This window comes from Parasteatoda tepidariorum, chromosome 7 (genome assembly GCF_982258835.1).
Source record: "Parasteatoda tepidariorum strain Cologne lab strain chromosome 7, Ptep-v5.0, whole genome shotgun sequence".
Lineage (NCBI taxonomy): Eukaryota > Metazoa > Arthropoda > Arachnida > Araneae > Theridiidae > Parasteatoda > Parasteatoda tepidariorum.
In genome coordinates this window covers 89,916,194-90,157,109 of record NC_141761.1, presented here as the reverse complement: position 1 = coordinate 90,157,109, position 240,916 = coordinate 89,916,194, and the positions used below count along the sequence as shown (strand labels likewise).

The window sequence follows — 240,916 nt, the reverse complement described above, 5'->3', positions numbered from 1 at the left end:
TGTTTTTTTTTTGCATTAAAATTTAAACTTCAAAAAAGCTTTACACATATAATTTAAAAAGATTTGGAAAAAAAGATCGAAATTTACAGAGTTTTATGGTATTTAATGATCTATAATTTAAAATATAGTTACCATTTTTAAGTTTACACTTATAAAAATTATTGAATGAATTTTTAAACATTTTACATGGAAGATTTTTCTTGCAATTAAGTACATCATGTTAATTTCACGATGAAGGAGAATTATAGAATTAATTTCAATTCTGAAGTTTTTTATAAACTGTTTTTATTTTACATACTATATTAACAAAGACAGCTATTAATATAGAAAAAAGAAAGTGTTAGAAAGTGTATTACAATTTCATTGAAAAAAATTTCTTGTCAATTAAGCTTTTAAACAAATAAATAAATACTAGGTTGCAGGAGTTTCCAAAAAAAAAAAAAATTAAACTAAAAAGCAATTCAACTTAGACTTTTTGTAATAAAATTTCAATGCTTTGTATTGAAACGAGGATTTCTTTTAAGACAAAAAGACTTAATCTTGGAAGAAAGAAAAATCAACAATTTAGCACCACAATTATCTCTCACATACAAAAACACAATAAATTACCTCTATAATATATTGCTCTTATGTAACATATCACCTACATTTTTTATCAAATAATCAAAGCATAGGCCTGATAATGTTGTGAAAGAAAATGAGTTTTAAAGTATGTTATTTGAACGAATTATCTGTGATATCTTAGGGATCAAGTGAATGTTTATAATTCAGCATCGTAGTATTTAAATGTTACAGAGTTGTATATTTGTATAAAGATGTATTATATTTTGTAATAAATTTTTTTCAACAAAATGACTGATTTCAGATTATTTTATAGTCATATTTTTCATTCTGTACTTTCTTCTTTCAAGTATAAATTGTGCAGCTCTAGTGCGACGTAAATTTACTACAACAACAACAAATATAAAATTTCATATTTACCAGGGCCGTGGTAGCCCAGCAATTAGAGAATCGGACTCAAGTCCGACGAAACAGGGGTTCGATCCACGACTCCGCCAAAACCCACCGATATACGTGCTCGTAAAAACTGGAAAAGAAAATTCTATGGTGGGCCACTAAGCAGTATCCCAGGTACTGGGATCTGGAGAAAAAGTCCTTCCCCTTCAGATAGATGTCTAAATTGAGAATAGGGCCTCTCAAAATTATTAACAACTGATCGTAAAGACACGGTTCCCAGTATAGCACTGAAGTCAAGCATCACTGCCTGCGGTGGGTGACCACTTTGATCAGCCTGCGTAGGGACCGAGAGTGCATGGTATCGGCCCTCGTTAAACTATTCTACCGAGACGAGCTCAACTTCGTGCACAGGTCTTCGGGCCACCAAAGTGGATGAGCCATCCCCTCTGTAGAGGATCAAAATTGTGATGGCATGTCTTTGGATCATCCTTAGTTATGTTTCCCAGACCGTTGCTAAAAATCCATTGTACAGCTTTAGTGTGACGTAAATAATTTTCCTACCTACCTGTCATATGGTCGCCTTCAATACTTGTTTTTAATAATTATGATAAAATAAAAAGTACACACTATAAATCAGAAATTGATTTTTGAATGAAAAGACACAAATGTGTTATCAAAACCTGATTAGTGGTAATCGAGGTTAATTATAGTAAAAGTGAAAATAAAATCTTCTGAAACTAGTTTATTTATTTGTTTTTTAATTATTATTTATTCGTTTATTGATCAGAATTAGATAAAAGTGACAGGCGGTTTTTGATTGAATTTGGACACCTTTCGCTTTTAATTGATAATTAAATTGGGTTTTAAAGGTTCCAAACTCATCTTCATTTTTAATCTCCTCGATTATAATTCATCGGATTTTGATGGCAAATTTTGAATATGAATTAAGACTAAAATTCTATTAATATACAGAATGCACTTTAAGCTCCCCCTCTTAATGTAAATTATGAATATTTTTTCTCGTTTTTCTCTTCTGTCTTATTTTTTTTGTTTGCTTTTCTTCCTTTTTTTCTCCCGTTTTTTCCTTTTATTGAAGCTTATCGTAACTGGAGTGGGGGGGGGTAGGCTGAGGCCTATAATGGGTTAGGGTAGCATTGAAATTATAGCAGGAGTTCGATGAAATGAAATATAAGATTTAATGCTTTTTCAAGGACATGGCCTGAGCTGGTATGATATGAGTTCGTAAAATCAGACGTGCAATCAACAAAAAGGCATCAGCTGAAAGTAACGATTACGTAATACATAATATGGAATGTTAAATAAATGGATATTTTTTTAAGAAAACGAGGCACTAACAGACTCAAAAGGAAACTTCTTTTTCAAAAAATTACTTAAGACTTGCATTGAAAAACAAATTTGTCGCAAGAGGACCAAAAATGAAAATTTTAGTTTAGCTTGAATTACTGGAAAAAAATATTTATCTTTCCTTAAAAATCTGATTCATAGCTGTACCTTCTTATTATTGCTCCAAATTTATACAACTTTATCACCAACTTGTTCTAAAGGAACGAAATTGCTGTTCCAAAACGACAATCTCACAATTACATCACTGGCTAAAACACAAATTTAAACAAATATTAAATTCTCAATACTACTAAAAAATGGAAGAAATGAAAAATCCAAAATTTAAAAATTTAGTTGTTTGAGGAGAAACAGCTCAAAACGTAATTTAAATGCATATGCAATGGTTAAAAATGAATTTTATTTACATATCATACATATAAGTTGATGTGATTTCTCGAGAAGTAAATTTTTTATTCCTTTGTGAATGTGCTAGTCCAAATTAAAAGGTCTCCTCAGCTGTGTGATCTCGCTGTTTTGCCAAACGCTTTGTAGCGTAAAGGTAGTGGTTCGTATCCCCACCATATGCATCTTTGTAATGTCTTTCTCTCAGCTGAGCTATATTCTCCTTAGCTTGACAAGAGCCGTATTTTAATAAGCACACAAGCGTGCCTACGTAGCGTTAGAAAAATAATAAAATAAAAAATCTTTGTAGTTATTGATCGTGCAATAACTAGCAATTTTGGGTCATGATCCAGTGATCTCTTGTTTGGAAGCTTTTAAGCTATTGTCATCTAGACTCTAATGGATAATTAACCTATAAGGAGTCTTATTTGAAATTTTATTACGTGGCCAATTTGCAAATATACTAAATAAACAATTTTGAATTCAGTATATTGATAAGAATCTCAGTCAGAAACACCCTTAAGGATTTAATTTCGTTAGACGAGGAAGGCGTCTTGTGTTCCTCCTTATATTTTGCCATTTTTTGATGCATACAATACCGTTTAATTTCTTTACATTGAAAATGTAGAGATGTTTGTGTTTGGCGTTGTAATGCCCCATCCAGCGTTTGTGTAACTGGAAACAATAATTCATCCAACTAACTACAGTTTCAGTCATAGATTAATATCAGCAGTGATGCTTGTATTTACAATACAAGGAGCTGATTGTAAGTCTATGTCAAATTAAAGAAGAAAAAAAGCACAAATTAGAATTATATTAGCATATCACAAGAAATACATGTAAAGTTATGATTGGAAACAAACCCGATACCTTCACGTTTTAGACTATTTAGCGCTTTACACACTTCATTTTAACACTTCTTGACCAGGGTGGTTGTTGTTGTTGTTGTTCATTTGCGTCGCACTAGAGCTGCACAATGGGCTATTGGCGACTGTCTGGGAAACATCCCTGAGGATGATCCGAAGACATGCCATCACAATTTTGATCCTCTGCAGAGGGGATGGCACCCCCGCTTCGGTAGCCCGACGACCTGCACGCGAAGTCGAGCACTTTACGGTAGCACAGTTTAACGAGAACCAATACCGCACACCCTCGGTTCCTACGCAGACTGATCCAAGTGGTCACCCACCCGCACACTGACCGCAACCAGTGATGCTTGACTTCGGTGATCTGATGGGAACCGTGTTGACCAAGGTGGCAACCTCGCCTCAAGTTTATTACTTTATTGAAATTACACACATTTGCAGGTTCAATTTAGGCTTATAAACATTTGTCAAGTTGAAGGACAGATAGAACAATTCAGAGAAGGACATCACGAAGAATGCATCCATGGTTATGGCCGGATTCGAACCAACTACCTCAACGCTTCACATAGCGTTTGGTGGGTGATACCGCTAGGCAAGGGAGGCTTCTCCCGAAGTATATGGAATAAAAGCATTTTCGCTGAAATAGGCAGTTGGAAACATATTGAGATGAAAAAGTAAACCAAACAAATAAGCATGTTATAAACGATTACTCCAGAATCAGTGTATAGGATTCTGATCAAATATTTTTATTTTTTATTATTATTTGTGAATAAATTTGAAATCTTGCATGATGATTATAGCAGTGTAAGTACAATTTTTTGAAAGTTTGCGTTACATGAAATATTTTACGTAAAAAATATATTTGTATACCATTTATACTTTATCAGCATTTCTATTCGTTTACACGTGTACTAATTTTTTATAAAATACATTTTGAAAGTACTTATATTAGTTTGGAAAAATAGTTGCATTTCTATTGAAAATTTCAGATTTTTTTTAATATTTTTTAATTGTGTATATCGATATCTTGATTTTTCGAAGTTATGCTTAAATAACAATTTAATTCATGAAAAATACGACTTTGACATATTACAACTAGTAAAATAAATCAGAAATGAAGTGAATGATTTTAAATTAATCGAAACTTGATGTACTTGTAAGATTTTTTATTTTATTTATTTATTTATTTTATTTTATTTTATTTTTTCTTTAATTTTACCAAATATTAGATTCTATATTCATATGCCGTCATTGAAGGTGAAAAATAAACAAAAAGGAAATTCAAAATTAATAAGTAAATTGCACTAAAATTGATTGCAATCTAATAAATTGCAATCTTTGATTATTCTTCAAGATCAAAACATTTCTCGTATAAAAATCAAAAATTAAAAAAATATCCTGTTTGAAATTCATTTATCGCAATCACAACGCAAATATGAGATGACAAAGCGGGATACTTTTTTTTAAAACTGCTATAAGAGATGCATTTTGAAAACTTAAGTTCTATAATTTACAATATAAAAATGAACTAGCGATACTCGGGGTGTTGCGTACTAATCACCTTGCATATTTAAAAAAATCCTTGTAAGAACACTGAGTGTTGTCAAGGTTTGTAAATTAGTATTTAACTGAGTTAAAACAAAAGTTTGATTGAGATTATATTAAATAGCTTGGGCTATTGAGGCTGTAAAGAGTAAGCCGCACTTTTTCAAGAGCTGTTTTTTTTTGCTTAAAACTTATTATTAGTATTGTTTTCAAATAGATATTTTAAAAGTTTCCGGTATGTCAATTATATAGTAATACAATGTACAAAAATCTTTTCAGCGTGTAAAGCGTTTCATCAAAAACGCTCTTATGAAAAATTTGACAATGTGGCTTATTATTTTCATTCTCATTTTTCATGCAAATTTATTTATCTAATGAGAATATAGTGTTTTTGCATTTCGCTAGAAGCTTCACACTTATTGAGTCCAATAATAATTCGTCAGAATATGAAAACTTTCGCAATGCCGAGTTATAATGATGTGAAAAAAGGATTTTTTTTTAAATAAAGTGTCCTAAAAATTATAATGCTCAAAAAATAAACGAAACACCAGGAATTACTTCACGTCTATTTAACAGATTTTCATGTACTATGTCTCAATCTTAATGGTTCGAGGGGGTAATTTCAAATATGCTAATTGATTAGCGTAGGTGATATTTTAAGTTAAGAAATGAGTCACACAAACGTATTTTCTTTGAATAAACATACCATTTTTTCGAAGGATTATGATATGGTCAAGATAGCCTGGTTGGTAGGGCACTGGAACCATGCCCAAGAGGTCGTAGATTCGATCCCTGCCGGCCGAAGACTCTCCATGTAGTAAATGGTGACTGATGCACGTTAAATCAGCTGTAGTCACAAAGCCCTCTATGTTCCCATAACAAATCAATAACTCTGGGGATCCAGGAGTTTCCTTGTCTTCTGGATTGGTTCAAAATTGCAAGACTGCGGAGTTCAACATTAGTAGTCGTAAATCCAAAATTGGATCGGCTGTTCAACGACGGTTACAAAAAGGATTATGATTTCTGACTTCCAAAATAGCCTCAACCTTTAAATTTTGTCCCAATAAAGCTGTTTAAAAGTTCGGACCCTTCAATATTAATTTTACTTTTCGCATATTTAGCCTCATTTTGAGAAATTTTTAAACGAATCGAAATTTTTTTGTGCGCAATTTTAAATTTTATTGATCCAAAGATAATTCAACACAAATGATTTTTAATAATTATTCATTATGTTTTATTATTTCATTTAATAATAGTCGAAAAAATTTTGAATTCCAGGAATACGAATTTTCACATAATTTTAAAAAATGTCTTTTCAAATAGCGAAATACTAATTTTGAACAAAATCGGTTGAATTATTCTTGATCATACGATTTTTAAATATCTGACTTTTCTTTTTAAATTTGATTTTTTTTTTAAAATCTGATTTTTCAGAAATTATTCGACGGATTTCGTTTAAATTTTGTATTTTAACATATAAAATTACATTCTTTAAAATGACATAAAATTTTTATACCTTGCAATCCAAAAATTTTTCGATTATTATTAAGTAAAATAACGAAACATAATAAACAGTGATTTAAAGCCAACTTTTTAGTTGAAATATCTTTGTATAAACGGATTTTATAATTGTGTGCTGAAACTTTCTCCATCCGCTTATAAAGTTTTTAAGATATGAGGAAATACGCTAAAAGTAAAATTAATATTAAGCTGGCCCATGCTTGGGCCGACCTCCTGACCAAACTATTGGGGCCATATTTTACAGACTGAGTCTACCTCCTACATTTTGGGGGTCAGGAATCATAATCCGTTTAAAAAAAAAGGTATGTTTATGTATGTCAGGTATGTCAGAGCAAGTACGTTCCTGCGTCTTATTTCGTAACTTAAAATATCGTTTGCACTAATTAATTAGCTTTCGCTAGTTATTTCCATGCATAAAAATCCAAAATTCTAATTCAAAAATTCAATGTATTGAGGTAACTTCCTATAGCCACTACGATTGAGTTCTAGTATGCGAAAATCCGATCATTAGATCAAAAGTTATTTAGGGTGTTTCGTTTAGTTTTTGCGCACTGAACATTAAGGGAACACTCCGTAGTAATGAGATATTTGTGAGAGGAAAAGTTAGTTTAGATTGTAGAAGAGTGCGACGAGTTCTTTGCATTAGCTTATAGCTCTGTATTTCCATTAATGTAGGTTAGGGTTGAGGCTTGAAAGATAGCAGGAGGTTGTAGTTAAAAGTCAGAAGCAATTTGCGGCTTAAGTTTGTTTATAATTTTAATTTCCTAATGTCTTGTTTTCAAAAAACTCCAATTTTTGTTATTTGTAAGAATACCTTTGCAACCAGATGTTCTTAAATGTTTTTTTTTCTTCGAAGCTGTCTATTATAGAGATGGTTTACGTAATTTTTAGGATTAATATTTTTTTAATAAAAAATGCTTTGTTGCATTTGAGATGTAAACAAAACACTGATTTATAATCAGTTGAATCTCGGCCTTCAGAGATCTCTCATTGTGATGTAAACAAAAAGGCTTTGAATATTGAGTCAAAAATATTCCAGATTCCGATTGTTTAATTGTCTTTTATTAAAAATGTTTATCTACAAAAAATATAAACATATGGTATTTAAGATTTGAATACATCGATTGTTAACCACAAACCTTGATGTCAAAACACTGTTATAATACTAAGAATTAAAATGTGCTCCTACTAATTATTTTCATTACTGCGTGAATTTTAATGACTTGTGAACATATTTGTACACGTGCCAATCTGAAAGCAACGAAAAATAATAAAATCGCCTTAAGAAAAAGAGAAGCATTGCAATCATAGGGGCTAATATTGCAGTGATGGATACTTAATTAGAAAGATCAAGATTGCATCGAAGAGAAAAAAAGAATATTTAGAAAATTCTAGATCGTATTACCAACCGGTTCGATATACTCTTTATCTCGAATGTCAGAATTCCAGGGACAGAGTTTTATCTTTTCAGGGCTGGATTGCTAAATTTGTATTCGTTACTATTTTCATGTTTTGTTGTTTCAAAAGGGACTTGCATTTGTAAGCGAGACAAATACAGTTTTGTTTTGTAACTAACGTAATCGTTATGTATGAAGTGAGTGGGGTAATATAATGATAAGCCAAATTTTTTAATTGCTAAGGAGAGCGTTTTTTGTGAGAAACAACACGGTTTTGATGTAGGCCCGGGAACAGAATTTGTGGAGTGGATCTGCAGCACTATCTTCAAATGTTCGAATTTGTTTGCGCCCTTAACGCAGTCAGGCATTAGTTTATTATTGTAAAAATTCAACTTTATCTAACATTGTATATGAAGCAAAATTTTCAATTCTGAGGTCTTTAAAAATTATACATAAAAACTTTATGTAGTTAAAATTTAAGGTGAATTTTATGCAATAATTTAAAAAATATGAACTAAATCTCTATACTGTAAAGTCTGTAACCAAGTAACAATTTTTTGTAATTTCTATTCTTTGTTGCAATTCAGCCTTTTAATTATCATTAGAAACAAGTTTGGAGATGTTTTAAAGATGAGTTTCAGCAATCCCTACTATTTTTTTCCACATTAAAAGGAACACTTAGATAAAAAATGATCTGCAGATACTGCGATAATCTGCAGCGCTCTCTGTTGTGCTAGTGGACTTCTGTTACCGAGAAGCTAATTTACAATCCAACGGTCTTTAACGACTCGATCTCTTTTTTGGAGAAGTTTCGCTTGGTTGTAGTTTCAAATATAATGCAAGTTTTCATTTCTTTTAAAATGTGTTATCTGAGCTAAAAAAAAAGTACAGAAACCATGTTTCTCTTCATTTAAAAAAAATATGCCAAACCGGAAAGCGGGTTGTTAAAAGCTGTTGGATTGGAAAATCGCTACTGGGAATGTCAGTAAAAAAATGTTTTTATGTGATGTGCTGAAATCTACATTTTTGAAAACTTTGGAGTATGTTCAATTCGAGATCGCAACGAACTATAGGGGGCGTTGTTGTATGAGACTAATACCTGCGATTTCTATATGAACAGTCATTCAGTTACTCTAGAGACGTCGTTAATGTAGCACGTAGTATATTGCAACGTTCCTTCTTTATTGTGGCTAATTAAATTTAAAGAAGAAAAATGCTTGATATTCTTTCTTATGCAAACTAAAACAAAATGGTATCTCTCTTTATTAGAGAAGGAATATCCAAAACACATCGGAAAAATATTTGTACATTAACAGAAAAAAATATGTATATTCTTGTAACAGTTAAAACCTAATGCCCGAGAAATAGTACTACTAAATTTAATGATATAACATGAAAGGCCCATTTAAACTTTACATTCTATAGTTTTAAGAATCATATTACTTCAAAAATTAAAATGAATGAAAAGTATACATAAGCCTCATAATTTTATGAAATTTAATTTTGTAAGCAAAGTTTTTTGACAACAATTTTTATCAAAAAATTTCAAGTTTCAATAAAAATCATTATTTAAAAACTAAGAAACGTAAAATAAAGAATGCTGACGAAACAAAAACAAAAAAACAATTCTTTTTTGTCGCCATTTTTAGTGCTACGAAAATTCGTCTTTGGGATTTGCCAAAAACAAAACAAGATGCAATTTTATTTTTTCAGGAGGGAAATATTTTACTGAAAAAACGAAAATGTACCAATTCCCACAACATGAAATTTTATCTTGGTAAACGTACGTTTTGGAGATGTTATTTCATTTGGAATCTTATTTATCAGAGTTCATATGGCGATATGATTGTCTTGAATCTATGCTAAACTCTATATCATCTCATTTTCCACCGAAATCCGATTGACTATTTTGATTTTAAATAAAGTGTTTTATTTTATGAATTGTCGCAAAAATTTTAAGTGTAGATTGGCGGCACTTAAAAACCGGCAAATGTGTAGCGGCGATGGCGTAATACGTAAGTACCGAATTTTTATTCCATACTTTTCTGAATCATATTACTTCAAACATTGGAATATACAAGAAGTATACATAAACACATAATGTTATACCATTTAATTTTTCAAAAAAAGTATTTTGAGAACAATTTTTATCAAAAAATTATAAACTAAAAAACGAAAAATAAAGAATTCTTAGGATGAAAAAACGATTTTAAGAATTCTTTACATTGAAATAAAAACTTTCATATTGTTTCTTTTTTTATTATTCTTATAGTTCTTAATCAGACGTAAAAAACCATTCTGTAGAGAACCATCATCAAATGAAAAGAAATATTTACAAGCAAATTTTTTATTGTAAAAATCATTGCACTTACCTGATTTATAATTCCCGGAGAATTCCAAAATGATAAGTTCCTTGTTTGAAAACTTTATTCTCAAATAATAGATACATAGTTTATCCCTTCATTACTTTTAGATAACATACTACACAGCAAAATTTTATAATTGATATGAATTTGAATATGTAGCTAAAAACAGAATAGCTGAATTCTAGTTGAACTTATTCTTTCAAAACTAAAAAATACTTACCAGGAAAACGATTAAAATTAATTAAGAATCAGCACAAATGGCACTATTTCAAGTAACTTGGATAATTTTTTATTGTTGTTTTCCGAATTATATGGATACAGAAATATATACTATTCTATAACGAAGAAGAATATGCTATAACTATTACAATTCTGTATGTTCTGAATTCATATTTATTCACTGGAATGACGAAAGCAATGTTGACTTCACTTTAATTCGTAATGAATTGAAGACAGAAGAAATGCATTTTACCTTAATACACACATCTGTAACAGTATCCGAAATCGGAAGTCATCAGTTGCAAGTTTGTTGATAATAGAAATTAAAAATTATGGAGGAATTTTTCTTCAAATGTTTGGCGTGTTCTGTTGCTGAAAGATTTACTAATATTCTGGAGATTTTTTTCAAGTTCTTCGGCCTTTTCCTTAGGGAAATTTTGTTTCTTATTTGCTGCTAAAAAATGGCGTCTGATTCAGTCAATGATTTTGATGGAACTAAATGAAAACGTGATAAATTAATGTCCGATATTTACAGGCTCCCGCTAGACGGCGTACTCGAGCGTTGCGATCGCGAATAGTAATATTATTCTAACTCAAATTAGTTGCTACTTTAATATGGTGCTAAGTTGAACCATACAGTGAAAACCTGTTTTGGGCCCACTGATCTAGCTACTACCCATGTTGTTGTGCTAATTGAACAGAGTTTTTTTCCAACTAAAAAAGCAACAAATATCCATCTTCTTCTAAAAAATATCATCAAAACCATCATGTAACTCCTCAAGGCATCTCTGGTGAGTCTTTTCCGGGCCCTGGGAGCCCAATTTTTAATGTTTTGATATTTTAAAATTGACGTTCCATTGATTCAGGCTTAATGTATATGATCGCCATTTTAGCATGTATTCCTATGCAAAAAATTTCTATCGCTAACTTTCAGCATTTATAAATTTTTTTAATGTGTCTAAACTTAATCACGCTTGTTCATTTCAATGCTAAAAGCGATTCTCTTAATGCCATTATACTTTTTTTAATTTTAGACGATCGTAATAATATTTTTCAGCAACTTTAAATTTTATAGTCATTTCTGGGTATAGGCCATCGCTATGTTAAACATTTTTATTTTGTACTCTGACTTTGAGTGACTTTAATTTAGACTTAATTGTTACTGTGTGTTCTAACTTTTTTTATATGTTATGCCCCAACTCATGCTCAATGTACAAATACATGTTTCAAAATTTTTAACCCAATACTCGATTTATTATCGATTTTCTAATAAACATCTTTTTTCACAATTTCGGCGTTCTTTTTCAATGCATAATTTAGCCATTTTTATGTAAACAAACCTAAGTAATGATTACAGTAACAGTTAAGCTATTACAATCACGCTACGCCCAGCTTTCAATAATTATTATTCATTTCAATTAACCAATTGTTAAATTTATTAGCTTTTCTTCCTATGGGTAAAATCGATCTTCTCAGAGTCAGAGTATAAACATATTTTTAAGTATTTTTAAGCATTTCATTCTATATATCTTCTCTTGTTTATTTATATGCATTTATCATTAAAAGCTTGTCTTATTTATTAAAATCTTTTACTTGTGTACTGTTGTGTCTTACTTATTTACACGATTATCAACAATAAATAAAAACATCTCCTGGTTGCTTTAACAAATAGACAATCTTAGGTTATTGAACTACAACCATCTGTGGACCACATCGTACCAAGCCATCATCTTAGAGTATTCACAACTATCATCTAATGGTTTGCTTATTATTTTTCTATTGTATACTTACATAGCGTTGGCCACCCAGAGTTAAAAGTATAATATTTAAATTACTTTATTATGTTCATAATGTTTTTAGTACTACTTTTGTCGCCATTTTAAAATTTTCTCTAGTAACCATCACCAGTTTCTTACCTTGCTATTCCAAGCCTTATTGCTTTTTCCATATGTCTGTATTAATCAATATATAGTAACAGACTGTGGTACTTGTTTTATCGCCATTCTTCACCTCTTTTTTTTTTTCAATAAGCTGTCTTGTTAATATTTCTCTGAAAATAATCACTTTACATAATATGCTTGTTTATACTCAATGGCAATCTTATAAAGATGGTCATTTCTTATTTAACCAGTACTAATATTTATTCTTGTTTATTTTTTCTTTTATAACCATACAATTCTTAACCATCGTCAGTCCCCCATTTTCTTTACCAATAGATTTTAATAGAACCATGATTTTATAAGGGATTTTACTCTTTCATTGGTTTCAACATTTATTCAACTCATTTTTATATCTTAAACTTAATGTAAACCGGTACTAGTTTTCTCGCCAAAAACAGTACAACATTTTTTTTTTAATTATTGCTATTTTTAGGAATAAATAAAAACCCTCACTGACATAACTTCACCCCCAAACCCCCCACCCGGTACTAGTTTTCTCGCCAAAATAGAACAACATTTTTTTTAATTATTGCTATTTTAAGGAATAAACCAAAAACCCTCACGGATATAACTTCACCCTCACACCCCCACCCCCCACTTCACACCCCACTCTCCCCCCCCCAAAAAAAATAAATAAAGAAAAAAATAAAAAAAAAAAAAAAAAGAACTCTACCGATCAAAATCTGTAAATCTAACCAACAAAACCTTTAACTTAATGTAAACCGGTACTAGTTTTCTCGCCAAAAATAGAACAACATTTTTTTTTTTTTTAATTATTGCTATTTTAAGGAATAAACCAAAAACCCTCATGGGTATTACTTCACCCTCAAACCCCCCACCCCCCCCCCAAAAAAAATCTACTGATCAAATTCTGTAAATCTAACCATCAAAATCTTTAACTTAATGTAAACCGGTACTAGTTTTCTCGCCAAAAATAGAACAACATATTTTGTAATTATTGCCATTTTAAGGAATAAACCAAAAACTCCCACGGATATAACTTCACCCTCACACCCCCCCACTTTCTTGATTATATCAAAATAACCATCAAAAAACTCAATTCATTCTCCTTCAATATTCTACAACTTCTTTAAATAATTTCTTCTTTTCTAATACTGACGATGGTTACACTCAAATCAATGGGACGTCATATTGTGGTCACAACTAAATATTCAACCTTTAACAAACATCCTAATTTCCAATTCACTTCCAACAAACTCAACGTAATACACATGGTTTCTTTCACGGGACCCGGAGTGGACTCACCACAGCCTCTCTTTAGTAAATAAATTACTTAAACTTCTGGCACTTCTTTATTGCCATTGAACTCATCTTTCCTCAATCAACTAAATCATGGACAACACACCAGAATTCGATATAAACTCTACACCAGCAAAATCTACACGCTCACATACTACGTCACAAATGTCACAAAGAAAATCCCATCTCGATAAGGAGAGCACTCAACAATCGACATCTACTACAACGAAAAACGCATCAAAAATACCAAGTTTATCTAGACTAATTAACCAACTTCAAAACCATCAAACTGGAAACAATCCAACAGGAGCGATCATGAAACTTTTCCAACAACAATCTCAAAACCTCGACTCAACAGATGAATCACCACCTGAGCCAGAACAAGAGCATTGTTCCATACCTCCATCATCGAACCAAGCATTTATTGACAACATCATTTTATTGGAAACACTCATAGAACGGAAAACTCAAACCAAATATGACCTTCCATTTGAAACTCGTAATGAATGCAAAAACGCCTTGAACAACCTAAGGACATTGATGAATACTACATGCCCTCAGACAACACACGATCTTCCTAACATAGCATCGACAACGACTAACCTTATTCCTAGAGATAATGTTCCATCATCTAATGTCACGACAGATCCAAATCAAATATCGTCCTTATTAATCTCGATAGTGGAAAAATTATCAAATATAGACAAAAGGTTGCAGAAAATCGAACACGACAGTCATCAACATCCAAACGCAGAAATTCCAGATATAGTAACCATAATAGAAGACAAATTACAAACCATTGACAACAGACTAAAAACTTTGGAAACAATGAATATATCCACGAATAACAATCCGAAATCACCAACCCCACTAATCATTGAAGAGACACCAGAAATAACCACAGACTCAATGCTAGAAGAACTACAGAAAAATCAACCTAAACTCAAAGTCAAGCGTGTATACAAAAACAAAAACTACCTTGAACTTAAATTCCATAACGTACAAAATAGAGAACAAGCTTACTCAAGCCTCCAGACCTCAGGTTTTCCAGTCAAAAGTAAAGAGCAAAGACAATACTCGTTGATTCTGTTGAATGCACCTCAATCTTTCACTAACGAAGAGATCCTACTGATAATCAAAGACTCAACAAACTTCGATGAAACTTCTGACAATCTAACATATGTAAAAGATATTCAGCACAGACAGAACGCAAACAAAAGACACATAGTTCTCAAAGCTAGCAGACTACTATCATTAAATCTGCTCAAACAACACACCATCTTCATTGGAATGTTCAAATGTATAATAAAAAAAAGGCTTATTCTCTTAAGATGTCGCAAATGTCAACGTTTAGAACATCATCAGGATGACTGCCCCAACGAAGAAATGTGCGAGAAATGTGGCTATGTGGGCCACTCTATCCAACAATGTCAAGAACATTTCGATTACTGCATCAATTGTCATGAAAGCAACGACAAGCACAACCTAAACATAGATTGCAACCACAAAGCTTCCAGTGCCACTTGCCCTACCTACCTCCAAAAACTACAACAACTTCGGAAAGAAAATTCTAGTCTCCCATCGACGACAATCCACAGATGTCGCAACTGCCAAAATTTTGGACATCATGAAAGCAACTGCAACGATATCAAATACTGTGAGAAATGCGGTCATGAAGGTCACTCTATACATCAATGCACGCGAGATACAGAATTCTGCATAAACTGCTTCTTCAGCAACAAAAATCATCACCAGAACTTCAACTGTAACCATAAAGCCTCCAGCTCAGCATGCCCCACTTACATCCACGAAGTTCAACAGCATCGGAAATACAAATCTAGTAATTATCTGTATTAGTTTGTCAACAACAAAAACTCTCTCTTTTTAGACTTTATAGTTTAATTAACTGCAATCTCCTTAAAAATTCTTTTCTTTTACCTTTCTTGATATTTTAAGTCCATTTTCTAAGTTCATATTTATATTTAATCCTCTGGAAGAGATGAAATCCTTTCCTTCTAACATTCTTTTCTTTAAAAGTTCATATTTTCAGAAGTACAATCTTATCTCTTGTTCTTTCAAGCAAATTATGTTTTTAGCTTTACTTTCATTTTCTTTTTCTTTTTTCTTTATTATTCTAACTCTATTTTTTCCTTTTCCAATTTCTCCCTTGAGCCTTAATATTTAACATCTCCTTATAACTTCTCACATACTTTCATAACTCAAAATGCTATTCCCATTCTATTATACTTTTCTTTTCTCTCATCATAAGTCAATAATATTTTTTTCACTTTTTTTTTCAAAATATGTTTCAGTACTTTTTTTTTTTTTTTTTTTTTTTTTTTTTTTATAATGTTTATATTATTTGTGAATTCCTTTTTAAATTTAGTTAATGGATAATCCATACGTTAATGAAATTAAACAATTTACAATCTCTACCGATCTTTATAAACTTAACATATTACAAATAAATCTTCAAAGGAGCAAAGCCGCCATTTTTTTATTGCAAAAAACTGTTGTTGATCATGACATTGACATAATCTGTTTTCAGGAACCATACAAACCAAAAGGCTCCATAATTGGATATCCAAGTTCCTGGAAATTATTTTCATCAGTAAACGGAAAATCTGGCATTTTTATACCCAATAAATCAATAAGCCCTCTACAGATAGATTCTCTTCAGGATTCAGTTTCGATTTCAATAAACTCTTCAAATAATTCCCCCTTGATTCTAATCTCATTTTATAATTCTCCAACAGATACAGACTTGAATCTAATGAAAGATCTAATTTACTACAGTAATAAAAACTTCTACAATTATCCAACAGTAATTTGTGGAGACTTCAATTCGCATCACAGTTTTTGGGGTTATTCCAACAACAACGCAAGAGGAGATGTATTATTAGATTTTATTATATCCAACAACTTGAAAATTTTAAATTCACAACCAGCATTACCGACTTTCGTAACAACTTTATGCTCATCTTTTCCAGATCTTACTCTTACTAATAACCTAGATATTTTAACTTTTTCTAATTGGAATGTACTGGATATAGAAAGTAATTCAGACCACAAATATATCTTATTACAAATTAATAACAAGTATACGTTCTCCTCTTTCACAAGGTTTAAAACTAAGTTTGGAAATCATAATAAATTTAAAAAACATTTCTCGAACTTCATTCCAGATCTAAACATTGAGCTAAACAACGTACAAAATCCTATGGATCTTAACATTTTCACAAATAATCTCATAAGTAAAATTTTCTTAAGCTGCAAAAACTCCTACAAACTTAAACTTTTCAATCGTCCTACAAACACTTCCTGGTGGACAGCACAGCTTTCAATCCACAAAAAAGAATTACAAGCAATTAAAAGACGTTTTCAGAGATCAAATATTGATGAAGAAATAAAAAAATACAAAACTATTTACAGGCAAAAAAGAGCGCAATACAAAAAACTAATTATCAAAGCAAAGTACGACAGTTGGCAATATCTCTGTGAAAGTACTAAAAACCCCCATGGAGCTCATTATAAATCTTCCTTTAAAACTAACTCCTATCCGACCATCTTAACTCAGATTTATGACACGAACTGTCCAATAGAAGAGGCCAAGAATGTTCTTCAAAATCTTTTTCCGGATGACAATGTCATCCAACAAAATAAATACAACTATCAAAATAAAAGTCCAGATCCTCCCTTCAACCACAACGAACTTCAACGTCTACTTAATACACTAAACAACAAAAAAGCACCAGGCATAGATGGCATTGATTATATAATAGTGAAAAACTTATTCATATTTTTCGGTCCACTCATCCTAAATTTTTTCAACAAATGCCTCACCCTAGAAGTCTTCCCTGAACATTTCAAAAAAGGGCAAGTTATACTTTTTCTTAAAAAAGGCAAAAATCCCAATGTCTTGACCTCTTATCGTCCTATAACTTTACTCCCTTGCTTGGGCAAATTCTTAGAGAAATTAATCATTAAGAGACTAACTTTTCATTTAGAGAAACTCAACGCACTGTCTGATTTACAATACGGTTTTAGATTTGGTAAATCAGTCAATATTGCACTAGAAAATTTCAAAGATAACCTAACTCATCTAAAAAATAATCACAAACACGTCGCCGCAATCTCGCTGGACATCAAAGGGGCGTTTGACAATATCCAGTACGATCTAATTAATAGAGAATTATCAATGTACCAAATCCCATCCAATCTTTGTTTTATAATAGAGAGCATCAATATGAACAGGCAAGCCATCTTAGCAACAAATCAGGGATATGTAACAAAAACAATTAAAAAAGGCTGTCCCCAAGGGTCTTGCATAGGACCGACTGCGTGGAATTTAGTAATTAATAACCTTTTGAAAATTCAGTTTGAAGATTCCATAATACAAGCCTTTGCAGACGACTTGATAATTCTTTCATATGCCAACTCTAGGAGGCAATTAGAACAAGTATCGAATCTAACTCTAAATCGTATTCACAATTGGCTCACCAACAATTCTTTAACTCTCTCAATTGATAAAACAGCCTATATACATTTTTACAACACCAAAAGGGGAGCAATCTTCAAAATTAACAACGAAAAAATTAAGCAAACAAATCATTTTAGGTACCTTGGAGTTGTAATCGATAAGAAATTAAATTGGGGTCCTCATGTCAATATCCTCAAAGAAAAAGCAAACTCTCTTCTCAAATCTCTTTACAAAATCAATAATAAATCTTGGGGAATAAATCAAAAAGCAAGAAAACTCATTTATAACACAGTAATAGTCCCTTCTCTGGCACACGGTTGCAATATTTGGGCAAAAAACATCTCACCTCGTATATCTAGAACATTAATTTCGATTCAACGCAAATTCCTTTTGAATATTACCAGAGCTTACCACTCTACCCCCACCGCAGCTCTTCATGTTTTAACAAATATTCCCCCTCTTCCAGACCAGATTATGCTCTTGTCATGCTCAACAACATTAACTCAAATAAAAAAAAACGCAATCTTCAATCATATTAGTTATAATCATCAGGACTATGAAAATAAATTAAAAAGGCCAATTTATCACCCATCTTATTATATTAAAAACAAAATCTCTTTAACTGAACAAGGTAACTATGATTTTAGAAAAGAAACTAACTACTTCACTGACGGTTCCAAAACTAAAACAGGCACTGCATTCGCATTTCTTAACAAAGCTCATTCAAAAACTTTCACCTTGGATATTAACAATTCTATTTTCCAAGCCGAACAATTGGCAATATTAGAATGTGTAAAACACATCAAAAATAACTTAAACTTTAATAGACAAATAAAATACATAATCTGGTCAGATTCTAAAGCCTCAATAACATCAATTAAAGACGCAGGATCAACCAACCTCATAACCAAAGACATTCAACATGCACTAATGGACACCGCCATTCAAATCTCTTGGATTAAAGCGCATAACAATAGAGAAGGTAATGAGAGAGCGGATGAATTGGCCAAAAAAGCAACAGAAAACATTAAAAATTACTCCTTTCCTCTCCCTGTTTCACACCTAAAACAATCTCTTAAAAAATCTTTATCAAGTAATTGGCAAAACCAATGGAATAATTCCGATAGAGGACGACGTCTGTTTAGCATCATCAATAATGTAAACTTCTTCAAATCAATTCCAATTAAGCAAGTCATCTGGTTCCTAACAGGTCACGGTCCCTTCCCTTCTTTTTTTCATTACCTGCAAATCACGGATACAAACCTTTGTACCTGTGGTCATCCAGGTACACCAGAGCATTATTTATCAACTTGTCTTTACACAATATCTTGGCATACACGCCTTCCAAACATTAATAATTTATATATTTGGCAAAAAAACTTTCTTACAAATAAAACATTAAAATCTAAATTAATTAACGTAATGAACTTTCTAGCAGAAAATGACTCCTTATTAAAATTTTAATCAAATCGGACTTTTTAAGTAAACTTGATAGTGTTTATAACCTCTTAAACTTTTTTGATTTAGCATTCAACCTCAGTTTCTGTATACAAAAAAGCAAAGAAAAAGAGAAGGGGGGGGATCTTTTTCAAATTTGTTTATTTAGTTAAGGCTATAACAAATAGTTTATGGCCTTTAAGTTTTTTTTCCTTTTATACTTCTTTTATTATTTTTGTTATTATGTGTTATTAACTTGCACCATATTTAATCTTTGTATTTTTGTAAAATATTGTGACTTTGTACTGATCTAAATTCTTAATAAATTCTTGCTGAATGGGCTCGTTCCTAGGCTGGAGTGGAGCCGGACCAGTAGCCAAGCTTTGGGCTATATGGTAAAGGGTCCATAATGACCTAGGTACATGTCCAAAGCTTGGAGAAAAGAAAAAAAAAAAAAGTGAAAACCTGTTCAACTTGACTTCGTCATGTGCATAGATTTGATGGTCAACTTGGACGGGTAGTTGACTTGTAGATAGAGATGAATAATTTTTTTCACCTTTGATCATTTCTTATATCGTCTTATTCTTATGTCTCATGTTATTCACGTTTTTCATGTATTTCACTTACGGTATAAACAATGATAAATGTAATCAATTTTTTTGATAAATTTAAAATTTTATTTATCAAGCAAAATTTGTATATTAAGAAGAAAGATGTTAAAAGTTATATGTTACATACAGTTAAAACTAAAATAATAAGTTAAAAATGCCTATTTTGTTAGTAATGTATATCAGGTATGTTTTTTTTAAAAAAAATATTAGTATAGAAGAATATGTACAGCGCACAAAGAAATAAATGGACCACAATAAATAACTTTTGATCTAATGACCGGAATTTCACATTCTACTACTCAATACTGATGGTTTAAAGGGGTGACCTCAAAAATGCTAAATAATTAGTGTAGAAGATATTTTAAGTTTCAAAAACAGACACAAAAGCTTACTTCTCTCTAAATATATCCACCTTTTTTTCGACTGATTCAGATTTCTGACCCCCTAAAATATGGTCCCTGTAGTTTGGTTAAGAGATCGATTCAAAGTTTGGAAACCTTAATGCCAATTTTAGTTTTTGAATATTTCGCCTTATGTGAAAACCTTGTAAGCAAATTAAAAAAATTTTGCTCACAATTATGAAATTCATTTATCAAAAGATTATTTCATGTAAAAAAAAACTTTTTGCAAATATTTATTATTTTTTACTAATTTAATTATCATTATTTGAAAAATTTTGAATTAATTGTAAGGTATACAATTTTTTAAATCATTTTAAAGAATATAATTTTACATGATAAAATACAAAATTGAAATCGTTCGAATTTTAAGTGTAAGACATTTTTAAAATTTGATTTTCTCTGAAAATATTGGACCAATTTGACTCAAATTTTACATTTTGTTATGTGAAATTGCATTCCTTAAAATGGTGTAAAAAACTGTATACCCTTCAACTCAAAATTGCTTCGACTAGTATTAAATAAAATAATAAAAAATACGAAATATTTATCGAAAATAATTCTTCGCATAAAATTACCTTAGGATAAATGAATTTCATAATTGCGTGCAAAAAAAGTTTAAATTCGCTTAAAAATGCTTTCTTCCCGAATAAAACAGAATTTGATTTTTTTAGTCCGGCCATAGTCACTAGTGATTCGTTGGATTTAAATAACGTTTTTGTTTTTTTCTTGGCTTAAATTATAATTTCCATTCTTAATAAGCATGCTTTATTGCTACTTTATTGCTGCTGACAAGAATTGTAACACTAATATATATATATATATATATGTGTGTGTGTGTTCTAATTTCGTTTAAATTTTTTTGAGTGCTCCTCACCCTATTGTATTGATATATTTTGCTTTGGCTATATTAATGCAATATTGGAAAGCACTCCTTTCCGCGGATATAATCGTGTGGGCAGATGAAGAGATTATATCTTTCCTTGCTTTGTTTTCCGGATTTTTTTTTTTTTAAGTTATCAGAAATTATGTATATATATATATATATATATATTTTTTTTAAAAAAAATACTTTTGAAAAATATTTTTAATTACTTTCTTCTCTTGTCATTATCATGATACAGTTGCGTGATTTCTCAGTGTCATTTTCTTGGTGAGAAAATGTCACTTGTGATGGCGTCATGAAAACCGGATCGGTGAATAAAATTAAGCATCAATAAAAATGATCCCAACTGACATAATTATATGCAGAAACAAACTTAACAATTGTTAATGATAGAACCATTTTAAAAAAATAATTTTTTATTTTATTTAAGTTTGTATTTAATTTTATATTATAAAAATGAGTTTACTTTAAAAGATGAGAGTTTAGTTTGTGGGAGATGCTTAGTTTTTTCTAAAATAATTTTTTCTTCAAATTTAACCTCTAACGCTAAAACTAAATCATCGCCTTTAGTGCACTGTGACTGTAACATGAGTTTGTCAGTCTCTTTCAGCAATCGTCAAAGAGAGCTCTCTAATTAGGAGCCACTCACAAATATTTGGCATACGGCATACAACTTAAAGTCTATAGAAAAGAATCCAGTGTCTCGTAAGTGATCATAAATAGAGGAGATCGCCATACAAAGGTGGTCTTTCCTGGAGGTTCCTCTGAGCATGCATAATATATATATATATATATATATATATATATATATATATAAATATATATATATATATATATATATATATATATATATATATATATATATATATATATATATATATATATATATATATATATATATATATATATATATATATATATATATATATATATATATATATATATATATATATATATATATATATATATATATATATATATATATATATATATATATATATATATATATCATTAACTTCTATTTATGCTTTTAATTTCCCATTGAGCGATCTGGCAACTTAGTTACAAAAATATTTGAAAATAAATTTCTTTGCAAGAGGTCAGTAAATAAATGGACGTCTGTTCTCGCTCCTAGTTTAATTTCGTCGCAATACTGTTAGCAGCTATAGCATAGCTAAACCTCCAATTACTTTTATGTATTTGCATAAATCCTGTCAGTTATTTTTTATTGATTACTTAATTGTTATTATTTATCTATACTGTTGTGAATGTTCTGAAAATAATGCTTTTTAAGATCTGCATTAGAGGATGTAGGCTATGTATACATTTCATACGCTGCATTATATTTTCTTTAATGTTTATTTATTAAATGAACAAACAAACAAATTAAACATTATCACTTTATTACACTATACATACAGGGTAGACTATACTTGAGGGTGCCCCCGCCAAGTTGGGATCGCGATTGATCGCCAAGCTGGGCGATGTTGAAAACCAATCGTGATTCTGATTGGTTTAGATTTTAATTGTGATTCTGATTAGTTTAGAATTTAGCATTGTTTTTAAATGAATTTTTAAATGCAATTTCTGAGATCCGTTAGCTCTACTTTGAATACCGGCTGGTAAGGTTATTTCTGCTTCTGGTACTAAAAATTAATACTGCCAATAAGATAAATATTAAGTTTCTGTACGATTTTAATAATAATGCAAAAAAACAGTGATTGACTGGTGTATGAATAAAGGTTTAGTTAGTAATAGATATAAATGTCCTGTTTGTGGGTTACCACGGTGTTCCGGGCAAACAAGTATGGTGCCACACATAAGTCGCCAATTTCGCCAAGGGGCACCGTCAAGTATATTTTTCCCCACTATACAACATGATATAGGGTTTCACTATGAAGAAATGACTATTTTAATTAAAAACGGTTGAGCAAATGAACATTGTGAATTGTATTAAAAGTTGGATCTTGTATAATCATTAGCGATCAGCCCGGTTTTCTGACATATCTGTGGTGTTCATTGTAGTGGTGATTGTGCTCAATAATACATTCGACCACTTCTTTATCACATTTGCAAACACTATAACCACATTTAGAATCTTCTTCTGAAATATAAAAAATGAACAATTATCAGATTTGCAATTACCAAAACTACATTTAGACTTTTCCTCTTAAAATTAAAAAAAAATTTCAATCATCAAATCTGCAAACTCTGAAATCACATTTAGACTCTTTGTTTAAAAATAAAATTTAATTATTTTTACTTTGTAATAGGATACCTGCAAGTGACGCAATGTGTTTATCTTGATCCTGATTTGTTGTTCAAGCGTAGCTTTTGTTTACATTATCAACTGTTCCTTCCATTTTGTTTCGAGTAAGCCAAGTTTGACGTAATTGAAAATATGAATAAATTAACGATCATCTGATTTGCAGAAACATAATTGAAATATGAATAAATCAACGATCGTCTGAATTGTCGAAATATAATAAATCGAAAATAGGAATAAATTAATAATCATCTGATTTGCAGAAGTGTTATGAATCAAAAACGCATATGAATCAACAATAGCCTGAATTGCAGAAGCATAATTTATCGGAAAAGTGTTCAATTTGCGAACTCCGATATTATAACAGAACAATAGCTTTGCGCCTCATAAAACACAAGATGTTTCTAAAAAAATAATTTAAAAGGAAAAACGATATTTTAAAGAAAAATAATCTTTAGATAATTATTCATGAAAGCTATCTTGAATTGTATGATAACATAGAATAAGTAGGAAATGTAAAGAAGGTCAAGTATAATGAAATGTTTTGCATGTCCAGACTGAATGCAAAACTGCCATTCCTTGCAAGGTCATCACACAACCTTGTAATGACTTTTCTCTTAATATTAAGGTTACGTCTAGTGTTGACGTTTACTCATGTTCAGAAATTACTCACCTTTGGATAAACTTATTCTCATTTGTAGAGTGCGCGAAAAAAAAAAAACTGTGACCTGGAATAACTTTTGTTTTAATGAACGGATCTTCGCTTTCTTCTTCGCTTAACGGCTCGAAGGGATGAATTTTAAATATCTGACTTCTTCGAAAGTTAATTTCTCAGAAACTATTCAACCGATTTTTCTCAAATTTTGTATTTTGCCAATTAAAATTATATTCTTTAAAATGATACAAAAAATTGCATACCTTACAATTAAATTTTTTTTAAAATCATTATTAAATAAAATAATAAATATTTAATAAAATTTGTTTTTGCATGGAATTATCTTTGGAAAAACGAATTTTATAATTGCGTGCAAAATGTTTTCAATTTGCTCAAGTTTTTAAAGTTGAAGCAAAATACACAAAAAGCAAAATTAACATTAAGGGGTCAAAACTTTGGACCGCTCTCTTGACCATACTATTTGAACCATATTTCCCAGACCCCTTACATTTTGAGGATCAGAAATCCAAATCAGTCGAAAAAAAGGTATGTTTATTCAGAAAAAAATACGTTTTTTTTCTGATTTCGTAACTTAAAATATCGTTTGCACTAATTAAGTAGCATATTTGTGGTCACCCCCATTAAGATTGAGTAATAGACAGTAAAGATCCTGTCATTAGAACAAAAGTTATTCAGGGTGTTCCGTTTTATTTCACTCAGTGACTGTACATTAGACAGTTTTATTTTTACCCATTAATGCCCTGCCACAAAAAATGATCCACATATGAAAAGTACCTATGTGAGAAAAGTGGCAAGACATATTTGTTTATATCAATTAGATATACTGCTTTTTGTTTTACTTAAAATAATAGTTTGTTTAGCGTTTGATAAAGGTTAAAATATACTTAAAGTCAGACATATTAAAATAACATAATGAAATGTAATTATGCAACTCATTAAAGTGTATTTGTGGAACTTAATCATTAAAGTTCCAATTTTAACGCATGAAGTATTTTTTCCCTTCAAAGATACTATAATAGTTTTGATTTAGTTTGACATAGGTTAAAAAAAAGCAACTTAAAACCTAAAAAAGTAAAATTGGTACCTAAATTTCAAAAAGCACATTTTAATAAATAAAATGAAAAAAAATGTTCCAAGTTATGAATGAGTAACTTAGTAAGAAATCAGTATCCACGGGAGTCTCCATAATTTATAGTTTGAGGCGAAGAGAAACTCACAAATCCTATTAACCGACCAATCCCTAGTCGTATTTTTAGGGACGTCTTAAAATCTCACACAAACTTGATAAGTTTTATATTAATTAGTTTTAAGCATTTTTTACTTTTTTGCCAGTCGAAGTAAGTAGAAAGTCTTCAGTTTATAATGATTTATTTCAATGCTTCCTTTTTCTCAATTCTTTCCCCCGAAACAGTTCTTTCACATAATGTGATGAAGAAAAACGGTAAATTAATTTTAAAGAAATATTTGCTTAGTTTTATAATTGACAGTCTTGGGGCAGAAATGATAAGCCACACTTTTCCTAACGATGAAATGTTTACATTAAACTGTTAATTAGTATAGTTTGCAGACAGACACGATACAATTATCCGGAAGTACAATTTTCCGGAACAATGTCCAAATAGAACAAATTTTCATGTAGAAATGTAAGTTTTTTTTTAAGTAATTTAATTTGGTTTTATGACGCCTAAAATTAATATACGAAATTTTATTAAAAATATTGGAGTTAGAAAATTAATGGCTAAAAGATGGATTTAAGATAATTAATAGAATCTAATAATATAATTGAAAATTAACGGGTTAAATATACTGTATTTAATTATTAGCTTTGAATTACTAGAAACGTGGAAATAAATGTAGTTCCGTAACCAGTACCATTAATATTTATTTCTAGAATAAAAAATATCTTAAGAAAATAGGTAAACATTTATCGTAAAATATTAGTTGGTATAAGAAACTGTTGATATATAATTTTACAACAATAAATTTGTTGTCGTTCAGTGTAAACAACCCTCCCCCCTCTCATTGAAAATAAATATTTACGTTCAGTAAAAGAACTTACTGCATTCGATTGTTCCGTTATTAACTCTCCAAACATACTCAACAACATGTGGGATATATTTTAAACAATGTTTCTCAGATGCACCATAGCAATCATCATGGACCTGGCAACACCTGCAAACATAAATTAACATAAATTAATTTTTTTTAAAAAAATGTGAGGTAAATAAATAAAATAAAATAAAGAATGAATCTATTTTAATAATTTTTGGTGAGTGGATGAGATCTTCCCACAGTTGTAATTTTTACAGCCTACAAAACCTACTTAAAATGACATTGAATCAATTAGAACTTTTTAACCTTAGCTAGTTAAACTTAAATTCATGCTACTCCTTATAGCTTATAAGACTATCTATTACTAATGCTTAATCAATTTTATCTTTTTAAGCCTAGATAGTTAAATTTAAATTAGTACAACTCTTATAGCTTACAAAACCTACTTTTGAATAATGTGGGATCAATTATAATTTTTTAGTTAAATTTGAATTAGTGCTACTACTCCTTATAGCTTAAAACACCTACTCAAAATAATTTTGAATCAATTATACATTTTTGTCCCGCAGTGACACGATCGTAAAGACACGGTTCCTTGTTATAACTCAGTATCACAGGCTGCGGTCAGTAAGCGGGTGGGTGACCACTTTGATCAGCCTGCGTAGGGACCGAGGGTGCGTGGTATCGGTCCTCGTTAAACTATTCGACTGGGAAGTGTCAACTTCGTGCTCAGGTCGTCGGGTTACCTAAGTGTATGAGTCATCCCCTCTGCAGAGGATCGAAACTGTGATGGCATGTCTTCGGATCATCCTCATTGATGTTTCCCAGACCGTCGCCAAAAGCCCATTTTGAAGCGCTAGTGTGAGGCAAACAAAATACCTTCCAACCAATTATAAATTCTTAACTTTAGGTAGTTAAATTAGTGATTCTACTCCTTATAGCTTATAAGATCTGCGTAAAATAATGTTGAATCAATTATAACTTTTTAACCCTAGATTGCTAAACTTAAATTAGTAGTACTATATATATTATAGCCTATAAGAGACCTACCTAAAATAATGTTTAATCAATTATAACTTTTTCCCCTTAATAGTTAAATTAGTGCTGCTCTTTAGTTGATCATATTTCCTATATAGTAGTCAAATTAATTAGCGCACCTTAAGTTTCTTTTAAAGTATATGCACCTAATAAAATTTTGTGTTCGCAATTTTCGAAAATGCTCAGGTGTTAAAGTAACATCTTCTCAACAAATCTGGGGTTTATATGACAAATGTTTTGATCAATGATTAGCATAAATAAAAGATATTTCTTTTGAATTGACACACAATATAGCCCCAAAATAAACCGTTAATAGAGTGTAAAAATAGAATTTGAACAAATTTTATGCAAAGCACTCATCGGATGGTTGTGAGCACATTTTAAACCAATAAACATATGCATTTGCTAGTTAACACAGTTTCGTTTTTCCGAAAATGAAGCGGTTCATCAACGCACTGATCTTAAGACACGGTTCCCAGTAGATACCGAAGTCAAGCACTGTCAGTTGAGCAGCTGAGTGACCTCTTTGATCAGCCTACGAGGGAACCGTGGGTACGCTGTATCGATCTTCATTAAACTGTTCTACCATAAAGTGCTCGACTTTGTGTGCAGTTGGTCAGGCAACCAAAGCCGCAGAGGATCAAAATTGGGATGGCACATTTTCGGATCATCCTCAGGGATGTTTGTCAGACTGTCTCCCACAGCACATTAGACAGCGATTGTGCGACGTAAATAAAATATTACTATTACTACCAAAAAAGAAGCATTTTTTTTCTTCTTTTTTGTAATTTAAACTTAAAATTATATTTTCAATGCAAAGTTAGATTTTTAACATTAGATTATAATGCAATGTTTTTAACTTGCTTCAATTGAGAAACAGATTCATCGCCAACATAACACGGGATAATTCAAAATGAATATAGCGATTACAAACGGCTCTTGAACTCTTTAATGAAGAAGAATTTATCGATAAAATTTACACAGAATGCAGAAGGAACTTCAAAATTTTGATTCGTCACACATTTTCCTCTGGTGACGCGACAACATCTAGGCGGTACTCCATTTCAACGTTTTCCACTTCATAAAGGCGGCCTTCCACTCAGGGGCGTACGCAAGGGGGGGGGGTTCAGGGGTTTAACCCCCCCCCCCCTTGAGCTCAGACAAAGTGAATTTACAAAATAATGCACACAAAAATAAAAATTTTAGTAGAAATTATGCAGGGTTATTATTTTTTAAGACTATATATTTTTATTTGCCTTATGCCTACTTTTTTTTCTCACGGTATTTCTCAGAATACTGATAAAACATCTACTATAATAGGGTTGTATTTTTGAAACCAAATTCACGTGATACTGTTACGGGTGAGCCCCGATCACTGGTTCCTTTCTGACCTGCCAGTCGCGATAGTTTTCGAGACTGGCTGGCATTCGCGAGGTCTGGAATCCTAGACGTTCTGTCGTCTTTGAGACAATTCGAGAAATTTGTAGATGCGGTTAAAAAAAATTATATGAAAGGGGGGTTACATTTATTTTCGATTTTAGTCAGACTAAGAGTTATCTCTGCCGCTTGTCCTTCGGAGCTTGTTTCTAAATCTGTTTTGTTTTGGAGACTCTGTGCTCGATGAAGTTATTCATTCCAGCTCGAAACTTTGAGATCGTAGCTTAGTGGATATTTCTGTGCCAATATATATGTATATATTTTTGCTGTTCTTGGATCTTTAGGATGTCTAAACGCAAGAATTTAACAATTTTTAATTACTTTGAGAAAAAATCACGACCTGAAATTAGTGAGGTGACAGCATCTAGTACCAATGTAAGTTTTTCTGTTGAACAGAAATGTGATACTTCCGTTGAAGAAAACGTTTCTAGCGTAACAGAATCTGATGAATGTGAAAGCGGCCCTCAAAGTGTTACTTCCCACCCATATGACATTGGACTTTTTTCAGAAGATAATACATGCGAGGATAAAAAACTGGATATACTTAAAAATGTTTGAGAACCCAATCCAGCATTTGTTTTTCCTGAAAAAGGAAAAAGAAAATTGAAATTTCAGTGCAAATGGCTTTATCGCTGGAAATGGCTTGCATATTCAGAGGTTAAGGGTGGTGCTTTTTGCAAATTTTGTGTACTTTTCGCCTCAAGTGGTGCCGGTTCTGGAAAGCAACCTTTAGGCCAACTGTGCAATGTAAAATTTGACAACTGGAAAAATGCTGTAGAGCGATTTTCTGAACACGAGAAATGTCTTTATCACAAAAAATCGATCGAAACTGCTGGGACATTAAACGATATTTTATTTGGAAAGATGAAACCTGTGGGTGAACAAGTTGACAGTGCAGCAAGCAGAAGAAAATTAGAAAATAGAAAAAACATTACTCCAATCATTGAAACCATCCTATTTTGTGGAAATCAAGGTCTCCCTCTAAGAGAACATAAGGATTCGGGAATAATTGCTGAACAACCAGGTGAAGAGAACGACGGAAATTTTCGGGCATTGCTTCGTTTCCGGAGTATGAACGATTCGACTCTTAAGAACATTTTAGAGTCAAGCAGAAAAAATGCTCAGTATACCAGCCCTCGATTTCAGAACGAAGTTATTGAGGTTTGCGATATTTTAATCCTGCAAAAACTAGTCAGCAAGATTAATGATGCAACTTGCTTTTCCATTCTTGCAGATGAAACAACTGATATTGTAGGTATAGAGCAATTATCGTTATGCGTTCGATATGTCGATAAAGAAAATTTTAACATCACCGAACAGTTTTTGCAATTCATTCCGGTGCATGACTTAACCGGAAAAGCAATAGCAACAACAATATTAGACCAATTACAGTCTATGAAAGTTGATATAAAAAAGTTACGTGGACAGGGGTACGATGGTGCTGCATTAATGAGTGGAAAAATTAGTGGTGTACAAGCCCACGTAAGAAGTATTGTCCCATCAGCACTCTATGTACATTGCTCTGCTCATAGCCTCAATTTGGCTGTATCAAATGCATGCGAAATAACTGGCATTAGAAATTGCTTAGGGACAATTAAAACATTATACGACTTTTTAAATACGCCAAAAAGACAGTATGTCCTATCTTCAGCAATAGAGGAGATGGAAACCAGCTCTAAGAGGGAGAAAATTAAACAGCTATGTGCAACCCGTTGGATGGAAAGATACGACTCAGTAACCGCTGTGGTGGAACTTTTCGAGCCTATCGCCGAAACACTACAAAAAATATCAGAATGGAAGGATAAGGAATCATCTACCCAGGCTAATTCTTTACTGTGCACAGTATCTAATTGCCATTTCGTAATATCTCTTTTGTGCATTTACAAAGTTTTCACCATAACAATCCATCTCTGTAGATACCTACAAAAAACAAGCATAGATTTGATAGAGGCAGTGAGTCTTGCAGAAGATGTCATTAAAGATCTAAAATTAATGCGTGAAAATGCCACTGAAACATTCTCTGAAATATTCAGCTCTTCTTCTCTTATGCTAACAAGCATTGGATCATCCACTTCCATGCAAATCCCTAGAATAACAGGAAGACAGAAAAATCGCGATAATTTTCCCTCATCGACACCGGAAACATATTTCAGAGTTAGTGTTTTTATTCCATTTATAGAAAATTTTATAACACAATTAAACTTAAGATTTGTATCGCATCGTGATATTTTGAAAGGATTTCAGTGTCTTCTACCTGCCGATCCTTTCATTTGCCAACCTTCAAACATAAAGGCTTTTGAAGCATTAGTGAAATTTTACGCTGGAGATTTGGATACCTGTAAATAAAGCCTTAAGTCTGAACTAAAACTCTGGTATAAAAGATTAAAAAGGATTAGTGAAGACGGAGGTAGTGTTCCAAAAACTGCGGCGGATGCTCTTGGAATGTGCAATAAAGATATAACACCAAACATTTTCAAACTCCTAGAAATATTGGTCGTTCTACCTGTTTCAACGAGTGCAAACGAAAGATCCTTTTCGACTTTGCGCCGTTTGAAGACTTACTTACGCAACTCAACGGGAAATAATAGAATGAATGGATTGGCGCTCTTAAGCATTCATAGAAAATTTACCCCAGCTGTCGAAGACACTTTAAACGAACTTGCAAAAAAACCCCGTCGTTTGGATATTACAGTATAAATCAATAAATTTTTAGCGTGTTTGTATACTGGTTTAATTCCCTATTTGTTGGTAAGTCATTTTTCAGTTAAATTATTGGTTTTCTATGGAATATTCACATTTATATGGTTATTATTTAGGTAGCTGTTACAGTATGAGTAGTTTTTTCTGGCTTGATTTATTCCTACTTTTTAATAAAAATAAAATATTTTACCTCTTATTATAAAAAAAATTATATTCTTAAACTTAAAAAATAAAAACAAAATTTAACTAAACAATGTTGTCGAAATAAAAAGTCAAAATTGTCTAGCTGTCTAAATTAGGGAAGTAATAGTGCTTTATTACATACTCGAATTTCTTTTAGTAACTTCTGAAAATTATGAACCCCCCCCCCCTTGAAAAAATTCTGCGTACGCCACTGCTTCCACTACTTTTCCCTTTGCCTAAACATCCCATTTCTTCAAACACCCTATGTTGTTCACATTTGTAGGTTCTTGATTGTAACGCTGACGAAATCTTCTTTGCACTGTGATAACAGAATGACAATTGTTAAGTTTTAACACGCAGAATGCTTTCTGCACAGGTTTTCACTATTCCTTAAATCTTTGCTTTGATCTACAACTCGAGCCTTAGGAAATTGTTAAAAAAAGTTCAGTTCTATTTTAACATTATTAGTGTTTCATTTCCTTAGTGTTTTATAAGCCTTATTAGCGTTTTCATTTTCAATAATGAACTCGCGCATGCGCAGGATTCCGTTTCACTGCGCCCTACGCAAAGAAGTTAATTTCCATCTACATAGGAGCCTTACATCTACATTCTGAGTTAATCTTATTGATGAATTATTTTTCATTAAATAGTTATAGCTGCTTGTAATCGCTATATTCATTTTGAATCACCCTTTATCATAAACACTAATAAGGTTTTCATTATTCCTTAAATCTAGTTTTGATCCACAAGTCAAACCCAAGGAAACTGTTAAAAACTTTAACTCTATTGTCTTTTCTCGATGATAACCAGGAAATTTTTTTTTCTTTAATTGTGGAGTCTATTTCAATGTCTAACAATAGCTGATAGACATCTCTTTTAAGAATAAATTACACTTACTCATCAATCAAATCAATGGCTTTTCCTTGTCCGCCATAACCACACCAGTTTCCGTATGGAGCATACTCGGATGGATCCAGACCGGCTACAAGCTCAAACATGTCGGCTAAGTCTAAGAGGTCACGGCGGAATCGGAGCTTACCTGAAATTGAAACCAAGGTCATTGAGCAGACTAATTTGTTTTGTTTTTTTGATGGGGGAGAAAATACAAGCAATGTAGGATATTTTTTTTTTTTTTTTTTGTTCAGAACAAATTTTAGATTTTAGCGTGAGCTTAAGATACTGATTTTATTTTATAACCGTCATTGAACAGTCGACCTAATTTTTGGGTATACGACTACTAATGTTCAACTCCGTAGCCTTATTTTGAACCCAATCAAGATGACAAGGGAACTCTTGGGTCAAGTATTGGGAGGAATTTGCCTTCGTGGAGGAATTTTTGATGGAACTAACCCACATTTACGTTACAAGAAAAGGAAAACAACGAAACCTCCTACGGTTAGCCGAATGGTAAGGGGACTCTAACCCATGATCCGTCTACCACTGAGGATATTTTACGTCAGCACTGTGGTCGGTGCGAGCCGGATGCGGAATCCGCATTGACCAGCCATCGCTGGGAATTGAACCCGGTTCCCCTCATTGGAATGCGAACTCTCTATCCCCTGAGCCACCATAGTTCACGATACTGATTTTGAAGAAGATTTAGAAGGATACTGTTTTTTATTTTATTTTTTTACTTGATTGGTTCATTAGAAAATTGAATGTATTGACCAGTTCAGCATAAATGATGGTATTGATTTAATTAATACACTGTAAAAAAATTAAGTTCTAGGTTACTGGGATTCTATAAACTTTTTCTAGTACCAATACAGTTTCTTTTCAAGTGATCTATTAATATTTCAATTGCGTCGTACTAAAAAAGCTATCCATTGTTTAAAAGGTAGCTGCTGTACTAGAAAAGTATATCGAATCGCAATTTCCTTGAGATTTGTTTTTGTGTGTGTGTGTGTGTGTAAGTACTGCAATTTTAATTTGCGGTGTTAATTTAGTTTACTAGTTCATTTGTATGATATTTAAATAATCTAATTTTGCACCAAGTATTTTTTAAAGTATGAAATTTAGAAAATAGTTCGTCTTTGTTTTTATGTAGGATTATTGCAAAAATTTTATATATATAAAAAACTCTTTTCTTTCAACAAAAAAAAAAAAAAATTATAATTTTTTAAACATCAAATCTACATTTATGCAGTTCCAAAGAAAACATAAGTTTAAACATTGTAGAAAAAATTAAATATTCTGAGAAACACAAACAACCATGTTAAAAATTATGCATTTAAAAGTTGTGGTAATGAGAGAACACATTTTTTTTTTTGTGTGTGTGTGGGTAAAAACATAAAAACATAATTTTGGAGATGGAAACAATAATTTTTGACAATGAAAGAATAATACATAGATATTTTTTGTATACATAGAAACATAATTTTGGAGGGAGGAACAATAATTTTTGACAATGAAGCTATCAGATTTCTGAGAGCAAAAAGTAGAGAATGATTACTGAATGCCGTCATTTGTCTAATCATTTCCTCAAACATTTATTTTTCCCTTCCTTTAAACTATTTTTCTCCCTTTTTTAAATAAAATAATGCGTATAAAAATTATCCTACTCTAATAAATTTCATTAGGCTACAAATTCCTATACAGTAGTTAATTGTATTGAGCTAACTCAAAAATAATAAATCTCTTGGGTTACCAGTTACAGTGGTAAATTGCATTTAGTTACAAATTACTCTTGATTTTTCATATTGGGTTACAAATCACTCTACCGTTATAAATTGTAAGTTCCATAAAACTTGAAAATTATATTTACCTTATTTTTTACGGTAAATATGTTACCAAAGAAATTTTTGTACTTTAAGAATATATTATGCAGAACATAATAATATAGTATTTCGGGAAATTAAATTCACTATTTTCTTTAAAAACTTACAATATAAAAGTATTATTTCAACGAAAATCTGATGCTTAAAAATACTTCATAGCTTTTTTCGTAGAAGTTTCAAAAGAATCTCAATTAGTTTTATTATCATTTCGAATTCAAGAACTTTTATTCCTAAATTGATTGAGGAAAAAAAAAACTTTATTTTTAAGCTCGAGTCTTTTATTGATATTTTCTTCACATGACATCACGTTAAATTACATCAGAATATATTCTACTATTTCGATATCTCTTAAAGACAAACAGCGATTAAATATTATTAGAAATCGTGTTATTCAATGCATAAGTAGAAGCAACAGTTAAAAAGGACGTTTTTGCGTTTGTTAGGGAAATTATGTTTTTATTCCTTGCTTTCGAGACATTTTCACTAAAGCTTAAAAAATAAATTTTTTCGTAATGTTCCTTTTTATCTGCAAATAATAATGGTAGAAACTTAGAAATTTTTTTAAATAAAAGTATGTTTTCTTACTATGTGTGAAAATTTTAATTAAATGTGCAAATTGTACAAAGGTTATTTTTTTTCTAAGTTATTTATTCATTTTTTAATTTCAGAAGTGTTACGTTCAAAATGTATTTCACCATTCTGAAGAGTTTTTCTTTAAAATGGCGTCATGCACTTAGAGTTGAGTTGAGATGGCACTTGGGATTAAAAAATGGTATTAGTTTAAAGGTAAAAATTAAATTTTTTCACTCTTAAAATAAAACTCAGAATGTTGCATTACGCGAAATCTGCATTTTCTTAACGGTATCATTTATCATTTTTTTTTAAAGTTTTCCATTGAAGTAGTGGTACACAATAAACTGTTGACTTATGTCAAAATCTTTCCTTTGGGTGAAAGTATGATTGAAATTTGAATGTTGCGAGCGGGAGGTGCAATAAGAGGGAAAATATTTTTAAAAATTTTAAATTTTATAATTTTTTATGAGATTTTTACAATTGGGCAATATATTTTGGAATTGAGTGGTGGAGTAAAATGATTGTCAAAAGCTTATCCTGATCAATCGAATTGTCAAAAGCTGAAGAAGTATTTCAATAATTATTTATTTATTTTTACCTAAATTATTGAAATTATTAATGAATATTTAAAGTTTTAAGAAGCTTCCCATGTGCAGTAATGTCAATCTTTTCGAAATGGGCGAAAATCTTTCTTTCGCAACGTCTTATAAAACTAAAGAAAGTTTTTGAAAGATCGCATAATTTTAAGTAATGCTAATTAAAATTTAAACAAAATTGGTTAAATAATCCACATTTGTTTATTTTATGCGATACTCAAATCAGTTTTAAAAAGTAAATTTTCTTATTTCATGTTATGAGGTATCTAATTCCAAAGTCATCATTTTTATAAATATCTACTATTCTAAAATCGTTGCTTAGACAAAAATATTCTGAGATGGATGGTACAAAATAATTAATGTAAAAAAGAAATAATAAAGTATTCCAAAATGATGTCGTTTTAATTTGTTCGAGAAAATTTATTTTATTAATATTTTGCTTTCAAATATTGTTGTTAATAAAATATTCAAATTTTATTTTCTTAACAGTAATTTTATGCCAAAAATTTATAAATTGTATACAATATATAAGTTGTATACAATATAGGAGATAGATGATTACTAAATTAAGGAAATATAAAAAAGAACTAATGAAAAAATATTCCATGTTAATGTCATTTTGAAAATCGTTTACAATTTTCTTGCCTTCAAATATTGTTTTTAAAAAATTATTTTACTTTCTTTGTAACAAATTTTATAGTATAAATAAATAAGTTGTGTAAAATATAGAAAGGAAGTTACTAAAAATAATATGTAAAACTATATAAATAGTTTAAATTATTTAAAGATAGTTCAATAAAATTCTTATTGAAAATAGTTTTGTAAAGTACTACTAAGCTGTTAAAAGAATAAGTGAAAAACGGGAAATTTCTCAATTTTTCAAGCAATTTATTCTCATTATTTCTATTTTCAACAAAGATTTTCCATTACAGTTTTTCCCGAACAAAACATGTGAATTTTTCCATATGTTAGCCTTTTTTTTTAAGAAGAAAAATTAAATCTGTCAAAATGTTTTAAATTGACGGTAATACAATGTATTATTTACAACCTTCTACATATTTGGTGTCTTTATAAATTGAATCTGTTGGTGACGACTTCCAGCAATATATATCTATTCGGCAGTCACACTTTCATAAAATGAACTAATTTGGAGAATTATTGAATAAACTCAAAAGTTGAAGCATTTATTGCCGTTCAGATGGCTCCAAATTACAAGTTTCTCTACACATATCTACAGGGCAATTAATTTTCATAATTCTGAAACGAGTTATTTGACTAATTTCTATTGAAATAAATTAAAAAATAATTTTCGAACTTACCTGACGATACGAGTACAACAGCTGGCAACATATGAATTAGGAGAGTCCATAATTTTGCCGGTAACATTTGCAGTGGAGTCAAAACTGAATCATTGAAATTCAAGAGCGCGGATTGTTTTTGAACTCGCGTGAAGCAGATGATTGCAAGTCAAAAAAACACTTTCCCTCTTATGATGAAAGTAGGTTTATCGGGTATGGATTTCTTCTTTCCCTCTGTTGTCGTATAGGTCAGAGCAGGTTTTGACTTCAGAGGAAAGTTGTGCAATGCCAGTTGATCATTTTCTAGTTTTAGATCTATTGAGCGGCGTTGTTAAATAAAAATGTTAAAATTCCTCCAATTATCATAATTATCTTGTTTCTGAAGAACTAAAAATTATTATGAGTGTAGTGATTCAAGAACAACTACTATTAGATAATTATTGCGATATTTTTCTTTTTTTAAAGTTGAATTAAAATAAGTTCAGAGATATTTGGTTTGACAAGTTTGAAACTTCAAATATGGCTATATTTTCAGAGATTAAAACCTATGAGACTTGACAATTGAAGATTTTAACATATTGGAGACGTAACTCAAGATTTAAACATATTTGAGGTTTAAAATAGAGTACCAAGGTTAGCGTTGTTCTTGAAAAAATAAAATAATTTAAATTTATGACTAAATGATTACAATCTTTACGGGATTCTAGACATTAATTCTAAACAAAAAAACTAAATTAGATTTGCTATATTAGGGATCGCTAATTTATGTATATTTAGGCAAGGAAAAACCAAAAACGCTCAAATTCTATCGATTCACTACAGTTAAGAAAGCATTATGAAAAACAAGAAAACCAGTTTTGTTGCCGGATTATGCTCTGTGTTTCTAACATTCGCCCTTCACATCCTCTCTGTTTCCTCCGGTAATTAAATATATTTTTGAGTTTTTCCTCTTGCTTTCCTCATTATAATATTTTGTTAAACTTAAAAAGCGGTTTGGTTTTTTCCTCGTTCAAATATGAATTTATGACTCCTAATGAGCTTGCTTATTCGATTTTTTGTTTTTCAACAAGGATTCTAAAAACATATATAAAGAGCGGCGTTTATGGTACACTCTGAATAACTTTTTCAAACTTCTTTCGGTATATTTTTAAAACAAAAATAATTTTTAGACAAATCTGTTTCAGTAAAAAGTTTTTGAAATATCATGAGAAAAGTGTAATGACGGAAATAGTAGTCACAATTCGTGATTTCGCGACTACTTTTTAATTTCTTAAATCATGATCCTGTGAAATAAAAAATAGATATTCTTTACTATAAATATAACCTTTATAAAAAAAAACTTTATAATTCTTTAGAAATATTTTATTCAAAAAAATTTAAATAGAATATTCTTTTTTTTTTTTTTTTTTTAGTAGCCCATACGAATCCTCGTCACGTTAACTTCATTTGTTTAGATACTCTGCTTCATTCTTGTAATTCGGATCAATTAAAAATATATATAGTAGTGGCTTTCTAGGAGGTGGAAACGAATTTCACACAATGGATCGCACAATAAACGACACGGAGCTTTTGGGGCCCGCTGTAAAAATCTTAAACTTTTTAGAAGTTTGTGGTTTAACGGTTAACAATTGTTGATCGCTTAACGGGTTAATAATAATTTTTTTATCAATATTTTAAATGTTTCTTTCAGAAAACTAAACTACATTAAAAAAGTTAAAATCTTAAAGAATAGTAACATACAATTCACGATTTTTACAAATTTTTGGGACATTCCTACTGAATGTGATTTTATCGTTCTACTTAGAATGCATAGATTAAATTCTCAATTTTTAAATATATATTTTACGAGTTTTTATTTTAATGAAAGTGTGACAAAAAAAGTATTGGTGCAACGTTGGAAAATATCTTGTATTAAAATGAAAAGTTTATTTTCAAATAATTTGAATTTTATGCAAAATCGTTTATCTATACGCGGCTGTTTGTCTGTCTGTAATCACAATATATCGCCCCAGAAGCCTCGCCCAGGCACGAAACTCGGCACATAATTGTGTTTTGACATAATGAAGAAGTATTTTTTTTCTTTTTCAAAAATTTGGATTAGTTTTTTAGTTATCAGTCATTTTGTAAGAAAATCTGTGCTTTTTCGTCTTCAAAGAGCCATATTCAAAAAACTATTAAAAAATGCATATACTTTTCTCCACTCTTATAAATGTATGCTAATGCGAACCTTACAATTGAATTATTAATTTTCGACAACTTAAACCAATAATATACGATGGAATTAATAATTTAATTTTAAGGTTCGCATTAGTTTACATTTATCAAAGTGGAGAAAAGTTTAAATTTTGTATTAAAAATGTGGCAACATATTCGATACGTAAATAGCTTGATATATTTGTCGCTGTTCGTAATTGTTATAATAAGTTTTTCTTCTTCTTTCTACGCTCTATTTTTTTTTCTTAAGCGAAGACGATAATTTTTGTAGCGATATAGAAATAGATACCATAAAAAATTATATAGAAATAGAAATTGATAGCGTGGCGGACAGCTGGCCGCCTTAGGCGGCTAGTTTGTAATAAAAAGAGATGGAAAGAATATCTCCATTCCCTCCTCTCAAGATAAAAGCGGATTAAACTTTTCAGTTTTCGAACATCATCGTCAAAACAAGGAGCGGTATCCAACAACTCTGAGTCGGAAAACTGACTCATTATGTTTCAAAATTTATTACCTTTTGTAAAGCTTTAAAAACTTCTTATTCTCCAAATCTGAAGATACTAACGGGGAAAAGTAAAAAAAATGAGATTTTAAAATGACAGCAGGTTTTGTTCCATTCTAAATTATGCCAATCAAAAACGAGAACAAGGACTAACTTTCTAAAACACTTGTTACCCCCGTTCGTTTTAGTCAATAGAAAGCAATTTACGCAAATTACTCTTCATTGCGACAAATATTTTACTAAACTTACAGATATTTTTTTTTTTAATTTTACTACTCAAAAGTCTTGTTTATTTTTATAGTAAGGAGCTTCCCATGAACTATTGAAGAAGTTTTATTTATGAATTTGGAATTTGCGTCAGAAATCGAAGACAAATATGATGAAATGTTACAAGGGCGCGAAAGAACAATGAATAGAACAATTCACAATGAAATATCACCTTCCCTTGATATTTTATTTACTTAATGAACATCGATATTCGAATTCGATTATTTGACGTTAGTAAGGATATTATTAGATTTTAATGACTTGTGTAGGATCGTCAAACTCCAGAAATTTGTGCTTAATTGGGTACTTGCACTTCAAGAACAAGACCTCCCATACCCACGCACGTGACTTATGACGTCAGCGCCAGCTATTCTGTATCAGCAAAGCGGCATATTAAAGTTGAGATAAGGTTCCCTACGTAAGTTAGAACGTTAATTAACGATAAGTTAATTAAATAGAGATCCGTATCTATCATCGAATTAGTTGAAATATAATACTTTCTCGTCTGCTTGTTTTACTTAACTTAGATTTATTATTTGTTAATGAATTTTATTGTGACCGTGATATATTTCTGTTTTATGGGTCTGGCAACTTCGAACCCTAATTAGTTTGTGTTCCACGTGGCTTCGTGCCCATCTTTGTGTTAAGTGTCTGTGTAATTATCTAATGAAAGAATTGAAATCTTTGAGATAGAAATTAGAATGTGTCACTTTAAAGAATTGATACTCGACGGGCTTGGCTTACTCGAAATAAAATGGAAAGAATAGCTGCTAACGTAAAGAAATGCCACGTTTCAGCAACCAATCAGGATCGATTTGCCCACACTATGTCACTTGCAGGTATCCCATTATGAAAAACATAAATATCATGTATAATATTATATAATTACTTTTCTGAAAATTAAAAATGCTGATCGCAAAACCAATGTCATTTTATGAGAAAAAACGGAAAAAAGAATAAAACAACTCCTGCTATATCTCTTAGTATGATAAAAAGCGATTTTTCAAAATTTACTTCCGATTAGAGTAAATGGTGAACATTAGCTTCTAACGAAAATTAAATAAAGATGTTGAACTCTTTGAGGCACACAGAAATTTTAATCGATAAGAGACATAAGAAGTGTTGTTCTTGTAAACAAGTCCAGATTTAACAATTCTCTTTATGTTTTGATTTCACAAAATTAAAGGTGGAGGATAAAAAACATTGTTATTTATAAGGTTAACCTTATAAATAACAATATATTTGAACTTATACATTTTTGGTTGTTATATATTCCTCAAAAATAAGTAGTTCCACTGTGAAGCAAGTATATCCAAAATTTCTTCTCTGTACATTTTTTTTTATATCGTTGTCTGAGGGGTGCTACGGAGGGAGTACGCGGGGGATTGGAATACCCCACTGGTTAGAGTAAATGGTGACCCATTTTTTTTACAATTTTGCAAGGTTTTTTTAAATTTAATATACACGTGTAAAAAATTTTGAAATTTGCTTACTCGTGCATTTTTTATTTTTTGCATTGTTAATATCGATCTATCTATCTATATACACTGGTGTGCAAAACTTAAGCAACAAGTGGTTTTTCGGCCACAGCTCCCCAACAAAGTATAAGATAGCCATGAAATTGCAGTATAATATGCACGCAATTCAGTAGAAAGATTATTTGTATGCAAATTTTAGAAATAAAACGTCGTAGGTGATGTAAGTGTGCGTAAACCTTGTGGGTCGGCGCGAGCAGGTCAAAGCTGTGATAAAAGGATGAAGAGCACCGTAGTTAAAGACATTCGCTGCAAGTGATTTGTTTTGTGAAACATGTCTTCAAGAAATCATTTAGACGACTTTACTCGAGGAAGAATGATTGGGAAGCTTGAGGAGGGGCGTAGTGTGACCAGTGTTTCCGAAGAGTTCGGGATCAACAAAAGTGTTGTTTCTCGTGCTTGGAATGCCTTTAAAACTACTGGTACAGCTGTTCGGAAGGTTGGTGGTGGCCGTCCAAGGAAAACAACACCAAGAGATGACCGTTACATTGTCCTCCAAGCGAAAAGAAACTGTTTTCAGTCAGCGAGCGCCATATCTCAGCAACTGTGCACAGCCACAGGACGACAAGTATCAAGATTTACAGTGGCCAGACGCCTCCACAAAGGTGGCTTATTTGCTAGACGTCCTGAACGCTGCATGCCTTTAAAAGTTAGCCATCGGCGGCACCGTTTAGAGTGGTGCAGAGAACACGAAACCTGGACACCTCATCAATGGAGTCGCGTCCTCTTCACAGATGAGAGTCGTTTTAGTGCTACAAGCGATTCTCAACGTCAGTTGATCTGGAGAAAGGTTGGAGCTCGATTTCATCCCAATAACATCGCGGAAAGAGATCGTTACGGTGGTCCTGGAGTTGTCGTCTGGGGTGGCATTATGTTGAACGGGCGGACTGAGCTTCTGGAACTGGAGACCGCTACTGCAATGAGGTAATCCTACCCCATGTGCGTCTGTTCCGAGGGGCCATTGGACCAGACTTCATTTTTTATGGATGACAATGCCCGGCCACACCGTAATGCTAATGTTCAAGAGCTACTGGAAAGTGAAGATATCACACGAATGGATTGGCCAGCTTACTCTCCAGATCTAAATCACATAGAGCATGTGTGGGATGCATTAGGGAGACGTCTAGCGACACGACAGTATCCTCCTGGTAACACCCATCAGCTGAAAGATGCGTTAAAGGAGGAATGGAGACGTTTACCCCAAGAACTCCTGGATATTCTAGTGCTTAGCATGGAGATACGATGCCAAGCAACAATTACATTAAGGGGAGGGCATATTCCATACTAGGGAACATCTGCCAGTTGTACTTACGCTTCTTCAGGCAATCATGTGTAACGCCACTATATGTCAAATATAGCCTTTTCTTGTTCCATACCCTACTTTAAGCTTTATATTCATTTCTGCGCCATTATTCTTTTACCATCCTTTAAGTACAAAATAATGTACATCATATTCAAATTTCATGTCAATCGGATGATTTCTTGTAGACTTATGACAAAAAACGCACTTGTTGCTTACGTTTTGCACACCAGTGTATATTTACTTCCACTTCGATTTTCAAGATTACGGTATATAGTCATCGTCTGACTTGTTAATGATGGTTTCTTTTGTTTTTCTTGGGCCAGCTGGGGTTCGTTGTTTGTGGTAATTTACTGGCTGCATGGTAATGCCCCCTGACGAAGCTGCCATTTATATTAATGCATCCACTTTATTATTTTTTAAATATTTTTCCTTTTTGATAGTTAGGTTAATATTTCCTGTAGTGCTTTTCACAAGGTGGTATCCTGTATGCTATTTTGTCTTAATAGTTTTAAGTTTACTCCCGCTGTTTTGATCCTTTTAGTTCTCTTATGAGGTAATAGCTTATTTTATTTTTTATAATATTTTCTTCAAATTATATATATATATACATAACAGGGATGGCCAACCTGCGGCTCGCGAGTCACATGCGGCTCTTTGAAGGATTATTTGTGGCTCTCGATAAATGTACCCGAGTTCCCTTTTCATTTTTGTTCTTTTATATTTTTAAAAAATTGTTATCGTTCCTTGACGAATCGACAGATATCACAGATCTTCCGCAATTGGCAGTTTTTATACGTTTTGTTTCACCTGACTTCGTTGTTAAAGAAGATTTATTAGATTTAATAGCACTTTGAGGGTCAACCCGCGGTGTCGATATTACAAATGCATTAGATTCCATAATGAAAATTTTTGATGTGCTTCTTAATAAACTTGTAAGCATTGCAACTGGATGAAGCTCCGGCAATGCTGGGTAAAAAAAAAAAATCGGTCTCATTGGGATTTAAAAAGATGATTCTCAAATTCCACAATTCATATCAATTCACCTCGTTACAAAATATTTATAGTATCCTGAAGTTATGAAATCAGTGTTACACATTGTAAATTACATTCGCACCAATGCAAAAAATCATCGACAATTCAAAAATTTCCTTAAAGAATTAAAGGACGAAGAACTTCCAAATGACATTAATTTCTTTTGCATTGTTAGATGATTATCTAGCTACAACGTATAAATTGTTTTGTAGATTTGTTTGATCCGATATAACAGCATTTCTAAAATAAAAGGAAATAACCTATTCAGAATTAGACGATGACGAGTGGTTACAAGACTTAATGTTTTTAACTGATGTTATGGAACATTTGCAAACACTGAATCTACAATTGCAGGGGAGTAATATATGACCTCTCACAGTGTATATTTAGTTTTCAAACTAAATTACTACTTTTTCAAAAGGACATTAAAAATAAAACTTTTCGCCATTTTCCTCGAATTAAAAAAAAATTTGTTTCTATATTAAACAAGAAATACTCAACGAGAATATAAAAAAGCTAGAAGGAATATTGACGGAATTCCCAAAATAGATTTCAAGACTTGAAGTATTTTAAATCGTCTCTTGTTTTTTTTTCTGACTCCATTTGAAATTAACATAATTCAAGGTGAGTTTTCTATTTCTAATATAATTATGGCCCAAAAAGCATTTGGAGAATTAGAATTAATAGAGATGCAAGAAGATCAAGCTCTACAATTTAAATATAAGTCGACGTCTATTACTAAATTTTGGAAATTTGCACCAGAATCGAAGTATCCTGAATTAAAAAAGGCTACTTGTCGAATTATTTCAATATTCGGAACAACGTACTTAGTGAATAATTTTATTCCACTTTGAAATTCGTGAAATCCAAACACCGATCAGTATTAACTAACCAGCATCTCTAAGAATTGCTGAGAAGTGAGAGTGAGAATTGAGTAAAGAAAGAGTTGAAGCATTTAAATAGCTGAAAAATATACAAAAGTAAATAACTTTTATATAGCTTTTTAAAGCTGCTTTTTTTCTTCTTAAAAGTAAGTGTAACATAAAATGCCTAAACAAGAATTTTAAATTCATTATAATAAAAAAAAAATTTAACAAATAAAATAATTAATAAGATTCTGAAATCACTGAAGTTTAAAAGATTATTCGCTCTAGAAAGGATGTTCTTTCCTTAATTATTTTAAAGAACACAATTGAAACATTTTATATTTTAATAAAATACGATTAAGATTGGATATTTTGTTACAAATTCAGATATTCAGAACGCTATGAAATTAGGGGGATTCCATTTTTAAAATTAAGATTTTTCAGTTACCTAAATCTGCAATTTTTAAAAAAATAATAGTTAGATCATGACAAATTTTGTTCAATATAGAAATCCATGACTTTCTAGGTGTACTGATACCCTATATGTACCCTAATAAATACATATATGTACCCAAAGAATAGTATCAGGAGAGATACCCTATTCTTTGGCAGGAGCATATGGGAGGAACGTTGAACAAGTTCGTCTTTTTTAGTCCGAGAAAAGCAGATAAATTGTTATAGTGCACAGAACCAATAAAAGTAAACAAGATCTTTGGGAATATCTGAATTGAATAATGTGATATAATTTAATAGTTAACAAACTTCAGTTTATGTAAGTTAAAACCCCTTCTGAAATTATGAATTACTTGATTAATGAGCTACTCGGTTCGGTAAGTAAGATGTAGACATATAAAATTTTCATGATTCAATTCTTTTTTTTTTGTAATTTAAACATTATATATTAATTAGATACAGTAAGCATAATATTAAATAATAATTAAACACACATATATATTATATATCTATATATAAATATATATATACTGCAAACTTGTACGGTTGAGAAAAAAACTTCTTACTAGCAGCAACATTAGATATCTTATTAAATCTTCAGTTTACATATTAAATCAATCTAGTAGACATACTAAATCTTCAATTTAAAATTTCGAAAAAAAAAAAACATTTCAATCTACCATGACAAATTAATAATTAAAAAATATGCAAATATGATCCATTTGTTAGCTCACTTAGCTCTTAAATTTTTAATTAGTTCAAGTATTAAAAAATATTTTTCATCAAACGTACAATTTGGCAGGTGTGAAAAATATAAACATAAGCATGTCAGAAGGCTTAACATCTCCAAACATACTATAAAATTACGCCACTGTTTGTGAATATGAGAATTGAATAACGTGATATAATTAAATAGTTAAGCAGCCTGGACAAGATAAAGGTGGAAATCAATGTAATTCTTGCAATATATAATTTAATTATATATATTAAAAACAGCACATACCTGCCAAGATCAGAGAATTCGTTCATTTCAACAAGGTGCATTAATTCCCCTTCATCTTCAGCTGGTTTGAGTTTTCGGGCTCGCTAAATCGGAATAATTTTCATTCCATTTACATTATGAGCTAAGGTATAAATTTTATGAGACGAAATTAGATTTAAATATAAGTAGACAAAAGATAAATAGATCGCAGGTGGTAGCGGTAAATGATAAACAGCATCTTAACGGGTTATGGTTACGGTTCCGATCGTAGATTTCAGTATTTAGAGAAAAAATCGATGTCGTGACAAAAACACGATTGCAATATTGATATCAAATATTGTCCGGGGTTGTTCGGATATCTCTAAATTTATATTTTAAACTTATTTTTTGGAATTATAACAATTTGACGTCATTTTTTGTCTTTTAAATGATTAATTTTGATTTAAGGACACAATAAAGTTTTAAATGAGAAGTTTTACAAACATATTTTTATAGTGAAATCGACGGGAATCGTACAATATCGTACACACAATTTCGATTTTCGCCAATATTGACAATGTCGGTCGATGTAAACTAAAGCTGTTACAATATCCCTGTGCTACTTGGGTCACCAATTATTCACAAAATTTTAAAGAATTATCAAGAGAAGTAAAATAAATGCGTTGAATTTTTAATATTTAAATTCAATACACATATTTTGTACTTTTATTTATATGTTTTCAATAAATATAATTTCTGTAAAAAAAATTTTTTTCATACCTTTTTTGCCTACCTTTTAAATACGGACTTAATTGCGGCTAGCGAAAAATTTCAAATTTTGAAAAATGGCTCGAAGATCAAAGAGCATGGCCACCCCTGATATATAACATAAAAAGCTTCAACTAATCTTTTAATGTTATTCCTTTATCTAAATTTTTTTCTTAATTTATTATTCTAAACAAATCGCTCTTTGTCACACTTTAAATTTCACATTTTGTCTATGTAATCATGAGAAAGATTTTTTCCCTTCACTTATTTAATAGAGCAATTATAATTACTCAGTTTTAGTTCATTTTTAAGGATTTACTTTGCAAGATTTTCCTTAACTTTTAATTTAGGAGCGTCCTTTTAATCGAGGGTCTAACTTTTAATTGAGATTTTGCGTTACTCTTCATGAATATGTCTCAATAAATAATAATTACGTTTAGCCTAGTGCCTGAAACCTGCATATTACCACCTCTCGGCGACGTTCTGATATGTATATTAGAAGTTAGTTTTAAAAAAAGTTCAATAGGCAGTATTATTGCATTAAATATTTTGTTTTCCAACTATAAAATCCAGATCTAATTACAGATGAAAATAAGAGTCAGAAAAATCCTTAACGAAATGCTAATCACTGAGAAAGGTCATTCTCATTTTGTGGTCACTATTTCAAAACTGTAATGAAAGGTATGATTGGTGGAAAAACCAAATTCATTTATCTGAAAGACGATAGAAAATAATATATATAATCTTGTCTTGAAATCCTTTGGTCGTAAAAAAAAAAAATCGATTTTTATTTTCGGCTACTCTGAAAGTATTTTTTATAAATCCATCTTTGGGCATCTTTTAACACACTTTAATCTCGTTGCGGCCCATATTATGCGATATTTTTGAGAACTAAAAAAAAAAAAAAGTAGTAAAGAAAATAATTATTAGTGTTAGTAGAATAAAAATCAAAATAATTTAATAAAAAACGCTGCAAAAAGAAATAAAAAGTATACTTATAGATAAAATCATAATAAATAATAATATTATTCAAGGATTTGATGAGAAAGATTCATTTTTTTCTGGGAAAATTATTCTGGAAACCTCATGAAAAAAAAAATTGTTTTTCGATTTAAATAAGACTTTGCGGGTCACATGTTCTGCAGGCTTGATCTATGATTTCTGCGAATCAAAATGAAACCTTCATCATGAGTCTATCAAGCACATTCTATTCAGGTCCCGCAGTTGACTGATCGTTAAGACACGGTTCCCAGAAGAACAACGAAGTCAAGCTACACTGGCTGCGGTCAGTAAGCGAATGGGTGTCCACTTAGATCAGCCTGCTTAGGGACCGAGGGTGCGCGGTATTGGTCCTCGTTAAATTGTTCTATGGTAATGTGCTCGCGGACTTCACGCGCAGGTCGTCGGGCTACCGAAGTTGGGGAGCCATCCCCTCCGCGGAGGATCGAAATTGCGCCATCTATGATTGACAATACGACTTTAGCCATACACACATCACAGCCCGTTTTTTTATAGAGAGGACCCAATCATACTCCATTCATTCATCCTCACATCGTAATTTTGACCTGAACCACCAAAGAAAGATCAATCTCAAATTCAGCACCCCCAGAGGTATTGATTTGTTATGGAAATTAGAGGACCCCCTACAGATTTAATGTGCTCCAGACACCATTTGATACACAGGGATTCTTTGGCTGGCTGGATTCGAACTTAAGTTCGCACGAACACGAGCCCAACGTCCTACCAACCAGGCTATCCTGGCAAAATTAAGTTAGAGAAAAATAACTTTTAAGCTCAGCATTCTAGCGAAGTGTGTAAATAATGTGTTTTAACTCATGAATATGAGTTTAATTTTTAATATATACAGAAGGGCATAAAGAGCTTGCTAGTGAAATTTTAATATTTCATAAGTTAATCATTTAGAAGGCCATGGGAAGAATGCTTCCCATCAACTTCATACAGTTTAAATGCCAATAGGAAGCTTTTCTCCCACAACTGATTTGTGTGGCCATCTGCTGATAAAATCAGAAAATACACACACACAGAAAAAAAAAATAGAACTTTGTTTACATAAATGTGGATAACTGTAAAGGTTAGCATGGGGACAATCAGTGAGACCAACACCGGGAAGTTACTTTCTGTTGAAAGTTTTGTTTTCGTTCATTTTATTCATTTATTTCTGCAGCTGAAGTAGAGACGTTACAATTGTAGTTTGTCAGTCAGCACTGTTGTTCCAGCAATTGATAGCGTTGTTTTGGCTAAATATTTGAAATATAGATAACTTGAAACTTCACATGCAAACGTTGCATTTTATACTAAAATCTTTTATAACCGGCTTTGAACAACCGACCCATCATTGAGTTTAAGACAATCAATGTTCAACTTGGTGGCCTTGTAATTTTGAACCCAATCTTAAAGACAAGTGGATCAAGCATTGGAAACAACTAGCCTTTGTGAAGAACTTTTCGGAGGCTGCATTATTACAATGGAGATGTAAACCATGAAATTCGCTCACAGTAAGACTGTCGAAAGGGGATTCTAACCCATAACCCGTACACCACACAGAGGATGCTCTACGTCAGTACTGTAGTCAGCGCAAAGAAGGGGCAGAATTCGTATCAATCATTCGTCACTGGGATTTCAACCTGGGTCACTTCATTGGAAGTTTATTTGTATTATCAACACATAATTTCTGAATTCAGTTATTTAAAAGCACACAAGTTCATGTTCATGGCAAATTCTTTAAAATAGGAAGTAAGTGAATTCTGACCTCAATGGTCTTAAAAATCAAAATAATTTTTAGGAAATAAGCTAAAGGAATTTTTTTTTTTATAAATCAATCTTAATAACAAAAATATTTTAACATTATTAGAAAAAAAGGCCCCATAAAAGGCAAACAAAATTTCAATATTTTTTGTATGTATTACCTGTAAAGTTAGAAATTCGCAATGACTTTCTACTGCATTGTAAGCAGTAGTAAGATGGATTATGCATAATTTTTTAATGCTATGAATAGAAAACTTTAAGAGATTTGAAATAATAATTTTTTTTTTTTTTTGCTCAAGGTCATAAAATGATTTCTAAATATTTCTATGAATAATTGAAAGTTGAAAACAAAGCCAAGCACTTCAATACAGTTTAAACACAACAATCTGTTTAATTATATTATCAATCCTTAAAATAATGACATCAAAAGAAAATGTAGTTTTTATTTACAGAAATACATGCTTATTACAAAACATTGCCTATTTTTTTCATAGAAGGTCCATGAAACTTAAAGGAATTTACAGCCTACTGAGGAAATTAGAAAATAATCAGTAATACAATAAGAGGCTTTGAAATATGGTTAAAAAAATTTCTAACTAACTTTAAACTATGTACAAAAAAATAAAATTCAAGACTTTAAACTTCGAAATTTACAATTATAAAAACAATTATAACGATTTCTTTTGTATGTTTTCATGAATGACATTGTCATAAATATAATGCAACATAACTACATTTTGTAAGAGAAAGAAGAATTAAGTATTAATGTTTATTACTTTTCAAATGTTCGAAAAAAGTTCAAAATTTTGTAAATGTAAATTTTTATAACATCTTTAATTGGATTAAAAAGCTACAATATATAGATCATTTGCTATAAATTAACTTATAGTTATTGAAACGTTGTTGAATACAAAATAATGTTAAAAAACTTTTTTTAAGAAAAAAAAATTTATTCACCGAGCTTAAAATAATTGACAAGCTTTTGTTTTTTTTAAAAAGCAATCCATATGTGTTAGCTTAAATAAATTGATCAGAATTGCTCATCAAAATAAAGTTTGAACACTACATACAACAGAGCATGTAAAAAATATAACAAAATCCCTATCAAAAGCATACATTTTACAAAATTGTTTTAATATAGAAGCAAAAATCATATAAAGTCCCAAGAATAAGTAATAAAAAATTATTTTTGATTATAGGCAAAAAACAACGGAGGTATTAAAATCAATAAAAATCAGTCAATTTGCCAAGTGGAGTTGAAATGTGTTTGCCTTGCATTAACTACCATCATTCAGCTTTCTTATGAAAATAAGCTTTGTTTTGATGATTTTAAATATCTCACTCCACCTCATCGACTTTGAATTTGTTAAAGTCTGATACTCTTTTCTCCCTAAAATATTTGGGATTTTTTACAAATGTACGTAAAATTTCAAGAACAGTCGAACTTCTATTTAACGAACCTCTATTTAGCGAATTTCTTTATTTTGTGATTCTTTTTTGAGATACCAAGAACATTTTGAAAATTTCTTCGTAAAATAACTTCCAAATAGGGAAGTGAATTTTCTATTTAACGAACTTTTCTTTGAGATCCACTTTCCCTATTTCCCAAAATATTTCGGAACGTTTCAAAATTGTTAACGCATTTAATTGGGGGGAATGGATTTTCACAGCCTCTTAACCTTTAGAGAAAAGGGTAAAATCCCTTTTCCTTTTTGTTTATATTTCATACAGGATTCCATGCTAAAAATCAATTTACGAGAAAGCACAACAGAAATTTCTAAAGCATGGAACTATGATGTTACAAATCGTACTATTCACAAGAGTTTTGCTAAAGCTGTATTCTTAGTCAGCCGAAAGCAGGGCCGGATTAAGCGCACGCAGGGCCCTAGGCCAGGCCATTAAAATTTTTGGGGTCCTTAGATTAATTTTTTTTTCCTGTTTATTTTTTATTTATTCAAATACAAAAGTATTTATACATCTTTTCATTTAAGAAAGCAAATTTAAAATAAAAATAAAAAATTAAATTTTACTTTATTTTGTTAAATTAGAATTAAAAAAATTATCGTATTTCATTAATTCATCGGGACCGGAAATTATATTCGTTAAATGGGGTCATTCGTAAAATCGGGGTTCAAAAAAAATTTTTTTTTGTACATATGTATTATTAAAAATTACTATTTATAAACGACTATCTAAGATAAGAAAGGAATTTCCTGTTTGACTCACAGTCCACGTGACAAGCCCCCGGAAAATGACCTTGCAAGTGTAATGTCTTATTGACTCTGCCCACCTACCCACGACGAATTTTGTTTTTCCCTGTTGCGGGCTTTTCTTTTGTTTGAGACGAATATGCACTTTTTCTATTTTATTCCTCCCAGGAAACATTTTTTTCCGTTTAGAATCTACCAATTACAAAAAAATGCTATATTTTTCTGATCAAAAGTAATGAAAAATATTTTTTCCGGATGCTGAAATAATTCGTTAATTCGGGGGTAATTGTTCGTTAATTAGGGGTTTTTGACTCTGTTTTTGTTGGGATTGAAAAAAATTTCGTTAAATCGCGAAATTCGTTAAATAGGGGTTCGTTAAATCGGGGTCCGACTGTATATATTAGAAATTGATTTTTGTTAAAAAAAATCGTTGTTTTTCTTAATTTTTTAAAATTTATTTTCAAAATTTTTTTTTTAAGGGGGCTTTTAATCATTGCTAATGTGCACTTCTAGTTCTCATGCGTCAGGTCTGGTGAAATAAGCATGTGCCCGTTAAAAAAATATCAAACTTACATAAGTGAAAATAAGAGGTTTTGCAAAAATCCATAGGTTGAAAACGCTAGCGCAGTGGAAATTATTTAACTTTGACCACAAAATCAAAACAAACATTTGCAATGGATGTAGACTATTTCTTTAAAACTGTGGCATACGATTCAAGATGCTTTGCTTTACATAAAGCTGTGGATCTGTGAGCAGAAAAATTTGACAAATTCAGCTTATTATTATTATTCATATTTAAAAACAATATTATTAAACTTTTATTGTTTAACTTCAATTGAACAACAATTGATATTGAACAACTTCTTTTAACTAAGTTGTATAGCTAAAATAAATATAATTTAGAAATAGCCAAAATATATCTAGTTTCTTATGGAACTAGCGAAATTAGACAACCATAATGTTAAAATTATTTTTTAAAGAATGGACCAATGGTTGTAAGATCACATGATTCATTTCTAAATTTCATATTATTCAAATTTGTATTCCACATCCATGTTTTTAGTTCGAAGGTACGCTTAAACAAAAAACAACATTTAACAGCTATAAACAGCATTCCTGTAGCATAAATCAGGACAACATAAAGTGGTATCTAAAATAAACGCGAGTATGCGTAGTTGCTTCAATTTCATGTACCGGAGCGTTTGGAATCTAACGCAAAAGTGCGAAATTTCTCTATTAATCTATGATAATAAATGTGCATATTTTTAAGAATTTATTTTTATCAAGGGGGCCTAAAAAGTTTTCCCATCCCTGTATTAGGAGGAAAAGTTGAATGAACATTTTTATTTTTTTTATAACCTTATTACAATGTTATTACAAATGTATCCAATTCGGCATACGTTGCAGTACTTGAGCATCAATCGGGAAAAGAAACAGACCAAAAATACTACGACAAAGGTGGAGAAAGGAAGTCCTCAGCAAAGCAGGATTGGAAAGATGGCGGAAAATACATGGTTTGGTCAAATACTAGAGGCTTTATGTGCCAGTTTAACACAAAGAGAATAAGCATGTAAGTAAGAATGCAAAATTTTATCTCCTTATTTCATTTACCATTACAGAAGCATGAAATGTTTAATCATCAGGTTTACAATGTAATCATAAATATTTTGGACAAAATGAAGATTTTCTGCAGTCAAAAGATTTTGAATAATTTTCAGGTTAAAATAAGGTCACAGAACACACAAAATTTTTCTCTTCTTCATTATATTTAAACTGTAATGGTTTTTATTACTACAAGTAATAAAACTGAAATTTCTCACTCTCTTTTAAAAAAGTATTTTTAAAGAAAGGTGTAAAATCAGTCACTCAGGGTCTATATACAAATCTTGAACAGTTAATATCCAGTCTCACTTTTTAGTCAAAAATTAATTTCAAAAACTATTCAAGTTGAATGAGAAAATTAACTCAAATCAATTCTTCAGTCTATTGACATTTTGTTTTTGAACCTAAACATATCCAATAAAACATGTAGTCTTAAGTTAAAAGTTTAGTAAAATTTATATACAATCATAAATAGATTTTTTTAAAGAAGACAAAGTATGTAAAACTTTAAATAATTTTTACTTTTTATATATTATACAAATGATTTGTAGTTATAACAATACTGTACTTTATATTTTTAAGAAAAACCATATATTGTTATCTAAGGAATAGTTGAGTCAATAATCGACATAAGACTTAATTTGTTGCCTCACGTCTTCTTAAAGTAAATATAACTTCTTTTTTTTGCTGCCCATTTGTGAGAAAGGTCGTGCACTTTCTTACTTTTTGTAATAAATTTTGAAAATGGCACTTGCTTTAGTTAAAAGTAATACTGTTACTTATTTTCAATAAGATTTTGCCAATTCTTAAGAAGACTCTTGACTGTGGGACAAACTTTTCATTGCAAATTCTTTTTCAGCTCCATTGGTATTTAAAGTTTACTGAAAAGTGAGTACAGGTAAACCTAGAGTAGTTCATAAAGTTTCATATGTTTACAAAATAAAAAAGCAAAGAAATTATGTCCCGCAGTGGACTGATCGTAAATACGGTTCCCAGTAGAACACCAAAGTAAAGCATCACTGGCTGCAGTCAGTAAAAGGGTACTGGGTGACCAGTTTGATCAGCCTGTGTAGGGACCGAGGGTGCGAGGTATCGGTCTTCGTTGAACTGTTCCACCAAAAAGTGCTGGACTTTATCCGCAGGTTGTCGGGCTACAAAAGCGGAGGAGCAATCTCCTCTGCAAAGGAACAAAATTGTGATGGCATGTCTCTGTATCATCTTCAGGGATATTTCCAAGATTGCTCCCAATAGCCCATTGTGTAGCTCTAGTGTGATGTAAATAAAGTAACTATCTACCTGCAAACAAATTATTGGAAATTTTCTCCATAGCATAATCCCAGGGGTAATTGTAGGTCCAACTCAAAAATCCTTAAAATTTCTTGAGTAAAAATCATTCAAAATATTTATAAATTTAAATCATTGAAGTTTTCAAAACATGATATTCTAAATGAATTATATGCAGCATAATTTAAATGAATAATTATGTGTAAGTTTACTTTTATCTCTTATCACATTTATTACTCTACCAGAAAAAATATTTACAAATGAAAGAGATGCCAAGTATAAATTCTAGTTCTAATATTTTAAAATAAAATATACAAGAATTTTTATATTTAAATGTGATCAATGACTTCTTGAAACTTCTGGACTTTCGGATTGTGGTTAGCGAAAAATCCAGTAATTTGGATTTTTTTCCGGAGCACAATCACCCCTGTATTCCTGCCCTAATTTGTTTGCAGTTTGAATTTTCCCCCACAACTTCTTTGAATTTTTATGATCAACTCTAGGTTTAAAAGAACCCACATTTTCTATTCTTTAAATCCTTTATATAAGTGAAATAAAATTGGAAGTGAAGGGTTTCTCCAGTGTTACAGTGTCCTTTCAAGAAGAAAACAAAGCATTCCATCTTCCGATCTTACAGTAAAAAAAATTTACAACTTGTATTTTACAACCTAAACAAGTAAAAATTAAATGCTGAGATAAAGGCTCACCAAAGAATCTGTTTTCAATCAGAAAAATAACCAACAGGACTTATTTATAAAAAATTGATCAAGTTGGTTTTAGAGTAATGAGAATAAAAATCTGGAACATAGGTATGAACTTAAAACAATAAAAAGGTGTAATTCAAAAATAGACAAGTTTATAACTAAATAACTATATTCAGTTCATAACAGAATTATAGTTGAACACGCTTATAACTAGAACAATTACAAAACTGAGCCTATGATACTGTTTTTAAATCCTACCAATTTACCTTGTTTCTTCCACTGAGCTAGAAATTGTAAATGTCAACTAAAACATTAATGCGACCTACTATAACCTTTGCGGCGAATTATAAGATTATGATTGTCGCTTTGGGTATCACTGATCTAAGAGTTCCTGTATCCTGGCTTTGGGGTCCCATGGGATTATTAGCATTACAAATGATTTATAATGATCTGTTTGCAGGCAACAATTCAAATATAATTGCATTAAAGAGACTAAACTCATATAAAGCAAATGATGAAAGGGTATGTACATTTTTCATATTTACTGTAAAACTTAATTAAAATAAATAATAAGGAAATAATGAATAACATAATAAATAGAAATTACATTTTTCAACAAGTAGGTATTGCAAAATCACTAATGGAAAAAGTCACTACTTTGATACATACAGGAAGATTTCTACAATGTATCAAACATCATGCTATAAAAAAGTGTATAAATATGTCTATATAAGAGCAATAATGCTTTTTTTTTGTTCGAATAACTCTGAAAATAGACACAGCCATTACTCTGAACGATGCTTGGGTGCTTTCATTATGTAGAAAATAAAAATGACTATTTTCTCATAGCATAAAAACATCAAAGCTGTAGTTAGAACAGTTTGAAGCAGTTTGGCTTCCAGTCCTTTATATAGTCCACGAACACCATTTGTTCTGCAAAATATATATATAGAACATAAAAATAAAATAAAAATTACAATTCATAATGCAGTTCATTAAAAAGAGTGCTGCTTTTTTAAAATACAAGAATTTGAGTATGGTCAACTGTAAGCAAAGAACATTAACTCATTTTGCTCAAAAAACAGTGTAATATTAAAAAACATACTTGTAAACAACTTTAAGATACATCTATACATTTGTCAACATTTCTTTTTTTAAAAGTAAATGAGTGTTTTGCAATTTATCAGCACAACAATTTTTAGGTATCACGTAAGGATGAGTTACTATTTTACGAACATATCCTAATATGTAACTGTATTGTTTTAATCTATTTATTATAAAAAGGGATTGGGTAAAAAGTAATGGCTAAAATGCTAATATTTAAAATTTAGGAGCAATAAACCCCGAATTTTCATCTTTTTTAAGTTCATTAAAATGCATATCTTTGCTTTCCAGAAAATTATCCTTTAGATACACTCAAGGTTGGCAAGTTTCTGTCGAGGTGTTTAAAACCACTGGTAGAAACTGGTTAAAACTTGCATGGCAGAAACTCAGAAAATGTCATAAAAGTTAAGTACTGATATTGACATACAATGGATAATTCATAGAAAAAACATTTAAATGTTAAACAAAGTGATCAGTGAAATTGCTGTTTACATTTATGAATCAGTGAATCTAGCCAATTATATTACCTCTTACATACAGCAAAGATTAAAACTGTTACTGTTATAATAATTGGATTGTTGCCATGCAAATTATGTCTTGAAAAGAAAAAAAACTATTTGAAAGTAGCTCTATTCAGTTACATTAAGAGTTAAATGATAATAATTCTGAATTTCAGAGTTTAATATAATAAACTAAAATTTAGTATTTATATTTATTATTACATTACTTTATTCTTTATTTAATATAAATATTTGATATACTGCACTGCACTCTTTATATTTAATAAACAAATAATATATATTTACAAAGAATGAATTATAAAGTTTGTTACAGTTACATTTTTCAGCTTACTTAAACAAAATGTCATTAAGCAATTACCAGAACTAATATAGAAGTTTTTCCAGTTTCTGCCAGTTTTTATCGGTTACAACCAGTTTCTGCCGGCAAAAAGCCAACCCTGGATACACTCTGAGTGATCACTTTCTGTTGTCCATTTAAATGAAATTAGCGAATTGAAAAAACAAACATTGGCTTTCCTGACCTCCTCCTTTGAAGTGATAAGTACCTTTTTCAAAGATATGGACAGATGAGTATTAGAATGCATATTTTGAAACCTTTGGAGTAATGTGGGAGAAACCATTTTGCCTGGAAACTATTTGATATAGTTGAAAAATGCAATACATGGTCAAGCCATTCTGCAAAGTCATTAGGCTATCAGGCCTATATAAGAAAACCTGTCAAATGGAAATTTACTGTAAAGATTCTGTTAGTGCGAACAATCACAATAATAACAAATCTCTAAATTTACTTTTTTGGAATTGTTATCCAAAACACATCTAGTCCAGTAAAGATGTGGTTCAAATTGCTGTTTATTTAGTTATGGTGACTTTCAACAGATCTGCTGCAGGAAAGGAAGACATAACAGTTCAACAAAACATAACAGTTTAAGAAAGGCGAGCAGCATAGCTCAGGCATCACCGATTGATGGTAAGTTCCCAAAATACAAAAGAGAAATATTATAAACAAGATTTCTCAAAAATCATGTTTTTTTTTTTGTAGTGAGTTTGGGTAACAGAAAAACTATTCGATTGATTTTAATCTTAATCAATTTTTTATATATGTTTAAATGTAAAAAAAAATTGCAAATCTTTTTTTCAAATGGCAGCAATTTTGTTAAAAAAAGACATTTTTCAGATTGTTTTGGTTCTAACTATGGTTACACAATCCTTAATCTAGTCTCATTCGTTTCAGATTATACAATATGGAGATCGAGCTATGCTTGTTTTTCAATGCAAGGTATTTGTGATCATTTGTATGTGTTAATTTATGTTTGTTTCAGGCCAGAAAGAAAATGTTAATGTATCTGAAAGGTGAAATCGTTATATAACTTATTATATATAACATTTCACTGAAATAAATGAGGTTTAATCAAACTTTTAGACTAAATTACTAATAAGAAGACTTAGAAAGAATAAATAAGTAAAGACAAGGATTTAGTAGATGTTAAACTGGTATCAATGACACATGTTTCCTTTTTATAACTTTTACGTGGGTTCATACTGAAATAAGAATTTATTTTTTTAAGAAAAACCATTTTTATAATATAGCAGATAATGGAAGATCTTAGTGGAAGAAGGTCCTAAGTGATATTTTTCAGGGAAACATCTCATTTTAAATTTATTTGCAAATATGAAATAAAAAACACTCAGATAGTATTTATTTCCTATTGTCATTGGAAAAACTTGAGTTAATTTTCCAAATGCATTAAAATGTCACTCATAAATTCCTTTGTAAGACATCAAAAATAAAATAATTTTAAGCATCTGAAAGTTTGTAAGAAAATACTCAATCCTCAAAAGTATCAAAATCAATTCTCTGAATATTTGAAAAAACTGCACAAATACTGTTGTCATTAGATAGCAATTTACTTACAATGGATATAAATAATTAAAAAGTCAAATTCAGATAAATCAGTTAAAATTATTTAGCTCAAATTAGAAATTAAAAGTAAGATCTTTTTACGAAGTAATTGCAAATATTAGTTTTACAGGATTTATTACAGTATATTTATTTGAATCAAAAAACACTTATATCATAATGTGGGATTTGACTGGGATTTATAGCAATTACTAAATCAACACAAAGAAATGTAACTTACTTTATTATATAGCTGAGAATCCGTAATGTTGTCAGCTTTCTCATTGTTTCTGACCCATGCTGAAATAGATTTAAAATTAAGATTCAGTGAATCAGCAAAAGAATTAGCTTTTTTTTAAAGAAAATAATTAAATCTAAAAAACTTTTGCTTATAAGACTTTTTATGAAGTCTAAAAATTGCATCCATCATTATTTCTTCTCTAATTTTTATAAAATACAATTTTTTTTTTGTAATTTTGCAACCTATGACAATTTAGCATAAGAAAATAATTGTAAACGATTAATTGCTAACCTTTAGTGATCCAGAACACCTTCAATTCAAAAGATTCTGAAAAATTGGTTTTCTAATGTATTTAATCTAATCTGTATCTAATGTATTAATGTAATGTATATGTCAGTGAGAGCTTTATTCTAGACAAAGCAACAACAAAAAAAAAAAAAACGTTTTTTTTTTCAATGTTCAACTCAAAATAAACAAGGAACTTATTACTTATTAAAACACTAAGCATATTGATTATGGGACAAAGTTCCAGACCTCAAGGTCTGGATAGTTAGGTACATTATTTACGTAACTTTTCAAGTGATGTCTTCACATTCAGAACTCTGACTGATAAAGTAAACTTTAAATTCTAACAATGTAAATTTACTATTACTAGTATATGTTTACAGTATTCGTTACAACGTGTAAAAACAATGATGCACTTTAAAAATCTTTTTAAAAAATGTACCAAGTGATTTAGGCGAAAGGATAATACCACATAACAAATTTATTTGGATTCTTCAAAAAGGAACAATATTTATAAAAGAAGTGTGAAAACAGAAGCAAATGCTATGCATATTTTCAGCTGTGTCTGTCCTTATAAACAGGTATTTTTTAAACTTTGATCAGAATAAAAAGCTCACAAACTCTTTTTTTTTGTTTTCCACACAAAATATAATTTATTATATAAGTATATTGAAAAAATAAAAGATAGAGAATTCTACAATAAATGTAATTCAGAAACATAAATCAAAGATTTTAACAAATGCAGATCTATAACTTTTTCTGGAAATGCCTAATTTATTATAGGCATATATATTAAAAATTGATGCTTTTAAATAAATTAAATTTATTTAAGAATTTTTAAACTACAAAAAATGAATAAAAACGTTTATTGTTTAAAACTGAGAGATTTTTATTTTAAAATTTGACTATGAAAAAGGGACATTTTAAAGCATCATTGTATTTACTACAATCAAATAAATGATTAAAAACTATGTGTAAACCTCATTCAAGTTGGTGTACATTTTATAAATCAATAACAAGATATATAGATTATTTTGCTACAATTTTAAAAATGTTTTGATTTATTGCGGACCAATTTTGCAGCACTTCAGGGTTTAAAAAGAATCTTGAAATTTTTTCTTGCTCATAAAAAAACTTTATTTTGAAAGATTATTTCAAACATCACTTAACTTTACCTTCATAAGTTCATATGAGCGCGCATCCTAAATAGATGGTTTAAAATATCCTCGTGCACATTGCAAAAAATAATGCTTATTATTATTTTTTGAAATGCAAGTAAGCCAGTTCGTTATTTTCATTAAAGTCTGGTTAATTAGGAGTAAGAAAAACAAATGGTTAAAAATATTTGTGCCTTTCATTGAATACTTCAAAACTTTTTATAAGACTCACTTAGTAATTATAAATTTATTTTGTTTATTTAGTTTCAGATAGTTTATTATTTTTATACAGATGAGGAAAATCTAACTAAAAAGAACCTTTTCATTGGAGAGTCGTGGTGCCTCACTAGTTATTGATTTTTCATCAGCATCAATGTAGTTAAAAATGATTATAAGATATTATTTAGCAAAACAGGACCGAAGAAAGAAAAAAAAATTCTTGCTAAAAATATAGCATTGATGACTTGAAATATACATTATTTGTCATGTATATTGTTAAAGGGGGAAAAAAAGACATCCCCTCCACATATGTATTAGGACAATAAATAAAAAATTAAGAAAGAGATATAATGTCTGCTGTATTTTTGTCAATTTTTCCAGGTTCCCAATTAATAACTAATGTGACAAATCTAGATAAAATAAAGCTATTTCAAAAAGAAATGTGAAAAACTAGTGACTTAAAGAAAATCCTTACTTGCTCAAACAACTGAACACACACTATGATTAAGTCTACGAAAGTAAAAATAAAATTACAAAAAAAAAATTTTTCTTCAGGAAAAATATAAAAAGAATTTTTTCGAAAGCTCTTATTTCAAACTTAATAAGCTAAGCATTAGAACACTAAAAACACTTACAATGTAGAATACAGAAAACATTTAGTTTTTAACACAATTTTTTTCTTACTTGTCATAAATGCTAAAAAAATGGTTAACACACCCATTTAAAAATGTGACTTTTTATGTTCCCCCAAACTTTTCATTTTATGTAAGCATGTAAAACAAAGCTCAATTTTTTTTTTAAAAAAAAAGAAGAAAAAACTATTTTAAGTATTATATACAGTTCACTTACTCTCAATTTAGTTTGAACAACCTGAAGAGGGTAAGTCAAAATTGTAGATATACTTTTGGCAACAGCTCCAATCAGAAATAATGTGACAGCATTAAGCTTCTAAGATAGAAAAATAAAATAAATATTTATTAACACTAAAACATATTTTACAAAAATGTAAAAATATTTAATTCTTTTTAATATGTAAACATAAACAATAAAATATCTAAAAATACACTGAGGAAAAATCATCAAAAATATTTTTCATAACTTAGAGAAAAAAAATTCAACTTTTATCAATATGCATTAAACAAATAATGTATAAAAAGACAATGTCTTTATTTTGAAATATATTAAATGCAAAATCATACACTAAAGAAATTTTCATTTCATATGCAATTTACTTCTGTTACAAAGTATTTTGATAATATTAATGTATTTAAATAGAAAAATAGTTCTAAATTCAATACTAATCATAAATAAAAGATTAAGGAGTAAATGCAATTTCAAAGTTTCAAAATTAAACAAAATGTTAACATAACTAAAAAGTCAGGTGCAAAAAAAGTGTAAATGCAGATATTTTTATAATTTCATATTACGATTTTAAAAAATATCACTGTTACCATTTATTACTTTTATTTTGGTACTGTTAATAAAAGAATATCAAACATGAAAATATAATAATTCCAAGATATGAAAATTGAAACTAGCTTGTTCATTATATGGATAAATGCAAGTTAAAGTTAAGAAAAAAATCAATGTTGAAATAAATTGTTCTTTTTCAAGTTTTTTTTTTCATTAAGAAAATGTTCATGATAAGTTAGAGTTCTTTTTCTCATAGAATGTTTCCTAATTTTTTTATTCTTAACACATTGAAATTAAAAAAAAAAAAACAATTTGAAATACCGTATTTTTCGGCGGAAGAGCCGCGGCGCTATCGAAAAAAAAGTTGTTTTTTTCCTACATGCGGCGCTTCCGATGCAGCGGCGCTTCCGACGAAATATTTTTTTGTAGCAAAAAAATTTGTCAAGGAAAGTTATTTAAGATGAAATAATTTTCTGAGAGAAAGACTATTAAAAAAAATTAATAACGAAGTCGACGAAATATTCGCCCGTATTGCGATCTGCTGCAGAACATCGCCAATTCTTAGCAAACTTTCGGCAGCAGCCTGTAAGAAAATAAATAAACGAAATAATAATTTTAAAAAAAACATCGCATAAGGAGAAAATTTAAAAGGTATGCATCTTGTATCCACCCCCAGCTTAAGGAAAAATCGCAATCTAGAAATCTATTTAGCGCCTTGGCAATAGTAATTTAAGCGAACAGAAAAGGAAGAATAGGACCCTAAACCCGACACTCGCGGGACTGGCGAAATGCCGAACTTCGGATCTCTTTCGCAAAATTCCAATATGGCCCCCAAATATTACTATAATTCAATTCCACTGTTAATTTCAGAAAAACCAATAAATTTAGTCAAGTTTCGATCGTAGATTATGATGGAGTGGGGTGAATTTAAAACTGGCCCATCTTAAGAGAAATTTTACTAATCAAAATAATAATCTATATAATATAATCAAGAAGAAATAATCAGAATCCTATGAAGAAGAAATAATCGTTTCTTCTTTAGAGCGAGATCACAGTTCTCGTTTTTTCTTTTAGATAACATTTTGTTTTAACGAAAGACGCTTACCTCGCAAGAAGAAAAAAAAAAGGTAACAGGGAACTACAAAAAAAAAATTTTTTTTTTAACAATTAATGCTAAGAAACTAACAATGAATATCAACAAAAAACAAGCTAAAAACTAATAACGATAAAAAAAAACAAGCGAGCAACAATTAACAAGAAAAAATAAAAAGCGTCAAAATAAAAAAAAATTAATGAATCGAATAAAAAACCGCAAAAGGGATAGAATTCATTTTGTTGTCCACGTGGTAGTTTCAATGTCAACTGGGTGTGGCCAATTTATGGTCAAACAGAAGAGGGAAATTTGGGGGTAAAGCACAGCTGTCAAGATTGATTGATCAGTTTTTTTCCAACTTCCATTTCTTTATTTTGTTCATTGGAAATGCAAGTGTTTTTACTTCTCACTTTATTTTAAACTGCTTAAGAAACAGATGTTTCTTTTGACACAGATTTTTTTTTTTCAAGCTTCTTTTTTATTTTTAAAAGATAAAATAAAGTAAGTTACTTCAACAGAATAAAATTCCAAATAAAAAGAATATAGCTGATTTTTTTTGTCTTATCAATATAAATTTCTTTAAAAAAAATTTAAAAAAAAGATTAGATCAGATTAAGTGCCAAATTTTGGAATGCTGGATTAGGGGTCCCATACCCTTTTCTTTTCCCCAACCCCTTTTAAATATTGAGTCACATTGGGTTATTTCCATTGAAGGAGAGGGCATTCTACTCACTAAAATTCCACCCTGAAAGATTGTGAAAGTGAAACTTATTTCCCGTTCGCTCATTTCTTCAGAATTTTTTTGGGGCCTGCTTAGTTATTTCTTATTCTTGTTATTATTAGTTATTTCGTTATTATTAGCTGTTTCGTTATTATGTATTAGTTTTTCCTCAAATTGTTAACGGTAATAAATTTTAAAATCTTTTTATTTTAAAATCTTTCTTTTAATAAATTTTTATTTTATTTTTCTTATTGCATTGTTTTACGGATTCCTGCAATCAGTTCAGCATTAATTCAGCTACTGAACATATAAATATTCTTTTTGCTGTTCTTCTGTTTTTTGGCGCGGTGCCAACTAGTAAGAACAACTTTATTTTATATAGTTTTGTTGTTTTCTTTTTTTTTTTTTTTTTGCTGAAAGAGAAAACTTTTTTGTTGCTTTTTTTTTGCTGAAAAAGAAATTTTTTATTATAATTTAGAAATTAAAACTTTATTTTATGAAATGCATAAAAAAATTTAATTTTTTATTATACAGATATTCTAAATGGTAATTTAAAGGTCTCTTCTGAAAGGATGCTGATATACGCGGTTCAGCACCATTGCGGCGCTTGCGCCGGAGCGGCGCTTACTATAACTTTTTTTTTTAAAAATTCATTTTTATCGAGGTGCGGCGCTTGTGACGAAGCGGCGCTTTCGCCGAAAAATACGGTACCTGGAATTTTGCTTCTCTCAGAATAAACAAGTAAGTAAAAGGTTAAACTTTCAAATTACTGGAAATATACGATTCTAAATTGACAGGCTACTTATCCTCGAAAGAGTTGAACATTGAACAGATAAATCATTCCTTAATAGACAATTGCTAAAAAATGTTAGTTTAACAATCAACAAAAGGAAGAAAAGCTGAAAATTGAGAAAAAATTGCAAAAAAAAAAAAAAAATATAAACAGTAGTTTTGGATAATCCCCCATCATTTCAGAGGTAACATTTGCATATATCTTTAGTCAAAAAAAGGTTGAGCAGATTTGATGATTTTAATTAAATTTACTCAGAATGCCATTTACATAAATTTCAAATTTTAGTAAGTTTCATTTAAAAAAAAACTGGTTGCTGCAAACTTAACATTTAAAAATGCAGTAAGAGTAAATAACATCGAAAGTTGGTTTAACAAAAAATATTTAAACAGCTAGCTTTTATTAACTAAGTTATATGCATTTAAACAGTGTCAGGAAAAACCACATTTTTGTAGTTAACTACAACTGCTTTTTTTTACATGTAGTGACTCCAAACAACTTCTGAAATGTAGTCACTACTTTTAGAAGACGAACTTTGCAGGGGAATTTAATTTGCACTCCTTTTCAAAACAGTTTGAAAAGAAATTAAAAAATATGTATTCATGTCTAATGAGCCATTTTAAAATTCTTAATCCTTTTTATGAATTTGTTTCTTTTACCTTCAACTTTTTATGGCTTACTGAAAAGGGACATTTAATTTAAAAATGTTACAAGATTACTAAATACAGGCAATTTTGTTATTAATTTGCTTTAAGAAATAATGCACACCAAAAATTATGAAGAAACTGAAATAAAATAAAATCAAAAAATTCCCTTCCATTGAAATAAAATCAATGTGTTCTGAATGTACATTATTTGCTTTAGAAGGTGTAGCCAAAGCGATAAATTGGCTAGTATTCATAATGGCTAGTTTGAATGTTAGTAATACACAATTCTTATTAATGCTTGGAACATTCTCATTGCGTCCATTAACAGATCCCCGTAGATTTTTATCAGATTAAAAAAATTAGTTGTGCTTTAACCTCATTTCTTCATTTAACTGACGTTAAAAGTAGTCGCCAGGAATCACTACAAGCTACAGTGTTTTGTTATGCCCTACTCACAACACTACTTTAAAAAAAAAATAGCACACTACACTACAAAAAAGTAGCTACTATAGTAGTTTTGCTAGTTGTAGCATGCCACTTTCGACCACTGCGTTCAAAATATGCGAATATGATGTCATAAATATTGAAATTTTCAATATACTTACATCTTTGCCAATATGCTTAGAAACTTCAGTTTTAAGTGTTTCATAGCAGGCAAACTGGATAGCAGGATTAGAAACTAAGATTAAGGAAGGTCCAACACTACTCCATAATGAAGACACTCCTTCTTTAGTAGCAATTTTATTCAAAGCATCTAAAAGTATAATTAAAAATGAATTGTAATACCTTCAAGCAATGCTGATTTCAACACTAATAAAATTATTATTATTATCTTTTTTTTTTTGCAATTTAAAATTAATTTCTTTTTATTTTTTTAAATTTTACATGAAAGTTGGAACTTTATTAATAGTAACATTGCCGTTGAGATTAGAAGTAACAAAACCAAATAATAGAGAGAATTTTACAAAATTTTATGGTTTCCTCTAACTCTATTTGAGCTTCTCAGCACATAGGTACCAACCACAGTCTCCTTCCTAAAGGAAGAAAAGTTTAGCGTTATGGGTAAAGCAGGACAAAAACTATTCAAAATTTCTTTAATGTTGCTTAAATCTCACATTCCTTACATATCTACCTAACCTCAGAGCAAATGGACTCAACCTTACAACATATATATTTTATCTAGTTTATAGAAAGTCTATACAAATTTATAAACTATTATCTCATAAAAGCAATTGATAACCCTGTTATCCACAATATTATATAATAATACAAAAAGAATCGTTAAGAAAAAACAAAACAATATTGCAACTTCATCAGTGAACTCATAAATTTTTTACCAATAAGTCCTTTATATGTTACATTTTCCCCAATCATCTTCTTATCTTTTGAAGATAGCTTTGCTCCTTGCATTTTAAGTCTTGAATTAGCCACCCATAATGGAGTAGTCAGCAACACATTTATAACTCCTAAAGAAAGAAAATAAACTATAGAATATTTGGAATTGCAATTTTTTTTTAACAAAGGCAAAGGAAACAGTAAATAATCATGAGTTAACTTTTCTCAAATAAAATAAAAAAAAAATTTTAATTTTATTAGGAACATGAGAATAAAAAGCAAAAAGTCTACCACTGAATATTCTAAATAATAGCAAGTGAAGTAAAATGCAATCAGTGTTAGCCTATCTGTTTTAATTGTAGTTTCAACAGATATTTTTCCTTGTGGCAGCAAAGGTAATACAGTAGACCTTATTGAGACAAAATTTGAAATGTGAGGCCTTTTGTTTTGTAGAATTTGATTATTTGATTTAACATATGATTAAATTTACCTACTTAATGTGGCAAGATATATTCTGAGAAGATCAATATGAATGCCTTAAAATATTGATATAATTTTAAAATGCAAATAGTTTAATTTTCAAAAATACAAACAAAAGTATTTATTACTTCTGTTAAAATTTAAAAGCAATATTAATTATTGAAGCATCAGAAATAAAATAAAATTCGACATTTTTAGTTTGCCTTAGAGATTGTAAAATTAATATGGTTCATGAAATATTGCATTCTATAAATCCTTCGTCTTTATCATTTTAATGATATAGAACTAACAATGTTGCATCCATCAATGAACATAAATAAATAGATATATAAAAGGTCAGATGGTCATGTTTTTAAGATCTGTTAGAAGCTTTAGAAAGGTCTACTTTAGTCTAACTTATTAACGCTGAAAGAAAAATACTTTGTAAAAACCTTTATTGCGTCATATATACAGTAAACCTTTCTAAGAACAACTATAATCTCTTCCACAAAAAAAGGCATTGGCGAAATAGCCGCTTGAAAAATTTTCAACATAAGATTATGAAACTAATGACATCTTGTATTAGTAGAAAATCTTTTAAATCAATTGTTTTTGTTATTTTTCAAAGAATGCATATTATAGAAGTAGGAATTGAATTCATATTATCTATCAGGGTGCGAAGCCAAATTATTCAACAAAAAAAAACACCTTTTAAGCACTTTTCAAGCACTCAAAAAATATTTTTAAAAAAAATCATAACTAGGCAGGGTTAGAAAGTTTTTGACCATTAACGGTTTTATCTTGTTTTAACCGTCATGTCTGGAAAAAAAAACTTTTGGCATTGTTTTTGACAGTTGTCAAAAATCATGAAATTTTGAAACATGTTAATTTCATACGCTACGAACTGACAATACGCTGAAATAGATTGGGGCTGAATTAATTGTAAAAACGTTGAATAGAACAATGTGAACTGTGTCTTTTTGCATAATTCGAAGCGAAAATCAACATAGTAAAGGAAAAATCTCATTTTGAAAAAGATAACATTAAGTACTTTTAAAAAACACCCAATGAAAAAAGCACCTTTAAGGGCTTTTAAAAAACGAAAATCGAAAATAAGCACCTTTAAGCACTTTTTAAAAATGCTATGCACCCTGTCTATATATCGTTTCCAAAACTTAAAGTTTTCATTTTCTTCACAACATATTCCTTCGTTTCATCAACATATTCCTTCATATTTTATTAATTTGGGTTTTCCCAGAACTATAACTATTTATCTATTTTTCTTTCAATTTTGTCTTTCCTGTGTAACTCTTACTATTTCAATGGCTGCTCCAACATTAAACTCACTCACTTTTTCAACAGTTTTGAGAATGTAAACTACAAGAATCGAAACTAAACTTGCTGTATAGTCCAGTATACCAACTTGCAGCTTTTTAATTGCACATTTGACTTTATCTTCCTCAAATGTACAATGATTAGAATACAAAATGGGATAAATAATCAATAATGTAACTTTTCATTTCTATTTTGCCTCGCTTCCATTGTTGATTTTTTTACTTAATGTCAGTAAAAAAAAATTTAGTCTGTCGTTTATAAAGGGATACCTGATCTTTCTAGGGAGGACTTTTTAATATTAAGTCGATTAAATTCCCACTTTATTTAAACTTAAATTACACTTAATAAGTAGAAAGTAGAGCCTTCAAATAATTGTTTAGTTCAAGCTTTTAAAAGTTTAAATTTAGGTTCAAATTTTACATATTAAAAAGAAGAACTTTTTTTATAAATTTTAAATTCAAAAGATGAATAAGAATAACAAAAAAAAAATGTTTACATAAAAAATTACTAATTTTTCTTGCAAACGAATTCACTATGCATGAGAAAATTTCATCATTTGAGTTTTCGTAAGTTTATCTTAGGAACCAATATAACTTAATCTTTTGAGTATTTGCTCTAATTTTTTTAAAAATTTAAGCTGGAAGTTTTCTTACAAGAAAAAACTTATATTACTTCAGTGTTTTTCTCTGTGAAAATAGCATGTAGCAGAGAAAATTCAGAGAAAAACTTTTTCCAAGAGTTATAACGCTTGGAAGTTTAAAATATTAAAACTTAATAATATTGTGTTACACATAGATAGTAACCACATGTTGCCTATGTTATCAAGGGTAAAGAAGAATTACTAGGAGAGAATTGATTGTAAACAACAAAGAAATAAGAATTAAATTTCTTTAAATAGTGTTGATAACAGAAAAATATAATATGAATGGGATTAATTACAGATAAAAAATAAACACAATTAACATACCAGCTACTGAACCAACAGCTAAATCTCTCAGAGCATTGTACCCTGTGCTTTTAGTTACGACCAGTTTCCGAAGCCCATGAAATGTGTAAAAATAGACAAAATTTGAGCAGCAGAGGCTGATTAAAACAGGCTGTAGACCACGATACAAACTATACCTAAAATAAATTTCAAAATTTCATCTAGTTTAAACTATAACATACAAACTAATTAAGTGTCTATCAATGTTTTTGAAAGTTAGTATAATAATAAAATGTTACAGATAATTACAAAGACTTAATTTTGATTTAAAAAAACTAGACTTAGCTTTCAGCAATAAAAAAAAAAGCTGAAGTTGTTTTACTAATCAAGACTACTTTTTGCTCTCATTATTTCAAGTTATGAATAAAAAGAAAGAAAAAAACTAATTTTGGACATAACATAAGAATGAATGAAAAATTCGGACATTATGATAGGTGGTAAGAAATAATATTACCTTTATGGAATAGGACTCTTCATATCATTAAAATAAAAGGGTTGTTGTCATGGGAAGTCGCATAGACTTTATGCCCACATATATCGCTGCCTATTTGAAAAAGTTTCTAGTATTTTCCAATCAGAAGGACAGTTTTATGCTCATTGCAATAGGCCCACTAATTATTAGGCTCATGAAAGCAGTATATCAATCATTTCTCAGTAAGCAGATTTATTTCAAGCAAAATGCAATGAACTCAAATTAATGAAGGTTCACTACAATAGACTAAGTAAAGTACAGGTTTTTTTAAAAAAAGAATTGAAATAGAAAGAAACAAATGTTTTTTGCAAACCAATTTTGGTTATACTGATTCTAAAATCAACTATGGGTAACAATTGTTGTTATTTACACAAAGAAAAAAACGACATAAATGTACATTTAGAAAGCAAATATATCATAACACAATGCTAGTTTAGCAGTAATGTAAAATTCCAATCATGACGCCGAAAAATATTACAGTTTGTCTCAAAAGTTTGTTACACATAAAAATAATAACAATAGTTATTATTAAAAAAATACTGCTTATTAACTAATAGTACTCACAAGTTCAATATTAAAAAAAAACCATAACTAACTCATACAGAAAAACAATAAGAAAATAATTTCTGGTGTGGTCAGTAACATTTTCTTTTCCTTTTTTCTTAATCAAATGAGATAGCACTAATGCAAACATGCATTAAAAATAATAAAACTGCAACAAACCAATGAAGGAAAACAAGCATTTCAAGTAAAACAATAAAGCCATTTTTGTATCAAACTTTGTTGTTATTACTCATACAAATTGCATAGTTGGTAATAAAATTATGAACGAACCACTTTACAAAATAAGAGTTCCACTCAACTCCAAAATCTTATGCACTTATATGTAATGGTGAAATAAATAAAACCTTATTGCCGTAACTAGATATGTATTCTCTGCAGAGACTTAACTAAAATTTATCTAAGGACTTCTGGTATTAAAATCTTTAGAAGTGATCATATTTCAGTACTGTTGAAATTTTTAAGATTACAAATTATATATAGTGACATAAACAATTCAATTGCTAATCTAGAAATGGACTATTTAATTTTGCAATGCAAAGAGCATTTTATTATTATTATTTTCTTTTACCATCTCTAGTGCAGACAGGTATCAAGCTTATTTCAACAAGCCTCAGAAAATTTGAATAATCTTTTGCATGTTTTCTAATAAGTCTAAAGGGATATAGACTTATTGTAATAAGCCAAAAAATAGAAAATATTTGAGACTTTCACTAATAGTTTGATACATTGCAAGAAGATAAAGCATTTTTAAAGAACAGCCAGAGACATAAATGCATAATTCCTTTATAAAAAAATAAAATATTTATATTTTTCTCAAGAAAAATCATGACTAAGTTTAGAAATACAATTAAAACCTAAAAAATTTAAAAATCTTTAAAGTAGCATTCATTTTGCTTTAACCTAAAAATTGCTAGTCCTGTAATCTAACAAGATAGAGCCTAATTGCTTTCATGTACAGAAACTAGTTACTCTTTAAGTTACTGAATAGAGAGACTTTGCTTGACGCAGAAGTTTTTATATAAATTTATCCAATTAGAACTTGTCTTTTAAATTTTAAGACAAATTATTACAGAACAGTTCATGATATATTATTGCTATTTACCTACATTATTGATTTTAAATTATCCTTTAATATTTCAAGTGCATATTATAAAAATTTAAATGATTACTCAAATTTTCACATCATTTTTATCATCTCCCGAAAATTTAGCTCTCAAATATCACTGTATTTAATATATGTATAAACATATTTTTACCAAGCTTCAATATTCTTTACTTATTGATAAACAACCTACATACAATAAAGAGTTTCACTGATTTTTTTAAAAATTCTAACTTTTAAAATATTTAAAGACAATATTATAAAAGCAAAAACCTCACAGAAATAAAAATGAATATAATAATTAAGCAAGCCTTAGTGTACATTTTTTTAAAAAATAACATAAATGACAATAAATAAAACAGCAATATAAAAAGTAATAATTATGGTCGGCTTACAGTCCTTCCTCTTGCACTAATTCCTTGAGAGCTGCAATTGTGTTTTTAGCTTGCCTTGAATCTTCAACTGAAAGGAAACTAAAAATTAAATTAAACATAAAAATAAATAGTAAAATGCAGTTAAAATGACTTTTTAAAATTGGAATTTTAATTAAATTAAATTTTTTTATCAGGAAATATTATTGTATATTGTGCACTGTGTTTATTGTACACTAAGCTATTGCACAGCATGCTATAAAGTACACTGGTATACTATGGTATCAATATTTCTTCTCTTTGCATCAATCTAACAAAATGCAATGTAATTGTAAAAAATTAGAAAGGTCTTGATTAAATGTTTCAAAAAGATGCCATTTATTTTTAAATGAAAAACATGCATAATAAGCAATGTCTCTTTTAAAAAAGTTTAAAACAAACTAAGCACACTTTAATAGTTCAGGGATTCTAATAAACTTTTAAACTAAAAAATAGTGATAATATTTTTCATGTAAATATTAAAAAATTGCAGTTAACTTTTTAGTTTCGAATTTTTCATGAAATACACTGTAGATCATAAGCCTTTTTCCTTAAAACAAAATAGTATTTTTAAAAGATTTCATCTCTCAAAATGAGGCAACATTTATTATGAATAAAATTTTAAAGAACGAAACAAATTTGTTTACATGTATGGAACTATTTTTCAATAATGCTTGTATCTGTTCTCATAAATCTTGGAGGAAAAAAAATAATTCCGAAATAAGTTTTTTTTCTTTCCTTTTTACAATGAAAACAGGCTTTTTACATGATAAGCATCTAAAACTGGTTAAACTACCAAAATCTACAATGATAGTCCAATAATCATAACACCTGTGAAGTTTTGATAGAACTATATTGAAAGCATTATATAAATATAAAAATATAAGTAAATATATAAAATTTTCACTTTAATTATTCTAATTCTTCTTAATTTTTTATTTAGTGTTCTGCTCTAGGAATATTTACAGAGACTTAATAAAATCAAAAATATAGTATGCTTAATATTATAATTTTCATATTTCTGAAACAGAAATAACTTTATCATTGGTCCAAAATTATAACAGGGACAAAATTGTCTAAAAGACCAAATATAAAACATTTAATATTAATGCATACGATAAAATAGCAAAAGATTCTGTGGAATCGAGAGCTTTTTACTTCACCTTGTCTTTGTTATAGGAGGGAATTATAGTATAAATAATAATTAGAATGCTTAAAGTTTATTTTTAAAATGTCTTCCTTAAAGCATCTTACAACTTTACAGCTTCCAGTAAACCTTTGTTAGCAATAAGCTAAGTTAGCATTAGGACATTTTATTTTCAAAATAAAGTATTTGACATCCAGCGTGCTTTCTAAAAGACGAACAGTAATATTTATAAATGAATACACAAATGCTATCTTGAGGAGATGACTTTATTTATGATTAAAATCATCAGAAACTGGCAAAATGCAAAAAAACTTGCTCATTTTGTAAAATATAAAAACTAAGTTGGAAATAACAAAATGTTTCGTAAAATGTTTCAGCTTGAAAAAATAACGAACAGAAAAGCTAGAAACGTAAAAAGTCATACAATATATCAAAACAGATAATCATTAAAGAATTAACTGAAATATTTCAAACAGACTGAGTAATAAGACAAATATACATCATACATATACCTATAAAACTACATTTTCAAATCTAGTTAATCAACGAGTTTGTTTATTACATAAGCTTATAGTCTATATATCTAGTAATTAAGCCTTAATAGTTTCAGATTAACATCAGATAACTTCACTTAAATAAATAATTCTGTCTAAAATTCATCTATTCGGATATATTTTATTCTTAAAATAGACAAAATTTCCTTTAACCAACAAGTAACTTACCAGATATTACCAGTAACCAGACACTTAAAGAGAAGTACTATATGGAAACAGTATGTGCAACTACAAACAGTACATGCACTAAACACAAGTCTCTAAAACTAAATTAAAGAAAATACATGAAATTAACATACTTTGCGATATACATGAAATTAACATACTTTGCAATCTTGAACGTATAGTATCCAATGGAAAAAACACTGTCATAGCAGTAACACCTCCCTAAAGAAAAGAGAAGAAAAAAAATATTACAATAAATAAATTTTGTGCTGCATTCAGGTATAAAATGCAATTGGTGAAAGCAGATATATTTCAGGCAAATCCCTAATTAAAGAGAACTGCTAATATACTATCAAACTTGGATATCACAACTTTTCTATATCAGGAAAAATACAGAGCTCATTCTTAAGCAGGGTAAACAGGGCACAGCACCCTGCTGCCCTTTTAGTCAAAAGAATCCACCCTGTTGCCCCTGAAGTAAATAAGTGCCCTGATGTAATAGACTCCATACCCTATTTGCCCTTTCTTTGCTCAACCCTTCTTTATTTTTTCCCCAAACTCTACAATGGATTTCTTAAACTTTTGTTATTTTCAACTCTTTTTTATTTAGTTTGTTATTGTTGTCGATACATAGATTTATATGGGAAAGGAAAAATAGCCATTACACCCCCTTGTTGCACTTGTCTTTGAAAGTTTGCAGTTACTTCACTATCATTAAATCATAATTATTATTTTAATAATTATTATTTTAATAATTATTATTTTAATAATTATTATTTTAATAATAATTATGATTGTGATAGTGAAGTAATGTGATTAAAATCATTTTAATTATTAAATCATAACTACAGACACTTAAAAACATAATTTATTATTTTATTAATATGTGCATGCATTTCAAATAAATTACTAAGCTAATTAGCTCATTAACTCAATCTATATATAAATATGTTAATTTATTAATAAAAATTAGTAATTAATATGATTGCTTTGCTACTTTTAGCATAGTAAAAAAAAATTGACAATGTTTTTTAATAGAAAGTGTAAAGCTCATTGAAAAAAATTATTGCCCTTTTAGAATAATAATGCCCTTTTTTTTAAACTTTTGCACCCTGCCCTTTTTTCTGCCTAGAATGAGCTCTGCTATATATATTTACTGATATGATAATAGAAAAAAGCTTTTGCCAAACTATATTTCTCAGTGTACATCAAATACTTTTCATTAGAAAAAAGTTTTTTTCCCTCTAATTTTAAAAGAATAAAATATCTTCCTATTGATTTTCCATTAAAACTTTTACAAACCATTTTTTAAAGTTGCAAAAAAGAAAAGAAAAAAAAAAGAAAGAAAGAAATAGCCATATTTGAAGAGAATCTGCCTTAGTCATAAAGAAGTGGACAGGTAAAAGCGCCAACAAAAATAAAATCTGTCTGTAAAATTTGTAGCAACTTGCTTTAAATGAATAAAAGAACATGATGCATATGTTGGGTACAATGGACAATAACACATGAATATGCAATGCTCATAACAATAAGAAATATTAAAAGGTCATGTTATCTAAAGATATTTTTAGTCTAAAGATATTCAAATGAAACAGAGAAGATAATAATGATTAAGGTAAAAAAAAAAATTATGATTTGGATATGACATAAAATACTTAAAGCTATGTCAAATTCGTGTGACTAATTGATGGGAACAAAAGAAAAACTGACTGAGAAATATTTTGGATAGCTGCTATTTCAAATAAATTAATCATTTGCAGTTAATTAATTATATGTATATTGCTTGAGGAATACACATGCTATTGACCTTTTAAAATGCCAATATTTTTATTGTTCTAAATAAAATGAAAGATAACAATTTTTGATACCTTGTAAAAGTAATTTCACATAAAATTTTAAGTTTCCCATCAAGTTTTTGATATAGAAATCCAGATATATATTTTAATTGTTATTAATTTTAAGACAACAATTCTAGGTTATTTCCACAGCTCTTTTGTGGAAAATAAAAAAGCAATAATAAAGGTATGTTAAAGTCAAAACAAATATCTTTTTGCTATAAAGAAATATCTGTTAGAATGTACAAATGGCTTAAATAGTTTAAAAATATTATCATACTTTTAAATAAAGCTTGTCATCTCAGCATAATTTTTCTAAAAATCGTTGAAATAATTTTAAATAGTTATCAACTTTACAAATTTTTTATGAATTGCAAATTTTCAAAAATTTTTTTAAAGAAATTAAAATTTTTTATTTTTATATATCTTCATATAGAAACTTTGCATCATTTTCAATTCACATTGCGAGCATAGAGCTAAAGATAAGTTTTACTGGGGCTTTTAGGCAGTATCATACAAGAAATTAAAATAGATAAAAAAAAAAAAGTTAATTCAAAAAGTAAAATTCATCCCAGATCTGTTTCAATCTACCATATCTTTTTCTTTAATCAATTATTGGCTAAAAATATGGATAATTTTGACACCTTGACGAATCTGTTCGATGAACAAGGACAAAGAGGGCCTGATTGTTCAGCTCAGAATGAATTTTTAAAAAAAGCAAAACAAATATGAATTTGCCTAAAGGTGGGTACAAGTTTTACCTTTCAAGTTTTATCCTCAACTTTTCAATGTTCTCGTTCTTTTTTGTTTTCAAACATGCCCTGCTGTTGCCAAAACTTTATAATGGAGCATATTTGTGTCACATCATTAGAATCTAAATAATTCTGCACGAGTGATGAAACAACCATTTCATTTGTCGTGAAGCATTCTTTAATAATATTTAGTATAATTATTTTCATCACATAAATTTTTTCAATGCTTTTATTCATGCATAAAAATATTAATCAATTTGGAAGAAGATAAAAAGATTTCTTTTTTTTTAATAGGGAGAAACTCATCTCTTTTTTCATTCATTATGTGAGAGAAAAAAAGTGTCGCTTATTATTACTATTTTGACCTTAGCCTCTCCTGGATAGGTAATTAAATTAGAACCGGAAAAAAAGAGCGTGTATTTAAAATTCACTCTAGAAATTAATAAAGGTTAAATAATACTAAATGAATTTTTCAATGATCACCATTGATAAGAAATGCTTACTATTTACACTAAAAATGCTATTAAATTAGACGTATTACCTATATATGCCATAAATGCAATTAAATTATTACTATAAATCATTACTAAATTATTACAATTTAAATTTCAACAATTTTTTTAAAAATGGATGAAATAAACAATATCATACAATAGATCAAATTAAGGTAGTAATTTTACAAATCTCCAACAATAAAAAAGGTTTAAAATTAATATTTCAAAAACAGAGCCATTACTAATATCAAATATTGTAAATTGGAATAATTGTAAAGTAAAAATAAAAAATCCAATTTAATATTTCAGATGACCTATTTAAACCAAAACTACTAATAAAATATAGCTTACGGCTGCTCCAGAAACGGCTCTGACAAATGTTTCATATGAGAAAAGCTTCTTGGAATCCATTTTGATAAAAAAGAAACAGACAAGTTTCTTTAACTTAGTATCTTTAAACTTAAATATAAATTTTTTAAAAATTTCCTCTAACCTGCTTCCCACTTTCCTTGTTTTTGTCAGGTTTCGCTTCTTTTTGCCGGTAAGTTGCTTCAGTTTCTATTACTACATATCTTTAGAGGCTAAATAGTAGCTCTCAATGCTACTATAAGGTACATTCTTACTAACGCAAAATAAACATAGCTGATAAAATTTGTTGCCAGTGCGTTAGAATCGACACGAGCAACCGTTCTCTCTCAATAGTGCCACTTTTAAGGAAAGTGTCATTTATTTATATTTATTTATACCCCGCCCCTGCCCCATAATCGGGTATACGGGGAAATCGAGAGCTCGTTGCCGCGATGGATTTCCCCCCAGCGAGGGAAAATCAGACAAACACACAGGCGCATGGACCCGACGGGCGTGTTATAACTGCATTCGATTCACCTATGCGATCGTATGTAGATGCGATTTATGCTTTCTTGAGAAGCCTCTATGTACTTTCTGAACATTCGCATGCACGTCGAAGGCAATCGCAAACAGTGTGAATGACCTGTATAGGCTTTCCGAAGCATTGTGAATGGCTCTTAAGGATCATTCTCACTTCCTTCGATTCACATGTGAATGCTAATTTGCTCATGCACGAGTAGTGAATTGCATGACATGCGAAAAAAATCGCATATGCGAAAGGGAATCTGTTTGACAAGTTCATCAGCGGAAAATATATTTTACCAATCAGGTTCTCATTTACATCTCCCAATTCACTAACGCGATATTTTTACATTCATTTTATTTTACTTTATAACCGTCGTTGATCAGCCAACCCAAAATTTGAGTTTACCACTATCACTATTCAACTTCGTAGCCTTGCAATTTTGAACCCCACCTGGAAAACAAAGGAACCTGTGTATCAAGTATTAGGTGAAATTTGTCTTCGTGGAGGACTTTATGATGGAACTATCCCGCACCTGCTTTACACGGAGAAAATCTCCCTCAGTTAGCCTGATTACAAGGGAACTCTAGCCCATGATCTGCCTACTACGGAGGATGTTCGACATCAGCACTGTGGTCGGAGCGAGTCGGGTGCGGAATTCGTATTGGCTAGTCATCGCTGGGATTCGTTCCCAGTTCACCTCATTGGGAAGCGAGTGATCCACACACCCCTGCGCCACATCCCCTGTGCCACCACAGCTCTCTCACATTCATTGTGAACCATCCATAACGCTCCTTCACGCTTCTCCAATCACCGTCGTGGAAGAATGAAAACCCGATATGTGAAATATCTCCCGACATCAAGATATTCTCTTTTTCTCGACAGCGAGCGATTTGAGGTTCGTAAATCGCATGCAGTGGGAACAGTCCATGAGGGCAGTGTCACTGTGAAGTGACAAAAGAATCTTAGGAAAACTATATCTATAACCATGTAATTCACTTTTTTCAATATTGCGCAACGTTTTGGCCAAGAAAATCGAACACTGCAGTTTTTTGCAGGTGGCCCTCTAAGTGGTTTTAGCTACTTTACTAGAACAAGATACTGCTTTTATATTTACGTCTGATGTGGCTCGTAAGCTAGTGCATATGAACTTTTGTAGACGCTCTGCATGTGTAGTGTATACAAGATGTTAAGTAAAGATCACTCCCAATACGTTTCCTTAGAATCTCAAATGAAAATAAAAAAAATCTATACATTGAGGACTACTAGCTAATATTTAAGCAAAAAGAAGAAAAAAACGCTATTTTAGGATGAATCACGCAACCGGAAAGTAAATGAGATTACACTACAAGAGAGTTGCGGGTGGAAACAGTAAGGAGTTGAAAGGCGATTAATATCTCTGAGTTCCAATTACCAATTAAATATGTAGTGATGCTCATCACATTCACCCTCCTTCTATTGTAATTTGCCAAATTTTGACTGCGTTTTTGTTTTTTTTCTCACTTAAATGTTGGTTTTACTCCCCTAATACGGATAGGTTTTTTCAACTTTCGGTAAGGAGTTAGAAAATACATATTAAGGGCAGTCTTTACGGATGAACCTGTTTAAACAGATGTTCATAATTAAGAGAATTTTTAGATTTCAATTGCCTCCGGAATCATGGATTCAGATTTAAATATAATTTGGTTCGAACGTAGATTGATTGAATAGAAATCAAAGAAGTATTCAATAATTTTATGTCGCACATTCATGATCGTGCGCAACACTCATCGCAATCTGAAGGTATGAAACTGTGGACATATAATCACAAAAAAGATAATACAATACGGGGTATGATTCCCTCTTACAGATATATTGGAAATAAGGAACTCGCTCTAAACGATTCTACTATCGCAATAGTCCATTTTTCTCATTGTAAATAATGGGTTCCAAGTTCAAAAGGTTAATAATTTCACAAGGAGAAAACATGAGTTCCTTTCTCTGCCTTTGAATATCTAAGAAACTGACCTTCATGACAATGAAGGTTTGATGGTTTTGGCAGGCCTTTTACTAGATGGCCAAAGATACCCTTTATATTTTTGTTTGAGGTATAGGAATAAAGGCTTGGAGTCCTAAGTTTACTTCTCAAAAGTGCAGTTAACCCTTGATTCAAAGTCATAAGCAATGGACAAACAAATTTAACCCAGAGCATCAACAACCTCTTGGGACATATAAGAAAGCCTTGAATCCGCCTGTAAATCCTTTCCTATGGCATTGAGGGACACGTTCTTACTAAAAAAGCCCGAAACTTGAATCAGACCCCCACCTTCACCTCTAATAACGCAAATCTCATTAGCTTATATCGCCTTCCTAAGGAATTCATATTTTTAAATTTTTATTCCACAAGAACTATTCTCCGATTCTCTGAAAATACTGGATTTTATTTTTTTAAATGACTAAGATTAAACTAATATAAATTTTTTTATTACTATTCTCCTCTAAACTTTTTCGATAGTTAATAAATGAAACTATAATAAAAAAAATTATAAACTACTGTGTATGCAAGCAAGAAAAACGTGACTTTCATGCGTGAAAACGCTATCAAAATTTTCTGAAAGTTAATTTCATCAATACTCAATTTAAGCTTTTTAAGTTTCGCAAAAATGAATTTTTTTCCTTAAAAAACATATTTTATAATATCGTAAGTTGTGTTACATTATGCAAAAATTACTTTTAAATTAGGTCAATCTCCAATGCAAATACTACTAGTACATTTTAAGCACGCTGGGCAGTACACTTTATTTCGCAAACGCTAAGCGCCAAGAAAAAATTAAGTTGTTTTAAATCAGCACAAAATTACTCCATAATATTTTCTCTCTTTCTTCTCAGGAATTTTTCCATTCTCTTTGTTTCAGTTCTTTTCTCAAGATTTTACCTGATATCGTTTTGGGCATGTCACTGACGAATTCAATCTGAAAGAAATACACAAATTTTAATTAGCTTATGAAAGTTTTAATTTGAGTACATTAGCTTTTAAGATTATACATTTCTCTCTCTTGCGTATTGTGCAGAAAAATCATGCTCGTGCCTTTATTACTAATTCGCAAGCTTTACAGGAGGAAATTTTCGAGCTTCCAAAACTCGCGTGAACTGTTCGCGTCTTAGTTTTCGCACTCTTGGTGTTTTTAATATGCTGTTCTCTAAGGTTATCGTCGACGGTTGGTTACCAAAGGCACACGGAACTGTCTGTCATCCCAATGACACCCTAAGACATCCTGCACTGGGCTGGCGTGGTTCCCAAGTAGATCACCGAAGTCAAGCATCACTGGCAGATGTTCATGAGATGGAAGGTGACCAATTTGATCAGCTTGTAAAGAAATCGTGGTGTGCCTGGTATCGGTCCTCGTTCAATCGTTTTACCGTAAAGTCCTCAACTTCGCTCTCAGTTTGTCGGGTTTCCAGAGCGGAAGAGCCACCCCCTTCGCCCAGGATCAAATTTGTGATGACATGTCTTTGGACTATCGCCAATAGCCCATTGTGCAGCTCTAGTGTGATGTAAATTAAGTTCTACTACCACTTTAATTTTCAAAGACTGCTATTAAGTACTAAAGCAAGTTTTAAACTGTGACTGTAATCATTATTGAGACTAATAGAAAAAAACTTGATTTGAAATCTTCCGAAACCAGTTTTTCCTCCAGTTCAGAGTATCAAAAACCAGTTCAAAGTATCAAAAAGGAATCACTTTTATAATCAAGCTTACGAATTTAGAGTATTATTAATCTCATTCTTGATCTTATTGACCTCAACATGGAGTATTTAAAAAACGTTTTAGAATTAATACTCTTTTCTTCTCCTTCTTCTTTTTTTCCCTTTATTTTTAAATTTAGGTTTTGAAAAGAATTCTTAAGGGTCATTCTCACTGCCTGCGATTTTTTTCGTATGCGAAAATAAACTCATGCGAATGAGACCTTGGTTTTTAAATCTTTTTGTTGGGGGATATTTTTCATCAATCTGGTTCTCATTCCGCATCCACTGCTGAAAAAAATCGCAGATAGTGAGAATGGTTCCCTTATAATCTGTTGAGTGAGCCTGAATTATTGTTGTTGTAGTTCATTTACGTCGCACTAGAGCTGCACAATGGGGTATTGGCGACGGTCTGGGAAACGTCCCTGAGGATGATCCGATCAATTCACAATTTTGATCCTCTGCAGAGGGAATGACACCCCCACTTCGGTAGCCCAACGACCTGCACGCGAAGTCGAGCACTTTACGGTATCACAGTTTAACGAGGACCAATAAGCCTGAATAACTTTTGCGAAATAATCGGGGTAAAAGTACCCATTCAGCGAAACACTATTTACTATGGAAAATTGTCCCGCAATGCATTCTCAGAGGTGACAAAGACTAAAGTTGCAACGCATTGAGTATGAATGTCAGCACCTCTGGCATCGTTTTGTATCTACGTAGCATCATTTCCATTGATGGAGTCAGAGGACACTTTTCGGTCATAGCTGACTTATAATTTGGCCTCCTTAAGCTACTGTCTTTTTGCTTCAACATGCACGTGAAATTTTAAGTGTGCGAGGCGCCTGAATCCTTGTTGTCGCAGACAAGATTCGAGAAAAAAAATCTTTTAAAATCTTTATGGAATCTTCGAGAGAGTGCTCTACTATTTTATGCCCTTTGCTTAGAGTTCCATGAAAAATATTGATGAACAATGAACAATGATTATCAATCAAAAATGAATAATGATTTAAAAACCAATTTAAGAAACGTTGAAGAATATACTCTATCCTTGTTGTCGCAGACAAGATTCGAGAAAAAAATCTTTTAAAATCTTTATGGAATCTTCGAGAGAGTGCTCTACTATTTTAAGCCCTTTGCTTAGAGTTCCATGAAAAATATTGATGAACAATGAACAATGATTATCAACCAAAAATGAATAATGATTTAAAAACCAATTTAAGAAACGTTGAAGAATATAGATATGTACTCTATCCTTGTTGTCGCAGACAAGATTCGAGAAAAAAATCTTTTAAAATCTTTATGGAATCTTCGAGAGAGTGCTCTACTATTTTAAGCCCTTTGCTTAGAGTTCCATGAAAAATATTGATGAACAATGAACAATGATTATCAACCAAAAATGAATAATGATTTAAAAACCAATTTAAGAAACGTTGAAGAATATAGATATGTACTCTATCCTTGTTGTCGCAGACAAGATTCGAGAAAAAAATCGTTTAAAATCTTTATGGAATCTTCGAGAGAGTGCTCTACTATTTTAAGCCCTTTGCTTAGAGTTCCATGAAAAATATTGATGAACAATGAACAATGATTATCAACCAAAAATGAATAATGATTTAAAAACCAATTTAAGAAACGTTGAAGAATATAGATATGTACTCTATCCTTGTTGTCGCAGACAAGATTCGAGAAAAAAATCTTTTAAAATCTTTATGGAATCTTCGAGAGAGTGCTCTACTATTTTAAGCCCTTTGCTTAGAGTTCCATGAAAAATATTGATGAACAATGAACAATGATTATCAACCAAAAATGAATAATGATTTAAAAACCAATTTAAGAAACGTTGAAGAATATAGATATGTACTCTATCCTTGTTGTCGCAGACAAGATTCGAGAAAAAAATCGTTTAAAATCTTTATGGAATCTTCGAGAGAGTGCTCTACTATTTTAAGCCCTTTGCTTAGAGTTCCATGAAAAATATTGATGAACAATGAACAATGATTATCAACCAAAAATGAATAATGATTTAAAAACCAATTTAAGAAACGTTGAAGAATATAGATATGTACTCTATCCTTGTTGTCGCAGACAAGATTCGAGAAAAAAATCTTTTAAAATCTTTATGGAATCTTCGAGAGAGTGCTCTACTATTTTAAGCCCTTTGCTTAGAGTTCCATGAAAAATATTGATGAACAATGAACAATGATTATCAACCAAAAATGAATAATGATTTAAAAACCAATTTAAGAAACGTTGAAGAATATAGATATGTACTCTATCCTTGTTGTCGCAGACAAGATTCGAGAAAAAAATCTTTTAAAATCTTTATGGAATCTTCGAGAGAGTGCTCTACTATTTTAAGCCCTTTGCTTAGAGTTCCATGAAAAATATTGATGAACAATGAACAATGATTATCAACCAAAAATGAATAATGATTTAAAAACCAATTTAAGAAACGTTGAAGAATATAGATATGTACTCTATCCTTGTTGTCGCAGACAAGATTCGAGAAAAAAATCTTTTAAAATCTTTATGGAATCTTCGAGAGAGTGCTCTACTATTTTAAGCCCTTTGCTTAGAGTTCCATGAAAAATATTGATGAACAATGAACAATGATTATCAACCAAAAATGAATAATGATTTAAAAACCAATTTAAGAAACGTTGAAGAATATAGATATGTACTCTATCCTTGTTGTCGCAGACAAGATTCGAGAAAAAAATCGTTTAAAATCTTTATGGAATCTTCGAGAGAGTGCTCTACTATTTTAAGCCCTTTGCTTAGAGTTCCATGAAAAATATTGATGAACAATGAACAATGATTATCAACCAAAAATGAATAATGATTTAAAAACCAATTTAAGAAACGTTGAAGAATATAGATATGTACTCTATCCTTGTTGTCGCAGACAAGATTCGAGAAAAAAATCTTTTAAAATCTTTATGGAATCTTCGAGAGAGTGCTCTACTATTTTAAGCCCTTTGCTTAGAGTTCCATGAAAAATATTGATGAACAATGAACAATGATTATCAACCAAAAATGAATAATGATTTAAAAACCAATTTAAGAAACGTTGAAGAATATAGATATGTACTCTATCCTTGTTGTCGCAGACAAGATTCGAGAAAAAAATCTTTTAAAATCTTTATGGAATCTTCGAGAGAGTGCTCTACTATTTTAAGCCCTTTGCTTAGAGTTCCATGAAAAATATTGATGAACAATGAACAATGATTATCAACCAAAAATGAATAATGATTTAAAAACCAATTTAAGAAACGTTGAAGAATATAGATATGTACTCTATCCTTGTTGTCGCAGACAAGATTCGAGAAAAAAATCTTTTAAAATCTTTATGGAATCTTCGAGAGAGTGCTCTACTATTTTAAGCCCTTTGCTTAGAGTTCCATGAAAAATATTGATGAACAATGAACAATGATTATCAACCAAAAATGAATAATGATTTAAAAACCAATTTAAGAAACGTTGAAGAATATAGATATGTACTCTATCCTTGTTGTCGCAGACAAGATTCGAGAAAAAAATCTTTTAAAATCTTTATGGAATCTTCGAGAGAGTGCTCTACTATTTTAAGCCCTTTGCTTAGAGTTCCATGAAAAATATTGATGAACAATGAACAATGATTATCAACCAAAAATGAATAATGATTTAAAAACCAATTTAAGAAACGTTGAAGAATATAGATATGTACTCTATCCTTGTTGTCGCAGACAAGATTCGAGAAAAAAATCTTTTAAAATCTTTATGGAATCTTCGAGAGAGTGCTCTACTATTTTAAGCCCTTTGCTTAGAGTTCCATGAAAAATATTGATGAACAATGAACAATGATTATCAACCAAAAATGAATAATGATTTAAAAACCAATTTAAGAAACGTTGAAGAATATAGATATGTACTCTATCCTTGTTGTCGCAGACAAGATTCGAGAAAAAAATCTTTTAAAATCTTTATGGAATCTTCGAGAGAGTGCTCTACTATTTTAAGCCCTTTGCTTAGAGTTCCATGAAAAATATTGATGAACAATGAACAATGATTATCAACCAAAAATGAATAATGATTTAAAAACCAATTTAAGAAACGTTGAAGAATATAGATATGTACTCTATCCTTGTTGTCGCAGACAAGATTCGAGAAAAAAATCTTTTAAAATCTTTATGGAATCTTCGAGAGAGTGCTCTACTATTTTAAGCCCTTTGCTTAGAGTTCCATGAAAAATATTGATGAACAATGAACAATGATTATCAACCAAAAATGAATAATGATTTAAAAACCAATTTAAGAAACGTTGAAGAATATAGATATGTACTCTATCCTTGTTGTCGCAGACAAGATTCGAGAAAAAAATCTTTTAAAATCTTTATGGAATCTTCGAGAGAGTGCTCTACTATTTTAAGCCCTTTGCTTAGAGTTCCATGAAAAATATTGATGAACAATGAACAATGATTATCAACCAAAAATGAATAATGATTTAAAAACCAATTTAAGAAACGTTGAAGAATATAGATATGTACTCTATCCTTGTTGTCGCAGACAAGATTCGAGAAAAAAATCTTTTAAAATCTTTATGGAATCTTCGAGAGAGTGCTCTACTATTTTAAGCCCTTTGCTTAGAGTTCCATGAAAAATATTGATGAACAATGAACAATGATTATCAACCAAAAATGAATAATGATTTAAAAACCAATTTAAGAAACGTTGAAGAATATAGATATGTACTCTATCCTTGTTGTCGCAGACAAGATTCGAGAAAAAAATCTTTTAAAATCTTTATGGAATCTTCGAGAGAGTGCTCTACTATTTTAAGCCCTTTGCTTAGAGTTCCATGAAAAATATTGATGAACAATGAACAATGATTATCAACCAAAAATGAATAATGATTTAAAAACCAATTTAAGAAACGTTGAAGAATATAGATATGTACTCTATCCTTGTTGTCGCAGACAAGATTCGAGAAAAAAATCTTTTAAAATCTTTATGGAATCTTCGAGAGAGTGCTCTACTATTTTAAGCCCTTTGCTTAGAGTTCCATGAAAAATATTGATGAACAATGAACAATGATTATCAACCAAAAATGAATAATGATTTAAAAACCAATTTAAGAAACGTTGAAGAATATAGATATGTACTCTATCCTTGTTGTCGCAGACAAGATTCGAGAAAAAAATCTTTTAAAATCTTTATGGAATCTTCGAGAGAGTGCTCTACTATTTTAAGCCCTTTGCTTAGAGTTCCATGAAAAATATTGATGAACAATGAACAATGATTATCAACCAAAAATGAATAATGATTTAAAAACCAATTTAAGAAACGTTGAAGAATATAGATATGTACTCTATCCTTGTTGTCGCAGACAAGATTCGAGAAAAAAATCTTTTAAAATCTTTATGGAATCTTCGAGAGAGTGCTCTACTATTTTAAGCCCTTTGCTTAGAGTTCCATGAAAAATATTGATGAACAATGAACAATGATTATCAACCAAAAATGAATAATGATTTAAAAACCAATTTAAGAAACGTTGAAGAATATAGATATGTACTCTATCCTTGTTGTCGCAGACAAGATTCGAGAAAAAAATCTTTTAAAATCTTTATGGAATCTTCGAGAGAGTGCTCTACTATTTTAAGCCCTTTGCTTAGAGTTCCATGAAAAATATTGATGAACAATGAACAATGATTATCAACCAAAAATGAATAATGATTTAAAAACCAATTTAAGAAACGTTGAAGAATATAGATATGTACTCTATCCTTGTTGTCGCAGACAAGATTCGAGAAAAAAATCTTTTAAAATCTTTATGGAATCTTCGAGAGAGTGCTCTACTATTTTAAGCCCTTTGCTTAGAGTTCCATGAAAAATATTGATGAACAATGAACAATGATTATCAACCAAAAATGAATAATGATTTAAAAACCAATTTAAGAAACGTTGAAGAATATAGATATGTACTCTATCCTTGTTGTCGCAGACAAGATTCGAGAAAAAAATCTTTTAAAATCTTTATGGAATCTTCGAGAGAGTGCTCTACTATTTTAAGCCCTTTGCTTAGAGTTCCATGAAAAATATTGATGAACAATGAACAATGATTATCAACCAAAAATGAATAATGATTTAAAAACCAATTTAAGAAACGTTGAAGAATATAGATATGTACTCTATCCTTGTTGTCGCAGACAAGATTCGAGAAAAAAATCTTTTAAAATCTTTATGGAATCTTCGAGAGAGTGCTCTACTATTTTAAGCCCTTTGCTTAGAGTTCCATGAAAAATATTGATGAACAATGAACAATGATTATCAACCAAAAATGAATAATGATTTAAAAACCAATTTAAGAAACGTTGAAGAATATAGATATGTACTCTATCCTTGTTGTCGCAGACAAGATTCGAGAAAAAAATCTTTTAAAATCTTTATGGAATCTTCGAGAGAGTGCTCTACTATTTTAAGCCCTTTGCTTAGAGTTCCATGAAAAATATTGATGAACAATGAACAATGATTATCAACCAAAAATGAATAATGATTTAAAAACCAATTTAAGAAACGTTGAAGAATATAGATATGTACTCTATCCTTGTTGTCGCAGACAAGATTCGAGAAAAAAATCTTTTAAAATCTTTATGGAATCTTCGAGAGAGTGCTCTACTATTTTAAGCCCTTTGCTTAGAGTTCCATGAAAAATATTGATGAACAATGAACAATGATTATCAACCAAAAATGAATAATGATTTAAAAACCAATTTAAGAAACGTTGAAGAATATAGATATGTACTCTATCCTTGTTGTCGCAGACAAGATTCGAGAAAAAAATCTTTTAAAATCTTTATGGAATCTTCGAGAGAGTGCTCTACTATTTTAAGCCCTTTGCTTAGAGTTCCATGAAAAATATTGATGAACAATGAACAATGATTATCAACCAAAAATGAATAATGATTTAAAAACCAATTTAAGAAACGTTGAAGAATATAGATATGTACTCTATCCTTGTTGTCGCAGACAAGATTCGAGAAAAAAATCTTTTAAAATCTTTATGGAATCTTCGAGAGAGTGCTCTACTATTTTAAGCCCTTTGCTTAGAGTTCCATGAAAAATATTGATGAACAATGAACAATGATTATCAACCAAAAATGAATAATGATTTAAAAACCAATTTAAGAAACGTTGAAGAATATAGATATGTACTCTATCCTTGTTGTCGCAGACAAGATTCGAGAAAAAAATCTTTTAAAATCTTTATGGAATCTTCGAGAGAGTGCTCTACTATTTTAAGCCCTTTGCTTAGAGTTCCATGAAAAATATTGATGAACAATGAACAATGATTATCAACCAAAAATGAATAATGATTTAAAAACCAATTTAAGAAACGTTGAAGAATATAGATATGTACTCTATCCTTGTTGTCGCAGACAAGATTCGAGAAAAAAATCTTTTAAAATCTTTATGGAATCTTCGAGAGAGTGCTCTACTATTTTAAGCCCTTTGCTTAGAGTTCCATGAAAAATATTGATGAACAATGAACAATGATTATCAACCAAAAATGAATAATGATTTAAAAACCAATTTAAGAAACGTTGAAGAATATAGATATGTACTCTATCCTTGTTGTCGCAGACAAGATTCGAGAAAAAAATCTTTTAAAATCTTTATGGAATCTTCGAGAGAGTGCTCTACTATTTTAAGCCCTTTGCTTAGAGTTCCATGAAAAATATTGATGAACAATGAACAATGATTATCAACCAAAAATGAATAATGATTTAAAAACCAATTTAAGAAACGTTGAAGAATATAGATATGTACTCTATCCTTGTTGTCGCAGACAAGATTCGAGAAAAAAATCTTTTAAAATCTTTATGGAATCTTCGAGAGAGTGCTCTACTATTTTAAGCCCTTTGCTTAGAGTTCCATGAAAAATATTGATGAACAATGAACAATGATTATCAACCAAAAATGAATAATGATTTAAAAACCAATTTAAGAAACGTTGAAGAATATAGATATGTACTCTATCCTTGTTGTCGCAGACAAGATTCGAGAAAAAAATCTTTTAAAATCTTTATGGAATCTTCGAGAGAGTGCTCTACTATTTTAAGCCCTTTGCTTAGAGTTCCATGAAAAATATTGATGAACAATGAACAATGATTATCAACCAAAAATGAATAATGATTTAAAAACCAATTTAAGAAACGTTGAAGAATATAGATATGTACTCTATCCTTGTTGTCGCAGACAAGATTCGAGAAAAAAATCTTTTAAAATCTTTATGGAATCTTCGAGAGAGTGCTCTACTATTTTAAGCCCTTTGCTTAGAGTTCCATGAAAAATATTGATGAACAATGAACAATGATTATCAACCAAAAATGAATAATGATTTAAAAACCAATTTAAGAAACGTTGAAGAATATAGATATGTACTCTATCCTTGTTGTCGCAGACAAGATTCGAGAAAAAAATCTTTTAAAATCTTTATGGAATCTTCGAGAGAGTGCTCTACTATTTTAAGCCCTTTGCTTAGAGTTCCATGAAAAATATTGATGAACAATGAACAATGATTATCAACCAAAAATGAATAATGATTTAAAAACCAATTTAAGAAACGTTGAAGAATATAGATATGTACTCTATCCTTGTTGTCGCAGACAAGATTCGAGAAAAAAATCTTTTAAAATCTTTATGGAATCTTCGAGAGAGTGCTCTACTATTTTAAGCCCTTTGCTTAGAGTTCCATGAAAAATATTGATGAACAATGAACAATGATTATCAACCAAAAATGAATAATGATTTAAAAACCAATTTAAGAAACGTTGAAGAATATAGATATGTACTCTATCCTTGTTGTCGCAGACAAGATTCGAGAAAAAAATCTTTTAAAATCTTTATGGAATCTTCGAGAGAGTGCTCTACTATTTTAAGCCCTTTGCTTAGAGTTCCATGAAAAATATTGATGAACAATGAACAATGATTATCAACCAAAAATGAATAATGATTTAAAAACCAATTTAAGAAACGTTGAAGAATATAGATATGTACTCTATCCTTGTTGTCGCAGACAAGATTCGAGAAAAAAATCTTTTAAAATCTTTATGGAATCTTCGAGAGAGTGCTCTACTATTTTAAGCCCTTTGCTTAGAGTTCCATGAAAAATATTGATGAACAATGAACAATGATTATCAACCAAAAATGAATAATGATTTAAAAACCAATTTAAGAAACGTTGAAGAATATAGATATGTACTCTATCCTTGTTGTCGCAGACAAGATTCGAGAAAAAAATCTTTTAAAATCTTTATGGAATCTTCGAGAGAGTGCTCTACTATTTTAAGCCCTTTGCTTAGAGTTCCATGAAAAATATTGATGAACAATGAACAATGATTATCAACCAAAAATGAATAATGATTTAAAAACCAATTTAAGAAACGTTGAAGAATATAGATATGTACTCTATCCTTGTTGTCGCAGACAAGATTCGAGAAAAAAATCTTTTAAAATCTTTATGGAATCTTCGAGAGAGTGCTCTACTATTTTAAGCCCTTTGCTTAGAGTTCCATGAAAAATATTGATGAACAATGAACAATGATTATCAACCAAAAATGAATAATGATTTAAAAACCAATTTAAGAAACGTTGAAGAATATAGATATGTACTCTATCCTTGTTGTCGCAGACAAGATTCGAGAAAAAAATCTTTTAAAATCTTTATGGAATCTTCGAGAGAGTGCTCTACTATTTTAAGCCCTTTGCTTAGAGTTCCATGAAAAATATTGATGAACAATGAACAATGATTATCAACCAAAAATGAATAATGATTTAAAAACCAATTTAAGAAACGTTGAAGAATATAGATATGTACTCTATCCTTGTTGTCGCAGACAAGATTCGAGAAAAAAATCTTTTAAAATCTTTATGGAATCTTCGAGAGAGTGCTCTACTATTTTAAGCCCTTTGCTTAGAGTTCCATGAAAAATATTGATGAACAATGAACAATGATTATCAACCAAAAATGAATAATGATTTAAAAACCAATTTAAGAAACGTTGAAGAATATAGATATGTACTCTATCCTTGTTGTCGCAGACAAGATTCGAGAAAAAAATCTTTTAAAATCTTTATGGAATCTTCGAGAGAGTGCTCTACTATTTTAAGCCCTTTGCTTAGAGTTCCATGAAAAATATTGATGAACAATGAACAATGATTATCAACCAAAAATGAATAATGATTTAAAAACCAATTTAAGAAACGTTGAAGAATATAGATATGTACTCTATCCTTGTTGTCGCAGACAAGATTCGAGAAAAAAATCTTTTAAAATCTTTATGGAATCTTCGAGAGAGTGCTCTACTATTTTAAGCCCTTTGCTTAGAGTTCCATGAAAAATATTGATGAACAATGAACAATGATTATCAACCAAAAATGAATAATGATTTAAAAACCAATTTAAGAAACGTTGAAGAATATAGATATGTACTCTATCCTTGTTGTCGCAGACAAGATTCGAGAAAAAAATCTTTTAAAATCTTTATGGAATCTTCGAGAGAGTGCTCTACTATTTTAAGCCCTTTGCTTAGAGTTCCATGAAAAATATTGATGAACAATGAACAATGATTATCAACCAAAAATGAATAATGATTTAAAAACCAATTTAAGAAACGTTGAAGAATATAGATATGTACTCTATCCTTGTTGTCGCAGACAAGATTCGAGAAAAAAATCTTTTAAAATCTTTATGGAATCTTCGAGAGAGTGCTCTACTATTTTAAGCCCTTTGCTTAGAGTTCCATGAAAAATATTGATGAACAATGAACAATGATTATCAACCAAAAATGAATAATGATTTAAAAACCAATTTAAGAAACGTTGAAGAATATAGATATGTACTCTATCCTTGTTGTCGCAGACAAGATTCGAGAAAAAAATCTTTTAAAATCTTTATGGAATCTTCGAGAGAGTGCTCTACTATTTTAAGCCCTTTGCTTAGAGTTCCATGAAAAATATTGATGAACAATGAACAATGATTATCAACCAAAAATGAATAATGATTTAAAAACCAATTTAAGAAACGTTGAAGAATATAGATATGTACTCTATCCTTGTTGTCGCAGACAAGATTCGAGAAAAAAATCTTTTAAAATCTTTATGGAATCTTCGAGAGAGTGCTCTACTATTTTAAGCCCTTTGCTTAGAGTTCCATGAAAAATATTGATGAACAATGAACAATGATTATCAACCAAAAATGAATAATGATTTAAAAACCAATTTAAGAAACGTTGAAGAATATAGATATGTACTCTATCCTTGTTGTCGCAGACAAGATTCGAGAAAAAAATCTTTTAAAATCTTTATGGAATCTTCGAGAGAGTGCTCTACTATTTTAAGCCCTTTGCTTAGAGTTCCATGAAAAATATTGATGAACAATGAACAATGATTATCAACCAAAAATGAATAATGATTTAAAAACCAATTTAAGAAACGTTGAAGAATATAGATATGTACTCTATCCTTGTTGTCGCAGACAAGATTCGAGAAAAAAATCTTTTAAAATCTTTATGGAATCTTCGAGAGAGTGCTCTACTATTTTAAGCCCTTTGCTTAGAGTTCCATGAAAAATATTGATGAACAATGAACAATGATTATCAACCAAAAATGAATAATGATTTAAAAACCAATTTAAGAAACGTTGAAGAATATAGATATGTACTCTATCCTTGTTGTCGCAGACAAGATTCGAGAAAAAAATCTTTTAAAATCTTTATGGAATCTTCGAGAGAGTGCTCTACTATTTTAAGCCCTTTGCTTAGAGTTCCATGAAAAATATTGATGAACAATGAACAATGATTATCAACCAAAAATGAATAATGATTTAAAAACCAATTTAAGAAACGTTGAAGAATATAGATATGTACTCTATCCTTGTTGTCGCAGACAAGATTCGAGAAAAAAATCTTTTAAAATCTTTATGGAATCTTCGAGAGAGTGCTCTACTATTTTAAGCCCTTTGCTTAGAGTTCCATGAAAAATATTGATGAACAATGAACAATGATTATCAACCAAAAATGAATAATGATTTAAAAACCAATTTAAGAAACGTTGAAGAATATAGATATGTACTCTATCCTTGTTGTCGCAGACAAGATTCGAGAAAAAAATCTTTTAAAATCTTTATGGAATCTTCGAGAGAGTGCTCTACTATTTTAAGCCCTTTGCTTAGAGTTCCATGAAAAATATTGATGAACAATGAACAATGATTATCAACCAAAAATGAATAATGATTTAAAAACCAATTTAAGAAACGTTGAAGAATATAGATATGTACTCTATCCTTGTTGTCGCAGACAAGATTCGAGAAAAAAATCTTTTAAAATCTTTATGGAATCTTCGAGAGAGTGCTCTACTATTTTAAGCCCTTTGCTTAGAGTTCCATGAAAAATATTGATGAACAATGAACAATGATTATCAACCAAAAATGAATAATGATTTAAAAACCAATTTAAGAAACGTTGAAGAATATAGATATGTACTCTATCCTTGTTGTCGCAGACAAGATTCGAGAAAAAAATCTTTTAAAATCTTTATGGAATCTTCGAGAGAGTGCTCTACTATTTTAAGCCCTTTGCTTAGAGTTCCATGAAAAATATTGATGAACAATGAACAATGATTATCAACCAAAAATGAATAATGATTTAAAAACCAATTTAAGAAACGTTGAAGAATATAGATATGTACTCTATCCTTGTTGTCGCAGACAAGATTCGAGAAAAAAATCTTTTAAAATCTTTATGGAATCTTCGAGAGAGTGCTCTACTATTTTAAGCCCTTTGCTTAGAGTTCCATGAAAAATATTGATGAACAATGAACAATGATTATCAACCAAAAATGAATAATGATTTAAAAACCAATTTAAGAAACGTTGAAGAATATAGATATGTACTCTATCCTTGTTGTCGCAGACAAGATTCGAGAAAAAAATCTTTTAAAATCTTTATGGAATCTTCGAGAGAGTGCTCTACTATTTTAAGCCCTTTGCTTAGAGTTCCATGAAAAATATTGATGAACAATGAACAATGATTATCAACCAAAAATGAATAATGATTTAAAAACCAATTTAAGAAACGTTGAAGAATATAGATATGTACTCTATCCTTGTTGTCGCAGACAAGATTCGAGAAAAAAATCTTTTAAAATCTTTATGGAATCTTCGAGAGAGTGCTCTACTATTTTAAGCCCTTTGCTTAGAGTTCCATGAAAAATATTGATGAACAATGAACAATGATTATCAACCAAAAATGAATAATGATTTAAAAACCAATTTAAGAAACGTTGAAGAATATAGATATGTACTCTATCCTTGTTGTCGCAGACAAGATTCGAGAAAAAAATCTTTTAAAATCTTTATGGAATCTTCGAGAGAGTGCTCTACTATTTTAAGCCCTTTGCTTAGAGTTCCATGAAAAATATTGATGAACAATGAACAATGATTATCAACCAAAAATGAATAATGATTTAAAAACCAATTTAAGAAACGTTGAAGAATATAGATATGTACTCTATCCTTGTTGTCGCAGACAAGATTCGAGAAAAAAATCTTTTAAAATCTTTATGGAATCTTCGAGAGAGTGCTCTACTATTTTAAGCCCTTTGCTTAGAGTTCCATGAAAAATATTGATGAACAATGAACAATGATTATCAACCAAAAATGAATAATGATTTAAAAACCAATTTAAGAAACGTTGAAGAATATAGATATGTACTCTATCCTTGTTGTCGCAGACAAGATTCGAGAAAAAAATCGTTTAAAATCTTTATGGAATCTTCGAGAGAGTGCTCTACTATTTTAAGCCCTTTGCTTAGAGTTCCATGAAAAATATTGATGAACAATGAACAATGATTATCAACCAAAAATGAATAATGATTTAAAAACCAATTTAAGAAACGTTGAAGAATATAGATATGTACTCTATCCTTGTTGTCGCAGACAAGATTCGAGAAAAAAATCTTTTAAAATCTTTATGGAATCTTCGAGAGAGTGCTCTACTATTTTAAGCCCTTTGCTTAGAGTTCCATGAAAAATATTGATGAACAATGAACAATGATTATCAACCAAAAATGAATAATGATTTAAAAACCAATTTAAGAAACGTTGAAGAATATAGATATGTACTCTATCCTTGTTGTCGCAGACAAGATTCGAGAAAAAAATCTTTTAAAATCTTTATGGAATCTTCGAGAGAGTGCTCTACTATTTTAAGCCCTTTGCTTAGAGTTCCATGAAAAATATTGATGAACAATGAACAATGATTATCAACCAAAAATGAATAATGATTTAAAAACCAATTTAAGAAACGTTGAAGAATATAGATATGTACTCTATCCTTGTTGTCGCAGACAAGATTCGAGAAAAAAATCTTTTAAAATCTTTATGGAATCTTCGAGAGAGTGCTCTACTATTTTAAGCCCTTTGCTTAGAGTTCCATGAAAAATATTGATGAACAATGAACAATGATTATCAACCAAAAATGAATAATGATTTAAAAACCAATTTAAGAAACGTTGAAGAATATAGATATGTACTCTATCCTTGTTGTCGCAGACAAGATTCGAGAAAAAAATCGTTTAAAATCTTTATGGAATCTTCGAGAGAGTGCTCTACTATTTTAAGCCCTTTGCTTAGAGTTCCATGAAAAATATTGATGAACAATGAACAATGATTATCAACCAAAAATGAATAATGATTTAAAAACCAATTTAAGAAACGTTGAAGAATATAGATATGTACTCTATCCTTGTTGTCGCAGACAAGATTCGAGAAAAAAATCTTTTAAAATCTTTATGGAATCTTCGAGAGAGTGCTCTACTATTTTAAGCCCTTTGCTTAGAGTTCCATGAAAAATATTGATGAACAATGAACAATGATTATCAACCAAAAATGAATAATGATTTAAAAACCAATTTAAGAAACGTTGAAGAATATAGATATGTACTCTATCCTTGTTGTCGCAGACAAGATTCGAGAAAAAAATCGTTTAAAATCTTTATGGAATCTTCGAGAGAGTGCTCTACTATTTTAAGCCCTTTGCTTAGAGTTCCATGAAAAATATTGATGAACAATGAACAATGATTATCAACCAAAAATGAATAATGATTTAAAAACCAATTTAAGAAACGTTGAAGAATATAGATATGTACTCTATCCTTGTTGTCGCAGACAAGATTCGAGAAAAAAATCTTTTAAAATCTTTATGGAATCTTCGAGAGAGTGCTCTACTATTTTAAGCCCTTTGCTTAGAGTTCCATGAAAAATATTGATGAACAATGAACAATGATTATCAACCAAAAATGAATAATGATTTAAAAACCAATTTAAGAAACGTTGAAGAATATAGATATGTACTCTATCCTTGTTGTCGCAGACAAGATTCGAGAAAAAAATCGTTTAAAATCTTTATGGAATCTTCGAGAGAGTGCTCTACTATTTTAAGCCCTTTGCTTAGAGTTCCATGAAAAATATTGATGAACAAAACAATGATTATCAACCAAATATGAATAATGATTTAAAAACCAATTTAAGAAACCTCAAAGAATATAGACATGTACTGCTTTTTTTTTAGAGATCTAGGAATTATTTACTCCTAGTTTAGTTAATTAGTTATAAAGTTGGTCATCAGATGGAGATGTCGACTGTGAAAAATTGTAAAACAATTTTTTCTGGCAAAAAGCGGCGAAAACATAGTTCTATAGTTATTGAATCAGCAGCTCCATGTGTTTGAGAACTTTACAGTTAATTTAGGAATTTTTGGAGATAAATAGTCTGATTTTTTAAACAGGACGCAGCAAACCGTATATTTATAATCTAAAATTGATTGTACAAATCATGGGTCATTTTTAGTACTTTTAATAAAGAATGGGGAGAGAAAATAAATATATCTTAATACCTTCCTTGGATATTTGTAAGGTGCAGTCATGCGCTTGCAATGATCTTGAAGTTCGTTAATCAATGCTTCACTTGGTTTAACAGATTCGTTTAGAATTATAAATGCTTTGACTACCTGTAAGCAATGAGTTGTATCAGATTTTGAAGCCAAGTTGAGAATTTCAAAAACATATGTAAAAAAATAGCATTTTTAAAAAAAAAAAAGTATAATGTAACAATTTGAGTTATTATAATGGAAAACTATGATAAAAGAATGTAACATAATATGTAAAGTGTGTTTAAACTAATAGCATGCATGTAGTTTGAATAGCACGTATAATCTACAGCCTAATGAATACTTGAAGCATTTATTTAAAAAAAAAAATTCTACAACATGTGGAACATTCAATGAATAAAATGTGATTTAAAGCAGTCGTTCTCCCTTTGTTTCGACCGTGGAACCCTAAATGATCAGCCGTTTTTTGGGGAAACTCCGATATTTAATAAATTTATAAATAAATAAAAATATTTATTGAATAAATTTTTTTTAATTACTATTAAAATATTTAATGAATGAACAAAAAATGAAATATTTTCATCATATCGTTTTATTAATACTATTATATCAGACATTTAATTTCACTGATCTAGAGTAGCATATTGTTTTCTAATTTGATTTCTCTGTGATTAGAAACTGAATATTCATGAGCTAAAATTTGATTTTTATTGAAATGAAGATGAAAAAGGACCAAAAATAAAAGTTGAGAATAATGATTAGAGAGACTCATTTCTCCATTGGTTAATTTGATTATTTTCATTTTATACAAAATACTAACGTAATTTTTTATAAATGTATTCTTTTCATTATTTATTCAATACATTGCAATTAAAATTTTTTTTTTTAAATTTTGCTTTTAACCACTTTAATTAAATAATTTCATGAAAATAATGAAAATATCAAGTAGATAATGGGTAAATAATCGGTTAAAAGTTTAATTACAGGTTTCGAAAATCATAACTGATTAAAACGAGTCTTAACTCTTGGAACCCATGGGACTCATCTTGGTAAAGGTTCTTTAAAATTAAACGTAAAGTGGTCCCCTCAGTTGACGTTGATGACACCACACCATTTACGCAGGAATGTGAAACAAACATTAATCCCTTGTCCAGGCTACACATCTATTATGTGAAGAGAACATTAATCTACAGTTTTGCAGAAATTTACTGTGGTGCTCGAATATCGATTCCATCTCACGTCCATGTGTGATTTGAACACCATTTGGGAACTTCTGGTTTAAAGAGTTTTTTGTTTGAAATGTGATAGGTTTTCCAAATGTGTATAATGTGATAGACTATCCCCATTGTGCATCAAAATAATGAACGAAAATGAAAGAAACTCACCTCCCCTCTTTTTGAATCTGGTGAACTTATCACTGCTACCTCTCTCACAGCTGAATGCTCCATTAAGGCATTTTCTACCTCAACTGGGCCAATGCGATATCTGAAAAACACATCCAAACCTTTAAATTTCTTTACGCTACATTAATTGTATTTTAATTAGTACTTTTTGTTAAAAAGAAAAAAAAATTTAAATGTGCCGAGTAATATTCGTTATTCCATGTCAGTCAAACAAATACAGTAGAGTCACGACTATCCGAGTTAATGTGGAGTCCGAGTTTTTTCCAAAGACTTAATGAATAATTAAACAAAAAAGCGAAAAATAAAATAATTTAAAACATTTTAAAAACTGCAACTTTTTAATGGATCTGTCCAAAAAAGTAACTGCATAGTAATAAATATTGCGATTGACTTATAAAAATTGAGTTTATATAATCACAACTAATTTTTCAGGTATAAAGTTCATTTTACTTAAACTATCTTAAATTGTGTCAAGGTTTTAAAATTTCTCTTAAAGAAAGCTGACAAAAAGTCGATGGTTTTTGAATAACAATATCAAAATATAACACCGACTTTTCAATTTCTTTTTCTAATTACGCGAAGCTGTTCAGTGTCGTCACTTCTGCGTATTTATTGAGTTAACTGGGTGAAAAAGAGACGTTAAAACTTAATTAGCAATATTTCAAAAAAGTTTATTTATTATTTATTTATTTCTTAACACTTGAAATATTTTTCTATTTTAAGATCCAGACGCAATTTGAACTATTCTACGCAGCGAAAGATACTCAGTTAAAAATGGAAGGTATACTTCGAGTTTTAAGCATTCAAACTGTCACTTTTTTAATTTTTTTTTATTTATTAATTTTTTTTATTTGTTAATTTTAATTATTTATTTACATTTGATGAAAGAACTTCGTAAAATATCTTCAAAGTTTTATATTTGAATAAAGTAATATATATTAATATATTTTTACAAAAACAAAATTTACCTTTAATACTCGATTACATATTTTACCTCTACTTTAATATTTGATTATAAAAACTAAAAAATGAATAAATGTCAAGTAACCATTACCCAGCTGAATTGATTAGATCATCATTTCTACCAGCATACCAAAAGTAACCATCTTTATCGTAGTAACCCAAATCACCAGAATGAAAGTATTTCTCTGTCAAAACAGCTTTGGTTGCCTTTGGATTATCCTAACAAAAAATTTGCTTGTAATAATTTCATTTTGGCTGTAACCTTACAGCTGCCACCTGCAAGTTAAAAACCATTCTTCTTTAACCCTTTGCTTACGGCGCTTCGTAAGATGAAGACCATCATTCTGGTCCACCTGTTATACCAGGCGTAAGCAAAAGGTCAAATTGTAACTTCATTAAATATTTGAAGAATTTAATTGACGAGAATATTAACCGACAAATGGTTTTCCATGTATATGTGTAAAATTTCTGTCTGCTGTATGTATTGAAGTGCATATTTATTTCAATACTGAATAATTGGATGGGAATTTTTGGTAGATATTTATGTTGGTAGTTTAATCTTCTTCGTCGCTACATACTCATCTCACACCTCACTAGAAAGCAAATTCTCTAGGTCACGCTCTGTGATCCAGAGAGTTTGAAAAGTCTTTGCCATCTTACATCTTACAATTCTTTTTGTTTATATTCGTTACCTCCGGCCAACTTAATTGTTTTGAAATTGAGACATTGTTCATGCATGTTCTATTTCAGACATTCCATTCTCTTGAAGAGAGTATTTTAGCAAACGTCAGCGTGGTGAAAAAGGGGATAACAAGGGGAAGAAGACACCATAGCTATTCTTGCAGAGGGGATACATTTTTAAAAACAGTTCATAACAGTTTCCGAATTTATTACATAATCAGCAATGCACAACTTTTCATTTACATAAAATAACAAATATGAGAAACGCATAGCAAAACAAAAAAAAACAAAAAAAACAAGCAGTTTAGTTACAGGGGAAGAGGAAAGAGATTTTTTCTGGTGATGGGTAGTATTTCATAATAGTTTTTGGTGTGGGATACTTTTTGTATGTTTTTTGGAATATATTATTCTTTTTCTTTCCTTGAGTCCTTCAGATCTTCAATTCAAAATTCGCATAATAAGATAAGCATATTTAAAACCAGCTGATTGGTAAAAATAAAATATTAGTTTTAACTTATTTCTTTAGGGGTGATATTTTTTTAAACTTTTTTTCTGGGGTTATTATTTTGATAATTTATATAATCTTTTAAGTGGATGATATTTGCCTAGCTAAGTCTAAGATAATCGTCAATGCACAACTTTACAATTATATAAAAATATACAAAGCGCATTCACAACTAGTTGTTTAGTTATTTAATCCCATATTCCTTTCCAATAAATTCCATATATTTTATTCGAAGCTTAAGCTTCGAATAAAGAATACCAAAATTGGAATGGATAGAAGCATCAAATTGCCTATCAAAACCAATCCTTCAAAATGCTGTTCATCCCTTGAACCAAAAAGCCAGTCTCATTCTGTTCACGAAAAAGTCACATGCCACGTAATAGAGATGTCTAAGCTGACCTAACATTACTTACCTGTACGTACACTGAAAATCCATCTGTGATCAATAAGCTATATAACAACCTATAGGAATATGTTTATATTGGGATGGGAATATGAATCGTTCAATAGGAATGAAGCAAACGACAATTGATTGATTTAATTCACTCAAGTTATTAGCGATATAGTTCAGCCTTTGATTTGAATATCTCTATTGATGCTGGCGATGTTGGTGATCTAGTTCTTTTTTTATTATTTACCTTGCTTATTCCTGCCTCGTTAAAACTTACTATTAAATAAATTCCTTAATAAAATTCTAATACCCTGTTTCCACTAGCCCAAATAAATCCAGATTAAAGCGTAATCTAGATTTCAGTTGGTCACGTGATGGATTAAGTCTGAGTGAACTGGATTACAGTTAATCTAGTTTGAGAAACTAGATTAGCGCGCAAATCGAGATTCGTCTTCGAAAATGGAAACAGATATGGATAAGCAAAAGAAAATATCTTGGACAGATAGTGAGACGGAGTTTTTATTAATATTTTTTATATTCTTAAAAGAGAGCTATTAATTAAAAAGATAGAATGAGCCACTAAATATTAAGTTAATTTAAAATTATGTAAAAGTTGCTTTAGTAGTGAATAATATAAAAACTATTTCTCAAAAACAAGTTGCTTTATCTCCAAATCGATGTCCTAGTAAATGTTTGCACGTTGTGAATGTACATACATATAGATTAAAATTATGTATCAGGAATAAAAAAGAATTTTTATTGGTAAGCATACACTAATTATGATGTATGTATGAATAGGAATTCTTTTTTTGTTGACAAATTTAGCTATTTTCACTGATTTTTAACAATAAATCAACTCGATAAAAGACATTTTTAATTAAAGTTATGTAATGAATCTTAAATTAGAAAAAGTAATAAAAATAAACATTTAAAATATAAACATAACAAAAAACATCATTCATTATTTTCATAAAAATATGCAGCCATAGCATCTCTTACTAGTTTAGGCTGATTTTTGTTATTGCCCATAACACAGGTTGTATCGTTGCTATGCAATACAACATCTTTTTTCCAATCTGGATTAAAATAATCCCCAAACTGTTCACATAAATTGTTCAAAATGCAAGCTGCATGCACAACTGGTACAGCATTGTCTATTCTGGTCTCCAGCATTTTTAAAATTCTGAATCGAGCTTTCAACCTTCCAAAAGCATTTTCAACAATTGCCCGTCCTCTTGATAAAGAAGAATTGTATTTTTTCAATATGTCGGGCATTGCTGAATGTTCCTCATAAGGCTTTTGTAAAGTTTCCAAAAGTGGAAAGGCAGAATCCCCAAGAAAACACAGTGGGACTGAACACCCTTTGATTGTTTCAGATAATTTGAACAGCAAAGGATTTTCAGTCAGATAATTGTAGAACGCAGAATTCTGTAATACAAAAGCGTCATTGTTCCGTCCAGGAGCCCTAATATTCACGTACGTAAATTCATAATTGTGATTCACAACAGCTATCAGCACGATACTATAAAATGACTTGTAGTTATAGTAGCTAGCATGCATTTTCGGTGGCTGGATCTTAATGTGGGTTCCGTCAATAGCCCCCAAGCACTGTGGAAAACCCCAGCGATCCTTAAATGCATCTCTGGCCTCTATCAATTCTTCTTCGGTTGATGGAAGATGAATTAGATCACATTCCTCCACAAAAACTTTACAAAATTCAAGGGTAATTTTGCAAACAATGCTTTTGGATACACCAAACAAGTGAGCAACTGTTCTATATTCTGCAGATGAACTTAAAGCATACAAAGCAATGGCAATTCGCTTTTCTTTACGAATAGCCTTCCGGAATTTTGTATCCTTTCTGTCAAGGACGCATAGCTTTTCGCACAAGAACTGATACGTTCTTTTGCTGATCCTGAAGTTTTCTCTCCACTGGCTGTCAGACATTGGAGGAACAAAATCTTGCCAAAAGTAACTGTGTCTTTCTAAAGTCCACACAGAATGCCTCCTTAAACAAATGGATGCACTTAAGATTAAAAACAAGCGCAACACTTTGTTTCGCTCTCTTCTTCTTTGCTGAAGTAAATTTAGTAGAAGCTGCTGATTCTGCTGTAGCAGAACTAAACTGACTTCTAAGGACTCCATTAAAAATTAAAACATTTGAGATGAAGAAAGTAAGATAAGAAAAAAAAGTAGTGTTAAAATATGTAGTAAAGTAATTAAGCAGTAATAGAAATGAAAATTAAAAATTCGGTTTTAAAGAACAGCAAAACAGTCAAATGGTTATATGAAAAAATTAAAATCGAAGATAATGCAATAAAATATGTTATTTTAAAAATGTAAAACAGAGAAACAAGAAAAAATCAATGAAAATATTAGTTCTGAAAAGAACTGTTTTTTTTAAAGATAATGAATGATGGAGGAATAAATTAAATAGCAACAGGCAACTCAGGATATAATGGATGTCAAACGACGCTAAGTAGGGTTTCAGTTTCAGTTTCGAAGTCTTTTTTGCCACACTTGTAACAAGCTTTTAGCTTACTTTGCTCAACATGAATGATCTAAATAATCTAGGTACCAGATGCAATCGTTAGTTTAATCTAGTTTCGAGAGAACATAAGTGGAAACGCTCCTTTGACGATCGGATTTCGTGTAATCTAGATCAGTGGTGCGCAAACTTTTTTCGACCGCGACCCCTTTTGTAGAGAGACAATTTTTGGCGACCCCTAGAGATAAATGTTCACAAATACGAGCAAATACGATACAAATTCGAGCGTTTCTTTCGTTTCATCGAATAAAAACATCATCATATTTGACTCATATTAATTTTATTTATAATTTTAAGAAAATACTTTTTGTATAACACAAAAATCAGTAAATTGCCCTTTAATGTGGCTGCAAGTTTCTAATTATCTCATCGATGTTTGGATGTATGTTGCTAATTGCAATTCGCATATCATCTTCAGGTTTTAAACGCGAGTGGTATTTAGTTTTTATTGAAACTAGTTTGCTAAATCCAGTTTCACATAAATACGTTGATGCAAATTGTATTAACACTCTGATGGCATTCTTGCATAAAACGGGATATTGTTTTTCCACGGATAGCCAAAATGTTTGGCAAGGCTGAGTCTTAAATTGATTTCGAAGAGTATAATCACTAATCAGATCTATCAATTGCTCTTTCTCACTAATTTGAAGCGTTGAACTGCATATGTCAAAGGAAAATGGATCACGAATCCAACCAAGATCGTTTTCAGGAAAATCCTCGAATCTTCTCGAAAATTTTTTCTTTAACTTTTCAATGTTTTCTTTAACTTTTCAATGTTTCAATGTTGGTGTTGTTTTTATTCAGTTCAGTTTGCCAGAGACTAAACTTATTCTTAAAAGCTTGAATTTTACTGGCTGCAGTTATGATAGTTGAATTCTCACTCTGCAAGCTCAAATTTAAGTCGTTAAGTTTTTCGAAAATATCAACTAAATAGCTCAGCTTCCCTAGCCAAACTTCATTGATATAGTAACTTGCCAATCTATGTTTCTTTTCGATTTAGAACATGTACACTTCATTTCTCAAATCAAATATCTGTCGTAGTATTTTCCCACGTGAAAGCCATCTGACTTCGATGTGTAACAGTAATTTCTCATACGTTGAGCCCATTTCATTGCAAAGTATTGAAAAGAGACGGCTGTTGTGGCTGTTGCATTTAATGTAGTTAATTGAACTAACAGCCTCTTGTAATACGTTGTGCAACTCTTCATCCATATCTTTTGCAACAAGAGCTTTCTGATGAATCATACAGTGATTAAATACCATATGAGATGCCACCTTCTGAATTAAGCCTCTGAGCCCTTTATTCGAACCTGTTAATGCTGCAGCACCATCAGTACAAACCGCAACACAGTTTGCCCAGGTAAGGGACTTTGTTTCAAAATATTCATTTATTACTTCGAATATTTTTTCTCCAGTTGTTTTTCCTTCCAAATTTTTGCAACATAAAAACGTTTCTGTTATATCTTCATTAAAAATAAACCTAACGTAAATAATTAGTTGTGATATTTTAGTAATATCGGTAGTCTCGTCCAGTTGTAAAGCAAATACAGATGAATTTTGTGTGCGTTTTATGACTTCTGACTCGATATTTCGTGACATTTCGGAAATCCAATTGCAATTAAACAGTGAGTGATGGCGCTTCACTCTTTATATGTACACTGTATGGTATGCAGCATGCAGGGATAATGCATTTCATAAAAATTTGGTGACCCCCAAAAAACTTCTGGCGACCCCCACAGGGGTCGCGACCCCTAGTTTGCGCACCACTGATCTAGATTACTGGCAATCCAGATTATCTACAGCTAGTGGAAACAGGGTTTAAACAATATCTTTCAAAAAATAGCAGCGATCAAGTATTGTATTTTTAAATCTCAAGTAAGTCACTAGTGGAAACAGGGTTATATTATCGCTTTGGATACAATGAATTTTTTTAATGTAAATTAATGGTTTTTGCTCGTGACCATTCATATAAAATTAGTTTAATACAAAAATTCCATTAAATATGTATAGAGACCTTTAAGACAGAGGCTGAACTAGATCTGTGTTGCACTATTATTCAATTAATTTCAATTTTCATTCACACTATTCCTATTGAACGATTCGTATTCCTGTCTCAATTGAAATATTTTCTTATTAGTTGCAGTTGTAATTGATTGGTCATAGATTTATTTCCAGTGGACATGTGAGTGAAGTGACACAGCTTAAGCAACTCTATTTAATATGTGGTGCCTTGCGGACCTCACAGAAATCACTTTTTGATGGACCTGAGAGAAAGCTTTAATTAACGCACTTGAGTAATGCATCCTGATTTGTGAACACATTCAACTGCTAAATGATTGGACATCAATCAAAACGTGTCTCAAAAATTATATATAAGAGTAAAAACTGAAACTGGAGAGCTTGCGAATACGATATCCAGGTGACTTGTGAAATAATAAATAAAATTCTATTTTTGTGCAGCTTGTAATTTTTTTGATACAAACGCTACAAGTAATTAGTTTGGCATTATTTTATGTTCTTAAGCAGCTTCTCTCTCTGTTTATCAATTAGCGATAATCTGAGTTATACTCCGTTGCAAGTTAAGAAAAGACCATCGCGGTATAGGATTTAAGTAATCATACGCGAGTGCATATAGTTTCGTTTCATTTTGTAATCAAATTATACAAATATGCTTTCGAAACAATATAAAAGCTTTTAAAATTTAAGCATCTCAGATATTAGTCAGAATTTTGTCGTGCTATTTTTTACGATAGATATTGTAGAATTATTAAAAAAAAGTTTATAGTTTCGTAGTTATATTGAATCCTAGACATATTTCGATGTATAAGGAGAACATTTGTTCTCGAAAAAGAAACAACTATATGACGCTTCAAGAGCATTGGATTTGATTGATGAACCCCTAAAAATGGTGTGTCTCATGCTCTTAATAAATAAAGAGCGAGATTGAGAATTTTTACTTTCGTTTCTCTGTAGAAGACAATCGTCTGCAGGAAGCAATATTTATTATTCTTTTATCAGTTTCTTTAAATGAAAATTGGCGGTGTTGATATACGTCCGCGCAGGGAGTTTGGCATCCATTTGGCGGGCACTGATATTCAAACAAGCTCTCTCCAAAAGAATATATGTTTTTTTCTTCTTTTTTGCATTAAATTATAGTTTTATTATTTTTAGACTCACTCTGTAAACTACAATGTTACGAATTTCAAAATTATCTCATAATTCTTTTCTCCGGGAGAATGCTATTCGTTTGGTCAAATTTTAACTTTCGATTTTTCAATCACCCCGATTTTCGATACAAGGTCTCGGTAATCAAATACAGATTATTTTCTTTGATTTTATTTAGTATTTCATATTTTAAGTTAATGAGTTGGTGAAGCTACTTGCAGATTTAATTTGATGCGATAGAAAAAATAGCGAAGACTGATGTCGTTGTAAATAATATCGTTAACTCACTTTATAACCTTTAAATAGTCCGACGGCGTTTTTTCTTTCTGCTACTATTTCACCAATAACGCCGACACCCAGCTCTTCTTCATTTTCATCAACTATCTGTTAAAATATATATGATTATTAACAGTCTATAAGTTTTTAAAATATTATGCAGTGAGCTACAACGGTAAGACACTCATAGAATATATACTTCCATAAATTTCGAAATAATAATTGAATTTATTTCCCCAATAATTTTAATGTAAGTGTATTAAGCATATATCAGAAGATTCGAAGTAAAAGTGAATAAAAATATGTAAAAAAATTGAAACAGAAAAAAAAATTCGAATTTTACCTGTCCCAAATGCTTAAGATTGGGAATAGATAAATGTAGATTTTTAACGAATAACGCAAGTTGGAAGGTTGTTACATTTTCAGCTGTCATTATAAATCCTGGGGGTTACTTTCAAATTCAATTCACAATGCATTTCATTTCTTTGATTGATCGGAAAAATTCAGTTTACAATCAATATACAGTAGGCAGTCATTTACTCACTGAAAATTATATTATTATTTTCCAATAAGACAATGCCATCATGTATAAACCTACGTCTATGAAACAATGGCTTAGTGCTAAAAAATACAGCAATATTAAACTACCGCCCCTACTTATTGTAAGCTAAAGGAATAAAAATGAAATATTATTTGTATTGTAAAATCAGTCAAGTAATAATATACATATATGTATATAAAATAAATTACAAGAGTCATGTTGAAATTTTTTATTATTATATCTACATAAAAGCATAATAATCATCGAAATAAAAAAATGAATTGATACCACTTGATGATGCTATCAAAATTAAGATACAGCAATCTTATTTTCAATCACAAAAATATTTGAATTTTTGAAGTTATACTTCTTATGCGACTTCCAACAAGGTTGCGTTAAACGTTTAACGCTACATTTTTATTGGCCGAAAAATCACGTGGTAGGATCCAGTTTCCCTCATTCATTTCCGTATTGTTTTGGTTCTCACTAGCATAAAAGTCATAAAAGTATTGTTTTTCTATAAATATTTTTAAGTTTGTTTTGATACACCTATAATTTACTAGGGTAGTATTTTTTTATTTTCAAATTTAGTGGATAACAATTGTAAAAAATGAGTGAAAACAATTCCACGGACAATGCGACGGATTTAAGGTTATGTCAAGGTACGTCTCTTCTTGTGAATATCAATTGATTGTTAGGTTTTCTCTTTTGAAATTATATTATGACGCATTCACATACATTATTAATACAAATACATTTTCCATGAGGCAACCACAAGCACTTCCACTGGTTCAAGAGGTCCACGAGGGAAAAATGCACATTATTACCATGATTACAGAGCACGGCAGCGAGCGGAACAGGAAAAAGAGTCATTGAATAGAACTAGTGATCCTTCTACGACTGCTGATTCTTCTACAATTAACGTCGCAGGTTGCGAAGTTTAACTTCTACCGCGCGGAGGGACTCCACGCACTATTTTTTTTTCTTAGTATGCTAAACGCACAGAAATTTTTTGAGTATCGTATTACCAGCTATATGTGAGATCGGCTTAGTACTGCAACCGAAACAAGACGTTAAAAAAGCGTGATTGAATATCGATCGAGAACATGATAAATCTTGCCCTTTGACTAGAAAACTGGGTGTCCCAGTTGATTAAAAAAATGGTTTATCAAATCAAATATTATAATTGTGCATTTCATTTTCTCTGAATATATTATCTAAATTTTTGTGGCAGTCAAAAATGGTATATTTACTTTTCTTGCTTTGAAATTTTACCTTTTATTTTATCTTTTTATATCAACTTATTACACATTCAAGAAAATTATTGGAAAAAATATGCATTTCCTTGGAATTTACAGAAAAATTTTTCGTGTGTGCCTAAAGCTTTGTGGCATCAATTTATAGCATCTTTAAGAATTTTATGATTGTTTATCTAAAAAATATGCTTAATAAATAAAATGCTGAATTAAAAGTATTAAATAAATAATCATATCATTTAATATTTTGTCACGCGCTTTGCATCGTACAAGGTAAAGGTAACTTCAAATAACTTCAGAATAACTTCAAATCTTGTTATTTGATAAGTCTATATTTAACAAAATAATATGCACTGGTAAAGAAATATTTATTGCAAAATCAAATATGATGGGAAAAATAATTATTAATGTTTGTTTATTTGACCTTGAAATTAATAACTAATGAAGAAAAAAATCAACACAAAGAGGTAAATTTAATCGGCTGACAGATCATAATAAAAAAGGTTATCAGCATTTTTACACTGATAAGGGAGGAAAAAAAATCCTATTTGTTTTGAAAATATTTAATGTGAAGAACGAAATATTTTGTTTTATTCATATGAATGCTGATTCCCTTGATAACGACTTTAGCTCCTCATCTTCCCTATATAGTGTTTGGAAATGCATTTTACTTTAATTACTGAAGCATGTTGACTGTTATTTCCAATTTGTACATTTTTGAAGTGAATTTTTTTTTAATTAAGTAATACTTAAGGTTGCAGTTTAGTAAAATAATGTTCTACTCACTGTAACTTTCATTCCAGGAACAGGTTTACCTAGTGAGCCCTCACGGTATTCGAAAGTCTTCCTACATGTTATTAGAGCAGTCTGCAAAAATAATGAATGCCATTTCATTACTATTTTTAAATGATTTTTACGATTTTAATTCAAAATTAATTTTAACGGAAATTTGAAGAAAAAAGACATTTTTAAACGATACCTTGACACGTAACTTACAAAGAATCTTGTATTATTAATATCGTATTATCGCTAAGTGTAACCGATTTGTAATTGTTGTTAGCAAATTTGCGTAGTTTTTGATGAAAGATTTCGAAAAAACAGCATTTTAGTTTATGTAAAATGTGAATAATTTATTTTCTAGCGTCATAATACTCGAGCTAAGTTATTTGAGAACATTAAAAAATATGTAGCTTATTATAAGAAAATAAACTCATAAATACCATAAAATATACTTTTTTCCAAAAAAAAATTATTACTCAAATTAAATTAAAGGTTTTAATTATTTTCTATTATTGCATAAGATAACAATGAATTTTTATTTTTTTTAAGCTCTTTTCACTTATTGTAGAATACTTTTGTAGTGTTTTTCTTCATATTTTGGTCAGAAGCAAAATCGACAAGACTAAAATAATAAAATATTTATTTGGCGCAAAACTGTCCTCTAAAGATGAAATTGCACCTACTGTTAGTCAATAGATGGGGCAACTCGACATCAAATGCATAATTTTTTCTTTTTTTTTTTAGACAAGTAATCGAAAAGTACTTTTTACTCCTTGTTGCTTATTTGTGAATTATTCCCCTTGTACAGGGTAACAAAAAATTATAGGGATCACTTTTGTTGTTATCTACCACTAAAGTTTTAAAACCTTTTTACATATATAGCATACTGATCTAAAGCTCTACTATTTGACTTTTAATTGCAACCTTATTTCATAAAATCACAAAAATGCTTTTGAAGAAATTTGACAAAAAGCTAATTGGTCAAGTACAAGCATTTTTAGAACTTCGATGGAGCCACAAGATTATAGAAACCCATTTTAAAAAGAAAGGTATTGCGATTTCACTCAGCCATATCAGTCGCATCAAGAATTCAAAACTTGGATCGATGCAAAATAATGCAAAACCAAAAAGAAGTGGACGGTCAAGCAAATTGAAGAAATCAGATTTGCAGAAGCTTGATAAGATGACATCAAAACCGGATCCTCCAACACAGACAAGCATGGCTAAAGCTCTTAACGGGAGTCAGCAAGTTGTAAGCTATCAACTAAAACAAAAGTTGAAGAAAAAAATGCCTTAAAAAACCTAAATGTCATCATTTAAGTGAGAGATCGGTGCAGATTAGGAGGCAACGCTTATGGCCTCTCTACAAGCTTCTCTGTAAGGACAGATGGCGAAAGTTCATTACAACTGATGAAACTTGGATCTATATATCTGATACCAATGCTAAATCTAAAGTTCAATATCTTAGCCGTAGACAGAACAGGCGAGACTTGACACCATCAACCACGGTGCCTCATGTCAAAGGCGTAATGGTTTGGATGGGCATATCCGCCCATGGTGTGACCAAACCTCGGTTTGTGAAACCTGGGGCCCAAAATAAATTTTGAGTATTCCATACAGAAGATATTAAAGCCCTTTTTTAAGGATGATTACTGCAGATTGTACTCTAATAGTGATGCTGTGTTCCATCAGGACTCTGCCCCATCGCATGCATCTAAGGTCACCCAGAAATTCCTAACAGATCAGCAAGTGAAATTCCTGAGACCAGAACAATGGATTCCAAACAGTCCTGATGCTTCACCATGCGACTATTTCCTATGGGGACATCTGAAAAACAAACTGAATAAGAAAAGATTTTCTACATTGAGAGGTCTTCAAAGAGTTATTAGAGAAGAGGTGAAGAAAATCCCCCAGAAAATCATTTTGCGGGCTTTAAAATCATGGCCGAAGCGTTGTAGACAAATCTATTATGCCGGAGGTCGACATATTGAGAAACATCGCTGAATTTATGTAATACATTTTGGAAATAGAAACATTCAAAAATGATCCCTATAATTTTTTGTTACCCTGTAGATGGTCTCTATTTGATTTTCTCCGAATTCAAAAACAGAAACGAACAATCTAAAACGCAATCATTTTCTGATACGCTATTAGCCAGACGATAACAAACGATGTGCGCTAACCCAGTAATTGCAAGTCCTGAAGAAGAAGATTGCTGATACACAGACACCTGGACCTATGATCTCCGCGCCAGCTGGTTCTTAATAAATAAAATAGCTTGTTAAATATAGCAAGTAAAATAGCACGCTGGCTAAGTTACAAATCAAGCTAAGTTACATAAGTCCACAAAGCTGCGGAGTTGAACATTGGGAGTCGTATATCCAAAATTGGGTCAGCTGTTCAACGACGATCATAAAATAAAAAAAGTAAAAACGTTATTATGAAGTTAATTAAATGCAACACAGAATCGCATATTGAATTTGATGAAATATGACTCTTTCTTGTCTACGTCTTTCATTCAACCTTGATTTACCATTTTTTTAAATGTATTTACTGTAACCATGACTATTTTTGTTTTGTGTATAATATAATTAGTTTGCTTTTGTTGTACATGGTCATACATATGGTTATACGAGTCTTTAAGTAAAAAATGAGCCAAATCTTTCTTTGGGAAGGAATATAGAATGAGCCACTAAAGAATTTATATGAATTTATATTTGACAGAATAAATTTAATTTGACGGGTAAGACTAACTCGAAATAAAATGGAAAAAATAGTTGTTAACATTTAATGCCACGATTCAACAGTCAGAGGATCGATATACACGCTGACGTCACTTGCAGGCATTTAATTGACAATTTTTCTAAGCTAAAAACAAACACTAACGTAGGTTTAATAAAAGCAAGTTTTGTTCTACTTCTATTAGGTTCCATCAGGTCTACTGCTATTAAGACGATAACACGATGGTCGCTGTGCTGTACAAGTTCTGTTGCCAGAAACAATATTGAGCTTAATAACACTGATTTTTTTAAAAAAATATTCCATTTATACAAATAAAACAATAAAGTTGACCAAAACAAATGATTGCTTAGATGACTAAAAGATTAATTATGTATAGATAACGTGTAATGAAATTATTGAAAATGCGGTTTGCTTGAAAATATATACATAGTGAAACTTTTTATATTTATATAGTACATAAACACAACAACAACTTTCAACACAAATTCTTTTCAGATAATAATAAATGCTTTTCCTACAAATACTTACACTTTCAGTCTGACCATATACGTTATGAATTTTCAAGCCAGTACTGGCTCGCCATTTTCGTATAATTTCGGGATTCTGTAAAAAAGAAAATGTATTCTATTTACAAATCGTAACAGATTACTCTTAAAAATTTGCATTCGTAGAAAACATCATAGTGGTATTCATGAGAAAGATTTCGTATTCCTACGTAGCGTCCCGCACGTTCACGTACGTAAAGTTCTACACTCGTACTCAAAGTTCTCAGCTAACTAAAAATAATTTCGATTATTTAAAGAGCCTGTGCATAATCTACGTGCGTGATGCTACGAGACCGCATGAGACTGTGAAATCTCTCTATTGCAAATGTGTGGTTTTGATAACGAAATTTGTTCTCTTCTTATTTTTTATATCATTTGACTATATATACAGAAATAGTTGTTCAAATTACATAATTTTGAAATTCAGTTGTCCAGCAATTATTTTATCTTGAAAAATTTTTATGATCACGGATTATCATTTTATGTTGTCAATTTAATAATAAAACAAAAACCACATTAATTTTTTGAAATGAACTTATTTTTCAGCATTAAAATTTTTTGTTGTTGTTACAATTAGCTATTATTTTTCCTATTCAATTTAATTAATTAGATTATCTCAGTAATTCTGGAGATAATACTTCTAATGTCGACCGGCCTGTGTAGGGGGCAGGGAACTGTCCTTGCATCAGAAAGGTCCTAGGTTCGAATCCTGAGCAAGGCATGGATGTTTCTTTCTCTCTCTGTGTGTTCTATGTCCTTTCTCCTTTGTGTGTGAATGTGTGTGAATGTGACCAGCCCTATAAACGGGTTGTGGTTGTGTGAATGGCGTGGCAGAAGTCGAATTCCTGGCCATAGATGGCGCCACAGAAAAACAGGAACAATCGCACCCCCACTGCCTAAAACAGGCGTACGACAAAAAAAAATATACTTCTAATAACAATACTTCTTTCAAAGATGTGGAAGGGTGTTAGGCCATTCAACGTTATACCAGTCAGTACTATTGCATAAACTCAACTGTAGAATTTTTGAAGGTTAACATAAGCAATAAGTCAGGGCATATCAATCGGAAGAGCAGACGACATTTTCAGAATTCTTTAGTTGCTTCCAAAAGCAGAGTGTATGAAAGTGTGGAGAGGAACACGTTACGGAAAGGTACTTCAAATTCAACGTTACGGAGACAATTTGAATCTATAGAAATAAAGATGCTTGAATATAGGCAGTCACCAAAAGAATTGCCTGTTTGCAAATAGTTGAGAGATATGACATCGTTGATATTTTGAGTCAACACCTCCTAGAAGAGAAAAGACCTTCGCACGAATCACTCTAATAATGAGCATAAGCAGAAAAATATGATATTACAACCTTCGGACCACTAAAATGAGCAATGGGGAAAAATGTTATAGCTTTCGGACTACTATTTTTTTTAATTATTATTTATTTAATCACTTTCCCTTGTTCACTTAGTTCCTTTGTTCATCCATCAACACTTCTGTTTCAACATTATAAGTACTGGTATTTATAAAGTTTTAGCTTAAGGTGTTTTTTTTTTATTTTTTTGAAACTTTTAACACTAGAAAGAAGGAAACTTAATGTATATCTGTATTACCTAAAAGCAGTCAAAATGGCTGGATTGTAAAAGAATAAATAATGTGCAAAGAAATTTGTTTAAAATTAATTTATATATATTTTTTACATTATTTACAGTTATACAACAAGTTATTAGTAAATATTAACAATAAAAAAGTTGTATATGTTGTACAAAATTCTAAGAAATTGCGTCATTTTATACATCATTGTTTTTTAAATTGAAATTAAAAGCAGTCAAAATGACTTCCTTAGGCAATCTAGTGTTAAGCAAAATATGCTTTTTGAACAATGTTGAATTTAACCTATTGCCTAAATAATTTATAAGTGTATTTTAGCTTTTATCTAATAACAAAAAATTTATTATTAAAAATTGAATGCTAATTTTTGTTTCACATTTGATTTGAAAGTTTGTTTAGGCTACATATTCATGAACTTGTTATTAAATCCTACTTTCAGCATCACAGTTAAGTTAGTTCGTAAAGTTTTGTGTTTTTTACAAAACACAGTGCACATTTTGATCATTTTACCGAATTGGATATTTTTATCGATAACGACGTGTCTCTTTAACATTTCCATACATGAATAAAGTTCTTAATTTAACTTAATTTCCAAAGTCGGGTGTATTTCAAAGGTCACACTTTCAGTGCAATACAAAGCTCTTACCCTAACCTTATCACATTACTCAATGAACAAATGTTTTGAAACATGTGCCATAATTCAAAATAAAGCAAATCTCGGTACAAACCAAAGCTTCACCACCACAACAGCAATGCTCCAGTTTTGATAGCTTGTGTGATGCTATATTTTCTGCAAGTAATGATTTGTACACTAGAGGTGGTGCGACAAATGAGTCAATAGGATATTTTGAAAGCATCTGAAAAAATCAAATGATGAAATCGCTTAATATATCTAAAACTTATAATTTTGGTAGATTATACAAATGTCTCAGAAACATATGAGAGTTTAAGAAGCAAAAATTTTAAATTTTTTCATTTATAATTTACTTACTTGAAGAATTGTTTGAGGAGAAAATCTTGGCATTTCATGAATAAAAAGACAGGCACCTCGGGACCATGTTGAAAAAATTGAGTACGCCGTCAGACCCCAACCGGTATCTGCTATGCTCCAAGACATATTATCAGAATTGAGATCGAAAGTATACCTGCAATGCAAAAACATGAACTTTATGAATAGGATCTATCCTTTTAAAAAATTCCAAAATTAGTTTTTGCCCTTTAAAAAAAATACTGTTATTGGTTTAGAATCCTAAGTTGCATTGGAGGAGGAGAGAATATGGGGTTTAATGTAAATGTTATTTCATCTTTTTCTTAGAGTGAAAATATATAATATTTTCTTTTTTTATAGAGATAGTAGCTATACACACTTATATATTTCCTCTTTAATTATACAAAACTTAAATGGACGATACTTTCGTATTCCCCTATTCTATTGATCATAAGACGAATTGGAGGTCGTATTGTGTTAATACAATTTCTCTTAAGACGAATCAGTACTCCAGTGGTCTACATTTGAATAAACGGTAATATATATATATATATATATATATATATATATATATATATATATATATATATATATATATATGTAAAGAAGAATAGAATAAAATAAAATAGAAAACTTTTTAATAGGAAAACGGAAGGGTCTTTATCAGGACACATTCCTTTACGATAAATGCGATATTTCTAAATAAAGAAGAATTATCCTAAGATAAAAATTACTCTTTATAATGTGTCCATATATGTATATATTTCGGTGAACACTTACTTTCCTAAATCGCCAAGGCTTAATGGAAAGCTAGCATGAGTGTGTTCTACCATTTTCGGATATCCAGTAGTTCCGCTTGTGAAAAATACAGCCATACTTTCATCGCTTCTTGTCACGGCACACTAGAAAAAAAGGAAGAAATATGGGATAACAAAATTGTGATGCAATTTTACGAATGTATATTTTCAACAAATTAATTTAGGTGATGATTTACTTTACTTCCATAATATCTACCCTAAGTGTGCAGAGATATTTTTTAAAATCTTTGTTAAATCGAAATTTAAAAAATAGGGGAGGGTGGCCTAAAGCGGGTAGGTTAACAATAAACTCTCAAAAGTTGTAGTTTTTGGGCTTTTATCACTATTGATTTTATTTCTTAAGAGAGATCTTGAACTTTAAAATAAAAAATGATTATTGCGTTATTTTAAATTTTAAGATTATTTCTCTCTATTCTAAAAAAAAGTTTTTGCAGTTAATTTTGTCCCCTGAAAAACTTTTTAACTACGTGATGAAAATCTAAGATTAAGGAATCAATTCATTCAGAATCTTTCAGGGAAGACATTTAGGGCATTCAAATCTTTTACATAATTTTAAATTTTTATTTATTTTAGTTTTAAAGCACGATTTTGCAGTTAATAATGAAGAATAACCGCCGTTCACAACAGCCAATCACATGTCTGAAAACGGCAAGCTTAAAAAAGCGATTTACAAGTCTGAATTTTCTTTTTCAGAGATGCAACCAATCACAAAATAGTTAGAATTTCATTCTTCAGTTTTACAACATCTCAACTTATTTCGTATTGATATATTGATTAATCTGATTATTTGTTTTCTAAAACGTTAATTCGTAAGTTTAATCTGGTTCCGGCATATAAGATAAAGTTGAATGACAAGGAATTTAATTAATATGCAATACAGTAAATAAGCGAAGAGATATTTTATAAAAGTATTTAATGAAAAATAACAACAGCGAAATATATGCGTTTGCGAAGCGTTCTATTTACATCTCTGAATGTTGCCACCTATTTTTATGAAAGTTAAACTATTCTCTGCTATAATAAAATTAGACTTATGCGAACCTTACATTCTATTGATCTAAGTGACGATGGGATTTGTATTTTAAAAAAAATGTGATAAGATTCGCTTAAAAAATGTTGACGTTATTATATGGGACGAAGCAAGTATGATTCCCAGAAAAGCAATAGAAATGATCGATAGAACTTTTCGTGATCTTCTAGCTAATGAGATACCATTTGGTGGTAAGATAATCATTTTAGGTGGAGATTTTCGACAAGTGTTACCTGTCGTTAAAAAAGCTACACATATGCAGGTTATTAATGAAACTATAAAATACTCTTTTCTTTGGCCATTTTTTGAAATCCTCCATTTGACAATTAATATGAGAGTTAAAGCTGGTAACCAAGAATTTGCCAATTGGTTGTTGACAATTGGCAATGGAGAACTTTTACATCTTGATGCAAGCACTCCTGATCTTTATTGTAAAGATATCATTTCTTGGTTTTTTGAAAAAATCGATTGTCTTAATACTTACTTCATTAATCACATCATATTATCACCGCAAAATGATGAAATTAACAAAGTTAATGAAAATATTTTATCACGTGTGCCAGGTGAAGAGGTTATAAGTTATAGTATTGATAAGGCCACACTATATGGAGTAGATAAATCAGACGGGAGAGAAGAAGCTACTTTAAGGTATTCTATTGAATATTTAAACTCCATAAATCTCCCGGGACTGCCACCTCATCAGCTCAAATTAAAAGTTGGATGCATTGTAATGCTGATCAGGAACATATCTATCGTTGATGGCCTTTGCAATGGAACTCGATTGACTGTTCTTAAAATAGGGAAAAGAGTATTGACTTGCCAAATTGCTACTGGTAATAAAAATGGTAGTATTGTCAATCTTCCAAGAATAGAATTAAATACATTATCAAGTAATTCTTCCTTACCATTTGTGCTTTATCGACGACAATTTCCTGTTAGATTAGCTTATGCCTTAACAATTAATAAGGCCCAGGGCCAAACCTTCGATAAAGTTGGGCTATATATTGAACGGCCTATTTTTTCTCATGGTCAATTATATGTGGCATTGTCAAGATGCACAACGAAGGAGAACATTAAAATATTTATTAAAGATGATCCTGTCATTAACAATATTGTATATAGAGAAATATTATAACATATATATATAATGTCAAATTTATAAATGTATTTAGCGTAAAGAAAATGCTATTGGTGCATTGTTTATTTTAATTCAGCAAAATTAATGTTTTCATTTATAGTTATTTTGCTGAATATTATTAAAATATTTTTTTAAAAATTACCCTGTTCTTAACAATATTGCTTATTGAAAAATATTATAGTGTTTGCATATATATATATATATATATATATATATATATATATATATATATATATATATATATATATTGAATTAAATGTGTTAAAAATATATTCATTTCTTTGGGACAAAGTCTGTATTATTGTGATTATCATTTTTTTTAAACAAGTTTCATATTAAGATTATATCTGCACATTGATGTTAATTTCTGACAATTTTGGCTCATTTAAAGAACAAATAGGACATAGAAGGAACTGTAGTCAACGAAAAAAAGTGACATTGATATTGACACACTGCTTATTCTGCATTTAAGAAAATTAATTCTTTTCGATGATAACAGTTAATATTCAGTTTAATATTGAAATATATGAAATCAAAGCATTCTTGGTTTTGCGAAGCAAACCAAGCAAGAATTGCGAAGCAATTCTCCGGGGGTTGGCGAGCGTCAGCGAGCAGGGGGCGGAGCCCTCTAGTATTATCAAAAATAAAAAAACTCTGAAAAAACCCGCTTTTCGCTACAAGGGGCCTAAAGCGGGTAAGCCGTTCGGGCAAAGCGGGTACCCGTAGACTTTACAAACACAAGCGCACATTAATTTTCTTAAACATTAATAATGAGACCTTAATCACACGTATAATAAACGTTAAAAATAACATTTAAATAACAATTTTAGACTTATTTTATCAGTCTCAAATTATGGTTTGTTATTCTTGACATAGTTCGCAAAAATAAAACCCTCTTCCTGAGTAAGTTGTGCAAGCTTCATGAGCCCAGTCTTTACAATCTCCACATTCAATCCAATCTGCTAGCGTTGAGTCCTTATAAGGACCCACAAGCAAGACAAAAATACTCTTTTACAATTTTTTTCTTTGAAGCTCTTGGTTCTTTAGCTTTACCTGGTTTACTTGTCGAAGGAAGATTTTTCAAATTTTTTTTAGCAGCAGCATTGTTACTTAGACGTTTCTTCTTTTCTTCCTTTTCTATTTGCATATTTTTAAATGGTGAACTTGTTAAGACTTCAGTTCTTTGAGTTTTACGTTTACGACTAGTTTTGTTCGGAGTAGGTTTTGGTAGCTGTCTAATATCCAAAGGCTTCACATGAGGTGTCAATGGCTCTTCTACTGGTTGAAATGAATTGTCACTAGTTGTCGAAGAACATGAAGGATCATCTTCAACAGCTGGATCATACGAAGTTTCTCCGTTTGTGCGTCGTAGCGATATCCTTGAAGCTTGAGAGTAATTGTGATCCACGTTTTCAAATACAGATGTAGAAGTAGAGCAATCAGAATTATTAGAAAGACGAAAATAATTAGAAAGATGTATCTACCCGTTTTGCCCTTCCCGCTTTGCCCAAAAGCATATTTTTTACTAAAAAAATTATAACCTTAAATAAAAATAAAAATAAAAAAAATTGAACATCCTAATTTATAGATGAATAGTGTTAGAATAATATAATAATATTGACAATAAAAAAATAAGCCAACTTTCGACTAGCCACAAGTCACATACCTTGAGATTTTTTAATAAACTTACTAATATTTTTATTTTGTGCTTGCTTGCGCCCTGTCGCTTTACTTCTGCTCCGCTGGGACTGATTGAAACTCGTGAGTATTCGGGTAATCACGGCATACTTATATATCGGCGCTTGCGCGCCATGAGGCGGGATACGAATGCTTACCCGCTTTAGGCTACCCTCCCCTATACCCATTCTTTAAAAGAAGAAAGGTTATAAATGACATTCTAATCTATACAATAAGCTTAACAAGCTGTTCCCAAATGGTGTGCCACGGAACCTTAGGATTCCATAGAAATTAGGACTTTTTTTTTTAAACAAGTAATGATTTTAAAAACCTGTAATAGGTTTGCATCTAACGAATAATCCAATTTTTATTTAATATTAAGGTTATTTTTATGAATTTATTTATTTAAAAATGCAAAAAAAAAAAAAATAATGAATTTTTAAAAATGTATTTTTTCCAATAACAGCAAATTGTATGAACTATTAAAAATATATGTATTTACAATGATTGCACCAGTATTTCTCATTGAATTCCTTTGTCAATTTGTATTCCTGTGCTAAAAATAATTTTTAATTATTAATTATTATTTTTAATGTACTATTTAATAAAAGTCAACACATTCTGAATTGTAATTTACATAATTTTTATATTATTTTAAATTATACGACTTAATTAGATAAATTTCAAAATTTTAAAAGTGGCAGAATAGACCGCCGAGAAATCAAATTTCAAACATACGACTTTTTTAAAATTTGATAGCTCAGAAACTATTCAACTGATTGCTCTCAAGTTTTGCATTTTGCCATTTAAAACTACACTCTTTAAAATTATTTTAAAAATTGTACACCTTACAGATTAAACTCCTTCGATAATCTAATAAGGCCGACTCATAATCTATTTTTGCTCCAAAGAGCTAACATAAGCACAATACTAACATAACGTTAACTTGCGAACTTTTTTGCTCCAATATTGCTTGATAGGTCAGCTCTGATAGTATAGGAGCCTTAATCTAATATATATAATTCTCTTACGTGGCTCCCAAACTTTGGCTGTATTTCTTTTCCGCTGGTGGCAACAGTTTTCATTTTTAAAGAAGTACTTTGTACAACTAAATAAGATTCTTTTCACAACACTTAAATATTTACTTTATTTTCTTCATAAATACAGAGAACAGTCGGCAAAGAATTCTGTTAGGTTAAAAAACATTTCGCTAAAAAAAGAACGAATTTTAAAATAAATAAAAATAAACAACTTAAAAAATAAAAATGCTGTTGCCAGCCATAGAATTTTTTGAAAGTTAACTTAGCAACATAAATCAAAATGACATAGAAGCGCAACTAGATCAAAATTATGATACCCGAGTGCTTGACGTAACAAATCCTTCAATTCTATAAGTGTTGTATCGCCAAATGCCCAGATTAACAATTGTGTTTTTAAAGAAATTCTATAAAAAGTTTCAAATAAAAAAACTTCTATCCAGCTACTTCTACAACTGCTTCTGGAAGAACTTGGTTCATTGATTAAAAATATTGCTTTAATTTTACAGTACTAACTTTACTTCTACTAACATTATTGCTATGACCCTCTTTCATTACATTTTACAACTTCATGCTAAATTTGAGGACTTTAAGTTTGTTTTGTGGTTGAATACTGACATTTAGAAATGTGTACATAAAAAAAATAATATTTAGAGGTTAAGAGTTGCCTCAGAAAAATTTGAATTGTTGACACTGAATCTAATAATGAAAACAATCGTTCTTGTGAAAAATTGAATTGTAGTGCTGACATTAAAACTAAATATATTGTGTTTCAACTTAACAATACTGCCTTAATTTTACTGACATATTGAACAAAATTAAGGTTTAGAATTGCCTCGGAGAAATTTGAATTGTTAACAATGACTTAAACAAAAAGTTTTATTTTAACTGACAAATACTATATAATAATTTTAACTTTTTCTATGACTATACTCATTTTCTTACTCTTTTCTTTGTTTTTTATACATTTTATATTTTTGTGATAAAATAAAAAACTTATAATTGTTCTGCTTCTGAACACTGATGAAAACACATAATGATGGGCTTCACCAATAATCAAAAATATGTACATTTATTTTACAAATTCTATATTATTAGGGTGACGCCCTTCAGAGAATTAAAAATACAAAATTATCTTCATCGGAGCCGATGCTTTACATCCGGTGTTCAGTACTATTTCATATTGTTTTACAACAATTACAGGTTTTAACCCTCTGGCGGGAAAGACTTTAAAACAAAACTTACAACAGTTACTTTTCTCAACAACTGAAATTTAGAATAGTGTGTTTAACAAAATATGTGAACTGTTTGCATTTTCAAATTAACATTTAAATGTACAGGTTTAGAATTTTCTACAGTGAAAGGTTTCCGGAGCTTCAGTATTCAAAAAAGTATACAAAAGCTCAGTGGCGTACGCAGAATTTTTTCAAGGGGGATGTTCATAATTTTCTGAAACTACTAAATGAAATTCGAGTGTGTAATAAAGCACTATTATTTCCCTAATTTAGACAGCAAGACAATTTTTACTTTTTATTTAGACAACATCGTTTAGTTAAATTTTGATTTGATTTTTTAAATTTAAGAACATAGTGTAATATCTTCTGAAAAAAGTCATATGGGTGGGAAGTAACACTTTGAGGGCCACTTTCACATTCATCAGATTTTGTTATGCTAGAAACGTTTTCTTAAACGGAAGTATCACATTTCCGTACAACAAAAAAACTTACTACATTGGTACTAGATGCTGTCACCTCACTAATTTCAGGTCGTGATTTTTTCTCAAAGTAATTAAAAATTGTTAAATTCTCGCATTTTGTCATCCTAAAGATCCAAGAACAGCAAATATATAAACATATTGGCTCAGAAATATCCGCTATGTTACGATCTCAAAGTTTCGAGCTAAATTGAATAACTTCCAGGAGCACAGTACCACCAATGGTATTGTTACTGATTTCTTCACTAGTCTATACATAATGATAAACGCTGTGTGTGCGTCTGTCTGTAATCACAGTATATCGCCCCAGAAACCTTGCCCAGGCACGAAACTCGACACATAATTGTGTTTTGACATTATGAAGAAGTATGTTTTTTCTTTTTCAAAAATTTGGATTAGTTTTTTAGTTATCAGTCATTTTGTAAGAAAATCTATGCTTTTTCGTCTTCAAAAAGCCATATTAAAAAACTATTAAAAATGCATATACTTTTCTCCACTCTTATAAATGTATGCTAATGCGAACCTTACAATTGAAATATTAATTTTCGACAACTTAAACCAATAATATACGAAGGAATTAATAATTTAATTGTAAGGTTCGCATTAGTTTACATTTATCAAAGTGGAGAAAAGTTTAACTTTTGTACTAAAAATGTGGCAACATATTCGATACGTAAATAGAGCGCTTCGTTTTGATATATTTGTCGCTGTTCATAATTGTTATAATAAGTTGTTCTTCTTTCCACGCTCTATTTTTTTTCCTTAAGCGAAGACGATAATTTTTGTAGCAATATAGAAATAGAAATTGATACCATAAAAAATTATATAGAAATAGAAATTGATACCATAAAAAATTAATTCGTTTTCGTGTTCTTTTCATGTATTTAGCATTTTAGTTTTTTTTTCTTAAGCGTTGTTGCTATACAATATATAAAATAGGAATTTAATTGTTTTTGAAGGAATGATCACACTTACCTTTGTATCTCTTTGGTTTTTCTATTCTTTATTTTAACAGTTTTTATTTAATGTAATTAGTTATTTTCAGAAAGTTTCAGTTTGCAGGTAAGCACTTAGATTTTAATATTGAAGTTTCATGATTTGCTTTCATAGTAATTGTTGTTCTAAAGCATTCGTTGACTTCTTAAAAACCCGATTACTGACATGGCAGAACCACCTTCCAAAAAACTTTGTATTTTGTCAAGGAAAAAGATATTAAGAGATTCTCAAAGAAGAAGAAGGGCCCAAGAAACGTCTGTGGAATGTCAAGGATGGAACATGACCGAATTTCGACAAGCAATTCAAGAGACCAAGAAGTATCAGAGAAACGTCAAAGAAGATTAGAAGAGGATCGTGTCTCAACTAGCAGTGTTAGGGCCTGAGAAACACCTGAGGAACGTCAAAGAAGATTAGAAGAGGTTCGTGTCTCAATTAGAAGTGCTAGGGTCCAAGAAACATAGCGTAGCGGACAGCTGGCCGCCTTAGGCGACTAGTCATTAAATAAAACGATTATTAAAAAAAAAGCATAATAAATTATTTTTAAAAATTATTTTTTGTGTAGTGCATAATTTCATTTATGTATCAGTGGGTAAACTAATTTTGTAATTATGTGCAAAATTTTCTTGATTTGCTTAAAAAGTTCTTAATATCTAATGAAATACGCAAAAATAAATCAGGGGACCCCAGTACACCCTGTCAACATTTTATATTATCCTGGAAAAGTTAAGGTAATTTACTAGAACCTTATGTTGATACAATATGAAATAATATATTTTATTTATATAGCCGAGAAATAATTCATAGCTTCGAACAAAAATGTCAAAATTAAAAAGTTAAAAGGAATTAATAAAAAGGCTAGAAAAATACATATTTTATGCAAAAAAAAAATGTTTTTGAAATGCATTAATTCTTTTTTTTATATTTTAAATAAAACTGACGATGGAATCAAGATTTTCTTATTTAAAAAAAAATCCTAAAAAAAAAATAAAAATTTAAAAACTATTTTTTTCAATACTAAAGAGACATAGTTTTCATCTAAAATAATTATAATTTCTTTAATGAATACTACCTTAAATAATACTTTCATTAAAAAACTAGAAAATAAATAATACTGTTAAAGCTGCTTTTATAGTATAATTTATTATTCCATATTTTTCTACTGGCTATTTTGATTAAATGAATGTTTATATTTCAACTGTACTTTTCGTTAAAAATATCTTTGTATAATGTTCAGAAATTATGTTATAGCTGTAATTTTAAAAATAAAAATATAGATATAATTAAAATTTATTGAAAACAAACTTTAATAATGAAATAAATTATGAGCAGTATTTCAATACCTTATGATCATCCGAATTTAATTGTATATGGTTCAGATCAAACCAGCCAAACTTCCTGAAAAATAGTGAATAAATTATGCTTTAATTATACTTATGCAAGTTAAATAAAAATAATTTTATTTAATGCTATTCTTTGGAAAATAAGCTGTTTGATTTAAAAAGCATAATTAATGTTCAATTTCCGCAAATTTTTTTATGGCATGTCTTTTATTTAAATTTAAAATGTTTTATTTTAATAACTTATCGTGGATAAAAGATTTTAATTTTCAAATCCTTTCCGAGTGAGAGAATCACAAAAGCATCATAACAAAATCAGAATAAGAACGGAAGAAATAAAAAGTGGTGGCTTAAATGAGGTCATTGATAATTTGACAGACTTGTAACGTAAATGGGGTTAATTTCATCAAAAATTCCTCCTCGAAGGCAAATATCACCCAATACTTGATCCAAGAGTTCCCTTGTCTTATAGATTGGGTTCAAAATTACAAGGCTACGAAGTTGATCATTAGTAATTGCAAACCCAAAAAATTGAGTCGGCTGCTCAACGACGGTTATAAAATTTGATAGACTTATTTTGCTGTCCCTTTAATCAATGTTAATCTAATCACATATCTAATCAATGTTAGTTCAAAGTGTAACTATATAATTTTTATTTTGAAATAAGTAGTGGTGAATTAAAAAAATCAAACTATAATAATTCCGACCACAAATAAATTGCTAAAGACTTAGTTTGGTTACCAGTTTTATCTTTTTACCCAGATCGATAACGTTTCATGCTGACACGTATTTGTGCCAGTCATTGCGAAATGTTAAAGAGGAATTAGTTTTAAAGATTCTAGCTATTCATTAAAATTCTTAAGATTTTACGCGCTAGAAAACATTTCAAATAGCAAGCATTTCAAACTTAGTAGCAAACAGAGCGAGCAAACAATAAGGATGCATAGTAATCTTCGAGGATGATAGCATAATCAAATAGGGGGCAAAACCCAATAGTAAAAGTTAATAATGAAAGTATAATAGTAAAAGTTAGTGCGTCTGTACGTCCCTTTTAGGACTCTAGAACCGTTTGCTCTCGTGATCTCACTTTCGACTGCGAACGAGAGGGAAAAAAATTAGCTTCCAATTTTAAATCCAAAATTTCCATTTTATCGCTCGAGAGAGACATTTAATAAATAAAATTTTCTCATTGGCTTAGCATTTGCCATTGTTATAAATTAAAACTATAGATGATCCAGTTTTTTCTTCAAATATTCAAAAGATAATACCATCAGTAATGATTGCTAGCTTACAATTCTATATAATAATCGAAAAAACAAGAATTTTTATTGCACGTTCTTTAATATTTAATTATATCTATATGTATATTTCTCTTACACGGCGACAAAAAAAGCCTAATTACAACTCCCCGAATGGCAACGCTAGAAAATCGACCAATGATTGCAGCTACAAATGTCACATGCCAAATCTAGCTGAGGTGGTTCAACGTATAGCGCTTTTAAAAACGGAAACTGAAATAACCTTAAGCTAGGCAGAAGTGAGTAGTCTTTGTCGATAGATCTCTATTTTAGTATTTTGTCGAAAGAGCTTTTTTTCACGAATTTATATATTACGAATTTATTTGACGATTTTTGATTTATATCACGAATTTATTTGTTTTATTATTGTTATTAGTTATTCATTGAAAAATGAGTCTCAGTCGTGCTGTTACGCTTTAAGATTTTATACTATAGCACATTTCTAATAGGTTTAACGAATAACATGTCATTTATTTGAATTCAAATTTATTTTAATGACTTAGTATTTACTAAAAAGATGTAATTTTTTTTAAAAAAAAGTTGTTACATGGATTTAAATTATTGTTTAGAATTCTTAGAATTTTGTGTATTTGCAATGTTCCTAAGTTAGTAGCGAGCGAAGTGAGCTTGGTTTGCGAAGCAAACCATATAAGATTGCTTAGCAATTTTCGGGGGTTGGCTAGCGTTAGCGAGCAGGGGGCGCAGCCCACTAGTTTTATTTGTTATCTCAAATAAGATCAATGACAGACGTCAATAGCATATAATGTTACCGAATTAGTGTTTCAAGATTTACCTAAAACCAAGAGTTTTTTTAAAAATAAAACAGTTGAGCTGTTTATTTAATGTAAATTTTTCTGTACAGCTAAATAGTTTAAAATTGATTGTAATTAAAAAATACATACTAAAATTCAAAATAGATGTAGGAAAGTCACTAATTCGTTTCAGAAAACTGTAAAAATCACCAAATTTTTATAAAAATTAATCTTGATAATTTGTATTACTTTAGTAAGATTTGTTTTAATAGTTCTGAAATATAGTAATATAATTATTTAATATAGGTAGTGTGGTATTAAGTTTATAAGTGTTTTCGAAAGGGATAGGTACAGGATTTATTACCTGATAGCGGTAAATTTTGACTCTCATGAGTTAGCTTTTATGGTGGGAAGGAAAATAATAAAATTCCAAGACAATGACGAGAACTGTTATCATGTAACCCGTTTATTAGAAAAAATAAGGATTATGTAGAATTGCGCTTAATCAAATTTATGGTGGGGTGAAAAAAAAACTAACTTTCAGCACAAATGACACTCCCATACCAAAGCGAACTGTTTGAATGGCAATCGTCTCTTTACGGTGAAAGGACTACATCATGTATTTTAGCATAAAATTACTGAAAATTTCAAAAGTGCTGGAAAAGCGAATGTAAAAATAAGTAAAGCAAAAAATAAGTAAAGAATCAAATACATACTTATTGGGTGATTTAGAAACGATTACTTTTTGTTTCAAAGTTCGAAGACATTCAGCTGCCTATTAAAAAAACGCATATAATAATGAAATTAGATTCAATGTAAAATCATATTTATATATATAGTGGTAATAATACAAAATGACAGAAGCGTATAATGAGACAAACACGTTGAAATAAGGAAAAAGGTGGTTTTACCAATAAAGGAAAGGGAACAATCATGAAAAAACTATTATAAGAAATAAATCAAATTAAACTGTTTGAAAGGCCCCTTACTAAGATTTGATTGAAATAAGAGAATTTCGTATGACCTGAATCACTATCTCAACACTCTGCATATAATTCAAATTCTTAGATTTAAATCTCAGTTTTCGAATTGCCTGTTATGAATAATCATATTCGAATAAGTGAAAATTCCAATTAACGGATTCGAATCGCTGATGATCCTGATTAGCAGATCTCCAGTTCAAGTCAACTGGATGATTACTGATTATAAATAGCTGATTATAGTTTCAGTGTCGAGGACACCAGCTATTATCAATTACTGCAGTTAGTTTGTTGCTGCCCATTCCCCTTTCTTTACCTGTAACTTTGCATTTCCAAATTTCATTTGTAAATTTTCTGAATTTCTAGTTTGGCGCCGATATTTTTTCCCCCTTCTAATTTAGAGATTTCAAATTTTTGCACTTTCTCGAGAAATAGAATTACTATCACAACTATTTCAAATATTTGAAAACAAAAATTATTAATCAAGTGTTTCTTTAATAAAATAATTCAACATACTTCTTCGACTATGTCCGCAACTGAATCATGGGCAATCACGCAGACAGGATTTAGAGCTTTGAATCGATATACCAGATCTTTGGTAGTTAGCATGGTGGATGCAGGACTTAATACACAACCTAAAAAAATTGGCACTTTTATTTACATTTTTTATAAATCAAACGTGTGCTTTATACATGTATTCAATTATTGGCATATTAAAACTACTAGTTAAACAATGAAATCAATTAATCAACCAGAATTATCCATTATCATTTTCATGAGTAATACACGAATAATTAATTACTCATGAAGTTACAAGTAAATTTAGTAATAGTACAGCAAATAATCCATTTTATGGATAATATTTGAGCGAATATTTAGTTTGTGGATAATATTCCAATTCGCTTGAGCCAGTTTTAGATATTATATTACTGAGGCTAATAAAAATGATTTTTCAAACTGAGCATTTATCCAAAGAGTTTAGTTCAAACGAAGTTCAATTAAGTCATTAGATATACGAATAAGAATTCATGTATTAACCTTAGTTACCTTAACGACGAGTTAAATGCTAAATAAAAACAGTTGAAGTGTTTATTGTTTTACTGTTGAACAGCTGATAATATTAGTAGCACTCGTTTTTGAAGGTTAAAACTGCTACTAAAAGACGTTTCTACTTTGAAAAGGAATGGTAATCTGACGCATTTTGTAGTTCCAAGGCGCATAACAAAATAAACAATTCATTATCCTTTCTCTCATCTCACCCCTATTATGATAAAATCAAAGCAGACCTCGGCCGATTGGCCTGTGTAGGGGGCAGGGAACTGTCCTTGGTCCTGGGTTCGAATCCCGGGCAAGGCATGGATGTTTCTTTTTCTCTGTGTGTGTTCTATGTCCTTTCTCCTTTGTGTGTGAATGTGACCCGCCCTATAAACGGTTTGTGGTTGCGTGAATGGCGTGGCAGAAGTCGAATTCCTGGCCATAGATGGCGCCACTGAAAAGCAGGAACAATCGCACCTCCACTGCCTAAACAGGCATACGAATAATAAATAAATAAAAAAAGAGAAAGAAAAGAAAAAAAAGCAAACCTCGTGCATGCGCAAATGCGGGGAAATTCCTCGGATTTAAAAATATACCGTAGCATTTAATTGATTTCTAAATATCGTTTTAGGATTACAGGAGTATAGTTACAGTTACATTGAGCCTTGGTGGTCCAGGGGATAGAACGTACAAATGTGGGTTAGTTCCATCACAAAAACAGTCAACGGAAAAAATATCTTCTAATACTTGATCCAAGAGTACTCTTTTCTCTAAATTAAGTTCAAAATTACAAGGCTACGGAGTTAAACATTGGTAGACGTAAACTCTAAGTTGGGTAGGCTGTTCAGCGACAGTTATAAAATAAAAAATATTTTTAAAAAAATCTATAAAATGAAAAATATAAATTAAAATATAGTTACATTAAAGTTTACTTTTTAGACAGAACTTAGTTTTCTTCGCAATATTTTAAATATTTGCAATTGCAACCACTATGGCTCAGGGGTTTTCGTCTTTTTCCTAGTTTACGGATAAGAGCAGCAAACTAGCTTTGTGCAAGTTTTTGAAAAAATGTATTAAATATTTTCTTTCATCAAACTATTTGGATTAATTTTGAATCTATAATTTTAATATTAGACAGTCATAGTATAAATGATTTTCAAATTTGTAAAAACAGTAATTAATATCACACTCACCGACTCTGAGAGCGGAAATGTTAAGGAAGTAAAACTCTGGTATTTTTGGTAACATTACAATAACTGCATCTCCTCTTCGGATTCCCAATGTGTTTTCAAGAATTGAAGCTATTCTAAAGGAGAAAAAAAATTGTCACGAGATATTTCAGGAACATACAAACAAGTCATCAAAATCAAGACAATATGTAATCTTCTTTCATTTTTTAAATATTTTGTAGAAATTCTGTTTCCATAACCGCGCATGTCTTCATCTATAAGAACGGTTTTCATAACGGAAATTTCATATTTTCGATTCAGTGCTTGTACCCAATAAAGCAGGAAAGAAGTTATTGTTTTACAAAATACCCTTAAAAAATTTGCAAAGTGCTCGAAAAAAACTCTATTCAAATCGCTTAACGAGCACGCAACCACCCAACCGACCGCCCACCCACACACACACACGCATGCATATATACACTGGTTATCATAAATTAAGGAAAATTCACAAAAATCGCGATAACTCAAGAAATTACACATGGAATTTTATGAAACTTACCCACAATATACAACACATAGTAAGGTATTAAACAACATAAAAAGAAATTATCAGACATTAATAGTAGTATAGAAATTAGCACATGTATAAAATAAACAAATTGGAAGTATCGGTTTGCAATAGAAAAAGTACCTTTAATATGGAATATGATTGCCTCTAGAAGCAATACAGCACAAACAGCGATGTGTGATGCTTTCAATTATGCGGTCTATCAGTTCAATAGGAAGTGAGAGCCATTGCTCTTGTAAAGCAGTTGCAAGCGTGGCAAGGGTCTGAGGGGGCGGATTGATGGCAGATACACGCCTCCCTAGAGCATCCCAAACGTGCTCGATAGGATTCAAGTCCGGGGATCGAGCTGGCCACTCCATGCGAGTAATTGTTTCCTGTTGAAGATAATCATCAACAATGCGAGCTCTGTGTGGTCTTGCATTATCGTCCTGTAACAGGAAGCAATCACCAATTGCCCCGGCATATGGGCGCACATAAGCATCAAGGATGTTGTCTCGATAAACCTGAGCATTCACGGTTCCCCTTGGAAAGACATGGAGGTATGTGCGCCCTCCTAAGGATATGCCTCCCCAAACACAGACACTGCCTCTTCCGTATGCATCTCTTTCACGGATGTTTGATGGATGATAACGGGTCCCAGGTTCTCTCCATATCAAATAACGTCTACTGTCACTTTCTAGACTAAACCTGGACTCATCCGTAAAGAGAACAGGCCTCCATTGATCTGACGTCCAGTGGACATGTTGTCGGGCCCACTGCAAACGGTCTCTCCTATGGCGTGATGTGAGCGGCACGCAAATGGCTGGTCGTCTCGCATACAGACCACCTTCGTGGAGCCTTCTGCGCACAGTTGACGTTGACACCAACCTTCCGGTGGCTGCAGCAAGAGAGGATCTAAGATGTGTCGGAGTAGCGGTTCTATTCCTGCGTGCACTTAATGTCAAATATCGGTCATCGGCACTGGTCGTAACAGTTGGCCGTCCTTGACTGAACCTCCTAGATGCCGAATCTGTGGTTTGAAATTGCCTCCAAAGTCTATGAACCACAGATGGACTCACATTTAGCCATCTGGCCACTTCTGATTGACTCTGCCCTGCCTCTAGTCTCCCGATGGCTCTCCATCGTAGTTCTTCAGGCAAATGATGCCTAGAGGTCATTATTACGAATTGGCTATCTCAGATTTTCAATGTCGCAATCACAGTAAAATTTGTGTGCTTTCTCTCAAACTTGGACTTTTATGCTCCAGGCAGATGACGTAAGCCGAGTGCAGCGCCACTAATTTGCATATTGCAATTTTACTCAGCTACTCTTAGTGGACAACATATGCAAATTTTGCACGGTTTGGCTTACTTTTGAAAGAGTTATCGCTATTTTTGTGATTTTTCCTTAATTTATGATAACCAGTGTATATATATATATACATATTTATATGTATATATATGCACCGAAGAGCCATTACATTATGACCACCCTGCTAATAACATGTAGGACCACCTTTAGCCCTCAAAACTGCTAGCACCCGACGTGACATTGATTCCACAAGGTGCTGATAGGTAGTTTAAGGTATGTGGTACCAAGCGCTCACCAACTGGTCCTGCAATTCCCTCACATTGCGAGGGGGTAGCGTGGCAGCACGAATTTTGTTTTCCAAGTAGAACCACAAATGCTCGATTAGATTAAGGTCAGGTAAATTTGGGGGCCCAGACATGACTTGAAAGTCACTGGAATGTTCCTCGAACCAATCTATGACGATTCGACCCTTATGACATGGTGCATTATCCTGTTGGTAAACACCATCCCCGGCAGGAAAAACTGTTGCCATGAATGGGTGAACCTGGTCTGAAACTATGTTCAAATAGCTTGCAGACGTCAGGGATTGTTCTATGAGGATTATGGGTCCTAATGTGCCCATAAAAACATTGTTCCTGGGCGAGAAACCATAAGAACCTGGGCGAGAGCCCATTGTTACAGATGGGGGTGGTCATAATGTAATGGCTCTTCGGTGTATAGGGTATATATACATACCACCCACCCACACACACACATAAATATATATATGCATATTTAAGCAAAAGTAATGCATAAAAAATAACAATTTTAGATTATGAAAATTATCGAGTAAGTAAAACGAAAAAAAAATTAACAATATTAAAATACACTTCGAGGAGATCTGAATTTCAAACGATCTTAAATTTCATTAGAAAATTTAATGATAAAATATAAAATTTTTAATTTAAATTTATATAACTAGTGGGCTGCGCCACCTGCTCGCTAACGCTCGCCAACCCCCGAAAATTGCTACGAAATCTAATATGGTTTGCTTCGCAAACCAAGCTCGCTTCGCTCGCTACTACTTAGATACATTGCAAATGCGCGAAATTCTAAGAATTCAAAACAATCACTCAAATCCATATAAAAACTTTTTTAAAAAAAAACAAATTACATCTTTTTAGTAAATACTAAGTCATTAAAATAAATTTGAATTCAAATAAATGACATGCAATTCGTTAAACCTATTAGAAATGTGCTATAGTATAATTCGTAATGTAAATCAAAAATCGTCAAATAAATTCGTAATATATAAATTCGAGAAAAAAAGCGCTTTCGACAAAATAGTAAAAAAGAGATCTATTGACAAAGACTACTCACTTCTACCTAGCTTAATAGTATGAGATTGCCGCAGCTGATGCTCTCTGGTTATTTCCGTTTCCGTTTATAAAAGCGCTATATGTTGAGCAACCTCAGCTAGATTTGGCAGGTGACATTTTTAGCGGCAATCATTGGTCGATTCGCCGTGTAAGAGAAATAGTAACGTAAACAAAACAAAGCAAACGTTGCCACCGGCGGAAATTATATATATTAGATTGTAAAATATATAAATATGTTAAGTAATTCCTTGTAACAGCTGAAATAATTGGATATATCAAGAAACCAAACCGAAAATCAAAACTCCATGTCAGATATAAAAATGACCACAAATACCAAATAAAAGTACCAGGTTTTAGAAAAAAAAATCAAATATTTAGAAAGATTGTTTTTGCTTTCGAAGTCTATAGTTCAGAAATAAATTAACGTGTTGAGAAAATTTGATAAACAATATAACTTAAAAACAAAGTTAAATATATGTATCTCTTGAAATTCACTGTATTAAAAATTATTTTTTGTTTTTTCAAACATTAAACATTTTTGTTTGTAAGTTTTAAACTATGAAAGTTTTTGAGGGTGTTCTAAATATATGCCATAATAGTTCCCTTTATAATCAAAAGTAAAGTTATGAATATTGAACACTTTTTTAATTTTTCAATTTACTGGTTGGATAGACTTATATGTTTTCATAACTTAAATGTTCGGACTATTGCATGATACTGTAATAACTCGGTTTAATTTTTTTAGCATAAATTTTGCTCTGGTAGAATAAAACGGTACTTGTTCGTGATTACGAACAACCAAATACTACAAGAGAATAACTGAGTTTTCCTTGACAAAAAAATGCTTCTGTTTGAAATGAACAAATGTTCTTTGAATGTTTTACAATCGTTATCCTTATTTGTAAAAAACTCTCGCACACGATGATCTCGCTATAGACTAATATAATATTTTTTTAAGTGATGTTTTTGAGATAAAATTCTTTTGCATTGTTACTAAAATACAGAAAAGAGGGAAATTTTGCATGCTTATTGAAAAATGACAACTGCATCATGAAACAGAGCAAACATCATCTAAAAAATGGGATATTTTTCCGTTTTATATTATTACATTGTGAAAATAAAATTAAAATGCAATATACTTACTGAAATTAAATAGGGCAATACAGCGCAGGGAATAAGATTTTTCTGTTGACTGCTTTAACATTTAGAAGAAAGTCCAGAAACTTTCATCTAGAAACATTGTTTCATTGGAGACGGAAACTTCCGTATTTGAAATTTTCATATTTGAATTCGCTTGGAACAATGCAGCAAAAGGGCACATTTATAAATTTTGTTATAGAAAAATGCAATGCTGCTATTTAAAAAAAAGTTCAGAAATTTTATTCTGGAAATATTGTATCGATTCAGGAAAGAAACTTAAAAGGAAATTCACATATTTGAATTTGCTTGGAGCAGCAAAAAGGCTCATTTTTAAACTGTGCAGAAAAGCATTTATGATAGCCAGTATTAAGTTGTAGCAATTAAGTTGTAATTAAGCAAGTTCTACAGCTAACGCATAAATTCGATTGGACAAAAATAAGCAAATTTCGAAAACATAAATTTTGAGACTGTGTGAGAAATGTAAAAAGACCCATCCTGGTGAGCATATCCAATATTCAAAAATTCACACAATATTGACAGGAAAGCTTTAGTCAGGAAATTACACACACTCTTTCTTTCTTGGTTAATATAATTAAAATTGTTATTTGTTTTAGGCGTAAGTCAGTCAACCTCTTCAAGTTTATGTCACTCGCAGGAAGCAGGAAGTACCCCCTTGATTCGCGTTGCTGTACCCGTTCAGAAACTAACTTTCATGACGTAAAATTGGTGATAGCAAGATGCCTTAAAGATGAAAAAGAGACTTTTGCTAACCAACAAACAACACCTATTCCCACTCTAAAAGCTACTTACTTGCAAGGAAGCGAGATTCTAGAAAGATTTTCCAATTTGCTGTGAAGCAATTCGTGGTATGAGTGACGGATGTACTTCTATTGAATTTTCATAATTTCGATAAAATGTCTGCATTGAGAGGTACTGGAAAACCAAATCTTTATTTCTGTTGATTATGCAAATGGCACAAAGTCAAAAGTATATTAGCTTCTTAATCTCGGGGAATGATTTATCATACCTGCTATCCATTACCAAGCCAGCAGCTTTTGAAGTGTTTCAAAATCACTATGGCTTGCCAGAATTTTGATTGCCATTCGACTTTACAAAACCTCTAAGTACGCTATACAGTATTTTTAACAGCAATGAATGTGACAAAATTGTAGAGTGCTCTAAAAAACGGGCCACCTAGAATAACTTCTGATCTAAAGATCGTATCTTCACGTTCTAAGACTCATTCTTAATGGTTAGGAAGAATGACCTCAAATATGCTAATAAAATAATGCAGACGATACTTTAAGTTACGAAATTAGACACAAAAACGTATTTTTTCCGAATAAACATACCTTTTTTTCCAAGGGATTCAGATTTCTAAATCGCAAAATATCGGGGTAGTCGTAATCTTGGAAATATGGTTCCCATAGTATAATCAAGAGAGTTATTCAAAGTTTGAACCCTCCTTAATGTTAATTTTGTATTGTACCTTTCGACAAAAAAATAGACCAAAAATACCATTTTAAAAAACTGAAGATTGGAGAGAGAAACTGATTGCAGATGTGAAGTAAACGATGTCAAAAATATCCAAGATTCCTTAAAAAAAATCCTATAAATAGAAAAAAAATATATAGTTGTTCTCCAGTATCAAACTGTCGTTTTTTTAAGTAGTTGAAGAGAGTCTTCGCATAAAAGTTTTTTTTTTAAAATTTTATTTTAAAGAAAACTTTTTACAATGAGAAACAAACAGAACTTCAAATCGGTAAAGTAGATTTAAACAATGAAAAACGTTTTTTATTTTTAAAATTGATAGGAAACACGTGTTTATTCAGTTGTATCGCATTTCACGAATTCAAAGGGGGGGGGGAGGGGGGGGAGAAATAAAAAAATATTTAAGCTAAAACCTTCCTCGTATTTCTCGCATAAGTGCCCGCTTAGAACTGGAATTCAATATGGAAATGTTACTCACATACAGATTAATTTGCATTCTCGTTTCAACAGTTGTATATTGTACAGCATTTGATTTATTTAAGAGTGCACGTGAACATTTAGTTCTTGTAGCTGTAACCACCACGGTAAAATGTGCTTTTCACCAATATTGTGACTGTGGTGTGTATTTACTTCCAATATTTTTGTTGTAGTCAGGATTTGCATGTATAATAGACAAATTTTAATTTTTACTTTATATCCGTCACCGGACTTTCTGAGGGAGCTAAAACGCATTTACTTCGCATGGAGAGGAAAACATGATTAGCGTGACGGCAATGAGACTCTAAATCATGCTTACCACTGAGAATGGGGTGAGTGCGAGCAGGGTGCCGAATTCGTATGGCCTAGCCATCGCTGGGATTCGAACACGGTCCGCTTCATTGGATGGGGAACAATCTATCACCTAAGCCACCACTGCTCTCTATTAGACTAACTTTATTTAATATACATATATATATATATATATATATATATATATATATATATATATATATATATATATATATATATATATATATATATATATATATATATATATATATATATATATATATATATATATATATATATATATATATATATATATATATATATATATATATATGGGTCATTCTCACAAAAACAGTCATTTTCATGTCCCCAGTACATTTTGTTTTGTACTGTTTGTTTTACAACTTATGAAAAAAAAATTTTCAGAGAAAGTGTCATTCAGAATGCAGGCTAACGAAAGAATAAAAATAAAATTAGCAATTTTTATTTTTTATTTATTTTAGGTAATTAAAATATACCAATATGTCAATCCCTCACTTGCCCCCACTGTTGATATAAAAAAAGAAAAAATTGCTTCTGAAATTAAAAAAAAAAATTACGAATTCGTGTTTTTTATTTCAGAATATTGATATATAGAATTCAGAAAATCAATTTTAAATTTAATTTCTGATAAAAATATTAACACAGCACTATTTTAAACTTTGTACCCAGTGTTTCGCGTCATTCCCTCACAAGAATTTTCTTATCACTTGCAATCTTCTTCGAATGAAAATATTTTAATAAAAACTTTAGCAGTTAACATCTGGCATTATGGAACAAAATTGCAGTATGCTTCAATCTTCAACTTAAAGAAGCTTTGCTGTGGAATAAATTTGAATGAATCAAACCAGGTAAAATTTTTACATTTGTCATTCCCTCATGTCGTTTTTTAGAATAAAATAAAATACAACTTCATCGAGAAAGTAGATAATTATATGTTGCTTTCTTGTATGAATATAATTGTATGTGATTGATTTCCGAAATTAATTAGGCCTAACTGTTATTTTTAAATTTTATTAAATTTGTCATTCCCTCACTAGTGTATAAAGTGAGGGAATGATGCTGAAGTGAGGGAATGATTCAAGATGAGTATATTATTAAATTTCTTTTTGTTCTATCGTGCCAGCCAATTTTATTTCCCAAACCTGTAAAAACTATTAAATATATAAAACTAAATTATAATAAATATTAGATATACTTAGTATGTTATCATTTTCAAACTTGAGGTAGCTGTAACTTAGAGAAAAACATGTATTAAAATAAAATGTCACTCCCTCACTTTTTAAATAGTGAAATTAATTTGAATATTAAGTATAATTTATAGGATATATACTTTCTTTATAATGCCATTGCATATTTCTATTAATATAAAAAGTTTCAGAGCTGTTTATTCACTTTACTTTTTTGGGATTTTATGAACAGTTTTCGTGAGAATGACCTATCTATCTATCTATATCTATCTATCTATCTATCTATCTATCTATCTATCTATCTATCTATCTATCTATCTATCTATCTATATCTATCTATCTATATCTATCTATATCTATCTATATCTATCTATCTATCTATCTATCTATCTATCTATCTATCTATCTATCTATCTATCTATCTATCTATCTATCTATCTATCTATCTATCTATATATATATATATATATATATATATATATATATATATATATATATATATATATATATATATAGAAATATATATATATATATATATATATATATATATATATATATATATATATATATATATATATATATATATATATATAAATATATATATATATATATATATATATATATAGTATGTATACATATATATACATATATATATATATATATATATATATATATAGTATGTATACATATATATACATATATATATATATATATATATATATATATATATATATAGTATGTATACATATATATACATATATATATATATATATATATATATATATATATATAGTATGTATACATATATATACATATATATATATATATATATATATATATATATGGGTCATTCTCACGAAAACTGTCATTTTTCAGTTCATAAAATCCCAAAAAACTAAAGTGAATAAAAAGCTCTGAAACTTTTTATATTAATAGAAATATGTAATGGCATTATAAAGAAAGTATGTATCCTATAAATTATTCTTAATATTTAAATTAATTAATTTATAATTAATTAATTTAGAATAATTAATAATTAATAAATTAATTTAATAAATAAATTAATTAATTTAATAAATTAATTTATAAATTTTTCAATTAATTTTTCAAATTAATTAATAAGTAAATAAATAATTTTCACTATTTAAAAAGTGAGGGAATGACACTAATAGTGAGGGAATGATATTTTATTTTAATACACATTTTTATCTAAGTTACATCAACCTAAAGTTTGAAAATGATAACATACTAAGTATATCTAATATTTATTATAATTTAGTTTTATATATTTAATAGTTTTTACAGGTTTGGGAAATAAAATTGGCTGGCACGATTGAACAAAAAAAAAATTTGATAATATACTCTTCTTGAATCATTCCCTCACTTCAGCGTCATTCCCTCACTTTAAACACTAGTGAGGGAATGACGAATTCAATAAAATTTAAAAATAACAGTTAGGCCTAATTAATTTCTGAAGTCAATCACATACAATTATATTCATACAAGAAAGCAACATATAATTATCCACTTTCTCGATGAAGTTGTATTTTATTTTACTCTAAAAAATGACATGAGGGAATGACAAATGTAAAAAATTTTACCTGGTTTGATTCATTCAAATTTATTCCACAGCAAAGCTTCTTTAAGTTGAAGATGGAAACATACTGCAATTTTGTTCTATGATGCCAGTTGTTAACTTCTGAAGTTTTTAATAAAATATTTTTATTCTAAGAAGATTGCAGGTGATAAGAACATTGTTGTGAGGGAATGACGCGAAACACTGGGGACAAAGTTTAAAATAGTGCTGTGTTAATATTTTTATCAGAAATTAAATTTAAAATTGATTTTCTGAATTCTATATTTCAGTATTCTGAAATAAAAAAACAAGAATTTGTAAAAAAAAAAAATTATTTCTGAAACAATTTTTTTCTTTTTTTAAATCAGCAGTGGGGACAAGTGTAGGAATGACATATTGGTATATTTTATACTTAAAATAAATAAAAAATAAAAATTGATAATTTTATTTTTATTCTTTTGTTAGCTTGCATTCTGAAGGACACTTTCCCTGAATTTTTTTTTCGTAAGCTGTAAAACAAACATAAAATATACTGGGGACATGAAAATGACTGTTTTTGTGAGAATGACCCATATAGTATATATACATATATATATATATATAGTATATATACATATATATATATATATAGTATATATACATATATATATATATATATAGTATATATACATATTTATATATATATATAGTATATATACATATTTATATATATATATAGTATATATACATATATATATATATATATAGTATATATACATATATATATATATATATATATATATATATATATATATATATATATATATATATATATATATATATATATATATATATATATATATATATATATATATATATATATATATATATATATATATATATATATATATATATATATATATATATATATATATATATATATATATATACAGAGGGAGAAATGAATTTTTTTCCTGAAAAGGCAACTAAAGTATATTTTCTGATTTATCGCTTATGCTCAAATGACTGACAATCTCGAATCAATCTGAGTAATAGTTTAGAAGGTATAAGATTTAAGTACATAAAGTACAAATTTGTATTTGCACTTATATTACCCTAAAATAATGGATGAGACACTTTCACTTTTGACATTTTTTAAAATTTCGCAAGAAATATTTAAAGTACTGTTTTATAACTTTAGAGTTTGCTTAGTTTATGCTATTTTTCATACTATGCAAAAAGATATAAAGCTTTCAGAGGTTTGAGAAGCCGACATAGTGAATTACTAAAGAAAACTAGTATTTTTAATTAGCATTAAAATTAAACATTAAAGAACGTGCAATTAACTCCAAAACAGACTCGTCCACAGTTCAATTTAGAACAATAGTTTTTGCTAAGCTCAAATGAAAAATTCATTCTTCAATTAGCTTTCTCAAACAGACTAATTAAACATTTTTTAACGAAATTTAGGATGAGGTTAAAATTCCTCAATGCAGTCGATGTCTAAATTTCAGAATCCGAGCACAAATGGTTCTGGAGTTAATCGAGTACCAAGTTTACACACTTATAAATATCTCACAAAAGAAAATTGAAAAAAGTGTCCCCTGTTAAGAATGCTATGACTGGTCACTGGTCAGTAGTAAAATTTCCGAACTTATCTCCATACTTTTAAAAATTAAGATTTCAGGATAATTGCGAATTGTGTGAAGAATTACTCTATCATATTGAATTTGATTTGATTTATTATTATAAACTGTTACTGGGAATACTTATAAAGCGCCTTCACTAATCTGAGCTTACAGCAAGTTGTCTGAAATAAATCAGTTTAATTGAGCTATGAAAGATAAAGATTTCTTATAAAAGTCTAAGAAATAACTAATATTAACCTAAACTAACCTTAAAAAGTGATTAAAAAATTTGTGGACCTTTCCAATTAGCCTGGCATATTGCAAAATAATGATTCTATTTGAAAAGGGTCGATTTATTCAATTGACCTGATGTTGTTTTTATTGCTAATATCAGCATGATTGCTTGGGAAACAAAGCATTTCTTGTTTTTCAGTGACGCTATCTATTGCCAAGAATACGATTTCAGCCACACGCACATCACTGTCCGTTTTACAGGACGAACCCATTCATTCATTCATCCACAGATCGTAAGTTTGACCTGAAGCACAGAACAATCTATTTCTAACTCAGTAACCCCTGAGATATCGATTTGTTATTGAAACTTGGAGAACCTATTGGCCCCAACAACGTGCACCAGTCACCATTTAATACACGGGGTTTCTTCGGGATTCGAAATCCCGTTCTCACAAACTCGAGTCCGACGTCTTACTAACCAGGCTATCCCGGCTTCAATTAACCTACGACATACATCATACCATGACATGTTAGATATGATATGTGATATTATGTTACCATAAATATTTGCAAACTATTCAAAATTACTCTTATCTTAATTACTCTTATCTATTGTAGAGCTCCCCGAAGAAGAAAAAGAATGCTGGGATGTCTACGATGATAAAGTAAACTGTAATTTAATTATTTAACTTTTCAAAATTTTTCTTTTATGATTAAATTTTTGATTTATGAAAATCCTTTTTAATTGTGATAAAATTTGTGATTAATAATTTGTAAAGTTCTTGATTACGAGTAATCTTCATGAATTGTAGAAATATAATGATTTCCGAACTATCAGCCTATTTTATGCAATTCAAAAAATAAAATAATGAATAAAAAGGTTAAACAACAATAAAGATTGAGGAATTTTGAAATTCATTACTTAAAAACTTAGTTTTTGCATTGAAAACTGTGAGAAGCATTTCTAAACTTATGAAAATAGTATATTACCTTCATCAATTATAATACTCAGAAGTGCCATTAAGTTTTATTTAACGACCGGCGTTGAACAGCTGACCCAATTTTGAATTTACAACTATCAATGTTCAATTTCCTAGCCTTGTAATTTTGAGACTAATCCATAACACAAAAGAACTCCTTGATCAAGCAATGAGACAAACTATCCTTCATGGAGAACTTTTTTTGCTGATGAAACTAATCCGCATTCACGTTACATGGAATGGAACACTACAAGAATTGTCTACGGTTAGTCTGATGGTAAGGGGATTTTAATCCTATGATCCATCTACCACTAAGATTATTTTACGTCAGCACTTGCACCACGGTCGGTGTGAACCGGGTGCAAAGCTCGTCACGACCATTCGGACCCGACTCTTCTCATTGGAAGGCAAGCGCTCTATTCCCTGAGCCACTGTGACTCTCAGAATTGTAAAGACCGAATTTCTATTCTCGATTTTAGCAGATTCCTATCGATGTGCCCCCCCACTGATATAGAGAGCAAAAGCAGTTGTCTAACATGCAGCTGGTTTCACATTATGGCGACTTTATGAGACTTTAACTTTTTGCCTTTAAACAAGAACAGTTGTGGGACCTCTATACTTTTTCATCAAGTATGTAAATAATTCAACAAAATTGTAAAACTTGTAACACAAATGTAAAATTTGCCATAAAGTTGTAAAATTTGCACTCAATTGCTCAACTTAGAAAATATATAAGAAAGCGTCCTATAAAACCATGTAAGTACTTTCAACTTATCTATTGCTGTCATTTATCCAAAATATCATAAACCGTCATGTTATTTAGAGATAAACGAAACACACTCTAGGCTAATTATTTAGTACACCTATGTATACAAAAATTTTGTTTAGAAAAGTTACGATTTTTATGCCTTTTTAGTAGTTAAATTGCTTGAATTTGCAATTGCTTTATTTTCGGTAAGATCAACATCTCGTAAAACCACTTTTCCAATATATTAAAACCAATTATATTCACTCAACGTAGGGAAAAAAACAGAAACTTAATGATCCGGATTTTGCCCAACATTTTTCTTATTTCTGGAATCTGAGCTTTAAAAAAAACTCATCTATTGAAAAGATAAATGCCATCACGTGCAATCCACATTTTTTAATTGAAATATGAAATCAACTAGGGGGCTGGGCCCCCTGTTCGCTACCGCTCACCAACCCCGATTATTGCTTCGCAATAATTGTCTTTTCTTGGCAGAAAACAATTTTTCTATTAAAGTTAAAATTATTCACTTAACATATATGTACTAAAAGGAATTATGTTTACTTACTCTGGTGCCTCTACTTCCCACGTCCAAATATTACTCTCAAATATTACTGTACCCAAATATTAGATCTTTTGGTGAACGGAAGTGATTTTTCGAAGTAATCATTTTTTAAAATAACATTTATATTCTTATAGCATTGTATTGTTCAAACAAATTTGATGAGTTCACAACCATAATTTAATACTCTCGCTAATAGTAGCAGTACTGGAAAATAAGTTTAAATTAGGGATACAAAAATATTCAAAGAAAAGCAATTCGCGATCGCAACGAACTATAGGGGGCGTTGTTGTATGAGACTAATACCTGCGATTTCTATATGAACAGTCATTCAATTACTCTAGAGACGTCGTTAATGTAGCACGTAGCATTGCAACGTTCCTTCTTTATTGTGGCTAATTAAATTTAAAAAGGAAAAATGCTTGATATTCTTTCTTATGCAAACGAAAACAAAATGGTATCTCTTTTTATTAGAGAAGGAATATCCAAAACACATCGGAAAAATATTTGCACATTGACAGAAAAAAATATGTATATTCTTATAAGAGTTAAAACCTAATGTCCGAGAAATAGTTTTACTAAATTTAATGATATAACATGAAAGGCCCATTTAAACTTTACATTCAATAGTTTTAAGAATCATATTACTTCAAAAATTAAAATGAACAAAAAGTATACATAAGCCTCATAATTGTATGAAATTTAATTTTGTAAACAAAGTTTTTTGACAACAATTTTTATCAAAAAATTTCAAGTTTCAATAAAAATCATTATTTAGAAACTAAGAAACGTAAAATAAAGAAAGCTGACGAAACAAAAACAAAAAAACAATTCTTTTTTGTCGCCATTTTTAGTGCTACAAAAATTCGTCTTTGGGATTTGCCAAAAACAAAACAAAATGCAATTTTATTTTTTCAGGAGGAAAATATTTTACCGAAAAAACGAAAATGTACCAATTCCCACAACATGAAACTTTATCTTGGTAAACGTACGTTTTGGAAATGTTATTTCTTTTGGAATCTTATTTATCAGAGTTCATATGGCGATATGATTGTTTTGAATCTATGCTAAACTCTATATCGGCTGATTTTCCACCGAAATCCGATTGACTATTTTGATTTTAAATAAAGTGTTTTATTTAATGAATTGTCGCAAAAATTTTAAGTGTAGATTAGCGGCACTTAAAAACAGCCAAATCTGTAGTGGCGGTGGCGTTAATACGTAAGTACCGAATTATTATTCCATACTTTTCTGAATCATATTACTTCAAACATTGGAATATACAAGAAGTATAAACACATAATGTTATACCATTTAATTTTTCAAAAAAAGTATTTTGAGAACAATTTTTATCAAAAAATTATAAACTAAAAAAAGGAAAATAAAGAATTCTTAGGATAAAAAAACGATTTTAAGAATTCTTTACATTGAAATACAAACTTTCATATTGTTTCTTTTTTTATTATTCTTATAGTTCTTAATCAGTCGTAAAAAACCATTCTGTAGAGAACCATCATCAAATGAAAAAAAAATATTTACAAGCAAATTTTTTATTGTAAAAATCATTGCATTTACCTGATTTATAATTCCCAGAGAATTCCAAAATGATAAGTTCCTTGTTTGAAAACTTTATTCTCAAATAATAGATACATAGTTTATCCCTTCATTACTTTTAGATAACATACGACCCAGCAAAATTTTATAATTGATATTAATTTGAATATGTAGCTAAAAACAGAATAGCTGAATTCTAGTTGAACTTATTCTTTCAAAACTAAAAAATACTTACCAAGAAAACGATTAAACTTAATTAAGAATCAGCACAAATGGCACTATTTCAAGTAACTTGGATAATTTTTTATTGTTGTTTTCCGAATTATATGGATACAGAAATATATACTATTCTATAACGAAGAAGAATATGCTATAACTATTACAATTCTGTATGTTCTGAATTCATATTTATTCACTGGAATGACGAAAGCAATGTTGACTTCACTTTAATTCGTAATGAATTGAAGATAGAAGAAATGCATTTTACCTTAATACAAACATCTGTAACAGTATCCGAAATCGGAAGTCATCAGTTGCAAGTTTGTTGATAATAGAAATTAAAAATTATTGAGGAATTTTTCTTCAAATGCTTGGCGTGTTCTGTTCCTGAAAGATTTACTAATATTCTGGAGATTTTTTTCAAGTTCTTCGGCCTTTTCCTTAGGGAAATTTTGTTTCTTATTTGCTGCTAAAAAATGGCGTCTGATTCAGTCAATGATTTCGATGGAACTAAATGAAAACGTGATAAATTAATGTCTGATATTTACAGGCTCCCGCTAGACGGCGTACTCGAGCGTTGCGATCGCGAATACCTTTACGACTATTGTTAATTTTGTGCTGATGACAACCAAAACAATATGGAAATGAATGAGGGAAAACTGGATCCTACCATGTGATTTTCTGGCCAATAAAAATGCACCGACAACAATGGAAAACTGCGACACCATCATTAGATTTTTATATATAGTAAGAAATACTACATTTTTTTCAAAAGTCTACATGAGCAAGTAAAATGAAAATTTTATTTATGTTATTTACACATTTATATTTAGCTGCGATAGTTCAGAGGTTAAGGCACTGGGCTGTAATTGTGAAGAGTTGTGGTTACATACCCAGCTGTGGCTTGAAGTCCAGCCAGCTTCAGATCGATGGGTACAATTTTGTCTGGGATTTAAAGGCTGCCTATGCGCAGTGTTGCACCCCATTGCCACAATCATGCCATTGGTCTCGAAATTGTGGAGCCATATCCTCTACCACCCCATTGGCCTACAATTGCTTATTTGGTGCATTGGCTTTTTTGATGAAAAGTTGTCAAAAATGAATATTGTTGTTACAATCCACGAAAAAAGATAAAAGCTTTTTGATGCCTATATTTCCGAGTTACTGTTTCCGGTGTATTTTTAAAACCATTTTTCTTACAACGTGATGAATGTGTTTTGAGACTCTCTTTAGTAGTATTTCTTGTACACGTGTATTTGTTACCTGATTATTTATTTGTGTTTAAATAAAGAATCGTTTGAAAAGACTTCTCATCAGTCAACAATATACCACCTTCGAAATTTAAACCTAAATGATAATGTGTATAATGAACTTAATCTAGTAGCTCGAACAATATGCTAACACTAACGCATGATGGTTCACGACTTGCACCACAACAGGAACAAACAGTAATATACAAGTAAAAGTAGGCTAAATCAGGTCCGCAAAAAAGCGAGTTCTTTCTAAATCTGGCAACCGTTTCACCTATTTTCTAACACTATAAATGACTAAAACACGCTTTCACTTCAAACTCACCAGAATTACTTAATATCATTAATATCTCATGAAATATAGCACAGATTTGAGATCAGAAATTATGTAATTTATTTCTTTTATTAGAAATAAAATTATCTGATTGAAATTATCACCTGTCAGAATAGGCTATGGTAAGCAGCTGTATACTTTCTAAGCGGAAGTAAAGCAGGACAAGAGCTTGAAATTGTTGTTATTTACATTTATATTGAAAACAAGTGCCACAAATATAAAGCGAATTTTGTGCATTTTAGTTTTGAAAGGAATAATGAAAAAAAAAGTTCATTGTCACAGGAAAAGGAAAGCTCGTTTTAAATTTAATGTAAGTGGAGTGGTGATTCTTTTTTCCCCTTTTTGGTTGCAATAAATTTGTTGGATATATTGTGTGTCAAGGTAGAGACATTGTGGTACAACGGTGAACTGAGCTTCTTGAGTGTATTGATTAAGTTTATTTTGTTGCCTGTTCATATAGCGTTTTGTTACTTGTTCATATTAGTATTTTTGCTTGTTCATTTTCAGTCTTGGGAATTCATAAAAAATACGGTGAAAACGGTATGTAATGTGAGCATTCCAGAATGTGATCCGGGGCAGACGAGATATGACTGCGCAATGCCAGTCCTATGCAATGATACAGAAAGAGAGAAAATAGTATGGAATTTTGAACTATTTTTTTCTAATTTTTGTAATAGTTATTCCATTTCTAAACCAATTTGAACAGTAATTCTAAATACTAATTTTGATTTCTAGTTTTATTATGATTTTGCTTGTTTTTGTTTTTCCCTTTGGAGAAACAAATTTTATTCCATGAATTCAACTTCACAACTAGTGATGACATTAATATGACAATTAACTTCATTTTAAAACGAAACAGAACTGCGAGATCTATAACCATTATCCTATGCGTGTGTCCAATAGAGGTAAGGGTAATACTTAGGTGCAGTAATCGGAAAACTAAAACAGAAACCGAGTTGGTGGCTCTGACACACACGATAGCGTAATCAGTAGGAGAAAATTACCATGTAGTCAGTGTAAAAGCAGTTTCTGCTGTTGGCTGTAAAATACGGCAAACAACCATAACACCCGACTACCCCAAGAAAAACCAGAAGAAACCAAAAGCAAATCAAAACTGAAAAGAACCTTTTCATTTTTCAGTGCATTCGCAGTATAAACGAACTAGCTTAAATGCTCATAATTTGCTCAGTTTTTAGAGAATTTAAAAAAAAAAAATTAAATCGACAATTTTGTAATTAATATTAAATTGTTCCGAAAACTTTGTTTAAATTTATTGAATATCTATGAAGTTATAATAAAAAAAACATAAGGCGAAAAAACAAATGATTCATAAAAATGTGCATAGATCCATAATTATTTACTTAATGTTGTTATTAAAATAACAACTATAGTAATCGATACAAGTTACAAGCTTATTACTTGGTTTTCTGTCATAGGGTGTTCAAAAATGCTTGTTTTCTTTCGTAATTTATTGTAGATCTCTCGAACTTCTGAAAACCCTAAATTTTATTGCAAAGTATGAAAAATCGCATGAACTAAACAACTCTAAAGTAGCAAAACAGTCATTTAAGTATTACTTGAGAAATTTAAAAAAAATGTCAAAAATTGAAAAAGTGACCACCTGGGTAAAGTGAACGCCTGAGTAAGGTAACCATTTTCTACAAGTTTTATTTCAAGAGTCCTATTTAAAGAGTCTTCGTAAAGTGACCACCTCTATATAGTGACCCTTTGACTTGGTCCCGAGGGTGGTCAATTTAGACAGGTTCCACTGTATATATATATATATATATATATATATATATATATATATATATATATATATATATATATATATATATATATATATATATATATACACGTCTCAAACATAGCAACAAAATATTTTTTTTGTTTTTTAGATCTTACATAAAAAATAATCTGCAAACGCTACAGTTTCTGTTACAGATGTTTGCTAAAAATTCTGAAGGAAATTGTTTTACGTTTCTAAAATCCTATAATGTTTTTGAAATAAGTGGTCCCGAACTGGCCAGTACTAGGAAGTACGAACTAGGAAGTAGCCAGTCTAGGATCACTCCACTTACTGGAAAATTAATCGTTCTAGAGCACTCAAATACGATATCGGAAAGGTTAAAATCTATAAGTTACATTTTGCTCCAGGTCCATTTGCAATAAGAAAGCAAAAAAGCAACAAGAAAAAGAAAACTTGTTAAAATTTTTGAAGTAGTTTTGGTGATGAAAAAACCCATGTGTGATATTTTTACATACTTTTTTTTTTAACACAGGCACTGAATTGTGTTGCCTGGTGACAAAAGTGTCGGAGATGAGCAACATTATCCACGCCACAGATACCCGTTCACAGGGTGGACTACATTCACACATCACACAGAACAGAGGACAACATCCATACCCTGAGTGAAATCCGAACCCGGAACCATTCGCTTCGCAGAGAGGCAAGCTGACCACTCAGCCACCTGGCCGCCAATTTTGCATACTTAGATCTATAAAAAATTTTTTTTTTTTGTAGCTAACTATGTCTGTTGCCAAATTAAAGAATGAGCTGTATACGAATTAAAATTAAAAACGTTGTAACTTATTAAATTTCGTTTTAATAAAAAAAACTAGATTTTCACGTTTTTGTTACGAGCCTAAAAAACTTAAAAATAATTTTTACAAAACGGTTATGTGTAATTGGTAAAATGTATAAACTGAGACGTTCTACAAAGTTAAAAATACTAAAAGAAGAGCTTCATATAGTAATTAGTAACACCTTTCGCAAAGATGATATTTTTACAACAAACTGTTCCTAACTATTATTTTCCATAAGATACTTAATAATTTTTAGACATTTCTGATAGATAACAGGCCAATATATAGAAGTATCTTGCAAAAGTTGTGTTCTTAACCCAAAAATCTTTTTTTAAAAAACTTTAAAATGTGTCTTGTCTACGAGGTTAATTCTAGTAAGGTCTACAAGGTCGAAAGATGAATTACCAATCTTGTCTGATTATGTATATCAGTTACTGCTGCTTATCAAAAATATACAGTAGAGTCTTGATTTTCAGTACCCCGATTAACCGCTTTAACCGAGCTGTAAAATATTTCAAGGATTTGTTTTTGTTCTAGTTTATTTTTTATTTTTAAAATTATGGCCGAAAAAAATTCTGAATTTTATCTTCCAAGTACTCAAGAAAACAAGCTGACGGATAACACGAGATTACCGATGAAATGATCGTTAATATCGTCAATAATGAAAACGAATACAACGAAGATGATGAAGACAGTTACAATGGAAATCAACATGTGAAATTCTCTCTTACAAAAGTTATCGAAACTTCTGTTGAATATATAGAACAACGCGAAGAGGTGACACTATAATTTCTGTTGCCCCTGAAAAAAATGGCGAAACATATTGCTGCCGAAAAGCGCCAAAGTAATTTATAACTAAAAACGATTAAGAACTTTTTTATTTAAAAACTCTTTCACTCTTGTCAAATATGTTCTTTAAGTATTTTTAAGTAAGATTTTTTAGTTATAATATGAATTGTATATGGTGTACTCGTATAAATTTAGTATTTGCTAAATATATTACATTTATACCTACTCTTTTTCTTTCCTGTTTTATAATCTTCGCTTTAACCAAGTTTTTCGGTAATCCGAGTTAGTCGTGGTCCACATGAACTCGGATAATCGGGACTCTACTGTATTTCAAGTTCCAGTTTTCAAAAGTCTACTATAAATGGCCATCTTACGACAGTCCAACAATTTTCGTTAAGCTTAAAATGATTTTTTCCTGAAAACTATAAAACAATTTTAAAAAATATTTTTGTTTTCATATGCTTTTTTTTCTACTTCTCAGTACTCGCGAAGCTGCCTTAAAGAAGTTTCCGAAATATTTGGGCCCAATGTAAGTCTTTACTCTGAAAATAAATGTAATTTTCTACATCTTAAAATAAGTTATTTTTAAACTCAATTTATCTTTAGTTTGCCAATGATCCAGCTTCAGCGGACTCTGTTGAGGAATTTAAGGTAAGCTGAATTTTTTCCCCATTGTTATCGAGATTTCATGATATTGAGATTATTTTTCTTTGTATAAGATTTCAAGATTTTTTTTTCTTTGCTTTGATGTTTTAACTCAACTCATTAAAATTATGAAGACGATGAAATTAAACTTCAAAAGATTTGATTTGAATTTTAGTTTTCATTTTATGGTATCTTTTTTTTTGCGAACTGTACACAAGGTGTTTTTAATGGTGTAATTATGGTTTCATCAATAACAATTTTTGAAAACGTTAAAGCTACTTTGTCCTTAATTGATGGCAAAAAAAGTCTCACCCCAAGTACCATCAGTCTCAGATTTCTTTCTATTCGTTAATTTATACAAATTAGAAGTTAGTGCATATTCAATTTTGTAAGTCAGTGCATTTAGAAAGATATTTCTTCGATAAAATACTATTTTTGTTTTTGTCAATTTTCAAAGTTTTCAAATTAATTTAACTTGCAAAACGGCTTTCCAATATTTTAATTTTCGTAAAGTTTTTTTTTCTTTTCAGAAATGTTTTCATCCAATGATTATGTTCTGCTTGGCATTACCCAATTACTGTAAGAGGTAAGTTTCACATTTAATTGGGTGTCTTAAAATTGTTAGTCAATGATATACAGCAAAAAGTTTGAAATCACAGCAATTTTTAAAATCAAAAAACCACAAACAGTTAAAAACAATTTTAGATTCTTTTAAAAAAATCTTTTGCACGAAATTTGTTTCGAAGAAATTTCCCAAATGAAACCAAAATGGCTTTCTACGGTTGGCACGTAATGGTCACTTTCAGGTGAATCCAAATAACGACTGAGTAGAGAGTTCTAATTTGAGTTTGATGCAAGAAATATCACTTTAGTCCGAAATAGGCTGTTTATCATTTCTATATTCCCAAGACAATTATGTACAGTACGCAAGAAACAAAAAAAAAAACGGACCAGTCTGAACAACTTTTGATCTAATGATCGGATATTAATGTTCTAGAACTCAAGCTTAATAGTTCGACGAATGACTTCAATTATTCTGATTAATTAGTGGAGAAGTTACGAAGTTAGTTTTAGTTACGAAATCAGATACAAAAATGTTCTTCCTCGGAATAAACATACCTTTCTTTCAACAGATTCAGATTTCTAACCCCCCTCCCCCCAAAAAAAATATAAGGGGTAGCCGATATCTAGGAAATATGGTCCCCATAGTTTGTTCAGAAAAACGATCCAAGTTGCAAAATTTTTATGAAACACAAGCAGGATGATCGCGTGATAAACGTATACCATATTTCTTCCCACCACATTTTGGACATACAATAGTCAGGTAATTCCGGTTGGAATGAGGACCTCGTGTCGTCATAATCTCGTTGTTTTTTAAATTCTAACATATTACTATTTCAAACCCATAATGTTAATTTTATTTTTTGCGTATTTCGCCGTATCTCGAGAGCTTTTTACGCGATTTGAAGTTTTAAAAAGTCGCTTATCCAAAGATAATTCTACGCAAAAATAAATTTTAGTAAATATTTATTATTTTTAATATTTTTTTTAAATAACAGTCACACAAATTTTGAAATGTCAGAATACAATTTCTTACACCGTTTTAAAGTTCGTAAGTTTATATGCCAAAATATAAAATTTGAGTGAATTTAATTGTATAGTTCCTAAGTAATCGAATTTTAAGTATACGTTTTCTTTAAAAAAAATTTAATTTTTCAGAGGACATGTTCAATCCCTTTCTCTCAAATTTTGTATTTTGAGATAGAAAATAAAATTACATACTTTAAAATGATGAAAAAAAGTTCATACCTTAAAATTCACATTTTTTTCTTCTATCATTAAATAAAATATTAAAAGTTAATAAGTAACTACTTAAAGTTATTTTTTTGTATGGAATCATCTTTGGGTAAACGTGTAATTAAGTGCAAAAAGTTTTCAATTTGATTAAAAGGTTTTCGAGATATCGCGAAATAAGCAAAAAGTAAAATCAACACCAAGGGATCAAAATGTTTTACAGCTCTCTTCACCAAGCTATTGTGACTATATTAGCAATATTCCTGCTACCCCCTATATTTTGGGTTCCAGAAATCTGAACCCACCGATAAAAGGTATGCTTATTCGCATACCTTTTCTCAGTGTAAAGTTCATTTTTGCGTCTGATTTCGTAACTTAAATTATCGTCGGCATTGATTAATTTGCATTATCCCCTCAAACCATTAAGTTTGAATTCTAGAACGTGAAGATCTGATCATTAGATCAAAAGTTATTAAGTTTTTTTTTTTGGACCCACAGTAATTTCTAACTAATGATATGTTATTTCACTGATTATAGAACTTTGATTCCATCCAAAAACGAACAATAAATTAAGTTTTTTTGCTCACGAAAATGGTACTCTAAATAGCCATTTTTAACAAAGTACGAAGGAAAAACATTTTTTCAGGCAGAAAAAATAAATAATTTTGTCTCTTTTTCAGTGATTTGATGAAATGAGCTGATGAACTGAGAGAATTCTGATTTCTTTGTATAAAGAAGGAGAGAAGAAAACATCTTAGAGAAAAATGAATGAATTGTGTCACTAATACACTTATTGAAAATAAATAGCGAATCCCTTGTGAATCTTTTCTTTCTTTACATTCTCTTATCCAGAATGCAATAATAGAAAGGATACTAATAAGGTCTGCATTGTGTTTTGTATTTTTAACACGGTTGCACTCGTCATACATAAATATACATATACTATAGAGGTTCCAAAAATAAAAATATATACTTTCATTGATTAAAAACACCTTGTGTACAGTCAGCAAAAAAAAAAGATATCACCCTGAATAACTTTCGTTCTAATAATCGGATTTTCTCGAACAAAGTGTCAATCTTAATGGTTCCTGGGGGTGATCTCAAATATTCGAATTAATTAGTGCTAACTATTAATTAAGTTACGAAATCAGACACAAAAACGTACTTTTTCTGAGTAAACATATATTTTTTTTTTACATATTTGGATTCCTTATCTTCAAAATACAGGGAGTAGCCGTAATCTGAGAAATGTGGTCCCCATGGTTCGGTCAGGAGAGCGATTCAAAGTTCGGACCCCTTAATGTTAATTTCGTTTTTTGCATTTTCAGTCATATTTTCAAAACTAATGAAGCAATTCGAAAAAAATTTGCACCCACTTATAAAACTCATTTACCCAAAGATTATTTCATGAAAAAAATAATTTTTAATAATAATAATGATAAAAATGATAATAATAATTATTTATCATTTTTTATTATTTAATTAAAGTTAGGATGAAAAAATGTAGAACTATAAGGTATGGATTCTTTTACATCATATTAATCTACTTATTTTTCAAATGAAAAATCTAAAGTTTCAACTGTTTTTATTTATTAGAAGATTAGAAAAATTAAAACTAATTATTTAAAAAAAAATAATTTGGCGACAATGAAGAAATGATTAAATGGGGCTATTAATATTAAAATGTTATAAACTTTCGAGGAACTTGACTTAGCGCGCGTAGCGTAAAATTTCATTCATATTTATTTCGTTAGTAATCGTTTGCTAATCTTTTTATTTTTATTTTTTTAAAACTATAAAATACTATGTTTCCTTTTTAGTCGTCTAAAAATCTATTTGCAATTTAGTAAAGAAATTTGAATAAAACATTTTATTGAATAAAAAACAGTTTTACAAAAGCATGCTTCTGATGGAATATGATTATATGCAAGATTGTGCTTATTTAATGTGATTAATATTTATTTTTTAGTTTTTTTTTCAATAACTGATACAATTTCAATAATATACATATGTATGAATAGATTTGGAATAAAATATTTATAAATTTCTTGAAATTTTTTTTTTAATATTAATAAAAATACGTAGTAAACATATTTACGCATATCTCACATCATCGCAAATTTCGCAACATCGTATATATCGTCTTAATTTTAAAAGTAATTTTTTAATCACCTGTCCGGAAGTGTTTCGCAGAACTACTTTACCAACTACTTAATTAAATTTCAACATTTTCAAAAATCTTATTCATTACCCTACTACGTTCATTATTTCATCATTAATATACTAATAATTTTTTTTAGTACTTTAATTTAGGTTTTCTTTAAAGTAAAGTTCCTTTTTAAATTATAGTCAAGTTTTTTTTATTGTCTGATAGCTAAGAATAAAACCTTGTTAAGAAATTAAAAACATTCCGATGTTTAAAATTATTTAATGCGAAACAGCTGATTATTTACTAAGCACACTATTTTTTTCGAAAAAAAATAAATAAATCATTGATTGTTTTTTTTCCTGCTTTGTTTCGTGTGATTTCAACATAGATTATCTAAAATAGTGTTGATGTTTTATAAGTCACTACAAAAAGTATAAAGATACCGAACATAAAAAGCAGTCGAATACATAGCCAAAACTTTTAAGCGTCTTAAAATATCTCAGTATCTTAAATGTCGCCCTAACATCTTAGTTGTGAAATTAAATTTTTAATTATCTGACCAAGTGTGATTCACTAATTATTTCATTATATCTTTTATTCTTTCTTTATGATTCCATGTAAATTTTTTTTCCGGATAATATACTAAACTATTTTATTTAATTTTTTACTTTAGCACGATTCCCAAGATATTATTGTAGTATAATTTGTTATCAGGAAAAATGCCTTTTTTTTTGTTAAACAGAAACTACTAAAAATTGAAATTTGTGAGAAGATTCCGAAGCTGTGCCAATTTTAGAATCATCTGATTTAAAAAAAAAATTCAATAAAAAATACGCAATTTCCGAACTTAATTTGATTAAAAATAAAATATAAAATTTAAAAAAAATGTGGCAAGAAGGCTAGCATACTTTTTACAGAAACTGTGAAAACCAATTTTTCCTATATTTCGTCAAAAGAGTATAAGAATGATATTGCTCCAAGGGACCTACTCTATAATTTCGCTATTTCTAGAATGAAATCTGTTTGATCGAAACATATTTCCTTGAAAATTAAAACGAGGAAAAAATAAACTTTTATTATTTATCTAAGATTATTCCATTTATTTAATGATAGTGGTATCAAGGTTAAGGATATGTGATGGAAGCCCCGTTTACTATTATACTATCATCATCATCATCAGCATTGGCACGACAGCCCTTTGTGAGCCTGGGCCTTCCTCAGAAGCTTTTCCCATTCTGCCCTTCTCCCAGCAATTGTTTTCTAGTTCTTTACTTTTAGGATGGCATAATCCTCATCCACGCAGTCTTTCCATCTCTTTTTGGGCCTTCCTCTTGTCCTTTTGTTGGAGGGGGTTGCATTAGAGACTCTCAATGCTGTTCGTTCTGGGCTCATTCTCACTACATGCCCGGCCCATCTCATTCTACTTAATTTAATAGATTTAATGATATCATCGCCATCAAAGATTCTATATATTTCAAAATTATATCTTTTCCTCCAGTTGTCGTTATCGAGTATGGGGCCAAAGATGGTTTGTAGGACCTTCCTTTCGAAGGTTGCTAATAACTTCTCTTCCCTTTTTGTTAAAGTCCATGTCTCTGAAGCATAACTCAAAACTGACTTGATTAATACCTTATAAAGTAAGATCTTAGTCTTTCTTTTTATTAAGTGAGATTTCAATAATGATCTTAAACCCTAGAAGCAGCGATTGGCCGCGATTATTCTTTTTTTGATTTCAGGATTGATGTCATTTTGATAGTTTATTTCTGATCCTAGATAAGTAAAATTTTTTACAGATTCAAATTTAAAAGAATCTATTTTAAACAATTTAGGGATGGTTTCCATTGTACCACAATACATATATTTTGTTTTCTCCACATTCACTCTTAAGTTAATTTTTCTAGCTGATTTTTCCAGTGCCAAAATTTTTTCCCTTAGTGCTGTCCTAGATCTTGCGATGATATCTACATCATCGGCGTATGCCAAAATCTGCACTGATTTATTAAATATAGTACCTGTAGTATTTATGCCAGCATCTCTAAAAACTTTTTCTAAGGCTATGTTGAACAGAAGACACGCTAATGCATCTCCCTGTCTAACTCCATTAAGAATTTCAAAAGAAGTAGATAGTTCCCCTTGAATTCGTACTGTTGAAATGGTTTCAGTGAGTGAGAGCATTACAAGTCTGATCAATTTTGATGGAATATTAAAATCATATAGGGTCCTTAATAGCTCAGTCCTATTAATACTGTCATATGCCGCCTTAAAATCCACAAATAAATGATGGGTCTCTATTCCAAATTCTCTACATTTCTCCAAGGTTTGTCGTAGGGTGAAGATTTGGTCAACTGTGGACCTTTCCTTGCGGAAGTCACACTGATAATCACCTATGACGCTGTCTACAATGGGAGACAGACGTTCAAATAGGATATTTGAGAAGACCTTATAGGCAACGCATAACAGACTTATTCCTCTATAGTTGTGACAGTCCAATACATCCCCTTTTTTTATGTATTGGACATAAAATACTCAACTTCCATTCAGTAGGTAATATCTCTCTCTCACAGCTAGATAGAATAATTTTAAAGATGTTGTTTACAATAGCGTTCCCACCATATTTTAGAATTTCAGCTGGGGTATCATCTGGTCCTGCCGCTTTATCACATTTCAGCTTGTTGATAGCGTGTTGTACCTCTTCCAGGGTCGGAGTGTCAACCAGTGTATCATTGATATTGTTGACCATAAAATTTAATTCACTTGACTCATTGGAGTTAAGTAAATGATCAAAGTGTTCAACCCATCTATCCATAATTTTATTTCTCTCATTAACAATAGTTCCATTTTCATCTTTACAAAGAGAGATCCTAGGTTTAAAGTCTCTTCTTCCCTCACTGATGACCCGATAAAAAGCTCTGCTTTCATGGTTGGTCCTGAGAGATTCGACTTCTTTAAATTGGTTCTCCCTATAAGCTTTCTTTTTTCCTTTGTGTACTTTCTTTTCCTCTCTACGTGCACTCCTATAATCATCGATTGATCCTCTGGTAAATTTTCTGTTAAGCATATTTTCATAAGCTTTATTTTTATAAGTGGCAAGAAGGCTAGCATACTTTTTACAGAAACTGTGAAAACCAATTTTTCCTATATTTCGTCAAAAGAGTATAAGAATGATATTGCTCCAAGGGACCTACTCTATAATTTCGCTATTTCTAGAATTAAATCTGTCATTGTTTTTATCATTGATCGAAACATATTTCCTTGAAAATTAAAACGAGGAAAAAATAAACTTTTATTATTTATCTAAGATTATTTCATTTATTTAATGATAGCGGTATCAAGGTTAAGGATATGTGATGGAAGCCCCGTTTACTATTATACTATAAATGCATTAAGTCATGCAGCTTGAATAATTTATTTTAAGCAAATTATTTAATAATTTTAAACAAATAAGGGTGTAAAAATAAACTCGATCAAAATACTCCGAAAGTATACCCTAAAATATATGCAGAATAAACTTTGGAATCGATATATAAAAAATACCTTTTCAAACAACTTCGAGTGGGACGGAAACGCTAATTTGTCAGAAATAGTTGTCCTTGTAACTATTTAATTTCGATTCCTGGTGTTAGGGGACATTCCATTTTCACACTCGACTTTTGAAATTTCAATTGTAAACGGATTTTTTTTATGTCCTTAAATTAAAATGTTAAGGCTTGCAGCAAAAAAAAAAATTGTACTGCACTGATTTTTTTACAAAGTAGTGAATTATTATTTTCTCAATCTAAGAACCTGTGCCTATTACTTATGTAAAACTTATTTTAATATTGAGTGAAATAATTTAAGGGGACAATGGACGTTCAAAACCAAAAATTTTAATTTTCATCCTAGCCATATGAAATTTTTATTGAATGTTGGTAAGACCAATGTAAGCCTGTGTATAATTTTTTTAAAGAAAACATTAATTATTTTTCAAGTTACAGCTAAAAGTATCTTTTTAATTAACGATAAATTAGCAATACATAAAATGTCCCTTGCGCATCAGTTTTGATTTTTTCAAAATTATTTTTGAACAAAAAAGGAGGTTATAAGTACTTTAATGTATTTAACTTGTTTCAGGTACAATATAGAGCAATAATGTGTATCAAAAGTTTTTTTACACATCGCTCTTAAATTTTCATCAAAAAATTACTATTCATAAACTTTCGTTTAAATATTAGCAACACAAATTTTTGTGCAATGCTAACTAATTGTAGTTCTATCTTTAGAACAAACATCAAACAATTCCAGAAAAAAATTTCAGAGCAATAGAGCAAAAATTGATACGCAAGGAACTTTTCGAAGATAGAAAATCGTCCAAAAATCTTATTCTGAGAAAAATCTATATTTTTCAATGCAAATGACTTACAACATACAAATTGAAACTTTTATAACTCGTTAACAAAAACTCCAATTTGAATTCTGTTTGCTGTATATTATTCAGAAAAGTATGATTTTTTTTAATATCACAAGAAACAAAAACCTAAAATTTTAAGGATTTTTCGTATTTTGAACGTCTATTGTCCCCTTAATATGTTGTGTAACTAAATAGATAATCCCAAGAAACTGAATCGAAAATATAAAAACTTCATTGATCAAAAAAATAATAGCTGATAATAAAAATAGACATGTTTTGAGCGTCCAATAATAAAAGTCACAAGTTATTCAAGCTTGACAAGTTTTGAGAATGAGCAATTATATTTGAACGCTCGAAACATGTCGACTTTTATTCCCTCTTCATATTTTTCGAAGCCAGTTGAGTTTTTATCATCAATTATATGGTTTTAAATTTGTGTCTTGAGCATTATTTTGATAAGGATTTTACACTCGTTAAAGTAGACATATACATTTTCATATTTTAACAGGACTTATGTGATCTTTAAAAACGTAAGAGCATCAATATTGTAAAAGTTATATTTAATTTTAAAATTGAAATTTCGAGACCAGATATTTTGAGTAATTGAAATTAAATATTTTACCTTTTAAGTTTTCGCCCCCCCCCCCCCATTTCAGTATCTTAAGGACCTTACCCACTCTGTTTAAAAAGAGAGTATCGTATCAGATATAGATGTTACCGACAAAGTATGAAACGCCGGCAATGTATAGAAAGCCGGATATTTTTAGCCAAAGTATGAAATATGAGAAGTATTACATACTTTCCCTCGGCATTGTATGTAATGCCTAGGCATTCTGTAGAATGCCAAATGTTATTTAGGCAAAGTATGAAATAAACGTCCTGATGAGGTTATTATGTAAATGATGTGCATGTTACTGTGAATGACAGAAATCGGTGGCGGTTAACTTCCACCGGTGAATGTTGACAATCACATAGTCGCTTTGGTGAATGTCCGAAATATTTATTACATCTGATTTGATATTAATTTATATGTGGATATAATTACATTTCTTCTATATTTTAATGCTTACTGACGATAGATTAGAAGAAACACCAGTGTTTGGAGTATCGGGCAAATATATACCGAGCAATGGTACTTGACCTTAAAAAAATATCAGTGTAGGATATACCGAGCAATTGCACTTGACCTTAATAAAACATCAATATAGGGTATACCGGCCAAATGTATACCGGGCAGTGACACTTAACTAGACCTAGTATATAGTTTGGTTAGTCTAGTCATACTAGGTCTAGTTAAGTACCATTGTCCGGTATGCATTTGATCGGTATATCCTACACTGATGTTTTATTAAGGTCAAGTGCCAGTGCCCGGTAAACCCTACACTGATGTTTCTTTAAGATCAAGTGCCACTGTCCGGTATACCCTACACTGATGTTTTTTTAAGGTCAAATGCCCGATACTCCAAACACTGATGTTTCTTCTAATCTATCGCTAGTAAGTATTAAAATATCGAATAAATGTAATCAATCGTCAGTAAGCATTAAAATATGGAATAAATCTAATTATATCCACGAATAAATTAATATCAAATCGGATGTAATAAATATTTCGGACATTCACCAAAGCGACTATGTGATTGTCGACATTCACAGATGAAAGTCAACAACCATCGATTTCGGTCATTATAACATGCACATAATAACCTCATCAGGACGCTTATTTCATTCTTTGCCTAAACAGCATTTGGCATTCTGTAGAATGCCTAGGCAATGTGTTAAATATAAATCATTTCATACTTTGCCGGCTAGTTTTAGGCATTCTACACAATGCCTAGGCATTCTATACAGTGCCAGATTTCATACTTTGCTGGTAACATATATAAGAAAACCAAAATAATCATAGTAGCAGTATTTGGTGATAAATGTAGCTTATCGTAATTGAAGAATATGCTGAGCAGAATTTCTTGGTGAATTTGCGAACGTAAGTTTCAGAATGTATCGAAACATGAGGATGCTATTTGCTAATCATCTTTATCCAAAGAAAACCTTGTAACCTTAATATCTAGCAGAATGAAGCGATTTTTTTAAACAATGAATCTTACAATATGCAACATATTATTTAAACATCTTATTCTTGAACTAAACATATTTCAATGTTTTTAAAATACCACTAAACATTCAGCAATTTCTTGAGTTATAGAAAAAAGAAATATCGTAAATTATAGGAAACCTTGCGAATGTGCATTAGAATTACTATACAAATAAATTTTATTTTTCAAGCACTTTTTTTTCTTCTTCAAACTTTCTTGCCTAGAAGACTCGATTAAAGCTGTAAAAATGATTATCCCTAAAATTTTGTATATAGCATAACATAATAAGTTATGTTAATTTGATTTTAGTATGTATAATCCTCGAAAAAATGTAGAAAAAACAACATAATCTAAATAAAATTAGATAAAAAGTTCATGTATTTAAATTCTAAGAACTTAGAGAATCATAAATAATTTATAAATCGATTCAATTTTTCTTTTCAAAGGAGATTAAAAGAAGAAAAATTTGCTTTTCGGACAGAAATCAGCTTAAAAATTGTCTATTGCCTAGAAACTTCGAGATATTTTCTATTAACTATTAATTAAACCAATCGCAGAACATTATTTCATTTTTTTTTACAGTCAGAGCTTGGTTGCTTAGCAACCTATTAAAATTACGCATTCTTCTTTTGAAATAGTCAATGGGTTATCTTAAAATATTCATTTGAGTTGGCGACTTTTTTTGGCTGTTTTCTGGACTATCGCTAAATATATAAATCTTTATTGCGTCGCAAATTACGACCCAATTTTTTAAAACTTTGTCTACCACCCCTAATTCAAGTGTCTGGATTCCAACTATGTAAAAAAAAATGTTTATTCAAAGAAAGTACGTTTTTGTGTCTGATTTCGAAACTTAATTAATAGTTAGCGCTAATTAATTAGCATATTTGAGGTCACACCATGGAACCATTAAGACTGACACTTTGTTCGTGAAAATCCGATCATTAGAACGAAAGTTATTCAGGGTGATACCTTTTTTTTGCGGACTGTACATGTTATGTAATTATTTATTTATTTTTGGAATTACTATTTCCCTTCTAATATCTAGCATTATTGTATGAAAAACAGTGTAAGAAGTAATAAAAAGCAACTAGGATGTAATATAAGTTCATTTATTCAATTAATTAAAATTATGGAAAGAGATGGGAATGTTTTTTTTTTTTAAGCAAAATGTTTTTAGTGCGGTATTAAAAAATTAAATTCGTTCGTGATCAAAAACAATCTACTACAAGAGAATAATTCCTTTAAAAGAATGATCCTGTTATAACTAAAATAATGTCCTTTCCATGTTTCACAATAGTTATGCTAATTTTTATGATACACAAGCAGGATGATCGCGCGATAAACGTATACCATATTTCTTCCCAACGCATCTTGGACATACAATAGTCAGGTAATTCCGGTTGGAATGATGCTTATAAACTTTGCAAAACATAAGTAAATTAGGATATGTTAGTAAATTTGGGCTTATATTTGATAAGCTTAGTGGAAGAACCGGCTAAGTCACATTTGTTAAATTATATATATATATATATATATATATATATATATATATATATATATATATATATACACAAATTAACATGAAAAACATGAATAAAATAAAAATAAAAACTAAATGGTAGAGAAACAAGAATGGTATAAGCAAATAGTCGTTGTCAAGACACATCTAATTGCCATAAATAATGCGATATTTCTGAATAAAGAATAATTATCCTAAGATAAAAATTATTCTTTATATGTGTCGATATCGCAAAAAACCTTATTTTGAAAAAAATCATGAAAATAAAAGAAACATGTAAAAGGAAATCAAACTTACCGGCGTGAATTAAAACGCGGTTTAGGTTTAAAAGTACAATAATAAAACAGTTAACAAAAATCGCGAAGATGTAAAATATTGCTTATAGCTTGAATCGAATATAATAAAATTAAAAAAACATTTGATCGAAGAAGAAGAAAAAAATGTTTAGGTAAAATATTAGTGCTGCCACCTATGAGAAACAATTAGTAAAAAGGTAATAAAATTGAAATAATAATAAAAATGTTTAACGGATTGAATAAATTAGCAGTCTTAAAAAAATAAATAAATAAAAAAAATAAGTAAATAAATAAATAAATAAATAAAAAATAAGAATAAAAAAAATTAAAAAAAAAAAATAAAAAAAAAAAAAATCATTAATAGGGAAATTAATTTAAAAGTCAGTCTGTCAGGATAGAAAGCCGTTTATCCATATATATATATATATATATATATATATATATATATATATATATACATATTTAAGCAAAAGTAATGTATAAAAAGTAACAATATTTATTAAAATACAATTCGAGGAGATCTAGATTTCAAACAACCTTAAATTTCATTAAGAAATTTAATGAAAAAATATAAAAATTTTAATTTAAATATATATATTCGTAAAATATATAAATATGTAAAATAATTCTTTGTAACAGCTGAAATAATTGGAAATATCAAGAAACCAAAGCGAAAATCAAAACTCCATGTCAGATATAAAAATGACCATAAATACCAAATAAAAGTACCAGATTTTAGAAAGAAAAAAATCAAATATTTAGAAAGTTTGTTTTTACTTTCAGAGTCTATAGTTCAGAAATAAATTAACGTGTTGATAAAATTTGATAAACATTATATCTTAAAAACACAGTTAAGTATATGTATCACTTGAAATTTACTATATTAAAAATTATATTTTGTTTTTTCGAACATTAAAAATTTTTTTTTGTAAATTTTAAACAATGAAAGCTTTTGTGGGTGTGCTAAATATATGCCATAATAATTCCCTTTATAATCAAAAATAAAGTTATGAATATAGAACAATTTTTTAATTTTTCAATTTACTGGCTGGATAGATTTATATGTTTTTATAACTTGAATGTTCGGATTATTGTACAATCCGAAAACGAAGAAAAAAAAATTCCTTAAAAAAATACGAAATTAAAAGCACTATGAAATTATAATACTTATGATGAGCTCTAACTCGCCAAAAATTTCCTCGCAACAGTTGCGCAACTTCCTGTTATTTATAACGTTTTTAAATTTGAATATTTTGATACAAAAACGATTATAAATGTCATTTAAAAAACAATCTGTAGTAATAGGAGCAAAACTTATTTCAAACTTAAAATCCCTTCACGCGATTTAGGTGAGATCAAGAGAGTTATTGAACTTATGAACTATAACTGTAATAACTCGGTTTAATTTTTTTAGGATACATTTTGCTCTGGTGGAATCAAACGGTACTCGTTCGTGATTACGAACTACTAACTACTACAAGAGAATAACTGAGTTTTCCTTGACAAAACATGCTTCTGTTTTAAATGAACAAATCTCCTTTGAATGTTTTACAATCGTTATCCTTATTTGTAAAAAACACTCGCACACGATGATCTCGCTATAGACTAATATTATCGTTTTATTAAAATGATGTTTTTGAGATAAAACCTTTTTGCTTTGTTACTAAAATACAGAAACGAAAGAAATTGTGCACGCTTATCGAAAAATGACAATTGCATAACGAAACCGTGCAAACATCATCTAAAAAATAGGATATTTTTCCGTTTTATATTATTGCATTGTGAAAATAAATTTAAAATAAAATATATACTTACTGAAATTACATAGGGCAATACAACAATATGCTACAAGTTTAACTAAAAAACGTTTTTAAAAGGAAAAACATAATAACTAATTAAATAAAATAATAAATAGATAAAATATCACGGTTTACATGTAGGGAATAAGATTTTTCTGTTGACTGCTTTAACATTTATTAGAAAGTCCAGAAACTTTCTTCTAGAAACTTTGTTTCATTGGAGACGGAAACTTCCGTATTTGAAATTTTCATAATTGAATTCGCTTGGGCACATTTATAAATTTTTGTATAGAAAAATGTAACGGTTTCCATGCAGGCAATTAGATGTTTCAGAGTGCAATGCTGCTATTTAGAGAAAAGTTCAGAAATTTTATTCTGGAAATATTGGGTCAACTCAGGAAGGAAACTTAAAAGGAAATTCACATATCTGAATTTGATTGGGGCAATACAGCAAAGATGCTCACTCTTGAATTGTGCAGAAAAGCGTTTATGATATAGCGTTATAGCCAGTATTAAGTTGTAACGCAGGTGACGCATAAATATATTCGATTGGATAAAAAATAAGCAAATTTCGAAAACTTGAAATTTTGAGACTGTGTGAAAAATGTGAAAAGACACATTCTGGTGCGCACATCCACTATTCAAAAATTCACATAATATTGACAGGAAAGATTTACTCAGCAAATTATACACACTCCTTCTTTGTTTGATATAATTGAAATTGTTATCTGTTTCAGGCGTAAGTCAGTCAACCTCTTCTAGCTCATGTCATTCGCAGGAAGCAGGAAGTGCTCCCTTGATTCGTGTTGCTATACCCGTTCAGAAACTAACTTTCATGACGTAAAATTGGTGATGGCTAGATGCCTTAAAGATGAAAAAGAGATTTTTTCTAACCAACAAACAACACATATTCCAACTCTAAAAGCTACTTACTTGCAAGGAAGCGAGATTCTAGAATGATTTTGCAATTTGCGGTAAAACAAATTGTGGTATGCCTGATGGATGTACTTCGATTGAACTTTCATAATTTCGATGAAATGTCTGCATTGAGAGGTACTGGAAAACCAAATCTTTATTTCTGTTGATTATGCAAATGGCACAAAGTCAAAAGTATACTAGCTTCTTAATCTCGGGGAATGATTTATCATACCTGCTATCCATTACCAAGCCATCAGCTTTTAAAGTGTTTCAGAATTACTACGGCTTGCTGTAATTTTGCTTGCCATCGTACTTCTCAGAACGTCTCAGTAAGATATCAAATATTTTTAACAGCTATGAATGTGACAAAATTGTGGAGTACTCAAAAAAACGGACCACATAGAATAACTTTTGATCTAATGATCGGATCTTCACCTTCTGGTTAGGAGGAGTGACCTCAAATATGCTAATAAACTAGTGCAGACGATACTTTAAGTTACGAAATTAGAAACAAAAACTTATTTTCTCCGAATAAACATGCCTTTTTTCCAAAAGGAATTCGGATTTCTAAATCGCAAAATATCGGGGGAAGTCGCTGTCTTGGAAATATGGTCCCCATAGTATAATCAGGAGATTTATTCAAAGTTTGAACTCATTAATGTTAATTTTGTATTGTACCTTTCAGCAAAAAAAAAATAGACCAAGAATATCACTTAAAACCGAAGATTGGAGAGAGTAACTGATTACGGATGTGAAATAAACGATGTAAAAGTATCCAAGATTCCTTAAAAAAATCTCATGCAATAGAAAAAAATTTAGTTGTTCTCCAGGGTCAAAATATCGTTTTTTTTATGTAGCTGAAGAGAGTCTTTGTATACAAGTATTTTTGTTTTAAAATTTATTTTAAAGAAAATTTTTACAATGAGAACCAAACAGAACTTCAAAGTGATTGGTGGAAATCGGTAAAGTAGATTTAAACAATGGACAAATCTTTTTTTTAAATAGAAAAAAAAAAAGCATATGTTTATTCAGTAGTATCTCATTTCACGAATTCAAAGGAGGGGGGGGGGTGAGAAATAAAACAATATTTAAGCTAAAACCTTCCTCATATTTCTCACACAAGTGCCCACTTAGAATTGGAATTCAAGATAGAAATGTTACTCAGATTAATTTGCATTCTCGTTTCAACAGTTGTATATTGTACAGCATTTGATTTATTTAAAAAAGCACGTGAGCATGTCATTCTTGTAGCCGTAACCACCACTGTAAGATGTGCTTTTCACCAATATTGTGACTGTGGTATGCATATACTTTCAATATTTTTTCTGTAGTCGAAATTTGCATGTATAATAGACTAATTTTAATTTTTATTTCATAACCGTCACCGGACTTTCTGAGGTAGCTAAAACACATTTACTTCGCATGGAGAGGAAAACATGGTTAGCGTGACGGCAATGGGACTCTAAACTATGCGTAGCAATGAGAATATTTATGTCAGTGCGAGCAGGGTGCGGAGCTTGTATAGACCAGCCATCGCTGGGATTCGAACATGGTCCACTTCATTGGATGGTGCACGCTCTATCCCCTAAGCCACCGCTGCTCTCTATTAGACTAATTTTATTTTATAACCGTATTTGAACAGCCGACTTTAGTATGGGTTTACGACTACTAATGTTTAACTCCGTAATCCTGTAATTTTGAACCCAATCCAGAAGACAAGGAAATTCCTGGATGAGTACCTCCAGAGATTTTAATTTGTTATGGGAACATAGAGGGCTTTGTGATGAGGCACCGCGGTTGATGGTGTCAAGTCTCGCCTGTTCTGCCCACGGCTAAGATATTGAACTTTAGATTTAGCATTGGTATCAGATAGATAGATCCAAGCTTCATCAGTTGTAATGAACTTTTGCAATCTGTCCTTACGGAGAAGCTTGTAGAGGGGCCATGAACGTTGCCTCCTAATCTGCGCCGATTTCTCACTTAAATGATGACATTTAGGATTTTTATGGCATTTTTTCTTCAACTTTTGTTTTAGTTGATAGCTTACAACTTGCTGACTCACGTTAAGAGCTTTAGCCATGCTTGCCTGTGTTGGTGGATTCGGTTTTGATGTCATCTTATCAAGCTTCTGAAAATCTGATTTCTTCAATTTGCTTGGCCGTCCACTTCTTTTTGGTTTTGCATTATTTTGCATCGATCCGAGTTTTGAATTCTTGATGCGACTGATATGGCTGAGTGAAATCGCAATACCTTTCTTTTTAAAATGGGTTTGTATAATCCTGTGGCTCCATCGAAGTTCTAAAAATGCTTGTACTTGACCAATTAGATTTTTATCAAATTTCTTCAAAGGCATTTTTGTGATTTCATGAAATAGTATTGCAATTGAAAGTCTAATAGCAGAGCTTTAGATCAGTATGCTATAGCAGGGAGCTAAGCCCCTTGTTCGCTGCCGCTCACCATCCCCGATTATTGCTCTGCAATATTGCTTCGCAATAATTGTCTTTTCTTGACAGAAACCAATTTTTCTATTAAAGTTAATATTATTCACTTAACATATATGTACTAACAGGAAATCTGTTTACTTACTCTTGTGCCTCTACTTCCCAAGTCTAAATATTACTCTCAAATATTACTTTACCCAAATATTAGATCTCTTGGTGAACGGAAGTGATTTTTCGAAGTAATCATTTTTTAAAATAGCATTTATATTCTTATAGCATTGTATTGTTCAAACAAATTTGATGAGTTCACAACCATAATTTAATACTCTCGCTAATAGTAGCAGTACTGGAAAATAAGTTTAAATTAAGGAAACAAAAATATTTAAAGAAAAACAATACCTTTAAGACTATTGTTAATTTTGTGCAGATGACAACCATAACAATATGGACATGCATGAGGGCAAACTGGATCCTACTACGTGATTTTCCGGCCAATAAAAATGCGCCGACAACAATGGAAAACGGAGTCAGACTTCTATGATTTAATGTTATATAAAGATATGTGAAAAGGTTTTAAAACTTTAGTGGTAGATAACCACAAAAGTGATCCCTATACTTTTTTGTTATCCTGTATATAAGTAAATATGACTAAGCATCAGAATAGCAATTGAAATAATTAAATTAGAATATTATTTAAGCTTATATAAAAGTTGATACTTTGCTGGGATTCAGTGAAAATTTTAATTGAATGAAAATATTAATTAAGCTGGATTAGATTATTTCGACTCTACTCTTCTGAAGAACACACTCAAATAATGCAAAAAAAATTAAAATATTTCCATTTTTCTTATTCATTTACCCCTCTTCTGATTTTACGTCATTAGATTAAACAAATCACTTCTTTAGAAGATTTATTTTTTGGAAGAGCATCAAAATTAAAATTAATTATAATTAGAATCACATAGTATGATGCTGTTGCTCGAGACCAACTCATGATAATCTTTCCACACCGAAGAACTCCGGTACTTTTTCTCTTCGGGGCACAGTAAAAATCTATTTAAGCAGTGTCTACATTAGTACCTATATTAGTATATTTGGTATTCGTTAAAACAGTACTAATTAATAAAACCGTGTTAAGTGCAGTAATTGATGGTTTCGAGATAACGGACATATTAATAGAGTTCCATGAGTCTAAATTTTAAAGTGCGTCTTATTTCGACAAAAAGTACTAACTACCAAAAGATATTGAGTCAATAATAGTATGGCAATATTTAACGGTTCCCCTAAACGAATCAGTAACCCTTCTACATAAACTTAACTTTTTAGTTCATAACTTTTATTTATAACTTTTATTTATTTATAGTTGATTTTAAATTATTAAATTTTATTCTGATGCGTTTGAAAGCAAACAATAAACAAAAAATACATGAGGTTTCAGATTAGAAATACTAATTCATTGACGTAAAGCACGCTATCCTCGTTGATCACAGAGAATGTAAAAAGAGAAGAAAAAAACATTAAAGAACGTGCATTTAACTCCAGAACAAAATCGTTTGCAGTATAACAATGGCTTTTGCTAAGCTCAAGCAAAAAATTCATTCTTCAATTAGCTCTCTCGAACTAATTCGAAATTTTTTGACTAAATTTAGGATAGGGGTTGAAATTCCTCACTCTAGTCGATGTCTAAATTTCAGGACCTGAGCACAAATGGTTCTGGAGTTAATCGAGTATCAAGTTTACACACTTATAAATACCTCACGAAAGAAAATTGGAAAAAGTGTCCCTGTTAAAAATACTACAACTGGCCAGTGGCCAGTAGTAAAATTTCCAAATTTCGCTCCATACTTATAAAAATTAGCCTTCAGGAAAATTGCGAATTGTGTGAAGAGTTAATCAATCATATTGAATTTGATCTGGTTTATTATAATAAACAGTTAATAAGAATACTTATAAAGCACCTTCACTAATTGGGCTTACAGCAAGTTGTCTGAAATAAATCAGGTTAATTGAGCTATGAAAGATAGATTTCACATAAAAGCCTAAGAAATAACTAATATTAACCTAAAGTAAACCTAAAATTGATTAAAAAAATTTGTGGATCTTTCCAATTATCCTGGTACATTGCAAAATAATGATTCTATTTGAAAAGGGTCCATTTATTCAATCGACCTGATGCTGCTTTTATTGCTAATATCAGCGTGCTTACTTGGGAAACCAAGCGAATTTAAGGTAACATTTCTTGTTCTTCAGTGAAGCTATCTATGGCCAAGAATACGATTTCCGTCACAGACACATCACAGCCCATTTTACAGGACGAACCCATTCATTAAATCATCCACAGATCGTAAGTTTGACCTGTACCACAGAACAATCTATTTCCAACTCAGTAACCCCAAGGTATCGATTTGTTACTGGAACTTGGAGAACTTAAAGGCCCCAACAACGTGCACCAGTCACCATTTAATACACGGTGTTTCTTTGGGATTCGAAATCCCGTTCTCACAAACTCGAGTCCGACGTCTTACTAACCAGGCTATCCCGTCTTCAATTAGCCTACGACATACATCATACTATGATATGTTAGATATGATATATGATATTATGATACGATAAATATTTGCAAACAATTCAAAATTACTCTTATCTAAATTACTCTTATCTATTGCAGAGCTACCCGATGAGGAAAAAGAATGCTGGGATATCTACGATGCTAAAGTAAACTGGAATTTAATTATTTAATTTTTCAAATTTTTTGATTTATGACAAAATTTTTGATTTATGAAAATCTTTTTTAATTATGATAAAATTTTTCATTAATAATTTTTATAGTTCTTGATTACAAGTAATCTTTATGAATTGTAAAAATTTATTGGTTTCCGTAACATCAGCCTATTTTCTGCAATTCAAAAAATAAAATAATAGGTAAATAAAAAAAAATAAACAACAATAAAGATAGAGGAAATTTGAAATTCATTACTTAAAAACTTAGTTTTTGCATTGAAAACTGTGAGAAGCATTTCTAAACTTATGAAAATTGTGCGAGGTGCATCCAAAAAATAAGTTTCCCTTATGGTGGAACTTATTTATTGGCGACAAGTACAACAATGTTTCAGCTATTTTTGAACATATCCACCACCTGAATTGAAACACTTGTTGTATCGTGGGATCAACTTTTGTATCCCTCTGTCATAGAGCTCTGTCGCCTGTGAATGGAACCAGCGTGTGGCAGACGTCTTCAGCTCTCCGTCGTTGCCAAAACGCCTCAAGAAACAAGAATTTCTTGAGGCGTAAGAAAACGTGAAAATCGCTGGGAGCAAGATCATTGTCATAGAGGAGTAAAGTACCTGCAGTAAGCATTTCACGCCTCTTGTTTTGAATGGCACGTCGCAATTTCTGCATTGTTTCACAGTAACGGTCAGCGTTTACTGTTTCATCATGTGGATGGAAGTCAATGAGCAGAATGCCCTTCCTGTCCCAGAGCAACGTGCACATCACTTTCCGTACCGACAGCATCCTAAGCATTGAATTTTGTGCTCGGCTGACAGGTTTTTCGTCACATTCTAGTTCCATTTTCAGGCGGCAGAGTTCTACGACAACGGATACAAAAGTTGATCTCACGATACGACAAGTGTCTCACTTCTGGTGGTGACTATGTGGAAAAATAGCTGAAACATTGCTGTACTTGTTGCCAATAAATATGTTCCTCAAAGTGTGAGTTCTTTGTTTTTTAAAAAAATAGGGAAACTTACTTTCTGGATGACCCTCGTATATTACCTTCACAATTATAATACTCAGAAGTCTCATTAAGTTTTATTTAACGACCGGCGTTGAACAGTTGACCCAATTTTGAGTTTAAAATTATCAATGTTCAATTTTCTAGCCTTGTAATTTTGAGACTAATCCATAACACAAAAGAACTCCTGGATCAAGCAATGAGACAAACTATCCTTCATGGAGAGCTTTTTTTGCTGATGAAACTAACCCGCATTCACGTTACATGGAATGGAACACTACAAGAATTGTCTACGGTTAATCTGATGGCAAAAGGAATCTAATCCATGATCCATCTAATACTAAGAATATTTTTCATCAGCACTTGTAACATGGTCGGTGTAAACCGGGTGCATAGTTCGTGACGACCATTCGGACCCGACTCTAATTATTGAAAAGCTCTATCCCCTGAGCCACTGTGACTCTCAGAATTGTAAAGACCTAATTTCTATTCTCGATTTTAACATATTCCTATCGATGTGCCCCCCTCCACTGATATAGAGAGCAAAAGCAACCCCCCCCCCTCGTTGATATAGAAGGCAAAAGAAGCCATCCAACATGCAGCTGGTTTCAAATTATCGAGCCTTTATGAGACATTAATAACATTTCGCCTTTAGACAATTTGACTTCGGCAATTAGATCTGATTTAGGCAATTAGACAATTTAGACATTAATCAATTTGCCTTCCAACAGGAGCAGTTATGGGACAGCTTTACTTCTTCCTCAAGTATATAAATAATTCAACTAAATTGTAAAACTTGTAACACAAATGTAAAACTTGCCACCAAAGTTGTAAAATTTGCACTCAATTGCTCAACTTAGAAAATATATAAGAAAGCGTAATATAAAACCAAGTCAACACTTTCAACTTATCTATTGCTGTCATTTATCCAAAATATCATAAACCGTCATGTTATTTAGATATAAACGAAACACACTCTAGGCTAATTATTTAGTAACACCAATGTATAAAAAAATTTTGTTTAGAAAAGTTTCGATTTTTATGCCTTTTAGTAGTTAAATTGCTTGAATTTCCAATTGCTTTATTTTCGGTAAGTTCAACATCTCGTAAAACCACTTTTCATTATAATTTTTATTCATAAAAGCAGGTTTTGCATTACGTTTAAATTTCTTCTTTCTAAGAAACAGCGTTGTCTGACTAAATCTAACTTTTTTTATTATTATTATTTTAATATAAACCCGGTTTTATCCGACCAGGTTAACTCAAATCGGGTATTAGTATGTTTCCAAGTAATAAATATTATGCCCTCCAAATGGTATTTATTTTACATTGAGTAAAATCTATTTTTAGAACTAAAGAGCATTAATTTACCCTTTACATAAATATTTGAAGAATTTCATTCATGCAACTTAAGAAAAAATATGAAATTTACAGACCCGGATTTGTCCAATTTTCTTTTATTTTTAGAATTATTTTAATACAAACCCGATTTTGTCCAATCAAATCGGTTACTAGCATGCATCCAATACAATATTTCCCGCCAAATGGTATTTTTTTCATTGACTAAAATTTATTTTTTGAGCCAAAGAGTTTTAATTATTCCTTCAAGTTAAAAACTTAAACAATTTTATTCACTCATTTTAGAAAAAATAATAGAAACTTACAGACCCGGATTAGACCAACATTTTTTATTTATTTCTGGAATCAAAGTTTTAAACAAAACTCATGTATTAATGCCATTATTTTTAATCCACATTTTTTAATTGAATTCAGCAATGTTTTTAAAAAAAATATGAAATTAAAATACATTTTTTTCAAAAGTCTATATGAGCAAGTAAAATGAAAATTTTATTTATGTTATTTACACATTTACATTTAGCTGCGATAGTTCAGTGGTTAAGGCACTGAGCTGTAATTGTGAAGAGTTATGGTTACGAACCCAGCTGCGGCCAGAAGTCGAATGAATGAACAGTTGAATGAAGAAGATGAATGAACAGTTGAATGAATTCCCTCATTTAACGCCCCTCAAATAGCCTCCAACTCTGCAACTTGGAATGATCCTCTCTTATTAACAGTCTCTTATTAAATGTCTTAAACAATTAGCATATGGAAATTAAAATGAAAAATAACAATATAAAAATGAAAAATAATTTTCACCGTGAGATTTCGAATGCTTCGCATGAATTTTGTTCGAAATCGTGTTGCGGTGAATTCCGAACTTTTTTGACGCTTTCGAAACGGATAAACCATTTTTTACTTCCGCCAAGCATTTTTCTAAAGCTTCTTTGGTGTAGTAATCACAATAATTTCTTGCTCCATGTTTTCTTGGCATGTTTTTCTCAGAAAATAAAATTGCACAAAGTCAAACCAGGGTGCATTTTTTTATTAATTATAAACTAACTAACAGCTGGGAGGAAGCAAGATCTATTGCTAAAGACAGGAGGCGTTGGAGGGATATGCTGGAGGCCTTAAGTGCCCAAGGCACGTAGAGGATAAGTAAGTAAGTAAGTAACTAACATTATAATAATTAAACGCCGAAAATTATGCATGATTTGTTATCTCAATTGATAAGACTTTTAAAGTATAACCTACCTTCCTGGCCAGGATAACTAGAACTTCTTCAATCGAGCAGAATTTCCAGCCTCCGATTTTGCGACGTTAAAAAATTTGAAACTCAGTGTAACTTGAGGTCACAATTTTCCAAGAACGACGATGTTTACATTGCCAGTTCTTGGTAAACCGTTAGTTCAATATGTTGACAACTCACATCAGTTGATACCGAGCTTTAAAAAAATGCCCCTAGATGGCACGACGCAAAAATTGAAAAAATGACAGTTTGCACAATGTCACCCCATCTGACGGTACTTAAAAAGATAAAAAAAAAACTTCAAGAAATATGGGGGAGAGAGTAAACAAAATAGTTATCCAATTATAATAATAATAAAAACATCATCGGTAAACACAATGATAAACATTCATGATTTAGAATGGACTATTAAACTGTGAGAAAAAAATAAAAAAAAAAATTTTAAATTAGGAAAATTTTATAAAGTATGACGAAAAGGAAAAAAAATACTTAAAAAGGTTAAAAAAAAAGCTTCAAAAAATATGGGGAAAAATAGTAAACAAAAAAGTTATCTTATTATAATAATAATAATAACATCATTGGATTATACAATGATAAACATTCATGATTTAGAACGGACTATTAAACTGTGAGCAAAAAATGAAAAACAATTTTTTAAAATTCTGTATTTAATTATATTTTACTCTTCATTCCATGACTGAAAAAAAAGTAAACATTTCCACGTTAACTGTGGTTACATGTAGTAATTTCAAGAAAAATTTTGTTTTTGGACATTTGTGAGACCTACGGATTCCTAACGAGCATGAAACATTCTCAAAATGAAGTGTTCATTCACTGGAAAATTTAGTGTTTATTCACTGGTAAGAACTGTTCCTTCACTTGGTCATCTTACTACGTATTATTTGAACCACCAAAAACTTAAAACAATATTATGCAAGTTTTCTATTTTTTTTTTATGCATAATTTGCCTTTAATAACAAATATGTTGACACCGTCATTTAGCTAAAATTACAAATGTTGAAATTTTTGATTTATTTTAAAGGCAAGCTAAGCTTAAGTGTTCCTTCACTGGTTAGTTTACCCTAACCGCTCTTTTTATTTCCTTTTTTAAAATCTTTGCTTTTACCAAGTTTCCCGGTAATCCAAGTAGGTCGTGATCCACATGAACTCTACTGTATTTTAAGTTCTAGTTTTCAAAAGTCTGCTATAAATGGCTATCTTAAGACATTCCAACAATTTTCCTTAAGCTTAAAATGATTATTCCGGAAAACGCTAAGCAATTTTAAAAAATATTTTTATTTTCATATGCTTTTTTTTTCTATTTCTCAGAGCTCGGCAAGCTGTATAAAAGGAACTTTCGAAATATTAGAGTACGAAGTAAGTATTTATTCTAAAAATAAATGTAATTTTCCGCATCTTAAAATAAATTATTTTTGAACTCAATTTTTCTTTAGTTATCCCTTGATCCATCTTTAGGGGAGATTGCAACGAAATTTAAGGTAAGCAGAATTCTGAACTTTTTTTTTTTCTTTGTTATTGAGATTTCATACATATTTCTCTTACACGGCGGCAAAAAAGCCTCATTACAACTCCCCGAATCGCAACGCTAGAAAATCGACCAATGATTGCCGCTAAAAATGTCACATGCTAAATCTAGTTGAGGTGGCTCAACATATAGCGCTTTCAAAAACGGAAACGGAAATAACCAGAGAGAGCATTTTCACCAAATGTCAGCTATCACATTATCAGCTGCTGAAATCTCATACTATTAAGCTAGGCAGAAGTGAGTAGTCTTTGTCGATAGATCTCTATTTTAGTATTTTGTCAGAAGCGCTTTTTTTTCACGAATTTTGATATATTACGAATTTATTTGACGATTAATTATAGCCAAAATTTTAACCTATTTAAAGAGATAACAGTTTTAGAAATTTTATCTTAAGATTTTATACTATAGCACATTTCTAATAGGTTTAACGAATTACATGTCATTTATTTGAATTCAAATTTATTTTAATGACCTAGTATTTACTAAAAAGATGCAATTTAAAAAAAAAAAAAGTTTTTATGTGGATTTGAATGATTGTTTTAAGTTCTTAGAAGTTTGTGTATTTGCTAGGTTAGTGGCGGGCGAAGCGAGCTTGGTTTGCGAAGCAAACCATATAAGATTGCGTAGCAATTTTCGGGGGTTAGCAAGCGTTAGCGAGCAGGGGGCGCAGCCCACTAGTTGAGATTATTTTTCTTTGTATAAGATTTTAAGATTTTTTTTCTCTCTTTCTTTTTTTTTTGATTTTTTTTTAACTCAAGTCAATAAAAATATGAAAGCGATGAAATTAAACGTCAAAAGATTTGATTTGAATTTCTGTTTTCCTTTTATGGCATCTTTAGTTTCCAAGTTTATCAATAAAAATTTTTAAAAACTCTAAAGCTGCTTTGTTCTTAATTGATGGCAAAAAAAAAACTCACCCCAAGTACCATTAGTCTCAGATTTCCTTCTATTCGTTAATTTATACAAATTAGAAGTTAGTGCATATTCAATTTCGTAAGTCAGTGCATTTAGAAATATATTTCTGCTATAAAATACTATTTTCGTTTTTTTCAACTTTCAAAGTCTTCAAATTAATTAACTTGCAAAATGGCTTTCCACTATTCTCATTTTCGTAAAGTTTTTTTTTTCCTTTTCAGGTATGTTTTTATCCAATGACTATGTTCTGCTTGGCATTACCCAATTACTGTAAGAGGTAAGTTTCACATTTAATTGGGTACCGTAAAATTGTTAGAGTCAATGACATACAGCAAAAAGTTTAAAATCACAGCAACTTTTAAAATTTAAAAAACCACAAACAGTTAAAAACAAGGCAATTTTAGATTCTTTTATTGAAACTAACCTAAAAAATCTTTTGCATGAAATTTGTTCTGAAAAAATTTCTCAAATTGAAACCAAAAATGGCTTTCTGCGGTTTACACGCAATGGTCACTCTCCGGCGACTCCAAATAATGACTGAGTAGAGAGTTCTAATTTAAGTTTGATGCCTGAAATATCACTTTAGTCCGAAATAGGCTGTTTATCATTTCTGTACTCCCAAGACAATTCTGTACAGTGTGCAAGAAAATAAAACGGACCAAACTGTATAGCTTTTGATCTAATGATCAGATTTTAATGTTCTAGGACTCAAACTTAATAGTTCGAGGGTGATTTCAATTATTCTGATTAATTTGTGCAGAAGTTACGAAGTTAGTTTTAGTTACGAAATCAGATACAAAAATGTTCTTCCTCAGAATAAACATGCCTTTCTTTCAACAGATTAGATTTCTACCCCCTTCCAAATATATATATATATATATATATATATATATATATATATATATATATATATATATATATATATATATATATATATATATATATATATATATATATATATATATATATATATATATATATATATATATATATATATATATATATATATAGGGGTAGCCGATATCTAGGAAATATGGTCCCCATAGTGTATTCAGGAAAACGATCCAAGTTTCAAACCCATAATGTTAATTTTATTTTTTGAGTATTTCGCCATATCTCGAGAACTTTTCACTCGAATTGAAGATTTAAAAAGTCGCTTGTCCAAGGATAATTCAGCGCAAAAAATAAATTTTAGTAAATATTTATTATTTTTAATATTTTTTTTAAATAACAGTCGCACAAATTTTGAAATGCAAGAATACAATTTTTTACACCATTCTAAAGCTCGCAAGTTTTTAAGTCAAAATATTAAATTTGAGCGAATTTGGTTGTATAGTTCTTGGTTGTATAGTTGGTTGTATAGTACACGTTTTCTTTAAAAAGAATTTAATTTTTCAGAGGAAATGTTCAATCACTTTCTCTCAAATTTTGCATTTTGCCATATAAAATTATATACTTTAAAATGATAAAAAAAAATTAATCTTATACTATAATACGAGGAATGGTTGCCAAGTCGAAAATTGCCCCAGAATTAATAAACTCCGGTAAACTTGAGGGTCTGGGGTTTTTGGCCACGAAGAATCGATTGGCGCCGGTTTTGAAGCTCTACGGTCGAGCAGTTCGGAGTTACAGATAGGATATTTTCAAACTTTATTAGTTCGCCATAATGGCTATAGATACTTTTCTCCACTCTTATAAATGTATGCTAATGCGAACCTTACAATTGAAATATTAATTTTCGACAACTTAAACCAATAATATACGAAGGAATTAATAATTTAATTGTAAGGTTCGCATTAGTTTACATTTATCAAAGTGGAGAAAAGTTTAACTTTTGTGTTAAAATCACCGTTAACCGTTTTGTGTTTAATCACCGTTAATCACCGTAAGTCCGACATTTCAACATTCGTCAGATTTCAAGCTACATTTTCAACATGCAGAACGCACCTCTACATGAAATTCTTCAAGGAGCCGGAATTTTGGAACAACAAGCGATCAACTCAATTCTACCCGCAAATGGACAACTAGAAGATACCGTCATTGTCAGAATGCTTCTCCATTACGCCGAACAAGCTTACCCGACCGTCAAAGTTGCCGTACTTCACCCTGAATTTGTCGCACGCTTCTACGTTACAACAGCGGATGGCGCTTATGAAGAAATGGCTCTTCTCAACGATATCAGCGACCAGAACAAGGCTTCCAACTATCTATACGGCGTTCAACAAGGATTCGACGTGCTACTCATTCCCATTCACAAGAGAGCTCAAATGGATAGAGGCGAGCACTGGATGCTAGGAATTTACGAAGCAAGCTATGAAGAACGTCAACTATTAGTCTGCGATCCAGTCGACAACCCGCTGCCCATCGATGCTGTTTTGAGAAAAATACTGCGACACGTTTTGAATACCATTGTTACGAATGAAAAGCTGAAAGGATGCATCGTGAAACCTCGCAACGCTTACAACCACCAAGATGACGCGTCTTCCTGCGGAGTTTACATCGTCTTTTATGCTCGACAATACCTCTCTCATCGACGACTTTTCCTGGACAAGAATTTTCAAGAAGCGGATGAACGGAAGCAAATTTACGAATTCGTTGTGAACAGTGTCTTTAATTGTATAATTTTTTGTTATCAATTACATTTTATTTCCTATGACTTTTCAAACTTTACCTTTGTATAGAATAGTTCCCTTTCCAAACTTTGTTTAGATAGTTTACAATGGTGCACTTTAACCGGTTATCTTTTCACCAATGGTTTCACAAATTTTCTTATGGCATGTATTGTTTTGATAAATCACAATTGAAAATTTAAATCTTCGAGTTAGCTTCGATACCTGTTTTCTCCGAGCGGAGCTCGGTCACCCGCTGGTAACATAAAATTCAAATTTGTTTACTCCATTATTAAATAAAGTATTAAGAGATAATGAACAACTACTTAAAGTTATTTTTTGTATGGAATCATCTTTGGATCAACGTTTAATTGTGAGCAAAAACGTTTTCAATTTGATTAAGAAGTTCTCGAGATATCACGAAATAAGCAAAAAATAAAATTAACATCAAGAGATCAAAATGTTTTACAGCTCTCCTCATCAAACTATTGTGACTATATTAGCCATATTCCTGCTACCCCCTCTATTTTGGGTTCCAGAGATCTGAACCCACCGATAAAAAGTATGATTATTCGCATACCTTTTCTCGGTTTAAAGTTCATTTTTGCATGTGATTCCGTAACTTAAATTATCGTCGGCACTAATTAATTTGCATTATTCCCTCGAACCATTAAGTTTGAATTTTAGAATGTGAAGATCTGATTATTAGATCAAAAGTTAATCAAATTTTTTTTGGACTCACTGTACTTTATAATTAATGATATGTTATTTCTCTGATTATAGAATTTTGATACCATTCAAAAACGAACAATAAATTAATTTTTTTTGTTCTCGAAAATGGTGCTAAAATAGCCAGTTTTAACAAAATACGAAAAAGCACTTTTTTCATGCAGAAAACTAAAAAAAAAAAATAATAATTTTGTCTCTTTTTCAGTGATTTGACGAAATGAGCTGATGAAATGAGAGAATTCTGATTTCTTAGTATGAAAAATAGAGAAGAAAACTTCTTAGAGAATAACGACTGATTTGTGTCATTAACACACTTATTAAAAATAAATAATGAACCCCTTGAGAAATTTTTTTTACACTCTCTTATTCAGAATGCAATAATAGAATCGATATTAATAAGGCCTGCATTGTGTTTTGTATTTTTAACACAGTTGCACTCCTCATACATAAAATATACTATAGAGGATCGAAAAAATATATACTTTCATTGATTAAAAACACCTTATGTACATGTTATATAATTATTTATTTATTTTTCGAATTACTTTTTCCCTTCTAATATTTAGTATTATTGTATGAAAACAGTGTAAGAAGTAATAAAAAGCAACTAGGATGTAATATAAGTTCATTTATTCAATTAATTAAAATTATGGAAAGCGATTGGAAAAAAAAAATTTTTTTTAAGCAAAATGTTTTTAGTATTGAAAATTGAAATTCGTTTGTGATCGATAACAATCCAAGAGAATAATTCTTTTAAAAGAACGAACTTTGTAAAACATAAATAAATTAGGATATATTAGTAAATTTGTGATTATATTTGATAAGCCTGGTGGAAGAACCGACTAAGTAACATTTGTTAAAAAATTTAAGATTTCTCTGGAAAATTTCTTATTTGATCTTTATTTAAATATTAGCTATACCCTGCATGCATTGTAACTCTTTCAGTTTGAATTCACACACACGCACATGCACACACAAAGAGAGAGATAGTACTCTTTTGTAGCCCCCTCAATTTCGTTTTTAGATGTATAAGGATTTTACTTTCAACCTTAACATACTGTCCGCATAAAAATTCTGCTGTTTATAAACGAAAACAATATTAAAAACACTGTTCTGAACAATTTGAAAACATGGCTTTTTAATTACAATGTATTCATACCATCTAGTTCATATTTTCCCCAAAACAATATTTAAAGCGCCGTTCTGAACAACTTAAAAATATGGCTTATCATTACAATGATCTTACCCCTTTAAGTTCATGCTTTTCAACAAAACAATGTTAAAAACACTGATCTGAACGACTTGAAAATGTGGCTTATCTTTACGATGTTCATATCTCTTCAAGTACATGTTTTTCAACTAAACAATATAAAAAACGCAGTTCTGCACAACTTGAAAAAATGTGACTTATCATTACAATGTTCTATCTCTTCAATTGACCGTGCGATTTTAAATTTTAAAATAATAGAAATTCCACTTATTTCAAAAGATGAACCAGTTGGTCATCGGAATTGGATGGCTTTGTTAAAAATATTAGTTCGTTTACATATTTAAAGAAAATGTAAAAATTATTATTTTCATTTATTAAAAAAATCGCAGATGCCACCGTAGGAGTGGTCAACATTCGGTCACATTTTGTTTTACTGCTAAAAAAAAATACTGTCTGTTTGCAGTGGATTCGTTCCAGTGGAGGTAAAACGAATTTGCTGATCTGTTTGCTAGCAAGTATGATGAATTTGCAGCTCTCAAATTTTCTCGAACGACTTTGTCTAGATTTCGGACCAGTCACATAAAAATTTCAACTTTAATCGGAATTGAGAAAACATATACTAATTGTGACTGTTCAGCTTAAGAGTTTTCTCTTACATTATTGATTGTATTGGTACTTCTGTGGAGTAACTGTTAAATGAGAAAGAGGGTTTTTGCAACTTGACTTTCTTGACCTACACGATTGACATATTAACAAGATGTTCTAAATTATAATAATTATGAATCAATTCTAAATTATAATTATAACATTCGAAATAAATTTTAAATTATAATACATAAAATTATAATAATTATGAATTTTTAAAAATATTCATGAAATTTATAAATATGAATTTTATAAAATAGCACCCACGGGAGTTGGAGCAGGGGGAGTAGCCTCCTAGTTATGCAAAAAATATTAGAAATTTATAATTATTGTATGAGTTTGAAGATCATCTTTAGAAATTTTATTCAAATAACCAACCTTTTAGTTTGATATTCCAATTCTTCAAAGCTTATTTTCAACTCGTTTCCATTTTCTGAAACATACCAGAAAGCAGGAACTGCTGAATTTCGAAGTCCATTCTATTATGAGAAATGCTGTTAGAATCAGTTTATGAAATTGAAAATCAAGTAGTAATATTTGTATCAAAATATTTGTTCTACGCAATTTACGCATAAATAAAGAACTTAATAAGTTATGATTTGATAATTTGAAAATATCCAGGTTTAAGTGCAAGTTAAGTTTGACAGTGTGAGAATTCTCAAATATCTAGCTTTAAGGACAAGTTATTAAACCATTTAGAAAATTCCTAAACATTTAGTTGCTTAGTGGTTAAATGATGCTTTAAAAATTCCTAAATACCTTGATTTATGTGACATTTAGAACATTCTCAAAATCCTGGTTTAAAAACATGTTTTGTGACATTTAACCGTTTTGGAAATTCTCACACATTCGGGTTTAGGGAACTATTAAGAGACTTTTCACAAACTCTTAGATATCTAAATTTAAGAGTATGTTAAGTAAAATTTAGAAATTCTGAAAAACCCTGGATTAAAGAACTTGAAAGGGATATTTGAAAAATTTTCAAATTTCAAGTTTAGGAACATGTTATTTGTTGTTGCGAGAATTCTCAAATACCCAGAATTAAGAACTTACTAAGTGGCGTTTTCAAAACCATCAAATATATGGTTAAGTTTAAGATCTTATAAGGTGAAATTGTCAAAACTATTATGCATTCGTGTTTAAGAATAAGTGTCAATTAGAAAATTTCCAAGTATCCAGATTAAGAACAATTTTTACACGAACTTAGCATAGAATAATAATTTGTCTGCCAAATACTTCAACATCTGGAAAACGCAATTAATAAACTGTGTAATCTTATACTGCATTTGAAATATGATTATTAGCTTCGAAGTTGCCAATAAGAAAAGTAATTCAATTGTCATATTTTATCCTATTTTAATTTTAATCTAAAAAATAAAAAGCGTTAATAAAAAGCGTTTGCAATCTAGTTTTTAGCGCTTTAAATGCTATACCAATGATGCACTTTCCAGGTTCATAAAAATGTGCAAAAAATGAGAGCCGTAGATTGATTTTAATAATTTTCCTATAGCGGGAGTAGTAACTTTTAAAATAAATTCTTAATATTTTTTTTTTAAATATTTGAGCTGTTTGTTTGTTCTAAAGCCCAGATAATTTTTAATTGACTGAAAAGCTTCCAAGAATCTCTGAATTTACGCGAACTTATAAATAAATTATAAATATTGTAGTTAAAGTATGTAGAAATATAAAGCAAATTAAAATGTTCTATTATATTAGCCAAAAGAGAGCGTGTTTCATAATTGCACGATAATTTTTTTATTAATTATTTCTGATTAAAAATTATAAACCAAATTTAAAGTAAAACGGTGGACGAAAGCAATTGTTTTTGCAACTTTACGAAAACAACTAATTATATATGAAAACTGCAATGAACACCTTGTTTTCTATTTCAAAATCTTTTGAATTATTTTGCCAACAAATTGTCAAAAAAAAAAAAAAATACAAAATCAATAATGAACTCAAATAAAACTCAAAGGACTTTGATTCAAAGGACTTTCTAACCAAATAATTAATTAAACTTTACAATTACGTTTGGTAAAAATATACTCGAGGGTGCCCCTTAGCGAAATTGGCGACTTTTGTTTGGCGCTATTCCTGTTTGCATGGAGCACCGTGGTAACAGGAATGGCTGCCAAAATATAATGATATTTCAATAAAACATTGGAAAATTTCAACAAAACATCGGAGGCCGGGATAGTCTGGTCGGTAGGGAGCTGGGCCCATATCCAAGAGGTCGTGGGTTCGATCCTCGCCGGCCGAAGACTCCCCGTGTAGTAAATGGTGACTGATGCACGTTAAATCCGTCGAGTCTCAAAGTCCTCCATGTTCCCACAACAAATCAATACCTCTGGGGGTACTGATCTAGGAGTTTCCTTGTCTTCTGGATTGGTTCAAAATTACAAGGCTACGGAGTTGAACGTAAGTAGTCGTAAACCCATGAAATTGGGTCGGCTGTTCAACGACGGTTATAAAATAAAATAAAAACAAAACATCGACCGAAACTTTATAAAATTGCAATGAACCCCATATGAGCAAAATTAATAAACCCAATAAAATGCATTTTGAATTGAAACAAAAATTAATGGAGTAAGCACAGAAAGAAAAGGAATAAAACAACTCACTTCTTCGTTAAGCTTGAATATCTTCAGATTTAGGTGCACCGAATTCTCTAATAGCAGTTAGATACAGTCTAAATTTATCGTGAATAGAATGTGTGTACCTCCATCGCCACATAAATTCTGCGAAATACTAATCGAAAATGGCGTCTGTAGTACCGGACTGGCGATGACATTTTTTTCTGAAGTCCCTTTTTATGACTGCCCACATACCTTCGATATTATTGACCAGAAGCAAAAGTAATCTTAGCAGCCGGTATTCAACGCAGAACTAACGGACCTCTGAAATTGCATATACCGTTGAACATTTAAAAATAACGCTAAAATCTAAACCAATCAGAATCACGATTGGGTTTCAACATCGCCCAGCTTGGCGATCAACCGCGATCACAACTTGGCGAGAATCAGGGAGCACCCTCAAATATAGTCTACCCTTACGTTTAATAAAAGGGAAGATTTATTAACTCAACATCAAAATCACAGCATCGCCATTCCAAAGAAAAAATCTTACACTCACTCAAAAATTATTTACATTCCAAAAATTCACCATGGCAACCACAAAACTCTTCTTGTTGCCATCTACTAACTGCCATATAATAAGTAAATTATTTTATAAAAAAAGACAGTGCGCATAAAAGCACAATATCTTACAACAATAGTAGCAGAAAAACTCTCTTTACCTTCTCTCTCTGAGCCCATTGATCTATCACATCGGAGGCAAAATTAAACTTTTCTGGTACTTTAAGTTTCCACGATCTCTCTTCTTCATAACTTCGGAAGCCAGCAACTCTGGGCACATCACAAAAATTTCTCTTCAAAACATCTAAACTCCTTGTCAAGTGATATAATTTTAATCTTCTTTTAAGTATGCTATACATTTTCCTTTAAATATTCGTTTTTAAATTGACATTTATCTTTTCCTTCAAATAAAATATTCAACTAAAATATTGAACTATATTTAATAAAACAATGAAGCAACGTTTGTTATTGAGGAAACTATTTCTCCATTTTGTGTTATTCTCCGTCATCTAATAGAGGAAGCTAAAATCTAAATCAACATAATGATATTTCTCCTTACTTTTGAGTGTTTTTGGTTGTCTGATAAGTAAATAAATTTTAAAGATAAGAATAGAGATTAAGATAAGTAAAAGAAGTGGAACACTAGCTGATAAATGCATTGGAGAATTTAATTGTTGATTTGGAGGGGAATATACTTTTACGTCTTTAAAAACTGTATAATTTTGGAGATTTTTCATTAAAGCGAGTATTAAAATACAGATGCGGAATTTTAAAAATATTTTCAACAACTTATGAACAGTCGAACATTTTTAAAGAACAACTTGGAATTAAAGAACAGAATTAAAATTCAAATTCAAAATTAGGAAAACAATTTAGAATTTAAGAAAAGAATTGAAGAGAAAGTTAAAATTAAAATACAAATTTAAGAAAATATTTAGAAATTAAAAACAGAATATTAAAGAAAAGTTGGAATTAAAATGCAAATTTAAGGAAAAAGTTAGAATTTAAGGATATAAATAAAGGAAAAATTGAAATTAAAATGCGAAATTAAGGAAAAATACAGAATTTAAGAACTGAATTAAGAAAAACAATTCAAAATTAAAGAACAATTTAGAATTAAAAGACAGAATTAAGGGTCAATTTATTATTAAAGATCAGAACTACACAACAATTTAGAATTATAGGGCAGAGTTTAAAAAAGAAGAGGATTAAAGATTAATATTGAATTAATAAATAATTTAGAATTAAATTATTTTTATATAAGTTTTTATGAGCATTTTACCTTTTGCAGAAAATCAGATATACATTTCTGTCATCAATGCAAAGGGGACAGAGAATTTGTTTAGGTCTATTAGAATCTTTGAAATAGTTATTAGTTTAGTTGTGTTCTTCTATTCTTACTTCACACTGACTATAGTGCACCCGAAGATACCTTCCTTGGGGAAAAAATTATCGTTTTAGGTCTCATTTGTTATCGCAGACAACTTTCATAGCTTTTTTTGCTACGTAACTTAAATGCAAGTCAATAAGCTATCAATAAATTAATTATCAACTTCGTTGAGCTAAAAACCAAAAACATTTTACCTAAGTTTGAACCTCATATTTTTGAACATAGGAAATTTTCATTTAATAGTGGTTAGTAAAACCACACTATAAATTATTTTACGATTTTATTCAGAAAACGTCACTTCCTGTAAATGTTTTGCAGACAATTTAAAATATTTTGAAGTTCTTATTAGTTTTTTAAAAGTATCCTAGGACTTTTTTCCGATATTCCTCAGTTATTTTGATGACTTCATTTTGTCTTTAAAATGTTTGGAGATTTTTGCGGTCAGATTTGAAGACTTGAATTTTCTTTAAATTATCTGCAAACTTTCTTCTGTAAACATTCCATAGTCAAGTTAAAAACTTAATCTTGTTTTAAAAGTGTTTGCAGAATTTTTATTGATATTTCGTAGGTATTATAAATTATCATAAATTAAGTTTTTCAAATATTCTTTCGACTCAACTTTTAGATTATTGTTGACATTAAAATTTTATGATTTCCAACAACATTGAAAACTACATATATTCTAAGCAGTAATGCAGAAAACTTGAGTAGTAATGTAAGATCCCAAGCAATAAATTGAAGTATTATTAGTGTTTTTACTTGTAAAAACTTGGCATACTTATTTTACCTACTAATGAAATGCGATATAAGAAACTTATAGTAGTTTAATGATTTTATAAAAGTATGAGTCTTGGGTGTTGAGTAACTTCATATATATAAGTTACTCAACACGAAAAAAAAACGATATTTCAAGTCAATATTCATTTTTTGAACAATACATAATACAGGGTGTTCCAAAATTATCTTTACAACTTCAAAAATTCATAACTTCGAACATAAACAAGATATTTATATTCCGTCTTTTGCATGTATTACTGCAACTAATAAAGTTTTTTTTCAATAGGCTGAAAAGTTTTAAGTGAAGATGCGGACACCACAACAGAAAGCTCAATGCGTCTCATGGCCGTATTCGCTCCACATTTTCTGGACTTGTGCTGGGTCGTCCGGCTCCACTTTTATGCAATACTGATCCGGTGCTCCTGAAGCTTGTGTGCCATGCACGGATGGAGGGTCTGGATTGGATTGAGTCTCTTTGGAAATTTGTCCTGAAGTTCCGTTGAACCTGTGTATCTGATTTCGTCTCTATGAACCATGAGACGCATTGAGCTTTCTGTTGTGGTGTCCACATCCTCACTTATAACTTTTCAGCCTATTGGGAAAAAAAACTTTATTAGTTGCAGTAATACATGCAAAAGACAGAATATAAATATCTTGTTTATGTTCGAAGTTATGAATTTTTGAAGTTGTAAAGATAATTTTGGAACACCCTGTATATAACTGATTACAAATTTCAATCGAGAAAAAACTTAAAATTTCCTTTTTTGTTTTTATTATTAAAAATAATTCCAAATATCTAAGTACATTACAAATTATATGCAAATTAAGAATTCAACATTATGAACGAAATCTGAAGCTAAGGGTTCTTGAACTTGAAAGTAGTTGTACATAATTGATTTTTCTCACTCTTAATTGGTATGATCACGTACGTTATTCACGAGGAAAGTGCCGAAAAGAAGGAAAACAATTTTTTCCTGTTATTAAAAACATAATTCAAAAAGAGTGCAAAAGTCAAGTATCTGTCAATTTGTAGGTTTTAGAAATGAGGAATTTCGATAAAAAAGGTATGTTTTTTGTTAATTTAAAACCATTATTAAATAAGTCATATTTCTTTACTAGTCTCTATGTCATTAAGTCACAGTTTTCAAGCGTTTTTCAAGACTTTGCAAAGTTAAAGTTCTAATAATTGTAATTAAATTCTGTTTGAGTATGGATCACTCACACACACACATCAAAATGTGAAGCAGTTCAAGCTTGTTTAAAAGAAAAAAATGTTCGATGGCAAAGATTTAATAATATTTAGTTTTAAATAGGTTCATACATTTGTGACTTGCTAGTTGAATACCTTTTTTTCACAAGGGGACAAAAATTAGTTAGTAAACAAAAATCAGTAAGGAAAAGCACTCTTGCTCTAAATAATTAATACTAAATAATTAATACTACACTAAAATAATTTCAATGTCTAATTTATATATTATTGTACCTTGCCCTTCACCGTAAATTTACGTTATTAGGTTTATCAAAACACATTCTCCTCATGAAAAGATTAACTTCAAATAAAAATTAAGGAAATAAGGATGAACTTCAATCAGTATTATATATTAAATGCTGTTGCATGAGGCCAACTCATGATATTTTAAATTCACCTCAATCAAGCAGTTTTCTTTTGTACTTTTACCCTCGGCCCCCTTAAAGGTATCTTCGAGTGGTCATAATAAGAAGCCAATTTCCACACTATTTATGACAAAAATGCTCAGTATTGGTGCAGTTTTAATAGGCATCCAATTTACTCCTAAAGTGCTTTTTGCCTAGATGGGTACCTATTAAAACTGTATCAATAACCATAATACACTAGAGCACATTTTCAGCAAAAAAAATTAAACATCATTGGAATCATCATGGTAGTTTTTTTTTGCATTTCTTCTCAATGAATTAAAATCACTTCTCTATCATTTTTTCTTTTTAATACGTAGCTTATTTTTCTATTCAATTAGCACTTACTACCAAAATTATTTGAGCATCATTATGCCGAAAATAGTACAATGAATTTTTTATTTTCTCCTGTGCAAATTAGTACCATTACTTTATTAATTTTGCTTCACATTTCAAATCTTATCATTATTTTTTTAATTTCAATTTGTTTCCATTACCAAAATTAAGTGAACATTATTGGCGTTAAAAAGAGTATGGTGGTTTTTATTTTCTTCTAAAAGAATTTCATTGCTTTTTTAGATCGTAGCTTATTTTTTATTTTAAAAATTTTTTATTATCCCAAAATTAATCGAACATCATTGGCGTGCCTAATTATATGTCAATTGTTTAAGCTTTTTCTTAGCGATTTAGTACTATTTTGTCATTAATTTTGCTTTTCAGTTCATAAATTTTCCTAAATTTAAATTACCGTTGAATTACCAAAACGGGAAAAAAAATAATTAAATGTTGAAGAACGTGCAATGAACTCCTGAGCGCTAAAGGATTACAAACGCAACAAACTAATGTTACCGCTAAAATAAATAAATAAAATAAAAATGAAAAATGGAAAAAACAAATATATTTTTGAAACGATTCTCCCGAATGATCTAATTGAAATTTAGTGCTATGTTGACAGTGATCTTTCTCATGATTCGATGTAGTATGCCAGATTTCATTGCTCTCAGGCTATGGTTTTGGAATCAATAATGAACAAACAAACATATATTCATTTTTATAAAACATAGATTGATGAATTTGATGCTACAGAATAAGAAATGATTTAAATGTAGATTTCATTGGGACATGATCCATCCGAATTGATTTCGTTGCAATAATCCTCAGTTTACGTGTCGAATCGGGACACCTTGGTTTGGCAGTCTTTTCGTTTAGTTTGTTCAGTTTCGCTCAGAATAACATGGTTACCATGATATTCTTTGCTTTCTCCGACTTCAATTACGTCATCTACGAGTTATCGCAACTTTTGTTTACTGTTATGGGATTTGTTCTTAGTTTATTTTCATACATATTAATTTACTTTTAAATCAACGAACTAAGAGTGGTTTTAAACTATTATCTAATCCATTAAAAATAAGAAAATCCAATGACGTTTAAAACTAAATGCAATGCAAAAAGTAAAAAAAAGAAGAAAAAAAAGCTTAAAAAAACAACAAAGACAAATGCTAGAAGATATATTGTTAAACTATATTTTTAAAAAATGTTGTAACATTATTTTTAAAAGTATTTTTAAACATAAAAAATATTCTGTCTTATAATAAATATCAAAAAAATAAAAATATATAAATATCCTCATCTATAAATCGTTATCATAATCGACAAGCGTAATTTTTTAATAACCCAATCTTTTTTGAAATATCACGGTAATTATCGATAACAATAAACATCGGGAGAATTAATATTACGGAAAAGACACATAATTATCGCATACGATAATAAAATGAATATTGATACATTTTTACTTGAGTAACGAAAGTTTTCACCAAAGTAAAAGTAAAGTAAATATGTTGAAATATCAACATTTTCTGATGATATATGATGGCAAAGGCAAAATGCTATATTCATATTCCAACATCATCCAGTTCTACATCGATTACCTGGGGACAGCAGGATCGTTAGGTGATATGTAATATTATGTAAATTTAATGAAATAATTAAGAATACAAATTCATTTTTAACATTTTTTGCAACTTATTCCTTTTCTACACGCTAATTTTATACAATTTGGAAATTTTTGTTACCCAATTTTTCCAGTTTTATTTATAATCATTATAGTTAATCTTTCTCACATTTTTGCCCTTTGCAGATTTTTAAAATGGTGACCAAAAAAAGGATCTTGATAATAGGAGGCGGATTCGCTGGCATTACAGCCATAAAAAGTTTGAAAGAGGAAGGCCTTGAGCCCATATGCTATGAAGCATCTGATGCTATTGGCGGTACTTGGCGATACAAGGAAGAAGCTTCTCTTGGCAGTCCATCCATAATGCCAACAACAACAATCAATCAGAGCAAGGAAATGGGAGCCGTTTCGGATTGGATACCTGATAAAGCTCTTCCAAATTACATGAAGCATACTCAACTGCTTACAGTATTTCTCCAATACGCAGAACGCTTTGACTGTAACAGACATGTTACCTGCAGAAGGAAAGTTCTAAAAGTAGTCCGCTCTAACGATTACGATGAAACTGGTAAGTGGTGTGCTGTAGTTCAAAACATGGAGACATCACAAATAATTACAGACACGTTTGATGGAGTGATAGTAGCGGTTGGACAGTTTGGCTATCCTAAAATGGCGCACTATCCGGGACTTGATGAATTTAAAGGAATAAAAATGCACACACACGAGTTGAAACATGTTGACATTTTTAAAGGGAAGAATGTATTGATTGTTGGAGCTGGATGTTCAGGATTAGATGCTGCTGTTGATATAAGCAACGTGTCTAAACAGGTAATCTCTTTTTTCTTGAGAAAAAGAAACTTGGTGCTTATCTGTTTCGGGTTTAAAAATAGTTTAATACCACTGTGATAATCTAATACCATCAATGATTTCCAACCAGGAGTGAATTTACCCCATGGAGGAACTTCATGGTTTCAAAGATGGAATGATTTTAGATTTTAACATTTGTTTCTTGCTACGAATACCGTAGCGTCTTTAGAATGGAATACTTTCTAGGTTGGTAGGTAGGCACTTTATTTTCTTCACACTAGAGTTGCACAATGGACTATTGCCAACGGTTTAAGAAACATCCCAGTGAAACAATATATGAAATCCCAATTTTGATCCTTTGCAGAATATCGACTCGGGTGCAAAATCGACGACCTGCTTGCAAAGTCGAGCAATTTACGGTAGAACAGTTTAACGAGTACCAATACCGTGCACTATCGGTCATTGTGCAGGCTGATCAAGGTGGTCACCTACCCACTTACAGACCACAGCCAACAACTTCGATGTTCTACTGAGAACCAAGTCTTTATGATCAGTCAACTGAATTTTCTAATGAGGTGTTAGATTAGGTACGAAATCCATCAGAAACTATTTATGTTGTGTAAGTTCCGATGTTCTAAAAAATGGATCTTCCAGCCAAAAATTTAGTCTTTAATGTGCAAATCTTGTTACAGAAAACACTATCAATGAATAAGTTTATTTTTCTTAAATAATAAGTTCTAAAGACATAAAAAAATTAAAATTAATGCTTTGTTGTTTACATTTAGAAACAAGTTCAAAAAAATCTTAATAGGACTGAATACTCTGTGTACATACATATTTTTGAGTTTCATACGGGGAGGGGGTATGAAATTGTAGATACAGTAGAAAAGAAGGGAATGAGATGAAATAGAATAGAAACTACTGACCTGCATTAAGCACACTGACCTTATATAATTACATTTGGTGCCTATTATCACAGAATTTATTACCTATTACAGCAATACCAGTAGTATTTATTACCATATAAGCATCTCTATGGCACTAATAATGAAATAGCAATTTGTTACGCTCTTTGTCGGTAAAATTTAATATGTATATTTTGTCAAATATGAAAGCTATAGAATCTATTTTGGAATAATAATTTAAAGGTCTAGTATGTAACTGAAGTCTTTAAATTTACAATGAGCTAAATGAAAGGTGTCACCAGAAATAGCTTTTGATCTAATGATAGGTTTCTTAGGTAACTAAGAAGCAAATTTAAGAGTTAAAGACACTCTTCAAATAAATTAATTAACCTATGCTAATTATGAGCTATTAATAATGAAATCGGACACAAAAGTGTAATTTCTCGATGACTCTTTCATGAGAGATGACCAAATTTAAATAATTACGTTTCCAATAGAAGAAAAAAAAATGAAAAATTGGTGTCAAAATTATTGTTTCTACTTCTTTGTTTCCTTCAAATATCTGAAACTAATTATACAAATAAAAAATGCACTTAATTATAAAACTTGGTTGCACAAAGCTATAAGTGATTTCAGACAAAAATTTTTTTTAGAATAATTACTATTTTTTTTAATAATTTCATTTAGGAATCATTTATACTAATTTGATTTGCTTTTGTCGTAGGCTAATTGGAAAACTTGACACTTAGCAAATTGCTGACGTCTTTTGTTAAACTTATTGCATTGCTGTAAGTCCTGTAGTCTTGATGCAAGGAAATGCAGGGGCGCTTTATAAATGAAGATGCAGTCCGGTAGACGAATTGAAATAGTGGGCAGAGTGATTTTTCAATTAGCCTATAACTCTAACTCATGATACAGGCTACGGAGTTGAACCTTGATACTCGTAAATTCTGAATTGGGATGATTGTTCAAAGCCGATTATAAAATATTAAAAAAACAGCCTCTGAGTACCTTTGCCGTCAGGGTAACCGTGGAACGTTTTCGTGGTTTTCTTTTCCATTTAACACGAGTGCGGGTTAGTTTCATTAAAAAGTCCTTCACGAAAGTCCTGAGAAAAGAAAAAATTTAAATTCCCTTTCTGCATGAAAAAAAATCGCTTTTTGACTAGGAAAAATTCTTGCAAACTGAGATAGGAATATAGGAGAATCTATCAAAAATTTGTCATTCATAAACAAGATGAGATGAGAAAGTATTAAAATGTAAAGTAAGAAAATATTTATTTGAACGAATGATTCAAAAGAAATCTGATATTCAAAATCGTTTTTTTAAGTGGGTACAGAACACTTTTTTGATATTTATTTTAAACTATTTATTTTTATTTATTTATTATTTTCATTCATTTTTGGTCATGCATTTTTCAAATTATTTTTCTCATTCCTGTTTCATTAAGTAATTAAATTTTTTTTCATACATTTCATAAATAGTGAAACATTTTTAAAGTGAAATATTTAAAAAATTCACAAAATTAAACTTTTTTAGGTTTATCTCAGCACTAGGAGTGGGGTATGGATTATACCAAGAGTCGGTCCGTATGGATTACCACTTGATTTCTGTTATCTAAGAAGAATATGGTGGTCGTTGTTCTCCCTTCTTGGCCACAATGTGGGCAGTCGGTTTTTAGAAGAAAAAGAACTAAATAGAAATTTCAATCATAATTTGTACAATATTAGACCAACCTATCACGTGCTTTCGAAAGATCCCTCTGTTAACGACATAATCCCCAGCAAGATTTTAACCAAATCCGTTATTGTCCAAAGAGATGTTAAGTACTTTACGGACAGTAGTGTTGCATTTGAAGAGGACTCGGAAGTCTATGATATTGATGCAGTCATAATGGCCACTGGCTACCATTTGGAATTTCCTTTCCTTGAAGACGATATTTTTGTAAACAAAAATGGAAGAATAGAATTGTACAAGTGTGTGTACCCTCCTAAATTGAAACACCCAACCTTGGCTATAGTGGGGCTAGTCTTACCCTTTGGGCCAGGATTCCCATTGGGCGAAATGCAACTACGTTGGATTTCAAGAGTATTCACTGAAAAGTGCAAGCTACCGACGAAAGAAATCATGATGCAAAGCATCGAAAAACGACATGAAGAAAACGTAAAACGTTACGTCCAATCAGATAAAATGTCTATACGAGTAGACTACATAGATTATTTGGACGAACTAGCTGTTGAGATAGGAGTGAAACCTAATTTCTGGAATCTTCTTTTTACTGATCCAAAACTATTCAAGGCTTTAATTTTTGGGCCTTCTGTTCCATACCAATATCGACTAATTGGTCCACATAAATGGGATGGAGCAAGGAACGCCATACTTACGACTTACGACAGAGTACGTTATCCTCTTTCTAGCGGAAAACGAAAGCCCTTAAAAAAGATTCACAGTGCTAATAAATTAATTAAATATTTAGTTGCAGTTTTATTGTTCTTAGTATTTTTTAAGAGTGGAGGATATTTATTGAGGTATTGCATACTATTATTGATAGCTTTATACATAAAATCAATGCATTCATTTGGTTGGAAATATTTTCTTCATGTACTATTGTTGCCTTTTTATGTGCCTTGGAATGGTTTTGTACCTTCATTCTTCGTGATTTTGTTTGTTCCTTTTATATTAGCAACAATGCCAAAATCTTAAGATATAGTTGCGTTAAGTTTCAAAAAATGTACCTTGCCCATAAAAATAAACGTACCACCCTGAATAATGATGGGCGTTTTAATAACATGATTTTTTAAAGTTCGATTTCTTAGTAAAAGTTTGACCTATTTTGCTCAAATATTGTTTTTTGCCATGTAAAACTACATCCTTTAAAATGATGTAATAAATTGTGTATTTTGCAATTCAAAATTTTGCATTGAATTCTTTTGTAATTTCATATAAGCTAAGAAGTATACATACAAATTTTTTTACAGAAATGTCAAATATTAACTAACTGCAAAAAGTATACACGACAAAAATGTCATAAAATAAATAAATAAGGCATTGTATTGTTCTATGAAATTGCTGAACTGTTGAAATAAAGTTTGGAAAGCTTTAAAAACTAAATTTTAAACCCATGCAATTATGGAATAAGTAAATATGCATTTAATCCTTTTGTGATTTCATATATACTAGGAAATACACACACTATTTTTTTACAAAAAATATCAAATATTAGGTAACAGCAAAAAGTATCAAATATTAAGGAACTGCAAATAACGCATAAATAGTATGCTGAAATACTACCAATGGATTAATCGTGATCTGAATGCCAATTTATAAATGAAAATTTGAATGATTGAAAGGTTTAAGTGAATTATTAGGGAATTTTTATAAGCCTATAATTTTCGATGAAATCATATATTATTAACGTAAGAAGGTAGGTTATTAGCAGAATTTATGGAGTGAATCTGCAGCACTATTTTCATCAAAGAGATTATTATTATAAAAATTCTGCTTAGATTGAACTTTTACAATGCTCATAAATTTTGAATATTGTAAAAATTTTAGAATTTATGAAAATCTGCAGCACTATCTTCATCAATCCAAATTTGTCTGCGACAGCAATGAGATTATTATTGTAAAAGTTAAGCTTAATCCATCATATACATTGTAAAAAAGAAAGGGGGGCACTCAAAATAACTTTTCTATAACTTTTATAAAGTTGATAAATAACTTTTGACCGCGGATCTTCACATTCGAGGACTCATTCTCAATGGTCCGAGGAGGGTGGACCTCAAATATGCTAATTAATTAGTGCATACGATATTTTAATTTACGAAATCAGACACAATCTTTCAGAATACTTTCACAGCATAAACATACCCTTTCTTCAGCGGATTTCAGTCTTTGACGCTTAAATATAGGGGGCAGCAGCAATCTGGGAAGTATGATCAGGGGAGTGGTTAAAAGTATGAATCCCTTAATATTAATTTCCTTTTTTGCGTATTTAGTTATATCTCGAGAACGTTTTAAGCAAATTGAAAAGTTTTTGCACATAAAATTTGCTTGTCCAAACATAATTGCATACAAAAAAATAAATTTTAGTAAATATTTATTGTTTATTTTATAATAGTTTGAATTTTTGATTTAAAAAAAAAATTTTTGCTTTCACTTAGGTTTTATTTGAAATATAGATAATATTATTTGCTCAATATCTCCAATTTTCGACTTTCATCTGTATCTCCAATTTTGATACCATGTGGTTTGATACGCTATTGAATTCCTGACTATCTGCGCATAATATCTATACATAAATTTCTAAAACCAATAAAAATCTATCAAAATATAAAAAAACACAACTTTATTAAACTATGTACAAAATCTATGAAGATATGTTTAATACATGACTGTCGCATATATGGATATTGTAATAAATAGTAATATATGGGCCCAACTAGACAATGACCTATGATTAATTGCTCCAGAGCATGTGTAGATCCAATGATTGCGGCAGAGAAACCCCCTGTCGTGCGGAATAACGTCAATGGCTGATTGCACATCCACTTCTCGAGTATCGTAACAATGGATTCGGACTGCATTTTGCAAACATCGTCTGTAGTTCCAAGTTGCGCTAAAAAGTTCAATTTTAATTATTGGAGTGAATCAAAAATCACTTTTTTTTCTTGATTTTTGATTAAATAATGCAATCAGTAATAATAGTTTCATACGTAAGTCGCGTTTACTTTAACTTTTTATATCTTTCAGGATTAAATTTTTTATTTTTATTTTTCTTCAGTGGCACTACAGCTTTGCTATGGCCTTGGCCTTCTCCAGAAGTCTTTTCCAGGCGTCTACCCGCTTGGCGAGTGAATTATTACCCATTGCGCAACATGTTACAGTAAAAATAAATTTTTATGTCACGATTATTTAATCAGCTCTCACACTGATAAAAAGCATTAAATTCCACGATATAAATAATGTAAAAATACGCGCATTCAGAGATTTTTAAAAAAGGGAGAAAAAAACGAAGGAAAAGTACTTGAAGCCTAACGAATTATTACTGAAAAAGACAAAACTGAGCATGAAAATTTGCTAGATAGATAGTGGAATAAGGCCGGAGTTGCAAGGCGATTGTTAGATAGGCAACCCAATTGGTTTTGATGGGATTTTTTCTGCCTTCCTCACAAATTATTCATCGGATTTAAAAATAAATTACCGCTGCAACAGCACAATTTTATTTTAAGGAAATCAGTCAATATTTTTACTTTTTAATTATTATATTATTTAGCTCGTAAAAAATATTCTACCAATATATGATAAATTTTATCAAAGTAACAAAACTAAAATTTCAGCTTCTTTTCCTTTAAACTATTTCATGGTGGCACAAATATATTTGGGGGACCGGAAAGTAATGTCGTTTCGGAGCATTAAATATTCGCTAGTCTTAAAAACCAATTCATTTTTTTTTCGATCGATTTCGATTCATTTTCGATCCAGCGTTCAAAGGTTGTTGCTAACGTGGGTGAATACATTATTGATTAAAAATAAAATCTTGATAACAAATATCAAATGCACCGAAACAACATTACTTTCCGGTTCCCCTAATATTATGGTAAGTGTAAAGTGACAAGTATGTACCAGCATTCTTTTCTTAATCGATCCTCATCATCTCGGGCTCCAAGCGCTTGGTCCCTTTCATACTGATGACGATCTAGGCAGCCTCTCATTTCTTCTGTAGCTCTGGCATTACACCCTGAAAAAAATAATCGCAACTGTAATCAATCGAATCAATTTTTCATAGTGATATTTATAGTAAAAAGTTTTAATCTGACATATAATGCAAAAACTAAGTTTAAATTTTAATTAAAATAAATTCATAAATAAAACAAATATTAATGAAACTTAGCCAATTTTTTGGTAATGCAATAAAGTTTTAATTGATAAAATCATCAGTTTTTTTTCAATGTTAAACACAATAATTAAGTTACTGTTAATTGTTGGGAAAGATTTGGCTATAAAGATATTCATATGCTGAGAATCCTTCTGTTGGAAGTTAGATCATTGTTTTGAAAGTACATTTCGCTGAATAGCTGTCTAGTTTATAGACAGTTTAAAATAATTTTATATCAATGTATATATGTATATCTATATATTGGATAGGTAGAAGCATCTAATCAATTAATTATAAAAATATTTATAAAAAGGGAAATTTTTCATCATTCTTACTAAATGTTGGAGAAGATCTGATTTTTATCATCAACGAAAGAGGACTGATTATAACATTCTTTACGAGATACTGAGCAAAACTCTGAATAGCTACAACTTTCATCATTAACGAAAGATTAATAAAAAATCTCATTTCTCAACATTCAGAGCAAAAATCTGAATAGTTACGACTTTCATGATTAACGAATGATGAATAAAAAGTCTCGATTTTTAACATTCAGAGCAAAAATCTGAATGGGTATGACTTCAATCATTAACGAAAGATGAATAAAAAGTCTCATTTGTCAACATTCAGAGCAGAAGTCTGAATAGCTACGACTTTCATCATAAACGGTACAGGAATAAAAAGTCTAATTTCTCAACATTCAGAGCAAAAGTCTGAATAGTTACGACTTTTATGATTAACGAATGATGAATAAAAAGTCTCAATTTTCAACATTCAGAGCAAAGATCTGAATGGGTATGACTTCAATCATTAACGAAAGATGAATAAAGAGTCTCATTTGTCAACATTCAGAGCAAAAGTCTGAATAGCTACGACTTTCATCATAAACGATAGAGGTATAAAAAGTCTAATTTCTCAACATTCAGAGCAAAAGTCTGAATAGCTACTACTTTCATGATTAACGAATGATGAATAAAAAGTCTCATTTTTCAATATTCAGAGCAAAAATCTGAATGGCTACGACTTTCATCATTAATGAAAGATGATTAAAAAGTCTACTTTCTCAACATTTAGAGCAAAAATCTGAATGATTACTACCTTCTTCATTAGCAAAGAAGGTTTCCTATTTCCACAAATCGAGAAAATGCCTGATAAAGTGTGACCTCCAATCATCAACGAATCAATACTTTTAAAGACAACGATTTTGTTAATTGACAAGCCGTTTATAAAAATGTTAATACAAATCATTTTAAAAAATGTGAAACAAAAAAGTGCATGCATCAGAAATTATTACCGCTAACGAACGGAGATTCTCCAGTGAGGGCGGAACTGTACACAGATCTCAAATGAGACTCTTCGGCTATAGCTGGTACAGTGAGTGTGGGCAGCACTCCCACAAAACCTTTGTCCACCATGGGAGATTTGATGGGATCAGGCTGAGGAGGACAGGTCCAAATCATGTCTCCCGCACTGTCAAGTAAGTAGTTGCCCATTGAATGAATGTCCTCAGAATCGCATTGTTTTTTTATAACATCACTTGTACAGTGGCGAAAACGATCGTATTCCCTAGAAAAATACATAATAATACACTTAAAAATACAAGAAAAAAAAAGTGAATAAGTATAATAATGACATGCTAGAAAAAGCGGAAAAACTCCTTACATAAATTTTTTTCTGCATGTTTTCGTCTCACAAAGAAAATTAAAAACGAATATAATTAAGATAATGAACTATGGTTCACAAAAAGCTGAATTTAGATAATCAGCTGCAAAAATATTACCCTATCAACAATAATTACCATAGCAACGCTGAAATAAAATTATTTATTTATCTATAATTACCAAACAAAGAGCACTACTTTTGGTAATTTTGTAAGCATTGGCAAAATATTACCCTATCAACAATGTTTACCTTATCAAGATTGAAATGAAATGATTTATGCCTGTGGTGTTAGGTGTCTAAAAATAAGCTTGCGTCATTAAAAGCACATATACCACATGCACCATTATACCACAGATAAAATTAATAAATACCTAGCTATTTATAATAACCAAATAAAAAGAAATGCTTTTTTGTAATTATGTAAGCAACTGGGATTGGCAAAAGTAATAATTCAAAAAAAAGTATCTTCCTCCCAAAGTTTTTCATTGTTGTCGATGCTTTTTTATTGGCCACAAAATCTCGTGGCAGGATCCAGTCTTCCCACATTGATATGTGCATGGTTTTGGTTTCCATAAAATTAGTAAAAGTCATAAAATTATTGCATTTCGATAAATATTTTTGTATCCCTAAGGTATTTACCTGTACAGCTATTATTATGCTTTTGATTCTCTAAAACTATTCAACAGAGTTTGCTTGAATTTCGTATTTTGCTACGTAAAATTACATTCGTTAAAGTAATGCAAAATGCTGTATACCTTACAATTCAAAAGTTTTTTGACCATTCTTAAATAGAATATTAAAAAAAAAGAAGTATTTTTCGCATGGAATTCTATGGATAGATTAGGGGTCAGAAATCCAAATCCTTTGGAAAAAAAAGGTATGTTTATTCAGAGAATCTAAGCTTTTGTGTCTATTTTCGTACCTTGAAATATCGTCTTCACTTATTTACTAGAATATATGAGGTCACCCCCTTGAGCCATTAAGATTGAGTTCTAGAACGTAAAAATCCAATCATTAGATCAAAAGTAATTCAGGTTGGTTTATTTTTTTGGCACACTGTACATATATTTAAAGCTGATAATTTAAATTTTCGTAGAAAAAAAACTGTTTTATGCAAAGAAATAGCAATTATTGCAAAACAATCATCGGGGTTGGTGGACAGCAGCAAACAGGGAGCTTAGACCCTAGTTTAATATAAATGTTTTATATTTAAAAAGTTTAGAAACGTTATATATGACAGAGGGTTGCATAAATGATACGAAAAGCTTCTAGAGACATTAAAGCAGATCATCATGTATGAAATGGCATAGGAACCCGGAAACGTCCTCATACGCCGCTAGGGCTGCTTCACTATTATGAACTGTTTTTTTATATGCTTTAGAACAAGTCATAATAGGAAAGTGCTCCTAGCCGCATGCGACAACATTTTAAACTTGTACAATTCGACAAAAAGTAGACAAAAGTGTCATCTGAAAAAAAATCTGTTGTACCTTTTAAAGCGAAACTAATGCTATATTTGAAATCCCTACACCCGAGTTAGGTAAGATTAAGAATTTCTATAAATGCAACAAACAAAGGATATGTTTACAGAGAGGTGGTAATTGTAGAAAGATATTTCTTCAAATTTGAATTAAAGTTCTATAAGAAAAGTAGAAGTGTTCTTAAAACGTGTCCTAAAAGGTATCGGAATTAACGTCTATAATGTTCACTCTTAAAAGCGTCGAATATAATATGGTTCAAATTTGTGCAACTATAATATGGTGCATACTATAACTATATTTTTGAAATAAACACTGTTAGAATTTTCAATCTAAAATTATGGTAAAATAACCGGCAGTAGTCTGTCCATCTTATTAACCATAAAGTTTAAGGTAAAGAATATTTTCCACCTTTACTGTTTTGAAACCATTTACAACTAGCATGGTTATTAAGTCATGAATACAAAACTATACGAGTTTTTAACCATTTACAGCTATTATGGTTTCAAAAACGTAAAAAAAAGTAATTCAACTGGACATAGCGGTTAAGTAAGGAGCATTAGAGTGAGCAGGACATTGGAAATTCTTCATGAGGGTTAAGGGGAATACAGGTGTCAACTCTGGGATTCAAACCCCCGTTCTGTCAGTCATGAGATTGACAGATTAGCTCTCTAGGCTATAATATGTACGCAGTTGCAAAGAACTAAGTTGCATCATTAGGTGGGCTTAGTTAGTACAATAAAATTCTTGCTATTTAACCATTTTGGGTAAAAATATTTAAAAAACGATTTTTCTCACTGTTAATATTTTCATCACCATCTTAATGATGGTTATTTGACTGTTTTGCTTAAATATGATAAAATAACAATTAAATATATTGTTATTTAGTCATTTTTTCCTAGAAAGTTTTAACAGTATAGAAAGTTTATAATTATTTTATATTACTTCTCTACACGATATTAAGTTTCAACTACAACGGAATAAATGGTTCAGCGTAATGCCTCATTAAGGTTGCAGTGATTTGGTACCGTATTATGGTGCAAAATACAGCTATTATGTTTCAATACTTTAAACCAAATTTTCAGAGACTGCATCAGTCCACACTTACCGGCAAGAAGCTTGAGAAGTTGGCGCATCCCTCAATGCAAATATTTTTTCGCATTTCTTCATGTCTTCCAAATGAAAGCAATCATAACTCCACCAACCTGCAAAGTGCATTTAAAATGTTAAAAGGAGAGAATATCCTTAAACAAAGCATTTAATAGTTAACTCCAAAAAATGAGCACAATAAATATCATACATGCATGGTGTTTTATAATAGTTGCGCTTTAATATGTGTTTTAGAATCTTCATAAAAACTATTATTCTCCAACGATTACCCATGTATTGTCATTTCGTCATTCGGGTATCAAAAATGCAGATATGTTGACCACTCTTTCAGGGGGTCCATATTAGAAGTGTCAACGTTATACACAATAAGAACAGATAGAACAAATAAAAAGGTAAGAACATCCATGCTTCCAACAGGGATTAGAGCCCGGGATCGTTCAAACATAAGGTCTGCTCTCTGACCCCCATAGTCTGGTCGGCTTTTATATGAACTAAAGTCTACAAAGTGCACACCATAAAGGTTGCCAATTAGTATTTAAGCAAGAAAGAAACAGAAATGCTATTGAAGCTTCACTAGTGAGGAGGCAGAATGGAGAACGTCGAAACCTGTTTGATTGCCAAAGGAAGCATCGAGTTGTCAAAAGTTGATTTTAGAAATTCCTCTAAGTTTCATTGACAATCAAACTGGTTTTTACGTTTACATTCTGATTTCCACACTAGTGACTTCAGGGATTTTGATAGAATTTTTTGTTTCTTCCGAGCTTTAAGATAAATTGGGGACAGTGTAAGTACATTTTTTTAATTTTATTTTTAAAGATTTTTTCCATTTAAAATAATTAAAATTGTTAAAGAAATCAAAATTCACATACTACCAATCACAACAGGTGAACAAATCATTGAGTTTATAGGAAATTTCTTTATATGGAAATGAAAAAACAAACAGAAAAGAAAAGCAGTCGAGTTCTTGACCATTATAGATAACGCTTTTTCCAAATTCAATCTTTTCCCTTACTTTTGGAGGAGCTTATGTTGAGTTCATCAAAAACATTTATACGTAAATAAATGAGTTTCTGTTTGCAATTATGAACATAGAGGCCCTGCCATTGCATTGAGCACAACAAATTAGGCATTATAAACTTTTATAGCAAATCACAACATTTTTTTAAAAGGTATTTCGCTTGATTATTATTTTTTTTAATACATTTGGCTTTATATTAATTTCTTTTCTTCTAATGATCACTATAAAATAAAATTCAAAATAAGACTTATTTAAAAAAATTCAGATTGATCATGTATTTCTCCAAAACACTTAATTTATTTCGATTTTGCAATTAGTTTTACCTCTCTTTTTCCTAAACTGTTACAATCAGTTCAATTTACAAATCTGACACTTTAATAAAATCACCCCAAACTGTTAGTTCCGAACCACTGCATTTATTTCTGGATGCGTTTTTAAATTTATTTTTAATTAGGCATTTAAAAATTGCATGAACATTTTTAAAACTTTGAAGTAGATTTACCTTTCAAAATTTAGATTGCACTTATTTTGCAGCTCATTTTATTTTCTTCAAGTAATCAATTAAACTTTATTTTTTGTTTGTATTCCCAACTGTTACAATCTTTTCAATAGGCACTTAAGCAAAATTGCTTCAGAAATTGAAGTTTTAAGAATTACTGCCGTTTTTTTCATGCGTGAATCATTTATTTATTTTTGCTTACTATCAAAAAGCATGCTTTTCTTCCACGATTTTACAATATACTGACACAATAACGTGCTGTTTACGCCGTAAATAACATTTTATTTGACAGAACAACAGAACTTTATATTTATCTCCGGAAGTACAAAGACATTCGGGTATCTCGTAAGTAGCTGGAAACAATTGTCGGCTGATGGATACATATAATAAATCAGAATCTTCCGAAAGAAAAGAACCAAGAATTGGTCATTATGACGGAGAATTGTGGCTACTCACCTCCAAAAGAATCACAGTTGTCCTGCATGAATTTCCACGCCCTGTTGATGAGCTCTCCGCTCTTATTCGGCGTTGGACATTTGATGATTTGAAGAACCATGCAGTTTAAATTGTCCTCCAGTTTTCTAGAAAAATAAATAAATAAGTCATTTGCATTAATGACTGTATAAACGAGCTGCGATAGCTCAGGAGATAAGAGTGTTGGCCTCGCAATAAGGTGAACCGGGTTCGAATGCCGACGATGGTTGGTCGATACGAATTCCGCACCTGGCTCGCACTATTCTTCATAAATTAGTGTTGGTGTAAAATATCCTCAGTATTAGACGGATCATGGGTTAGAGTCCCCTTGTAGTCAGGCTAACCATAGAAAGTCTTCATGGTTTTCCTCTCCATGTAAAGCAAATGCGGGTTAGTTCCATCAAAAAATCCTCCACGAAGGCAAATTTTTCCCAATACTTGATCAAGGAGTTTCTTTGTCTTCTGGATCGGGTTCGAAATTGCAAGGTTACGGAGTTGAACATTGGTAGTCGTATTCGTGTGAAATTGTTTCCTTTTATTAACTTTGCGCCCCTACTGATGATGCGACATCAATATTTCTCCTGATTGTTACTGTTTATTTTCTTTGTAATGTCTGTTTGCATTTAGTTTATTTCTAAGTAGCACTGTTTTCTGGATTTCATATTTAATATTCTACCTATTTGTTAAAACTCTAATTTGAAAATTTTGAATATGTTTGCTGATGTAATTGAACTGTTATGCTCACTTCGAACTTTCGGAGTGCTCCCGGATGCCACTTTACGGGGGCGGGGAGGGCTTAAGCTTGTTATTGGTAGTCATAAACCCTAAATTGGGTTGGCTGTTCAACGACGGTTACGAAATAAAACGGTTAAAAATTGCTAATAGCGTTAAGCCTTTTTCTTATAAATAAAAAAATAGAGTTTTTAGTAAAAAGGCAAGTTTAAAAAGTTCATAATTTTTTAAAAATAGTTTGTATGCAAAGTATGTTTTTTTTTATAGCAATATAAAAAATTATTTTGAATTAGTTTCAAATTACATATATAGAGGTTCGTTATCCATTTTCTATAATTATATTAAATAATTTTTGCGTAAGCCCTCGCTAATTCTGTCGTAATCCTTTTTATTTCTTTAACCATATTGTTCAATCAAAACTGAAAGTTATTCAATTAAATTATCATAGCGTTTTTGATCGCATTAGTAAAAGAGTAGAATATTTTTTGTTATAAGTAAATAAAAAAGTACAAAAAGATGTAAAAAAAATTTTAATTACTTTTTTCTCTACTAGAAATACTTTCCATAATCCTTACTTATTTCTTTTTCTCTTATTTCGTTTTTTTAAAAACTTTTCGTAATAAGAAAATCCATAAATTTTTTTCACTTTACTCTTAAAAGTTTTATTTTAGGGTTTTGCGAATTGATCATTGTTCTAAATATTTAAGAATGCTTAATATAAATTGCCTATTATCAACTTTGCTATCCTTTATGTATTGCTTAATTTCATTTTTTAATTTAAAAGGTTTCAGAAATTCCTTTCGGGAATTATCGTAAATACTAAGATTAATTCATTATTAAAATTATTCTCTTTATACGAAAATACTAATTTCAGTGCTTGGAAACAATAGTTGTAGATCCCTTTTATCAGAAAACTTGTAAAATATAAACAAAATAAATAAATAAGAATTTAAAAAAAACAAAGAAAAAGATGAGAAAAATATATAGCATTAAAGAAGGTAAAATAGAAGTAGTATATCAAGGCTAAGACAAAATATTTAGGTTGCATCAAGCGGCATCGCTTTTTAGCCTATGTCCATTGATAAAATGATGCATCGCTCCTTTGGGGTGATTGATGGTGAATGACTTGTTGATGATGAGACTTGATGATGGGGCTTGCTGATGATTAAAACAGTTTTTTCTTTTTACATATTTTATTGTTTTTTATGAGGCATTTTCAATGGTTCCTTGAATCATTTTTTCATGTTTTAGATTTTTGTCCTTTCTGTAACAATTTTTTTTTCATTAATTTTGAATATTTTTCACTTTAAAATCATTTAACTTATTAACCAATTTTGTTTTCTTTATAAATTAGTGTAAATTAATAATTGAATCGTATTTTTTTTTTAAATTTCCTACAATAACAGGTGCTGATGTTGAACAGTGTTTTTATAGAGATAAGAATTTGCTTTCTGGCAATCTTTCAGTTTTATGATTTTTAAAAAATTATTAACTTTCAGTTTTAAGATCATTAAAAATATTTAATAATATTCTGTAACTCTCATGTTCTTGAAGATTTCAACTAAAAATTATAAAACTCTTATTGATCTTTATCAGTTATTCATTGGCATTTATTTTATTAATAAAATTCTCATTTATTTTAATTTTTATATTATTTTGTATTAATCTTATAAGTGCAGGTTGCGTTTTATATTTTTTTTTAAAAAAAGGTCAATTTTGAAATATGTTTCTAGCATTTTAAGGAACACTATTTTTCAATTAAATGTCGTATTTGATGGTTTTTAGAGATTTTTTCGTGTTTTTAAGGGCATTTGCTTAAAGAATTCAAAGGTCATCAGCACCCTGTATTTTCTTATAAGCAACTTTTAAAGCTAAAACAATCTAAATGAGTATGCTACCTGCGTAAATTCATAAGCATTTTAAAAGCTAAAAATATAAAACAGTTTGTTTACAGGAATTGATCACTTTTATCCTTTCATTTTTTTTCAACTTATAGCTCAGTTTATTTCAACTTTTCTTTGCCAAAACCAGAAACCAGAAAAAAATCGGTTTCATGACAATATACATGTATACTAGCGTCTTAATTAAATAATATAGATATTCATTAAAAACAATGGAGAACAAATAAATTTTTTGCTTCATTTATGCAAACAATCGATCTTGCCTAATTCGGGGGTGTGAACTACAAATCTGAATAGTGACAAAAACACATCACCAGAATTAAAACTGCATAAGAACCCATTCCCGCATATGTCGTCATACGTGGCTAGGTGCGCTTTCCCTATAAAGACTTGTTGAGAATCACGTAAAGAGACTACATGTAATCGGGAAACAAATCAAGCAAAGTATGACAACATTTCCGAGCTTAGATTTCAATGTAATTTTAATCCTGGTAATGTGTCCTAACTCTCCTACAAGTTTATCGGAACATTTATGTGACCCTTTTGTTACATATAACGTTTTTAAACTTGTACAATTCGTCAAAATTAGACTAAAAATGTCATTCTTATTGGAGATATATACCGATTGCAGATTTGAATTCAGCGATATAAAACTATCTATGTTAACAAAAAAAATCATGCAAAAGAAGAAAAAAATATTTGCGTCCTAGTAATATTTAATGCAATTGATTACTCAAATTAATATTAGTTGAACTTGATATAAAAAAAACCATTTTTAAATATTAGAGCGTAAAATACAAGAAAAAGAATAAAGATATAACGTCAAATAGAGAGCGAAAAAAATAAAGTAAGTCGAAAACAAATACAAATAAGGAAATTAAATCATCTGATTAATATAAATAATCTAATAAAATTTGGTCAAACTAAATTGCTTCATGAGTGGTAAAAAATCTGATTCTACATGAATTATTGCCAGGACAGAAACAATAATAAATTCAAAAAATGTAGAGAAAAGCGGTATGATTTTTTTTATTTATTAACTGGAACAATAACTGAATCAATAACTGAATCAATTTGTGTATTCCTATCTTTCGCGGCTCGCTGACTTCAGTAACTGCTTTTGTTCTATTTGATATCTCAATTTGTTGAAGATGAAAACCTAAATGACAGTTTAGAACAAGTGAGACATTAAATTTTCAAGTGGAAACTAGTTTTATAACTGATGATTTATGTTACATCACACGTTTTAATCTGATTTGGATGTAAAATTGGATTGTTGAGTGACAGTGAAGACTAGTTTCATAAATGCTGTTTCTTATGACATAGCACATCTTTATCTGATTTGTATATAAAATGTAACAGTTGAGTGACAGTAAAGACTAGTTTTATAAATGGTATTTTAGGTTACACAACACGTCTTCAGCTGGTTTGGATATGAAGTTGGATTGTTGAGGGACAGTGATAGTTAATTTCATAAATGCTGTTCTATATTACGCAACACATCATCATCTGATTAGGTTATAAAACTGAACTGTTAATGGACAGTAAGGACTAGCTTTATAATTGGTGTTTTATGTTACACAACACGTTTTAATCTGATTTGGATATAAAACCGGATTGTTGAGTGACAGTGATGATTAGTTTCATAAATGCTGCTTTATATTACATAATACATCTTCATCTAATTTGGACATAAAATTTAGCTGCTGAATGACAATGAAGATTAGTTTCATAAATGGTGTTTTATGTTACACAGTACGTTTTAATCTGATTTGGATATAAAACTGGATTGTGATGACTAGTTTTATAATTGCTGTTTTATGTTACACAACACGTCTTCATCTGATTTGGTTGTAAAATTGGATTGTCAGTGACAGCGATGACTAGCTTCATAAAAGCTGTTTTATATTTCATAACACATCTTCATCTGATTTCGATATATAATTTAGCTGCTGAGTGACAATGAAGATTAGCTTCATAAATGGTGTCTTATGTTGCACAACACGCCTTCATCTGGTTTGGATATAAAGTTGGATTGTTGAGTGACAGTAATGACTAGTTTCATAAATGCTTTTTTATGTTAAATAACACATCTTCATCTAATATAGATTTAAAATTTGAGTGTTGAGTGATAGTGAAGACTAGTCTCATAAATGGTGTTTTATGTTGCACAACACGCCTTCTTCTGATTTGGTTATAAAATTGGATTGCTGATAGATAGCGAAAATTAGTTTTATAAATGCTGCTTCATGTTGCACAGCATGCTTTTATCTGATTTGGATATAAAACTGGATTATTGACTGGCAAATTAGTTGAAAGAAATCGTGCTTGCAGAGATTTTTGTGATTTTATATTTCATAAAATTATGATTATCATAAAATTAATAACTTTTTCGTACACTTTTAAATTTCTCCTACCGAAGTTCATTTCAATTAGCTTTGCTTTAAAAAAGATTTTCCAAACTGATTTACCTCTTGATTAGATATAGATCGCAACTTGCACAGCATTATGATTAAAATATTGCTGGGTGCTAACGAAATGGTAATATCCTTATACATCGTTGATGTATATCACGATATTTATCAAATTTTCTCACGATATTAACATATCTGTTAATTATAAGTATCGATAGTACTTTCAACAATATCGCATTCAATATTATTGGTGTTTATAACGATCTCTATAATATAGTTATCGATAATTATCGTATAATTAATAGTGCAAAATAAGTTTATGATACATCGTGAGAATCATTTTAAAAATACCATTTCAACGACACTAAAAACAATATTTTACGATGCTTCGATAAATCACCCAGTTCTATTTTTTCTTATTTGAATGTCTTCTAAGAAGCGATTCTAAAAATAAAACAAAAATCTTGGAGGAATATTTGACATAAGAGTAGGCATGCATTTTCAGACCCCTTTTTAATTCAATCAGTGTCAACAAGTATTAAATGTTCAATATATTATGTAGACCTTTTTCCCAAATTTGATTCAAAATTAATTTTTCGCATTTATTATTGCAAATTTACCATTTTGTTTTTCACTTGACGCATGCAAAAATTAATATTTTAAATGAAAAAAAATTAGTAGGCATGTATGTCTGAAATACGATTGTACCAAATTTGAATGCATAAAATAAGTTTATTTCATAAATGCTTCATAAATGCTAATAAAGAAAAAAACAGTGCAAAGGGAAAGTGTAATGCTGGAGATTATTGCACGCTTTTTATCAGCCTTCAGAAATATACATTTACATTTAAATGATACATTTTCATACTTTTTCTAATAGATAATGCACACCAATTAGTATTTCCCATGTAAAAGATTATTATCCAGAATTTGGTTGATTGGGAAAAGTCGTAGCCTTTAGTAGAATAAAGATTCAATTTTCACATTCGATTGAGTGAGGTATTAATGAATATTCGTATTATCATATAATGCTAATTATCATGTATAATACAGAAAATAAAAAAATGTTTTAGACTGCTAAGAATCCGTCTGTGAGTTAAATATATTTTAATTCTCTCTCATTTACATTTGAATCACCAGGAATGAAAATGATTTTGAAACGTTTACACTCTTTTGCTCAACACAACATGGTTGCAAACTAGCATAAATTTTTTATATCATCATTTACAGGCTAAGTTGAGGCCAAAATAGCAATTTTTTTTAAAAATTTAGGAGCATATTATTGATTCTTATGATTAGAAACAGGTTTGCTTTGTGACAAAAGAAAGATATTCTTTGCATATTCTTCAAAAATATTTTTGAACAGACATTTAACTCTAAAAAGGTAATTTTTCGCTTTTCACGCTTTCTTCTGAAAAGAAGCAAACTTAATTTTAAAACAGGCTTAAAAAAGCTAACCCAGTTTTGAGTTTGCGACTATCAATGGTCAACTCTGGAGCCTTGTGATTTTGTAGTCAATCAACAAGACAAAAGATGTCGTCCTGGGTCAAGGTTTTTGATAAAGTAGCATTCGCGGTCGATATTTTGATTGAACTAACCCGTTTCTGCGTTTCAGGTAGAGGAAAACCACGGAACCCTCTCACGTTTAGTCCTCGGCTAGGGAATTCTTACTCATGATCCATCTGCCACGGAGGAGATTTTATGTCAGCACTGTGGCCGGTGCGAGGTGGGAACAGAATTTGTATCGACCAACCAACGCTGTGAATCGAACGTGGGTCATCTCATTGGGAGGCAAGAGCGCTATTTCCTGAGCCACCACGGCTGAGTCCAAAATATAGTCATTTTTATTACTTGGGGGCTTATTTTCGATTTATGTGATAAGAAGTAAATTTTCCATTTGTCAAAGGAAATGTATTTTTAGCTTCGCGTTCAAAAATAATTATATTCAAAAATATTTTTGATACATTTAGCCCAAACTCCAAAAGGGCAATTTTTCGATATTTACGCTTTCTTTTACCTAGTAAATTAGTTTTTATCGTGTTCTAAATTAATTTTTTCAATAGAACAATTATACAACACATTTCGAATTTCTCACGGCGAGAAATTTTTGGTCACGTATTTTGCCGATGTTTGTCAGTCTAAAATTGACATTTTTTTTACCATCCTGTGAGAAATTATGTGGTCAAAATTTTAATTAAAGATAAAAAAAAAAAATTAGGATGACCGAATGCATCCCTATGCAGCCCTTACAGAGATGCCAACTGCTCCGGACAAGCCAAAATAATTAAAAGAACGGTAAATAATTACAAAGTAAATTTTGCAAATGTTTAACTATTTTTGCTTGCTTTTTAAAAGGTATAGCATGACATAATTACTTCAAAGTGGTGAATTGTAAAAGCCTATAAATTATTTAGAAATAGTGGTGGATAAAAATCTTCTAAATTGAATTTATTAAACCAAGAATCACAATTAATAAACTACCGCTTTAAAATATATATTTGCTGTCCGGAGCAAGTTGGCATCTCTGCCCTTAAGGCGACGAAAGAAATTCTATAACTTATGACAAGACTTCATTAACTCGTTCTTGAATTCTGCTCAGCGTAGTAATAAACTTCACCATTATGGAAAAAATTTATTTCAATCGAACTAAATTTGGACTCAGAAAAATGTCTCATTTTTTGATATCGTCGTCCTACGTGTCCACATGACCGACGACTTGGGTCAGTTCACACAAAGGCATGACCTCTTCCCTTTTGTCATCACATGATACAAACAGTAACATCTCCCACGATTGTGGTAAAAACATGGATAGTCATCAGACACGAAATGAAAGATGCCAGGGGAAAAAAATATGCATGCGTGCAATTTTAAACTCGGGTGTAGATGCGTCATTAAAGACGGGAATGCGGTAGAAAATTCAATTAACTCCGGTGCAAATTAGAGATAGGAGTTTCAAATTTCAACTTAAAAGCGGAGGTGTTTCTTTTTTTCCGTCTATCTTTCTGAGACCCAAGCTTTAAATAATGACTGAAAATGAGATTTTCACTTATAATTATACAGTTTAAGAAGAAGGTTAACTCATAAATGTGAGAAATTTTTTTTTTTAAATACGACAGATAAAACTTAATTAACTATTTTGGTTATTTTCAAATATTGCATTGAAAACGATAAATTTAGATTTTTTTTTAAATTTCTTGCATATTGTTGGATATTTTGAGATTGTTTTTTTCCCACCTTTTGGTTATAAAGCAAATTTCAAACTTAAGTGATAAGGAATTTATTTGACAAAATAGAATTAATTTACCCTTGCACGCAAAATTTGCATTAAATATATTTTTCATACTTTTTCATTATTTTTGTTATTAGTTTATGTCAAATTAAATTAAAAATATAGTATTTAATATTTTTATAGTTTATAGTTATGAAATATAGCATGGTATACCGGGTGTCGCTTTCTGCGTAAAAGGTAAAATCCACCAGACACGGCTCACTTCGAAATTAAAATTTTTAAAACTTGTACTTATTCGCAGTTATTTAGATCTAAGAGAAATAGCAATATCTTTAATTTACAAAACCAGTCATTAATAATTTTTCAAACGTAATAATGAAAATGTACTTTTTTAAAAGAAATATCAAAACGATAAGGGGTTTGCTCACAAATAAAATATGTTTCTGCCGGTCGGTTATTAAAAGGAAGTGTAATTTGGAATACTGCAAAATAAAATTTGTGGAAAACCCCTAATCATTTTGATTGATCCAGAAAAAAAAATACTTAGAAAATTTCCTGAAACTTCTTACATTTTTAAGCCGTTGAAATCAGACTTTTATCATTAGTTGCCAAATACGATTCACTACGAAATTTAAAAAAAATAATATTTTTTTTGCGCATGCGCACTATGAAAGAATTATTTTAAATACTCATATCATAACCTAATTGTTAAATATGAAAAATTGCATGAACTGAACACTTCCAAAACTAGAAAATAATTCTCTAAATAATTCTTGAGAAACTTAAAATAAAAAAATGTCAAAAACTGAAAATGTCTCTTCAATTATTGTAGGGATAATCTATATTCTCTCACTGCATTATTCCCCTTTTCCTCATAGACAGCTTGAAAAACCTGGTTCCCTGCTTCTAGGTACTTGAAACATATTTAAAACTAACTACAAAGAAATACTTAAATTTGAAATAATTTTAATTATTTATTATTTACTTTCGCCAAGCTCGAAATTTTCTGACGTGAATTATGTGACCTGCGCCACACGGTATCTTTTTAGTCACGAGAATACTGTTTCATAAACAACGGTTCGAAAGTACTTCACGTTCTTTTGGCGATCATTGATCCCGAAGAAAAGAAGGGGGTTTCTCAAGCGAAAATCATTATTATCTTTCACATGCTGAAATAATTCCCCTCCGCAACCACTGTTTGATTATACTCATTGGCAGTTTCCACGCCTATTTGGCGGAGGATTTGAAAGATGGAAAATAATATGATTTCTTTGTGTGAGAAATCTCACGGAAAAAGAACGCACACTTCAAAAAATTTTGATTTTGACAATTTCAGATACAAATTAGTAAAAAATCTCGGATGACAATATTGCATCTTAACTATAGTTAAATTGTTCTGGAAATAGAAGTATGTAGTGTAACGGAAGAAATATAGTTAGTTTAATTTTAGAAATTATTATTGAAAATGTTTATTACATTATTATTTACGAAGAATTCTAAAATCGTAGTATCGATCGTTTCATTTAATGACACGGGGAAACAATTTTTTTTGCAGCATCGGATTTTCTTAACAAACTTAAGTCACTTTTTTTTTTATCGCTGATTTCAAATCTGCTATCAGTTTCTTCTCTCCAAGCTACAGTTTTTTTGAATTGACATTTTTTTTGTCAAAATGTACAAGTTTAAGAAGGTTTATGTATTTCAAGAGGTCTCATAAATGCTGCGATAAACTTCTAGAGGAGATAGAACACATCATCAGGATTAAAGTTACATAGGAACCCCGTGCCAGGAAATGCCGCGATACGCCACTAGGGGTGCTTCCCTATTATGAACTGTTTCTTAGTATGCTTCTGAACAAGTAATAATAGGGAAGCTCCCCTAGCCGCAAATGACAAAATTTCCGGGCATAGGTTCCCACTGAGTCTTAATCCTGATTATGTGCCCTGATTCCCTTAAAAGTTTGTCGCAAAATTTGACACCGTTGTATATAACGTTTTCAAACTTGTACACTTCAACAGAAAATAGATTATAAATGTTGCTTAAAAAAATCTGTAGCTTTAGGAGCAAAACTTATTTCAGATTTGAAATCCCTACTCTTTAATTAAGCAAGATCAAGTATTTGTATGAATGCAACAATACATTTGTTCCCCAAATGTAATTATAGAAGTTCGGCTAGTTATTTACAGCAGATTTTTCTTTCAGAAATATTTCAGTGCCTTTAAAATGTTGAGTAATATATAATGAGTTTAATCATAAGTTTCAAACGCTGCTTAGTTTTAGCAAACCAAAAAATGAAAATTACCACTTAACAATTTTACCTCACCTTGTTATATATCTGTTCGAAACTGTATCTGTATTCTTAAAAGGAAATTCTGGTGTGTATGATTCACTATTTTTAAAACTGATTATGTATTTTAAGTAAATTAGTTGTAACAGTGCATAAATTAGTAGTACATACATTTTAAAAAATGGAGTTTTTAAAGAATTTACTTTTTACTTCTTTTTTTTGTAAAGCAAATCATATTAAGCTTTTAAAAAAAAGTTTTCTAAGATCTCACGTTTGCAATGATTATTTTGTGTATCGTATTTTCATTGAGTAAAAATTCTGAAAACTTGTAAAGCACATACATATAGAAGAAACATTAATGATCACTTTGATGTAAAAATTACATTTTTGGATAAAAATTCGGCCTATTATTATATCGTAGCCAATGGTCGTAATTATATACATTTTCACGAAGCATTATTATATCGTAAATATATACATTTTATTGACTTCATAGTTTAACGGTTAGTTTATCGGGAAAAGTTTTGAGACTTTAGTCTTATTCTTACCCAAACCATAATTCCGTTTAAAAATCAATAAAGTAAATTGCTTATCAATAGCATCAAAAAAGCTGAATACCTCTGATATAGTTGTGTGTTATAGTTTTTAGGTTTCTTTTTCCTCTCTTAAACCTAGTCTCTAAGGTTATCCTTTATATGCACAAAACTTCATATTCATGATTTATTTTTTTCATTTTTTTATTGAGCTTTATTTTTGAATAACAGACATTTCCATTTATTTATAGAGTAGCTATAAAATTTTTTGATAAAATCAAGTCATTTTTAATTAACGTAGTTAGGAAATTAGTATCGCTGGCTAGAAATAAAGCAGCGGGGATCGTCACTAAGTGTTTCTTTGATGTCCAAATTAAAGCACGTTTTGATAACAGACTAAGGAATTAAAAGATTCCCATTTCTTTATAGAATAGCTATAAAATCTTTTGATAAAATCGAGTTATTTTTAATTAACGTAGTTAGGAAATTCGTATCGCTGGCTAGAAATAAAGCAGCGGGGATCACTACTAAGTGTTTCTTTGATGTCCAAATTAAAGCATGTTTTGATAACAGACTAAGAAATTAAATAGTCTATCCATTTTTTGCGTTATTTCTTCCTATTTCGTGGTTGGAATCTATCGAGAGGACTTCCCTTGGCGTGACCTTCATTTGAGACCCACACAACACACTCACCTGCATTGAAGTTCGAGATCTTTGGCTGCATGACTCTGTTTATCTAGCTCTGTAACGAGGACCTGCCGGCATCGCCTCTGTTTACCTACGTCACAATCTTCCACACCTTCGACTGCAAGAGAAAAAAAAGATCGCTTGTCAAACGATTCTGCTAATTTTATTTTCTTTTTACTGCACAAAAACAAATAATCGAACTCGTTTATTATATTATTAGACAATATCATAGCTACCAACATGGATAGGATAAAAAATCCAGTAGATTTTACGAAATGTAAATTTCCTGATAACTATTCCAGAATATACTAAATATTTTATTTGTAAGGAATTTCAGGGATTTTTATTTTAATTAAAATGCACACTATCTTCCACACCTTCGACTGCAAGAGAAAAAAAATCGCTTGTCAAACGATTCTGCTAATTTTCTTTTCTTTTTACTGCACAAACAAACAATCGAACTCGTTTATTATATTATTAGACAATATCATAGCTGCCAACATGGATAGGAAAAAAAATCCAGTAGATTTTACGAAATGTAAATTTCCTGATAACTATTGCAAAATATACTAAATATTTTACTTATAAGGATTTCAGAGATTTTTATTTTAATTAAAATACACACAATCTTCCACACCTTCGACTGCAAGAGAAAAAAAAAATCGCTTGTCAAACGATTATGCTAATTTTCTCTTATTTTTATTGCAAAAAAAACAAACAATCGAATTCGTTTTTTATATTATTAAAATATCAATATGGATGGAATAAATTCACTCGTTAACCCATTAAGGATATTTTTTATTAAAATATTTTTATTACGCATTTATTTAATATTTTCATCATCGTTTTGTATTAATTTAGGTCAAAATAAGTAAAATATGTTATATTTAACATTTTAATAATATGCCGACCGGACTGAGTAGAGGTCAGGGAACAGGCCTTGCATTAGAAAGGTTCTGGTACTGGGTTTGAATCCCGGGGAAAGCATGGATGTTTTTTCATTATCTGTACTATCTGTCCTTACTGTGTTTACCCACCTAATATGGTGCCCCTGAAAGAATGGTCAACAAGTCTACCCTGTAAATGCCTGAACTGACAAAATGTTAGCACAGGTGGGCATTGGAAAATAAAAATAATAAAACATTTTAATAATGTATGGTTATATGAAATGCAGCATGAAACACCGGTGTCTTTTCCTGAGTTAAAGGTAAAATGTTCAAAACACGGCTCACTTCCTAACAATAATTTTTCAAATGTGCAGTAATTTAGATCTAAGAGAAACAGTTATTCATCATTGAAATTTTTTAATTAACAAAATCAACTACTGATAAATTTTTGAACATGAATGAAATTTTTTCTCAAGCTACTTCTTTTTTTGGATTTAATATTTTAGTACATATGTAATTCCGATATTCTAACAGTTTTTTTTAAATAACTGTTAGACTTGTTTTTTTGTAATTGAAGAATACAAAATACACTTTTGCTTGTAATTCGAGTGTTATAACACCGGTGCTCCATCTGCTCCAAAATCAAGATCCTCAAAAATTATACAAAAAAAAGTAAGAAGAAAAAAGAAATAGAAATGTAATGATGTTATAAACTGAGTATAATAAACAAGAATGAACAAAAAAAATAACTTATACGGTAAAGTGATCTACATTATCTGATTTTGTAATACCACTCATTTTACCAACATTTATACTGTAACTAATTTTAAAACGAGTTAATTAATCATTTGAACACAATAACTTAGAATAACTTAACATTTAGTTAGCCTGGCTAACAGAATGTTAAAAATTTCTCTAGCATACTTTATTTTTTTATATCCAACATCCAATATATCTAGCAACGTTTGGTACAAATTTATTACTTTAATTTGAATTTTTTTTATGCCATTCAGAAAGTGGTTGCCTACATAAAATTATAATTCGTTCTACCTTTATGCGTTGGAAGTATTTAATTATAACGTGAAATTATGAGAAAGGGTAAAGATATTTGATAGTAGAAATCTTTTGGGTTGTTATATGGCACATAAAAATCTTATTATTCAATTTTTTCTGAATTTTGCTCAATGCTCAAAATGGAAAAAAAATGCATAATAAAAATATCATAGAGCATGCGAGAAGTGCTAAAGACTAGAATTTATAATTTTTATGTAAAAATTGAAAAATATTAAAACTTTAATTAATATTAATTAATTTTTTTATCTCATCCAAAAGTTAACCTTTTCTACACATGTAGTAAAAATCGCATTTTTTTGATATTATTTAAAGACCGGATCTCAGATAGATAAATATTAACAATTCTGGTAATATTAACATATAATCTGAGAATGAATATTTACATACTTAATCGAATCCCCTTATAAAAATAATGAACATTATTTTAAATGAAAGCAGAGGGCTCCCAAAACACGAGAAAAGAAATTGAATTTGTGAGTGAGCGAGAAACGAAACTTTTTTGAACAAGGGTAAAGGTAACGACGATGTCAATAACTTTTTTACAATATATTAAAAACTTGAGGGGACAGTGTTTTATTTTTGATAAAAGAAACCTATCTTTTTCGCGTTCCAAGCTAATAGCTATCAGCTATTTAAATATGAGGCGCATTGCATACGGAATTTTATAAGAAATTTTTGAAAATTAATGGAGATATTAAGGCATTTATACATTGTAGCTAATTATACACGCCATTTAAACTTTAATTGCTTTTCCCTTTTTAAGTAATTTCTGTTTCTAAAATTTTTGGACATGTTATATAATATGTTGGACAAAATATTTTATTTCATGTAGAATAAGTTGTTTTTAGAAGAAGTATGATTTTTACGTGAAACCGAAAGTAATGTTCATGCATTGTCAAATATGTGCTTCCCAGCTTGTTGAGATATCTAATATTTTGCGAATTTTTAAGATTTCTACAATTTAGGGGAAAAAAAAACTGACCGAGGCACACTAGAGTAGTTAGAAGTTATGGTACAGTGAGGTGATTGAATAATAGAAACTTATGTAGAAGAGAACAAAACTGGTTATATCTAAGATCGAATCAAAGTAATGGCGATATCAGTATTATTATCACTTATTATGTCATGTCACTGATTATCTAATTAGTGATAGTCCAACCAAGAAGTCAAAAAATCTTCTGAATTTATAATTGAGTAACCCGCTTTCGTGAGAGACTATGGCAAGATCTGCTTGTCTCAGAGGATCCTTAGTCCCTTCGTCACCTCAAAGTAAAAAGTATGATCTCAATTCTAAGACATTCCGAATTTTAACATTAATTTTAGAATTATCAGCAGTATGTGTTTTAATTCTGTTCTTTCATTTGATTTATTCTTATCTTGCAATTAAAGTTGTGCCCGCGTCACGCGACCGATTTTTTTTCCGTATTAAGTTTACGAAGGAAAAAACAAGCACGAGCATAAAAGATATTTCAGAGTTGAATCATATTTCTTTTAAAACAACCATTTCAAATTTTGAAGAAAAAAAATAAAATAAGCAAATCACTTTATCCTGAACGTCCATGCGATGACCACATTTTCTCTGGTTCTTTTTGACTAAAATGTGTGATTAAATTTTCCTCCCGCTCACAGGGTTAATAAAATGGCTTTTTCTTTATTTTAATAGAATTACTTTTTAATAACATTACTTTTTTAATATAATTACTATTTAATAAAATGATGTTTTTCTTTCATAAACAGCCTTTTTTATTTCTTTTTATAATAAATTTGTTTCTTTTCAAAAATAACTTTTTGCCTTTTTTAATAAAGTGATTTTCGATTTTTTTAAAAAAAGAAATTTACCACATGTCTTTAAATTTCAAATATAATTTTAAATTATTTAATAAAATAGAATTTTCCGAATTGACATTTTTTCCGCAAAAAAATGAAATCTATTTGTCAAAAACCTACTCAACGTTTCCTTTGACTTAGTTTGAAAATGATAAAAGGAAGAAAAAAAAAGCTAGAAAGTGTAAATAAAAGAGACGCAAAGCAGGTCATTACCTGCATATTCCGCACCTCCAAAGGCTCATCAAATATTTAGAATTCTATTTTCTTTTTAGGTCAATTCTAGATTGATAGGATTGTGTTACTGTATCTAGAATGGGCTTACCGTTGAATCGGGATTGTTATGTGAGGGAAATCAAAAACAGTCATTTTAGACAAATACAAACCAAATAAATAATAATGATTGTTTACAGTGGATCTTGTTATAGTAACAATTACGAAGGTTTAATTACTGCTACTACATACTGTTCAATATTTTGTACATAGTTGAATAAATTTCACGAAACTTTAAGTTACTTTAACCAAGTTAAATTATATTTGGCTTCTTAAGTATAATTCACTTTATTCCATCATATTATAATTCAACTTACTTACACATTAGTAAATATTAATTGGATACGAAATATAAACAATTGAGTTCGAAAACAAAATTAATTTTATGCATGATTTAGGCATTTATTGAGAAGTAATGTTACTCATCAACGATCTCCAAAAATAATCTTGTATCATTATAGCAGTTCAAACTGGAAACTGTTTTTACCTCTTTTGAATTATGTGTTTTATATCTTAAAAATTTCAGTATAAATGGTAAAATTTACATCTGGCAGCATCTAATTTCTCTTTTTTGGGGGGTTTCTTTTTTGTTAGTTTTGACATTAAAGTGAGCTTATAAAATGAAACCCTGAGGTGAGAAAAATTAATTTTCTTCTTACTATGGATAAAAAAATATTTTCAAGTATTGAAAATAAGAAAAATTGGCCAAAAATAGCACAGATAATTTTTTTTTAAAAACTCTGGAAAAATTTAAATTTAGAAAAAAAATCTGAACTAAGCTCATAAATAAGGAAGATTTTACAGCAAGAATCTTTAGTCGCATATCTGTAAACTGCAGAAATGCCCTCAGGGTATTTTTGCTACAAGTTTAATAGTTATTAACTCTAACTATAATTACCGAGTACTAAATATTTTTATTTCATAATGCTCCCAGTACATTTTCTACACACTTAGCTAGTTTTAAGTTCATATGTCTAATAGTTTTCGCATACTGAAACAAAATTTAATAAAGCTTTTTAATCAATAAATTGGTTATTTACTAATAATTTTGGTTGTACTATTTATTTTTAAAGGAGATGAAATAATGTTATTTTTCAAGTTGCGACATTTCGCATAATAAAATTTTCATTTGTTCAATTTATATTTCCCTGCGTGAGAGTAATCTTCCTCTTCACAATTTAAAATACAAATTATATTATTAATTCAGACTGATTTATATATTTTAACATAGAAAGAATGCTATTAAAAAAACTCAAGTTATTATGTAAGCATAGATAAGTACATGAGTAATTTTATTTCTCAATTCAGGCCAAAATTAAAAACTATTTATTTAACCTAAAATATATTTAAACTTGCGGTTGGAATTTCCATTACCGTACGTCTCATTTACGTTTACAGGTTTCATTTTAAGAAAAGAAGAAATTCTATTCATTGTTTTATTTAAAATTTTATTTATTTATTATTTTTATTTTATCCTTATTTTTTTATTTTAATCGGTTTAATTTTATCTGTTGATTAATAATTTGTCTTGTTTTAATATTAATGTCGTAAACATTAATTTATTAGAAAACTTCATGAATTTTAATTAGTATAATTTTTTATATATTTTAATTTTTATTTTAATGTTTATGATGTTTAAGTACTTATTACTTAAGTACTTATGATATACTTATGATGTTTAAGTACTATTCAATGTAAAAGAAGTTTTCAACAAAAAAAAAACACAATTTGATTTTAAAAATTTGATAAGATGTAAAACAATATTTCATAGCATACTAAAAAAAGAAAGGAAAGCAAATAAAATTAAAGATTTCTTAGTCTATTCATTATTTAATTGTTCCAGCTATAAAGTTTTCAATTTTAAGCTTTATTATAATAATAAAAAGCGCATTTAATAATTTTGCTTCAAAAATATTTCAGATTGTTAATTTTCAGAAACAAAGAATTTTACTCACCTAATATTTGAAATAAAGCAGGAATACTTGTAAATAGAAGTAAAACTTTGATATGTTTCATAAACATTATTTCTGTTATTTGCTAAGTCCTCACACTGATCAGGCAGTGCTACCTGCTGAATGTCAAGTGCAACAACATAAAATAAACGCACGTGCAATTCAGAAAATAAGATCTTCCATAATGAAACACATTTAAAAGCGGCGGAAAGAATATTTACCTGCCTACTGTCTCAATTGTCTTTACTACGCATGCGCCGCTCTTAAGACATTACCTGTGAAGATTTCCTTCCGCGGATAAGAGTTTTGGCGCATTTTGTGCCGAGAACGGATGTTAATGAAATAAGTAGGCAAGGTGAAATAAGATTCTTATGCAACGGATGAAGTCAATGATTCGAGAGGGAAAAACAAATTATACAAAGCACTTCTTCCGGCGGTATTGAAAATTTCAAAATGTTTATACAATAAAATGTAAACACATCAAATTATCGTTTGGTTTGAAATGCAATGAAAATATAAAATTTCGCTGCTTTTAAAAAATCGTTTTCTCGTTTGAGTAACAGCTTTCGACTTCCGTATAGGTGTATAAGTGACCTTTTCTTTAGTCAGAGTACTTTATTTGTTCTAAATTATTGATGTGAAATTTTTTTTTTTTGAATAATAATGAAGAAATTAATTGTTTTTTACTTTCAATCGTATCAACTATTTTGCTAACAATGAACTACTGCCTTTCAAGAAAAGAGTACGTGGATATCGATAAATTTTTTTAAAATTAAAATGTCTCTAAAAATAGGTATTTGTTCTTATTTCTAAAAATAAATGTTTAACGACTTTCTCCTAATGTTACAACTCAACTCTTCAGTTCAAATGTAACGATTCCCTGATGGAGCCATTGCTGATACTATGCAGGGATTCCGGACAAAACGTCTTCTTAAATATTCTCTTTCTACGAGACCGCGGGGTCTTCTTAAATATTCTCTTTCTACAGGACCTTTAGGATACCTGGATCCTGTAGGATACTATGGAAAAAAGTATGTGAGATTTTTTTTCCCTTACCGAATTTTATTACTAAAAACGAACAACTTAATATTCCTTATCACCTTATTTTATATTATTTTCAAATTTTATACTCCGTTTAATTTTTATCGGTGATGTATCAGGCATTGAAGCCTTCGAAGTAAAGAATTTTGAGTTTAATTAACCATTCGAATAATCATCTTTACATTTTAAATATATCAAATGTCCCATTTCTACGATTTTGATAAAAAAGTTATCCTGAATGGGACTCTTAGAAATTTGGATATTACTTTGACTGCAACAATGCCTGGTTTATCATCTAATGTAAACAAAACGGAAAATAAAGTTTTTAAATTTTCAATATTGAAAAAGGATTTTATATTTTAAGATTTCTCATGGGGACCTTGTCAGCGCTTGTGTCACTTTTACTTAGTTTTTAATGACATAGTGCCAATACAGATAAACTACTAGCACTGATAATTATTTTTTGCATTATAATTTTGTTTTGTACTTTTCAATGTCAGGGTTTTACGTTATAATTTTGTTCTGGAACACTTAAAGTCAGGTTTTCATTTAGATTTACATTGTAACTCTTTTCAATAACAATGCTAGTTTTTTTATAGTTTAATATTGTAATTTTGTTCTGTACTGCTCAATGTCAGGGTTTTTTCCTTAAAGTTTTACATAAAAGGTGTTTATCAAAATTAAGCAAATAAGTGTTAAAATAGACTCGAAACTAATAGTAATCAAATTTGAAAACTCCACGTATTTAAAATTGAAACAGCATGTATACACATTTTTGAGTAAAATGCAGTCTCAAATGTGATGTGGAAGGCAAAATGAATGAGGAAGATGTTCACAATGTTCTTGATATGACAAACAACAAAAAGAGAAAATTCACAAAAAATAGTTCTTTTAAAATTAAACTTAACTGTTATCATAATAATCTTCATGTAATGTACATTGTTTTTTTGTCAAAAATGTGTGTTTAATTTTTTATACCTTCAAACAAACATTTTTTTTCTAATTATGGAAAATGGAGAATCAGAGATACTTTTAAGCATAATATTTAAGTATATTTAAAGTAAGATAAAAAAAATAAAAATTTATAATAAGACACTATTGTTTTCAACTTCACAAAAAAGAACTTTTAATATAGTTCTTTATTGTTCTGACCAGTTTTATGTTTCAAAGAATGGAGTGTCAATAATCGCAAAGCTCATGATCTTTTAAAAAAAAGTGCAGAGGTAACCTGTTTTAGGTAAGTATAAAATCCATTTTAATGGGCAATATATGTTTCGTTAACAATAATTCAAGGAAAGATGCAAATAAAAAACGGACGAAAAAGTATTTTAAAATTGAATCAAGGCTATATTATAGTCATGAAAAATGTACTCAATTTATTTTATTTTTATTGTAGGGATAGTATCTCTTCAGTAGTTCTAAAAAATTGAAAAGTGCTCTTTTTACTCAGACTACTTTAAAACACATTAAGTTTAGTATAACTTTAAGGAAACCTATATAAAACCTATATAAATCTTGTCTCCTACCTATTGTGTGCCTTAAATGTTTTATTTTGTATATCCCCGTCATACGTCTTACATATTAGAGCTATATCTTACATATCAAAATCTTACAATATATATCGAAATTATACATCTTTACGTTATGTATTAAAATAATCTGTTTTAAATTGCATTATGTCACACGATTTTGTTTTTTGAAACGTTTTTTTTATACAAGGACAACCTTCCATAAAAATTATTTAAATATTTCAGTCTACAATAGTGTTTTTTTATCAAAATTTTTATATTTTTATTAAAAAATTCTAATTTTTTTTCATTTCTAAAGAGTCTTAAGCAATTCGCTTAACTGTGTTATAATTATATTAGGGATATCAAGATATGCACCGTACGTTTTGATGACTGCTTTTGGCGACAATTGGATACATGCAATTCGAAAAGGAGTGATGTGATTAGGCCTCACCATGTGATTTAAATCAGATTTAATTGAATACCTGTAAGCGACTTCACGTCTCTGTGTCGAATCTGATTGGCATCTGAATCGACAAATGCCACGACTTATCTACGATGACGTGACTTGTAGGTATCGATTTAAGGATTGCAGCATCCTGGAGGATATAAATGGATGTTTCGCAGGTTTTCTGAAAGTTAATGGAAGAACATTTTTTAAGATATTTTTTTTAAAATTGAATTACATATTTTCACATTCAACAGATGTATAATACACTTAATGCAGAGAGCTTGAAAGATGTAAAATATATTTGCGTAACATTTCCTCTATATCAGAAAAAATCTCACGCATTCCACTTAGCACTCGGGGCTATAAAATGGCATTATACATAAAGAAATAAATATATACTTTTCTTACTGTTGTAGCTTTACCTTCCTAAAAGCCTTTATAAAAACAAAATAAATTGCAGAATGATAACCTTACAGCGAATACACACAATGCAAGTGGAAAAATATATTCTCTGGGTTTTATACTTCAGTGGTTGTGAATTCAGCTGCGTAAATTATTTATATTGAGCATTGTATTTTAATAATGTATTCATGCTTTAAAATAATTATTTATAGTAAATCCTAAACGGCAAATACGTTACGCGAAAAAATGAAATATTCCTTATTTTTTAAATAATTTTAATGAAATTCAAATAGTTTTTCTGGTCTAAACTATTAAAAGATTAAGAAAATTCGCTTTTGCTGCATATAAAAGGATTTCGAGATTTTCCCTATGAAAGGGGGAGCTATCGTACGAAAACGTTTAAATAATTTTTAAAAATATAGAAACAAATAATGTTTCTGCTGCCTAAAATTGATAAAAAAGAAAAATTAGTTTTCTTTAATACATATATATATATATATATATATATATATATATATATATATATATATATATATATATATATATATATATATATATATATATATATATATATATATATATATATATATATATATATATATATATATATATATATGAGTTCATGATGTAGAGAAAACAAGGGAAAAGTTACAGAACAATGAAAGAAGGGGACAAAAATAGAAATGGTATTTTCCAGATTTTTTGAAATTTTTGTTCTTTTTTTCGGATTGTTTTTTTCCCTCGGTTTCTTGAAATTTTTCTTCTTATTATTTTTTCCCCCTTCTTTCATTCTTCTGCAATTTTTCCCTTGTTTTCTCTACATTTTGAACGTATTTTATGAGTTCTAGAGTTCTATTTACTTGCAGCTTATGCGCAATAAATAAAATTCATTGTTTTTCTTAATTTTCTTCGTATTTTTTGTATCTACGAGGGTTGCAAATTAAATAGTGGCAACTTAACCTTGAAACTCACAGAAGGGCGGACATGCGTAAATAGGGTATGGGTGGGGTGAGGCGGAGCTGTTGTCGATGTGTAGAGTGCAAAAAACAGTCGATTTGCTTAAAAGGGTGGTTGTTGCGTGGCGTTAAAGTGAGGAGTTTCGTTTCCATCGCTCTAAAGCATGTTGTGAAAAGGCTTAATGACGAAAAAAGACGAGATGCTTGAACCCATCGTGCTACTGTCCTATACGGTAAAACATTTGCTCCACAGGCTTCCACTACTCCTCGATAGCATTCTGTTGCATTTTTGCCACGGGCAACCTCGATTGTAAGCCACGACCGCTGATCACCTTTTGAAAACATGCTTTAGAGCGATGGAAGAGAAACTCCTCACTTTAACGCCACACAACAACTACCCTTATAAGAAAATCGACTTTTTTTTGCACTCTACAGATCGACTACAGTGCCACCTCACCGCTCCCATATCCAATTTGTTCATGCCCACCATTCTGTGAGTTTCAAGGTTAAGTTGCCACTATTTAATTTACAACCCTCGTATTTATTATGCTATATATATATATATATATATATATATATATATATATATATATATATATATATATATATATATATATATATATATATATATATATATATATATATATATATATATATATATATATATATATATATATATATAAAGATATTATAGTTAAGTATTTATTTAGATTTATTTTGTCAGGTTGTTCTAAGTAACGATTTCAGTAGTGCTAAATAATTAATTTTAGTGCTATATAGTTAATTTTCATTTCTATAAAAATATTAATTTAATATTTTTATAGAAATGAAAATAATTTAGTTACGAGGTAATTACTTGGGTTTATTCATTTTGATTTTTTTTATTCATTTAGAAGTTTAGAAGCATAAACGGGGCTGAGATGACTCATACTATCATACCAATTATTGGTCACGGAACTTGTCTTTTTCGAGCAATACCATATATATAATTTACGATACTCAAGTCATGGTTTGAGAAGTGTGTGAGGAAGTAGTACAGCACGTAATGGAGCATTGGGATGAATTTTCCATCTTATCTCACGACAGAGATGAAAATAATTTTAATACCTCTGCTGCCTACTGTACTAAAATCTAGCGAACTCATATTTACGGTGGTTGGTGTGATTTAATAGCTGCTGGACAGAATTTAAATTATTATTAAAATTTAATGCATAAGAAACTTTGACAATATCACTGACATCTCTTGAAAATAGTTGAAATTGAAGTACTTCTACTCGTGCAAAGCTGCAGGCAACAGCTAGACTGGAAAAAATTTGGTCAATATATATTGGTTAGTTAAGTGTTAGGATTTGTGGTGGGGTTGAAGAATTAGGATGTATAAATATAATTCTCTTGCGGATTCTGCTGGGATACAATTAAAATTGATATATTGTACAAAAAAAATTTGGTAAGTGCCCAAACTGGTAGCAAAAGGCGGATTACACAAGAACATTTTGCGCAGTAAGCAATATATAATATCTATCCGAATAATACAATCTTAATTAAATACATCGTCTTTCTGAAAAATATACAAAACTATTATTTAGGTTAAGAATAGTTGTAAGAATCAACAATTGTAAAACAATACGACTAATTTGATAAATTTAAAAAAAATCAAAATCAAACTGAAACATCTTCTTCTGATGCTTTAAATGTATATTTGTTTAAATGCTTTTGATAACTGTGTACTTAGATAACTTTAAACAATATTTATGCGAAATCAACAACAAATAATAATTAAATAATTTTTTTCTCACAAAAAACATACAAAGGGGAATTATCAATTCATTTCCTCCTTAAGTATTCGTTTTTCTCTTTTCTTTGGCCAACTACCACTTATTTTCTCGCCAAACAGCGCGTAGGAGGATTTTGAAGAGCGTGCCTTCAAGCTAAGATTCCACCGTTATTATCTACAAAATACATCCCTGACCAACTGACTAGATTTGGAATCGGAACTAAATAGCTACTGCCCACACTAATTTCTAAAGATTCGCCTGAAGCTACAATTATAAACCTGACAGAAAAATGGCTTTATATTTTCCATCAAATCAACATCTATTAGATATCACAAAGGGACTTCTACATTTATAATGGACTAGCTTCGCCGCCCCACTTCGAAATTTCTCTGAAATTTTGTGATTGGTTTTTTTTTTCTTACCATTTTTTTCTACTGTAATCAAAGTTTTTCGTTATTGTTTGATGTATACCGCTTTTTATTACATAAAAATAAATTATTTGAAAAATAAATTATATATTTTTATTCGAAACATTTTAATGTAAATAAAAATAAATTCAATAGAAATAAAGTAGGCCAGTCACTCTTTGTTCGCTAAGACCATCTCAGAACATACAGTATCAGATACATGTTACGAAGGAAAAGATATGCAAGTAGAAAAAACAAAACACACAGTAAAAAAAAAAATAATTATAAAAAATTATAGTATTTAAGGATGGCAATCATAAGTCTAAGGTTTTGTACAAGTTAAAAATTTAGATATAAATCCGCTTTAAGTGACCTTACTATAAACCACCTAACTAGTATTACTAATAACAGTGATGCATAATAAATCATGATAATCAATACACTGGTAAAATATCTGCTAATAAGCATAAAATCTGCTGAATGGTAATAATATTTCTGGTTTAAAAAGAGAAAAAAAACACAAGTGCATTTAATAAAACCGAAACGGTATTTGAACTATTCATTTGGTTATTTTTCTGTTCAAATGGTACCGGTTTACTGGAAATTCTCCTTTTCAATATTATAGCTCCTATTACCTCACATTAACTAAAAAATACGAATCTGAATAGTAAATTTAACCAAATAAATGGTTTTTATGCCATGCTTATAGGCATCATGATAAAAATACAAAGCTTTATCACATTTACCAAATTTAATCACATATTTTTAAACCATATTTTATGGTTAATTTTACCAAAAATATTAACAAAGCGCTTCGGTAAAAATTACCGAGCTTTTTGGTATTTGAATAGCGCCAGAAACACAGTTTTTACCATATTCTGGTACTAAGAAATTAACAGTTTACTAGAAATTCCGGTTTTCAGAAATATTCCTTTATTATCTCATATTTATTAATAAAAAATGAAACTGAAAAGTAAATTTAATCGAATAAAAAAAATTTTATGACTTGCTCTAAGGTATCATATTAAAATTATCATATTTCACCACATTTACCGAATTTTATCACATATTTTAGGACTACTTTATTGTTAATCTTACAAAAATCATTATAAAAGAACGTCGGTAAAAATTACCGTGCTTTTTGGTGTTCCCACATAGCCGAAAATACGGTTAATTTTACCATGTTCAGTTAGTTTTTTGTGACCGTACTTTTTTCTCAATGTAGGAATACGAAGAAAAATCTAGGAGGTTCTGAGAGTTAGGGCTTTTTTTTAAAATGCTTTTTTAACAAGTAATGAGCTTTGAAAACTGTAATTATATTTGCATCCAATTAATAAACCACAGTTTATTTAATATTTTTATTGCTTATTGATTAAGCTGAATACCAATGGGAAAAGAAAAATTACTAAGTTTAAAATCATTTCTTTTCAATAACAATATATTGAGAACACTATAGAAATGTGCATTTATTTAAAATGCTGAAAATAGAATAGGCTATACTTAGCATCTTTATGTAAAAATTCTTTCTTGCACATAATGATGAAAATTTTAACTATCTTAAACATGTCTGAAAATTTACATATTGACAATAAAAGTGGATAATATACTATTTTTAATTAAAAAGAATATATTTTTGTCTTTAACTTACTTATTTAAACTGATAAAGGTTCGCTATATCTGCGTGAAAAAACTCTTTAATTTCCAAGATCTCGTATTGCTGAACAAATAATTGTGCAAATCTTTAAACTTATATAAATAATCTGACAGCTATTATTAAGAGTTTTTGCCCATAGGAAAGTGTTCACTAATCTTCATTACAAAAAGTAAGCAGTTTTAATTTTACTCTTAATTATTATCACACCCGCAATGAAAACTTTAAATATTTCCTGCACAATCAAAAATTGAGAAGGTAATTTAATTTTTTCATAGAATACTTATTTAAATATTACTGTCTAACATAAAAATGACACAGTTGATATTCATTTATAGTTCACAGTTGCTATTCATAGAATTTTGAGTTTTCGCACTGAAAGATAAAAAAAGCATGTCTTTTTTATGTCCCACTCACAACGTGTAGAGATTATTCATATTAAAAAATAAGTAAATTACAAGGTGCTAATTCACAATCCAGCGCATTTTTGGAGACATTCCGCTTGGCTGAAGTTAGTTACAATCATAATGCAAGCTCTTATTTCTTCTAAAAAAAAAAGACATGAATCAAGTTTTTTTCCCTTTTATTTTTAAATTTAAGAAAATGCAAACAGGACAGCTGAACAATAAAGGCCGCCGGATTTGAAAATCACATATTGGGAAGCTAAGTTACAATCCAGCGGCCTTTAACGACTCATTCAATTTTTCGGAGACTTTCGTCTTGGCTATAAATGGTCGCAATTGTAATGCAAGGTTTTATTACAAGTAATTTTTTTTTACCTGAACTAAAAAAGACAAAAATCACGTTTTATTATTATTATTATTATTATTTAAGAAAATGCCAAACAAGAGAGCGGGTCGTTAAGGGCAGCTGGATGAGAAAATCGTATACAAAAATTTGTATATGCTAGAGGTCAACGTTGAAATCCATAAAAATTTAAATCAATGCCTTAAAATATCAGGGTTACCACTCCACAGGGGGAAATAGGGAAAACCTAGAAAATACAGCGAATTTAAAAATCATCTAAAATAACAGGAAAAATGAAGGGAATTTAGAATTTTTCTTTTCAAACTGGAAAATTTATTTCTAATTTTTGCCTTTAAAAAATGCAGATCTCTCAAAGCTCAATCTATGGGACATTTAAAGATGATAGTGACTGATATTATGTTTTTCATTTATTTTAACATTATTTGTTTAATGTTAATCTGTTCCATATTTCTCTAAGTTTTCCCAACAACTAAAACTAGCATCGTTATCCTAATATGGCTCACAAGAGCGCAGTAAATATGTGTTTCTTCTTAATATATTGCGTATAGTATGTACAGGGAAAACACAGGGAATTTGTTTTTCTAAATATGAGTGGCTACTCTGAATGTATTAAGCAATAACCAAATAAGTTTGTGTAAATATCACACCCGTCGCTTTGAATTGGGTGGCATATGATGTTACACATTTTATTGTTTATATTGAAAATGCTCCGAATAAGTTTCAAAACAGGATGTAAATTAGATGAGTGTGTGTGGACGATACTCACCTGACTTACCTCAGTGAACTTTGCCTACCTTCCCCAATTCACCCTAACTCAACGTGGGCGGATTAAGAGAAGGGGGAAAAAAACAATAAACATAACCAGATAACTAATGGAAGTAAAGACTATTGTTATGAAACAAAATAACGATAGGTTAGGATCTTTGTAGAAGGATTTAAGTACATAATGAAAGTGAATTGCTATTGTATCCACACGCAAATCAAATACCGACATTGAAAAAGAGATTGACATATGGGATTCAGAACCAAACAAAAGAACTTTTTCACGCTGTGCCGAATTCCAAATATATTATAATCCAATTTTTTTTTTAATGAAAATTTTATAAATATTTATTTACAAAAGATGAAGTCGTTATTTAAGCTCGATCAAATATAATTTAAAGTAAATGCACAATATGGCGATAAAAATATTCTGCCTCTTTGATATTATAAAAGTATGCATTGTGGGTGTGTTTATTGCTTTTAGAAGAAACATCAAGTAATGTTACGTCTCTTTCTTACCTCATATTGGTTTCTTACTTTCTGTCAGGTTGTGGGAATAAATAGAGTAATAAATGGTATTAATAATAATAATCATGTTGCCAACTATCATGCCTGCCATCGGACTTGAAATTGTTGAGTCTTAACCTTCATGACCTTTCTTGGTCGACGATTGGCTGCTGCAAAAGTTCTTTACTTTGTTAATAATAATATTAATATAAGTATGAAGAGTTCAATTTTTTTTTTTTATTACTCGGAACTTCTTTTAGAGCAGAAAGTTTTTATATAAAGAAAAGAATCTAAATAAAATTCCTTTTTTTTTTTATTCTTAATAAAAATTGCATTTTTACGTATAGTTTTTTACATTGTTTTATTTTTCTCAATATTAAAGCTACTTTTCATGTATAATACTTTATATCGCTTTATTTTTCGCTAAATTAAAACTACTTTTTTATACATAATATTGTATAGATTTTTTTATTTTTCTCTAAAACTGCTTTATTATGTATTGTACTTTATACAGCTTTGTTTTTCTCGAAAACTACTTTTTTATGCATAGTACTTTATATTCCTTTATTTTTCTCTAACACTACTTTTCTATGCATTATATTTATAGTATTTTATTTTTCTCTAAACAAAAACTCCCTTTTTATGTTTAGTACTTTATATTGCCTTATTTTTCGATAAATTAAAACTACATTTTTTTGTATAGTACTTTTTAATACTTAGTTTTTCTCTAATTCAAGACTACTTTTTATGCATAATACGTTATACTGCTCATTTTCCTCTAACTTAAAACTACCTTTTATGTATAGTACTTTAATAATTTATTTTTCTCTAATTTGAAATTACTTTTTATATATTGTACTTAATATTGCATTATTTTTCTCTAAATTAAAACTACTTTTATATATATAGTACTTTATATAGCTTTATTTTTCTATAAATTAAAACTACTTTTTCTATGCATTGTACTTTATATTGATTTCTTTTTCTCTAAATTGTAACTATTTTTTATAATGTAAAGTACTTAAAATTGCTTTATTTTTCTCTAAATCAAAACTACTTTTTTATGTATAATCTAATATATATAACTAGTGGGCTGCGCCCCCTGCTCGCTAACGTTCGCCAACCCCCGAAAATTGCTACGCAATGTTATATGGTTTGCTCCGCAAACCAACCTCGCTTCGCTCGCTACTAACTTACGTACATTGCAAATGCACAAAATTCTAAGAATTCAAAACAATCATTCAAATCCATATAACAACTTTTTTTTCTAAAAAAAATTACATCTTTTTAGTAAGTACTGAGTCCTTAAAATAAATTTGAATTCAAATAAATGACATGCAATTCGTCAAATCTATTAGAAATGTGCGATAGTAGAAAATCTTAAGATAAAATTTCTAAAACTGATATCTCTTCAAAAAGATTAAAATTTCGGCTATAATTAAGTCTATTAAAAATTTAAATAAGTGAATTGCAATGGAAAAACCTGCATAAACAAATAAATTCTAGTAAAACAAATAAATTCGTGATATAAATCAAAAATTGTCAAATAAATTCGTAATACATAAATTCGTGAAAAAAAAACGCTTTCGACAAAAAACCAAAATAGAGATCTATCGACAAAGACTTCTGCCTAGCTTATGCTCTCCCTGGTTATTTCAGTTTCCGTTTTTAAAAGCGCTATATGTTGAGCCATCTTAGATAGATTTGGCATGTGACATTTTTAGCGGTAATCATTGGTCTATTTTCTTGCGTTGCCATTCGGGGAGTTGTAATGAGGCTTTTTTTTATCGCCGTGTAAGAGAAATATATATATAGATTCTCTTACGTGGCTCCGAAATTTTGGCTGTATTTCTTTTCCGCCGGTGGCAACAGTTTTCATTTTCAAAGAAGTACTTTGTACAACTAAATAAGATTCTTTTCACAACACTTAAATATTTACTTTATTTTCTTCATATATACAGAGCACAGTCGACAAAGAATTCTGTTAGATTAAAAAACATTTCGCTAAAAAAACAACGAATTCTGAAAGAAATAAAAATAAACAACTTAAAAAATAAAAATGCTGTTGCCAGTCATATAATTTTTTGAAAGTTAACTTAGCAACAAAATTCAAAATGACGTAGAAGCGCAACTAGATCAAAATTATGATACCTGAGTGCTTGACGTAATGACGTATGTGTTGTATCGCCAAATGCCCAGATAATATTGAAAGTTACAGGTTTAGAATTTTCTACAGTGAAAAGTTTTCGGAACTTCAGTATTCGAAAAAGTATACAAAAGCTAGACGTTAAGAACGTATCCGATGCGCGAGCAAAGCGGGCATTGGATTGCGAAGCAATCCGAAATGAACTGCGAAAGCAGTTCCGGGGGTTGGTGAGCGCCAGCGAGCAGGGTACGAAGCCTCCTAGTACTTTATATTGCATTATTTTTCTTTGATTCGAGATTAATATTTATGTTTAGTGTTTTATTTTGCTTTATCTTTCTCTGAATTAAAACTACTATTTACTTGAGCTTTCATTATTTTGTAAAGTAAAATAAATTTAAGTATTGCATTGATAGTTCATTCTAAATTTTGGAATAACAATGATAAACAAAAAGTTTGACACCTGAGATTGACAACTTTATAACAGGAAATCAATTTCATTACGAAAATGCTGTAAAACTGGCCTTTAAGCAACTTATTGTCTCTTGTAACCCAGGGCTTCATCCCTCTTGCCTGAATAACTTGCCACTAACATAACAAAAAGATCGAGAATATATCGGTAACATAATTTGATAAATGAAATTGTTCCTCATTCCAGTAAGCTATCAATTTTCATATTTTACGACCTTATCAATAAAATAGGGCTCTAAGTAAATATTTAAAATAAAGTAAAAGGAAATATTATTAAAATAAAATTGAAACTTCTACAAGAACATAAAAAGCCATAAAATGAAAATAAAAGTTAAGCATAAGGCATGAAAAACATTTAAAAAAAAGAAAATTTTATTCTTATCTAATTTCAGTTGTATCTGTCATTTTCATCTGACAAACGTTTTAAAACGTGAAACAATGATTACCAGAATCATTTGGCATGACTCGCACGACCGATTGTTACGACATTTCCCGCCATTGACATTCTAACATACAAAAATTGTTCCCCATTTATTCAAGGTGGACACGCGTTCGGGCGTTCTCAATATTACGATAATTTCTCGGTCACTACTAAAATATAAATATCTATCACAAAAACCGGACGTTGCGATTTTGTGGCCCTAGAATTACCACTAAATATATATGGGGGAGGGGGAATAATTTCAAGGTCGTAATTTTATGTTATTTCATTTCTTTTTAATGGTAGTTAAACCGGAAGTTTTCGAATATATATACATGCCCATGATGAAATTTGTGTTTTTTTTATAGATATATAATTCATATTAATAGCTCTTTGGTATTTCACGGAAGCTTAACGTTATTGTACTCTTAATGTTGTGAAATGTAAAAAATTATTGTTATCTTTTACTTGACGATTCTATTTAAGTTACGTTTTAACTTTCGACATGAGTTTGAAAAATCTACTTCATTGTATAGTTTTCTTTCTTTTAATTGCGTCGGTAAATATTTTATAATACTATTAATTATTTTATTAATTAAATTAAATAAACTATTAATTATTTTTATCTATATAATTTATATTAAATAAAATATGAATTATTTTCAAAAGTGTAATTTTTTGTAAACAGTCTTGGAAAATACGGATAACAATGCTTATTTCGCTGTTTATTGACAAACAGAAATAGTTCGTCAGTTTATATATATATTTTAGTTGAAAATGTTATCATGAATTATTGAAAAATAACCTCAGATTTTTCAGCCGAGAAGTTTAAAGAATGCAAATTTTTTTGAAGTTTGCCAAAGATTGCTTGTTTTCTCAAACTAACTCTAACATTTTACAGGTTTATAGCTCATGTTCAATTATTTGTTTTTAGGTAAATACATATTATGTAAAACTGAAATAATATTAAAAAGAAAAAAGATGATTTAGAATTTATCGAAAAGGAAACTCGTCAAACTTTGAAAATCCTTCGTGCAAAAAAGGACTACATTCATGTAGTTTAAGAAAACCAAAACGGAGGTGAATTAGAAAGATTATTTTTCTATTCAGCAGTAATTTAAATTATGGATAATATAAAAAAATATTCTATAAACATTGTGTAGTGTGATCTCTATTTTTTATTTCAAACATTATAAATTGAAGATTAAAATATGCATAATCATTTTTTAAAAAAATTATTAAGTTAAATTTATTACAATTGTTAAAAAATTCATTAAAAAATCCTTTTCTTACCGGCATCTATGTTGTTCCCCCTAATGCAACTATTCAACGATAATTAAAAATAAGTATGTAAAGTCGAAATACAGATAAAATATGACATTAATAACAAAATGAAAGGTTCGTGAGATATGTCCATTCAATTTAATCTAGCTTCAAACTTTGCGGTAACAAACTGAAGAAATACGTGACATGTATGTTTAACTAACGTATGTATGTTTGTTCTGAAAATATTACGTCTCCAGACAGTGTAATAAAAATAAGATTAACACGGTCATAGTGGCACCCTAGGTGGCAAAATCTCACGAAAGAGGATTACTAATTGCATTCCTCACACCACAGAAAGTATTTAAAGAAAGGAAGAAAAAAATAATACCCAGCATACCATCTAATTAGTATATTCTTCTTTTAAATGCCTTTGCATGGGAAACATACTTTTCATGTTAATCTGATGTTCTATTTTTTTAAAAATAAAGCATCGCCTCGTTGAAGATGATGAGTTTTTAGACCACCGTGCTTGACATAATAATTACAAAATTGAAAGGAAAAAAAAGGTCTCAAGTTGTTGAAGAAAAAAAATTTAAGTAAATTTCACTTATTAACATTTTTTCTGTTGCATAAGAGTTTTTCTTTTTAACAGATCTTTGATATTTTCGTATCTCTGATTTCCAATCTGCAATCAGGTTTCAATCTCTAAGCTACAGTTTCTAAATTATACTTTTAGTCCAGTTTTTGTATAAATGTACAAGTTTAAAAACGGTGTGTATGACAGAAGGTCGCATAAATATTGCGACAAATACAGGGAGAGCTAGGGCACATCATCAGAATTAATAAAATTACATAAAAACTCATGCCAGTAAGGCTTTTCCCTTTTATAACCTGTTCATAAGCAAACGAATAAACAGTTCATAATAGAGGAAGCGATCCTAGCAGCGTACGACTACAGCTCCTGGCATGGGTTTTTATGCAATTATAATTAAGTCAAATTTTTCGAAAATACCCATTTATGTTAAGAAATAACTTTAGATAATTTTTTTGAAAATTACATTTTATTAAAAAAAAAAAGCAAAGGCTGGAACTTATATCGCTCACTCCTTTTTTTTTCCCGAATTTCATACTTTAATATCTTTTATATTTCATTCTGTTTATCTTAAACGTTGCGTCTTCTATTCATTTTGGCTGGAAACATTACAGCTCCCCAATGTCTGGAACTGCTGCTTGCTCCTCCGACTCGTTTTGTTTGCTCTATTTTCATCTGTTCAGCTCGCTGTGGAACCCATTGCCAATAAAGTACAAATGAAATCAAGACATTGAAGTGTTTTTATATTCGTTTTTTAGATTGCGTAATACCTTCATCACACTGGCGAACAATTTTTTTTCTGTTGTATGCGATTTTTTTAATATATTTTAGACATTTTCGCACCCTTAATTTCAAATCAGCAGTCAGTTTCTCTTCCACAATTTCTTTTAATGACATTTTTAGTTTGATTTCTGTTGAACTGTACAAGCGTGAAAACGTTATATATAACAGGGGATCACATAAATTTTTCAACAATCTCTTAGGAGAGATGATTAGACTTCCACCTACTCTATTTCTTCTTACTAGATTTATTTTCGGAAACGTACCAATATTGTATTGATTTTTTTGAACTTTGAACTGTACAAGATTTATAAACAACCCAATATTATTAAATACATAAAAATAAGTAGAATGAATTGGATGGCCCACTTGATTCGAATGAGTGATGACAATACAATAAAAAATATACTGCTTTTTAGACCCACTGGAACAAGAAAGCGAGGAAAGCCGCGGCTGAGATGGGCTGACTCAGTGGAGTCTGATTTTCTCGCAAATAATGAAAAGAATTGGAGATCAAACGTGTATCAGAAGTCGTCATGGAGAAATCTTCAGAGGAAGGCATTGGCTCACATTGGGCTGTGTGGCCAACTATGATGATGATGACCAATATTGTATAAAAATTAAAACACACGACTTTTAGGTTTTTGCGTGCAATCAATAAATCATCTAATTTCCATTCTGTTTTGCAACCTTTCTCAATCTTTCAAGCAACTTAAAAAATTCCAATGTTCTAAAAAAATCTCGAATTTTTATGCGAAATTTATTTACTTAAGTTTTTATCTCAATCTAAAGAATTCAATGATTTATCATTCAGTGTATTTTGTACTAATCGAAGCAGCTTGTCAGGTGAATATGGAGAAAAGAACGGATCATTCCAACCTACCTCTTACAATTACAGTTGATA

The 240,916-nt window shown here is 30.1% G+C and overlaps 5 protein-coding genes and 2 long non-coding RNA genes across 10 annotated transcripts; 3 read left to right on the top strand and 4 right to left on the bottom strand.

Annotated features, from left to right (window-relative positions):
• Positions 1-4,256: 4,256 nt before the first annotated feature.
• LOC139425995 (uncharacterized) lies at positions 4,257-58,685 on the top strand. Of its 2 annotated transcripts, XR_015435608.1 has the most exons (4): positions 4,257-4,373; positions 35,427-35,544; positions 53,510-53,672; positions 58,549-58,685. It is a non-coding gene; the product is annotated as an uncharacterized LOC139425995 (long non-coding RNA). The 2 variants fall into 2 exon arrangements; XR_011637225.2 differs by lacking the exon at positions 58,549-58,685 and having other exon boundaries at positions 53,510-55,725.
• On the bottom strand, positions 23,016-37,464 carry LOC107451912 (phospholipase A2 SSD387). Of its 2 annotated transcripts, none has more exons than XM_016068151.5 (4): positions 37,247-37,464; positions 32,879-33,020; positions 26,631-26,743; positions 23,016-23,733 (listed from the first exon to the last, which is right to left on the bottom strand). In XM_016068151.5, the coding sequence occupies exons 1-4, from the start codon at positions 37,311-37,313 to the stop codon at positions 23,615-23,617; spliced, it is 441 nt and encodes a 146-aa protein (XP_015923637.1). In that variant the 5' UTR covers positions 37,314-37,464; the 3' UTR covers positions 23,016-23,614. The 2 variants fall into 2 exon arrangements, with proteins under 2 accessions (XP_015923637.1, XP_087024387.1); XM_087168261.1 differs by having other exon boundaries at positions 23,472-23,733; positions 32,879-33,026; positions 37,247-37,456.
• On the bottom strand, positions 53,674-77,926 carry PMP34 (Peroxisomal Membrane Protein 34). Of its 2 annotated transcripts, none has more exons than XM_016068149.5 (9): positions 77,741-77,926; positions 74,470-74,530; positions 72,428-72,494; positions 69,877-70,031; positions 67,118-67,246; positions 66,386-66,534; positions 61,966-62,064; positions 59,456-59,514; positions 53,674-56,625 (listed from the first exon to the last, which is right to left on the bottom strand). In XM_016068149.5, the coding sequence occupies exons 1-9, from the start codon at positions 77,798-77,800 to the stop codon at positions 56,478-56,480; spliced, it is 927 nt and encodes a 308-aa protein (XP_015923635.1). In that variant the 5' UTR covers positions 77,801-77,926; the 3' UTR covers positions 53,674-56,477. The 2 variants fall into 2 exon arrangements, with proteins under 2 accessions (XP_015923635.1, XP_015923634.1); XM_016068148.5 differs by having other exon boundaries at positions 56,220-56,625; positions 74,443-74,530.
• A 3,086-nt stretch (positions 77,927-81,012) lies between these two features.
• Positions 81,013-187,292, bottom strand: LOC107451914 (acyl-coenzyme A synthetase ACSM3, mitochondrial). The gene is made up of 16 exons (XM_087168260.1): positions 186,875-187,292; positions 183,958-184,058; positions 131,306-131,418; positions 129,594-129,712; positions 128,814-128,872; positions 126,051-126,105; positions 117,081-117,202; positions 116,304-116,457; positions 116,041-116,169; positions 113,692-113,766; positions 110,428-110,508; positions 107,857-107,952; positions 100,370-100,497; positions 99,298-99,397; positions 97,919-98,032; positions 81,013-81,211 (listed from the first exon to the last, which is right to left on the bottom strand). Exons 1-16 carry the CDS (start codon positions 187,070-187,072, stop codon positions 81,125-81,127), a joined length of 1,731 nt encoding a protein of 576 aa, XP_087024386.1. The 5' UTR covers positions 187,073-187,292; the 3' UTR covers positions 81,013-81,124.
• Positions 177,253-182,256, top strand: LOC107451915 (uncharacterized). The gene is made up of 4 exons (XR_015435773.1): positions 177,253-177,302; positions 177,380-177,424; positions 178,608-178,663; positions 181,930-182,256. It is a non-coding gene; the product is annotated as an uncharacterized LOC107451915 (long non-coding RNA).
• A 2,505-nt stretch (positions 187,293-189,797) lies between the features above and the next one.
• Positions 189,798-197,112, top strand: LOC107451916 (flavin-containing monooxygenase 5-like). The gene is made up of 3 exons (XM_016068157.4): positions 189,798-189,944; positions 192,674-193,315; positions 195,739-197,112. The coding sequence occupies exons 2-3, from the start codon at positions 192,683-192,685 to the stop codon at positions 196,900-196,902; spliced, it is 1,797 nt and encodes a 598-aa protein (XP_015923643.2). The 5' UTR covers positions 189,798-189,944; positions 192,674-192,682; the 3' UTR covers positions 196,903-197,112.
• Positions 197,113-198,532: 1,420 nt separating this feature from the next.
• On the bottom strand, positions 198,533-224,971 carry LOC107451908 (uncharacterized). The gene is made up of 7 exons (XM_016068141.5): positions 224,115-224,971; positions 218,108-218,219; positions 206,301-206,425; positions 204,326-204,422; positions 201,372-201,643; positions 199,825-199,939; positions 198,533-198,817 (listed from the first exon to the last, which is right to left on the bottom strand). Exons 1-7 carry the CDS (start codon positions 224,179-224,181, stop codon positions 198,583-198,585), a joined length of 1,023 nt encoding a protein of 340 aa, XP_015923627.2. The 5' UTR covers positions 224,182-224,971; the 3' UTR covers positions 198,533-198,582.
• Positions 224,972-240,916: the final 15,945 nt, after the last annotated feature.

Coding starts and splice junctions, on each gene's coding strand:
- LOC107451912 (XM_087168261.1), bottom strand. CDS start 37,313: ATGTTACCGGCAAAATTATGGACTCTCCTAATTCATATGTTGCCAGCT. Junction 33,027..37,246: donor TGTTGTACTCGTATCGTCAG/GTAAGTTCGAAA, acceptor CCTTGGTTTCAA/TTTCAGGTAAGCTCCGATTC. Junction 23,734..26,630: donor TAACGGAACAATCGAATGCA/GTAAGTTCTTTT, acceptor TTTATATTTCAG/AAGAAGATTCTAAATGTGGT.
- PMP34 (XM_016068148.5), bottom strand. CDS start 77,800: ATGGATTCCAAGAAGCTTTTCTCATATGAAACATTTGTCAGAGCCGTT. Junction 74,531..77,740: donor GAGCCGTTTCTGGAGCAGCC/GTAAGCTATATT, acceptor TCTTTTCTTTAG/GGAGGTGTTACTGCTATGAC. Junction 66,535..67,117: donor AACATATAAAGGACTTATTG/GTAAAAAATTTA, acceptor TTATACTTTTAG/ATGCTTTGAATAAAATTGCT.
- LOC107451914 (XM_087168260.1), bottom strand. CDS start 187,072: ATGTATAGCATACTTAAAAGAAGATTAAAATTATATCACTTGACAAGG. Junction 107,953..110,427: donor TTCCTGGAATGAAAGTTACA/GTGAGTAGAACA, acceptor ATATTTTAACAG/ATAGTTGATGAAAATGAAGA. Junction 98,033..99,297: donor CAGATTCAAAAAGAGGGGAG/GTGAGTTTCTTT, acceptor CATTGCTTACAG/GTAGTCAAAGCATTTATAAT.
- LOC107451916 (XM_016068157.4), top strand. CDS start 192,683: ATGGTGACCAAAAAAAGGATCTTGATAATAGGAGGCGGATTCGCTGGC. Junction 193,316..195,738: donor TAAGCAACGTGTCTAAACAG/GTAATCTCTTTT, acceptor AAACTTTTTTAG/GTTTATCTCAGCACTAGGAG.
- LOC107451908 (XM_016068141.5), bottom strand. CDS start 224,181: ATGTTTATGAAACATATCAAAGTTTTACTTCTATTTACAAGTATTCCT. Junction 204,423..206,300: donor CAACTGTGATTCTTTTGGAG/GTGAGTAGCCAC, acceptor TGCACTTTGCAG/GTTGGTGGAGTTATGATTGC. Junction 199,940..201,371: donor AGAATCTCCGTTCGTTAGCG/GTAATAATTTCT, acceptor TATTTTTTTCAG/GGTGTAATGCCAGAGCTACA.